General features: G+C 40.6%; 3 protein-coding genes across 17 annotated transcripts; 2 read left to right on the plus strand and 1 right to left on the minus strand.

The window, feature by feature from the left end:
- Nucleotides 1–58551: 58551 nt before the first annotated feature.
- Nucleotides 58552–185948, plus strand: fam184a (family with sequence similarity 184 member A). 11 transcript variants are annotated; one of them, XR_010005729.1, is made up of 20 exons: nt 58554–59474; nt 112287–113141; nt 123083–123218; nt 126474–126655; nt 127596–127793; nt 128433–128555; nt 134625–134786; nt 144785–144906; nt 145065–145215; nt 149096–149137; nt 151644–151856; nt 158865–159018; nt 165102–165229; nt 167780–167964; nt 168435–168581; nt 175184–175301; nt 176804–176908; nt 182559–182758; nt 183512–183603; nt 184245–184276. XR_010005729.1 is itself a non-coding variant. In XM_062979427.1 (19 exons), the coding sequence occupies exons 1-19, from the start codon at nt 59295–59297 to the stop codon at nt 184324–184326; spliced, it is 3375 nt and encodes a 1124-aa protein (XP_062835497.1). In that variant the 5' UTR covers nt 58552–59294; the 3' UTR covers nt 184327–185948. The 11 variants fall into 11 exon arrangements, 10 of the variants coding, with proteins under 10 accessions (XP_062835497.1, XP_062835524.1, XP_062835526.1 ...); XM_062979427.1 differs by lacking the exon at nt 182559–182758 and having other exon boundaries at nt 58552–59474; nt 184245–185948; XM_062979421.1 differs by having other exon boundaries at nt 183512–185948.
- Nucleotides 185949–196518: 10570 nt separating this feature from the next.
- On the plus strand, nt 196519–237886 carry mcm9 (minichromosome maintenance 9 homologous recombination repair factor). 5 transcript variants are annotated; one of them, XM_062979482.1, is made up of 14 exons: nt 196519–196648; nt 199721–200037; nt 203232–203548; nt 205308–205389; nt 206053–206148; nt 207526–207726; nt 208781–208906; nt 211064–211183; nt 226215–226389; nt 229917–230119; nt 231978–232181; nt 233974–234056; nt 234763–234908; nt 235423–237886. In XM_062979482.1, exons 2-14 carry the CDS (start codon nt 199728–199730, stop codon nt 236903–236905), a joined length of 3546 nt encoding a protein of 1181 aa, XP_062835552.1. In that variant the 5' UTR covers nt 196519–196648; nt 199721–199727; the 3' UTR covers nt 236906–237886. The 5 variants fall into 5 exon arrangements, with proteins under 5 accessions (XP_062835552.1, XP_003215641.2, XP_062835541.1 ...); XM_062979471.1 differs by lacking the exon at nt 196519–196648 and adding an exon at nt 197337–197533; XM_003215593.4 differs by lacking the exon at nt 206053–206148.
- asf1a (anti-silencing function 1A histone chaperone) lies at nt 213528–221208 on the minus strand. The gene is made up of 4 exons (XM_003215566.4): nt 220794–221208; nt 218314–218429; nt 217272–217448; nt 213528–213941 (listed from the first exon to the last, which is right to left on the minus strand). Exons 1-4 carry the CDS (start codon nt 220900–220902, stop codon nt 213729–213731), a joined length of 615 nt encoding a protein of 204 aa, XP_003215614.4. The 5' UTR covers nt 220903–221208; the 3' UTR covers nt 213528–213728.
- Nucleotides 237887–255406: the final 17520 nt, after the last annotated feature.

A 255406-nucleotide genomic window follows, 5' to 3' on the forward strand; every position in this document is an offset into this window, starting at 1 on the left:
CTGTGCACAAGACTAAATCATTTCTTATTTTGCTTAATTGCCAAATTATTCCCCTTACTAATTAGACAATTTTTATAGCTTCAATCTCCTCATAGCTGTCAGTGAGAGGTTAGCAAGATCTAGCCTTTCTGCCTTTACACAGAGATGAACCAATCACCAAAACCTTTCATGCACTGAGATTTCTGCTTACTATAAATGTTAACAAGACAAGTAATTCTTGAACGTTGGCCTTCTCGACAACTTCAGAATGAACCTGCATTGAGATTACTTATCTCACACATACTTTGGTTCTATGAACTCCTGGCTAAATGAGTGTGTGTGTGTTTGTGTGTGTGTGTAAAATGTGAGACGGCACAGGATCAAGTGTGTTAAAAAAATAAACCTCTAAATTTGAAAATAACTGTCATATTCAGACATGGCTAAATCACTTTCTTTCCCCCAGTTCATAATTCATCTTACAGTGCATCTACATTATAGAATTAATGCAGTTTGACACCACTTTAATTGCCATTGCTCAATGCTATAGAATCCCTGGAGTTGTAATTTTACAAAGTTTCTTATCTTCCCTGCCAAAGAGTGCTGGTGCCTCACCAAAGTACACATCCCAGGAATCAATAGTATTGAGCCATAACAGTTAATGTGGTGTCAAACTACATTAATTTTACAGTGCAGGTGCACCCTTAGTTCTGCTTGCAGTTTGTGTGTGTGTGTGTGTGTCAGGAGCGACTTGAGAAACTGCAAGTCGCTTCTGGTATGAGAGAATTTGCCATCTGCAAGAACGTTGCTCAGGGGACGCCTGGATATTTGATGTTTTACCATCCTGTGAGAAGTTTCTCTCATGTCCCCTCATGGGGAGCTGGAGCTGACAGAGGAAGCTCACCCACTCTCCCCGGATTCGTACCACTGACTTGTCAGTCAGCAGTCCTGACAGCACAAGGGTTTAGTGCCACCCAGGGCAATGCTTGCAGATGCCGTCCCATTAACCAAACACATCTGTTGGATATTGTTTTAAAACCTTATCTTTCCAACAAGACAGTGCAAACTCTCCCATGTGAATACTGCATAAGATATATGAAGGCCAAGAAATTTCTGGAAACAGGAAGTAGCAGAGAGAACAAAGCAGGGACATTTCCTCTTCAAATAATAATTCTGCTTCTCAAGTGAAATTTTCTTTCACTCCCCAGATTTCTAGTATTGCTGCAGTAAATTAACATTTCACTTGAGCATTGAGAAATACAGTTTAGGGCCCACAAAAAAAGGGGCAAAATTACCAAACGAAAGTCAGCACGGCTAAGTACAGAAGATGAACTATTTTCAGTATCTTACTCTCTCCAATGCTAGAAATTGGGGGGGGGGGGGCTGAAGAAAAATTCATGGGGCAGTGGAAGATAAAATTCTTATTTGGATAGCATGGCCCTCATTTTGTCCCTTTCATTGTCGCTACATCCCACATAACACTAACCCAGCTGAGATATTAAAGATTAAAGTACTATAGAAAAAACCTCACATGTGCTCATCAGGGAGTAAACAGAACTATGATTGATTGCTAGGCATGAAAAATAGAATTTTCATTAAGCAGACTACCCAACAGTTGCAGGAAAATACGGATCTGATCTAATTTTCTAGGAGTCAGAAATCTAAAATGATAATTAGGTTTTGTTTCAAAACAAAAACTGAAACAGCATAGTCTAACTTTAGAAGAATGTTTGGTTACGAAAAACTAATAACAATTTAATGAGAGGAAAAATTCCCTTAAACCTTCTGAAGAATCAGCACAGCCTGGACTTGTCCAAGGAACATGGAGCTTTGCAGATCACTACATGTTGTTGAATGGTTCTTTTCTTAATGTGTGCACTTCACTTATGATAACTCTAAGGCAGGGCCGGCTGGAGATAATTTAAAATATTAAGCAGGGGGTGGAGAGAAGCGCCCCCCCCGCCGGCGCCGCGCAGGGGGTGGGGAAAAGCGCCTCCCCCCGCAGGGGCGGGGGAAACCTGACGGTGCCCCCCGGGGACCTGCGCCCGAGGCGGCCACCTCACGTGGCCTCTATAGTGGGGCCGGCCCTGCTCTAAGGCGAACCTATCACAGCATTTCATTGGCAAGCTGTGTTGAGAGAAGTTTGTCACTGCCTCTCTCTGAGGCTGAGAGAGTGTTAATTGCTAGAAGTCACTCCATGGATTTCCATGGCTGAGCAAACTCTGGTCCATCACTTGAATCACTACATCACACTGGGTCCCGTTATTGAACTCTCCATAATTCCTGAGCATTTTCTAACCTGTTTGAGGCTGATCGGAGTTGTTATAGATATTCCTGTTCCTATGGTAGCCTTTCAACCTAGTATTCAAGATTTAATTCAGAAAACCTTTAACCTCTATAGCAGTAGCAACAGAAATTTATGTTGTTATCAATGCAGTTACTGCAAGAAAACCAGAATTTTAAAGGCCTTGTTCTTACAAAGAGCCAACGACAGGTGTATAGGGGCTTGTCTACAATGACCTAAAATATGTTTGCCATCACATTTTCCTATCCACATTGGTCCTGCAATGCCCCCCATTAACATCACACCCATCATGGTAGATTGCCATAACCGGCCACACATTACCTGCTGCCAAACCTACCGTGCTGTTAGAGGATGGTCCACATTTCCATTCCAATTTTTGGCCATGTGGCTATAGATATTCTTCTTCCCCGCCCCATGCGCTATCATGCATGCAAATAAATGTATTTTTGTTGAGGTAAAAGTATATGCACACACCTTCTTTCAAAAAGACTCCCATGCAGTTGGTGACTCTAATCAAATCACATCCTCCTCTTCCATGGAGTATTTCTACTGAGACTGTACTATTAGGATTGCTCCTTATTATAAGAGAATAAAAAAGCTTGCCCCGTATAGAGATGGCAGGTTTCTTTCATTATAGCGGATTCCCCTCTTTGATGGTGGGAAAAGCTTTTCCTTTTATATAAACACACATTTTAGTGTGTGGAACCTTCAAGAAAGAATAAATAGGTACAGTATGTGATTTAGGGGCCACAGTGGGGCAGCTGGTTAAATTGCTAAGTTGTAGAACTTGCTGACTGGAAGGTCAGTGGTTCGAATCCGTGGGACAGGGTGAACTCCTGTAGCTAGCCCCAGCTTCTGCCAACCTAGCAGCTTGAAAACGTGCAAATGTGAGTAGATCAATAGGTACTGCTTCGGCAGGAAGGTAATGGTGCTCCATGCAGTCATGCTGGCCTCATGACCTAAGAGGTGTCTACAAAAAATGCTGGATCTTCAGCTTAGAAATGGAGATGAGCACCATCCACCAGAGTCAGACTCAACTAGACTTCATGTCGAGGGGAAACCTTTACCTTTAACTGATTAACTGGGCTTTTAACTGATTGTATTTAATGGGGCATTTCAAGTAAGATTTTAATTTTAGTTCTGTATTCCAATATCTTTATCTTTCTGATACAAACAAAAATGTAATGGAGAAAATTACAAAAGTTCATATGAATACAAGTATATGTATATATGTATATATTAATTACATATGACTTTATCTGCTGCTGCTCAGTCGTTTAGTCATTTCCGACTCTTCGTGACCTCATGGACCAGTCCACGCTAGAGCTCCCTGTTGGCTGTCACCGCCCCCAGTTCCTTCAAGGTCAAGCCAGTCACTTCAAGGATACCATCCATCCATCCATCCTGCCCTTGGTCGGCCTCTCTTCCTTTTTCCTTCCATTTTCCCCAGCATCGTGATCTTTAAACAACTCTTTCATCAAAAGCTGTGGGAAGACGCTGTTTCTTGTTTAAATCTAAACACTATTAGGCACTGCCCCAAGTATAAAAGAAGGCTCCCTAAATTGAAGCTAATCAGAATTACATCTATGAAAAAGCAGAACAGACAGTCAAGTGGCATCCACAATTGCTGTCCTAGCCTAGATACTGAACTAGGCAAACAGACAGCTCTGTGCTGTCATCTGCTGTCATGTTTTAGAAATACTAATCTTTTCAGTTCTGTTTGTATCTGTCTTCAAGTTGGCTCTCAAATCATGGAGATCCCATGAATTTCATAAGACTTTCTTAGGCAAGGAATACTTAGAAGTCATTTTTCCAGTTGCTTCCTCTGAAATAGAGCCTACAGCACCTGGTACTCCTTGACAGTCTCCCACCCAAGTACGAACAGTTCTGCATACCGATAACAAATTGACTCATGTCATTTTTCTCAACGTCTCAACATCTGTTGGGTTAAAATCTAATTAATGCATATAACTATTGACTTCCACAGTTATGATGTCCCTGCTCCCACAAGGGTGAGCATCTATTTCACTCCTACACACATTAATTTACAACTTGTAATGAAGTATTTTGAAAAAGTAATTTTAAGAGGAGAATAATTTCTAACCATTGATTTTTTTTAAAGCAGAGGGTATCTTTGGAAGAAGTTACCTTGAATGAAATATGTAACTAGAGCCAAAGGTCCGACAAAATCTAATGGGTCACTGCAAATCACGGTACTACACATTCGTCTTGATCTTTTTCGACAGTTGCTCAAATAATACCACCAAAATTGGGGGAAGATGAGGGGGCTGGGGAAGATGTGTTTCCAGGTTGCCCATCCATTTATAGAAACCCCCATGAATTTCATAGAATTTTCTTAAGACAAGGAATACTCAGAGGTGGTTTCATCTGTTTCTGCTTCTGAAATAGAGCCTACATTATCTGATACTTATTGGCAGTCTCCTATCCAAGTACTAACCAGGGATGATGCTGCCTAGCTTCCAAGATCAGTCAGAATCAAGTTCTTTCAGCATATTTAGGCTGTGACATATGTAGATTTCTTTAAATACTATTATAAGGGAACAGCTGTCCTCATAGTGATATAGGAAACCAAAGGTACAAGGGTGGAAGATTATAATGGTGGCATGTAAAAAGCTGTTCCAGCTCAACCTTTGGAGTTGCCATTGTCTCCACTGGGTCTAAACACTGCGGGAAAAATAACACTCTCCTTTCTTTGCCAGCAAAGAGTTCTTTTCTCCATCTGTTTCCATGTAGAAGGGTAGAAGATGTGGACTTTAATCCAAATACAAGATGAGGACTTCTCGAGAGTTTAAAAAGTATTCAGCGTTTTCCATGAGGAAACGTATCTCAAGTAAGTTCATACTGTATGAGTCAAAGTGACTGAGTACATCAGAATGTCATGGGAACATTACCAACATCTCACAAGCACATTTATAACATATTTAAAAATCACATTGCAACTGTAAATAGAGTGAAGAGATCATTGGGAGATATCCAGAAATTTTCTTCTCTTCTCCCATCCCCCCCCCCCCCCCCCCCGGGTACATTCTGCTACCATTGCTTTGCCACCTTATGATCTGTCTATTTTTATTCTCATTTTCCTTCTTAATTTGCCTGGCTTCCACATGACACTTATTTGCCTTACGATGTTTGTAAGTCTAAAATGCCCTTTTGCACTCATTAAACTCTCAGCAGAAATTGCTGCAAGTATAAAATGACTCATGCTGCCAAAGATCCTGGCGCAAAGGAAAAAAAACATTGCTGAAGTGCTTAGTGCAAAGGGAATAGGATAAGTCACCCTGGCTCTCCCTTCACAGTGAAAAGAGGAAGGTCTAATAAGCAGATAAAGGCCATCACAAAATGCTAATGTACAAACCCTTCCAGCCAGTTCTTCAGCTCTTCCCAAATAAACCGTGGCAACTGCTTATTAGGAGCAGGAGGAGAGCAAGCATTCCATTCTCAATTTATGGAGGACACACCTGTACAAATGGGTCTGTGTGGGTACATTAAAAAAACAGGTTTGCTGTAATCTACTGTACTGTAAATTAAAATCCATAGGTGAAACCAATGGTGGGAATGATTACATTCTCCAGTTGCTGTAAGACTGTCATTCCCATCAGCCCTAGCACACCTAGTCAGCAATGAGGAATACTGAGAATTTTGACCCCACAATATTTGGAGACTCCAACTATCCTGCCCCTGGATTAAACCTGCCTCATTGATCCTAATGGAATTATTCACTGAATCTGGATGCAACCCAAAGTACTTTTGCAGTCCTGACCATATTTAGTATTGCTACATTTGTGAACTACTTATTAACTACTTTCTCAAACCCAAAGGAGGCTCAAGGTGGCTTGCATATGGCAATTATTCACATACAAAACATATGCTTAAGATAAACTGAATTAAAATTAATGCATATTAAACATTTAAAAACATTACATTCAATATTAAAATCATGCCATCCAGAAATCATAGTTTAAGGCCATTCTGTAGTCATTGCACATATTCCAAATCTATTATTGCACTGCACTATTCTCCAAAAGCCTGATCCCAGAACCAGGTTTTTACTTTCCTTCTGAAGGCTAGGAGGGACCGGCCTGATCTAATGTAGCTAGGGAGGGAGTTCCACAGCTCCCAGTGAGAAGGCTCTGTCTCTCGTCCCCACCAGTCATACTTGCAAAGCAGGTGGAACCGAGAGCAGGGCTTCCCCAGATGATCTTCATCTCTGAGCTGTTCATAAAGGGAGATATGTTTGGGCAAGTAAGTTCGGCCAGAACCATTTAGGGCTATATAGGCTAAAGCCAGCACTTTGAATTGTGCTTGGTAACAGACTGGCTGCCAATGGAGATGGTGCAACAGGGGAATTGTGTGCTTCCTGTATACTGCTTCAGTGAGCAACCTGGCTGCTGCCTGTTGGACCAATTGAAGCTTCTGAACAATCTTCAAAGGCAATCCCACATAGAGTGCATTGTAGTAATCTATACGGGATGTAATAAGAGCCTGGACCACCATGGCCAAGTCTGACTTCCGAGGTACGGGCATAACTGATGCACAAGTTTTAAGCAATGAGTCCTGGAGAACTCCCAAGCTGTGAACCTGTGTCTTCAGGGGGAGTGTAATCCCATCCAACACAGGCTGTAACCCTATACCCTGTTTGGCCTTGCGACTGACCAGGAGGACCTCTGTCTTGTCTGGATTCAGTTTCAATTTGTTTGCCCTCATCAAACTACATACTGGCTACTGGAGTCTAGAAGTTATAATTCAAAGATGTAAATTTCCCATGCTCTTGATCTTGTTCATGTCTACTCAAAAATCATATTGAATTTAATGAAGTTCTCAGATTAGTGGTGTTTAATTTGAGCCCAAGCCTCAATTCAAACTGGTGACTCCTGGTGCTGAAATTTGCTAATTTTCTGCTATAAATGTAGAATAATAAAATCATAGAATCATAGAGTTGGAAGAGATCTTGTGGGCCATCCAGTCCAACCCCCTGCCAAGAAGCAGGAAAATCGCATTCAAAGCACCCCCAACAGATGGCCATCCAGCCTCTGCTTAAAAGCCTCCAAAGGAGGAGCATGGACAGTTCATGGCCTTAATAATCTTCCTGAGGCCATCCTTGTTGCAACCTGAGCAAATCATTCTGCCTTTTTTGTCTTATGGTCACTGCTTTGAATCCTATTTCTGCTGAAACTGCTAGCTGGAGAACAAAGGAAAGCTACAACAAATATTCACCTGTGGAGTGACAGATGAGCAATAGAGCACATTCTCTGTTTGCAGAAGGTTCCTGGCTCAGGCCTCTTCTACATTGCCTTATATCCTAGGATCTTATCACAGATTATCTGCTTTGAACGGGATTATATGGCAGCATAGACTCATAAAATCCAGTTCAAAGCAGATGATCTGGGTTAACTGTTTAGATTTTATGTTTGAAATGTATATTTTTAATTCATAAGGTATTTTAATAGTTTAACTGTTTTATGTGCTGCTTTATATTGGTTTGTATGGGCATCTAATTGTTGCCACTGTTGTAAGCCTCCCTGAGTCCCTTCAGGTGAGAAGGGCGGGATATAAATGTGAGGAATAAATAAATAAATAAATTATCTGGATTATCTGTAGATCCAGCCTCAGTCTCTTACATCTCCAAGGGAAAGAGTCCTATTTGGAGAATAGCCAATATGGTAAATGATTTGGAAGACAAGCCCCATGAGGGATGATTTAAAGGATGGACAAGAAAAATTTCTTAGGATAGACAAGAAAAAATTAAGAAGTTGCTATTTGATAGCCATCTTTAAGTATCTGAAGGAAAGTGACCATGCTTTCTATTGCTACAAAAACTAGAACATGAACTAATTGATTCAAATTGAAAGAAAATTTTAGGTTCTATAACAGCGGAATTGACCACCTTGGAAAGTCAAAAACGTTCCTTTTTAAACAGCAACTGGGTGGCTATCATTTAAGGCTGTTTTAACTGTGGAGTCTTACCCTGGCAGGGCATTAGATTAAATAGTTCCTATGTTCTCTTTCAGCACTCTGATTTTATTATCATACACAACAGTAAGAATAGTAATAGTTATAGTAGTAGTATAAGGCAGCATTTTATTAGTGGCTGGTGGTGGGATGTCTGGTATATTTTAATACAGCCCTTAAAGAAGGTGTCCAAGGTGCTGAATTCATTAAACTTAATTAAAATTCAGACTGAAACACACCATTCCACCGGCTTGCAAGCCACCAATCATTGTTTCTTATCTACCAAAGAATTAAAAACCAGAAAAAGGACAGAAGCAATACAGCAAGCCATTTTCCCCAGGATTTCTCCTTAATATTCTTATCCAATCCAGAGTTTAAACAATAATCACCACCTTTTTAGTACATTCACAATGTCACTAATAGTCAACTGGAAACTTAAAGACACAAGCACACACAACTAGATATCAAGCAAGAGAGTCGAGTATTTCAATGAGATCTAAGCAAATTCCATTGGTTCAGTGTTTATTGGAAGGAAGGAACTTACATTAGAGAGGATAATGAAAATAAGTTGATTACTATTTAAATAGGTGTGTGTGTGTGCATTTCTTTCAGTTGCCTTTCGGCTTGTGGTGACCCCATGAATTTCTAAATTAAGGAATATTCAAATGTGGTTTTGAAAGTTCCTTCCCTTAAATATAGCCAACAGCACCTGGTAGTCTCCTACCCAAGTACTAACCAGGTATGATCCTGTTTAGCTTCCAAGATAGGATCTTATGTTTTTAGAGTAATCAGGCCCTGAAATATACGTACATAAATATTTTTACATTAAATGTATTGATTCTTTGGTTTATCACCTACCAAGGTCCCCTGCACAAGTACTATTAATACCTCTAGAACATTCTTCAAGTAGGAGTGAGCAAATGTGATTTATTTAATTTAGTCATGACATATATTGCTTGTATAGGAAAATCTTCAGCAAGCAGAAAATCTGATGTCTGGCAGTTCTGCAGAAAACCATTATTTTTAGAAGTGGTATTCTAAATTCCCTGGAACAGAAAGTCCATTTGGACCCTAACCCCATAATAAATCTACCTCCTGCACCTTGAGAGGAGTCATCCAGCCTCTGAACAAGCCCCTGCTGTTATTAGCAGGACATTTTTTAAATGTGAAGACTAATACATGAAAAGATGACAGAACCAGCAGGAAATGATGACTAATTTTATTTTGCGTTTTACAGCATATCATTTAGCAAATAATAAGAGGCTTCTTAAATCAGATCTTGATTCCCCTGGCAACTGGATTAACACAATTTCATCTGAGACGACTGGGCTGGAGCTGGTGGTTATATATAGTACTTTCATCGGACTGTTTGATCTTGTTAAGGATTTGATGGAAAATGCATGAATGCCTCTGCCATTTCTGCTATGCTGCGTACATGTAGTCAAACTGTGATTTTTATCTGCACTTTTCGGTTGTTTCAGCCTGTACACATGGTTAGATTTGAGAGATGTATTTTAAAACAGTGCTGCTCAGTGACTAAGTTCTGTCAACCCATGAAGATGACGGAGAAATAGAAACAACTTGGCCTGTATAACATGTTCAAAATGCTTACAATAGGGATGTATAAGAGGCTTCTATAGACCGAGGGACTCCTTAGAGATGCAGTGAGTCTTAGGATTCATTGGGATACAGGGACACATGGATCCCCCAAGCATTCCCTCTTGGTGAGAGCAGGTTTTGTTCTTTCTACAATAGCATTCCCAACAGAACATATTACACCTCCACTCCACACCAATTTCATGAATGAAAATGGCAGATATTTGGGAGAAGGTAAAGGGATGTCCTTGAGAAAATGGTAAGAAATGTTCATTTTCTTTCCTGTATTTATATCTTCCTATCATTCAAAGAAGTTCAAGAAAGGCCTGAACACCTCTGCACATTTTATCCCCACAGTCATCCCAAGATGCATGTTATGCTGAAGGATTCAGGTACAAATCATTACTTAGCACAAAGTTCTGAGGATTCATGCCATCCAAGTTATGAAAGCAACAGAAGTGAAAAGCCCGTGGGCAACGTGGCCACAAAGGAAAGAAGGCAGATCGATTAGTTCGTCAAGCTCCTTGAACTTGCCATCAAAAGATGCCCATTCCAAGTAGCCTTTTTCTCCATTGCTGGTCTTCTGGAGCATTGGATGAGGAAGAAGAATTCTCAGAGGTAAAAGAACTATTGGAAGGTTGACATCTAAAATCGTTGATCCTATGGCACAGGAAATTTTGAAAGCTGGCTGTTCTAGAATATGTTTAGCTCTGAAGACAACCTCTACTTTCCAGAAGACTAGCGCAAGAAGAAAAGGGTGCTTGAAGTCAGCAGCCACAATAAGGCACCAGCATTCCTTGAAAGAGAAGGCAATAGGCCTTGTGAAACTGTGATTCCCATGCTCTCGTAGGATTGAGCCATGGCAATTAATGGAGTGCCATCAAGCTGCAGAAATTCTATAGTGCTGATCCAGCTTTAGTTGTTACAGCTACAGCTTTTAAAGCTGTTTTATTTTTCGGCAATAGGTGAGATACGTATTACTTACTCTGAAGAAAAGTCCTCTGCTGCAGACTTGCAATGTACAAAATACTTAGCCACTGCAAAGAGTACAGGACAACAGAATTACAACACAAACCATCATTTGAACAATGGACTATTCCTCATCTGTTCTTGAGTGATGTCACACCCTTGAAACTACAAAAATAAACATTTCAGTTGCCCCATAAAATATATAAAGTTATCCTTCATGAACTTACTACTCATAATGTAATGTAGTTATATATTCATTACTGACCAAAAAAGAAGCATAGGTAACTAATAATCCAAGCTAAGAGGACACCTTACCCTCACAATAATTTGTTAATTATTGTTCTTATAAGATGAGGTTTTTTAGTGTTGAATGTTTGTTTTTATGTATTAAAATTATCAAGTCTAGTGTGGTACTTTTACAGCATTGAATGTTTGTCTTTTATGTTATGAACTGTCCTGAGTCCCCGTGGGGAGATAGGGCAGGATAAAAATAAAGTTTAATTTACTTACTTACTTACTTACTTACACACCCACACACAATATAATTTCCTATGTCATGTAGAAGATGGAACAAACTTTTTCTCCTCTTCTGCAGACTAAACTATAAACCAATGGATTCAAATTGCAACAAAAGAGATTCCTCCTGAACCATAGGAAGAACGAGTGGACAGTAAAAGCTGTTCAAGCATAGAACAAACTGTTTAGGCGGCGGTAGATTCTTCATTTTGCAGGTCTTTAAACTTAGATTGGAGGGCAATCTCTCAGGTGTGCTTTAGTCACATATTCCTACACAGCAATGTGACTTAATGATTGTAAGGACGGTACAATGTGTTGCCTATAAAGATACAAATCTCAGTGCTGGTTCAGCTACAATAAATTCTAGTCTCACATTGTGAACACACACCAGAACTTTTCTAGTCTCTTCTTCTATTGGCTAGCTCTTCACCCTTCATCAAAGTAATTAACATCATGAACAATTAAGCCCAATCAAGCAATGTCAGAATATAAAGAATGAGTTCATCGGAGAGTGGAGTGGACAAGAGGGTGTTTTATCCTTTGTATTCCAATACAGAATCATAGCATGGATGATAAAGAAAAAGGACACATCCGTCAGAAAGATACTCAACAATAAATAGCATCACTGAGCCCGGCCAGGTCAAAGTTTGGAAGAGTCGCTTTTTATGACTAGTGAATCTAGTGTCTGGGTTGACTGCAGGGCTCCATTATAATTCAAAGAGCATCTTTGTCAGATTCTTCCTAAAGCTTTTTGAAAGATACAGATACAGATTTGAAAGATACAGATTTCAGCCTGACATCTGCAAGAGAGAAATGTTGGAGCAACAAGCCTCTCTGAGAAGGACGTTTCAGAAAGTGGATAATACGATCATGTTCTTGGTAACTCTCTGGTATCAGCACCTAAACATGGTGTGGAACAAAGCTTTATTATTCAGTGTGAAGAAGGACTTGTGTTTTCAATTTTTCTTCATGAAATGTATGCCTCAGCAAAGTTTGGAAATATTGGTTTAATGGATTTCACTCAAAATGGGAAATGAGGCGGCGCAGGTAGATGATTAGCTCTGTTTTTTAACACACAAAGCTGTAGTTATTTCTGCCATATTTATGGAAATATTGCTGTTTGTTGCTCTCAGAGCATCCTTTCTCCCCGTTCATGCCTCCTGCCTATGCAGTTTCAACTCACCGCAGTTATTTACCCTTTGATCCTTCTGCACATTTCTGGAAAGGTCAAGCATCACAAGGGATAGCTCTCTAGCACTCTCCAAAAACACTCCAGCCCCTTCCAGAAAAGACAACAACTCTCTCAGGTGACAGGCTCATAATTAATGCAGCTTTTTAGATAGGCTGAACTATGTGACATTTACCGTTTCAAAAAGAAAATGGGAAAAAAGCCCATAAAAATCCCTTCTTTTGAAACATGATGGCTTACAACCATGCATTCAGCAAACACATCAAACGTTATTGCAGCATAGATTCTTTCCATTTTGTACCTACCACAGCCTGAGGAGCTAAAGAACTATTTCAAACATATTTTTCATGTAGTTATAGTTGGACATTGCTATAGAACAAATTATTGTGAGGGGTAAGGTGTCCTCTTAGCTTGGATTATTAGTTACCTATGCTTCTTTTTTGGTTAGTAATGAATATATAACTAGATTACATTATGAGTAGTAAGTTCATGAATATATTTTATGGGGCAACTGAAATGTTTATTTTTGTAGCTTTCAAGGGTGTGACATCACTCAAGAACAGGTGAGGAATAGTCCATTGTTCAAATGATGGTTTGTGTTGTAATTCTGTTGTCCTGTACTCTTTGCAGTGGCTAAGTATTTTGTACATTGCAAGTCTGCAGCAGAGGACTTTTCTTCAGAGTAAGTAATACGTATCTCACCTATTGCCGAAAAATAAAACAGCTTTAAAAGCTGTAGCTGTAACAACTAAAGCTGGATCAGCACTATAGAATTTCTGCAGCTTGATGGCACTCCATTAATTGCCATGGCTCAATCCTACGAGAGCATGGGAATCACAGTTTCACAAGGCCTATTGCCTTCTCTTTCAAGGAATGCTGGTGCCTCCTCTCTTTCAAGGAATGCTGGTGGCTGCTGACTTCAAGCACCCTTTTCTTCTTGCACTAGTCTTCTGGGAAGTAGAGGTTTATTTTGGCAGAAAATATACTGTTGAGGTGGGAGCAGCTCTCCAAGGTCTCTTAGGCCCCATCTACACTGCCATGTAAAATCCAGATTATCTGCTTTGAACTGAATTATATGGCAGTGTAGACTTTATATGGCAGTGTGGATAGGGCTTTAGAGGTCTAATATAACATCCTAGCTTTTCACAGCTGCCCATCCTTGTCATAGAGCAACCTACCCCCAACAAATGTTCTCCAGGTTTGGATAACTTCTGATCATAGCCAATTCTTCACTTCCATTCACTTCTTAGAAGAAGTAGAAAAGTGAAACAATTTTCTTAAGGTCTAATTGGGATTTTCAGCTTGGCTTCCAGTATTAGTGTGCAATTCTGTGTAAATTTTCCTGTTTTCTAGCTTTTCAGCTTAACAATCCTTTCAGTATTTTCTCTCTTATACTAAGATAGGATATAGTATGCTCCATGTAGAATAGTGTATAACAGAGGAAAAAGCAAGACTTTAAGTAATTTGAAAAGGCTATGGGTGTATTTGAAAGCTGATAGGTTTATAACCAGTTTCAGCTGCAGAGGGCAGCAAATACTAAAACATCATTAACTCATGCCATCCTAGCTGAGTAGAGCAGCAGTGCAAAACAGAACTGCTGAAGCATCAATAATCAGAAGCTCATTTATAAGCTATACAGTGTTCCCCAAATTCCATAACTATATAAGACTACCAAAAAAGGCATACATAAAATACAGGAGATGGTAAATTCAACTAATATCTCTCTGATATCTTTAATAAAAGGTACTATTACAATGAAAGCTGAACTTCCTTTTAATATGAAGATACATTCTACAGTTTGTTTTCTTTCTTTCTATAGCCCTGTCTGACTCTATAAGGAGTGCATAAACACATATGAGGAGGACTCTGCAAGGCCCACTGCCCTCCATGCATGTTTCTAATTCTCTTCTTCTCATATAGAAACTGATTTTCTGAAACGAAGAGCCTTCTCTAGATATAAAGAAAGCTTTATGTCCTGAAGGCAAGGGAAAAGCACAGCAGTTAGCAAGCATGAACCTCATGTGGTCCCAACCCTAATTTTTTGTCACCTGGAAGCCTCCAAATACCACCATTCCTCAAAAACAATTTAAATATTTTCAGCAACCTTTGGGCCAAAATTTCCAGCTAACCATCTAAACCTTACATCCAAAAAAACAGTTGTCCCCCAATCCCTGAAACCTGACTGACATTTAGTCAATAACAAGATCAGAAGTAATGTAATTTCACTTCCAGTTCAGGGAAAAAAACCCTGTATGACCCATAGGGAATGTGCAGAAGAAAAAAGTGCCCCCTATTCCTTGCACATCTCCTGTCATAAGCCTATTTTGTTTTTAATGTTTAGCCATAGTCTCACATTGGCATTTTGTACACACCCTATGCCTTATAGTTTTTTTTAAAGTAGTATTAGAACATACTTTTAAAAATGTAATTAAACTTTAAAGTCTTAGATCTAATAGAATAGAACCACTGAATCAATGCTAAATGGTAACACATATATAAATCCTATTGCTTCAGTGATCTACTAGACTAGGGACTAGTAACTGGATTTCGGGGAGATGTGGAACTGTTGAGTTAAAAGTACAGTAGAGTCTCACTTATCCAAGCTAAACGGGCTGGCAGAAGCTTGGATAAGCGAATATGTTGGATAATAAGGAGGCATTAAGGAAAAGCCTATTAAACATCAAATTAGGTTATGATTTTACAAATTAAGCACCAAAACATCATGTTATTCAACAAATTTGACAAAAAAGTAGTTCAATACGAAATAATGCTATGTTGTAATTACTGTATTTATGAATTTAGCATCAAAATATCACGATATATTGAAAACATTGACCACAAAAATGGCTTAGATTATCCAGAGCTTGGATAAGCGAGGCTTGGATAAGTGAGACTCTACTGTACCTAAAAATCATCTAAATTCCTGCACTTCAGAAATCAACACTACAGTAGAGTCTTGATTATTCGTCTTAAACTGACTGATAATCGAAACTGTCGAATAATAGGGAAGGTGGCAGAAGAAGGAGCCTCTTCTGAGGGAGAAGAGGAGGAGGATTGTGAGGAACAGCGGCAGGGCAGCTTCCAAGCCTCGCTTGTCCTCTTCCTCTTCCTCCCCCTCCTCTCCCTCCAGAGGCAGCCTGCTGGAGGAAGAGGACAAGAGAGGCTTGGAAGGTGCTCTTCTGCTGTTCCTCGCAATTCCCCTCCTCTTCTTCCGAGGGGAAGAAGAGGAGGGGGGTTGAAAGGAACAACAGAAGGGCACCTTCCAAGCCTCGCTTGTCCTCTTCGGTAGGCTGGCTCTGGAGGGAGAGGAGGAGGAGGTGGAAGAGGACAAGCGGCAGGGGCAGTGTCGCTGCTGCTCCTTTGCTTCCCCTCATTCTCCCTTGCTCGTTGGCTCACTCACCAGGCCGGCTCCCAGCAGCAAAGGTAAAACCAGGACCCAGCACGGTGAGTGAGTCAATGAGCGAGACCGAGGACAGGCGGCAAAAGCCCTCCCTCCCTCCCTCGCTCACTCACTCACCAGGCTGGTGCTGGCAGCAACAGGGGTAGTGGCAGCAGACCCAGGACCCCGCCTGGTGAGTGAGCAAGAGAGCAAGGGAAAATGGCTGCCGCCCCCTTTGCTGTGCTGGCCCGGGAAGGGGTGAGGGAGGGAGGGTGCCCCGGGCCTCAGATAATACGGAGTGTCGGATAAGCAGAAGACGGATAAGCGGGGGTCTACTGTATGAAACATCTCCAAGAGATAGTCATCCAATCTCTGTTTATAATCCTCTCATGAGGATTATATTTCTTCCGGGATCGCCCATCCTTATGTCAAATAACTCTCAGCATCAGCAAGTACTTTATAATGTTTGGCAGAATTTCCTTTCCTGAATTTAAGTCTACTGACCCAAGTTCTACCCTCTGGAGGAGCAGAAAGGAAGCTTGCTCTATCTTCCTCCTGATATCTGAAGATGGCTCTAATAAATTCTCACTGTTGTCTTAATCTGACTAAGTATGCCCACCTCCTTCAGTCCTTCTTTGTAGATCTTGGCTTTCATCCTGTCTGCCATTCTAATCACCCTTCTTGCCTTGGATATGTGCCAACTTGTTGATATCTTCTGAAATTGTAGTGCCCCAAACAGGACATATTATAATGTCTGACCAAAGCAAAGCAGAATATTATTTCCTTTGATCTGGACACTTGATTTGTTCAAATAACCTGTATTATTTTCAAATAATTGATCTAATATTTCCCCAGATTTTAGAGAATCCAACGTCTTCTAACAGCAATAAGAATGGTGGTTCTTTGGAAAAAGAAATTGAAATATACCTACGCAAACGATCTCCGAGAAAATTGGCTGAAAATGATGTATCGCTGGCACCTGACACCAGAACGAATAGCAAAATACACAAAAGATAAAAATAACAAGTGCTGGAAATGCGGGAAAATTGAAGGAACATATTTTCATATGTGGTGGACGTGCGAGAAGACAAGAACCTATTGGAAAACAACACACAGTGCCTAAAAGTAAATATACCACTAGCGCCAGAATCCTTCCTATTGGGAATGGTAAATTTAGATTGGTCAAAAAATGATGACAAAATTTTTGTATACCTAACAACAGCTGCCAGATTAGTATACGCAAAAGTATGGAAACAAAAAATTATCCCAGACAAAAACGAATGGATAACAAAAATAGTCAAAGTTATGAACATGGACCATTTAACTTACTTATTATCAAAGGTTGAAAATAAATCAAGAATGGCTACCAACTGGAAACCAGTAAAAGACTGGTTGAAAAAAGAAAAGATACCAATACTAATATAAGGAAAACCGCAGGATTGCTATACAAAGAAAACAAGATAAGACTTAAAACCAAAAGAATGGAAGACAACAAAAAGAAGAAGAGTGGAAGTCAAGAAACCTTCCCTAACCCCCACACCCCTTTCCCCCCACCCCATCACACTCTCCTCCCCTCCTTTCCCCCCCTTTTCTTCTCTCACTCCCCCCTCTTTATCCCACCCCAGTTTTTTTCTCTTTTTCTTCCTTTTTATCTTATGTTAATTAAATCTTTCAATAAAAATATAGGGAAAAAAAAGAATGGTGGTTCCTTAAACAACACCTTCTGTATTTCTTTGCTCTTCAGTTTGATAAAGGGAAGGATGTAACAGAATTAGGGCCTTTATCTCACCCCAACAAAGGAACATTTACAAATTTTCCACACAAGACGGATTATTCCACAATGTGAATTTTTTAGAATCTCAATCGGCTACATAATAAATAAAAGTGGATTTATATTTCCTGAAAATCAAGTATTTCTTGAGAGAGTACCTCAAAAATTATGCAAGTCTAACTGTGAATGATAGTTTAGTCAGAAATTCAGCAGTGTACTCACTGTAGAATAGTAGTTCCAGCACAAGAATTTATTGGAGCAGAAGACATTTCAGGGGGGAGGGGAAGAGTCACCTTATGAGTCAGAAAGAAAGGAGAATGGTCTTGTGCATGAATGACACAAAGGGGTAGGTTTGCTCCATGTGCAGAAATATTAGGGATCACTCACACTGGTGTCCTTTTTGTAATACATTCAGAGTTGGAAAATCTGTAGAGCATACACTGACTCAGAGGAGCTAACTAGGAGTAATGTGCCCCATTGTGTTTCACTTTTTCATCCTATGGCTGTGGAGAGTTGGGTCCCAGCTATTGCTCTGCTGCAGCAGTGCCAGAGTGGGAAAGCATCTGGATCAAATCAGCAAAATCCACTACAGTGGACCTTACTTGAGCAGCAGAAACAAGGGGGCAAGAAGGGGCAGAACCAGAGGCGGTTCAACCACCAGGCCAACTAGGCAGTTGCCTGTGGCGCCATCTTGTGGGGGGCGCCATCGAGGCAACTCCTGTCTCCTGCAGCCTGCCTCCGCAAGGTCTTGACCTGCTTTGTCTGTTGATTTGTTGTAAAACATGATATTTTGGTGCTTAAAATCTTAATGTTATTTGATGTTTAATAGGCTTTCCCTTAATCCCTCCTTATTATCCAACATTTTCGCTTAACCAACGCTTTTATTTTTCAGTGATTGGTTTTGGGGGGGCTCCAAAATTCTGTTCGCCTACACTTGAAAAATACCTAGGGCTGGCTCTGGGCAGAACTGAACAGGCAACATGTTTGCCTGTATCATGCCTGCAGTGTTACTCGTAGCTGGAGCAGAACAGAAACAAGGAGGCCTTCAAGATGTGGTAAGCATGATATATTACCCTACACCACTTGTCCCCCAATGTGGATGGGAGGGCTCCTATCCAGACTGGCCAGTGATAAGGGGAGATAGGTATTCTATTTCATCTACTATTGGAAGGATGAAGGTTTTTCCGCTCTCCCTGGTGAACTCTGAAAGGGGTTTCCTTTTATCTCTTCTGAACTTATTACCAACCTAATCCATTTCATTTGAGCATTCAAATACAATGATAAGGAAGGGGAACATTCTTTCTATTTTATTCCAAAAACCACTATCTTGCCATGGCAGCTGGAGGCTCTGATATCAGTGAGATAAGAATCTGCTTTGGCTTTTTGTGTGAATTTAGTAGAACTTCCTCTGATTCTAAAGTTATTTTGGTGGTAGGGTTCAATACCCCTTAGAGTTCAAGAATTTTAAAAGCAATCCCTTTAGAGTTAAAGCTCAAACAGAAAATGGATTCACCTCTCAACAGAGAATGGAGCCACCAACTACCATGACTATTATTTCCTTAACCAACAAACTGCCTAGAGCACACAGCCAGCCACAGCTCACATAGCAGCCATGACTATAACAGAAATGCTATCTGAGAAAGAGCAAAAATTCCACAGTGTTTCATTTTGTTCACTGAGGGAATGTGATCTTATCAGAACTGCAGTGTCTCCTCATGAAAACATACCTACTAGGCATGTGTGATCCATGAAAAAAATGGTTCAAAACTTGCTTTTAAAGTATGGGGCGCTGGCGCTTTGTTTCGGAAACTACGTCCGAAATTGGGCCCAAAAAGTTTTGAAACTATTGATGAGAATTTCGGATTTGATATTTAATAATTAATAGTTTGATTAAGGGATATAATTAATTTGATATCGGTATTGATAGGGCTTATCTGATACAGCACATATAGTTCTGGATTATTCCGTTGTTCTGAGTCTTCAGGGTATTTCGGTCTCTTTATAACACCACCTATTTCTGACTCCCTGTTCATCACAGCTGATCCCTCCTTCCTTTGCTGTTATGTGATCTTATTTGTTTTGGCTAGTTGGCTGGCATCTTTTTATGTGCGGCACTGTATCTCTATGTTCTCTTCTTTGTATTGTCACTTCCGTCCGCCCGCTCCCTGTTTCTCCCGTTTATGTCCTTTATATTCCGTTATCGCGTTTTCCTTTTTCTAGAATCTCCACACTCTCAGTCTCCACACTCGCTCTCCCCCAATTGTCTCTTATTGTTTATTTATTGTTTATTATTGTGTCACTCCTCCTCCTCCTCTTTCCATGATGTAGTCCTCCCGTCCTTATGTTTCCTTACTTCCTGTCTCTCTTCCTGTCGCTCTAGTGCTCCAACTCGTTGTTCAACTTGTTTATGAAGACAGCCCTCTAGACACAACAAATGAGTCCCCAAGGTTATAATGGTGGACAGTCAGAGAAGCGATCAGGTCATCAGCTGCTTCCTTCAGTAAGCATCCTCCCTCTGTTTTCCCACCTTCTTCCTTCTGTTTCCCAGACTCTTCCTCTCTATGTGCCCACTGCTTTCCTTACCTTCTTGCTTTAAATTTCCCAGAATATTTGATCCGATGTATCATTGTGGATTTGTCTTCCTCAGCACGGCAGATCCCGGTTGCCCGGAAGGTGATGTTACTATTGGATGTTCTTTCTTCCTGATCAAACCCGATCAATGCTGGCGGCTAGTGGTCTCTAGGAGTCTGTCAACTCCTGTGCCTTCGAATCAAGCTGCTCCCTCTGTGCACGCTGCTGCCAGGCGTCTTTGGGACATATCCTTGAGGGAGGCACCCCTCTAGACACCGTCAGCCGGTCATGCAATGAGAGTCTCACCTCTCTGACCTCGATCCACCACTGAGAGGAGGGGGAAACACCACCCTAACTTAAAAATCCTGGCTGCCCCTGTGGAGCTCCTTAGGGACCCATCTGCCACCTTGAAGCTGCCAACCGGAAGTCCGGAAAAAAATTATTCTGTAATGTCTACTGCCCAAACGGTCCAAAATTGAAATTTATAAAGGAGTTTAAAAACAACATTGAACAACAAGAATTTGATGAGTTAATAATCTTAGGAGATTTTAATGATTGATATAATCAAAGATAAATCAAGTAATAAAAATACATCTAAAAAAGAAATAAAATCTAATTCCAGTCAACTTCCCAAACAATTCATACAACATTTGAAGGAATTAAATCTAATAGATTCATGGAGACACCATAATGAAGACGAAAAAGATTATACTTTTTATTCAGGAAGGCATGAAATGTGGTCTCGCATAGACATGATATGGATGACAAAAGCTCTGACAATCAGAATTAAAAAAATAAAGATACAACCTAGAACTTTAGCGGATCACTGTGTGTTGGAATGTATAATAAAAGGGACTAAAAGAAGTTATAGATGGCGTCTCAGTGAAAATCCACTGAAAAATAACCAAGATATAGAAAGAAACAGAAAAATTTTAAAAGAATATTTGGAGATAAATAAAGGTAATGAAACTACCAAAGATATACAATGGGACGCGATAAAGGCAATAATGAGGGAACACCTCATACAACAAAACACAATAAAAAATAAAAATAGGAACAAAGAAATGAAGGAAATAACAGAACAAATTAAAAAAAAAGAACAAATACTCAAAAGAAACCCCTCAAATCAAAAATTAGCTATGGACCTGGACATACTTAGGAAACAACTACAGTTATTACAAACTGAAAAATTAGAAACCCAACTAAAATGTATAGAGCAAATTATTCCCACAAGATAGGCAAATGGCTAGCCAAAAAATTAAAAGAAAAAACAAAACAAAACAAATATATAACAAAAAATTACAAAGAAGGAAAAACTTACACAGATGAAGATAAAATCACGGAACATTTCTTATAATTTTACAGAGAACTATACAGAAAGGAAGAAATCTCGAAAGAACATATAACGAAATATTTATGCAACCTTAAACTACCTAAATTAACCGATCAACAAAGGGAACTCCTAAACAGCACAATAACTCCCTTTGAAATTGATAATGCAATCAATAAATTAAAGAACAATAAGGCCCTTGGACCAGACGGCTTTACAGCCATTTTTTTTACAAAACATTCAAAGAGGAACTAGGGCCATTACTCAAAGATACATTAAACAATATATTAGACATTCAAGTACTTCCTAAATCATGGGAAGCAGCAAATGTAACTCTAATACACAAAAAGAACACAGATCCAACAGAAATTAAAAACTACCAGCCAATTTCCCTATTAAATCTTGACTACAAGATCTTCACAATAATAATGGTGGAAAGATTTAAAAAATTTATGAAAAATTGGATCTCCGAAGATCAAACCGGCTTCTTACCAAAAAGACAAATTAGAGATAACATCAGAATTTTAATTGACACTATCAAATACTGTGAAAAACATAACAAAAAACAATTAGCTCTATTATTCATTGATGCCAAAAAGGCATTTGATAAAATAAACTGGGACTATCTCAAACTACTATTAAAGGAATTTGGATTCAAATTTAGAAACACCATTGACGCCATATATATGAATCAGGAAGCAACATTAATCATTAACGGGCAAGAAAACAGCAAGAATATACAGATAGGAAGAGGAACATGGCAAGGATGCCCTCTGTCGCCGCTACTTTTTATATTAATAATGGAAACATTAGTAAGAACCATAAATGAAGACAAGAATCTTGTTGGGCTAAGAACCAGGTAACAAAATTATAAATTAAGAGTCTACGCAGACGACATAGTATGCATCATCGAAAACCCAAATGAGAACATAAAGAAATAGATAGACAAAATAGAAATATTTGGGAAATTGGCTGGTTTCAAATTAAATAAACAAAAAACAAATATCATAACAAAAAATATAGATGGAAACACAAAGGCTTCTATACAGACAAAAACTGGAATAAAAATAGAGAACAAAATGAAATATCTGGGAATATTTTTAACCTCGAGTAATGCCAAATTATTAAAAAAATAATTATGAACAATTATGGCTGAAAATCCAAATCCTGGACAGATGGAAATATCAAAACTTTTCTATATTAGGCCGCATCACTATCATAAAAATGTCAATATTACTGCAATTTATTTTCTTACTTCAGACAATCTCCATAATCAGAAACAATTTACTTTTTAAAAAATGGAATAGAGAAATATCAAAGTATATTTGGAAAAATAAAAAAACAAGGATTAAGATGAAGATATTAACAGACGGGGGGGGGGAAGGGGAGGGGTACCTGACCTACTGGCATATTATGAAGCTTGTAATTTGGTTTGGGTGAAAGACTGGACCACATTAAAAATTATTAGAACTCGAAGGACATGACCTACGCTCCAGCTGGCATAACGATTTATGGTAAGACAAAAGGAAGACCGAGAAAAATTTTGGAAATTATTTCATCCGCGCCTCCCTGATAAGACTATGGGGGAAAAAACAAAATTAGGTTCCATTGGAAAACTCCAAACTGGATATCTCCAATAGAAGCCAAACACAAAAGAGAACTCGCAACAGAAAATTGGCTTACATACAAGCAAATACTAAAAAAAATCGGACAACCAAGAAAATACAATCAAAACTCTTGATGAACTTAAGGACCACCCAAAAATAACCTGGTTCCAATATTATCAAATAGCACAATGCTACAAAGAAGACATAAAAATAGGATTCACACAGACACAAGTTCCATGGGAAATCATAATGTAAAAAGAAAAAAAAACATCAAGCTACTGTACCAGTTATTATTACAATGGTCAACAGAAGAGGAACAGGTTAAAAATTGTCAAATAAAATGGGCTAAAGATATTGGACACAGTATAAATATTGATCAATGTGAAGAAATTTGGAACAAAAAACGGAAATTCACCTCAGCTATAGAAGTACAAGAAAACTGGAACAAATTGTTTTTCAGATGGCACTACACCCCATCCAAACTAGCAAAATTCAATAAGCATATTTCAAATAAATGTTGAAAGTGCAATAAAGAAACAGGTACTTTCTTCCACCAATGGTGGAAATGTAAAAAAAAAAAAAAGATTATTGGAAAAATATACATAGAGCGGCACAAAAAATATTACAAAAAAACTTCCCTTTATTACCAGAAACATATCTGGTGTATCTCCAGCACAAAGTTCAATAAAAACCAAGACAAAATACTCTTTCTCATAGGGACTGTGGCAAGACTTGTCCTTGCTAAGGTATGGAAACAAAAAAAAAGTACCCACTACTGAAGATTGGATCTTAAGGCTATTTGACATCATTCAAATGGACAGTTTAACACAAAAGCTTAGAAATGAAAAGGGAAGAACAGATTGGTCAGGCTTCAGAGATTTTATTTGAAAGGGCAGTACACTCTAAAAATAGACTTATCCGATGTATGAAAAAACTTTTTAATATCAAGACTGCTAGATCGGAAGGAGAATGAACATTGATAAATTTCACGAACAACAGACCATGGGAAGTCTTTTTTTCTTTCTTTTTTTCTCTCTCCTCCCTCTTTTGAGGGGGTGGGATTGGTTCTCCCCCTTTTTTGTTACTACTTAATAGATTGTTTTTTTAAAAAAATATATATTTTTATCCTTTTTATTTTTATTTTTTTCTTCTCCTTCTGTTCTTTTTTCCATACTTATTTTCTCCTTTTTCTCTACTCCACTATCCCTACACTAATGTTTTCCTCGCTTTAACTGTACATATCACATATAACACAATACAAATTATTACGAAGAAAAAAGTTTTGAAACTTAACGAATATTCTTAATTAATTCGTTAATGGCGGACATGCATGCACAGTGGCCAAAAACAGCACCAGGGGAAATTTTATAGGACTCTCCCACCCTAATTTCTTTGAGCTATCCTCTTTAAACTTGGTACAGTGGTAGAACACATTTAACACTGCTAGCTCACCAAAAGTCAGAACGTTTCTCTTATCCTCTGATTTTTGGAGAATTTTCATAGCTTTTATAATAAACCATTTTTAATAATTGCAGAAAACTGTTCCTGGTTTGACAGTCTTATTTCCTGTTTCATTGGATTGTTTTTACTTTGAAAGTCATTGTTCTACTACAGAAACTTTGTTTTTGTGATTGAAACTTTGTTAAATTGGTGGACAATGTTTCAGGAAACTATAATGTGCTATTATTATAGCACCATGTCCCTTGTGCAAAGACAAAGTTCAGGCAGTGTTATAAAATTTTGCCATGTTTCTATGACAGAACCAAGTAGGAAATGACATTTATCACCCAGGAACAGAAATCATAGTACACCATCAAATAACTCCTTACAGATGGCCATCAGCCTCTCAATAAGGAAATCTGTTCCTGTCTAGGAGTGGATTTCTTCCGATGGGGCTTAGCCTGCTTCTAACCAGGAGGGGAGGGAACGCGCTCAGGAGTGGGGCTTATGTCACATACACACAAATATAGAGCAAAATTTAAAAGGAAAAAAACATAGATTTAAAATTCAACCTTTTCCCTTCCCAGAATGATACTATTAATAATTATATACATTTTAGCTTTCCCCGCCCATTTCCAATTTTCTTCTCCCCCTGAAGTGGAAAGTCAGTCACCAACCTGGGTGGAGAGTTCTAGTTTGGGGTTTTGCCAGGACAAAACCAGAGTGACGTGATCTGGATCGTGGATTGGGATTGATTATTTTCCCCCTTTCCTCACTTAAAGCTTCTGACAAAAGCAGGAGGGAAGGCTGCGAAGGGGAAGAACAAGTGGTTTGCAAGGGAGATCCTGCAGAGCGCAGCAGCAGCCAGCCACTAATTCCCTTTGCAAACGAGACTCCCTCCTCTTGCAACCCGGTTTAAGCAACCACTCCAGGATGGGGATAAACCACTCCAGGACGGGAAAGAGGAAAGGGATTTCTCTCCTGAATAGCAACTGCACCCAGCCACCAATGCACTTTGCTCTTGCAACCCAGTTTCAGAGGCCCATAGAAAGCAACTCCCTTCCTTCTGCAATTGGCCACAGGGAAGCAAGGCAAGCCCAGGCTTGTCTGCACCTCCCTCAAACCAAGTTTGGATGCTTTAAAAATGCATGGCTTATTGGCTTAAGTACCGAAAAAATATGACGCCATGAGAAAAATTGGCTATCGCAGTTCGATATCACGGGATACGCACGATGGGATAACCCGCTTTGAAACACGGTTCAAAAGTGACAAAACAAACAAGTTTGATCCGACAAACAAAGGATTCAACTTTTTGCCCTACCCTAATACCTACTACCCCCTACACTAAATCACTCTGCATTGGGTCAGTCAGATAACCTCTAAGAACAAACTTCCCTGCATGCAATAACTCTTAATACCTTGGTATTTAAAAACTAATTCTTTTTTCTTTGTATTTCTTTTTCTTTACAATTTAGCCTTTTTAAAGTTGTGTTGCCATCTGTGATTAAAACCTATTGTGATTGTGCTTACAGTCAGTTGATTCCAGTTCTCACAAATGCAAAATTGCCCCGTTACTGACTTATAGAAGTCTTTCTATCATCTTGCACACAGAGACTGAACATGAAAGAAGATAAATTGCCAGAGAAGATATCTGTAAGATGTCATCTCAAGATTAGATGGAAGAATAAATGGACAGGAGACAAAAGCAGTCATGCTTGCATTTGACACCATTTGCAATGCACATTTATTACAAAAGCAAATTCTTCTCTATAATTAACTTGATGAACTGAGACAATAGAAATGTATTTGTGCAGCAAAGATTTTGTCTCCAGAGCCATACATCTGAAACGGGCTATTCTGGATACAGCGTGGGGGATTGGCATTTTTCCGTACATGTTGGAAACTGCCCTGAGTTCCTTTGGGGAGATAGGGTGGTCTATAAATAAAGTTTTGTGATTATTATTATTTCAGTGGGCTCTTGAACTATCTGGTGTAACTTTTCCTGTGTCACTAGGCCTCACTTTCATATTTCAGTGTTCCCTGTTTTTCTTTGGTAGACTGGCAACCAAGTGAGGGCACCACTAAGTCATGAAACATACTTTTGGATCTTGGTAAGGTTAAGGAACATAGACACATGTTGACACATTCAGACTTTGGAATGAAATGGGAAGCTTTGAATTTTGCGAGTTTGGTATTCAAAGGGCTATCCTAATTTTTTTCTGGATGGGGACTTGAGCCAGGACCACACATTAAAAAAAAGGGGGGGGGGAATCCCTACTGAACTCAACCCTTGCTATATATTCATGTATAAGTCTAGATATTTAAGTCAAAAAGGTGACTGCAAAAACCTGAATCAGCTTATCCATGGGCCACTGCAATTTAATTTTATCAAAAAAGTAACTATCCCCCCTCTTTTTTTAAAAAAAAGATGATGATGGTGATGATTTCCAAAGTATACACATTATAACATAATTATTTATGCATGAAGCTACCAACCAACAGTAGTTTTACACTTTTCAATTACAGTAAAACACGTGTCCACTTTGAAAGAAAACTTCCTGACCCTACACCGAGATAGTGTCTCTGAGTAGAGTGGCAAAAGGTGAAAGCTCAATTTGTCCTGGGAGAACCCAATGCTTTCCATCATGTCACTGCTTCTGGCCTTTTATGGTGCTGGCAGTTTCCCTTCTCCACAAAATGACCCTTGACTTATCTATGGGTAATCTCTAAATCCATAATTTTAGCCCCCAAACCCGTCTTCAATTTGTACATAAGGTCAATTTATATGTAAGGATATACAGAAAGCTCAATACAGAACGTAACCACGTTTACTGAGCAGACCCACAGAACAAATCCACTGGTCCACATAGGAATCTCTTTGATGCTCAAGTACTCAATCCAGAGAAGAATCGTGTAGGCAAAAGGAGGCAAAGTGAGTGACAAAAGCTCAAGAGTTTCGAACTGCTGGCCCAGCCTAATGAGGGGATCCATCATTCATATATTTCAACTCCAACTTATGATGTCCCTATACTACAAGGGTCTTCTTGGCAAGATTCATTCAGAGCAGAGTTTTAAACCCTGGTTATCTAGTCCCAGTTCAATACTCAAAACACTACATCATACTGTCTCTAAGTACTCTAAATACAAGAACGCATAGCAAAACATTCTTGATTTTTATGCATTATGTCATATCCAATTTGTACCAAGCAAACTAAATATAAGTAATACAGATAAAAATTCCACAATATTAATAATATTTTCAAGCAAATGTAGGCCACTCCAATTGCAACTGAAACAGCTTCACAGTTCATTTTTTCTTCACCTGGATTTTACCTAGGGGAGAATGTGATGCTTAATCAGAACACATACATATAGATAGCTATATTAACTGGTGGTGAACACCCATTTAACACTCTGCTATTATGCCTTTGATCTCTGCAAAAAAATGAAAGTGGCACCTGTTATGAGAAAACTGAACAAGCATGAAAGATGCTAAGCATTTGTAATAGGAATAAAACCTCCAATTTAAGTTTAGAATAAAATATCACATTACATTTTACACTGTATTCTTAACATTGTTGTTAACAGTTTTGTTCCAGTCTAATTAAAAAAAATTCCCAGAAGCATATAGGTACATTGATTACAAAACTGCCAGATGATCTCCTTTTATGGGTTTCTACACACATTAACAAAAGAGGACAGGAGAAAACTTGGAATAAACTCATTACAAATAGAGAGTTACTTATAATTAATTCATTTTCCAACAACTATGACCAGGGCTGGCCCAAGGTAATTTTCAAGTGTAAGTGAACAGAATTTGGTGCCCCCCCCCCCGCCCCCCAAACCAATCACTGAAAAATAAAAGCGTTGGATAAGCAAGTAAAGGTAAAGGTTTCCCCTGATGTTAAGTCCAATCATGTCTGACTCTGGGGTTTGGTGCTCATCTCCATTTCTAAGCCGAAGAGCCAGCATTGTCCATAGACACCTCCAAGGTCATGTGGCTGGCATGATTGCATGGAGCGCTGTTACCTTCCCACTGGGGCGGTACCTATTGATCTACTCACATTGGCATGTTTTCGAACTGCTAGGTTGGCAGAAGCTGGAGCTAACAGCAGGCGCTCACTCCGCTCCCGGGATTTGAACCTGCGACCTTTCGGTCTGCAAGTTCAGCAGCAGAATGCTTTAACACACTTCACCACTGGAGGCTCCTATTTGGATAAGCTAAAATGTTGGATAATAAGGAGGGATTAAGGAAAAGCCTATTAAACATCAAATTACATTGTGATTTTACAAATTAAGCATCAAAATATCATGTTTTACAACAAATTGAAAGAAAAAGCAATTCAATACATGGTAATGTTATCTAGGAATTACTATATTTGTGAATGTAGCACCAAACATTGAACTGGGATATAGGACAGTGTGGACTCAGATAACCCAGTTTAAAGCAGATATTGTGGGTTATTCTGCTTTGATATTCTGGGTTATATGGCTGTGTGGAAGAGCCCTGAGGGTCCTCAGGAATCCATAGGAAATAAAAGGCCACCGAAAGGGAAACTGGCCCCTGGTGTTAAAAAAACTCTAAAATCAGGACAGTAAATAAAGAACAACACTCTGAAAACAGGGAAAATCCAGACAGGAAACAACCAGGGCCAGCTAACACCTCCCAACCAAGGATGCCCCCAGGGAGGAAGCAACCAGGCTTTGAAGCTGCAAGACCATTACATGCTAATCAAGGTGGCCAATGGCAAAATCCACACCTGTCTCCAGCAGACAAGAGTTCTTCCTTTCTCCCGCCCTGGACATAATAATAATAATAATAATAATAATAATAATAATAATAATAAGAAGAAGAAGAAGAAGAAGAAGAAGAAGAAGAAGAAGAAAGAAAGAATAATAGAAGGCTTATACAGTATATTCAGGTCCAGATATGTAACCTCACTTACTGTAACACTCCTGGGCGGCGCGAACACCAGGAACCAACACAGAAGCCAATAACAATATAATATCTTTATTAAAGCAAATAAAGTTACAAATGGAAATAAGCAGCAAAGTAAAAGTAGCAATTGACCTTCCAAAAAAGATCAATTTTAGTCCAATAGGATAAAGTCTTATGTCCAGTATTAGAGTTCAAGATCCAGAAACTGAAACATACTCAAACTCCGTATTAGTTTTGAGTGGGGAAAAGAGCAGGGAGCAAGAAGAGTCCTTTAGAATAAATGTCCAAATCAGGATTCCAGGGCAAGGCAAAACTAGATGTTCAGGAGCTGAAACACAGTCCCAACTTGGCAAGAAGGTAAACCAACACCCGGTCTACTCCAGAGTAAGCGCACCATCAGGCAGCTTGGAAATCAGGAACAAGAGACAACAATGCTTTCCATTCAGAAGTTAAGTTGACACCGTGCCAAAGGTTTTCAGCGCAAAACTTTTATGGAAGTTCATAAGCTCCCCCAGAGCAGGTGCTGGACTCCCCAATTCTTCCCAAGAGAACTGGTCCACCAAAGACATCTCACCAGGTGCCTGCCTCCCTAATTCTTCCCAAGAGAACTGGGCTAGCCATAATCGCCTCGCTCCGCTAATCTGGCACTTTGCTTCTGAGAATGGTCTGTTTTCAGAAAAGCCCTTCGATCAAACAGTAAACCATTCGGAGAACCCGGGAGCGGCTGCACTGTCTAAAGAGCGTCCTTAATTGGCTCTGGCATGGAAATGTCAACAGTAGGCATCTGGAAAGGAATTGAATCTTGCTGACTTGGGAAAAAACCCAAGTCTTCTTCAGTTTGGTCAGCAATGGCCACAGGGTCAGGGGCCAAAGGTGCCTGAAACATCACACTTACCTCGATTCAAACAGACCTCACAACCTCTGAGGATGCCTGCCATAGGTGGGTTAACCATCAGGAGAAAAAGCTTCTGGAACATGGCCAGGTAGCCTGGAGACCTGGCCTCGAGGAGGCGAAGGGAGGCCAGGTGGTGGGCAGACGCAGAGGCTGGCGGGAGGCCTCAGAGGCCGGCGGGAGGCCAGTGAAGCCAGAGGGAGGCCTTGGAGGCCTTGGAGGCTCGCGGGAGGCCTGGTCACAGGCCTGGGAGGAGGAGGAGGGGGTGCGCGCGCATGCATGCATGCACGCATGCGGGAGGGGAGAGGTGAAGCCCACCCGGAAGGCGTGCCCCCTCCCAGAGGAGAGGGGGAAAAAAGGGGGGAAAGACAAAAAAGAAGCTGCTTGGTAGGGGCACTTTGAGGCGCCTCAAGAGGCGCTTCAACTGCACCCCCCAGAGGTGCAGTTGAACTGCCTACTTCGCCTAACGGTTGAACCGCCCCTGACTATGACTTAAGATCCATTATAATTCTAACATAATCTACAAGGGATAACATGGCCTCTTTTTGCAATGCTGTCAGTCTTACATTGATAGCTAGAGGGAAGCTGTCACTAAAAAGCAGATGAGGACTATCACAAGGTTCAAGCCCTAGCTTATGTTCTGCCTCATGTTCAGTTCTAAAGCACCAATGAAATAGACAGGAAAACAATGTATTTTGTACCACAAGCAAATGCCTGTAGTAGCAGCAGCAGTAGTAGAAGTAGTAGTACTAATATTAGTATTACCCCACTTTTCACTCTTGATCAAGATCCAAAACAGCTCACAAACTTAAAAACAATGCAATTTAAAATCTACAAAATACAGATATTTTAAAAAAAATAAAGAAACAAATATTTTAGAAGTCAGTTAAAATTACAGTTGCAGCATTCTCATCAAAAGTGTGTGTGTTCCAAAAATGTTTTCAGCGCACCAGGGGAGGGTGGCAGAGATAGTTGGTTTATAAATTATAACCATGACATAACATTCAAAATTATAACTAAAATGGTCCTTCAAGGGAAGGACTTGACACTATACCTGTAAATAATTTACCTTTTAGAAGTAACTTTGCAAGTTCTGGTTGTTAATACAAGTAGATGTTGTGTGTTACCTGGAAATGAGGTCTATGAGGTTTCTTCTAGCTCGATGATACTTAAAAATACTAGGCCCCCATCTACAGTGCAATATAATGCAGTTTGAAATGGCATTATATGGTCATTATAGACCACACATGTCAAACGTAAGTCCTGTGAGCTAAATCTGGCCTGCCACATCATCCGGAGTTTTGGAGTTGGGTGCCATCATTATGCAGATGACACTCAACTCTACTACTCCTTTCCACCAAACTCCAAGGAAGCCCCTTAGATCCTTGACCGGTGCCTGGCCGTTGTGATGTACTGAATAAGCTGAAACTTAATCCTGACAAGACAGAGGTCCTCCAGGTCAGTCGTGCGGCCGATCGGGGCATAGGCTGGCAACCAGCGCTCGATGGGGTCACACTCCCCCTTAAGACACAGGTCCACAGTTTGGGGGTCCTCCTGGACTCAGCGCTGACACTTGATGCTCAGGTGTCGGCGATGGCCGGGAGGGCCTTTGCACAGTTAAAGCTTGTGCGCCAGCTGCAACCGTACCTCGTGAAGTCTGACTTGGCCATGGTGGTCCACGCCTTAGTCAGCTCCAGGTTGGATTACTGCAATGCACGCTACGTGGGGCTGCCCTTGAAGACGGTTCGGAAACTTCAGTTGGTTCAGAGATCAGCAGCCAGATTAATAACAGGTGCTAGTTACAGAGAACGGTCAACTCCTTTGTTTAAACAGCTCCACTGGCTACCGATAAATTTCCGGGCCCAATTCAAGGTACAGGTTATTACCTATAAAGCCTTAAATGGTTCAGGACCTGCCTATCTCCGTGATTGCCTCCTCTCCTACGAACCAACGCAAACCCTAAGATCATCCGGGGAGGCGCTCCTCTCGCTCCCGCCTTTGTCTCAAATGCGGCTGGTGGGGACGAGGGAGAGGGCCTTCTCAGCAGTGGCCCCCCGGCTCTGGAACTCTCTCCCTAAGGAGATCAGGTTAGCTCCTTCCCTGCCCATTTTCCACCAGGAATTGAAAACATGGTTGTTCCAGAGCACGTTTGAATGAATAGGCCCAATAGAGCTGTCATTAGAATTCTGTTTTAAAAGCGTATGGCACTTTACCACTGTTACTTTTTCCATGATACAGCACTTTATGAAACCTGTCCCCGCTAGTTTGCTTTTAATTACTCTGATTTTATCTGCTTGGATTTTAACGTATTGTCCATTATTTTATTTTGTGTATCGTTGGAATGTTTTAAGTTTTTGTCAAATATGTTGTGTTGTTGTTTCGGGCTTGTCCCTGTTGTAAGCCGCCCCGAGTCCCTTCAGGGAGATGGGACTGGATATAAAAATAAAGATTATTATTATTATTATTATTATTACTATTATTATTATTATTATTATTATTATTTTATGTGGACCATGAGGCAACAATGCCAAGGCAACATAGTTATATTTATACAGTTTTACAATTTCAACTGGCCCTTTGAAGGTCACCAAAAGGCTTCAACCTCAACAACATGAAATGGATGAAGGATTCGGGGAAATCCAACCCCAAATAGGGAAACAAGTTGTCCAGGAACACCTGGCCGCTCTAAACGAATTCAAGTCCCCAGGGCCAGATCAGCTACATCCAAGAGTATTGAAGGAACTAGCTGAGGTTATTTCAGAACCACTGGCAATTATCTTCGAGTGTTCTTGGAGAACAGGAGAAGTCCCAGAAGATTGGAGGAGGGCAAATGTGGTCCCTATCTTCAAGAAGGGAAAAAAGAACGACCCAAACAATTACCGTCCGGTCAGCCTCACGTCGATACCAGGCAAGATTCTGGAAAAGATCATTAAGAAAGTGGTCTGCAAACACTTAGAAACAAATGCAGTCATTGCTAATAGTCAACACAGATTTACCAAAAACAAGTCATGCCAGACTAATCTGATCTCTTTTTTCGATGGAGTTACGAGTTGGGTCGATACAGGGAATGCCGTGGATGTAGCCTACCTAGATTTCAGTAAGGCCTTCGACAAAGTCCCTCACAATCTTCTGGCAAACAAACTAGCAAAATGTGGGCTAGACAAAACTACAGTTAGGTGGATCTGTAATTGGCTAAGCAAATGAACACAAAGGGTGCTCACCAATGTGTCGTCTTCATCTTGGAAAGAAGTCACGAGTGGAGTGCTGCAGAGTTCCATCCTGGGCCCGGTTCTGTTTAACATCTTTATTAACGAGTTAGACGAAGGGTTAGACGATCATCAAGTTTGCAGATGACACCAAACTGGGAGGGATAGCCAACACTCCAGAAGAAAGGAGCAGAATTCAAAACGATCTTAACAGACTAGAGAGATGGGCCGAAACTAACAAAATGAAGTTCTACAGGGATAAATGCAAGATACTTCACTTCGGCAGAAAAAATGGAATGCAAAGATACAGAATGGGGGAAGCCTGGCTAGACAGCAGTACGTGTGAAAATGATCTTAGAGTCCTCGTGGACAACAAGTTAAACATGAGCCAGCAATGTGATGCAGCTGCTAAGAAAGCCAACGGGATTTTGGCCTGCATCAATAGGGGTATAGCGTCTAGATCCAGGGAAGTCATGCTACCCCTCTATTCTGCCTTGGTCAGACCACACCTGGAATACTGTGCCCAATTCTGGGCACCGCAGTTGAAGGGAGGTGTTGACAAGCTGGAATGTGTCCAGAGGAGGGCAACTAAAATGATCAAAGGTCTGGAGAACAAGACCTATAAGGAGCGGCTTAAAGAGCTGGGCATGTTTAGCCTGCAGAAGAGAAGGCTAAGAGGAGACATGATAGCCATGTACAAATATGTGAGGGGAAGTCATAGGGAGGAGGGAGCAAGCTTGTTTTCTGCTGCCCTGCAGACTAGGACGCGGAACAATGGCTTCAAACTACAAGAAAGGAGATTCTACCTGAACATCAGGAAGAACTTCCTCACTGTGAGAGCTGTTCGGCAATGGAACTCTCTGCCCCGGACTGTGGTGGAGGCTCCTTCTTTGGAGGCTTTTAAGCAGAGGCTGGAAGGCCATCTGTCGGGGGTGCTTTGAATGTGATTTCCTGCTTCTTGGCAGGAGGTTGGACTGGATGGCCCATGAAGTCTCTTCCAACTCTACTATTCTATGATTCTATGATATGACCCTTGGTGAAAATGAATTTGACACCCCTGTTGCACACTCATATAAAGTTAAAGGTTTCCTCTTGACATAAAGTCTAGTCGAGTCCAACTCTGAGGGGTGGTGCTCATTTCCATTTCTAAGCCAAACAGCCAGCATTGTCCGTAGATGCCTCCTAGGTCATGTGGTTGACATGACTGCATGGAGAGCTGATACCTTCCTGTCGAAGCGGTACCTATTGATCTACTCACATTTGCATGTTTTTGAACTGCTAGGTTGGTGAAAGCTGGGGCTAGCGATGGGAGCTCACCCCATCCTCCAGATTCAAACAACCAAACTTCCAGTCAGCAAGTTCTACAGCTTAGTGGTTTAATCTGCTCTACCACTGTGACCCTGCACACTCATATAATGCAGTTTAAATGCACTGAACCACATTATTAGTCAACGTTGACCATATATTTTCAAACTGCATTATATGGCAGTGTAGATGAGGCCTAGGAGTCTTTTCACCTCTGCTATCTCAGGAGCCAGTCACATTACTCAATAACAGCACTGTAATTTCACATTAACTGTCATGGTTCCATCTTGTGTACTTCTGGAGCTTATTAGCTAGTGAGGCTTTGGAGCTCTTTAGCTGAGGATTTTAAATGTTTATCTCTTCATTGCAAATCTCAGGATTCTAAATGACAGAACCATGGCAATTAAAGTGGAATAATAGTGCTATAATTTTGCAGTGTGAATAGGCCCTCCTTTACTTTCCCCCAAAATGGAATGTTTGAGTGTGGCCTCAATTACTCACATTATCTTCATTCAATGGGTGGATCACAGCTCTCAGCCTGTTGAACAAGCACAAGCAAGTTCCCTTAAGCAAGCTGAGGAAAAGTAACCTGTTCTAGGGCCCATCCAGACAGGATACAAAATGCGCACCCTCCCAAATATTTGCAGGGGGTGTCCAAAAAATGTTGCACACAAAATCGAATGCTTTCACCACAAAGCAGAAAAATCCTGCATTGTAGCAAATTAATTTGTTAGTGGGTTTGTTCCGTGCCTCCTTGCCCCCCTAACTGCCCCCTCAAAAGTCCTATAAAAAAGAAAATAACTTATGGGGCCAGCATTTCCTTGCTGCCAGCCCTCTCCTGGCGTTTAGGAATGATGCACCAGGAGAAAGAGCAGAGGAAAATCACTCCTGGCCCCTGCCTTCTCCTGGCACATCATTCCTAAGCACCACAAGAGGACCGGTAGCAAGGAAATGCTGGCCCCATAAGTTATTCCCTTTTTACGAGGTTTTTAAGGGGTTTTGGGGAGGGGGTTAGGGTGTCTGGGTGTTCTCTCTAAAGGTTCTGGGATAGCATCTGGACACACAGTACCGAAAGCATGGTCTTTTGGGCTGGTGTGAGGACAGAAGGCTGCCCTGACCAGGGTTTTTAAAACCTGGGTCGGTGCAGACATCTTCCCTGTCTGGACCAGCCCCCAGCTTTCATGGACCTGCAAAAAGAGAGGTCTTAGCTGCCCGGGTCCTTGAGATTAGCTGAGAAGAGAGCCAACAACAAGGAACACCTGTAAACTTAGGATTCAAGGAACTGAAGACTGGTACCTAGTGTCTGGCTGAAATGGCAGTTCTAGATGCAATGATCCTGGACTCTTGATTTTCGTGTTTCCTGAACCCAGGGCTTACTTTGGACCTTGGCTTATGGACTCTGTTTCAACCTTGTACTCTAATACTCTGGTAATTAGCTCATGACCCTGGAACAGACATTTGGCTTCTCTATTGTGCTAGCTTGTTAATGTTTGCATCTCTTTTGGACTATTAGCTTGACCTTGGACTTATTTATAGTCTGTGGGTATTTGGGAGTTGAGGCTCTGACACATGGGGTAGAAAAGCTTATTTTTAAGTCAATAAAACCTCTGTGTTACATTTTCTACAGAAGAAAGTCCAATTATGTTAGCAACAAGCCAAAGTGCATTTGGCCACCGTTCAAAAGGACAAAGGATAAAAGAGCCAAAATTTCCAGGCAGTTTAACTGCCTCCTCAGGAGAAAATATTTGAAATTCACCCAAACTAACTGAAGTAATAGCAGTTTCACACTGATGCACTATAACTGAAACAACAACTGCATCCAAAGTGAGTTACAGATTAAGTATTTTTGTCTACAGGTGCTCTACAAATGAGATACAATGAACTTAAGACAGGTCATTCATCTTCCCAGGAAAACCAGGTGAAAAAAAAGATCAGGCAACAGCAATTACCGCTGCTTGTGATATCAGACATAATGATGGTAGAGAAACCTACAGCATCTGGGAGAAAAAAATCTTACACTGATGCTTTCAGTGAATATGTTTAATTATATAGCTGAAAGGATTTTGCTAGAAAGCAAAGTGAAACACTCTACATAGCTTAAGGGTCAGTGACTAAAGAGGATACACATTTGAGGAAAGCAGAGCTTCTGCTTTACTAGATTTTAACATCTCAAGAGAAATCCCGTCTACAGTTCTAAGTGTGGAAAGTGATATATATCAATAACGACTGCCCACTAATAGGAAAGTGGGGACAGGGATGCATGCCAGGTAGGTCAAAATACAATTAGAATGTTATCTTTAAGAAGCAAAATCAGCCATAGTACATCATCTCATGCTCCGTCTAGGCTCCATTTTCACGAGCTTTGAAAACAGAGTCCAATGGACGCCATCACATGATGTAAGGGCACTTCTGGTGAGACTCTGTGGGACTCCCTTTCTGAAGCACGTGGCAACAGAACCCAGAATGAGTTTTCTGTTTGTTTGTTTTTGGGTTTTTTTTAAAAAAAAGAAAAGATGGTGAAAGAACCGGGAAAGGGCGTGGGATTGTTGGCCATTCCAGAAAATAAACCTCAATGGGAGGAAACAAAGAAAGATGGTACCCTCCACATTTTCCCACTTTTATCCATAGATTCAAAGTCATTAAAACTGAAGACAGGGAAACATATCATATGTTTTAAAGATGTATAGTCATGGACTCATGTGGAGACTTGATTCAGTGGATTCAAATAGGTAGCATTGTGCAATTGGCCCAACCACATAAAGAGATGGGAGAGAGGATGACACAGGCACACCTCATACCTAGGCTCAAAAAGAGATGAAAGAGCCTCACCCCCCCCCCCCCCACACACACACACACATCCCAATTGGCACTTTTCTGGACCTGGAAGGACAGAAGAAAAAGCAGTATCTGCTGGACTCATGACCTCAACATACGAGTCACTGGAATTGCCATGGATCGTGCCAAATCCAATGGTGCCCAGCAAGGGGAACCCATTGCTCACACCCCACATCATCCGGCTTCCTCCCTTACCTTATCCTATGGAAGGAAGCATCCGCCACCCGGCTTCTCCCCATTGATCTCAATGCAATACAGGAAGCCGCCACGGAAGCATGTGACGTTCCTCTGCAGTTTTGTAGATATACATCATGGGATAGGAGCCGGTGGGCTCCATCGCAAAACTGCAGAGGAGCTGATGAATGCCACCAAAACAGCCCCATCTTATGAGGTTGTCAGTCTCCTCCCACACTGTGACCTCCATTTCTTTTTGATTTCCTTTGAGGCAGTTTATGCATGCAAGTTGAGGCTCCTTTGGTCTGCCCTGAATGAATCATTCACCTTTCCATTTTACTGAATGACACTGGGGTCTAGAAAAAGGAAAGACAAAAACTCCTTTTATGCTTTTCCTCCACTAAGCATGACTTTGGACACCTCTCATCTTTTTCCGAAGTTAAAAAGTCCTGAAGATTGTAACCTTCCCTCAGTGGCTTTTGTAACCCCCCCCCCCCCAAATTCTCAGGGTAGTCTGTGGGAAGGCCTTACATTTATTATTTAAACTGTTATGTTTATTCATATCATAATCTGATCACCATGCTCGATATATCCCATATGCATGGGGTATTGAGATAACGGGTAGATACTCTCTCACTCAGATTAAGCCCCCTCCCCCAAAATCCCAGCCCCTCCCCTCCCGAATCAAAATCCTGGCTACAGGCCTGCTCAGTGGTAAACTATTCCCTATTCCCCACCTCCTTTTCAGTCATGTTTGTCAGCTTTTCCTGTTTGACAATATCCTTTTAGAGATGCAGTGAACACCAGGACAGCACAGAGTATACCAAATATGGCTGCACTATAAATTTGTATAGTCAGATTTCCATATTGTCAGATTTTGCATCCACGGATTCATCCACCAATGGCTTGAAAATGTCATTTTAAAAAATCCAAAAGTCAAAACTTTATTTTGCCCTTTTATATAAGGGACGCCATTTTTCTACACCATGGTATTTTGATATCCATGGGGTTCTGGAACCAAACTGCAGCAGATACCAAGGCCCACTATACAAATATTTGAACAGTGGATCTTCTAGTTTTTAATGGTTCTCAACATGGAATTTGCCTTTTCATGTCTGTGAAGTAAGCACTTTAAATTCCACTAATTCAAAGGTACTGTCCTTATCTTTTCCACCAAATCAATATGAATTCAACCTGTTTGACTTGAACTGGGTTTTGCCTATAATCTGATTCTAGCATCATTATCTACTGCAGGGGTTCTCAAATGTTTTCAACCATAGAGGCCTTTTTAAAGGTTTCTCGTGGTGCCCCCAAAATATTTAAAGGTCTCGAGCCTGGCATTGAAGTCCCAACGGCTCATTGTGCTGGGGGACTTCAATGTCCATGCTGAGGCCACTCCCTCCGGGGCGGCTCAGGACTTCATGGCCGCCATGGCAACCATGGGGCTGTCCCAATTAGTATCGGGTCCTACCCACAGAGCAGGGCACACACTTGACTTGGTTTCTGCCAGGAATGGAAGGAAGGTGGCGATGTGGAGGACTTTACCATGGACCGACCATTACCTGATCAGGTTTAGACTTACTGCACCCCCTAACCTCCGCAGGGGTGGAGGACCGATTAAGATGGTCCACCCCAGGAGACTTATGGATCCGATGGATTCCTGATGGCTCTTGGGGAGTTTCCCGCCACCTCGGCTGGTGACCCTGTCGATGCTCTGGTCACCCTCTGGAACAAAGAGGCGGCTAGGGCAAAAGACACGATCGCTCCAGAACGTTCCCTCTCGAGTACCCGAGCTAAACCATCTCCTTGGTTCACTGAGGAGCTGGCAGTGATGAAGCGAAAGAAGAGGGGACTAGAGGGCATGTGGCATTTGAAGCTGAGCGAGCCAAACCGAACACGGCTATGTTCCTATCTTAGGGCATATGCCGCAGCAATAGATGCTGCAAAGAACGTTTTCTTTGCAGCTAATATTGCGTCCGCACATAACCGTCCGGCAGAGCTGTTTCGAGTTGTCAAAGGTTTGTTATATCCTGCCCCTGGGGACGGGATCCCTGACAACTCGGCAGCCCACTGTGAAGCATTTGCTCGCTTCTTTGCAGACAAAGTTGCTTTGATCTGTTCTGGCTTTGACACCGTATTAATGGCAGTCTCTGAGGATGTAGCACGAGCATCTGCTTGTCCTATTTTGATGGATTCATTTCAATTGGTTCAGCCTGAGGACGTGGACAAGGTGCTTGGAGAGGTGAGGGCTACCACATGCATCCTAGACCCCTGCCTATCCTGATGAGAGAAGCCAGAGGGGGATTGGCCGAGTGGGTGAAGGTGGTGGTGAATGCATCCCTTTGGGAAGGCATTGTTCCAGCAAGCCTTAAATTGGCTGATCAAACCACTGTTGAAAAAGCCATCACTGGGCCCCACTCAATTGGATAACTATCAACCTATTTCCAATCTCCCCTTTTTGGGCAAGGTAATGGAATGTGTGGTGGCCGCACAACTCCAGGCATTCTTGGTAGATTTTCTGGATCCAGCACAGTCTGGCTTCAGGCTGGGGCATGGTACCGAGACAGCCTTGGTCACCTTAGTTGATGATCTACGCCGGGAAATGGACAGGGGGAGTGTGTCCCTGCTGGTTCTGCTGGACCTCTCAGTGGCCTTCGATACTGTCGATCACGATATCCTTCTGGGGTGCCTTGCCGGGATGGGGCTCGGGGGTACTGTTCTGCAGTGGCTCCAGTCCTTTCTAGAGGGTCGTTCCCAGATGGTGTCACTGGGGGACACCTGCTGGTCCCCACAACCATTGACTTGTGGGGTCCCGCAGGGGTCAGTACTGTCCCCCATGTTGTTCAACATATACATGAAGCCGCTGGGAGAGATCATCCGGAGTTTCGGGGTGCAGTGTCATCTGTATGCAGATGATGTCCAGCTCTGTCACTCCTTTCCACCTGTCATTAAGGAGGCTGTCCAGGTCCTGAACTGGTGTCTGGCCGCTGTGTCGGACTGGATGAGGGTGAACAAATTGAAACTTAATCCAGACAAGACAGAGGTCCTCCTGGTCAGTCATAAGGCTGAACAGGATATGGGGTTGCAACCTGTGTTGGATGGGGTCACACTCCCCCTGAAGACATAGGTTCGCAGTTTGGGGGTTCTCCTGGACTCATCGCTGATCCTGGAACCCCAGGTCTCGGTGGTGGCTAGGGGAGCTTTCACACAACTAAGACTTGTGTGCCAGCTATGCCCATACCTTGGGAAGCCTGATTTGGCCACGGTGGTCCACACTCTGGTTACATCCCATTTGGACTACTGCAACGCTCTACATGGGGTTGCCTCTGAAGACAGCCCAGAAGCTCCAACTAGTACAACGGGCAGCAGCCAGATTAATAACTGGAGCGGATTACAGGGAGTGCACCATCCCCCTGCTAAGCCAGCTCCACTGGCTGACGATATGCTACTGAGCCCAATTCAAAGTGCTGGTCTTGACCTATCAAAAGCTTTAAACAGTTCTGGCCCAATCTACTTGACTGAACGAATCTCCTCCTATGAGCCAGGAAGAGCCCTAAGGGCATCTGGCGAATCCCTGCTCTCGGTCCCACCTGCCTCTCAAGCGCAGTTGGCGGGAACGAGGGACAGGGCCTTCTCGGTCGTGGCTCCTCGGCTGTGGAACACCCTCTCCAGAGATATAAGACAAGCCCCAGCCCTTTTGAGTTTTAGAAAAGCCTTTAAAACATGGCTATGTGCCCAGGCTTTCAATGAATAATTGATAAAGACGACCTGGACTGATTATGGCTAAAGCATGAGGATATTGGATGAATGGATTTTAACTGTATGTTTTTATATTTTATATTTTTATATTGTATTGTATATTTTATATTTTTATATTGTATTGTATATTTTATATTTTTATATTGCATTAATTGTTTGCAGTTGATTTTATTAATGTTATTGTTGTAGTAGCGCCTGTAAGTAATGTTGCAAGCAGTAGTATGAGTACCAGAAGGAGGAAAAGGGCTACTCGCGAGCAGGAGGCAGATGAAGAACAGCAAAGGAAAAGGATCCGGGATATACTTATGACACCTACTGATGAAGACTCATTTGAAGGGTTTTCTAATGGTGGGGAATCAATGAGCAAGGAAGGATATGTGTGGATGGGAATAGAGGCACAAAGAGGGTTACTTGGGAGCAGGAATCAGATGAAGAACGGGAGAGGAAGAAGATCCGGGATATACTTACTGCTCCCACAGATGATGATACGTTTATGGGTTTCTCTGGGAATGATGGGTCTGGGAGTGATGAGGATGGGGAGGACACAGTGGATTGGATTAAGGTACAAGAGGTAAGGGATGTATGTGCAGAGCCAACCTCTAGTGACACGTTTGTGGGATTTTTGGGACATGAAGATTGGCAAACGGGAGATACATCTGAATCATGGGGAAGTCTAAGTCTTGACAAGAGATGGAGGAACTGGAGGGATGGAAACAGGGGTTCATGTGTGAAGACAAGGACAGCTGTAAGAGATGATGATGAGGTGGAGGCCAGCTTATCATCGGATGATGATGTGTAAGATAAAAGTAGGCTCTGAAATGGGGAACTTTTGCAGAAGGCAAAGTGTCGGTTACGTTATTGTATCGTGTGTATTTGTCGCTGCCTGTTCTTGTGTTGGGCTTTGGGGTCCGGGTTCTACAGCCTGGAGTTCGTGTTACTTGTGGATCTTCGACTTGGACTGACTTCTCATGAGTGTGGTTTTCTCCCTTCCTGGAATGTGGACTGACTTGACAATGACTCTGTTTGACAGACTTGGAAACGACATTTCTTTGGGCTTCTTCGGCGACAACTCTTGGACTTTGGCTGGCTTTGGCAACTCCTCCTTGCAGTTAACTCTTTGGGTGCAGCGCTGTTTGTTGTAACTCTTTGTGTACAGTGCTGTTTGTTTGCTGGTTACTTTGACTTTTTTAAATCTGGTTTTTCCTCCTGTTTAATCCGGATTATTTTCCGTTTGCTGTTTGGAGCCCAGCTTGGGTAAATTCTTTGAGTTTTGGCCAGAGACACTGAAGCCAAGTGTCTCTGAGCTTCTGTTTGTTTTTGCAATAAACCTTTGTTGGACTAAATAGTGTGTGTGGCTCCTTAAGGCCCCTGTGTCTCAACAGTTATGTTTATTTATGTGTTGGCATCGAATTGTTGCCAGTTGTGTACGCCGCCCTGAGTCCCTTCGGGTGAGAAGTGCGGGATATAAATGTTGGAAATATATATATATATATATATATATATATATATATATATATATATAAATAATTTATCACAGAAATGGGTCAGGTCAGTGGCAGATGGGTGGAGAGTGATTATGTGAAATAATTCACACAGTGCAAAATATGTATATACAATATTTAAAATGAAAAACAATTTTAACCAATATAAACTTAACAGTATTTCAGTGGAAGACCCCCAGGACCATCCAGTCCAATCCCTTCTGCCATGCAGAAAAAACACAATCAAAGCACCCTCAAGAGATGGCCATCCAGCATTTGTAATGATGATGATAATGATAATAATAATAATATAATAATAATAATAATAATAATAATAATAATAATATCAGAAACTCCAGAGAAGGTGGGGTGTCCGTGGAGCCTCTGAGCACTTCTCCGCGAAGCTTAAAACACAGTTTGAGAATCGTTGATATACTGTAATGAACTTGGGCATACTTCTTTTTTTCTGTTGCCTTGTGCAGTCGTGACAGCTGCTAACTGTGACCTTTAGAAGAAGCTGGTTAACACTAAGAGAAACTCAGCTTTCACAGTGATCATAGTGAAATACTAAATACTTGAGCAAAATGAAAACATTCTGTTTCTGTTTCAAGCAGTGTATGAAATCACTGATATGCAATTGCTCAATACAAAAGGATTGATTCAATCTGACAATTCTTTCCCCAAACCATGCATCTAAAAATGAAGCACAGCTCCTGTGAAAATACCAACACACCTGTGTGAAAATATATAGTTTATGACCAAACATTTTGAAATGGCATTTTATGCTTTCAGGACCAATATAGACTTAAATATAGAGGCAGTGGGATTAAGCTCCAAGCCGTGCACACTGTAGTATCTGCAACTAGTTTTTTAAAAGAAAAAATAGGTCATATGGCTTTATTCCAAAATAATGTCTTATTGTTTGTGCTTGTGCATGTGCTTAAGGATCAAAGCATTAATGCAGGGAAGTAGATTTGTTTAAACACTACTGCTGTTTTAAGCATTTGAGCTGTTCTTTTAAAAATAATGTTACATATGCTCTCTGAGAGAACAGGGAGACTATATTTTTAGCAGATGGCCAATGGTTTAGTCTTTAGTCTTAAAAAAAACATTTTAAATTGTCCTTTTCTAAGATGATTTGATATATAATATTATTAAACATTATTGCTGCTGCTTTTATTTGAAGTTTTTATTTCCAAAAGATATTACTGATTTTATTATGTTTGTCATTATATACATTTAAGAGTGTGTGGGCAACAACTAAATAAATACATGTGGGATTACATGGTTATATCCATGTATATATGTATCCATGCTATCTGAAAACTCTTGAACCCTCAAAATATTTATTTCTATATGGTAATACTGTTATATAACAGTGGCCCTGCTGTACTTCGTGCAATTTCCATTTCAGCCATATGGAAACAAGGGACACTTGCCATTTACTAGAAGTGTGTTTAATAGTTCATCCGCAGTCAGAGGCGGTCCAACCATAAGGCGAAATAGGCATTTGCCTGTGGCGCCATCGTCCCGGGGGCACCATCGTCCTGGGAGGAGGGCACCACTCTCCATCTCCTTCTCTTTTGGGCCTTCCAGCGGCCGCGCTGGGCCAGCGCAGACCTACCTTCGCACCACGCAAGCCCACCTTTGGGGCCTTCAGAGATTGTGAGGTCTGTAGGAACTTGGAAGCTAGGTATGTGGGGTTTATATATCTGTAGAAGGTCCAGGGTGGGAGAAAGAACTTTTCTTTGAAGCAGGTGTGAATGTTGTAATTAATCACCTTGATTAGCATTTAATGGCCCTGTGGCTTCAAGGCCTGGCTTCTTCTTGCCTGGGAGAATCTTTTTTTGGGAGGAGTTAGCTGTCCCTGATTGTTTACTGTCTGGATTTCTTCTGTTTTCAGAGTGTTGTTCTTTATTTATTGTCCTGATTTTAGAGGGTTTTTTTTTTAATACTGGGGGCTATCTGGGTTATCTAAGTCCACACTGCCCTATATCCCTGTTCAATGTTTAGTGCTAAATTTGCAAATATAGTAATTCCTACATAACATTACCATGTATTGAACTGCTTTTGCTATTGATTTGTTGTAAAACATGATGTTTTGGTGCTTAATTTTTAAAATCATAATGTAATTTGATGTTTTATAGGCTTTTCCTTTATACTTCCTTATTATCCAACATTTTCGCTTATCCAACGCTTTTATTTTTCAGTGATTGGTTTGGGGGGGCGCCAAAATTCTGTTCGCCTACACTTGAAAAATACCTAGGGCCGGCTCTGTCCGCAGTAAGTATCAAACGTGTACTTCTGAAATGCCTTCATTAAATTTTGAGACATTAAAAACCATGACTGAAAGCATCTCATTTCTATTGCAGTTGGAGAGTGTATGACTTAGTCATTCCAGTTATATTAAAGCATCTGCATTTCATGTTAATGTTCTTGCTACATTTCATTCTTCAGCACCTCCTCTTTCTAGGAGATATGCCAAAGAGAGGAGCTGACAATTTTTCTGCAGGTCTGGAAAACAAATCTTGATTTCACTGTGATTATGTTTCTTCCTTAATGATGCACTCCTGTTGAGACATATCTTGGCCATTTCATTTCACTGAAAACATTTTAAGTTACAAAGGTGACTCAAGAAACACCCCCAAACTAAAAAAACACCAGATTAATTATTTAGCTCAAAGGTGGGCAAAGGGCAGCCCTTCTAACATTGCTGGACCACAACTGCCAGCATTGCCTATGCTGGGTAGGCCTGATTAGAGCTACGATGCCCTAGATTTCACTGCTGCACCAGTACCTGGGTTGACAATATTGGGAAAGATCTAATCTGCTGAGTGTATTCAATCATTCCTTTATAATGCACAATAAGTCAGCTCTTTTAGCCACAATCATATCATGGATGGAGGGTATTTTACTGTGGTCTGATCTGGCTTTCAGCAGCAGTACCAACAGATCAGAATATGACCTGACATCTTGGATGCATTTACACTGTAGAATTTGTACAGTTTGCCTTCACTTTAACCGCCATGGTTCAATGCTATGGAGTCATGGTGGTTGTAGTTTGGTGAGGCATCAGCACTCTTTGGCATGATTCCATAGCATCTAACCATGGCAGTTAAAGTGGTGTCCATTTGCATTAATTATTCAGTGTAAATGCACCCTTGTTGGACAACAAGATTGAAACATAAACCATCACAAGTAACTAATATCTATCCTTTCTCCCCCTTGCCTTATGCATATCCATCCTCTGTGTCATGACTTCCTCTGCCCAAAGTAACACAAATAGAGGCACTGTGTCCTTTCTCTGTCCTTTAGGATTCACCAAAGTACATGTAAAGAATAAACAAATATACTGATACTAGCTGTGCCCAGCCACACGTTGCTGTGGCGAAGTATGGTGGTATGGGAAATAAAGTATCGAGGAATTGGTGGTAGTTAAGGTAAAGGGTAAAGTTTTTCCCCTGACATTAAGTCCAGTCGCGTCCAACTCTGGGGGTTGGTGCTCATCTCCATTTCTAAGCCAGAGAGCCAGCATTGTCCGTAGACACCTCCAAGGTCATGTGGCTGCTGGCATTACTGCATGGAGCACCGTTACTTTCCCGCCAGAGTAGTACCTATTGATCTACTCACATTTGCATGTTTTCAAACTTCTGGGTTGGCAGAAGCTGGGGCTAACAGTGGGGGCTCACTCCGCTCCCCCAATTCGAACCTGCAACCTTTTGGTCTGCAAGTTCAGCAGCTCAGCGCTTTAACATGCTGCGCCACCAGGGGATATTATTTCCTCAAGCTTGTTAATATACAGTATTTCTGATTGTTCCTTTTTTTGTCTGTTGGAGGCAAGTATGAATGCTGCAATTAGCCAAAATGATTAGCATATAATGGCCTTTCAGATTTGAAGCCTGGCTGCTTCCTCCCTGGAGGAATTTTTTGTTGGGAGGTGTTAGCTGGCCCTGATTGTTTCCTGTCTGGAATTCCCTTGTTTTCAGAGTGTTGTTCTTTGTGATATTTTATGTGCTTCTACTGTTTGTGTAGATGAAGATGTACCCATATGCACTGGTTGAGCGCACACACTAAAAAAAAAAAACTGTGGCCCTCAGAAAACAGAGTATTTGCCAGACTTTGGTGATGGGAATACTTTATTGGGAGGTGTTAGCTGGTTCTGACTGTTTCCTGTCTGGAATTCCCGTTTTCAGAGTGTTGTTCTTTATTTAATGTTCTAATTTTAGAGATTGTATTGTTCTGTTTTATTATACCACAGTAATTTTTATATATTCTGATTGTAGTGTTTTTAAATACTTGGAACCAGATTGTGTTCATTCTCACGGTTCACAGCAACACAATAATAATAATAATAATAATAATAATAATAATAATAATAATAATGACTTTGGTAATACACACTGCTTCTCTCCCTTCTCAGCTTCCTTTCTGGAAGAATCCTTTCTTGGGAGGTGTTAGCTGGCCCTGATTGTTTCCTTTCTGGAATTCCCAATTTCCCTGCTTTCAAAGTGTTGTTCTTTATTTACTGTTCTGGTTTTAGAGATTATATTGTTCTGTATTATTATACCACAGTAATTATTACACATTATATTTATAATCTTATCTGCATAGAACTGGATTATATGAGGCCCCTTCTACACAGCTGTTTAAAATTCAGACTGAACTGGATTATATGGCAGTGTGGACTCAAGATAATCCAGTTCTTGTTGGGTTATTTAGCAATCATGCATGCATTTTCAATGTGGGAAATGGGAATATACTTCCTGGAGACATGCAGGAAGTTACATATGCCTTTAGAATTTGGGGCATAAAAGGGTAGACTTTTGTTCTCTCTCTTGCTCTTCCTGCTTCTTGATTCTGCCATGCTGATGTTACTTATTGTTAAGAGATATATAGTATCCTGAACTGTATTCTTTTGGAACTAAGATGTTTTTACATGTATGACCATCATCATACAAGATTGTGAGTAAACATATTTTTACTATTTTACTTTTGATGTCTCTTATTTTATGTGCATGACTTTTTAAAAGGAAAGGGAGGCTGGCTGTTTTGCTTTTTTCTCACCTCTGCTCACATAAACCCCTAGACTTCTGCGTTTATGCTACTCTGCACCAATATCTAACCATATTGGTATCATAATCCTAACAGGTTATGAATATATTCCTAATAGGTTATGATCATATTTTCTAATAGTTCTAAGCAGATACTGTGGATTATCTGCCTTGGCATTCTGGGTAATATAGCTGTGTGGAAGGGTCAGGCTACTCTTCGCTCTGAGGAAAAAGAAGAGGTGGATTCATTTCATTTGAAGGTGCACCATAATTTCTTCCCCTTTCCCTGGTGACAAGCTGAGACCAACTGCTCTCTTCCTTCTTTTCCTCTTTAGTAAGCAGAAGCAGAAACAGTGGGGGTGCTCCCAAGATTTGACATCTGCTAGTGGCAAAGGGGTGCAAATCTGTGCATGCAAAGCTACCTCCAGATGTAGGCTCTCAGCCAATGCTGTTAAGCTGCTTCCCTAAGAAGCCAGTGTTTGGCCCTGCTTTCATATTAGATAGCTTTACTATTCCAAAATCCCACATGGATTTCTCATTGCTTAATTACTGTTTTAAAGGCAGCGTATCTTCATAACCAGCATATGTCAATGAATATTTCTAAAATCTTAGGCTATCAGTCTGACTTTGCAGACTTGCAACAACACATAATCAGGAAAGACGAGTAATAACTACCTGGGAGATGCTTCCAAAACTGTCTGATGCCTCTATATCTTAACAATATTGTGATCCAACTGTGAATACTACATATCAGTGGAATATTAATCTAATAAATAGGCCAAAAGGCTGAGATCTGATTTACTAAAATGAGGTTATGCTAATAAAAGCATTTTTCATTTCATCAGTACCATCCCGTATGTCAAATGTCAGGAAAGTGGAGACCTATTTACATATAAAATGCAAAAGACAGAATGAATCATATCCTGCTGTACATATTTCAGTTTTCAAATTAAATTAGCATTCAGCCAACATGTTTAATGATTATCAATAAGACTGAACACATTTAGCAAAATGGTTGAGTCTGTACAAACTCTATCCAATATTAATTACCCTGGCTGGCATCCTATTTAGTAATTATGATATTTTTAGCCTTGTTTTATGACATCACAATTCACATTGTGCATGTAATGAGCCAAAGTCCCAAAATACATCATTTTTCAGCAGTGCATAGTCATTTCCACATTGCTGGAAAACTGGAGGAGATGAGCAGAGATGAACTAAGGCCTCTTTCTGTAGTTCAATGCAATGTGATGGCATCTGTAGTCCCAAATGTCTTGATGTATGACTACCAATGCAAGATCTCAACCCATCAAATGCCTTTTGAAATAAGACAGCTAAATCCCAAACTAGAGCAGCAGGACCACTGAACCAGTACAAACATGATAAATCAACACTTTTCTAGTTAGTTGGTTCAACATGCTTAAAACGCCTTAACTTAAGCTGGATTGTGTGCAGTGCATCTGACTGTTGAGTATGAGCAATGAAGTACTCACTACAATATCTCAAACTTTTAGTACACTGAAAATAACTTTCCTCCAAATAGCATGAGAAACGTTTGTTTTTGGTTTTAAAAAAAATTACTCCCAAGACCTTCCAATCAGTGACCACACTGGCTGAGGAATTCTGCACATCCAAATAGTCAAATTTCGATGCCATTAATGCATCATTTTTCCTCACTGCAGTTGCGTGCTTTCCTTATATTTGACAGGTGATGCAAGAAAATGCTGGATATTAGGTCATACTATTTGTCTGCTTATCCCTGCTTCCTCTCTCCCTCCACCCACCATTTTCTCTGTGGATCTTGCAGAGGGAAATTTCATAATCAGGATTTTTAGAATCTCATTTAATTACTTTGTGGGCTTTAGCTTGAAGTTAGATAAGAGAGAATCTGTGAACTGTTGCATTTTGTTTCTGCTGCTAGAAAACTTTTCTTAGTGAAGAAAGAATGTGATTGCAATTTCTAAAATAAACTAAATACATGAAGGCTATTTCTGTTACAAGTAGAATGTGTACATATATGTTCATATTTATGGATGCTTCAATGACAACCTCACAAAGATGCAGCTTTTGGCCCCAAGCAGGTCAGCCATTTCTTGGTCTCAAGGGAAAATTATTTATTTTTGAAAAATAAGTAGAATGCAAGGGGACAAAAAGAAAAAAAATGTGGGTGCCAACAAAAGCTGAAACAACAAATGACGCAGTTATAATTACTCCTATAGGGAAAATCTGAGGCGTTTCTGGACTAATTTCTATCATAATTGCTTAAAAGCACATCAGGTGAGAATACATTGTGCATATCATTAATATCTTACACGCTTTATGTGTCTTTTGTTCTCTTAATTAATACACACTGTTCTCTATTAGTTCATCCCTTAGCCTATTACTTTCAAAGTCAGAAGTGATGCATCTTAGCAGAAAGGAGAGAGGACAGAGTTTCTGGTTTCTAGAGAATTCACATTCTCAATGGGGAGGGCCAAATACCTGTTCTCAGTTCCATTATTTAATTGTTCATTTAAATGCGATTTTTAAAACATATAATTCTACTCTGAATTCTCCAGGACAGAGATAGAGAACCTCTGGTTAGCAAACTACTACAGACCCATCCTAGAGATGTTCCCTGTTTAACCTGTGAAATTTCCCTCCTAGGCCTGCCCCACCTTCCAACTTTAGGGAATGTCAGGTTTTTTAAAATATATATATATATAGCACACACTTATCCTGGTTATTGGATTCCTTCCATATTGCAAGTGAAAGTCTGCATCTAGATCACAGCAGGCAATTGTGGAAGACTAAGGGGCCACATTATTTCCACATGAGATCTTTGAGAGCTACATTCCTCAGCCACTCTTGTTCCTGCAAGAGAGAGATCTGCCCCCAAATACCACCTGAAATGATGCCATTTTCACCAGGTTTGGGTCCCTTCCTGAACTAAATCAAAGTATACCTATCATCTTACGAGTTTGCTGTCTCGTTGTTGAAACTGAATCTATCATTATGTTTTTAATGGAAATAAGGAAAGATAAAACTAAGAAAAGGAAGAAAGAAAAAAAGAAGAGTACGTTCTAATGGAACCGGGAATTTAACAAAGAAATTTCATTTATTTCATTTTTGGGAAGTACCTAGTTTTCAGAATCTATTAGCCTGTTGGGGATAAGAGAAGGAGGAGGTTACAAAAATAGGTTTGGAATGGGTCTGGCACTTGCAATTAGAGAGACTTGAGTGTTGTGAGCAAAAGGTAAAACAGTATTTATATCTGTAAAGAGCTAAGAATGACTAAGGCTCCTTCAGGCAGTGGGGAATCTTTTTATCCACCCGCTGCTAGCAATTTGTAAAGAACAATTAACGACTGCCACTAATTTGTAAAGATGCAATCACCAAAGACTCAGGGAGACCTTTTACTTTTTTTCTTTCTTCTTCTTCACTTTAGATGGTAGCGTAACTTGGTTTAGAATATATGCGACAGAGGCTTGGATGTTGAAAGAACAATAACAAGTTTATTCAGGCACAGACTTGGTGGTTACAAAAGATGTTTCACTTAGAGGTATTCTTATTAACAGTTACAATACTAGAATGAGATGAATCAAACTCTCTAAAGTATCACTTCTTTTACTTAAAGTAGTTAAAACCTATTCCTCTGCTCTTTTCTAACTGTTACTTCAATGGATCTCTGTGAGTCCAGCTGGGATTGGTTCCCAAAGTCTGAAACTTGGACTATCCAGTGACTTCAAACCACAGTCACCCCTGTGATATACTATCACAGATTCTCTGTGCCTTTCTAGGACACAGACTACATTAAATAAGTCACCAAACTTATTTAAAACCAATTCAAAATTGAGTCTCCTTGATCCCATCAACCTGGAATCAATCTTCCCTGTGCCTCTTCAGAGCACAGACTGAACTCTTTTTTAAAAATCCCCTCCTTTTTCATCCAGCTAGCTCCGCCCCTTTCTTGCTAGCTTCGAAATAGTTACATTTCTACAGAAGCAGCTACGTTTCTATGGCAACCTGCCTCAGAATGCTGAGCTGGCTACCATCCCCCACGCACTGGTAACTCTAATACTTACCCTTTTAAAACATATACACACAATTAAACATAACATCTGTAAACCAAAATTCATATTTCATTACAATATCCTATAGGACTTTCTTCTGCTTTCAAATCTGTACAAAGAACAAATATTGTTAAGATGCAAGAAGTCTTTTATATATTCTTGCCTAAACACGTGACTACATTAACACTGTCCTAATGCCTTCTCTTTATCATTCGTAATGGTGAAGTGGACTCAAGTTGCCATTTCTTACATAATGACTTAAAATACCAACAAGTGAGGCTTTCTACTTCACCAAATCAAGTACTTTTTATTGAATATTAAGGGTTAATGTAATTTTTCACTCCTTATTTTCCCGTAACAATGGGCAGAAGCCTTGTTTCTTTACATAACACTGCTTGTTGTGTGGTTTCTTGGCTTTTCATTAGTCATCTTTGTTCATACAGGAAATATAAATCCAACTCTCTATGAATGGTTACCATGAAACTTTTTCCCTTGCTTCTTTTCCCCCTTCTGCAATCCTGTATAAAAATAGCTCTGGAGGATTTCCCAGCCTTCTAAAATTAATTTTGGGGTTGAAAAAATACAGCTCCATTGAATTCCACTGTACCCTGCTGCTCCACCAGCTGATATCTAATTCTAGATCCTTCTTTTAGAATGCTATTTACTCTCTCATGCAATGGTTAAATTACTCAATGGCAAAAAAAAATCCAGCCAAAATTTTATATATTAATTCTTAAGACACAGTTTTCTTCTTTTGGAATTCCATACCTTTGTAGAACTGCATAGTATGCACTTTTCCATCACATCTTAAAATATTTTAATTTTTAAAAACTCTTTCCTTAATTATGTAAGTTGATTATTGGACTAGTCAAAAGTGATGGTGGGTATCCTCTATATCTATATATATAATAAAAGTGAATGTTTGTATGTTTGTGGCAGCTTTTTGCTTGGTCGGGCGGTGTATGTGCCAGCTTTCTGATTGGCCGGCCGGAATATGGGCCAGCTTTCTGAATGGCCGGACGGAATATGGGCCAGCTTTCTGATTGGCCGACATTTTCACAGGCCACTGGGACCCCTGAGGTAAAAACTACTACCAACAGGCTTCGGCCTACTCTCTCTCCTCAGAACGACGCTAGCTTTGGTACACTAACAGCCTTCGGCCTACACTTTTGTAATCAAAAATACCACTGGGACCACCAGGAAGGCTGGACCTGGACCAAACTTGACACACATAACCCCTAGGACCCATTAACCCACTGACAACGGATCTGGACCAAATACACCCAACATGGCCAACTGTGCATACTGATAATAAAAAACTTTACATTTACATTACTATATCTACTTTCCACAACAGACTGAAGAGAAAAAAAGACTATCTTTTTAATCTTTCCTTTTAAGGATGGTTTTGGCTGTCTTTATGAAAACTTTTATTCCTCCCCCCCCCACCTTACCCACCCACCACTGGGCCCCTTTGGCCCCTTTGCTGACATGTTTAAGGCCTTCCAGGCTGGCCCCACGCTGCTAGGCCCAAAAAGAGGACGCCATCTTGCCTCCTCAAGATTGCTCCAAAGAAGGCAGCTTCTTCTACTTTTATGTCTTATTTATAATATTCCTTGATGTTACTTTTATGTTTTATTTATATGATGGATGTTAGCACATGGCTTAATGACCTTGCAAGCCACTTTGGGTCCATTGCAGAAAAGTGGGGGAGAAATATCAGAATTACATAAATAAATCAATAAATAAATGTCTCAATCATATGTATGGTTGGAATGACCTTCTGTTGGGAGGGCTTGGATGGTGTCTTCCTTTGTGGCAGACGGGGCTGGACTGGATGACCTTCAGAGACCCCTTTCAAATCTAGGACTCTATCTATCTCCCAATTGTATTTATGACTGGATGGCCACCTGTTGGGAGGGCTTGGATGGTGTCTTCCTCTATGGCAGAAGGGGGTTCGACTAGATGGCCTTTGGGTGCCCCTTCTAACTCTAGGGTTGTATGAAAGCCTTTAAACCAGGCATGGGCCAACTTGGGCCCTCCAGGTGTTTTGAACTCCAACTCTCACAATTCCAGACAGCCTACCCCATGATGCGCTTTATGTCCTGGTGCCGTTTGCGGGATGATGGGATATGTAGTACTTTCAATTGCTATGATTCCCACAGGCCACTGTGATGCCTACCAGTGACGGAACTAGCGGGTCCCCAAGCTAGTTGCAAATAAATCTGCTTTGCCTCCTTTTGGCAATTTCTTTACATATCACTCTGTCTGTCAATACAAATGAAATGTATTGCCACTTATTCTTTGTATAATACATACCAAACATGAATTATTTTTCAGTCTGGATCATCGTTCTAAAGCTAAGCAAGCTTCAATGGAGATCCTACATATAAGATCAAAATGTGGACGTGTTTCATGTTTGAATAGAAAAAGTAGATAAAGCTGTGTTGGCCATAAGAACATTTCCAAAATGCATGTTATCAGGGTGTTTATCGCCTCAGTTAGTGAACAAATATTGGCCCTAATTACTAATTACTCTGTCAACAAGAAAGAATTAACACTAATATGGACTTTAGTATATGAATGACAGGTGAGTGAATAAATACAAACAAACATAATAGGTAACAGATACATTAGTCTTGAATACTCTAAAACAGGTGCCATTTGGATATGCATAACATCATTCGCAGGTCATACCTTTAATTATTTATAAATTATAAATAATTATAAATTATATAGTTTAATGTTATTATAAATTATAAAATTATCTATTAAAAATGGAATTGAAGTTCCAAAGACCACGCAACACAAACTGCCTGCGTGCACAAACACTTACCAGTTTTGGCTTAACCAGCAAAAACAAGAGCTAAAGAAGCAAAATGCACTCGCTATAAGAGAGGAACATCGAAGTGGATTGGGTCTGAATAGTAAAGGGCACGTGGCCCACAGCAGTGTCTGTGTGGTGGCTCAGAGGAGCAACAGGAACCAGGATAAATGGGCGGACTGAAGCAGACACCCTTCCCTGAACCGTGCCAGACCAAATGGATTTTATGGGCCTCATATGGCCACAGGCTGGACATCATGCAGGCATCATGCCAAGCTGGGAAATCGCATCAGGCTGAAACAGCCCAAATGGTAGGGTAAATGCCCAAGGGGAAAAGGCATCGTAATTAGAACCTTACTTTCCATTGGGATAGGAAGGAAAAGGAGCAAAGTGGGAAAGGCCTAGTTCAAAAATAGCAACCTGCCTCTTACCTCCTGCAGTGCTGCCAATTCAACAGTCCATCTTCATCCCTGTACCAAACCTGCAATCAAAGCAAACCAGGCAAAAAGGATCCAAACATATCAAGGCCATGGATCACTATGGAGCAGTGGAGCATTTCTGCTGATCCAGCCTTGAAGTGAGCAGAAAGAGGGCAAGAGCAAGGCAGCCAGGACTCATAAAACCAACGTTCATACCATCAACTCCTGAGGCCTTCTCTGTGTAACTTTCTTAAACTTCATCTGAGAGTCGGTTACTGCGAGGGTTCTTCCAACAGATACTGAGAGACCGTCTTGCCATCTTTAACTGCCATTCCACGGGCCGTTGAGTGGGAGAGAACCAGCCTACTAACCAGGAATTCTCCAACAGCTGCTGAGAGGCCCTCCTGCCATCTTCAACTGCCATTCCACTGGCCGTTGAGTGGGAGAGACAGTGTATCAACCAGGCACTTTCCAACATCTGCCAAGAAGACCTCCTGCTATCTTTGACTGCCATTGCACTGGTTGTTGAGTGGGAGGGAGCCAGTCTACCAACCAGGCACTCTCCAAAAGCTGCCGAGAGGCCCTCCTGCCATCTTTAACTGCCATTCCACCTACCGTTGAGTGGGAGAAAGCCAGTCTACCAACCAGGCACTCTCCAAAAGCTGCCGAGAGGCTCTCCTGCCATCTTTGACTGCCATTCCACCGGTTGTTGAGTGGGAGGGAGCCAGTCTACCAACCAGGCACTCTCCAAAAGCTGCCGAGAGGCCCTCCTGCCATCTTTAACTGCCATTCCACCGGCCGTTGAGTGGGAGAGAGCCAGTCTACCAACCAGGAATTCTCCAAAAGCTGCCGAGAGGCCCTCCTGCCATCTTTAACTGCCATTCCATTGGCCGTTGAGTGGGAGAGAGCCAGTCTATCAACCAGGCACTCTCCAACAGCTGCTGAGAGGCCCTCCTGCCATCTTTAACTGCCATTCCATGTGTTATTGAGTAGGAGGGAGCCAGTCTACCAATGAGGCACTTTCCAACAGCTGCTGAGAGGCCCTCCTGCCATCTTTAACTGCCATTCCACTGGCCGTTGAGTGGGAGAGAGCCAATCTACCAACCAGGTACTCCCCAACAGCTGCCGAGAGGCCCTCCTGCCATCTTTAACTGCCATTCCACCATCTGTTGAGTGGGAGAGAGCCAGTCTACCAACCAGGAATTCTCCAACAGCTGCCGAGAGGCCCTCCTGCCATCTTTAACTGCCATTCCACCATCCGTTGAGTGGGAGAGAGCCAGTCTACCAACCAGAAATTCTCCAACAGCTGCCGAGAGACCCTCATGCCATCTTCAACTGCCATTCCACCAGTCATTGAGTGGGAGAGAGCCAATCTACCAACCAGGCACTCTCCAACAGCTGCCGAGAGGCCCTCCTGCCATCTTTAACTGCCATTCCACCATCCATTGTGTGGGGGAGAGCCAGTCTACCAACCAGGCACTCTCCATTAGCTGCCAGCTACTGAAAATCTTGTTGACTGGAAGGTCAGCAGTCCAAGCTGAGGGTCAAGGTGAGCTCCTGCAATCAGCCCTAACTTCTGTTTACCTAACAGTTCAAAAACAGCAATGTGAGTAAATAAATAGGTACCGCTTTGATGGGGAGGTAAAAGGTGCCCCTGGAAAACATGCCGGCAATTTGATCAGGAAGGCGTCCATGGACAACAGGCTCCTCGGCATGGAACATGGAATAATAGCACCTCCCCATGTCCAAGTTAAGGACAGCCTCTAGATGCCAGAGATGAAAAAAAGTGGGAAGCCTTGCCTCTGTCTATGTACTGTCTGTCTTTATTGTTAATTGGTGTAATGGCAATGAATATTTGCCATGTAGGTTTCTTTAATCCGCTCTGAGTCCCCCCGGGGAGATAGAGCAGAATATAAAGTATATTGATGTTGTTGTTGTTACAGGCACCAGATTCAAGTCAGTACTTGGTTAATGTTTGGGTGGGAGACCAAAGGCCTGACCAAATGATCTCGGGGACCTCATTCAGCGCACAGGCCCAACCTTCCCAGCCCTGGTTTGTACCAGGATATGAGACTGCCAACAAATACCAGGTACTTGAAGGCTATACTTCAGAGGAAGGAACAGACAAAAACCACATCTGAATATTCCTTGCCTGAGAAAACTGTTTGATAAATTGATAGGCTGCTTAAAGCACATATAGGCACAAAAGATATGATTTTGGTCCCTTTTCTTCAAATGCTGCAAACTAGATCTTCCAGAGTATTGGGAAATGTGCCTTTATTCTGGCAGGGGCAGTCCAAAAAGTAGAAATTTCCCCAAATCCAGGCGGGCCAATGAACACCAGGTGCTGTAGGGTTGTATTTCAGGGGCAAAACCATCATTGAGTAGTCCTTGTCTCAGGAATGAAGGACACTTTCACTGCCATAGCCCAATGCTAAATGGGATCCTGGGTTTTTGTAACTTGATGAGACACCATCACTCTTTGGCAGAGCAGGCTCAAGACCTTGTTAAAAAAAAGTACAACTGCCATTACACCATAGGAACGAACGAGCCACGGGAGTTGAAGCGACACACACACACATACACATACAAATATGGTGAAGAAGTCTGCGTTAACGCAAAGCAGAAGGAGGCGCGCGAGGAGGGCACGAGGGACACCCTTCACGCTTGGCGTTGAGAGGGAGCGAGAGAGCGCGCGCGCACGAGCCACCAACCGCCGCAACCGTTGCCTGGCTCTCGAGAAGCACGCGCGCCTGCTGGTGAGGGGGGGGGGGGCTGGGCTGCTGCAGAAGCGCTCGCTCTCCTTTCAGAACGCTTTCTTAAAGTGTTTGGCACGCGCATCACTCCCACCCGCTACTTCTCCTTCCCCTAATGCGCATGCGTCGCCCAGTCGTCGGCTTCTGAAACCCCACTGAAGGGAGAGCGGCTCCCTTCGAAGCCTCTTTCCTAGGTTCTGAAAAAGGGCGGGGCCTAAAAGCCAGCCGCGAGCGAGAGAGGCCGCAGTCGGAAGTGACGTCGGCGCGCGGTGTAAACAGTTCGTTGGGACCCTGGTAACGGCGTCCAGTTCGCCGCCTCAGGGGCCGAAAGCGGGACGGAGCGGTCTCCATCAGAGGCAGCCTTATTTGCGGGCGTTGTTTGACATTCCTTTGGTTTCCTTTGAGGCAGTTAAATCCCCTTTTCTCCGTGAGGCGAGAGCTCGGAGTAGGGGGAGCCCGGCGGGGGCAGCGGGAGGAGGCAGTGCTCGGCTTGGGCTCCCCCTCAGGGCCTTCCATCCTTCCCTACCTGTCTGTAATCCCCTTTTTGTCGCCAGACAAAAAAAGAAAAAAGACAGAAAAGCACAAGCCTCCCGGCTCCCCATTTATTTCCCCCCGAAAATTGGAGGCTGCTGGCCTTTCCCCCCTTTCTTCCCTTCCTTCCTGCTCGCCTCTTGCATAGAAAAATGATGCAGAGGGAGCCAGAGTGACAAAGCCAAGGAGAGAGGCGGTGTGTATGTGTGAATGCGTGCTCCCGTGCGCGCGCTCCCGCAAGAGAGGAGGTTGGGGGTGAAGAGGTAGGGTGGCCTGCCCCCCTTCTCCCCCTCCTCCGCCTCTCCCCCTCCCCTGCCCCAAGCACCGGCTTCCCATCTCCCCTCCTCTTTCTCCTTTTCTCCCCCGTTTTTGTGCCATCCTCGCTGTCCTCTCACAGAACAGTTTTCAGGGTCTCCTCCTCCTCCCCCTCCTTTTTTTTGTGCTGTGGAAGATGGCGACACCAGGGATGAGCTGGCAGCAGCAGCACTACTACGGCGCCGGCTCCTCCTCGAGCGGGAGCAAATTCGCCACCTCTTCTTCTTCCTCGGCCACCACCACTTCCCAGCTTGGTATGGAATATAATCAGGACCTCCATCTCAAAATGAGCAAGAAGATCGCTCAGCTTACCAAGGTAGGAGGGCGCCCTCCATCCTTCAACTTAATCACTCTGCATTCTCTCCCTTCTGGCACACGCAGGCCACCCTTTTCTTCTTCCCACCTAAGAAATGTTTGCTTAAAAGCCTGGGTAAGTTGCAACCCCTTAAATCTGCCCAAATAATTGTAACAATGGGCTATATTAGAGTCACGATGGCTGTCCTGCCACCCTATAGAGATGCCTTGGTAGAACATACATCATCACATCTGCTTAATAATAGAGTATATCGGCGGTGGCCAGAGGAGTATTTGCAGAATTAAAACTTGTGCGCCAGCTGCGCCCATACCTTGAGAAGCCAGACTTGGCCACGGTAGTCCATGCTCTCATCACATCCCGTTTAGACTACTCCAACAAGCTCTACGTGGGGTTGCCTTTGAAGACTATTCGGAAGCTTCAGGTAGTCAAACGGGCATCAGCCAGGTTGCTCACTGGAACAACGTACAGGGAGCATAACATGTTTTATCAACTTCGCTGGCTGCCAGTCTGCTACTGAGCAGAATTCAAAGTCCTGGTTTTGGCCTATAAATCCCTAAACGGTTCTGGTCCAGCTTACCTGTCCAAATGCATCTCCCCCTATGAGCCAGCTAGATCACTTAAGATCTACCAGTGAGCCCCTCCTCTCAGTCCTGCCGCCTTTGCAGGTGCAATTGGCAGGAACAAGGGACAGGGCTTTCTCGTTGGTGGCCCCTCAGCAGCACCCTCCCCAGAGAGATCAGATCAGCCCTGTCTCTCCTAGCTTTTAGGAAACAATTTAAGTCCTGGTTATTTAAGAAGGCATTCGGCGAATGACAAAAATATGGAAATATAGTAGTAGTTAAAGATATCATTGGGATTGTCAAGGCCTAAATGTTTTATGTAATGTGTGTGACTGTTTTATAGTTTTATAGTTTTAATGGTTTTAATTTATTGTCATTGTTGGTTGATGTGTGTTGTTTTATACAGGTAAGGCATTGAATTTTGCCATTGATTATATAGGGAAGTCCCCCTAGGGATGAGAAAAGTGGTATATAAGTGCAATAAATAAGTATCCTCAAATATGCTACTCTCTGAATGAGATTCATAGAGTGAATGTTTCACTGTTGCACATGCTGACATGTTAGTAAGCCACCTGAGCTCAGGGGGACTTATTTAGAATCAGTTTTCACAATTGCTTTTTTGTAGCTGTGGAATCTAGCTGTGTACATTCTAATGTGTTTTACTCACTATCTTTCTTTTAGTCATTGTCTCTATTTTTATGGTGGTTACCTTTGTCCATTTCACTTTTGCTAGAAATATTTTTTAAAGAAATTAACCCTCCTCTGCTACATTTCCTTTTTTGCCTAATAATTGCCTACACCTTTTAAGTTTGGAAATTCTGTTTGAACCTCTGTTTCCTCCCCCAAAGAACTAATACTAACATTCATACTCTTCATATACATATCATAGTGGTTAGAGTACTCAGTCATTACATAATGCAATTTATAATGTGACTTCAGTAAAATAATAAAGGAAAAGTAGTAATACAGAAAAACAATATCCAAATGACATGATAACAGTGCTCAAAGGTCAACTGAAATGAAGTTACTACTTGTCTTTAGAAAGCCAGTAGGGAGGAGTCTGTGCTGTTGTCTTACAGGCAAGATTTTATAGCCTTTGGGCAACTATAGAAAAGGCCCTGTTCCCGATAAAGACAGTTGCTTAGCTGAAATCTGGAGCAGAGCCTCATTATGAGATCTTAATTTAGTCTAGCAACCAGTGTTTTTGTTATAGCTAAATCACCCTAATTCCAAATGTTTTTGTGTATATTTTTCTAGCATATGTTATAGAGCATATGTATGTGATATTTCAGACTTGACAGTGGCGTGTCCTGCTATGTTGATACCAAGTTCAGATTTAAGAATAGGGCTTGCCAAGTTACACATGTATTGGAGAAATTTGTCAGAGAATCAAGATTGGTTAATACCTATTGTAACTTGTAAGGTAAAGGTAAAGGTTTCCACTGACGTTAAGACCAGTCATGTCTGACTCTGGGGGTTGGTGCTCATCTCCATTTCTAAACCGAAGAGCCAGCGTTGTCTGTAGACATCTCCAAGGTCATGTGGCCAGCATGACTGCATGGAGCGCCGTTACCTTCCCGCCGGAGCGGTACCTATTGATCTACTCACATTGGCATGTTTTCGAACTGCTAGATTGGCAGAAGCTGGAGCTAATAATGGGCTCTCACTCCGCTCCCGGGATTTGAACCTGCGACCTTTCAGTCTGCAAGTTCAGCAGCTCAGTGCTTTAACACACTTCGCCACCGGGATTCCCGTAACTTGTACACAGTAATAAATCTGAGCTTTCTGCTACAAATGTGCTGAAGGAGCCTATGTTGTTATTTGTTGTCAATGGTGAGAGTGCACGAAGTATTTTAGCATTTCCAGATTCCTATGTAAGTCAGTATGGTGTTAGTCCTGGGTAAAGTTATACTCCCTCTGAAACCTCAGTTCTCTTTGAGTGTTCTCCTGTACTCATCCTTGAACCTGGAGGTCCTGGTTTCTCTTTTGGCCAGGAGTACTTTGGCATACTTAAAGCTTGTGTGCAGATTACAGCTGTTCATGGATATACTTGATGTGGCCCTGTTACATCCCATTTGGGTTATGGCAACATGTTCTATGCCAGGCTGTCTTTGCAGAGTGCTTGTAAACTTCAGTTGGAACACGTCAAGATAGGGAAATTCATGCTATCCAGGCTCTAATCTAGCAGATTTGGAAACTGATATTAACATGCATAGTTTTGGAGTTTGTTTCCAAAAAGTGCCAAATCCCCCCCCAAAATAACCAATCAACCAATAAATCAATAAATAGGTGGCTGCACATTATTGGCTAGGAGTAGAGTATATGTACAGATCAAAACTATCAAAATGTATCAAATCACTTTGGTACAGGGTATAAAATTGCATTTTATAGCAAAAGAATGCATATCCTAAGCACATTTTAGGAGCCCCTGGTGGCGAAGTGTGTTAAAGCACTGAGCTGCTGAACTTGCGGACCAAAAGGTCGCAGGTTCGAATCCAGGGAGAGGAGTGAGCACCCGCTGTTAGCGCCAGCTTCTGCCAACCTAGCAGTTTGAAAACATGCAAATGTGAGTAGATCAATAGGTACTGCTCTGGCGGGAAGGTAACGGCGCTCCATGCAGTCATGCCAGCCACATGACTTTGGAGGTGTCTATGGACAACGCCGGCTCCTTGGCTTAGAAATTGAGATGAGCACCAACCCCCAGAGTCAGACACGACAAGACTTAATGTCAGGGGAAAACCTTTACCTTTACCTAAAATTTGTTCAGATAGATTTGGTACCTTTTGAAAACAAGTTCCACATTTACCAGTCTTCTGATATGAAAGTTTGTTTGGAATACTGACATGCATCCATTTGCTAGTTCCAGTTATAGAAGTCTCATTAAATCAACTGCTGAATAGTAAGTTAATACTCGTGCAAATCCTTCGGGTTGAAGTGGTCTTTTTTGGTTGGAAGTAGCAATTGGTATTTGGAAACCCAAATGGAACCTTCCAGATTAGTGAGAGTGAAACCACCAAAGGTGCCCATTCATTGTTTATTCATGATAAGGATGACGCGAAAAGAGATAATGTCAAACCTTATAAAATTAGAAAAGTTTTAATTGCAGTACATTTGTCTTCTGAATTGCAGAGTTGTTGGGCATGTCAGTTTGCAAAAGGATGATAGATGATTAGATGATAGTTCAGAGTAATCACTGAACAGGTGGATCTCTCTACCTCAGTTACCTCTTTAACAAAAAATGGTCCAAGAGGCTGAAATAACATGGAAAGAATCTGAGTAGATTCCTTCAGCATAAAAGCAAATCAACATGTTTCCACAAACATTTTGTTCAGGAAAATTAGCAGTATGAACACGTGAAATGAAATAACCCAATGAAATACGTTTACATATGTAAAGAAAAACCTTTTGAATCACCTAGAGATCAATTGACAGCTTTCTTGAAAATGCATCCAGGGATGACAGTTTGTTTCACCAGCATTTATTTTATTAAGATTTCCATGTTGGTGGCAACATTTATACATGTATGCTTTTTCAACATACCTTTAAGGGGTAACTTGTGAGGTAGAGTTATCTCTTCTCCCCTTTCTCTCTATTTTGCTGTGCATGCAAGTAAAGGATTCTAGAGGCAGTTGCTGTTTACTATGCCTGTTGTAGTAAGGCACGACAGTAAGAATTGAATTGGGTAGAATTGAATTGCATTATTTCCTTTTTTATTGCAAGCACGCAGTGGCAACCTGACACCAAAGGTCTGTGTTTCTCCAGCCCTCCTTTCCCATCTTCTCAGTTTAAGTATACCAAAAAAAAACACCTTTCCGTTAGAGGGCAAGAAGGAAGAGGGGAAAGGGGATTAAAAAGACTTTGTAAAAAAGAGATTCTTTATCAGGAGATTTGCTAATTACCTGTATCTATAGTCTAAAAGTGATGTTAATGGCTGCCAATGATTTGGCAATATGCTAATGTTCATTACAATACATAATGATGATAATGGAGATGTCCCTCATTTGGACATAAAATTTGCTACATTATGTGAAATGCTTGGTACCAGAGGTATTTTTCCCCCAGATTTTGGAATATCTGTATTACCATATGTTTACATAATATGAGATGAGACCCAAATCTAAACTTGAAATCCATTTATGTTTTATATGCAACTTACATACATAGCCTAACGATATTTAAATTTATAATATTTTAATATTGCACAAAATAAAGTGTGTATTGAACTGTCAGAAATAAAAGATGCCGTCGGCTGGTAGCACCATGGGTTGTGCACCCCTTTGCCTCAGTCCGCTCAAGGGGGGGGGAGTACCCTCCAAGATCCGATCCACGGGTCGCGAGCATAGAGCCCTAGGTTTCGCTGCTTGCCTTTTTTTTTTTTTTTTTTGTTTGTTTTTTCTCTCTCTTTTCCAACTATGTCTTTACTATTTTTTTATTGTTCTCTCACTATCGCTGTACCTATGATTATCAAAAGAAATAAAAATTATTTAAAAAAGAAATAAAAGATGGCAATATCTCAGCCAGTCATATGGTAATTTTCAGATTTTGAAGGATTTCTGATTTAGGAATTCTGTATAAGGGATATTCAATTTGTACACATCTCATTTTATTTTTTACTGATATAATATGACATGTTGCAATTGATTTATACTGATATATATGACATGTTGCAATTGATTATTTTTTGAGTGAGCTATCATTCAGAAAGCATGTTAATTCCGAATACCAACGTTGTTATGTGTCTCCAATTTATTTCTGACTTACAGTGCTCTTAGGTAATCCTATCATGGTGGTTTCTTGACAGGATTTGTGTGGGCAGGATTTGGTCTTGCCTTATTTTAAGGCTGAAAGAGTGTGATTTACCCTAACAGAGATTTGAACCCTGGGATTGCAGAGTCCTGTTCTAACACTCAAACCACTACACAACATTGGCTCTCATACTAGTTATGAATTTATACATAGGCAGTCCCCGAGTTAAAAACATCCAACTTACATATGACTCATAGTTAAGAACAAGGATAAGACAACAGGAAGTGAAAAAAAATCTACCCCTAGGAAGGGAAATTCACTTCTGTAAAAGTTATCATGGGGAAAAGGTATCTCAACGGGAGCATTATCCCCAACCCTTATTTCAATGACAAGTCAAGTTTTTTTAAAATCCAATTATCACAGGAACAGAAAGTGAGGTGAAATCATCTGAATGGGCACAATCAACGAAACAAACACCACAGTGATGTTATCCCTTCCCCATGCTATTTGAAATATATCTTATCTATATATCAGCTTTGAATAGCATAGGAAAAGGATTATATGTGTGTGTGTGTGTGTGTGTGTGTAGAGGAGTTATACTTCAAAAATGTACCTGTTCTGACTTACATACCAATTCAACTTAAGAATGAACCTACCGAACCTATCTTGCTTGTAAATTGGCAATTGCCTGTATATCAGTTATACACTATCTTATTGGAGCAAGTTCATCTCTTTTGATGGTTTTCAAGTGGGAATTCGACCAATTATTGGAGGATAGCTCTGTCAGTGGATATTTAAATATTCAGATTCATAGGTATGCTAATGAACATAGCTTTGGGAAAATAATTTAGGAAAAGGCTTTAACTTTCTAGGCCTGCTTATTATTTTCCACAAGGCAACTTGTTGACCACTTTGAAGAACTGGATAAAATTTAGGAACTGTAAAAGAGATTTTTCTGTTTATGGCAAAGCGGCAAATGGCATATCAACCACCCAAATCAAGATATGATGCTTAGTACTCAAATCTATGCAAGTTATTTTGACACAACATAAATTATTCTCCTCAATACTGTCAGTGAAAATGCAGTAATAGCAAAATAAATGAGAATTTACTGCCCTTTTTGTAATGTCCCAAATCTGTTGCTAGAGGCATCAATTCCAATTTGCCTAATGATGATAGAGGTAGCCCCATGGCATGGGTCTTGGTATGATTCAGCTGAGGTTTCACTCAACAACTATAGATTATCTAAGAAAAAAATCAAATCTGTAGTTTCATCTCTCTATTATGTGATAATAATTAGAGGAAAATAATAGTTATTTAATGGTGTATAGACATTTAATGTGTATGACAATGGGAGATAAGATGGGGCAAGTGAAATGTGTAATTCACACATTACAGTTCCCCCATCTCCTCTCTCCCAAAATATACTTTCCACTTTTGCCAGGAATACCCTTCCCTTTTCATTTTGAAAAATTCAATATACGTAACTTTCCTACAAACTCAGCAAGAGAATCATGCTCAATCAACACAATGTTCTGAATTTGGTGAGTAAAGTCCCACTTGCATTGCATTCTGGGGTCCAACATTCATTCCTTATGTGCACTACTGCTGAGTGTTCTAAGTGCAGTTCTGCTGCCTTGGAGACACTCATATATAACAAGGAAATAAATCTATTTAACCCACTCTGTTGGTTTCTCTGTGCTACTACTACTGCAGACAAGACTCCTCAATTGAAGGGTCTTGCAGAGTGGTTTGCCTTATTATGCTCTGGACTCCATGAAAAAAGGTAGAGCTCTGCCCTTGAAGGGAGTGGAAACCACAGCTTCTAGTTTTCTGTAAGTCACACACATCTTTAATGTGGCTACTAGGCTTGCTCAAATAATTCGATTTCCCCGTTACCCGTTATTAATTCGTTATTTTCGTTTGTTTTGAAGCAATATACGACCTTGATTGTCCACACGTCTGGATATCGCGGTTTCGAATCGTGAGAGGCCGTTTTTTCTTATTTCTTCGTTTTTTTCGTTAGGAAAAAAAAGCTTTTGCAAATCACCCAAACTCCTTTCCTTTTGCCCCTCAGCAAAAGGGGCGTCACGGGCTCAGCCAATGGGAGGGGGCGAGGGGGAAGGAGGCCGAGGAGGAGGAGGAGGAGGAAGACGGAGGGGGGAAATGGCCGCCGCCGCCTCGCCTCAGCTCAGGCCTGGAGAGACAGAGAGGGGCCCGGCGGTGAGGAGGACGTTTCACCCACATCTGTGGCAGACATAGAGGTTTTGACGTCTGTGCGAAGCTAGGCAAGTGGGGTTTATATATCTGTGGAAGGTCCAGGGTGGGAGAAAGAACTCTTGTCTGTGGGAGGCAAGTGTGAATGTTGCAATTGGTCACCTTGATTAGCATTGAATAGCCTTGCAGCTTCAAAGCCTGGCTGCTTCCTACCTGGGGGAATCCTTTGTTGGGAGGTATTAGCTGGCCCTGATTGTTTCCTGTCTGGAATTCCCATTTTCTGGGTGTTTCTGGGAAGGTAATGGCACTCCATGTAGTCATGCCGGCCACATGACCTTGGAGGTGTCTATGGACAACACTGGCTCTTGGGCTTAGAAATGGAGATGAGCAGCAACCCCCAGAGTCAGACATGACTGAACTTAACGTCAAGGGATACCTTTACCTTTACCTATACACACACACACACACACACACAAGCAGGGACTATATATATATATACACAATATATATCACACACACCAATTTAACAAAGTTTCAGCCACAAAAACAAAGTTTCTGAAGTAGAACAATGACTTTCACAGTAAAGACAACCCAATTTAACAGGAAATAAGACTTTCAAACCAGGAACAGATTTCTGCAATTATTAAAAAAATGGTTTATTATAAAAGCTATGAAAATTCTCCAAAAATCAGAGGATAAGGGAAACGTTCCAAATTTTGGTGAGCTATCAGTGTTAAATGTGTTCTACCACTGTACCAAGTTTGAAGAAGATCACTCAAAAAATGAGGGTGGGAGAGTCCTGTAAAGTCCTCTCCCTCTGTGCTGTTTTTGGGAATTGCGCATGCGCGTCCACCATTAACGAATTAATTTTGAAAATAACGAATTTTCGTTAATTTCGAAAATTTTTGGGGGCCAAATTCGGAAATACCATCAGAAACGAAAAGCTGCCCCCCTCTAGTTTTGAAACGAGTTTAGAATCAAATTTTTCATGGATCGATCAAGCCTAGTGGCTACAACTACCATTGCCCACCAAGAAAGATTGAACAGCTGTTGTCAGATTAAGGCTTCTGTCCTAAACATAGTTACTAGGATGCAAGCTCCATTGAGTTCAATGAGGCTTAATATTGGAGCTCTAAACTTCTTTCTTGGAAGGAAATGATGCACTAATATTCTTTATTTTAAAAACCCTTCTGTTTTAAGTGCTGCACAATGAAAATAACACTATAGGCCCTACTAGAAGATTTAAATTTAAAAAGAAGGAACTGGAAAGAAGAGGAATCAAGCATTTATTTCAATTTGAATTACACAGTGTATTTTTGTGTAGCTCAAAATGAAATTTATGTCAAAATAATTTACAAGTCAGCAAATTCTGAAACTAGCTTCAGAGGAAGATTAATCATGAGTAAGATGCTTTGACTGGAGTCAGATGTTGTATATGCATTATCAATCATATGAAAATACATGTGTAATCCCCATTAGTAGATGTAATTTATGGCTCCTTAACAGTAAATTGTTATAGTGTAGTATCACTGCACATTGTTGCCAATTCCTTCAACTGTGTATACTAGCAATAATTCAAAGTGTGTGAAAACAACTAGAAAAGTTTGAGCAATACTACAGATCGTTTTATAATTTACTAGCTGTGCCCGGCCACGCGTTGCTGTGGCTTAGTCTGGTGGTGTTGGTCTCTCTACATTAGGTTATATTTATGCTGTGACCTCTACCCTTCGTTATACTCACATTAGTAGTAGTATTTGAAGTCTGTTACTTTCTTCAATTTTTGTGTTGATTGATAATTGCTTGAGATCCCTGTTGTCTTTGGTTTGTTGTTAATCGTGATGTCTGATTCTGCTGAGTGCGGTTTATATTTTTATTGTGGTGCAATAGTCTTTTTTTTGTCTGTGTAGGTGTTTATTATTATTGTTGTTGTAGTGGTCATGAAGGTTGGATAAGTTAGATGCTACTGTATTTTTTTGAGGCCCAGTGTAGCACTAACTGGCCTCTCAGGATTGTGGTTTTGTGGTGTGGTTGTGTTGTTACAACCGGGAGGCAAGGCTTTTGCGTTGTGTTGTCAAGTTTTGTATTTCTGGGGCGTTTAGTTGTGTTGTTATAGTCACTATGCGTTGTTGTGAGTTTTGTGGGTCTGGATTGTGGTTTTGTGGTGTGGTTGTGTTGTTACAACCAGGAGGCAAGGCTTTTGCGTTGTGTTGCCAAGTTTTGTATTTCTGGGGCGTTTAGCTGTGTTGTTATAGTCACGATGTGTTGTTGTGAGTTTTGTGGGTCCGGATTGTGGTTTTGTGTTGTGGTTGTGTTGCTGTAACCGGGAGGCAAGGCTTTTGCATTGTGTTGCCAAGTTTCGTATTTCTGGGACGTTTAGTTTTGTTGTTATAGTCACTGTGCAAGCAACTTTATCCTTTTATATATATAGACTAGCTGTGCCTGGCCACGTGTTGCTGTGGCGAAGTATGGTGGTATGGGAAATAAAGTATTTATTTATTTATTTATTTATTTTTCAAGCTTATATGCCGCCACTCCCCTAGGGATCGGGGCGGCTTACAAGAACCGGTAAAGGGTAAAGGTTTTCCCCTGACATTAAGTCCATTATAAATGGGTTATATAGCTGTGTGGAAGGGCCTTGAGTCTACACTGCCATATAATCCAGTTCAAATCTGATAATCTGTGGAAGAGGCCTAAGTGAGGCCTAACTCTGACTGTCCCCTGGGCTGAGGAGGTTGCTAGGAGACCAAGTGGGCAGAGCTTAGCCTTCAAACTGGTAGCAATTGAATAAAAACTATTATTCCTCTCCCTGTAATTAGGACTTTATTTTTCTTTTTTTTTTTTGTATCAACCTAGAGCCGTGAATGATGGGTTGTGTTGTCTAATTTCGAGGTTGGGGGGCCTGTAGTTTTGTTGTTTTGTCCGCTGCCCTGATGCCATCACTCTTTTATATATATAGATTGGCTCTTAAGAACTGTGAGTAGATTTTGCTTACAGGTAGCGCTGTTCCTCCTCTTCCCGACAATACACTTGTCCTTTTCCTAAATATTCCTGTGAGTTGCAAGACCAATGGGAAAAACATGTGGGGGGGGGGGAGTCATGAGAATCAAGACTACTACTTGAATAAGGATCACAGTGCATGCCAACCCAGGTCTACATAAATGAAGAGAACTTGTATACAGTATTTTGTTAAATTAGCTGCTATTTCTTGAAATACCTTAACCTTACACAAGCATATTTGTCCAGGTTTGCTATTGTGTTTGTTTGGGGGGGGGGGGGGGCGCTGACGAGAGGGGAGGTTAATGTTACTCCTGTTATAGAAGGAATCTTTGTTCTTTTTATCAAGGAATGCATTGGAGTGGAAATGCTGACGGCCCGCCTGGAATGTAACAAATATTATTTCAGACTGAAGGGCTTGTCTACATGAAAATGCTTATGATAGAGTTCTTTTCTTTTTATTTATGGTAGTTGGGATTTAATGAGGGTAGACACTTCTTCAAAGTGAAATTTCAAAATAATCACTCCATTGGTCTACAACAATCATGCAAAAATTGCTATGGTATCTTGAAAATTGACTTGTTTATGTGATCATTTTTAATACAGCACACTTCTTCTGTTTTTATGTAATGGGCATTGCATTACATGTACATATCCCTGTTGGTGATTGTAGCAGGCCAAAAACCATGCTTATTTGTCTTTACTGTTTTCATTTATTGTTTCCATTTGTCTTATATATTCCTCAGTCATTGTAAATGAAATTACAGCAATGATGGAACTTTGTGAGTGTTTCCTCCATCCCTATGCTAATTAAATGAAAGAGTTTTCCACATTGAGTAAATTGAGGAAAATATTTTCCTCTTTCAGTTATACTGTACTTCTGAATTATGTAACTAGACCTGTGCTTCTTATAGCAGACTTTCCAAAATATATTCAATTCTTCAGTTTTTTTCCTATGTGATATTAACATGTTTTTTCTTCAGCTTTGCAAATTATTTTCTATATGGCCAAAAACTATTGAATTGTTTTCTAAAACTAAGTTGGGACCAAATGCTACCCAACATAATTTGAGTAAAGTAAACCATTAATAGGGGCTAATCAGGTTCAAACCCCCCCCCCCATTTTTCAGGTTAAAAAAAAACCTGGTTTACTCATGAATCTTAACTGATTAACCAAATCCCCATGAGTGTCCACTGAAGTTTATCTGTCGTAAGTGTCCACTGAAGTTTATCGATGGAGCCTGTTTTCTAAATTATTTTGTGTTATGGAACTACTCTTCATGATTCGCTAAAAAAAAAAGTCTCCCTCCCCCCTGGATTTTTTTTTTCTGAGGCTAATGTCTGTCATCAAATTCTTTTAGGGGGATTTTGTTAGAAAACTTAAAAAAAACCCTGGATAGATTATCTTGAACAGTAGTAAAATACTCATCAGTGTGATTTAGGTTTTACTTAGCTTAATAGTTTTGCTGTTAATGACTTATTTAAACATTTTGTACAGTTTTTAAAAAGCTTCATAGTAAATATGGAAAAATCAGCGGACAGTGATTGATTCCACCCAACTTTACAGAAGTTCAATTCCACCCAACTGTACAGAAGATTGTAAGTTGCTAAGGCTTGGCCTGTTTTGTGAATTTTTATTTCTGTATTTCTTATATTCATTATTGGGTTTATTCTAAATGGCAGTGTTTTAGCTTATGTTTTGAGCTACAGTTGAACGGAAAAATATTGAATAAATATTGGCACATCAGTAAATAAGCGATCCATCACATAATCTTAGAAACAGATGGCTGCAAATTTATTATACAGATTCCATGAGTTACTACGTTGTATCCAGTTAACAATACTTGCTACTGCAAAAGAACTGGCCCCTCAGCCATTTCACGGAAATTGCTCTGAGGGATTGTAACAGTTTTTGTGGGGATGTGGAAGTTTGTAAGAACAGGAGGAGGGTAAAGGGAATTTCTGTTGTACAAGAAGCAGCCTACTTGTGTGGTGTTGGATGTCACATAGTGTTTTCATAATCAGTGTTTTCAACTATCATGCTGATTATCTTGTGGAATCGATACAGAGATAGACCAATCGAATTGGCATGCACGTTGAGTATATTCAGGATCTACATACAGTAGAATCTCAGTTATCCAACATTCACTTATCCAACATTCTGGATTATCCAACGCATTTTTGTAGTCAGTGTTTTCAATACATCGTGATATTTTGGTGCTAAATTCATAAATACAGTTATTACTACATAACATTACTGCGTATTGAGCTACTTTTTCTGTCAAATTTGTTGTCTAACATGATGTTTTGGTGCTTCATTTGTAAAATCATAATCTAACGTGATGTTTAATAGGCTTTTCCTTAATTCCTTCTTATTATCCAACATATTTGCTTATCCAACATTCTGCTGGCCCGTTTATGTTGGATAAGTGAGACTCTACTGTATTACTATAACTCTTTCATTCTACCCCAGAGTACTTCCTAAGGTCTAATCATCCTCTGAAATATGATTTGATGGCACACTGGGAGAGATAGCTTGACTAATTTAGGTGGAAGTGATTTTCTGTTTACGTAAGAAATCTCTGAATCGAAGTCTTTATATCTGGATGCACAACTATTTGTGTGGAGCTCTGCACAGTTTTAGTTTATTTAATGAGAGTTGGCATATCCTTTTATTTGCACCATACAAAGGGCTGAAAGCAAGGGTTAAAACTCATTTTCACTGAGGGCCACATCAGTCTTATGGTTGCCTTCAAAGGGGTGGTTGTAATTGTAAGACTGTATAAATTTAACCATGTTGCCCTGGCATTGAAAGTCTCATGGACTACATAAAATTATTTATTTATTTATTATTGTTAACACAAGTAGAGTGATACAAATCTCAATAACAATTTTTTAAGGTTAAATAAAAGAAACAAATTATGACATTTCCACATACATTTTCTCTCAATTCGATATTGCTGTTTTCTTGCCAATTCCATGCTTATCTTCCACTTGTTAACAATAGACCGTTTCAAGAATTGGGACTCAAACTGGGGAATTCTGATAGCTAATGTATAAGGGAAAAGAAAATATAAATAATTAAATCACAGAGTCTTCACAATTAATTAAAATAATACTTGAATCAAGGATACAATGGGCCACATAAAATGATTTCAAATTCATATGATTTTCTTAGGCAACAAATATTCAATGGTGCTTTTGTCAATTCTTTTCTCTGACACATAGCCTATGGCACCTGATACACTGATAAATGTTGCCATAATCAAGCACCCAGGGCCAGTTCATCATGCAGGCTGTTGAAGCTGCCACTTGGGGCGCAGCCCTTGGGGGCGCTCTCTAGGCAGCGGCGGTGGCAGTGGTGCCGACTTCCACGGAATGAGGAAGTCCTCACTCTTCTCGCGAGATTTCGCGAAATCTCGCAGAGATCTCGTGAGAAAGCGAGGCCTTCCTGGAGGCCTTCGTAGTTATGCAGCTGGAGAGTGCGCCGCTGCCGGTATATTGGGGGGGGCGTAATTTCAGGGGGGGGGGGCGTGCAACCCTAGGTTTGCTTTCATAGCAAAAAAAAACCTAGGGCCGCCTCTGCAAGCACCTCCCATGTATATGGATCAGTGAATGATTGAGTGTTTTCAGCTGATAACATGTCTTATGAGGGAAAATCAAGTCCACCTCTGTTTCTGAAAATCCATACAGAATAGTTCTGGATGTAACTAATGGAAGAATCCTGTACAAGCATGCAATTATTTTTTACATAAACAGGCTGGTATTTTTTTATTGAACAGGCACTATAGTCATATGGCGTAGGCCAGGAGTCCCCAAACTACGGCCCGGGGGCCACATGCAGCCCATTGAAGCCATTTATCTGGCTCCTGCATCAGCGGCTCCCTCCTCCTCCACTGAGCAAGGCACATGTGGCGCGAGGGAGGAGGGAAAGGTGTGCGCTTTCCCCGCCTCCTCCTTCACCTGGTGCGCGCTTTCCAAAGCTTTGCCTGTTTATAATGGTATTTTAATTATCATTTAATTAATAATTAATTATTAAGGGGTGCTTTGCTAGTGGTTTTGGTGCACAAAGGCAGAAAAGGGCTGGACTAAATGGCCCAAGGGGTCTCTTTCAACCCTCTTTATTGTTGTTGTTGTTATTATTATTATTATTATTATTATTATTATTATTATTGACACAAAGACACAGTATGGCACAGCAAATTGATATTTATTTATTTATTATAAATAAATATTATATTATAAAAACATCTTAAAAGCACCTTTTAAAATATCAATAACAGAACTCAAAAGCCTGCCGAAACAGGTGTGTCTTACATGCACTGCGGAAGGCCGACAAGTCCCGCAAGGCACGAACTTCAGGTGGCAAGGTGTTCCAGACAGATGGCGCCACTGCTGAAAAGGCTCTGCGTCTAGTTGCAAGGTCTTAAAACTGGGGACTTCCAATAGGTCTTGGTCCTCAGAACAGAGGCATCCCTGGGATTTGTAGGGGTGAGGCGGTCCCTCAGGTACATCGGCCCTAGACCATGTAAGGCTTTAAAGGTAAGCACCATCACTTTGAAAGTGATCCGGTGCTCAATTGGTAACCAGTGCAGCTGCAGTAAGATTGGTATTATTGTGGCATCTCATCGGGACTCCCGCAAGGAGCCGGGCAGCTGCATTTTGCACCAATTTGAGCTTCCGGATCACTGACACAGGAAGGCCAATGTAAAGGGTGTTACAGTAGTCCAGTCTCAAGATGACCGTAGCCTGGATCACCGTAGCCAGGTTGTCCCTAGACAGATGGGGGCTAGCCGTCTAGCCTGTTGAAGATGAAAAAAGGCGGTTTTGCTAACAGCGGAGACCTGGGCCTCCATCGTCAGTGAAGGATCCAAGAGGACACCCAGACTCTTGACCAGTGAAGATGGGCATAGTGCTTCACCATCCAGGGTTGGCAACTGGATATCTCTGCTGCCCGGTCGACCTAGCCATAGGATCTCCGTCTTTGCTGGATTCACCCTCAACCTACTGAAACGCAACCATCCAATAATGGCCTCGAGGCACTGATGAAAATTGTCAGGTACAGAATCCAGTCGGCCTTCCATCTTTAACACAAGCTGAGTGTCATCAGCGTATTGATAACACTCGAGCCCGAAATCTCAGACCAGCTGAGCAAGTGGTCACATATAGATGTTAAACAACATAGGGGAGAGAATGGCCCCCTGAGAAACCCCACAAAGTAGAGGGGACCTCTCAGAGACCAGGCCTCCCCTCTCCACTCGCTGTCCACGTTTGTGAAGAAAGGAGGCCAGCCAATTTAAAGCTGTCCCCCTCACTCCAGCAATGGCAAGGTGGTGGGTCAGAAGATTGTGATTGACTGTGTCAAATGCTGCTGTGAGATCCAATAACACAAGCAGCACCGACCCGCCCTGGTCAAGCTGGCATCGAAGATGATCTGTGATGGAAACCAATACAGTCTCTGTCCCATGCCCCGCACGGAAGCTGGACTGGAAAGGATCCAGTCCGGCTGTGTCGTCTAGGAACTGCTGCAGCTGCACCGCTACTGCCCTCTCAATCACCTTGCCCAGAAACGAAAGATTTGAAACTGGGCGGTAGCTGGAGGGAACCGAGCGATCTAAATCTGGTTTTTTTCAGCAGAGGAGAGACCACTGCCTCTTTTAAGCTCTCTGGAAATACTCCTTACTCAAGGGAGTTTATTATCTTCAGCAGCGGGTTGTGTAATCCCTCCAGGCAGGATTTCACCAAACAAAATAAGATATGTACAGTGTGCATAGGAATTTGTTCATAGGTTTTTTTTTTTAAAAAAAAAAAAACCTATAGTCTGGCCCTCCAACGGTCTGAGGAACTGTGAACTGGCCCCCTGTTTAAAAAGTTTGGAGACCCCTGCCGTAGGCAGTTAGTCTGTCATCTTAGGTTTGCTTTTTAGGATTTTTTTAACCAGCAACCTAACTCATGGTGACTATATCAAGCCAAAGGTGGTTTCTATGTCAGGAGTGTTCAATCCAGTCTGGGCTTTACTCTAAATTTTGCATGAGGTGCTGAAAGTGCTGGGCCATATCAGTTTGGATAGCTGTATTGTAGTTTAGACTAAATCCTGGAGTGAATTTGCTGCCCTACAAATCAAAGTATCATACTACTCACTTGTGCACTGCATTTTCTCCTAAGTATATCTGGATACAGCTTATTCATCTTCTGGAAAAGGTAATCTGTGAATGTATATAATTTTTATGGGATCACATTTTGTAGGTGAAGCGCTATCTTTAGTAGTCAAGCACTTCAGAAGTTAAAATTTTATTCCTATACAAAGGAGATAAATGGCTGACAAAACACTGGGAAAAACCTTTGTGGGCTTTTTAAATCAGCTTCTGTATGTGCTGAATCACTATTGCTGTTAAGATGCTTATTTCCTAAACAATGGTAGGATTGGGGTTTGACAGTTCCTATAAGATATCTTTTTCACTTTCTTTTCTTCTACCAAATAGTTATTGATAGCTGTGATAGTTTCACTGCTTAGAAAAATGTTAGAAAAAGTGAATAAATGAAATTTGCTAAACATTAATACTGTGAAGTTGTATGGCCCAATGTAATAGTTAAATGTGGGAGTAAGGACAAATAGAAGCAGGTATTTCATACAGCACATAGTTAAACAGTGAAACTCAGTACACCTCGGCGTCACACGATTTACTTGAGGCTCCCAACTTGATGGCTTTAAAGGATGACATTCATGGAGGATGGAATAATCAGTGGTTACTCCTTAGGATTGCTATATCTCTATTAATTGCTGGGAAGCATGATTGAGGGTGCAGTTTCGATTCATATTCTGCAAGCAGGCCTCGCATAAGCAACTGATTCTCCGGTGTATGAACAAATTGATCATAAAATCATAGAGTTAGAAGAGACTATATAGGACATCTAGTTTAATCCCCTGCCATGCAGGAAAAACACATTCACATATTATATATGGCTACCATGTTTCCTTTCAGCCTTCTCTTCTGCAGGCTAAACATACCCAGTTCTTTAAGACTCTTCTCATAGGGCATGGTCTCTAGACCCCTGATCATTTTAGTTGTCCTCCTCTGGATACATTCCAGCTTGTCAATTTCTCTTTTAAATAGTATTGCCAAGAATTGAACACAGTATTCCAGGTGAGGTCTGACCAAAGCAGAATAGAGGGATATCATGACTTTCCTCAATCTAGGCACTATACTCCTTCAGGTGCTACCCAAAATCCCATTGGCTTTTTAGCTGCAGCATCACATTGTTTGCTTATTTTCAGCTTGTTGTCCACAAAGACTCCAAGATCTTTTTCACATGTACTGTTGTCAAGCGAGATGTCACCCATTTTGTATCTTTGCATTTCATTTTTTTTCTGCCTAAGTGTAGTATTTTATATTTGTCCTTGTTGAATTTCATTTTGTTAGTTTTGATCCAGCAATCTAATCTGTTAAGGTCGTGATGAAATAGATAAGAACAGCTTTGTTGTGCTATATTTATTTGGTAGATTCCTGGATATTTCTGCCTGAACAACATCATTCTTATCAGCTAGGTCTCTTTTAGTGGTTGTGGCCACTGTTCTGCTCTTTACTTAACTGATTGTCACCCTAATGGGGATAGGTTCAGTTGGTGGTTATGATTGCTACATGCAGCTCCAATCTTTCCTGTGATGAGAAGTCAGTGAGACCAGCCTGTCTCCCTAGTGGTTAGGGAGTGTTTCTGTTCCTGTTGTTATAACAATAAGGCAACTGGTGCAGTTTTAGCTGTGAATGTAGCTGTCGAAGCTGTGAGTGCTCCCACATCCCTTTTCCCTATTTCTCTCCCTCTCCTTGTTATCATTGTTTGGGAGCTCCTTCATGTGCTTTGCAGCTTGGTCTGATCGATAAGTAAACAGTATCAGCTGAGGCTTTGGGGTGCAGTGAAGGAAATGGTGGATGTGTTGAGAATCAAAATAGAAGGTCAAAAAGCAGCATAACCTAAATTCTAAGCTCTAAGTCACTTATGAGCTCTTTGGTTGCCAGAAGCAAGTAAAAGTCAAATAAATTGTCTGTTTGAATCTTCTTCCTCCTCTCAGGAGGAAAAGGGAGATTGTGTGCAGCAAATGTCTACAGTGGTTCCTTCCCCTAATAAAGTGAAAAGAAAAATTAAATATTAACCTTCTATCCTATGTGGAGATGTGGAGTCCTCCATATCTCCTGATGCATCTGACAAGGAAAAGGAGAGGGATTTTTCCTCCTAAGGGACGAGATGCTCTGCTTGATTATAATTAATCTTGTTTTTTTTAGTCTGAGAAATATCCTACCCTGTTGAGGAAGTTGGAAAAGACTTTAGATAACAATAAGGCTGATAGCGTAACTGATGAAAAATTGTTAGAGATCAGTATTAAAACTAAGTATAATTAGTCTGTTCCATTCCCTGAGGTGTTTAAGGAAGTTAAGGAAATAGTGAATCCATCCTAGGGTGGCCAGTACAACATCAGTGGTTTCTAGAATTTTTTTATTCACTGCTACCTAATGTGATGAAAAAAATATAGCTCCTGATTATTGACACTCATGTGGCTGGGTTGATCTCAGGTTTACTGTTTCTGAGAGATAGTGATTACTACTAGAAATCCAGAAGATTTTATATTTTTCTTAGGAGAGCTATTGCTATTCAGACTGTGCCTGTATCTTTGTTATTTGCTAGATTATTGGTTCGTTAGGTTATGGATTTGTTGACCTTTACGCCCAGGGAAAAGCCGATGGTCTCCCAGGGAATAAATGAAGTAACTAAGGCACCAGTATTTATGGATGACTTGAGTTTGGATCATTTCCAACTTAAATTATGAACCATGGCAGCTAGTGTGGCTGCAAGGCATTAATTGTGGTTAAAAAATGTGAACATGGATTATAAGGCTAAAGCTTATTTGGCTACACATGCTTTTAAGTTACCTAAATTATTTGCAGATGCTAGCATTCAGAAAGTATGTTGATTCTGAATTGTTGTGTGTCTCCAATTCATTTCTGACTTAGGGTGCTCTTAGGCAATCCTATCATGGGGGCTTCTTGACAGGACCAGCCCCTGTGTGGGCAGAGTTTGGCCTTGCCTTATTTTAAGGCTGAGAGAGTGTGATTTATCCTAGATCATCCAGTGGGCTTCCAGGGCTGATCAGCGATTTGAACCCTGGGATCGTAGAATCCTATTCTAACACTCAAACCACTACACCACATTTTCTCTCATACTAGTGTCACGAATTTATATACAGGCAGTCCCTGAGTTACAAACATCCAATTTACATACGACTCATAGTTAGGAATGGGGCATAGTTACGAACAGGAGTAAAACAGCAGAAAGTGAGAGAAATCTACCTCTAGGAAGGGAAATTCACTCCTGACAGAATTATCATGGGGAAAATGTGTCTCCACTGAGGCTTTATTATCAATCCTTGTTTGCATAACAAGACAATTTTGTAAAAATCCAATTATCACAGGGACAGAAAGTGAGGTGAAATCTTCTGAACAGGGGCACAGACCGCAATACAAACAACACAGGGATGTTATCCCTTTCCTGTGCTATTCAAAGCCTATCTATCTATCTATGGCTGGAATTACACTTTAAAAATGTACCTGTTCTGACTTACATACCAATTCAACTTAAGAACAAACCTCCAGAACCTATCTTGCTTGTAACTTGAGGATTGCCTGTATATCAGTCAGACAATATCTTATTGGAGCAAATTCATCTCTTGATGGTTTTCAAGTGGGAATTAGACCAGTTCTTGGAGAATAGCTCTGTCAGTTGATATTTAAATATTCAGATTCTTAGGCAATACCTAAATTATTTGCAGATTCATTGAGTGAATGTTGGAGACTAAAGTTAAAAAATATTACTATCATTGATCCAAAAAAGGAGAAAAATTCCTTTCATACTAGAGTTCAGTCATCTTGTGTATTCAGAACCAGATTTCAGCCAATCAAGTTTATCCCCTTCAGATCAAGTTTAGGCACATATGAACAATAACCTTGACATCAATCTTCAGGTGTGGGTAAGGCTCCACCTCCTCCAACTAGCAGGGTAAAAAGTCTGGTATGTCATTTTGACTTGGGGTTGCTCCCAGTGGTGGTGGTGATGATAGTCTTCTTACATTTTCCAGTCACTAGGCTAGAACATCTTTCAATGCTTCATCAGGCAGTATTGTAAGGCAGATTTATACCATCAGTTTCATTCCAAAGGCCACAATTTTTTTTCTTTCAGTCTCACAATCCCATGTTAGCAAAAAACCAACAACAAACAAAACGGTTTTCAGATACTAGGGTCTATGGAATACCAGGTTCAGATATGATCCATAAAACCAGTGTCTCCCTCAGGAGAGATTTTTGGGCTATTACTCTCTGCTATTCTTGGTTTCAGAGAAAAACAAGGATTAAATGACCATTCTGAACCTTTGCAGGCTCAATCATTTTGATTCATTCTGGAAGGTGTGCAAAATACAGTAGAGTCTCACTTATCCAACATAAACGGGCTGGCAGAATGTTGGATAAGCGAATATGTTGGATAATAAGGAGGCATTAAGGAAAAGCCTATTAAACATCAAATTAGGTTATGATTTTACAAATTAAGCACCAAAACATCATGTTTTACAACAAATTGGACAGAAAAAGTCGTTCAATACGCAGTAATGTTATGTAGTAATTACTATATTTACGAATTTAGCACCAAAATATCACGATGTATTGAAAACATTGACTACAAAAATGCGTTGGATAATCCAGAACGTTGGATAAGCGAATGTTGGATAAGTGAAACTCTACTGTAGTGATTTTCTGGCATTTATCAACCCCTAGGAGACGTTGCACATTCCAATACAACACAGGAAGTACTTACCTGGAGAACCAGTGTCATTACAGGGCCTCATCATTCAGTTTGCTATCTTCTCCATGAGTGTTCACAGAGATACTGGTGGCTTTCATAGGTCATCTGCAGTTGAGAAGGGTCCATGGACATCCATATCTAGATTATCAGTTGGGTTGCTCACTGTCTCTGCAAAAGGGCTGGGAGGATGTGTGGATTTCTATGGACTGTTTGAAGCCTCATTGCTTTCTGATCAAAAAGGAGAAGAGCCACCTGGAGCTGATTTAATGACTACAGCAACTGGGCACCATTTTCCTTCTTTCTTTACAGGGTCTTTTTGCTAGAGGACATGAGGGTGAAGCTTCAGTATATTCTTTAGGATTGTTTTGAGTAAAACTATTGCAGCTAATCATAGAGTTAGAAGAGACCTCATGGGCCATCCAGTCCAACCCCCTGCCAAGAAGCAGGAAAAAATCGCATTCAAAGAACCTCCGACAGATGACCATCCAGCCTCTGCTTAAAAGCTTCTAAAGAAAGAGTCTCCACCAAACTCCAGGGCAGAGAAATGCACTGCCAAACAACCCTCACAATTAGGAAGTTCTTCCTAATGTTGAGGTGGAATCATCTTTCCTGTATTTTGAAGCCATTGTTCCGCATCCTAGTTTCCAGGGCAGCAGGAAACAAGCTTGCTCCCTCTTCCCTATAACTTCCCCTCGCATATTTATACATGGCAATCATGTCTCCTCTCACCCTTCTCTTCTGCAGGCTAAATATGCCCAGCTGTTTAAGCTGCTCCTCATAGGGCTTGTTCTCCAGACCCTTGTCAACATCTCCCTTCAATTGCGGTGCCCAGAATTGGACACAGTATTCCAAGTATGGTCTGACCAAGACAGAATAGAGGGGTAGCATGACTTCCCTGGATCTAGACACTATACTTCTATTTATGCAGGCCAAAATCCCATTGGCTTTTTTGCTGCTGCATTGCATTGTTGGCTAATGTTTAACTTGTTGTGCATGAGGACTCCAAGATCTTCACACGTATGGCTGTCGAGCTAGGAATCCCCCCATTCTGTATCTTTGTGTTTCATTTTTTCTGCCTAAGTGGAGTATCTTGCATTTGTCCCTGTTGAATTTCATTTTGTTAGTTTCGTCCCATCTCTCTAATCTGTTAAGATCATTTTGGATTCTGCTCCTGTCTTCTGGAGTATTGGCTATCCCTCCCAATTTGGTATCGTCTGCCAATTTGATGATCATGTCTTCTAGCCCTTCATCTAAGTCATTAATAAAGATGTTGAGCACTCTTTGAGTTCGTTCACTTAGCCAATTGCAGGTCCACCTAACCGTAGTTTTGCTTAGCCCACATTTGACTAGCTTGTTTGCCAGAAGGTCATGGGTGATCTTGTCGAAGGCCTTACTGATTTGCTACATCCACAGCATTCCCTGTATCTACTCAGCTTGTAACTCTGTCGAAAAAAGAGATCAGAATAGTCTGGCATGACTTGTTTTTAATAAATCCGTGTTGACTATTAATGATGACCGCATTCCTTTCTAAGTGTTTGCAGACCACTTCCTTCATGATCTTTTCCAGAATCTTGCCTGGTATTGACGTGAGGCTGACTGAACGGCAATTGTTTAGGTCATCCTTTTTTCCCTTCTTGAAGATAGGGACCACATTTGCCCTCCTCCAATCTGCTGGGACTTCTCCCATTCTCCAAGAACTTTCAAAGATGATTGCCAGTGGTTCCAAAATAACTTCCGCTATTTCCTTCGATACTCTTGGATGTAATTGATCCGGCCCTGGGGACTTGATTCATTTAGAGTGACCAGGTATTCCTGGATGACTTGTTTCCCTTTTTGGAGTTGGAATTCCCCTAATCCTTCATCCACTCCATGTTGCTGAAGTTAAGGACAGCTTTCATTTTGTGAGAAGACTGAGACAAAGAAAGCATTCAGTAGTTCTGCCTTTTCCTTATGCTCTGTTAGCATTACCCAAGCTTCTCCTCACAGAGGCCCTATCGCCTCCTTGTTCTTCTTTCTTCTACTGACATAAGCAAAGATGCTGTTTTTATTGTTTTTAATTTCACTGGCAATCCTGATATCATTTTGCGGTTTAGCTTTGCAAACCTTTTCCCTACAGGAGTTGGTTATTCGTTTGAATTCTTCTTTGGTAATTTCTCCCCTTTTCCATTTCTTGTGCATGTCCCTTTTGAGTCTTAGCCCAGTTAGAAGTATTTGTCTTATTTTTTCTCTTTGTTGGCACTGTTTGTAATTGCGTCTTGAGTATTTCACTCTTGAAAAACTCCCACCCATCCTTTACTCCCTTGTCTTTTAGTATTGGTGTCCACAGAATGCCGCTCAGTATTTCCTTCATTTTTCAGAAGTCAGCTCTCCTAAATTTCAAAATGCGGGTTTAACTTATTTTAATTTCTGTCTTCCTTTGTATCACAAACTGCAGGAGCCCATGGTCACTTGCCCCTAAGGATCCAACCACTTCGACTGCATTTGTTGCACCCCAAGGCAGCATGAGCACTGGAAACCAAACAGAGACCAATAATCATATAATAGCTTTATTAAAACAATTATAAATTCAGGAATGAAAAAGTGGAAAGGATGAGTGAGCAATAGTCCTTTATGATAAGGTAGGAATTAGTCCAAAGAGTTGAAGAGATATGTCCAATATTATTGTCCAAAGTCCAGAAACTGAAACACGCTCAAAACTGTTGGGAAGTTCTTGAGCGGGGAAAAAACAAGAAAGCAAGAGTGAATAACAAGGTCCAAAGTCACTAGGAAGTCTTTGATATCAAGGCAGGAACAAGATGAAGCTAAAAGCAATCTGGATTCAGGAACAAGGCAAGGACGTGAATTTACTCCGGTTTAAATCGGGAGTCGCGGCTCGGCTTGGCCACCAGGAACAGGAGACTTGGCTTGGTGAAATCAGGGAACTGGAGTCGGTGAAGTGTTCTCAGGAGATCGCTACATTGACACCGCAAATTGTTCACAGTGTAGGACACTTTTATGGAATTTAGATCTAATCACAGCGAAGGGAAACCAAACTCCCCAAAGGTTCCCAAGGGAATTTCCTATCCATTATCCCCTCTAGATGCCAAACATTGACTCCTTCGAAGCCCTTGTTTTTCTGATCTCTGGCGATGCAAAAACTCCCTTCTGTTAAAGGATACATTCCCTGGAGAACTCGGGACATCTGGTTCTACCACAGGAGTAATGTTTTCAGTATCTCTCCCAATTAAGGAAGCATCGGAGCTATCCATAGCTGGGGTCTGTAATTGAAAGGAGCTCTGCGAACTAGGTCAGAATAAGTTTCATCCTGGTCAACGTTCATTTTGGAATCAGGTTCAGAACCCAAAGGTGGCTGGGGTATAACAGCATTGATCAGGTCCTCCGCGTTTGTTAGGATGAGATCGAGAGTAGCCGATCCCCTTGTTGGCTCGACTGCAAAGCAATCGAGGAATTTGTTGGACTTTGTACTATTGTCCGAGTTCGTTTTCCAGTCTGGTTTTAACTTGCTACCAAAAAGTAGCCAGCATTAGATTAACTTTCAAATCCAGAGACCCTATAGAATCTTATAGACAGAGACTAAGAAGTAAGTTGATTAGGGCATTCTCCATGCTTAAAATTAGAATTGAAATCACTTTGAAAATTTTTTTCATTTATAGGCTATTATGACATAGGAATCAAGTCTTTAGAAGGTTCTAAGTTGTCATTTAATCTCGTCACATCCTGTAGAGTAGGTTGATCCATGTAGTCATGATTGTGATTGCAGCTTTTGTTGAATGTTCAGAAAAGCTTTGTAATGTCTTGATTATATATTTAATAAAATTCTAAACATGCTTATTTGTTATTTATTTTGTCCAGTTCATTGCTTGTTAATATTTTTTACTTAATTTCTGATTTTCTTTCAGTTTCGTGTTAAGGAGGTGGATCAGTTAATATGATCTATTAGTGGGAAACCTAAAGCAATTATGTTATCTTCTGGCTAATATAAACTAGGCGTATGTGTCTAATGACCTCCAAATATGCCAATAACCAGGGGCAAATATTCCAAAAATAACATTTGAAAATAACTTAGCATACATAAGCAGGCCAAGCTGTTCATCATCTCTTAGCATATATTAACAGTAATGCCCCTTTTAAATGTTTCACTTTGAAAAAAAGATTCGAGGAAATGACTTTTTAATTTAGTCAATTAAAATATAAGTTGAGAGCTGTTTTGATTCTAAGTTCTTGAGGATGGTTGCTTTTAAAGTTCAAATGATGAAATTAACTGGAGTTTCTTTTCAAATCTGGAATTCCAAGATACTGTAGAGTTCCGGTTATCTGACTTAAACGGGGAGGCCCGGTTTACGGAAGCCTGGTGCGTGTTGCTGCCTAGTAACATGCTCCGGGTTCTCCGAAGGCCAGGCCCTTACTGGAGGGAAGAGTTTCCTTCTTCTGGCAAGGGCCAGGCTGAGGAAAACCCAGGGTGTGTTGCTAAACAGCAATATGCTCCAGGTTCTCTGAAGGCCAGGCCCTTACCAGAGGGAAGAGTTTCCTCCCTCCGGCAAGGGCCCAGCTGAGGAAAACCCGGGGCACATTGCTGTTTAGCAACATGCTCCGAGTTTCTCCAAAGGCCCGGGCCCTTACCTTCCATTGCTGCATCTGCCTCCCCCTCCTCTGCCACCTCCTCCTTTGCATCCTCCTGGGGCAGCCCGAAGAAGAGGGAGAGAAAAGTTCTCCTCCCTCTCTCTCTCTCAAGCTCCCTCCAGCTCAGCAGTGCTCCCTTCCTTGGGCTGCCCCAGGAGGAGGGGTGGAGGAGGGGGAGGCAGATGCAGCGGCAGAGGCAGCCATGAGCGCTGCCGCGTCGCCGGATAATACAGAGTGTCAGATAAGTGGAAGTCAGATAACCGGAACTCTACTGTACTTCAAAATTGAGAATTGTCCACCTAGGTGGCTGAGATAGCTTAAGGTTGCTTTACACAATATTTGTAATAATTTTTTGCATAAAACAAAGTTTGTGCACACTGAACCATCAGGAAGCAAATGTGTCACTATTTGCTTCCTGATGGTTCAGTGTGCACAAACTTTGTTTTATGCAAAAAATTATTACAAATATTGTGTAAAGCAACCTTAAGCTATGTATATAAGGTATCTTTGAAGCATAAAAGAATGTCATGTTTCGGTATGCGTCCCCTGTCTGTGATATGCCATTATGTACGCATATGCAAATATAGATATTCCAATATCTGAAATCCAAAACACTTTGGTTCTCAAGATTTTTGGATAAGGGATGCTCAAATGATAAGATCTGTATAAGAGCCAAAAATTTCAGGCTGTATCTTTTAGCAGGCACAATGTAAGTCAAGATTCAGGTTTGTAGTGTGCCAGAATTTGTCTATAATTTGATAATATTAAATTAATGAGAATAGCAACAACGTTACCATTTTGTTTAAAGTAGTGTGTGCTGCTTGTAGGTTTTATCTTGACTCAAATCATTTTTATAGCCTTCAGACACCCTGTGAAACCTCCAAGCCAGAATAGCCCCCTCCCTGCTGTCCTTCCTGCGGCAGGCTAAATTTTTGTATTCAGGCAGGCTTTTAAAGAACGAGGTTTTTAAACTCAAGTCAGGGGGTGCTGTGGTTTTAGCTTTAAAAAAAGTTTTTAATCAGTTTTTTATTTTAACTGTGAATGTTTGATACAATTGATATTTAATTCTGTTTTAATTTAAGCTGCTTTGAATCTTCTTTGTGGGGAGAAAAGGTGTATAAATAAACGGCATCAGCATAACAACAACAACAACAACAACACTCTAATTTATGGGGGCTCTCCAAAATGATCAAAGGTCACTTCTGGTGGCCTCCATTTATGCACATACCTTCAAAATGCCCTTGCATACCACCCATTCAAAATAAATTCATCCCGGATGAAAACCCAGAAATAACTTACAGTACTTTCCTTTTCAATTGCTAATTGGCTGACATTTAAATTTTAAAGTTTTCATTGTAATATATAAATTTTCAAATATCTTATAATAACAAGTCTAAAAATGCTAATACTACTTTTAGTCAGTATCAGACATGAAATGACACATATGTTCATTATTGATATGTGATATTTGTATACCTACTTGCATGATTGATACTTGTAAGCTCTAAAAAAAATCCCAGTTGACCATTGCATCCTGTCTTAGTCAATAGCCTTCAAACATAAAGTTGAGCCTGAGGTAAAGACTGGATTAGAGGGAAGCATGATAGAAGCAGAACTGACACCTAAAGCAATTTTATATAAATCTTTAAAAATATCTCAGCAAATACTGACTGAATAAAAGTAACAGTAAAGAGCAAGTTCACTCATTTACCTTTTATTTTGTGTAAGTAAAATATTCAGAAACTGTCTGGAAGGCTAAATTGTATGAACGAGACTGCACAGATCCATATTTATTTATTTATTTATTTATTTCACACATTTATATCGCGCCCTTCTCACCCGAAGGGACTCAGGGCAGCTTACAATAGTGGCAACAATTAGATGCCCATACAAATCAATATAAAAACAGCGCATAAAACAGTTAAAACTGTTAAAATACATTATGAATTAAAAATATATGTTTCAAACATAAAATCAGAAAAAAGATATATCATATATCTTTTTCTTATTTACAGTGCTTAAACATGAACTTAGTACAACCCCTGTTTTCCTGTTTCAGCCTGTATACTTTGATCTTAGGCCACCAGATAAATCCTCCTGAAGCATTTTGAATAAAAACAATATCTAAACATTCTTGACATATACTAATTATTACTATGGCAGTTTTCCCCCAGGACTTGGAATCAAGGTGTGACTCTCAACATGATATTTTAAAAAACAGATAAAACCCATAATAAGTTAAAATACTAACCTACAGTGAAACATGTGACTATATTAAAAGAACAAATTATTTTAAAGTAATTTTAAAATTGAGAACACAATTCATTCCTATATTTGTAGATTTCAGTTTTCTCTAGGACATCATCCAATTTTCATGGAGATGGAAGGAATATAGAAAGAGAAGAAGTGCCTTATTGCACTTGCCTAAGTCTTTATCCAATCATTTATATAGCTAAATTTAATTCACATTTCATATTATACTCACTTTTATGTAAAGATGACATTTGACCTGGCTGTATGAGTGGGAATTAAATCATATTTGTGGCTGTTGTTAAATTGCACATGTATGGTGCTCTTCAATGTATTTTACAATAATGCAAAATTGAAGTAATTATCCTGTTTATTTATGACTGATAAAAATTGCTAAAGGAAAACTTAAGTTGATCAATAATTTGCAAAATGGGTAGCTGTGAGTTTTCTGGGCTGTATATCCATGTTCCAGAAACATTCTCTCCGGACTTTTCGCCTGCAGCTATGGTAGGCATCCTCAGAGGTTGTGAAGTCTGTTGGAAACCAGGCAAGTGGGGTTTATATATCTGTGGAATATTCAGGGTTGGAGAAATAACTCTTGTCTGTCTGAGGCAAGTGTGAATGTTGCAATTGTCCAGTTTGATTAGCATTGCAGTTTCAAAGTCTGGCTGCTTCCTGCCTGGTGGAATCCTTTATTGGGAGGTGTTAGCTGGCCCATTGTTTCCTTCTGGAATTCCCCTGTTTGTTTGTTTTTTACTGTTAAACAGATAAGAGTTCTCTCTCCCGCCCTGGATATTCCATAGATATATAAAGCTCACTTCCCTAAAAAAATATATATATATATTGGTGTCTTGGTTTTTATACCTTTTCCCGAGGTTATTTGGGTCACTGATTCAGAAAATTGCATGAGTAGATGGCATCTCGCAAACTAGAGCTGATAGGGGAAAGGGGGTGCCCTTTTTGGAATAGCAGATCAAATATACCCAGAAAAAGGGATAAAATTTGAGGCATCAAAATGTGTGTTGGCAAGTGTAATATATTGTCTATTATGTTGTGGTTTATATAATTTATCTTAAGTAGATGTTAGATGTTATTGGAGTCATTAAAAGGAATATAAAGTCTCTTATATCGAAGCAATATAAGCAGATGTTACGTTATACTTTACAAAAATAATCACATTGTATATACAGTAGAGTCTCACTTATCCAAGACTCGCTTATCCAATGTTCTGGATTATCCAACGCATTTTTGTAGTCAATATTTTCAATATATCGTGATATTTTGGTGCTAAATTCGTAAATACAGTAATTACTGCATAGCATCACTGCATATTGAACTACTTTTTCTGTCAAATGTTTTGTATAATATGATGTTTTGATGCTTAATTTGTAAAATCATAATTTAATGTTTAATAGGCTTTTCCTTAATCTCTCCAACATATTCGCTTATCCAACGTTCTGCCAGCCCGTTTATGTTGGATAAGTGAGACTCTACTGTATTGCATCTTATGCTGTATTTCATCACATAATAGTCACACCTTTTATCCCTTTTTTGACAGACTATTAAAGAGTGAAAAGAGGGGGCAGTTTTATGTACCAAAAAGGTTAGGCTTCCTTCATCTTGTGTCTTGCTGCATTACATATAAACAACAGCTTCATATGCACAAATGCCTGCCTTTCAGGCATAGCATTGCATTCTCTTGCTTCCTTGCTCACTCACCTGCCCGCCCACCCACTCGCCTTTTAGGCATGGCGCGTCCCCTGGCCAAGTACAAAAGCACCGATTCGTGGGAAGCGATGTGCTTGAAAGGCGAGCTGGCATGTGGGAGTGAGTGAAGTGCTGCTTCACTCGCCTGCTCACCTTTCCAGTATGCCGCTTCCCACAGATAAATCTGTGCTTTTGAACTCGGCTGCAGGAAGTGATGCGCCTGAAAAGCGAGCAGGCCCTTAGGCGGGTGAGTTAGTGAAGAAGTGTTCCACTTGCCCGTGTACCTACTCGCCTTTCAGGCACACCGCTTCATGTGTCTAAGTGCTTTCAGATTCAGCTGACTGAAGCACAGTGCGAGTGGACAGGTGAAGCAGCAAAATGTCGAAGGGAAGTCTAGCTAGACTGTTTGCAGTGGGGAGGCTGCACTGGCTACTAGGCTTGTCCGATCGATGGAAAAAATGTTTCAATTCTCGTTTCTAAAGTAGGGGGTGCCGGCGCTTCGATATAGAAATTATTTCCGAATTTTTCACCCAAAAATTTTGGATATTTCCGAAAATTCGTAATGATTCTTAATGTTTCTAAAATGGTGGACTGTGAAGACTTGATGTGGCAGAGAATGGAATCCCTTCAGATCCCACCGCTGCCACCAAAATGTAAAGAAGTGTGATGTGATGACAGGGATGGAATCTTTTTGGATCCCACCACTGCCACCAAAATGCGAAGGATTCACCTTCTACCTCTACGTGTTCCACTTTTCTATATTATCGCTGCCACCACCTTTGAAAGATGCTTTGCTCAAATAATAAGCAACATTTGAAGAAACAGTAACTTGTTTATTTATAGCACAAAGCTTGATGGTTGCAAGAATGTTATAACTTGAGGTGAACGATGTTACTTCTGTACAGTAAGTGTTGCAAGATTTCTCAATAGTTTCACTGAGCTTAGTATGGTATCAGCTTTATATTACTTGTTTCTTTCAGTTAGGAATACTGTCCTTCTTGAACTTAGTTGACCTGTACCTGATCAAACTTGGATTGGGGAGTTTAACTGGTTAACCCTAGTCCTCCTTGACTTAGGGATATAGCCTCAGCTCTTTAGTTATTCCTACTAAAGGCTCAGCAACTTTAATTTTAGCCCTTCTCCGCTAAAACTCTCTAGCTGCTCAACTTCCTCCCACAATCTCTTTTTTTCGATCACACTCCTTTCTCACTGAACAGAACCAACTGCTCTGCTCAACCGACAAACTCCAACTGCCCAATTCCAACTGCTAAATTTTGAATTCTAAGGCTTCCACCAGCAAGGTGAAGCCACGCCCCTTTTCCTGGCCATGCCTTAGAGGCTCCCAGCTTCTGTATAAGAATAGCTGAAATATATAACCTTGAACAGTCAACCTAAACATAGCAATCATGAATAAAACACAATGATCATGACATCTTTACATGGACGCGCTTGCGCAATCGCCAAAAAAAAAAGGAAACCGGGGGGGACTTTTACAGGGCTCTCTCACCCTCATTTCTTGAGCTATCCTCATCAAATTTGGTACAGTGGGAGGTCACATTCAACACTCTTTGCTCAACAAATTGCAGAACGTTTCCCGTCTCCTATGATTTTTGGCGAATTTTCATAACTTTTTATAATACACTATTTTTCAATATTTGAAGAAACCTGTTCCTGGTTTGAAAGTCTTATTTCCTGTTCAATTGGGTTCTTATCACTGTAAAAGTCCCTCTTCTACTTGTGTAGACTTTGGATTAGAAACGCAGCACACGCCAAGCAATGCCTTGGCAGGAGTGCCACTGTCCTTTGGAAACTATAAATTGCCTTTGAACCTTTTGATCAATGGTGCCACTGACTGACCTTGTGATTGCAAAAATGAAACTCTGGCTGAGGACTTTGGATTAGAAATGCAGCACATGCCAAGCAATGCCTTGACAGGATTGGCAACATCCTTTGGAAACTATAAATTGCTGTGGACCCTCTATTGAATCAAATCAATGTCTGACTTTGTGATTGCAGAAATAAAACTCAGCCCAAGGCTTGGGAATAGAAATGGAGCGTGAGGGAACCAATGCCTTGGCAGGAGTGCCCACGTCCTTTGGAAACTATAAATTGCTGTGGACCCTCTATTGAATCAAATCAGTGTCTGACTTTGTGATTGCAGAAATAAAACTCAGCCCAAGGCTTGGGAATAGAAATGGAGCGTGAGGGAAGCAATGCCTTGGTGGGTGCCCCACGTCCTTTGGAAACTATTTCTTCCAATGTACCCTTCTAGGTTTGAAAACAATGTGTGTCTTTGTGATTGCTGCAATAACACTCAGCCCGGGGCTTGGGATTACAAACGGAGCGGGAGGGAAGCAATGCACTTGCAGGAACGCAGACGTCCTTTGGAAACTATAATTTTCAAGTTCCCCCCCCCTTTCAGGATTGCAAAGAAGGGCTGATGTAGTGATTGCTAAATTCCCCCCAAAAAACCCCCAAAAAAACAAAAAGGCAAAGGGTCTCCCTCTGGAGTAGAAAAGTAAAGGACCCCAAGCACTGCACTTGCAGGAACGCAGACGTCCTTTGGAAACTATAATTTTCAAGTTCCCCCCCTTTCAGGATTGCAAAGAAGGGCTGATGTAGTGATTGCTAAATTCCAAAAAAACCCAAAAAGGCAGAGGGTCTCCCTCTGGAGTAGAAAAGTAAAGGACCTCAAGCACTGCACTTGCAGGAATGCAGACGTCCTTTGGAAACTATAATTTTCAAGTCCCCCCCCCCTTTCAGGATTGCAAAGAAGGGCTGATGTAGTGATTGCTAAATTCCAAAAAAACCCAAAAAGGCAGAGGGTCTCCCTCTGGAGTAGAAAAGTAAAGGACCCCAAGCACTGCACTTGCAGGAACGCAGACGTCCTTTGGAAACTATAATTTTCAAGTTCCCCCCCTTTCAAGATTGCAAAGAAGGGCTGATGTAGTGATTGCTAAATTCCAAAAAAAAAGGCAGAGGTTTAGAAATGGAGCGCCAGGAAAGCAATGCCTTGGCGCCCACGTCCTTTTGAAAATAAAAATTCCCTAAAGCCACAGCAAGGACTCTGCCCCAAGCCCCAAGCCAATTCCCCCCCCCCCAAAAAAACACAATATCGAACCAGCAACAACAGACACTCAACCCCCTATAGCCAGAACAGTCACTTAGCCCTCTCTCCCCCAAGCAAGCAAGCAGCTTGATTCCCAGCGCGGCGCGAACCACCCTCTCTGCTCGGTATCCTAGCCCAGAATGGCTTGGCTCGGTTGGGGAGGGGATTTTTATAGAGATCCTACACGTGGACGTGGAGGACGCTAGCCCCCACCTTTTTCAGCCATCGTGGAAGTCTCTGATTGGCCAGGGAGCGGTAGCCATTTTAGGCTGCGCTAGGCTCCCATTCAAGTTAGGTTGCAGAAACAAAAAAAAATTTAAATTTTTTTTTTTAAAAAATATTAAAAAAAAAATTGGGAGGAAAAAAGTTAATGAAACATTTAAGACACAATTAGAGAATGGGCCAACGATGGTTTGAATTACATTGCCAGTTGCGCCCAGGGAAAACGTTTCAATACTCGGTTCAAAAAGCGAGAACAATCCGAAATATTAACGAAACGAGAATCATAACGAAAATTTGGACAACCTTACTGGCTACACTGTTTGCTGGCTGTCTGCCAACAACATATAGGGGCAATGAATTAATGCGACTATTATGTGAGGAAAATAAAAATACTTATTTTGCGAGACAAAAAATGGGGACTGTTGCGCAACTATTATGCAACTATTACATGGTGGTGACTATTAAACTACACGAAAAGAAATAAGGCTGCGTGGGATTTGAACCCCAGACTCCAGTCATAGTCCAACACACCAGTCATTCTTCATTTCTCTATGTTGAAATGCAAAAGCAGAATTTAAGAGCATAATCTTGTTATCAAGACTGTAAGAATCTTGGCATACTTGAACTACAAATAGAAAATGGTTGTAACATAAATTATGATTTGCTTTAGTCTTTGTGCTGCCTTCTCTACTCTGGGACACCTCCTCTTGTTCAAGCAGAAAACTTTCTTCTCATGCCCTGGAGCCATGTGGCAAGGATCCTAATAAAGTTTTATTTGTGGGCAATTTTAATTCATTGTGATCGTATTTTGATTTTAATTGTAAGCTTAATTCCAAAATTTGTACTCTGAAAATAATGTAAGAAATAATAGCCTGATAATAGGTTGCCATATTTCAGAAATGTATTTCTTCAGCTTTTTGGGCTGCAACTACCCACACATCATCTTGAATCTTTCCTTGGAAAACTGTATCCTACCTTTTGGTTGACACTGTGAAGTGCTTTTAGGCAGAACAGCATAGAGGATTTAGTCAGGATGAAAAGAGCATCACACTGATAAGATTGCTAGCAGCAGATAATGGCTCTTCTACAGTTGATCATGCAAGAATATGCCATCTGCTCTAGAGTCAAAATTATGCCTCTGCCAAAAAAAAGTGAGTCTTAAGGCTTTTTACTGCAATGAATCTTACAAAATCTAAACTCATTTGTGTGGAATTCTTGCAAGGCACACAGTAGTATAAATCTAAAGTAGAGATTTTATATTCAGGCAGTCCCCAAGTTACAAACATCCAACTTACAAATGACTCATAATTAAGAATGGGGTTGAGACAACACGAAGTGAGAGAAATCTACCCCTAGGAAGGAAAATTAATTCCTGAAAAAATTATCATGGGGAAAAGATGTCTCCACTGAAGCTTTATCAGCAATCCTTGTTTCCATAACAAGCCAATTTTTTCAAAATCCAATCACAGTGACAGAAAGTGAGGTGAAATGTGTTAACACTTCCCCAAGTTATCCAAAGTTTATACGTATATGGCTGAAATTACACTTTTAAAAGTACCTGTTCCTTCATACAAACAAATTCAACTTGGGAACAAACCTGCAAAACCTGTCTTGTTCATAACTTGGGGACTGCCTGTATATATGTATGTATCTTCAGTATTGGCAAACAAACAAAATAGAATATTTTTGGTAGTGGCTTCCAATCAAGTTGTATATGGCCATTCTATGTGGAATTAAACCAGTAAATACTGTGAATATTTTTTTATTGGCGGTGGGGTGTGTGTGTGAATTCCAACTTACAAATACAGTAGAGTCTCACTTATCCAACATAAACGGGCCAGCAGAATGTTGGATAAGCGAAATTGTTGGATAATAAGGCTGGATTATGGACAAGCCTATTAAATGTCAAATTACATTATAATTTTACACATTAAGCACCAAAACATCATGTTTTACAACAAATTGACTGAAAAAAGCAGTTCAATACATGGTAACATTATGTAGTAATTACTGTATTTATGAATTTAGCATCAAAACATTGCAATGTATTGAAAACATTGACTACAAAAACATTGACTACTAAAAGGCAGACTGCGTTGGATAATCCAGAATGTTGGATAAGCTGAGGTTGGATAAGTGAGACTCTACTGTAATACTAAAACACAGTAAAAGGGCTAATGCTGAACTGTGTGTATGAAGAAGTTTGTTTACTGAATCCTTTAGTCTATCTTTCAAGGCAAAGCCTTCCCAGTTTCATTCATAAAATGAAAACTGCATCAAACAATTAAATACATTATAATACAATATATACGGTATGCTAACCATGTACTGTAGTAGCCTTCTCTGAATTATTGCCCTCTAGACATGTTAAATACAATTTGTATTATCATCAATTAACAGGACTGTTGGTTCAGAAGTAAAGTTAATGTTTGTATGCTTCAAATCCAGAAATATTTACTTAATTACCAATTAAGCAGGGAACATCAGGCAAAAGTGTGTAAAGCATGCATGTGGTAGTACATGTTTATACTTATATTTTATAAGCTTAACAGTATTTATAGTTTGCATTTTCCATGCTGACAAAGCATAATAAAGTAATTTTATTTCTAAAAGAAATAGTTTGTCCCAGTTTTCTGAGGCTATTTTTAAAAAAGCAATAGGACATCACGAAAGAAGGAAATACACAGGTCTTTTAGGCTATTGAGTTCCAAAGTGTAGACATTTCTCCCATGGATCTTTGTTAGATTAGCAGGATTTGTGTACCAATTCCAGATTGTTTTGAGGCTATTAGCTTGCTACCCTGTTTCCCTGAAAATAAGACATCCCCTGAAAATAAGACCTAGTAGAGGTTTTGCTGAATTGCTAAATATAAGGCCTCCACCGAAAGTAAGACCTAGCAAAGCTTGTGTTTGGAAGCCTGCCCACCAAACAGAACACCAGAGCATGCAAGATTGGTAAATGTACATACCATAGATTGTTGTACATGGAAATAATGGTAGTAACAAGAAATTCTTGATAGGATTCACAGTTTGTCTGGTTATGCTGGTTTGTGATGACAACTACTGTACAATAGATAATAAGTGTTCATTTTTTTTTGTTCAACAATAAATGTGAATTCTTCTTCTTGGAAAAATAATACACCCACTGAAAATAAGACCTAGCACATCTTTGGGAGCAAAAATTAATATGACACTCTCTTATTTTCGGGGAAACACGGTAAGTAGTCAGGCTGGCACAAGACTATCGTTTGTGATGGCGTTGTGCGGAATAATGGACCCACACCTGCGGGTCAAAGTGGAGCAAATTGTTCTATTGACTCTCTTTCTTGCTCTCTCGAGCTTCTGCACGTCACCACCACCTGGCCACTTCAGACGTGGGATTATTGCCAACCAGATAATATGTGTATGGGGCCAAGCGTCCCATATCCACATAAAATCAGCTTGAGCCTGAAAAAATAAGGCCCTGCCCTGGAGCAGGCCTAAGTCATTCCCACCAAGGTGAATGACCAAAACATTGGAAGGAAGCCCACTCCCGGGCCAAATAACAAGGGAATCAAACTGTCCCAAAGTAAGCCTCTTCTGCCTCTCCATTCAACCGTAGTGGTGGAGGCGAGGCCCAAATGTTGGCTATAGGGAGTACGGCGTGCCTGACGTTCCGCCCAGTGGACGTAGCTATGGCCGCAAATCAGGACCCTCTGTCTATGCGCCAACGAAACTGCAACAGGGAGAAACAACATGTAACTACAATGAAGAGGAGCGACGTACCCCTTGTACACACCAGAGCTCCACCTCCCAAGATGCTTAATCCTTTCCACCTCGTAGCCCAGCTGGGCTGCAGTGGATGCGGCTCTAATATGAAAAGAATGGGTCCCAAATTTAAGGTGAGCCTTAAGAGCCTTGGTGGTAACTGACCACAATTGATATTTTATCAATGGGCAGCCATCCTGATGGCAAAAACGGAACCCAGGGGTAGTACCTCTAACTGCTAAAAACACAGATAGAGCCTTAACGGGGCAAAGATCGTTGTCGCTGCAAATGGCCAATTTGACAGTCGCTCCTCTGCCCCTTTTGATCCGTCTTGGAGGACCTAATCAACAATTCTACATTCCCAGGCCTCAATGTAACATCAGAAAAAAGGAGCGCTCGCTGTGTGGTGTCGGTTTTAGACATGACAACCAGCTTGCAAACCCTGAGTGCTCCGGGAAAAAGCCACCAAGGCCGCTGCGTGAAACAAAACTTGCTCATAAGCTGAATTGCAAATTTGGGGCCAAATTTATTTCAAATATTTTAAAATGTCAGGTGTCATGGGTTCCCTGTCATCCCAGGGCTGTTCGCGTTCCCGCCACCATCCCACCATTACCATTAGCCAAAAATCACTGGCAATGTCAGTAAAGCCTTGAGCCTTAAGTCAATAAGACAGTGCTGCTAATTTAGACCTAATTGAATGTGGTGCCAAGCCCTTCTCCTGCAATAAACACAATATTGTGCTATGTGCTCATAAGGAACTGGAAGAATGTTAGACAAATTGTAACATTGCCTGAATTCGTTAAACTCTGCGACCGTTCTGAGGTAACTTTTCCTGGAGCTGGGTGCTAAGGCCATGGCCATTCTCCTCACTAATTCTTCATTCCAACCTGCCAGAGATGGTCTGGCATGAGCTCCGGATCACTGTCTGCCTGAAGTGCTCCATCTGCATACAAGACAGAGTGTCAGCTACTGAATTATCTAGTCCAGCTATATGAAAAACACGAAATAGTATATTGTGCAACAGGCAATGCAGTGTAAAATGGTGCAAGGCACACATTACCCTGGGGGATTTAGATGTTAAGGTGTTAATGACTTATTCTGTGGCCATATTGTCACACCAGAAGTGCACAGTCACGTTGGTGAAACTTTTAACCCAAACGATTGCTGCCACTAAGATGGGGAAAAATTCCAAAAAGGTCAAATCCACAGTAATGTGTTCTGCATGCCATTGCTGCGGCCAGACCTCTGCACACCAATGACCTTGAAAAATTACTCCAAATCCTAATGACCCTGCAGCATCAGAGGCAACTTGAAGGGCGTCACCTAACATCAAGTCATGCCTCCAAAAGGAAACACTGTTGAATTTGGACAAAAAATGCATCCTCACCAGCAGATCTGCCCTGATGGCATATGTAACTCTAATATGATGGTGCAGTAGTGCCTAATAGTGTAGGTTATCGCATCGCATAACCTAAGCAAAAAGTCCCAGCCAGGCGTAACTACTTTGCATGCAAAGTTCAAGTGGCCGATAAGCTCCTGAAATTCACGTAGGGTGGCTTTCCTACATGCAATAAACTGCTGGACCCTAAACGTCAGTTCTGCCACTTTGTTAAGAGGCAGCCTGGAATGCTGACAAATAGTGTCAATTTCGACACCCAGGTATGTCGAAATTGACCTTCAGTCTTTTCGTTAGCCAACGGGACCCCTAGGTGCCGAGTGAGCAGACTGAATGCACTTAACAAGTAAGCACATTCCCCGCTTCCTTGCCTTCTGGTGAAAAGGAAATCATCTAAGTAATAGACCACCCCCGCTAGGCCTGATTCTGTTTTTAGGGCCCACTCTAAAAACATACTGAATTTCTCAAAGGCAGTGCATGAGACCGAGCATCTCATGGGTAAAACTCTGTCCATGTATAAAAGCCCATCAGATTGAAAACTGAGTAGCTCAAAATCGAGGGGGTGCACTGGGAGCAGACGAAATGCAGACTTAATGTTGCATTTAGCCAACTCTGCGGCATGACCGCGACTCCTAATCAACCTGACAGCTGCATCAAAAGAAGTATAATGCATGGTGCATTGATCTTTGGGGATTGCATCATTCACCGACCTGCCTTTTGCATATGACAAGTGATGGATGAGGCGAAACTCACCAGGGGCCTTTTTTGGCACAATTCCCAATGGGGAAACCATGAGCAGTGGAGTAGGGGGCTCCAAAAAGAGGCCAAGCACTCGGCCTTCCCTGACTTCCTTTTCAATTTTTTGTTTAACAATTGCTTCCATGCCAATCAAAGATTTTAGATTAGAGGACAAAACTGGAGATCTTGGGCCTGCTGCCGGGATACAAAAACCAAACGTAAAACCATTTAGTAAGTAGCGAGCCGCCTCCTTGTCAAGGTAATTTTTCAACCACTCCCTTAATTGTGGGAGCCTAATTGGACTGAAGCCCTGAGGGAACAGGGGATATGGCTGTGTTCTTCCTAATGAATTGGTTCTCCTGCTGATTAGCTTTGACCAACTTTCCTCTTTTGCAATTTTTGGTAGGATGGGCCCGGGAACAGATGATGCAAGCATGGAGGAATCAACAATTCCTTCGGGAGCAAGTACCCCCAGCACATAGGTTTCTGTCTTTGGGCAAGCTGTAGCGAGACTGACTGCCGAAAAGGCTCTGCCGTCTTGCAATTATGAATTATGTGACGACTATCTGCCTTCTCTCCCTGAGTAGAGCAGGCGTGTATAACATCCCGCAGCTGCCGCCAATTATAACGGACACCCCTCTACACTCTTCACACACGCAAACACCCGTATGTGAGAGGCGAGGGATGTCAGTGTGATTTTAGATTTACTTTTAAAATGATAGCTGCCACCAACCTAAAATGTTTTTAGGATTTTTGTTGTTAAATGTGCTTGAGATATGTTTCTCCCATTCCCTGGCCACACTGTTTCCACCCCCTTGCTCCCAAACTGATGTTTACTATGAGGCTTTTCTGTGGTATTTAATTGTTGTATTGCTGGAACTATTATAAAGGCTTCTTAATAGAAAGATATACTGTAGAGGCTTTTGAAAGTTGAAAATAGAATAAAAATTTATTTTCTTAAAACAGGCAAATAATTACTTCAGAGAGGTACATAAGCGTAAACGGTTACAGAAGTTCTTCAGCTTAGCTTAGTTGTATGTTTCAAATTACTTCACTTAGTTTCAAAGAGTTCCAATTAAAACAAACTATTGGTCACAGAAACCCTCACTTTATTTGCTGAGAATAGTCATGAGTTCGACTAACCTAATCTAGATAGCCCCCTGGGTGTTAATTAACTCTAACCTAGAGTCCTTCTTTTAACCAGCCCAGTAGTGAGAGTCAATCTCTTGAATTATCTCTTCCAAGAGATCCAAACTGCCTGACCTATCCTGTCAGTTTCACAGCTCTCAGTTCTCTCTCAAACAACCAAAACTCAAAACTGCTCTTTCCTCTCCAAAACCCAAAACCGAACTGCCTTGGAGCTCTTTTTTTTCCTCTGTACTCTAAGACTTGGCTCCTCCCATCTGCTCTGGCCAATCCTAGGATTCTCTCTCTAAGCTCCTCCCTCTTTTTAACCACACTCAAGATGGCTGCCTGGCAGTCCTCTACAAAATGGAGGCCTGCCTTACTCATTGTTACCCAGGCTTCATTCCCGGCCTAATAGGTAAGGTTCACTACAGCGTGGATCCATAAAGGCTTATTCACTAAATCCCGATGACGTGCAGGGCATTAGGCCGTATCGAAGAGAAAACACTTGTCATATTCAAGCCAAGCATTTCCACCAAACTTAGAGTAAGCCAGATAAATAGTATTTAAGTATTGGAATAGAGCCTGGTGAATGGAATAGAGCATAAATCAAATAGCAAGGGAACCATTTCTCCCAATTTTGCTCCACCTTTCTTTTTTTAATCTGCTCCTTATGCTCCTCATCTCGGTCATCTTTTTGCTTCTTCTCTAATTCCCTAAAGAACAAGGAAAAAAAATATTTATATACTCATTCTTTAGAATTCTGTCTATGGTCTTTTGCGAAAGGTGGTCTCCCAGCAATGTTGCCTCCATCGATGGAGTTGCAAAGACCATTTGGCCGTGACCCAATACTGGTTGGCTTCCTCCACCAGCACCTTATTGGCGCCATTGGGGGTTTGTGAGGCTGCCTGCTGCTTGACAGGACTACTAGAAAGGCTGAGTGAACTTGGGGCTGGGTGTGTAGATGTATCGCCACCCGCTTGCTGGGGCTGACTCTGGTCCCATGACCACAGAAATGTTGTATTCTTACCTGTTGAAGTGGTGGGGTTGGCCCCCCCTGCCCTTGGGCCGGGACCGAAGAAGCCGCCTGCGCAGCCACCACAAATAGTAATGAAGCTTGAGCAGATGGTGCTGGTTGCACACAATCTGGAAGGTCCTTGGGTTGGTGCAGAGCCTCCTTGGGATCCCCGTCAGAGGATCAGGCTGCACAGCCTCGTCTCTGGACTCTCCATTCAGACCCGTGTCTATAGCACACACGAGAAAGAATAGCGTTAAGTAAATCTCTCTTACTTGCCCGAGGTGCTGCCTGCAGGCAAGCCGCAGGAGCAGCCTCCCCCAACTGGTTTTCCAATGCGTTAATCTTGGCTAATAATGCATTGTAGTCATCTGCAGTGATGCCCTCATCGTCCAATGAGGAGCTGCTGGGTGGTGGAGGGTGCTTTATCAGCGTCTTTTTCGCTGGGCCCTTGCCCTTCGAACCCCTGACATCGTTCTTCAGAGCCATCCTGCAAGAAATGGGATGGACAAAATGTCAATCACAAGAGAATTAGCTCAAGCCAACGATGGCAGTGCGAGGCAGGCCTTTTGCCAGCTCAGGTAGTACTATTCCCACCTTAGAACATGGCCCTTAATTAGCCCCACGATTGGTGCCCATGGTGATTGATCTTTAAGTTAGGTCATGGGAGATATTTGACTCGACTAATACTATTAACGCAACCACCAAAGGGCTATGGCCCTCCTTACCACCGCTGGTATCCCTTATGAACAATAATGGACTCTGCCTAAAGCCTCACATAACCCTCAATGACTCAGAAAATTGTGGCCCTAAAGTGGTTTGCAGTCAGCTGCACCCTGATAAAGGCTCCAGCCTACTGGGTCACCAAAAAGGCTGGCCCTGACATGCAAACTGGGTAGCTCTATGTCCCTTATAGGATGGCCTAGATCTGTGCAACAAAATGGCCGCTGGCCATGCATACTACAAAATGGCCACTGGCCGTGAGGCCAAGATGGCTGCCGCCAAGAAGACAAGATGGCCACCAGCCAAAAGGGGCAAGATGGCCACCAGCCAAAAGGGGCAAGATGGCCGCCAGCCATGCATACAAAATGGCCACTGGCCATGTGGCCAAGATGACTGCTGGCCATGCACACAAAATGGTCACAGGCAATGCAGCCAAGATGGCTGCTGGCCAGGACAAGATGGCTGCCAGCCAAAAAGACAAGTTGGCTGACGGACATGCATACAAAATGGCCGCCGGCCATGCAGACAACAAGGCAGCCAATCATGGCAGCCAGATTACGTACCTCACCCAAACAAAGCCCAAATACAGTCTATATGAAGCTCCACACCCAGTAACCTCACCCCGCGGCACTGCAAGATGCTCCTGTGCCGAGGGTGACAACAAAGGGAAGCGGTTACCATACCCCAGGTGCCACTCCGGCTCCCTCCCCCATGGCCAGGCACCCAGGAACCGCGGGGATGGGAACCTTAAAAAGGGGGGCAGTGGGCACCCCATCCAGGCCTCCCCCCTCCCCGCGGCAAGGAGAAGCACTCAGGAAACGCGGGTAGGAGAAAGGCGAGCAAGCTCAATCACCGCAGTGCCACACGGGCCTGTGCAGTGCCACACCCCCACAGCAAAATGACCAGCGATCGAGGTGAGGGGAAGGGGCAAGTGGGCACCTGCTGAGGCGCCGCCCAGGCTCCCTCCCCCTCCCAGAGGTCTAGCTGAGGGCCAGGAAGCCGCTATAAAGCAGAAAGGTAAGCGGGCGCCACAGCCACGGTGCCGCCCAGGCTCCCCACCTCCCGGGGGCAAGGCCGGCACCCGGGAACCGCGGAGAGGCCAAAAGGCAACATAGGCCCAAGCAAAGGCACCGCGCAGGGTCCCAACATCCCCATGGCCAGGCCAAGTGCCCAGGCATCACAGGGAACAGAAAGGTGGGTGGGAGTCAAACCAGAAAAACACCGCGCCGTCACCCTCCCCCCCTGCCGCCCGGTAAAACGTTCGAGGGCCGCAGGGCTGGCAGAGACCAAAAACTGGCCTAGTCCTGCAAAGAACAGCTCAAGGAGAAATCCCAGGTAAAAGAGGAATGGGGTGGGAGATGGGGGGGAGAGTGAAGCCCTTACAACCCCCACCACCAGTCCACCCTGAGAGAGCCGTCACAGGGATCCGAGGGGAGGCCCGGGCCAAAGCCCAGCCTCGTCCACCAGCCCTGCTAACAGACCTTTAGACATCTTCTCCCTCTGAAGGTTAAATGAAGAACGAAGGTGAGGGGGCTGGCCGATCCCTTGATCGGCCACTCCCTTTCACACAGGCTCCAATAGGAACCGAAGGTCTCTCTTCAGGAAAGGAGGCAAATTGCTCTCCTCCCCCAGCTTCGCTGGAGGAGGAAAGCCTCTTGTGTAAAATTGAAGATGGGTTTCAGTTAGAATTTCCACTTGCACATTTTGCACCAATTGCCATTTTCAAACTCTTCAAGGCAGCACATATAAAGCTTTTTTCAGTAATACAGGCTGACTGAAATTGGCTTTAATATGATGGTGAGCCTACCCACCCTTTTAGCAAATTATTTTAAGGTGAACAAAACATTGCTAGCCACACCTGTGATTTATCTATCCAGGAGCATTCTCAAGCTGCAAACCTAATTCTTCATGAAGAGTGCAATAATAGCTAAATCTTTTATGTTTTATATTAACTGTCAAATGGCTAAAAGTACTTCATTTAGTGTTCAACGTGTTCATTTTGATTTTGCCCACTTAGTTGTTAGAGATCCCAGGGCATATTGGTCAATCTGAACCACAAATGTTCCTTCTCCTTAGTCACAGAGCGATGGCTCTGAACCACAAGCATTCCTTTTCTCAAGTATAGTCAGTAGCGACTAGAATTATAGATTTAGAAAAATTTCCAAAAAATGGAAAGAAAATAATGATTACAAAATTGATTAGTACAAGGAGGTGTGGAACATCGCAACAAATGATAAACTGACATGTGAAATAAAATGTAAAAAGAGATTAACGAAAAGAAATGATTTTGAAATAATATGGGCAAATTCTTAGAATATATAGAATATATCAAAGAAAAAGGAATAAAACCAAATCCACATACACTAGCATTTTGGAGAAGAGGTCAATATAAGAATCATTAATATTAAGGATCAATATATGTCCCCTGGGTGGTGGGTGCACGTAGAGAGTACATGTATAAAAATATATGATTACTTGTTTAACTGATTTATTGTATATTTTGTGTTAATGTTCATTGTGTATGATTTGTATAATTTATTTATTATTTTAAAATGTTTAAGTATAGTCAGTAGCACTTCAAAATCAAGTCATATTTGAGGAATATGGGGAAAGTTTTTGCTCCTTTACATTCAGAATTTCAGTTACATATTTTACCTGAATTCTACTTTGAAGGAATATATAACAGACCGTTCTTTGTACATATACACATTAAGTACTCTTTATACAAAACACTTGTGACCAGAAGTGTTTTAGATTTTGGAATACCTGTAATTGCACATATGTACATAATAATATACCTTTGAGATGAGACCCAAGTCTGAACATGAAATTTATGTATGTATAAATTCACATATAGGATGTTTAAAAAAAGATGGACCAATTTGAAATTGTTATATATCTCTGCAATCCCCAGATGCCCATGAATGAAACCTTGACCATTTGCAGGGGTGGGGCATATAGTTTAAAATGATTACTGCTAGATGCCTCTCTCAGTGTACAAACAGCCCCTAGCCTTGGTTGCAAGATAGAGACCTTGCAACATAAGACATTTTGTGTTCTGCAGCTTAGCAAGACTGAATCTGTAATTGCAGTTCAGCATGAGCGCCAATAGCATTTTGGTATCGATCTACTAGTACCAAAGAGCAGTCATTTGTACCAATAATTTGAGGAAATGGGCTGTTTATATAAAGGGAAGAACACAGAACCATCACACAGTTTAAAGCAGTGGTTCTCAACCTGTGGATCCCCAGGTGTTTTGGCCTACAACTCCCAGAAATCCCAGCCAGTTTACTAGCTGTTCGAATTTCTGGGAGTTGACGGCCAAAACATCTGGGGACCCACAGGTTGAGATCCACTGATTTAATGGAAAATAATTCAAAAGCATTATCTGTGTTGCCCGCAGAAGCCTCTAATTGTGCCAGCCAATGGCTTGCAGTCACTCATATGACTGTCTCGCATGTGTTAAGGTAACAGCTGACCTCCAGTTAAAGCGCTCAAGGGCCAGGGCTTCCCAGTTCTCAATGTCTATGCCACAATTTTTAAAGTTAGCCTTAAGCCCATCTTTAAATCTCTTTTACTGTCCACCAACATTCTGTTTTCCATTCTTGAGTTGGGAGTATAGTAGTTGCTTTGGGAGACGGTGATCGGGCATTCGGACAACGTGGCCAGTCCAATGGAGTTGATGTCGAAAGAGCATCGCTTCAATGCTGGTGATCTTTGCTTCTTCCAACACGCTGACATTTGTCCGCCTGTCTTCCCAGGCATTTAACAAGCACCTTGGTGTCCCTATGGATGTCCCGATCCTCCACTTCAATCAGAAGAATGCTGCGCTTGCAGAGCTCAGGTGGTGTTGTATTTCAGCATCAGTGTTGACTTTTGTGGAGAGGTGACTGTCAAGCTAGCGGAAATGGTCAACATTTTCTAACGTTACACCATTAAACTGTATTTCTGGCATTGCAGAGGGATTGCCTGGTGTCTGCGGGAAGAGCACTTTGGTTTTCTCGATGTTCAATGAGTGGCTGAGCTTCTCGTATGCTTCTGAGAAGGTGTTTAGAGTGGCTTGTATGTCTTCTTCTGAATGCGCAGAGATAACATTATCACCAGCATATTGGAGTTCTATAACAGATGTTGTTGTGACCTTGGTTTTGGCTTTCAATCTGCTGAGGTTAAATAGATTATTTCTTCTCTGGTGGGAAGCTTCCCATCAGCAAAATAAAGTATCATAGCGATGAAGATGGAAAGTAAGGTTGGGACAATAACACATCTCTGTTTGACACCTGATTCCATCTTAAATGGGTCACTTTGGGAGCCATTGCTGTCCAAGATTGTTGCCATCACGTCGTTGTGGAGGAGCCGCAGGATGTTCACAAATTTGTTAGGGTACCCGATTTTTTTGGAGGATGGTCCAGAGAGCACCACGATGGTCCAGAGAGCAGTGCAGTGGAATTCAAAGAGGCACGAATGGAGGGTGAAAGGGAGAAATGTGGCAAGAGGAAGGCGCGTCAATCCAACCCTGACCGGGACCACTTTTCATCTGGAATCCGATGCCCTCAATGTGGAAGAACATGTGGGTCTGGAATAGGACTCCATAGTCACCTATGTACCTACCACAAAGACACTACACTTGGAGGACCATCATACTCGGATGATGGGGGATCACCTAAGTAAGTAAGTAAGCAAGTAAAGGTAACATTTAATCATGAGGCCATCCCAGTTGGAACTGGTACATTTGGGTGACAAACAAAAGCATGTAAAAACTAGTGATGACTGAGGCTAGGGGATGTTGGAGTGATGGGAGAGGCATCTAGCAGTAATTATTTGAAACTCTGTGTCCACCCTTTCAAATGGTAAAGGTTTCCTTTCTGGGAGGTTTGTGATTGCAGAGATACAGTGTTCCCTCGCAAACTCGCAGTTTGCTTTTTGCGGATTTGCGGTTTTTCAAAAACACTAATTATAAAAAAGGCAGCCTCAGTCCTCTCCCTCCTGCCGCCACTGCCGCCCTCCTCCTCACCCTCCTCCTCCCACACTTCTCGCTTGCGCTGCTACCGGGGCGCCAAGCAGAGGAAGAGGACACATCCCATCTGGCCTAAGAGGGGATCTGGGCTGTTACCTGTGGATCCCAGCTAAGGAACACAAGAAAGGGGCTTTGGGGTGAGAGGGAGAGGGAGAAAGAGTGGGACGTTTCAATCTATCCCTCCCAGTCTAGGAGGGAGTCCATCCTAAGCCCGGTTTGGGAAGGAAAGAAGACTGCTGGCATCTCGAAAGGCACAGACTTCTCTCCTTGAGGCTTTTCTGCAGCACAAAGGGATCACACCTCCTGGGGATAGCTCCCTCGCAGGAGGTGGAGATGCTCTTGGGGCTGAGGAGGAAGGCAGGGAGTGAGGGAAGCAGGGAGAGAAGGAAGGGAGGAAAACCACTGCAGTGGCCCCGCCCCCAAGCAGCTCCCAAGCAGCAGAGCCCTCCTTCTCCTTTTCCCTTCCCTTTCTTCCTTCTTTTGCCCTGAAAACATCTGAGGAAAGTTTCTGTCTCCCGTGCCCAGGCAGGCAGGCTGGCAACGGCTCTCTTCCTCCTCCTCCTCCTCCTCCTCCTCCTCCTCCTATTCGCTTTGCCCCGCCCAGATGGAGACCACCTGCGAGGAAAGCCTCCTTGGCGACGCCTCTCCCGCCGCTTAACCCCTTCCTGCCGTAGTCCCCTGCACCCCTGACTTCGCTCTATGTGTGTGTGTGTGTGTCCCTCTCCCTACTGCCTTTGCCGAGGGAGTGGAAAGCTGGAGAGAGAGAAGGGAAGAGTCCTTCGAGCCCTCTCTCCTTGGCGAAAAGGAAGGACCGAGCAGGCATTGCAGTCTTTGCGCGCCCTCTTCCAGCAACCAGGCATGGAGAAAGGGGCCCGCCTGTACTGATAGAAAGGCTTCAATATACAGTAATATATTAATATTAAATTAAAATTAAAAGAGTGCTGCTACTTCGCGGTTTTCCACTTTTCGCGGGCAGGCCTGGAACCTAACCCCCGCAAAAAGTGAGGGGAGACTGTATAGTAATTTCAAATTGGGTCCATCTTTTTTAAACATCCTGTACATATTATACACAGTTTGAAGGTAATTTTAGGCATTATTTGTAAATTTTGTGAAGGTAGCACTAAACCATCAGAAAGCAGAGATACCACTATCTCAGCCACCCATGTGGACAGTTTTGAAGTTTGAGATAAGGGATGCTCAATCTGTATTTCTGCTGGGAAGAAACGGTTAAATGCAAGGGGTTGTATTACCAGCAAGGCCCTGCAAAACAAAAGTTCTAGAGTGTCATTTGCCCCATGCGTGTAGCCAGTTACAGGTTAATGCAAATTTTGGAAACATCGTGGAGCCCCCCAAGAATGAAAAGTTTGGGAGAACATCTCAGTCTAACTTCTTTTTGACAAGCTTAGGTAATCGTCCATAAGGCAACAGAATTGCTCATATATCATGTATTTATTTCAGTATTATATACAAATATTTATATTAGCTCTCTATATTTTCATATGGGCAGCTTTTAAATGTTTGAGAGTTATTGCCTAATTTTCGGAGTGTTTGTTGCTGTAATACCAGTGCTTTTGAAATGATGAGGAATTGTACAGAAAAGGGGTACTAGTAGGGGTCATATCTTTACAACTGTCTTCTATTTTATTACTCACATTTTGTAATGTTAGGCTACTCAGTGTTCTTAAATTATACGTAGAATGCTTTTATCATTCCTTTTTGTTTAGGCTGAGAAGAAAAAAAACAGTAATTTCCCCTGTGGGCCAATGTGTAGACTTGATTCTGAAGTGAGGTGGAAATAAATTTGACCATAAAAGTTTAAATTGTTCTTAATATCTCTTTTGGGAAGGCACATATCATGAGTGACATAGACTACTCAGCTTTGTTTGTCTTAACATATTAAAAAAATCTTTAGCCATGATAAAAATCTGATCTCTCACAGAAATACTAGAACAAAATTCTTTTCTTTCTGGGAGAGGAAAACAATGTGTCAGGATTCAAAAGGGCTGGGGAAAGAGAAGCAGAGAGAAGGTACCCTCCCTGATGCTGATACAAAACAGAAGCAGCAGCTGCAAAATCAGAAAAGCAATCTACAAGTACAGGTTAGATATCCCTTATCCGAAATTCTATGGACCAGAAATGTTTTGGATTTTGGAATATATGTTTTTGTAAAATGTGTACATAATGTAATATCTTGGAGATGAAGCCCAAATCTAAACACAAAATTCATTTATGTTTCATGTACACCTTATACATATAGCCTGAAGGTCATTTTATACAATATTGTAATAACCATGTGCATTAAACAAAAATTGTGTGCATTGAGCCATCGGAAAGTGACAGTATTACCATATGGACAATTTTGTATTTCAGAGTATTCTGGATTTCAGTTAAGTGAATTTCAGTTTGTATGTCTTCTATAGTGAGACAAATCATAACTCAGAAAATCCACTAATGTGTTCCTTAATCATCAAATTATCAAGACATGTGCTTTGGATATATGCATATACAGTTCTGACAAAAACCCAACTGTGAAAGTGAGAACCTCTGCTGAAAAGTCTGCAATGAAACCAAAATATTAAAACATGAAATGTACTCTCATAAAAAGAGTTGGGAAGCATGCCATAATGTCAAATAATGTCACTAGGGAACAGTTAGAGATGGAGTCTATTGTCAAGACAGGGCCAGATATTAGCACAGCTAAATGTGTGTTGAGAATGTAAGACATCCAGAAAAACCAAGATTATAGGAGAGCTGTTTCCAGAAGTTCCTACTGCCACTGGCATAACTTATCAAGACGTTACTACCGTGTTTCCCCGAAAATAAGACAGTGTCTTATATTGATTTTTGCTCACAAAGATGTGCTAGGTCTTATTCTCAGGGGATGTCTTATTTTTCCATAAAGAAGAATTCACATTTATTGTTGAACAAAAAAAATGAACATTATATACTGTACGCTAGTTGTCATCACAAACCAGCATAACCGGACAAACTGTAACTCCTCTCAAGAATTTCTTGTTACTACCATTATTTTCATGTACAATATATGGTATGTACATTTACCAATCCTGCATGCTCCAGTGTTCTGTTTGGTGGGCATGCTTCTAAACAAAAACTTTGCTAGGTCTTACTTTCGGGGGAGGCCTTATATTTAGCAATTCAGCAAAACCTCTACTAGGTCTTATTTTCAGTGGATGTCTTATTTTTGGGGAAACAGGGTAGCTTTCCACCTTTAATGGCCCCATCTCATGTTCTTGAGAAGCAACACCTGAAAACTACCTAGCTACCCCACCACTATATCATCCAATGCAGCCAAGGCCTTTAAACTGGATTATATAAATCTCCACTGCCAGAAAATCTGGGATAAAAATATAATCTGGGATCAGATACTGGGATATTGGGGCAGTGTGGAAGGGGCCCAAGTAAACTAGTGGATGTAACTTGCCCTTTCCCCACCTCTGACCCTGCAGAAACATTCCCTCCCTCTGCTGTGGGAGATTGTAAAGACTTGATGTGATGACAGGGATGGAATCTTTTTGGATCCCACCGCTGCCACCAAATTGCGAAGGATTCACCTTCTACCTCTATGTATTTCACTTTTCTATGTTGTCGCTGCCACCACCTTTGAAAGATGCTTTGCTCAAATAATAAGCAACATTTGAAGAAACAGTAACTTGTTTATTTATAGCACAAAGCTTGATGGTTGCAAGAATGTTATATCTTGAGGTGAACGATGTTACTTCTGTACAGTAAGTGTTGCAAGATTTCTCAATAGTTTCACTGAGCTTAGTATGGTATCAGCTTTATATTACTTGTTTCTTTCAGTTAGGAATACTGTCCTTCTTGAACTTAGTTGATCTGTACCCGATCAAACTTGGACTGGGGAGTTTAACTGGTTAACCCTAGTCCTCTTTGACTTAGGGATATAGCCTCAGCTCTTTAGTTATTCCTACTAAAGGCTCAGCAACTTTAATTTTAGCCCTTCTACGCTAAAACTCTCTAGCTGCTCAACTTCCTCCCACAATCTCTTTTTTTTCGATCACACTCCTTTCTCACTGAACAGAACCAACTGCTCTGCTCAACCGACAAACTCCAACTGCCAAATTCCAACTGCTAAATTTTGAATTCTAAGACTTCCACCAGCAAGGTGAAGCCACGCCCCTTTTCCTGGCCATGCCTTAGAGGCTCCCAGCTTCTGTATAAGAATAGCTGAAATATATAACCTTAAACAGTCAACCCTAACATAGTAATCATGAATAAAACACAATGATCATGACATCTTTACAGAGATCAGAATCCTATACACATGCACATACCAGGCAAAGGCATGTGAAAAGAGTGTGGAAAAGAGATCTTTTAAATAAAGCTCATAATCTAAGGAAGCAGTCCAAATAAGAGATTATCTTGTATATGGAAGCACCTTCTTGCAGACATTATTTAGGAGTAATGCAATTGATCTATTTCAACTGAGTTTAAGAGGGCATTCTTGTTTAAATTCCTATTAAGGCTCATTTATGCCAGTAGGTTTTGCAAGGATCCCAGCAACTATTAGGTGCTAGATCAGGTGTGGGGATTATGTTGCCTATCAAATGCAACTCACAAATCCATTCCTCACCATGGATTATCCTGGTTTGGTCTTCTTGGAGTTTCAACTGGAGAGTCATATTAATAGTTCAATTTTTGCTCACTCAAGCATAGAATTAAGGCAGGGATCCTCAAAGTTTTTAAGCAGAGGACCAATCCACGATCCCTCAGAGTGCTGGGGGGCCGGACTATAGTTTGAAAAAATACGAACAAATTCCTATGCACATTGCACACATCTTATTTGTAGTGCAAAAAAACCAAACAAACCACAAAAGAACAATACAATATTTAAAAATACGAACAATTTTAACCAACAGAAACCTACCAGGATTTCAATGGGAAGTGTGGGCCTGCTTCTTGCTGATGAAATAGTCAAGTTAATTAGGGTTGTTGTTGTTGTTGTTGTGTGCCTTCAAGTCATTTTAGACTTTGGGCAAGCCTATATATAAAACTGAGGGCGGGGGCCAGGTAAATGACCTTGGAGGGCCGCATCGCCCCCCCCCCCCGGGCTTAGTTTGGGGACCCCTGAATTAAGGCTACCATTGAGAAAGCCAGCCTCTTTGCCCAGATAAATCAACTGTAAGTGCTCTCTGTTTGATACTAAAGTACAAGTGGATTTCTAGGGAGAAAGAGATTCACGTCATATGTATATATTATAACAGCTGGAGTCAATGGACAAAATATTCTGTATCTTATTATCTTTCACTAAACAAAAGCTAGTAATTTGCAAATGTTATTGATAAACAACATTATTAACCAATTCTGGGTTGTATCTAGTGGAGAAGAATTAGCAGATCTGATAGAATCGATTCTCCCTATACCAGAGGTTAAAGAAACCCTGGAGCATATTTGAGATTAATTTGGATGATAGTTTCAGTTTTAATATGAAGGTAGAAGAGAGAAAGAAAAAGTACTGTCATGTGAGGAGACATCTGTTCAAATTAATTTAGATATAACCTTCTAATATAAATAATCGCTAATATCTTTATTATGCCTTTTTCTGAAAAAGTTTTCAATCAGTTTTGGTATTGCCATCCATATGTACTATTTTTTCATAGCAACATAGTCATTATAATTTATTTTATGTCCTGATCAAACATTCTAACCTTTAGTACTGAAATCTGAACTATGCCACAAAATATTCTGTGTCAGATTATCTTGACATTTTTTCCTGTGAGTAAGCCTTTGTTTATTTGTATGTGCAGGTAATATATGCATTGAACACAAAGAATGATGAACATGAAGCTGCTATTCAAGCCCTTAAGGATGCCCATGAGGAGGAAATCCAACAAATTATTGCAGAAACAAGAGAAAAAATTCTTCAGTATAAAGGCAAAGTTTCTGAAGAAGTGGATCTGAAGAGAAAGATCCAGGTATTAGAAGAGTCATTGGAAGATCATAAAAAGATGAAGCATCAAGCTTTAACTGAATTTGAAGCTTATAAGGATAGAGTTGAGGATATGCAGCTTTGTGCAGAAGCTCAGCATGTTCAGCGTGTGGTAACTATGTCACGGGAAGTAGAAGAAATAAGAAAAAAGTTTGAAGAGAGATTGAGAAATTTTATACAATTACAAGTACAGTTTGAAAAGGATAAACGCTCGGCACTTGAAGAACTGAGAGCTGCACACAGACTGGAGGTCCAAGAACTTATGAAAACCCACCAGAATCAGAATGCTACTTTAAGCAAGGGACAGGAAAAGTTAGAAGAATTGCACAGGCGGGATGTGGAGGAATTGAATGCCAAAGTTGAAGAGCTACGATTGGAGAGAAAAAAGCTAATTGAGGATTATGAAGGTAAACTCAGTAAAGCTCAGTCTTTTTACGAACATGAACTTGATACCATGAAAAGATCACAACTGTTTACAGCTGAGAGCCTGAAGTCTTGTAAAGAGAAAGAGATGGAACTAAGAAGGGAATTTCAAAGTCAAGAATCTGTTTTGCGAAAAAACCTAGGGAAGCTTAAGACTGAATTGCAGATGGTACAGGATGAAGCAGGCAGTCTTAGAGAAAAATGTCAGAAGCTTCAAGTAGCACTAAGTACAGCCGAAAACAATGTACAGGTGAGCTATGACTTGTTATTCTTTGTTTAGAATAAATTGAACATAATATTTGAGTAATGATTAGATCTTTGTCTATAGCTTGCTTAGATGTTTAATAATGTTGAAGTGCATCAAACTTTGCAAAAATTGACTCAGTTAAAATAGGGCCACTAAATTAATGGCTGAATGGTAAGTCAGCATATCAGTTAATCTTGTTTATTCAAAGGGTCTATTCTAGTGGAGTCTGATAATAAAATGTAGAGCCATGTTTTTGCTGTTATTCCTTAACAAACTTCCTTGATTAACCACTTCTTGAATATTGACTTTCAGGGCCGTTTGGGGGTTAAGCATTTGCTGTACATAAACTATTCCCATGTAGGAAGAAGTGTCAAAATATTTGTATGTATACATAGGGGATTTTATTTGTTATATTGTATATTCAGTGTAGCCCCTGCCGCTGAGTCCATATTTTTGTACCAATAGGCCACAGTCCATATAGTTCAGACAACCCTTGATTGCTTGATATGGCAATAGTATTTCAGCCCCACCTATTTGATGTCGTGATCTGTAGATGAGCCACAGTGATAGATGTGTTCAATTTACCATGATTTTAAACAAACACATGTATTCCCCTTGTATATTAAAAGCAGAAATCCCTTATATTCAAAACAGGAGTGAATGCCCCATGTTTAGATACTGGTACAGTGTTGCCGTGTGCCTTCAAGATGTTTCTAATTTCTGGCAACCCTAATGCCAATCTTTCAGAGTTTTCCTTGCAAGATTTGTTCGGAGGGTGTTTGTCTTTGCCGTTCTCTGAGCCTGGTCTAAGTCAACCAGGTGGGTTCCACAGCTGACGAGGATTTGAGCCCTAATCTCTTAGTTAAATGCTCATCTCTTACTATAACTTAGAAAAAAAAATGATTTTTTCATAATTTTATATTTATTGAGCTCTATCTAGTATCATGCAAACAGTCTTTCTTTTGTTCTTTTCCCATCCTACACTTCTAAATATATACCCCAAATTTGTGAGAAGCTGCAATCCTTTTAAACATAGGCCACAGAGACAAGGGGACTTTCTTTCCACCAGTAGTTTCAAGTTTGCTGGCAAATAAATAATATTTAATATAGTTGATTGTATTTTCATACTTTCTTGAATCATGCTATGTGCTACTAAAATAGTTTCTTCCAAAATCCTAACTTGAAATGGCATTCTAACTTTCTCCCCATTCATGTGGGCTTCTTCATTAATTCTGCTGATATGTGATGTCCTTGTGTGACTCTGTCATAAATGTTATCTGCTTTGACTCTCCTTTGTGGAGTGAAAAAGTGGGGTATAAACATCATCAGCATCAAAAATCATATTTTCTAGTTGCTTGCTACTTGAGAATTCTAAACAGGTTGATCTGTATAGATCATTTTGCTGCTAATAAGAAGAACGTGTTGCTTGTTTTAAATTTTTATATAATTGCATGGCTTACTCGAATAACTTTCTAGAATACTAAAGTCTTCCTGTGAATTTGACATACATTGTTGTGCTAAATAGTGCCATCATTAATATTTAATACAATTGCATTTTCACTCTTTTATGTTCATTCATTTTAAGCACTTATCAATTTTCTATGACTGTCATCTAACATAGCTTAAGGCTTTGAAGAAAGAATAAAAATTGTATATTGTGCATGCATAATAAATGACACTGATTTGCATTCAACAGCAGATAGCTTAGTCATTTCTTTCATTTGCTTGTAAGCTGCTTTTTGAATGGATACATTTTCTTTAATAACATTAGTTTTTGGAACATGAACTTACTATCTTCTCTAATTAAACTACATCTTTATTTGCCTTTTTAAATTAACCTTTGTTAGACCATAGTGCCAGGATGACTGTAATATTTTTGGTACATGTTCCTTGTCAGAATGGTTGTAGAATTTTTAAGGCACCCGCACTTTGAGAGTAAGTGGGACAGGATTTTTTGTTGATTGTGGAAAGTTTCTGGAATACTCTCTTGCAAACACTTGTTTCCCCTTCAGAGAGATTGTTGGAAATTCTTTTCAGATGCTTTTTTGTGTTTCCTGATCCCTGGATTAATTGTTCATAATTAGATTCAATTTTAATTTTAGATTTGATTTTAATTTTTCTAACACACGTGGACTCATATGCTCCTACTGATTGTAGACTTCGATCAGTCCAGATATCTGCTTCAGTGGGCCTTTCAGACTAACGAGAAGGCAGAGCTGCAGGCAGCAAGGAGTTCTGATGTTCCAGACTGCATTTAATCACTGAGAACGTGACAGGGCATAGGTTTTCTGAACCCAGTTTTCTTAAATTATAGAACAGGGGTCCCCAAACAAAGGCACATAGGATGGATGTGACCCTCCAGGTTCATTTACCCAGCCCCCCCTCCCCCAAACTTTAGACTTTGGTATTCTTTATTCGTTCAGTCGCTTCCAACTCTTTGTGACCTCATGGACCAGCCCACAGCAGAGCTTCCTGTCAACTGTTGCCGCCCCCAGTTCCTTCAAGGTCAAGCCAGTCACTTCAAGGATACCATCCATCCATCCATCTTGCCCTTGGTCGGCCTCTCTTCATTTTTCCTTCCATTTTCCCCAGCATCATGATCTTTTCCAAGCTTTCCTGTCTTCTCATTATGTGGCCAAAATATTTCATCTTTGCCTCTAATATCCTTCCCTCCAGTGAGCAGCCAGGCATTATTTCCTGGAGGATGGACTGGTTGGATCTTCTTGCGGTCCAAGGCACTCTCAGGATTTTCCTCCAACACCACAGTTCAAAGGCATCTATCTTCCTTCGTTCAGCCTTCCATCCATAGCTCTCCAGCTCTGGATCCATAGGGTACTACGGGGAATACCATTGCTTTCACTATGCAGACCTTCGTTTAGACTTAATGTCTCCCTAAATATGAAACAACTTGAAGGTGCACAACAACAGTCCTCATTAACTTTACTACCTCATCAGTCAAAGGCAGGCCCACACTTCCCATTAAAATATTGGTAGGTTTATGTTGGGTAAAATTGTTCTTCATTTTAAATATTGTATTGTTCTTTTATGGTTTTAGCACTATAAATAAGGTATGTGCTGTGTGCGTATAGTTTTTTTCAAACTATAGTCTGGGCCCCCAACAGTTTGGGGGAACGTGAACCAGTCCTCTGCTTTAAATGTTTGAGGACCCCTGGTATAGAATGTGTGACTGAGTATGGTTGGCTTCCCCTTTGCACTGTATAACAAACTCCAGAAGAACATGGTCATTCCCACCTAAGGATTCCCACCACCAACACAATTAAACAGGTAACCACTCTTGGTTAGAATCAGATCTAAAATAGCTAATCTTTTGTCGCCTTTTCTATCTTCTAGACAATACAATTGTGTCCAAGTTTAATCAACATCAACACTCTGTACCAACATTGGTACTGATCACTATGGTATTAAGTTAGATTCATTGTATACCAACATCACTATTATTACAATATTTAGTCGAATTTGTTCAGCTTCATCTGGACTACACTATAGTCCAGGCATGGGCAAACTTCGCCCCTCCAGGTGTTTTGGATTTCAAATCTCACAATTTCTAACAGTCAGTAGGCTGTTAGGACTTGTGAGAGTTAAAATCCAAAACACCTGGAGTGCCAAAGTTTGCCCATTCTTGCTATAGTCCCTACTCAGTAGTGGTGTGCATTTGTATGGAATCGCTGTTTGTTTTATTTAGTTTCATTCGTTTTGGCTCATTTTTGGTTTTGTCTCTGCTTCCGAAAATGGGGTGCTTATCCGAATAGGATTTTTGTCTCACGTCCAAAAAACCCAAAAATTTTCGGATCATTGGGAGAAAATAATTATAGTTCTCCAAACGGCCAGTTTTAGAGAGAGACTGAAGGTTTGAATAGACAGGAACTCAAATATGTCTTTGCTTTCAAAATATATATAATCTATAACAAATAATAAAACAATCCTATTGTATTTGTTTTCTATACAGTCCAAAGGAGAGGGAGGACCAAGCCACAGGCCATACAGAGAGATAGGGAGAAATAAAAGAGTAGTCTTTACAAGGGTCAGTTATAGAGAGAGGGGGGGGGGTTGATTTCTAAACAGCGAAGGGAAGCCCAATGATTTCTTTCCTTTGAATATATATTTCTTTTTTTAAAAAACCAATAGGGGGAGGAAGAAGGGGGTTTTACACAGAGAATAAAGAAAAAAAACCCACATGCGCTCCCCAACCAAACCTACCCCTACCACTTCAAAAATCCCAGCCCCTTCCCTTCAAAGAAAAAAATTAAAAAATATGCCAAGCAACCAGGCAAAAAATAAAACTCAAATTTTGCCCAGTGCCCTCACCAGCAAGACAAGGAAGCAGCAAGGCAAGGCAAAAGGCAAGGCAAGGCGAGGCAACCAGCAAGCCAAACCAGGCGGAGAGAGAGAGCAAGCCAGCCAACCCAGCAGCAGCAGCAGCAAAGGACGCGACCGCAATGGCCGCTTTAGGGGCAGTCCCCCCCCCCCCCATATACCTTCCCTGTCCAGTCCACGTCACTGTTTCCTTGGCCTCCGATTGGCCAAGGATCACCACCTCCTCTGATGTATGAGGAAGAAGTTTGCAGGAGTGGATGCCACATGGCCCGAAAAAAGGAAAAAAAAGCACCGTGTTTGTGCAGCTTTCTCTTTCGTGTCACCTTTTGTTTCATCTGAAAATGGTGTCTTTCGTTTTGTGCATCCAAATCGACGATATGAAACAAATACACAAATGAAACAGATGAAACAAATACCGAGCACAACACTACTACCCAGTCACATTCGCCTTCACTTACCTCACCTCACCTCATACCCAAGCACCTTGGGAACCATCAACAGACCCAAGAGAATCACCTCCTCCTTCAGCACCTGCATCCAGTTCACTTGATGACCTCTTACTTTGAGTCCTTGGGGTCAGATTAGGAGTTGGATATCTTCTAATTGCCCTGTCTTGAACTTTCCTCCAGCAATGGTGAAAGACCACAATCCAGTCTCTGACCAGCTTTGTCAGTTTGCAAATCAAATGTTTGGTTAGTGAAGACATTTGATCTTGAGGGTAGGCAACCTGTAAGGCAACCTTACATCTTGAATCTGATCTTTAGGCATGTCCAGAGCTAAACCTAGCACCTACTTTTGCTGTCTCTCTTCTAGGTGGCCAGAAAATCCTGGTCAATCCCTTCTACTTGACTTCTAACAAGATTGAGGGATTGTATTGGCTAGTTGAGATTATTTCAAACTGGCCTTTTTGGCATCTTCAATCCATCCCCATTGTAGTGAATGTAGCTCACTCAAAGCTGTACCAACTGCAACACTATTCCAGCACAACGGGGGGGGGGGGAGAAGTTGGATGTGATGTTCTGTAAGTTCTACTTTATGGCAGCAAACTAAAAGGTGTGCATGGGGACCTATTGGCAGCTTCGTTGGGAGAAAATGTTGCCCTTTCTGGACAAATTTTCAGAGGAAGATTGGAGGGTGGCTCCTCTGGTCACTCCCATTAACTGAGGGCTACTATAAAGGAACTTTACTGTGATGAAAAGGAATTATCCAATGTGGAGACAAGTTCAAACATATACAAAAGACATGCTCTGTTGCATAAAAAAAATTGAGTTCTTCCAATCCCAGTTGTCTTCCAAACTTAATTTTTCTTGGCTGAATCACACCTTTTTTCTAAATGTTCTTCTAGCCCAGAGGGATTGTGGGCCCGGGGGGGGGGGGGTGCTGCAACCACACACTCTTCCATCTTTGTCCTCTAATTATGGCTCCTCATTACAAGATACGGATCTTGGCCATTCAAGAAGTGACATCAGGACCTGATTAAATGTTGTTTTGGATCAATCTGCAAGGTTGCAGCCTCCTCTTTCAAGACTATATAGAGCAGTGGTTCTCAACCTGTGGGTCCCCAGGTGTTTTGGCCTACAACTCCCAGTAATCTCAGCCAGTTTACCAGGTGTTAGGATTTCTGGGAGTGGAAGGCCAAAACATCTAGGGACCCACAGGTTGAGAACTACTCATAAAGAGAGATTCCATTATGCCTGGGCAGTTGTCACCTCAGTTTCCTGGATCCTCTGCATGATAAGAGGGTATGACATTGCATTCTAGAAGAGTCCCATCAGGACTATTTTGCAGTATCCCCCCCCCCCCCAATGCTTACTGAGGAGCAGTCTCTATTACTCAAGGAGGCACAAAACCTGCCACTGCCCTTCATCTCCATCCAGGAATCTTTTCCTGCTACTTCATTATGTCAAAAGAGGACTATTGACTGCATTTCATTCTGGACCCTCAGGATGTCAATTTCTGTATAGACTCAAGACATTTAAGAATGGTTTCTCTCAGTTTTGTGGTGTGTGCTGGGAAAAGCATGTAATTTCATTGTGCAATACCACAATGACAATAAAGTTATTCAGTTCAATTCCACCCTTCCCCTAATGCAATTTTTAATCTAACAGCCAAGTACATACCTTTTTTACTTTACAGTACTTTTTGTGTCCTCCGCTTCTGCTTTTGCATTGCTTCATGTGTGTTTATGCATGGTCGTAGTGGCTGTCTGGGTCCAGTGGCCCAGGGGAGCATTCTTTGCTGCATTCACAACCAGAGCATAAGCCAAAGATATTCATATTCTTTTAGACATGGCTTCCACAACATCAGTGACTGCCTTCACAAGATTCATGATGAGGCCTCTGTAAGCCTGGTTCTTGTCATACATCATATCATTAAATGCTCACAATTTCCTGGAGCATCCACTTTCTCCTCCAGTAGCTATTATGGGATGGGCTTACTAAGTGATATTTTTCTTATTCATTGAGGAAGTCCCATTGTGTATGCTTTTCTCCATTTGCCCTTATCACCACAGTGATAGTCAAGATCAGGTGGGACAGAGCATGTTGCATTCTGACCACTTCTTGATAGCCCAGACCACCCCAAGGTGAGACACCCAGATCTAGACATTCAAATTGATAGCATGAAAGGTTTTCTCTAGAGTCTTGCCTACTCTTATTGAATGCACCCTTTCAGCCAATCATAGAACTGCCACCCAGCTTTCAAATACTTACAAATGAAAGAGGTTTGTCTCCTTTTTATCAACTCAGGATATCTCCTCTGCTCAAGTAGATATTAACTATGTTTTGGACTTATCTCCTTGTCAGGCAAGGAACTTTTCCTCTCATAACTCAAATGCTTTCTGTTCGCAATATTGTAGAACATACAAAAGAATAGGAAACCATCCTGCTTTCCACATTCCTTCATTTAGAGATTCTTGAGGAAATATTCTTGAGGAATTCTACCTTCCCTCCCTCCCGGGTGGCTCATTGAAGCTTGGAACCCGTTCTTTCGCAATTATTGAGGAATACTTTTGAATCACTGGTTTCATACAACCTGAGTCCCATGAGGGCAGGGGGAACTGTGTGCCTTCACAGTTGACCAGGTTAATTTCCACTTTGAGTGAGACAAGATGGTCCTCCAGCCCTACATATCTTTTTTTCCAACTGTGGTTTAGCCTTCCACCTTTATCAGGACATTGTGCTTCTAACACCTATGCAATCTCCATCTCATTTTCAACACTTTCTCCTAACTTTAGATGTTTGATGGGTGTATTGTTTTACATGGACAGAAAGACCACCGAAGAATAATAATAATAATAATAATAATAATAATAATAATAATAATAATAATAATAATAAAAAATAATAACAACTTTATTTTTATATCCCGCTCCCATCTCCCCAGGGGGACTCGGGGCGGTTCACATGGGGACAAGCCCAGTTTCAACATACAATAAAATACTGCATAATTAAACCAATGTAAAACAGATAAAATAGTATAAACATACAGACCAGCTTAAAACATCAGCATCAAAACATTAGAACATTAGAGTCTGAACATAATATACAAATTGTAAGATAAAATTCAGCAGACTCTACAAGAGGAAATTAAGGAAGTCTTCCTTTTGGAAGTCTCGGAAACTGTTCCTCTTCTACTCAACTAACAATAAAGGTCTATCAGTCTCTGTACAGTGCTTCTACAAGTGGATCGCCAATACTATCTTGCTTATAATCTTGTTAGGAAGAAAACATCTTCTCAATTGCAGAATCACTCTACCAGAGCTGTGGTTGAATCATCTACATTCCTGAGGGGTGTGCCATTACAGAACATTAGAAAGGTGGCCATTTGGTCCCAGTCTTTGACCTTCATAAGGCATTACAGACTCAGTGTGAAGTCCACGGTGCAGGCTGCTTTTGGGAAAGTTGTCTTTTTCTCCTGCATCATAGGACACCCCCTTCACCTGCAATGAGTAGCTTGCTAGTCTCCCATTTGTGTGAGTAACAGAGACCATGACTGCTTACCTATAACTGTGGTTCTTCCAGTGGTCATTTGTGAACACACATCTTTCCCCTGTCTTTCCTTCCCCATCTGTATCTTTGCTGTTACTTCAGTGTCCAGGGACTTGAGAGATTAATTATTTGAAATTTTATAAAGAATGTTTAAAGCTCTGTTCTTTTGTGTGAAAGTTCTTGCTATATAGAAGTCCCAGAAAATTTATGTCTGAACTCTAGAATTTTTATTTCAGATAGGAGCTGAATTCTCATTAAACCAGATCTTTTCCTTTTTATATATATCTTCACCTTTGTGACACCTCAGGCAGCGTGAGCACTGGGAATCAGACACGAAGGCCAATAAACAGTCTAATATCTTTATTAAGGAAATAAAGGAGACAACTAAAAATAAGCAGAGTATATAGTCCAGCAGTAGACCTTTCAGGAAAGGTCAAATATAGTCCAGTAATGTGAAAGTAGATGTCCAGTATTAGAGTTCAAAGTTTTAAATCCAATAACCGAAACACACTCAAACCTTTAGGCTGTTTGAGTGGGGATTAAGGCAAGATCTGTCAAAGAGTTCTAGGGCTCAAATCCGAGGCTAGGATGCAAGGCAAGGCAAAGTTAGTTGTGGTAAAGCTGAATTGCTGTCCAGGCTTGACAGGGAGATGAGATGCAACACCGGTCTACTCGAGAGTAGTGCGCTGCAGAACTAGAGTCGATGTGAATCTCTCAACTGACACGTTGAACACCGCAAAGGCCAGTTGGCACCCAGAACTTTTATGGGACTTTGCTCTCCTCTCCAGCCAGGTGTCTGAACTCTTTCCCAAGGGAAAATGACTAAAGTCAACAACTTGCCAGCTGCAATCCTACCTGAGAACTCTCAAGGGAATCGGCTTAATTAACGCTTGCTTTCTCCGCTAATCGAGCGCTTCTCCTCAAAATCTGCTTTTCCGCGCGCGAAGCCTCCCAAAACAATTTGCGGTCAAACATAGCGTTCTCTGGAGAACCGGGCTGTGAGTCAAGGCCCTTTTTAATTAACTGTGGGCTAAAACTGTCAACAGGGGACATCTGGAAGGGAGCGGAATCGTGCGGAAATGGCAGAAACCCCATCTCTTCTTCGGTCTGCTCCGTAATGGCAACGGGGTCATGACTCAGGGGTCTCTGAGACACTACAACCTCTACCCACAGTTTTTGATGTATCCTATCCTATGTTAATACTAATATCAGGAGTCAACTTTTTGTTTAAAAATTCTGACATTATTGAGTGGATTTTATCTTTAGAAACTGTTCTGTAAATGGAAATAGGGTAAAATCCATGAAAATATTTGAGGATAGTTATTCCCTCATCAGCAACATTTTACCATCAAAATAAAAGTGTAAATAAATATCACTATTCAGCATTAGATTCAATGCATTCTTGTTGGGACTACCAGTAAAATGCAGATCATTCTCAGTTTTGTATACAAAACACACCTATGAGGTGACAGGAGGAGTGATTAACAGCCTTTGTTTTATAAACTGGATCATAGTTCCATGCTGTATTGCTGTCTGCACTAATAAATTTTATTCCTACAACTTCCAGTTCTAAAAAAAGTATTACTTTGTCCTTTTAATAAATCTTCTCTGCTCTCTTAGGCACTTCAAAAACAACTAGATGACGTCAAAGAAGAGGAAATGTCATTGTTAAGCAAACACAAGGAGGTAGAAAGTGAGCTAGCAGCTGCTAGAGAACGCTTACAGCAACAGGCCACAGATCTTGTACTAAAAGCCAGTATGTGTGTATATACTTTTATATGCTTTCTGTATGATTTACAGAATGTTGGATTTCATGTGATGTTTTAACAGAAAATGTATGGCAAGTGTCATACATTTTATGAATAAAGCTCTCTATATGGAAAGAAATATACTGAAAGTAAATTCTAGCTATTGAAACAGGTTTGTTTGCATATTGTTTGACAAAACTCAAGCTCATAACTAAAAACGTATAGCATAATGTTCCTCTTCATACTGGAATTATATTTTTACAATTTCTATTTTGCAACATACATTTGAAACATATTGCAAAATAAATACTATTCAAATCTCATTACAAGAAATTTAATATAAAATACTCAATTGACATCATTATTAATTTACTTGAGATGTGCCATATTAATATCAGTTAAGGCAATCTTGAGTTTCACAAAAGTTTCACAAAGCCAGGAAACTGGAAACTACGACTAATGCCTTTAAATATATGCCTTGTGATCAGTAATGAAGAAATTATAACTATATAATTTAAGGTTTGTCTAAATTTTACAACCAAATCAGAGACCAAAATTAAAAATAGTAGTTTCCGTAATAGATTTTCTTCTGTTATTGATTGCCAGCCACAGCTAGTTTTAATAATAATTGTAATACGATATAATACTAATAATACAATTTAAGAATATAAATTATATATTATATTTTATTTGTAATATTACTAATAATATTACAGTATATTGATATAGTACAATAGAGTAATTTATTGCCAGTGTTGTACTATGCTAATAATATAATATTGTATGTAAAAATTTGTAAGCCGCTCTGAGTCCCCTTCGGGGTGAGAAGGGCGGGATATAAATGTAGTAAATAAATAAATAAATAATAATAATAATAATAATAATACAGTCCACACAGGGCCAGTGTGACATAGGTTTTAGGCCTGGCATTTCCAGACAAAGACATTTTTGTTACTAGGTTTGGAATAAGCAGATACTTCAGCCAACTTCAAAACATAATTTAAGATCTTGGAGAAACAGGCATGATTTCCCACCCCTGTCTCTTTAGACTGATGAATTCCATGTTGTTGTTTTTTTAACCATGTACTAGCTATTCTGTATCTGTTTGGATGTCCCACTCACCACCTTCTGGTTCCTAACTTGTACTCAACAGTGTAATATAAACAGACATATTTACCATCAGCACTCTATTTATGCATTCTTAAATATTGGATGTCAGGATAGTTTAACATGGGAGAATGAGAAGGCACCTTAATGATACTTTATTATAGGCTGCTTTATTATAATGAATATACACATACACGCTCGCTCTCCTTGGGGCAGAACAGATTTTACCATCAGGAAGTTATTCCTAATATTTACGTGGGATCTCTTTTCCTGAAATTTGAATCTATTTCTCTACACTAGTTTCTAGAGCAGCAGAAGACAAGCTCAATGTGACATTCTTTCAAATATTTAAGAATGATGATCAAGTCAACTCTCATCCTTTTTTTCTCTAAGCTGAACATACCCAGCTCCCTAACTCACTCCTCATAGGGCTTGGCTTCCAAAGCTTTGATCATTTTGATCACCCTTTTCTGGGCATGTTCAGTCATAAATGAGATCTTCTGTATGAGGCCACAAGGATACCAATCACTGACAGTCGCTATGCTAGCTGACTGACAGCCATCAGATCAGGCTGATTATACCAGTGCAAGTACAGTAGAGTCTCACTTATCCAACATAAACGGGCCGGCAGAACGTTGGATAAGCGAATATGTTGGATAATAAGGAGAGATTAAGAAAAAGCCTATTAAACATCAAAATAGGTTATGATTTTACAAATTAAGCAACATAACATCATGTTTAACAATAAATTTGACAGAAAAAATAGTTCAGTACGCAGTAATGCTATGTAGTAATTACTGTATTTATGAATATAGTACCAAAATATCACAATGCATTGAAAACATTGACTACAAAAATGCGTTGGATAATCCAGAACGTTGGATAAGTGAGTGTTGGATAAGTGAGACTCTACTGTATACCTTTTTGACTTCTGTATACACAAAAGCTAATTATATGGAACATACCACACACACACACACACACTAAAGCAGCTCTACTGGCTGCCTATGTGCTTCCGGGCCCAATAACATGCAGATTATTACCTACAAAGCTCTATACAGTTTGGGTCCAGACTATTTACACGACCACATCTCTCCCTATGAACCTGTTAGAGCATTAAGATCTGCTGTGGAAGCCTTCCTCACAGTCCCACCTCCATCACAAGCACAGTTGGTGGGGACGAGGGAGAGGGCCTTCTCGATTGTGGCCCCGCAGCTCTGAAACCTTCTTCCCAGGAAGATTAGGCAAGCTTCCAGACTTTCAACCTTTTGGAAAGAAACCTGGCTTTTTAAACAGACCTTTGACAGTGGTTAACGCAATATCCAACGGTTAAATGGAACTAAATTTAATTGGATTTTCGCTCTTTTGATCAGACCAGTGGTTGGGATGTTTTAACTGGTTTATATAATATAACCACTGTTTATTTTTACTTATGAATTATGGTTGTCTGTGTCAATTTAACATGTTGTTTTATTTTTATACTATTTTGTGTGGCAATTTTTGTTGATTTAAGTTAATTTTGTTGTATATCTTAATAATTATTGTTTATGATTTGCACTGTTATTTTGTTTTAATGTGCCCTGAGTCCCCTTGAGGAGATGGGGCGGGATCCAAACATATTATTATTATTATTATTATTATTATTATTATTATTATTATTACTACTACTACTACTACTACTACTACTACACAGATACTTCAGTCACTCATGTGTCATTTTCTTTGCCAGACTATTATTGCTTTTGTTTTGGTTTAGTGACTTGATGCCTAGAACTAGCTAGCAAGCTGGTATTTCTTACACCGACATCTGGCGTTTTACTCTGCAGAGACATGTTTATGCCCTTAATATTCATACTTCAGGGGCTTACATTTTGCAAAACAACCTAATTAACACTGTAACACTGACTTGTACTGAATCTGGTAACTTAGTTTCTTGGTTTAGAAATACTGTAATGAGAAACTACAGTTAATTGAAGACTTTAGAATGATTGCAAGATTGGATGGTGAAAGGCAGAGCACATAGGCAAAAGACTCATATGTTTTTTGGCTAATGAAGCTAGAGTACGATAGTATGAACATAGTTTGTACTTTAAACCATTCTAACTGCAGAGAGAGAGGATATTACATATTCTCAGTGAATTGCTTCATTTTTACAGGTCACATTGGAATGCTTCAAGCTACTCAAATGACCCAGGAAGTTACAATAAGGGATTTGGAATCAGAAAAATCTAGATTAAAAGAAAAACTGTCCCAGTTGGAAGAAGAAAGAAATCTTTTACAAAGCAAAACACAAAGCCTAGATGAGAGACAAAGACAGCAAATTTTTGCACTAGAAAAGGTATGAGAAGTAATATTCTTTATGAAATATCAATGATATGTCAGGAAAAGATTGTGAGACAGTACTTATAGGATCCAGTACTGGAATCTGAAGGGGGCAGTCCTTTTCCAGTACTGGCCTCCTGTACATCTCAAAACCTGCCTTGGAAATTTTGAAATCCTGACATTAGATTCACTCATTGGTCATAGGTGGTATGTTTCATTAGGATTTGGGTTTTTTTCCCCACTTCTGAAATTGTATTTCTGTTGGTGGCCAATGTAAATAAGGTATAATGGGGGTATGTCCATGCTGGTGCCTTCCAAAGCTCGGCAGGTTACACTGGCAGGGTTGCATGCATCAGACATTTCTAACAAGTAGAAGTACATTTTGGTCACTTAGATTTTTTTTTTTCTATTTCAGGGGAGGCAACATTTACAGGAAATAATATACACTCAGAGGCTATTTTTGGCTGCAGGAATCATTTTTCAGTTACTTGTTTTAAAGTAAAGGTTGTGGACTCACTGAGGGCCATAGGGCCACATAGTTAGTTACCATCCCTGGTATATGCAATAGAATTGATTATGTGAACTGAAGAGTAATAGTAATATTAGTATAAAATAAATTAACATATTGCTTCATATTAGCCAAGAGACTGAATTTTGATTGTAACTTGGAATGGTGTGATAATTATTTCTGTAGAACCCACCAGATTATGTGACTGACATGTTAAAGTGTGAATAAAGGTTACTATTTGTTACTTACCAGCATTCTATTACATCAATTTTATTATTATTTTACTGTAAGAGAATGAGAGATTCCTTTGTATATAGATCTTTAATTTTAAACTTTAACATAAATGAAATTAATAAAATATGCCATGCATTCAAGTGAATGCAGTTTTTTAAAAAAGTTAAAGCTCATTTTTATAACTTTGAAATGGTTGTATTGTTTGAAATAACAGAAAGTCAATGAAGCAAGAGAAACACAACGAGAGTATTATGAGAAGGAGCTGATAAAACTTCAAGCAAGACTGGAAGGGGAGGCTGCGCATCTGAATGAGGCTCATTCAAAGACCTTGGAGGAGTTGGCATGGAAACATCATACTGCTCTTGAGGCAGCACATGCCAATAGTAACAAGGAGAAAAAGAAACTACAAATGGTAAGAGAACTATATAATGTGAGAACCATTCCTAGTTGGGTTGTGTAAAGAGATTTTGAATAAAAAATTTAACTCTGCAATGTATCTTTAATTGATTTTTTTTTCACTTCTGCACTTTCTGATCACTATTTCTGTTCAATGGTTTCATTTTAATATAACGTTTTGAGATTAAGTATTTTTTAGACTGACATTTCTAATTTGTGAAGTACAGTATTTGGTTTAGTGGGCAAAAGGATCTTATAGCCACTTTGAAAGTGAGAGAAAGGTTGGTAGTATTAGCTTTTGTAGACTTAAGACTATTTTGTCAGATACTAACTTTTTTTCCTCAGGCCCCATCTCCACTGCCATATAAAATCCAGATTATCTGCTTTGAACTGGATTATATGGCAGCGTAGACTAATATAATCCAGTTCAAAGTAGATAATCTGACTTTTATATGGCAATATAGTTGGGGCCTCACTCTCAAAGGGTCTATAAGTCCCTTTGCATGCTGATCCAAACTAACACAATAATGTATTTGAATATTTGGTTCAATGGTTTACTTGGATTTATTCTAGTAATAGATTTTCCATATATTAAATTTTATACATCTATTAGCCAAGGATAACATTTTTATGTTCTGTTTTTCATTTTCTTAAGGAGCTAGAGCAGCAGTTTGAAAAAGAAAAGCAACAATTTGAAGGTGAGAAGAATCAGCTTCGACAACAGTTAGAAAATCTGAAGGAAGAATTGATGACCAAAATGACTTCATCCCATCAGGAGGCAAGGATCAACTTAGTCATATTACTTAATTGCTATATGTATCAGACATTGAACAATAATTATAGATTTCCTAATTAATGATTTGTTTTAAGATTTGTTCTACATATTTTTGTCTAAAGGTGGCATTCCCAAAATTATTTCAATATATCCACAGGGTTTCTATGCCCAACCTATATTTGTTTGAATGAAATAAAGAAGGGGAAATTTATTTCTTCTTCTCCCATAAGTGGGTTGCCTTGCATTCCTTTCTCAGGTCTGCCACCTTTTTTGCTTTCCTGGCCAAACTGCTTCCTGGAAAAACCCTGCTGACAAACCCCCACATTGTTGATCTCATGGCTGGGAAGCTGTTTGGCCAGGAAGGCAGTAGCAGTGATGGACCCAAGCAGAAAGGAAGGCAATGGCAAATCACTTTGGAGGAAGCTGCTTCACTGGTAAGGCAGTGGCAGCAATGGCTCCAAGGAGAAAGAAAGATTGAGTACCCTTTCCCCATTGTGTCACTTCCCAGCCCAACCAAAGTAGACACCCCCATCCCTGCAATGTGGTTGAATTCAGCTGGGAAGCTGGTGGAAGCCCCAGTGCTCTTAATTTACAAAACAAATTAAGGGATATTTAATGTCACAGAGCATTCACCCACAAATAGCACTGGGCAAAACAAATGGCAATGCTTCCCACTCAGCAATTTGTCTGCCCCCCCCCCCCCCCCAAAAAAAAACCCACTCCAATCTAGATACACAGATGTAGTAAAACACAGTAAAAGACTGGATTTTTCCTGGAAAGAGATGAACAAGAAATGAGTTTTGGAATATTGTATTAAAGCCTCAAAGAAGCACGTTTCCCACTTAAAGAGTCATATGTCGTAAGGAAGCTACAAGGTAGTACAATTTTTTAAATCAGTGTACATAAGCTCTCTTAGTCTTCTGATTTTTTTACTGCAATCTCCATTCTGATTAATCACTGAACTAGAGTTGTCATCAGTGTTTATTTTAAGATTATATAAATCATCTGTGGTCATTATTTTTGTTTTCTTAATGTTCAGCTGTAAACTTGTTTTTACACTTTTTGTCATTTTTTTTTCAGTAATCATTCCAGGACTTTGAAAAAAAGAAGCACTAGGGATCATATTGCAAACATGCGGCTAATTTTCTTCTGAAATCTTTGGTGTGCTTCATTATCCAACATATGTTTGCAATATGATCCCTAGTACTTCTTTTTTCTCTCTCCCTGAAGTCATCTTAGACATCTGGCATTTCTCATTCTGTATATGGAAAAAAAATCTTTGTTTAAGATTTTTGGGCATCCCTTTGCTTGCATGGGAGATTAAGGCAGTACAGCCTATGTCTTGAGATGCATGCAAAAAGATTATGCTAAAATAACTTTGAGGTGCTATAAGACTCCTGCCTTCTTTTTATATGGGAAGAAATTACATAGCCACTTTTTTTTTTTAAAAAAAGGCTGAGGGAGAAGTTGAACTTTCCTTTCCTTCCTTTTCCATTGTCTTTTGGTAAATGGGTTGTATTGCAGTTTTAGTTTCTTCTTGTGGCTAAATGAATACTTTATCATGCCTGGGCAAGGGGAAGTAATCTTCCATTTGCATACTTCTATCTCATCCAGGATAGAAGATTGCAGGATTGTTTTATCTTGTTTGGGTTTTTTTTGTGTTTCTCAACTGTTTAATGGATATGTTAAACATGAAGAGCTGTCAACAGAGCTTAACTGTCAATTAATCAACTTCTTCCCTACTTATCCTCTTCCTGTGCATCTGGAAGCATTTAGGGTCAGATGTTAAGTAAATAGATGGAGTTCCAGTTCCCATATGATTGGTGAGGAACCATATGAGCTATGCCAGATTTCAGGGAGTTCATTCACATGTCATGCTAAACAATAGTGTTCCAAAAATTAATCTAGCCTTGCCACTATGCTTGCATGTTTGCTTCTTACATTGTGCAGTCATGAAAACATTCATTTTCATGTAAATTAATTGTAGCTTGCTATGCTGTCTGAAGTTGGGCTTTGATTAATCTTAACTATGATTAATAGAAACATGCCACTTCAAGAGTGGAGTTTATGAAATTGATTTGTTTTAACTAACTATAATTAAAACTAAGCAATTTTGAGTTAAGCAGAGGGATTGCACATTTCCTGATACTGAACAAGAGTAGCTTTGCCATAAAATGTTAGCAACATTCCTTATTTTATGCCTCCAGTTTTTGTGCATTCATTTTTAATGTTATGCAGCTTTCCTGGAAAAAGATTGTTTTTCTGAAACACATTTATAATGGAAATAGATAGTATCAGGAAAATCCTAATGCCGCATTATTTTTTTAAAATAAAATACATCCCAGATTAATGAAAAATTTCAACTTATCACAATTTTCTTGAAGCTATTTGTTACTCGTGTAAAACTTGTTTTTACGCTTATTTTCAAAATAGTAGGCTACTGAAACATTAAAATTTATTCTTTGCAAATAATTGCATTGCTTATTATTTGTCATAAACAAGACTTTTTATAGACTCCTGAAATGCTAATTTAGACAAACCATCATTCAGGATTAATCACTATTGCATGCAATTTCTTATTAAGCATTTTAAAACTGACTAGTAGCTTTTCAAAATAAAAGTGACTTACCTAGCCTTCAGTCCTGTAAACATCACCAGAAATACATTTTATTGTGAAGCTTACTCCTCACTAGTTACATTTATGATTTTGCTGTTGTTTTTCAATTTCTGTTGAAAGATGGTTGAAGTAATAATCTTTGTGGTATTGAAAAGTTATAGTCAGGAAAAGACCCAAGCACTTCCTTAAAACTAGACCCTGGAAACTTTGATTCTAAATAATTCACAGTGGTGAATTATTTATTAAATAGCAACACATTTTGTGTGGGTAGGCATTATCAAAATTATTTTCTTCTCTTCTCCCCCCCCCCCCCAAACTACTTGAAGGTGAGCCATTATCTGAAGGCAGGAACAGATAAGTGTTATAAAGATAAAGCTTGCAAACATAAAAATACATAAAGCTTTCAAATAGTGTCAACAAGAGAAGACCTTATAGTTCTTACTGCCTAGGATCCAAAGACCCCCTTACACAGGAAAGTTGCAGGGTGCAGTATGAGCTTTGGAGAAGAATAGGGATTTTTGCTAGGCTTCATTTTTTCTCTTCTGTTCTCCACTCACTTTTTATACTACCCTATTTTCCCAAAAATAAGACATCCTCTGAAAATAAGACTTAGTAGAGGTTTTGCTGAATTGGTAAATATAAGGCTTCCCCTGAAAGTAAGACCTAGCAAAGTTTTTGTTTAGAAGCATGGCCACTGAACAGAACAACAGAGTATGCAGGTTCGGTAAATGTACATACCATAGATTGTTGTACTTGGATATAATGGTAGTAACAATAAATTCTTGATATGATTCACAGTTTGTTTGGTTATGCTGGTTTGTGATGACAATTACTGTACAATATATGATAAATGTTCATTTTTTGTTCAAGAATAAATGTGAATTCTTCTTCATGGAAAAATAAGACATCCCCTGAAAATAAGACCTAGCACAACTTTGGGAGCAAAAATTAATATAAGACACTGTCTTATTTTCGGGGAAATATAGTAGCAGGACTGTGCCAATACAGCCTGTGCCAGTTCAAGGGCATTATGAGGGTAGTACTGATTTGTTCTTTTATAGTATCCAGGTTGCTATGCCATATTTGGGAGCGACTGATTCTGCAGGCAAGGCATGAAATAGGATTATGCTGTAAGGGGTTTTGTTTTCTTCCATTTTGTTCTGTTTTCTTTTCTTGACAAGTCTTTTTCTCTCTGAAAATTCTCTCTCGGCTTAGATGATTTGTCACTAACTGATTGAGGACCAAAGGCCAAATGAATCACTCATGTATCTTGTGTCTATTGAATGTATAGTCACACCAAATGCAAAATGAGGTTATATTGGAGTTGTATATAAAATGCTTCTTTAATGTTGAATAAAGTCCATCTGAGGGGACTTCAGGTTTTAGGTAAAGGTAAAGGTTTTCCCCTGACATTAAGTCTAGTCATGTCTGACTCTGGGGGTTGGTGCTCATCTCCATTTCTAAGCCAAAGAACTGGCGTTGTCCATAGATGCCTCCAAGGTCATGTGATCGGCATGACTGCATGGAGCGCCATTACCTTCCCACCGGAGCAGTACCTATTGATCTACTCACATTAGCATGTCTTCAAACTGCTATGTTGGCAGAAGCTGGGGCTAACAGCAATAGCTCACCCCACTCCCCGGATTTCGGTCAGCAAGGTCAGCAGCTCAATAGTTTAACTGGCTGCACCACCGGGGGCTCAGGTTTTACTGTGTTTGATTTGTATAGGTTATAGACTGATTATTTTACTATGGATCTAGGATGAAGGCAGTCCTTTTATCCTGCAGATTAATAACGCTGCTTACCTTTGTCCTGTGTTAAAATGTTGTTAAATGATTTAAAAGTCGTTTCATTACTTTTTTGTATTTTCACTCCTGTTTAAATCAGGAGCCTTGTCTCTTTATCTATTTCCTATGCCTCGAAGGATGTGATATACACACATAATATTCTATTCCTGTTCTTTATCAGTTAGCTTTTATTTTATTTCCAGATTTCAATGAGTTTTTAAAGAGAAGTTAAAATGGGGATTAACATTTGTTAGATAAAAGATGTGAATTAAATATTTTACTCCAACTTACTACAATATAAGTAAAGTTCTTTAGAAGGTGCAGGCTGCCACTTTCCATACATTTCATGTCCTTTACTAGCATTCACACCTAATGCTGGAATGAAATAAAACCCTACAGATCATCAAAGAGTGAGTTCCAAAGAGATAATAAAGAAGTCTAGTGCAGTCTTATGCACCTTCATGAGTATAGTCACTTGAGAAGAATCTTCTGTGTGTCCACTATGGTACATGGACCTACTTCAGATATGCACAATGACTTATTGCCTCAGAAGGTGTTTTACCCTGAGTTGGGAGATATGTATTCGTCTCCATTGGCTGCTGTCTAGGACTCATGGAACATGTGGAGGGCTGCATAATCCCTAATGAGTAACACTGCTTCATGTCTACAGTCTTAAAAAAAAATGACCATCCAGTGGAGTAGATTGCTGTTTGAGAGACAAAGATCCAAATAACTGTCCAGCCTCAGGAATTAATTGGTCAAGTCTTTGATTTTTTAAATAAACTTAGGAATTTGTGTATCAGTGGTATACAGTTTTTCTTATTTCTTAAGTGAGAGCATCAGTGTATGACTGATAACCTCAGTTTGTCACTTCAATCATTAAACAAAAAAGAGTTTGGAACAGTAATTGGTTGAGAAATGGAATTGAAAATGGCTGTGACATACAATTATTAGAGTATTAGATGTGGGCTTCACAGATCCCAATCTCTGTTGAGCCATGAAATGCATGTGTTAATTTTGAATCACCCAGTCACTGTCTCTGAGAATGACCTATTTCAGAGGTAGATGTCAGAATAAAGTTGAAAGGATACATAATCTCATTTATATGGTTAGCAGTTCATGAGAAGAGAGATCAGATCATCTGTATTTTGAACTTAGACTCTCTATTTTATAGTTTCATTGTAGAGAGAGAAGGTAATAATTGGGGGGAAATAAAAGTGTTTCTTTCTTTTGAGTTATAGGTTATGACTAGGAAGTTATAAAAGATTTGCTTTTTCTCAAAATCCTGTTACAGAATTTTTAAATGTTACTAAAAATGTTTTAGAATATTTAGACCCTCTGCTCATACTGGGTTCAGTACACAACACCAAAACCACATGTATACTCTGGCTTCATTTTTTGTAGGCTCTCAAATTGTGTTGTCTAGGAAACATACACATCTGTTACTGATGCAGACACATTATGACATCTTTTTGTGTGTGAAATGTTTGTTGTATGTTTATGTTTCAGCTTAATAATAACATTAATTGAGGATAGGGTTGCTTTCTCCATACTAATGCAATATTTAAATTAAGAAAAAGCTTCTAAAATACTAAGAAATTAAACAGCCTTCAGCAAACACACTAAATCACCTAAAATTGATTTTTTTTTCCCCTATCTGTATCATAGATGAACCGTCTACAAGACCTAGTAAGAAAAAGTGAACAAGGTCTTGGTACAGCAGAAGGACACATCTCCAGTCTTCAAGAAACCCAAGAAATACTACAGAAAGAACTGGAATTAACCAGAGCAAGACTGAGGGAGACCACAGATTCTCTGTATAATGTCGAGGTAACACTTTATATATAAACAATTCCACCCAGATTATTTATTTATTTAGAATATTTGTATCCTGCCTTTCTCCACATGTGGACTCAAGGAGACTTACAACATAAAAACACGCAAATTTCAACAGTTAAAATTTGCAAACAACAATAAAAACATGGTAAAAACATACATCAGTTAAAACAATAAAATTCTAATCCATCACTATCTCCTCCGGAGACACCTCCATTATTTACAGGCTGTGGCGCAGCTGGCTAGTAACCAGCTGCAATAAATCGCTACTAACCATTAAATAACCCAGCTTGCTGTTGACCTATGCAGCCCCGAAAGACAGTTGCATCTGTCAAGTAGGAAAATTTAGGTACGCTTTATGCGAGAGGCTAATTTAACTAATTTACAACACCATAAAACTGCCAGCAAAACACGAGGAAAGGAATGAGGAAGTACAGCAACTAGTGGATGGTGAAGCAACAGCTCCCCTGTGGCCGGAATCGTGAAGCTGGAAAAATGTTAAATGCCTCTGTGTCTGTCTATACTGTATGTTGTTTGTCTGTTGGCATTGAATGTTTGCCATATATGTGTTCATTGTAATCCGCTCTGAGTCCCCTTCGGGGTGAGAAGGGCGGAATATAAATACTGTAAATAAATAAATAAATAAATAAAATCCCCAAGGATCCCACTATTATGCTTCTTCATTCATGCAGTCGTTTCCGACTCTTCATGACCTCATGGACCAGTCCACGCCAGAGCTCCCTGTCGGCCGTCGCCGCCCCCAGTTCCCTCAAGGTCAAGCCAGTCACTTCAAGGATACCATCCATCCATCTTGCCCTTGGACGGCCTCTCTTCCCTTTTCCTTCCATTTTCCCCAGCATCATGATCTTTTCCAAGCTTTCCTGTCTTCTCATGATGTGGCCAAAATACTTCATCTTTGGCTCTAATATCCTTCCCTCCAGTGAGCAGACGGGCATTATTTCCTGGAGGATGGACTGGTTGGATCTTCTTGCGGTCCAAGACACTCTCAGGATTTTCTTCCAGCACCAAAGTTCAAAAGCATCTATCTTCTTTCGCTCAGCCTTCCTTATGGTCCAGCTCTCGCAACCATAGGTTACTATGGAGAATACCATTGCTTTAACTATGCGGACCTTCATTGCCAGTGTGATGTTTCTGCTTTTCACTGTTTTGACGAGGTTGGCCATTGCTCTTCTCCCAAGTAGTAGACGTCTTCTGATTTCATCTCTGTAGTCTGCATCTGCAGTGATCTTCGCACCTAGAATTATAAAGTCTGTCACTGCCTCTATGTTTTCTCCCTCTATTTGCCAGTTATCAATCAGTCTGGTTGCCATAATCTTGGTTTTCTTGACGTTTAACGGCAGCCCGGCTTTTGCACTTTCTTCTTTCACCTTGGTGATAAGGTTCCTCAGCTCCTCCTCACTTTCAGCCATCAGTGTGGTATCATCTGCATATCTAAGGTTGTTAATGTTTCTTCCAGCAATTTTAACTCCAGCCTTGGATTCGTCAAGCCCCGCACGTCGCATGATGTGTTCTGCGTACAAGTTGAATAGGTAGGGTGAAAGTATACAGCCCTGCTGTACTTCTTTCCCAATCTTGAACCAGTCTTGTTGCGTGGTCTGTTCTTACTGTGGCTATTTGGTCTTTATACAGATTTCTCAGGAGACAGACAAGGTGACTTGGTATCCCCATACCACCAAGAACATGACACAATTTATTATGATTCACACAGTCGAAGGCTTTAGAATAGTCAATAAAGCAGAATTAGATGTTTTTCTGAAAGTCCCTGGCTTCCTCCATTATCCAGCAGATATCGGCAGTTTGGTCTCTGGTTCCTACTATATATCCATCAAAAGCTTTCTTGAATGGGAAATTCCTGACCCCTTTCCTAAAGCTAAGTAGGGATGGTGCCGCTCTTAATTCTTCTGGGAGAGCATTCCAGTGAGCAGGTGCTGCACCCAAAAAGGATCCTTCTCTTGTAATGCATAGCTGCATAGGAGCTTGTGTGGCAATGTGCGTTTATTTTTTTACTTTATTTATTTCCAATATTTCTATCCCGCCCTTCTCACCCGAAGGGACTCAGGGTGGCATACAATTGGCAACAATTTGATGCCGACACATAATTAAAATCATAACAGCATATAAAATCCATTACAAACAATTAATACAGTATAAAATATAAAACATATAGTTAAAATCCGTTGAATCCCCCACTAAATCTAAGTTAAGGTTGTGTGAGGGAGGGGGAGGCATGGTCACTGGATTCCCAGGGAGAACCACAACAGAGTTCTTGTGACCCTGTAGAAGGATAGGTGTGGTAACCTCCTTGGCAGCCCCTCCGAGCTGAAGGTCCTGCTACTTAACACCAGATCCATCAACGGTAAAGCACCAACCATCCAGGATTTAATCCTGGATGAGCGGGCGGATCTGGCATGCATCACTGAGACCTGGTTGGATGAGCTGGGTGGGGTAAGTCTTACCCAGATTGTCCTCCAGGTTTCGGGGTGCATCAGCAGGCCAGGCCTGGAGGGCGGGGAGGTGGGGTTGCGGTGGTCTTTCGGCAGTCCATTGCCCTGCTCAGATGCGCCATCCCGCAATCTGCTGGATTTGAGTGTGTCCACTTGAAGGTGGGAACCTGGGACAGGTTGGGGATTCTGCTGGTGTACCGTCCACGCCGCGACACAGCAGTCTCCCTGTCCGAGCTAGTAGAGGTGGTCTCTAGCATGGTGTTGGGTTCCCAGCGCCTGATAGTGCTGGGTGACTTCAACATCCATGCTGAGGACACCTTAACAGGTGCAGCTCAAGAGTTCATGGCCGCCATGATGACCATGGGACTGTTCCAAGTAATAGTGGGTCCCACTCATCAAGCTGGACATACACTCAACCTAGTCTTTGTTGTGAGTGATGGTTTGGTCGGAGTGGAAGAGCAAATTATTCTTCCATTGTCATGGTCCGACCATTATCTGATCAGTTTAAGACTCACAGTGACCTCAAACCTCCGCAGGGGTGGGGGACCCGTTAAGATGGTTCGCCCCAGGAGGCTTATGGATCCTGATGGTTTCCTGAGTTCTCTTGGGGATCTGCCTACCATGGAGGCTGACGATCCTGTTGATGCCTTGGTTCACCACTATAATAGCGAGATGACCAGGGCAATAGACACGATCGCCCCTGAACATCCCCTCTTGTTGCATGGAGTCACCCCAGCCCCCTGGTTTACCAGGGAGCTGGCAGAAATGAAATGCGCGAGAAGGAAACTAGAGTGCTGCTGGCGGACATCTCATGATGTTTCTGCCTGAACACGGTCTAGAGCCACTATTAAGGCCTATTCCGTGGCGTTGCAGGCATCCAGAAAGGCTTTCATAGAATCATAGAATCATAGAATAGTAGAGTTGGAAGAGACCTCATGGGCCATCCAGTCCAACCCCCTGCCAAGAAGCAGGAAATCGCATTCATAGCACCCCCGGCAGATGGCCATCCAACTTCTGTTTAAAGGCCTCCAAAGAAGAAGCCTCCACCACAGTCCGGGGGAGAGAGTTCCACTGCCGAACAGCCCTCACTGTGAGGAAGTTCTTCCTAATGTTCAGGTGGAATCTCCTTTCCTGTAGTTTGAAGCCATTGTTCCGTGTCCTAGTCTGCAGGGCAGCAGAAAACAAGCTTGCTCCCTCCTCCCTATGACTTCCCCTCACATATTTGTACATGGCTATCATGTCTCCTCTCAGCCTTCTCTTCTGCAGGCTAAACATGCCAAGTTCTTTAAGCCTCTCCTCATAGGGCTTGTTCTCCAGACCTTTGATCATTTTAGTTGCCCTCCTCTGGACGCTTTCCAGCTTGTCAACATCCCCCTTCAATTGTGGTGCCCAGAATTGGACACAGTATTCCAGGTGTGGTCTGACCAAGGCAGAACAGAGGGGTAATATGACTTTCCTGGATCTAGATGCTATTCCCCTATTGATGCAGGCCAAAATCCCGTTGGCTTTCTTAGCAGCCACATCACATTGCTGGCTCATGTTTAACTTGTTGTCCACAAGGACTCCAAGATCTTTTTCACATGTACTGCTGTCTAGCTAGGTGTTCCCCATTCTGTATCTTTGCATTCCATTTTTTCTGCCGAAGTGAAGTATCTTGCATTTATCCCTGTTGAACTTCATTTTGTTAGTTTTGGCCCATTTCTCGACTGCCCGCATCGCGTCTGCACTGAATAGACCGTCAGAGTTGTTTCAGGTCGTCGGGGAGCTCTTCCACCCTCCTGAGGTTGGAGGAGCACCCGAGGACTTGGCAACTCGGTGTAGCAAGTTCGCTCACCATTTTGCAGATAAAGTCGCTCAGATGCGTTCTAACTTGGATGCCGGTTTTGCTGCAATGCCAGGGGAGGTAACCGGGGCATCTGTCTGTTCGAGCTTATGGATTCGTTTCAGCTTGTTCAACCTGATGACGTGGACAAGATCATTGGAGCGGTGAGGGCGACCACCTGTGTCCTTGATCCTTGCCCTTCCTGGCTTTTAAAATAGGCCAGTGGTGGGTGGTAGATTGGTTTGTGAGAATTATTAATGCCTCTTTAGAGCAGGGCAAATTTCCATCTTGCCTTAAACACGCCATAGTGAGGCCAGTTCTGAAGAAGGCTTCTTTAGATTCTACCGTTTTAAGTAACTTCCAACCAATCTCCGACCTCTCTTTTTTGGGCAAGGTCTTGGAGCGGGTGGTTACCCCTCAGCTCCAGGGATTCTTGGATGATACTGATTTTCTGGACCAACCACAGTCTAGATTCAGACCTGGGTACAGTACCGAGATGGCTTTGGTCGTCTTGGTGGATGACCTCCGCAGGGAACTGGACAGGGGGAGTGTGACCCTGCTGGTTTTCTTGGACATCTCAGCGGCTTTCGATACCATTGACCATGGTATCCTTCTGGTACGTCTCTGGATTGGGCCTTGGGGCACAGCTTTGCTGTGGCTCCAGTCCTTTCTGGAGGGCCGTTCCCAGTCGGTGAAGCTGGGGGGACACCTGCTTGGACCCCTGGCATTGACCTGTGGGGTCCCGCAAGGTTCTTTTCTGTCCCCCATGCTTTTTAATATCAACATGAAACCGCTGGGAGAGGTCATCTGGAGTTTTGGAGTTTGGTGCCATCTCTATGCAGATGACACCCAACTCTACTACTCTTTTCCACCAAAATCCAAGGAAGCCCCTCGGATACTGGACCAGTGTCTGGCCGCTCTGTTGGTCTGGATGAGGGTGAACAAGCTGAAGCTTAATCCTGACAAGACAGAGGTCCTCCAGGTCAGTCGTACGTCTGATCGGGGCATAGGGTGGCTACCTGTGCTTGATGGGGTCGCATTCCCCTGAAGGCACAGGTCCACAGCTTGGGGGTCCTCCTGGACTCAGCGCTGACACTTGATGCTCAGGTGTCGGCAGTGGCCGGGAGGGCCTTTGCACAATTAAAACTTGTGTGCCAGCTGCGACCGTACTTCGAGAAGTCGGACTTGGCTATGGTGGTCCATGCCTTAGTTACCTCCAGACTGGATTATTGCAATGCGCTCTATGTGGGGCTGCCCTTTAAGACGGCCCGGAAACTTCAACTAGTCCAGCACTCGGCAACCAGGCTTCTAACTGGAGCGAATTACAGGGCACGGTCAACCCCCCTGTTTAAGGAGCTCCACTGGCTGCTGTTTATTTTCTGAGCCCAATTCAAGGTGCAGGTGATCACCTACAAAGACCCAAACGGTTTGGGACCCACCTACCTTCATGATCGCATTTCCCCCTATGAACCTGCATGGTCTCTCCGCTCGTCGGGTGAGGCCCTCCTCTCAATCCCACCACCTTCGCAATCGCGGTTAGTGGGGATGAGGGAGAGGGCCTTCTCCATCATGGCCCCCCGGCTCTGGAACTCTCTCCCCAGGGAGATCAGGCAGGCCCCTACCCTCCTCACATTTTGGAAGAGCCTGAAAACTTGGCTCATCCAACAGGCCTTTGGTGAATGATCTCCATAGTAACGGATTGACCTGTTGCCTGTCTCATTTGTTGCACCCTATTCCTTTAGCCGGCCATAGTGTATGCCTTCACCAGCACTTTAACAGGACAATAGTTCTGGGATCTACCTCACCCTGATTGAATCTGACACTATTTACACTTTTTGGCCCAGCTCTTTGTTGGAGCCGACCCAGGATTTTATCATAGTATATTTATTATATGTTGACCCATGACTTGTTTTATTGTTGATTGTTTTATTGTTAAGTTTTTATATTGTTTCTGACCTGGGCTTGGCCCCATGTAAGCCGCCCCGAGTCCCTTCGGGGAGATGGGGCGGGGTATAAAAATAAAATAATAATAATAATAATAATAATAATAATAATTATTATTATTATTATTATTATTATTATTATTATTTATGACACAGCAAACAAGATAGATATGCTGGATTTCATATCACAAAATCACAAGTCGAACACTTCCCATGTGTCTAGGACTGTGTGATGTATTTTCGGATGATGCGTGCAAATCCCAGCAGGGTGGCCTTTTGCAGTTGGCAGATCATAATTTAGTCAATGTCTATTGTTTCCAAATGCCGGCTGAGATCTTTTGGCACGGCACCCAGTATGCCGATCACCACCGGGACCACCTGCACTGGTTTCTGCCAGAGTCTTTGAAGTTCAATCTTGAGGTCCTGATAGTGGCTGAGTTTTTCCTGTTGTTTTTCGTCAATGCGACTGTCACCTGGGATGGCGACATCAATGATCCAAACCTTTTTCTTTTCCACAACTGTGATGTCTGGTGTGTAGTGTTCCAGAACTTTGTCAGTCTGGATTCAGAAGTCCCACAGTATCTTTGCATGTTCATTTTCCAATACTTTTGCAGGTTTGTGATCCCACCAGTTCTTTGCTGCTGGAAGGTGGTACTTGAGGCATAAGTTCCAATGAATCATTTGGGCCACGTAGTTGTGCCTCTGTTTGTAGTCTGTCTGTGCAATTTTCTTACAGCAGCTGAGGATATGATCAATGGTTTCGTCAGTTTCCTTGCACAGTCTGCATTTTGGGTCATCAGCTGATTTTTCGATCTTGGCCTTAATTGCGTTTGTTCTGATGGCTTGCTCCTGGGCTGCAAGAATCAGGCCTTTTGTCTCCTTCTTCAGGGTCCCATTTGTGAGCCAGAGCCAGATCTTCTCCTTATCAGCTTTTCCTTCAATTTTGTCAAGGAACTTTCCATGCAATGTTTTTTTGTGCCAGCAGCTGTCAGCTCTAGTTTGTAGTGTGGTTTTCTTGTACTGGTTTTTTGTCTGCTGTGCTTTGAGGAGTTTCTGATTTTTGACTTCAATCAAAGCAGGTTCTTCACTTTGCTTTACATATTCTGCCAGAGCATGTTCTTCTTCTTTGACTGCTTGTTTTACTTGTAAGAGTCCTCTGCCCCCTGATCTTCGAGGCAGATATAGCCGGTCAACATCACTGCGAGGGTGCAGTGAATGATGAATGGTCATGAGTTTTTTTGTTTTTCTGTCCAAATTGTCCAGTTCCATCTGTGTCCAGTTTATGATGCCAGCAGTATATCTTATGACAGGTATGGCCCAGGTGTTTATGGCTTTGATGGTGTTGCCTCCATTGAGCTTGCTTTTGAGAATTTTTCTGACCCTTTGTGTGTATTCTTTACTGACCACAGTCTTCACATGTTCATGCTTGATGTTGTCCAGCTGTAATATGCCCAGATATTTATAGGCCTCTGGCTGGTGACACTTTATTGTTTGGCCATTAGGCATATTTATGCCCTCACTTTCAATGATTTTTCCCTTCTTCAATGCCACTGTCGAACATTTGTCCAAGCCAAACTCCATGCTGATATCAGTGCTAAAAATTCGGACAGTGTTAGTCAGAGACCGGATTTCAGTTTCCATTTTCCCATACAGCTTCAGGTCATCCATGTACATCAGATGTGAAATTTTGTGAGATTTCTTAGATGTTTGATAGCCGAGATTTGTTTTTTTTGTAAGATTGTTGACAGAGGGATCATGGCAATAATGAAAAGCAGAGGGGACAATGAATCTCCCTGGACAATTCCTCTCCTGATGTTGACAAGTCCATAGCTTTCATTTCCAACAAACAGTTCAGTTTTCCAGTGCTCCATCATGTTTTCAATAAAGGTGCCAACGTTTTTACTAATCCCGATGGCGTCCAGGCACTTGATGATCCAGCTGTGTGGGAGTGAGTCAAAGGCCTTTTTGTAGTCAATCCACGTCATGTGAAGATTAGTTTTCGGCTTTTACAGTTCTCCAGAATCATTTTGTCAATCAATAACTGGTCTTTTGTGCCCCTGCTTTTCTGTTTGTTGCCTTTCTGTTCATCTGGCAAGATGTTTTTTTCTTCAAGATAGTCTTGAATTCTGTCAGCTATGATGCCAGTCAGTAGTTTAAACATAGTAGGCAGACACGTTATTGGCCTGTAGTTTCCTGGTGCTGCTCCTTTTGCTGGATCCTTTTGTATCAGGTAAGTTCTTCCAGTTGTTAGCCATTCACTGATACTTCCTTTCTGCAGCATCTCATTGAATTGTTGGGCCATTTTTCCATGTAAACTAACCAGATGTTTGAGCCAAAGTCCATGAAGTTGATCACTACCAGGCGATGTCCAGTTCTTGACTTTTTGCACTCATTTATTATTATTATTATTATTATTATTATTAACTCTCATACCAAATGTATGATATTTCCCCATTTAGTGTCACTTACTTCACTATATAATCTTTAAAGCAATCTGTAAAGGAAATATTGTGTAAGTCTAAGATGGTCAAAGAGAAAATGGTTGTGAATCTCAAAGGTGAGATATTTATGTTGTATTCTCCTGCAAGAAAGCCATTGAAATTGTGCAGTTGTCAACAGCTATTCAAAGTTTGGGGCCTATTCTTTGGGGGAAATTATGTATGGGCATTTTTGCAAAGAAAACATTTTCTGTTAAAAAAAACCCTGCCAAAAATGGAATTTTAAAGTCAGGAAACCAGTTTTCTATACAGAAATGCTGTTTTCTGTACAGGAAAGGCTGCTTTCTGCTGATTAAATTTGTTTTCTTTGTGGAAATATATTTTTCCACACTTAAAATTGCCTTTTCTCATTAAAAAAAGCCACATACATTTTCATATGTAGTCACATGCATTTTCATATGTAGTAAATCCCAAACTGTTAGCTCTCATCCATCTAAATTGTTCCTGACTGGGTTTCCTGACACTTGCGAAATCTGTTTTAAATACTGTGTAAGATACACTTTTTCCCCAAAAAACTGAGGTTCAAAAATGATGTCCGTCTTAAAATTGGTGACATCCTAGAAATGGGTTTCTTAAAAAATAAAAGAGGATCAGGAGTGGGGGCTGAGAGAATGGGAGGGAAGCCAACTGTCCTGGCCAGCCTCAGAAAAGCCCCCAACCCTCATCTAGTGCAGATGTCGACTCCCAACCCCACATGCTTTGCATTTCCACAAATTCAGCATGGCCAGTGCATGGAGCTTCTGCACTCTGGGTGCTGTTGCCAGCCTTAGTCTTTGCCATCGCCTCAGTGTTGCCAGGTTTATCTTGAAGGAAGGGGATTGGTGGTGGTGGTGGTGGTGTTGGTGGCGGCGGCACCTAAGAAAGCGGGAGCCTTTCTCTTTTTCTCTGGCGGTGGCAATGGTGAGGGGATAAGAGGAAAAAGCCCTTTGTGCCAGGAGCACAAAGGGGCAGCTCTCCACTGTTTCTGGTACACAAGGTTTCTTCCTCACATCTCCCTGCCTTGTTGCCACTGCCTCCTCCACTCTCAATAGCAGTAGTAATACCATAGAGAGACAAAGAGAGAGAATAAAGCCAGATCCAAGATCTGGAGTCCAGGCCCTCCAGTTGACTCCCCCCCACCATCTGAAATATATTTCTAGCAGTTAATTTAACATATCTGACATCATTTCTGCATTTGAGAACAGGATTACTATTGTTTCAGTACAGAATATTGCTATAGATTTTGTTCTCATTTAACTCTGATGAAAATCTTTTATGTTTCTAGGGAGAATTAGACCAGGAAAGACAACAGCATGAGACAATGATTGCAGCCATGAGAGAAGAGGAGAAATTCAAAGTTGATAGAATGGCCCGTGATCTGGAAATAAAATGGACAGAGAATCTTCGGTAAACGTTATTGGGTTTTTCCTTTCAAATTTTTTTTTCTGTTCCAGAGGAAGTAATATTAACTGCAGTAATGTAGTTTAGAACAAAACAATGCATTTCAGAAATTCACAGTATTGCTAAATGGAAAAATGTGTTTCAGTTCTCTCTCATCTTCTCAGGCAAGAATGTTCTAAACTTCGAGAAGAGTTGAGGCTTCAACATGAGGAAGATAAAAAGTCAGCAATGACACAATTGTTACAACTAAAGGAGAGGGAAAAAAATGCTGCCAGAGACAGCTGGCAAAAGAAAGTTGAAGATCTCTTGGATCAGGTAATCAGACTGCTTGCTTACCCTTGAAATGCTTAAAATACATGTGAAGATGGCTATTTTTATGGAGTCAATTTGTTTAGAATTTGAGGATGGTTTTAAAAATCCAGTACATAGGTTTGTGGTTATTGTATTTGATTTACTGGTGCTGTTTATAGTACTTTTATATTGAATAAGAACCAGTGTGGTAGAGTGCTTTGAATGTTGGACTAGGACACTAGGAGACCAGGCTCCAAATTTGTGGTCAGCTATGGAAACCCACTGTGTGACCTTGGACAGATTGCATTCTCACAGCCTCAGATGAAAGAAAAGGTAAAATCCACCTGAAAAATTCTGCATAGAAAAAGCCATCTAAGATCACAATGAGTCAGCAATAGCTTGAAGGTATACAACAATAAATATGATATTTAAAATTATGAAGATGTTAGATGTCAGTGGTGAATTGGAAAGATGCCTGTGAAAGCTAAACCATATTTTAATTCTGTCTAGTTTGCAAATTTAGGCTAGAATAGGGGCATTCAGCTGTGATCCTGCAGGTGTTGCTTCACTGCAGCTCCCATAATCCCTCACCATTGTGTAGGCTAGCTCGGGATGATGGGAGTTGCATTCCTACAACATTTGGAGGGCTACAAGGTGTCTGCCCCTGAATTAGAGGAACAGGCAGAAATACAAGTTGAAGAGCAGGGGTCCCCAAACTTTTTAAGCAGAGGGCCGGTCCACAATCTTTCAGAGTGTTGAGGGGCCGAATTATCATTTGAAAAAAAATACAAACAAATTCCTATGCATACTGCACATATCTTATTTGTAGTGCAGCAACAACAACAACGAAAGAACAATACAATACTTAAAAATGAAAACAATTTTAACCAACATAAACCTATTAGGATTTCAATGGAAAGTGTTGGCCTGCTACTGGCCAATGAGATAGTCAAGTTAATTAGGATTGTTGTTGTTGTTGTTGTTGTTGTTGTTGTTGTTGTTGTTGTGTGCCTTCAAGTCATGTCAGACTTTGGCTGAGCCTAAGTCTAAAATTATTTATTTATTTACTGCATTTATTTACTACATTTATATCCCACCCTTCTCACCCCGAAGGGGACTCAGAGCAGCTGTATGTACATACAATATATTATATTATTAGCATAACACAATATTAGCATTATATATTACTATATTGAACTATACCACTATACTATTATATAATATGTAATATATAACATATAATTAATATTATTATATGGTATTACTATTAGTATTATATTGTATAACATAAGATTATTATCAATATTATATGTATATACAATATATTATATTATTATTAATAATAATAATAATAAAACTTTATTTATACCCCGCCACCATCTCCCCAACGGGGACTCGGGGCGGCTCACATGGGGCCATGCCCAAGACAATACAATAGACAAAATATAAAAACAACATATCAGAATGCAATTAAACAATGCAACAATAACACTACACAATACAGAACAAAAAAGCAGAACGTAGCATAACATAACAAGGGCGGGCCGCATGGACACAAGGTTAAAAACTCGGGGTAAGAAGAGAAAAGAATAAAACCATGGGGAACAGGGTCTACAGAATACATGTTGGGGAGAGAAACACAGGAGGTATATACAATTACTCTCCGAAAGCACACCGGAAGAGCCATGTTTTTAAAACTTTCCTAAAGGCTGCAAGAGTGGGGGCTAGCCTGATCTCAATGGGCAGTGAGTTCCACAAACGGGGGGCCACAGCAGAAAAGGCCCTCTCCCTTGTTCCCACAAGGCGGGCCTGTGATAAAGGCAGTGGAGACAAGAGGGCCTCCTCAGATGAACGAAGGGCTCGGGCAGGTTTATAGTAGGAGATGCGGTCACGAAGGTAGGCGGGTCCCAAACCGTTTAGGGCTTTATAAATGATGGTCTGCACCTTGAATTGGGACCGGAAAATAAACGGCAGCCAGTGGAGCTCCTTAAACAAGGGAGTAGATCTCTCCCTAAAACTTGCTCCCGTTATTAATCTGGCCGCCGAGCGTTGGACTAGTTGTAATTTCCGGGCCGTCTTCAAGGGAAGCCCCACGTAGATTAAAACTGATATAAAAATATTATATTATAAAACTGAGGGCGGGGGCCAGGTAAATGACCTTGGAGGGCCGCATCCGGCCCCCGGGCCTTAGTTTGAGGACCCCTGTTGAAGAGTATTAAAACATATGTTTTTATTCAATAATTTGTTTCAGTCCTCTCTTTCAAAAGCCCATGCCACTCAGAGTGTAAAGTACAGCACTAAATCTAAAATACGAAAACATACAATTGTTGCCCAGCATACAGCAGGAATAAATCATGCCCAGCATAGGACAGGAGTAAATTTTACACAGCCTGAGAGATTGAGAATCATAAGTAAGCTTGCTAAAGTATCTGAAACATATTTTCCATTCCTTTAAAAAGATATACGTGTCCACTGAGCTGGTAGCTGTCAAGGAACAACTCTGGATTGTAACACATATTTAGCTAACTTCATATTGGAAATTGCTTTGTGTATTGAAATTCTTTGCACAGTATTGGGGAATGATAGATAGTTTTCCCATGTTCTTCACACTAAGGGGGTAAATGGGATGAAAGTTGCTTCAATATAGAGTTTGATATCCAGCTGCATATATTAGGAGAACAAAACCATGTAAATTTCCAGTATATGTAGATTACAGGTTATGTAATTTTGAATACACTTTACTCTGCATTCAACATGGGTAACAATATCCTATTGTTAATCTCATAAAATGCAAACAAAAAACGTTAAGCTGTTTTTAAAAGATTTATCTGATACACATCTGATTTAAGTAAGCAAGGCATGAAGGGTCAGCTTCAATGACAGTCTAATGCAGATTATAGTTCCAGTGCAGCAAGTAGCTTTGTTGTAAGTACAAAAGCAATCTCTTTCCTAGCTCATAATATTTGTCTTTTGAACAAATTTGAATTTCTTTCTTTGTAAAGCTAGATAAAAAAAACCTACAACTCATGCTTCTTTAGCAAAGACATTAAGGAAGAAAAGTACATAAATCAATATGAATCACATCAAGACCATTGCTGGTTTGATTGAAAGATGAAATAATTTAAAGTGAGTGGTGTCTGATTCATAAATCATGTATCCAGAAAAAATGATCCATCACACAATTTGAACAATTGTATTGCTCATATATGTGTTGCATCTGATGTATATGGTGATACACCACTTATACATGCTAACTGTGCATCTTCAGCTTGTTAGTAAATTGCACTATACTACTATATATAAAATGTAATTTTGCTATGGATCAGTAAATAACATTATTTTAGGGTTCATACCTAAAAATTAAAAAATGTGCATTAAACTTCAGGCTCATTTAAGATTGATCTGCAGTATAACATAGCCCTAGATAATTATGCTGCCAGCCTTAAAAATGGCAAAATTATGTGATCATTATTTCAAAAACATTGCTGAACACTTGATTAAAATATTCAAAAAGATATGCTAGGAAGCATGAATAATCAATAGATTATTGTTCCTTCAAAATATATTTATTGAAGTTTCATATGTATCAATTTGGAGTTCAAAAATGAGACTTTAACATCTAAGTATAATACGATTTATGAAATGTCTTCCATTTTGCCCTAATTTTTCACATTTTAACAAAATGGGACACCATGTTTTATTAATGTTGTCATTTCGTATGTGTTCAGTGGACTTCTATCACAAGCCATAGCAAAAGTGTTCTATGTCAGCTTTTCCCAATCAATTTTCAACATATTTTCCTTGTCAAATTAATATTAGTATTCTGTGTCTTACTGTCCCTTTATCCCATCTTCTTAGTTATTTCTGAATGTTTCCCTTTATTTCTGTGATCTTTCCTTCATAGCGGCACTGTCTCGGTGAAGCTTTGCATAAATCTATCAGCAATGTAAGTGAGTTGCACTTACAAATTATACATGAGGGCATGCTTGCACTTCTCAGCTTGCATACTGGCCAGTGCTGCATCTAAGCGTTAGCCTTTGAAATTTGAAAAAAGGTGTTCAAGGGAAAGTATTACCCTTTAATTTAATAAAAAGCTCTGTGCTGCATTCATTCTTTCATTCATATGTGTATGTGTTCATATCATTTGACATCACACAGTCATTTTCTGTGTTGTAAAAACAAGCTTGCAGGCAGTCTGTTTGCATATGGTAAAGCTTTTTTAAAGCATGAAATGCGTGGTACTATGTTGTAATTCAGTTATGGTTGAACGCCCATAGTTCTTCTGTTGTGAAAGAAAAGGGTGGAATCAAATTCCCTTGTGCAGAACACTGTGCATGCATACATGTGAGCGGGTGCACACACACTCCACACTTGATGGTTGGGGAACCCTTCGGAGAAGAATTCAAGGATAGTTACTTTCTTTTCTGCATAAGAATTGCCTTACATTGACATGTGCCAGCTAATACTTCAAAGTGATTTTTAGAATAAATGCAAAAATATTAATATGTTTCTTCTTAAGGACTATCAAAATAGCAAATATCCTTGTGGCAGTGAATTATAGTGACAAAGATTTTGTGGGCAAATCTTCATGGCTATTCCACAATTCACTAATGTAGGGTTAGTTGATATGCAGTAGTTTGTCTCCCATTGAAACAACCCCTTACAATGCAATCTTGAAGATACCTATTCAGAAAGATATGCCAGTGGAAGGAAGCCTCAGGCAGGTGGATTAAACCTTTATGCCCAAATCCTAACAAAAGAGGTCTGATAATTTGGTTATGGTGTGTTGTGCCAGTATATATGTGAACATTAGAACTAACAACCGGAGTGATGTCAATGGCTGTCCAGATTTGAGATGTAGTCCTGGATAGAGAAATGCACATGGACCTGGAGAGGTTTTCTTGGTACTCCTACTGTTTGTTTTATTTTAAGCCATTGTGCTCCTTCAGATGGGTATTCCACTATAGAAAAGGTTTTCAGAATAGTGTAATCTATGTGCATGTTTCTCCACTGCCTAGTCAAATGGCTGTATTAATTGAAGCCATAATTAATAATGGAAGGTTCTTAGAAATTTATATCTTTGCATATTAAGCGGCTTACTTTAAACAGTTTGTTGTTTACATAAATATACTGTTTTTTTAAAAAAATGCAGTCTTTCATTTGCTTTTAAAATGGTGAGATAAAAAAGAAAAATGTTCAAGATATCTGTATTGAGAACCACAATTGGGCTACTTCTGTCACTGTTTGGAAAATCTGCCTTTTTACTAAATGCCTGTGGATTGTGTGCAGGGGTTGCTCTTAGGAAAGCTCTCCTTGACTCCATTTGCCTCCTCCCAGTCCCTTACAAAAACTGACTTCTACTTATAAGCTATCGGCCATTTTAATTCATGCTAAGTTCCTGAAACATTCCACTAATCAGCATTTACTTCACCACTCCATTTGCTTCTCCCTCCCAACAGCTACATGCCTCATACTCATATACTAAAATAAATAATTATTTTATATACAAATCCATGATATCACACCCTGCAGTTTACTTTCATGTTTTGTGGAGAAGAATACCAGTCCTGGCACTGTTTTTCTTGCCTGCTTATGTTGGACATAGTGTTGTATTTGTCACAAAATTCACTGCAAAAAGAGCTACATCAACTCAAATGTGCTGTATGTGATTTGTATATGGTTTTCTGTGTAGCGCCTGTGTTTCACAGGTATACTGACTTGGAGTGTCCAGATCTGAAGAATGACATTTGGACTTTACCAGATTCAAAAAGGTCACAATCAAAATATGGGCTTAATTGTAACTTATTTAAAAGAGTGTGAATTTTCTTTAGGAATTCAAAATAATTTTTATTGTTGCTTATGTGGCATAGGGTATTATGATTTCTTTTACAAGTGTTAAATACCTTTAGTTTATTGAAAATAGTGAATTGCATAGTAATTGCATAGAATTATAAACTTATAGGACATTTTTCTATATGGCTACTCAAATCTTATTGATTACTGTAAATCTTATTGAACATAGTGAACATCCAAAAAACTAAAAAAGAGGATGGTGGCATGAATTTGTCTTTCAAATGTGTGAGTAGTTCACAGAGGTGGTTGCTGCATAGTTTATAAAAATTCAAATTGATTTTCTATTTTTTATCTAAAAATGTTTGTTTTGGGTTCCTAATTTATTAGAGATATTCTGTACTGGAATTTCTCCTTAAAATAAATGTGTTACATAACCAAAGAAATCATGATTGAAGAAAGAGCCTTCTACGATTGAGAAAGTGTATTGTTTATATTACAATCTGTTTGATGCATTATAGGATGGCTACTCATTGGGAGGGTGAAACAGTACAGATGTACTATGCACTTTTCTGAGCTGTGAGCATATTTGTTGGGGGGGACTATAAATAAATATAAATATAATTTGAATTTCTACGGATCTTTGTTTTTCGGCAAACTAGATATCCCTGCTAAAGCAGAATCTGGAAATGCAGCTTTCCCAGTCTCAGACCTCAATGCAGCAGCTGCAGGCACAATTTAGTCAGGAACGACAGAGGCTGGCCCATGAAATTGAAGAGTTGGAAGTGGAGCATCAGCACAGGCATACATCTATGAAAGAAGCTCATATGCTTGCATTTCAGAACCTGGAAGAAACAAAAGAACAAGAACAAAAGGCATGTTTATTTGTACCTCTGTAGCATTTTGACATTTTCAAATGACAGGCCACAAGAAAATGAGAAACGTCACTGTGTTTTCACTCAAAGAAAGGTTGTTCATCTTCATTTGGCACTCTTTAGTCACACTTTCTCAGTCTCAGTAAAAGGGTGAGGCAAGCCATCTCTGAGCAAATCCTGCCAAGAAAACCCCATGATAGATTTCCCTTGGAGTCACCATAAGTCGGAAATGACTTGAAGGCACCCAACAACTGTTAAAATAAGTAATTATTATCTATTTAGTTATCTCATGTTCTCTGAAAGTTGTGTAACCTGTGTGTATATAAGGACCTCCACCCACATTTTCCCTTACCTTTACTCATTCTTCTGCTGATTGATCAAAGAGCAGAGGACATAGGAGGAAAAATCTAAGATCAGAGAGATCTGTATCCAGCCTTGGAGAGAGATTTCTAATCTATTCTGTGGCATCCAAAATAAAATACTGTCCCAGGGACTGCTGTTTAGCAGTTCTGACTATTTTATCTTCTGCAAACGGGGTTCCCCTGAGAATATGACCAGCAGAAATTATCTCTCTACATTTGATTTATTAGTAACGTCTGAAATTATACTTTTCCGATCTCAAACATAGCAAGCTACCACTGTAATCAGTTGTTTTCTATATTTGGGAAGGACAGGTTGCTTACCTGTAACCGTGTTTCTTCGAGTGTACTCTGTGAATTCACACTAATGGAGAAGGCTGCGCCTGCGCAGGCTCCAACGGATACTCTTCCAAGCTAAAGTTTGAAATTTGGCGGTAACCCCGCCCCTCTTCCCGGAGGGTATAAAGGGCGCCCTCCGCGCCCGCTCTCCAGTTCCTACGCCGCAAAGGCAGCGAGAAAGGGAGAGGTTTGCATGTGGGGAAGGAAGGGCGGGATTGTGTGAATTCACAGAGTACACTCGAAGAAACACGGTTACAGGTAAGCAACCTGTCCTTTTTCTTCGTGTACTCTGTGAATGCACACTAATGGAGACTAGCAAGCTGAGGTGTAGGTAGGTGGGATAGCAAACCCGATAACCAGTCTAGTGTCCAAACAACACATTTATTGAGCACAAGGTGCAAAAACAAGCAAATGCAACGGTCAAAGAAGCGATGCAATAGCATATAGTGCAAAAAAAAAAGAAGAAAAACCGATCCTTGTTGTTAGGATCCAGAACACAATCACAACATTGTAAGTGAGCAATAGTCTGTAAGAAAATACAGAGGTAGGCATAAACTCATTCTCTGAAAACAGAGGGAGAAGTATTCAAAAAAATACATTTCAGTGCAGTGGGTAAGTATAGTACACAAGCACTACGTTAAAGAATCCCTGAGCACATCGATTACAAACGGGGTGGATGACAACGGTCAGCCTGTAAGAAGGATAAACCCGAAAACTGGTTTTGAGTAAGGCAACAACATTAGGTAAGGCAGGAGGAAAGGACGGACCTGGCAAAGGCCGAGTCCTTGAGGTTCTTTGAGTCCATCCTGTAGTGTGAAACAAAGGTGGATGGAGTGGACCAGATAGCCGCTCGACAGATGGAGTCGAGAGGGACGCCCCTCAGGAAGGCCGTAGAGGTGGAAAGGCCCCTCGTAGATCTAGGGCGGATCGAAGAGGGGGGTTGGCGTTTGGCCAGCTGATAAGCGAGCTCGATGGTCTGAGCAATCCAGTGTGAGAGTCTTTGGGAAGAAAGTGGTTCGCCCAGTTTATGGGTAGCGTAAGCAACAAACAGTCTAGGTGACTTACGTATGTCCTTAGTCCTGTCCTTGTAGAAAAGGAGGGCTCTCCTGACATCGAGGAGATGGAGTTTCCGTTCCAGAGAAGAAGAAGGATTAGGGAAGAAAGCAGGAAGTATTATGTCCTGGTTCAGGTGAAAAGCAGAGACTACCTTAGGTAGGAAGGTGATGTCCGGGCGAAGGACAGCCCTGTCGTGGTGGAAACGGAGATAGGGTTCGTCCACCCGGAGAGCAGCCAGTTCCGAAGGCCTGCGCGCAGAGGTGATAGCGATAAGGAAGGCAGTCTTCCAAGAGAGAAGGTGAAGGTCTGCAGAGGCCATAGGTTCGAAGGGAGCTGAGGCTAGTTGAGAAAGAACGAGTTCGAGGCTCCATCCGGGAGTCGGAGGTTGAACTGGAGGGTGCAAGTTATTGTAACCTCGAAGGAAGGTCTTAATGAGGTTGTTAGAAAAGAGAGAGAGTTGTCCCTGACGTTGGAAATGCCAGGAGAGAGCAGCGAGATAGGATTTTATCGAGGCCAGAGAAAGTTGACGATCCGCAAGGGAAAGTAGGAAGTCCATGACCAGCGGGATCGAAGTAGAGGCGGGATCGACGCGTCGGTCCCGAAGGAAAGTCTGGAATTTTGCCAGCTTGTAAGCATAGGCCTTCGATGTGGCCGGTTTGTGAGCGGCGCGAAGGATCGCCTGCAGGTCTGGGTGGAGAGAATTTAAGGAAGTATCCTCCAGGCAGTCAGGTGTAGGGACGGGACGTCGGGGTGGAGGACCTGTCCCTTCTGCGAAGATAGTAGATGAGGGAGAGTTGGGAGAGTGCGGGGAGGATCCGCACACATCCGGAGTAGCATGGGATACCACGGCTGGCGTGGCCATGCAGGGGCGATCAGGATGGCCAATGTCGGTGTTAGATAGAGTCTCTCTATTACTCTCGAGATGAGAGGGAAGGGAGGAAAAAGATAGACGGGTTCGAGAGTCCAGTCGAGGAGAAACGCGTCTCCGAGACAGCCCGGAGTCGAGTTTGGAGGTAGTCTCGCTCCGAAGCGAGGAAGTTGAGCGTTCGAGGGGGAGGCAAAAAGGTCCAGAGCTGGCCAGCCCCAATCGTCGAAGACGGATTCCAGGATCTCGGGATCGAGACGCCACTCGTGGGGGGAGGTCGTTATTCTGCTTAGAGAGTCTGCTAGAGTGTTTTGAGCCCCCGGAAGGTGAACTGCCGACAGAGTTATGTGTCTCGCTATGCACCATAGCCAAATGTCCATCGAGAGAGCCATGAGTTTTCTCGAGCCCGTACCCCCTTGTTTGTTGATGTAGTACATGGCTACTACGTTGTCCGTTTGGATTAGAACAGACTTGTGGGGAAGAAAGCGAGCAAACGCCCGGAGGGCTTTGAAGATTGATAACAGTTCTAGAAAGTTTATGTGGTGAGACCTTTCTTGGGTGGACCACAGGTCCCTGACGGTGAGGTACGACATGTGGGCTCCCCACGCAAAATTGGAGGCGTCGGTCATGATGGTGACTGACGGTAGGGAGGGATAGAAGGGAAGTCCCACACAAACGTTCGCTGGGTCCTGCCACCAACGAAGGGAGAGGCGAACATGGTTCGGTACCGTGAGAAACATTGAGCTCGGATGCCGATGGGGTTTGAAAGAGTCTATAAACCATCTTTGGAGAGGTCTGAGACGTAATCTGGCGAAAGGGGTAACCATGACCGTGGAGGCCATGTGACCCAGAAGAACTTGGACCGCGTGGGCTCGGATCCTGCGGTTGCGGAGGAGGAGAGAAAGGTGCTGTTGAAGGGCTAGGAACCTGTCCTTCGGTAGGGAGGCGGTTTCCGTGATGGAGTTGAAGAGAGCTCCAATGAAGCGGATCTCTGTGGTTGGGAGGAGTTGAGACTTTGAGACATTCAACTGAAGGCCCAGCCGTTGCAGGAGAGAAAGAGTCTGTGAGATGTGGTTTTGAAGGGATGAGGGGTCGGACGCGACAATCATCCAATCGTCCAGATAAGGAAAGACCATAATGCCCTGTTTCCTGAGGTGCGCTGCCACCACGGCGACCACCTTTGTAAAGACCCTTGGGGCCGTGACGAGGCCGAAAGGGAGAACTGTGAACTGGTAAGAGTGTCCCAGGAGCTTGAAGGAAAGGAAGCGTCTGTGGGATCGACGTACCGAGACGTGGAAATACGCGTCGCGTAAGTCTATAGAGGCGAAGTAGTCTCCGTGTCGGAGCATCGGGAGGATGGAGGCCACTGAAACCATTCGAAATTTTGAAGGCAGAATGAAGAGGTTTAGAGCCCGTAGGTCGAGGATAGGCCGAAGACCTCCGCCCCGCTTGGGAACCGTAAAGTATCTCGAGAAGAAACCTCGAGTGTCCTGCTCGGAAGGAGAAGGCTGGATTGCGCCCTTCGCCAGAAGGGAGTCGACCTCGGCGCATATTTCCGGTGAAGGGTCGGTGTGGAGGATGTGACCCGTGGGTGGCAAAGTTTCGAATTCCAAGGCATAGCCGTCTCTGACAATGCGAAGAACCCAGGCATCTGAGGTGATAGACTCCCATTCGCGGTAGAAAGGAGCTAGGCGGTCGAGAAAAGAACAGAGAGGAAGGATCCGGTCGGGGCCTAGGAACGGCATGGTAGTGGCAGTAGTAGTGGAGATAGAAAGATCCCCGAGAGAGTGGGCGTCAGGCCCGTCGTTGGGTTTGTGGCATAGCTGCAGGACCTTTGCCCCGACCTTTCGGGACCTGGTGCTGGCGGCGAGGTTGTTGCTGATGACTGTGGTGACTCGAGCTCGACGAGCATCGAAACGGCTGGTGACGAAAAGGCTGAGGGTAGCGACGGTACCGTTGCGGGAACCATCGGGTCCGCTGAGCCTGAGGTTGATCGGTCCCGCACTTTGTTGCGAGAATCTTGAAGTCGTGATTGGACTTAAGTTTGTCATCAGTGCCCGAATTGAAAAGGCCCTGGGTGTCGAAAGGAAGGTCTTCGATCACTTGTCGAGAGGAAGAAGAGAGTCCTGAGGACCGAAGCCATGCATGCCGTCTGATCGCGACCGCGTGGGCAATCATTTTTCCGGCGGTATCACCGGTATGCTTAGCCATTTGAATTTGGTGGTGTGCGAGAGAGTCCACCTCCTGTTAGAGGGTCGAAAGGACTGACCGGTCTTTGTCAGAAAGCTTGGCGAAGAAGGGTTGGGCTTTCTCCCAGAGGATCTGTTGATAAGCGCCCATGCAGGCCCCGTAGTTTGCCATACGGCAAAGGAGGAGAGCACCGGAGTACAGCTTGCGGCCTACCGCATCGAAGCGTTTGCCCTCTCTGTCGGCAGGGGAGTTGGAGTGTCGACCCGACGATTGGGAGGCCTTTACCACCATGGAGTTTGGGTCAGGGTGATGCTTGAGCCATTCCAAGGCTTCGTCATCGGTTCGGTACCAGGCCTCTATTTTCTTAGAGGTTGGAGGTATCGAAGATGGAGTCTTCCAAGATGCCTGGATGACGTCCAGGAGGTATGGAAGAAAAGGCAGCAAGGTGGCTGGCGGGGCTTGGGCTTGAACCCTCTTGAAAACGGGGTCGGTAACGGCCTTTGAAGTTTGTTTAATTTCCATCCCCAGAGCGTCTGCCATTCTGACCATCTGGTCGGAGAAAGCCCGAATATTATCCGTCGGGGAAGGTGGGTCGACCTCGTAGGCGTCGTGAGGCGGGGAGAGGTTGAGACCGAGAGAGACAACGGAGGCGGAAAGTATCAACTCGGGGCGTTCGATATCGGGGTCATCCTCCTCGGGCCCTTGAGGGGACCGGGGAGGAGAAACAAGCACAGAGTCCTGATGAGGTATTACCTCAGGAGCAGGGAGAGCCGGCTGTGGAGGAACGCCTTTGGACGCGGAGGCCTGGGCGGCGCGGGCTAAGCGCGTCATCTGTCTACCCCTCTCAGGTGTTTGAGCCGGGGGAAAGAGTTCTTGTCGAGCCGGAAGACGAGATGGTGCCGGCTGGGGAGCCTTAATAACTGTCCTGACCGACCTGTCGGGGGAGGCTTGAGCGTCCGCATCCGAGGACTGACCATGAGGAGAGGAAGAGGAGCGGTGGCGTTGTGCTGGTTGGATAGGAGAGGATCTCCTAGAGGAAGGCCCAGAGGAGGGGACGTCCTTCTTCGAAGACGCTGAGGAGGACGACCTCTGGATCATTCGTTTCTTTGCTGGGGGTTGTTTCGACGCGACCCTCAGCGATTTTCCCGGCGTCGGGGGAATCGGGCACACAGCTGCCGAGTCAGATTGAGCCCGTCTGGATTCCTCCTGAGCCCTCTTGAAGGCAATCTTTATGGCGGAAGAAGATGGCGGCGAAGCCAGGCGGGATCGAGTGGAAATGGCCGAAGCCACCGAACTCGAAGTTGATGAAGGGCCCATCTTGCCCGACCGGGTGGATACCGTAGCGGTGGTCACCGTGCAGGGCGGTTTGGTCGGTCGCGGTCTCGAGGTTTTCGAGGTTTTAGATGATACCGACGGAGCAGGCCTGGACGCCATCGAGGCCGAGGTGGAAGTGGAAGCCTCAGGAGCAAGAGTTTTTTCGTAAAGAGCTGCACGGAGTCTTGCAGCTCTATTTCTTCTGGCCTGAGCTGTAAAGGCCAGGCAAAAACGGCAGGTACCGACGACGTGGCTTTCGCCAAGGCAGAAAAGGCACTTAGCGTGGCCGTCGGAATCTGGAATCTTAGCGGCACACTGAGTGCACCGTTTAAAACGCGTGGTTGACATAAGAACGAAGAGTCCGAAGTTAGCTTTGCGGCGGAAAAAAAGGAACTGGAGAGCGGGCGCGGAGGGCGCCCTTTATACCCTCCGGGAAGAGGGGCGGGGTTACCGCCAAATTTCAAACTTTAGCTTGGAAGAGTATCCGTTGGAGCCTGCGCAGGCGCAGCCTTCTCCATTAGTGTGCATTCACAGAGTACACGAAGAAAAATAAGCATTTTTAAAAATGTACTCATCACTGGATGGGATTGTGAGTATTTTTGTACACTTTTAATTATGTTTTGCATTTTGAAATCTTTTGGTGACATTTTCATAAAGTTCTTTTTGTGCAAAATGTTTTTGTATAAAACTTTTTTTGCTGCTGCTAGTGGGAAAATGTTTTGGTTTCACATTCTTGCATGGAGAAAATGTCTTAGTAGTTGACTTTATGGAGTTATCATAACATTTTGAAACACTATTTCTTTCCAAGGATGATAAAAATGTTTGAATATTCTTTAAATCCCTAATCAGTGCTAAACATTTTCTTTTCTTTTTAAAATTACTTAGGAACTGGAGGCACATTTACAAGAAAAGCATTCAGAAGAACTTCAGGCACTGAAAGAAGCCCACAGACAATCTATGGATGCTTTCAAACTGGAAATGGAACAGGAACTACAGACTCTTCGTTTTGAACTGGAAGATGAAGGAAAAGCTATGCTTGGTACTGTACTTTCTTGTCATTGTTTACAACTTAAGCCATTATTTCAGCTAGCATGTGGTGCCAAGACTCGATATGTTCATTATACCTTGTGGTACATCTAGCTTTTTAAAGGTGAAGACTCAGGCTGTTTTTGAGATATAGTTAATACCCCATAATGTACAGTAATCATTGCCAACCTTGGATTCTCATATATTTGGGAGCTGAAATTCCCAGAATACTTTTTGCAAGCATTGCCAGTTATCAGGTATTTGTGGAATTGTCATGCAATAACATCTGTGGGTCTAAGGTTGACAACCACTGGCATGTAAAGTATACATTGTATAGTGCTGTGATACAACTTGAATAATATCTTGTGGCTTGTTGCCATTTGTTCATATAACACTTGTTTTGGGCTTCAGCTCCTAGAACTCCTGACTATTGGAAAAGCTGGCTAGGACTTCTGGGGAACTGGAAGCCCAAACACCTGAAGAGCAACAAGTTGGGCAGGCATGTGCAGCTGCCTCAGTCCCTCTGCATGAAACAGGAAGTGACCAGAAGGTCACTTTTGGTTTCAAACAAATAAACATCTAGATATTTCAATGAATCTTTTACTTTTTAAAAAAAGCAAGAGAGGCACACTCCTTGTTTCAAAGAAAAACCAAGCTCCTTGGACATTTGATTCCCTCTTTTTATTGAGGAAATGCTACCTCTCATTTGTATTGAAAAAAATATTTTAATCACTGGTGAGCCTCCAGGGGCCACAAATTGACCATGAGATTACAAGACACCCATGAACCACATGGAATTTCTGAATGGTGGAGAATAATCCAATTATAAACAAGTCAGATAAAAAAGACGGGTAAAAAGAGTACTTTCCTTATGTATTGTATCCCCATTAAGTTTTATTCAAGAATCAGTTTTATCTTTGTAGAAGAATGTAAGGAATACTCACAAATTGTCTAATTCTCAAAAATACGGAGTTTTTCAACACACTGAAACACTCTATGAAGAAAATGTGGAATGACAGTACAACCCCTGTATCTGCTGGGTCTCTATATGTGAATTCATTTATCCCTGTATAACAAAATATGCCCTTTCTAGGCATTTTCCAGTTTCTCCAGCAAAACTATGGTATTCCTGGGCCAGAAACCCTTCATTTCAATAGGTCTTACTATTATCCACAGTTTCATGTATTGATGCCAAGTCCAGAAATGTATCACCTATGGATACAGAGGTTGTACAATATTGTAAAATCTTCCACATTTCCTTTTTTTGAAAAAAGGGGGGTTAAAATTGTATAGGAAGTAGTGATTTATGCAGAAAACAAGAAATTGCTAGACACGCAAAACAAAGTACATAAAACTTTTGATTTGTTTCTATGCAAAACAAAGTTTTTTCAAAAAAAATTCACAGAGAAGTTTCCAAATTGTCAAAATCCACAAAAAGATTCACAAGCTGGCTTAGCAGGAAGTATACTTTTGATATTTTTTCTCATGAACTCAAGAACAGAATAATATTAAAGAATGGATCCCATCAGAACTAGCTTTCAAAGGCAACGAGGGAAGAATCCTGGGAACTTTTGTATATTTGGAAAATAAAAGTCTTAATTTGTAATATTTACGCCCCTAACAGGCCAAAAACCCAATTTGTTAAGAAATTAAAAGATTTGATAATGGAACATGGATTTGAAAATTTGATTGTATTGGGCAACTTTAATGGAGTGATGAATTTAGATATAGACAAAAGATACAAATAGAAAGAAAAACAAGGGGGGGGAGGAAACTACCAAAAATTTCATTAACTTACAACAGGAATTCGATCTGCAAGACGTATGGAGATCCCACCACCCACAGGAAAGAGACTACACTTTCTTTTCTGACAGACATCATGTATGGTCACGAATAGACATGGTCTGGACTTCAAATTGTCTCACAACCAAAATATCCAAAATAGAAATATTAGCCAAAACCCACTCGGACCATTGCCCAATCAAATTTATAATACATGAGAGTAAAAAACCAGGGAAATGGAGATTGAATGATTTATTACTGAAATCAGAAGAAGATATAGAAAAAAATAAACTTATACTGAAGGAATATTTTCAAATTAACACAACCCCAGGAATCTTGATTCAAACGGTATGGGAGGCTAATAAGGCTGTTATGAGAGGCCACTTTATAAGACAGAATGCATGGAGGAATAAATTGAGAAATCAGAAACTATCAGACATACAAGAAAATATCACAAAATTAGAAACAAAATTTAAAAAATCCCCCAAAAACCAAAAGTTGAAAAAAGAATTAGAACTCCTGAAGCTGCAGAAAAATAATATAGAAATGGAACAACTAGCAAAAAAATTGAAGTTCATCAAACAAGATTACTTCCAGAATGCCAATAAGCCAGGCAAATGGCTGGCAAGAAAAATAGGAAACAAAAAACAAAGACAACACATAATTAAAATCAATACCAACAGAAAAAGCTATCAAATAGATAAATAAATATTAAAACAATTCGAGAATTTTTATAAAACCCTATATAACAGCGACCAAATTAAAAAAGCTAACATAATGCAATATTTAGGGAGAAAAAAATTACAGAAGATTACTGATAAACAAAGAGAATATCTGAACAAACCAATTAATGAAGGAGAGATAAAGATGGCAATCAGAAGGATGGATTCAAATAAAGCACCAGGCCCGAATGGATTTTTGGTTGTATATTACAAAACATTTGAAGAAGAATTACTTCCCTACCTCAAAGAATTGATGAATAACATTCTTAACGAAGAAAAAATATCAAACTCATCGAAAGAGGCCAACATAACAATAATACACAAAGAAAAGACCGATCCGACTAATGTAAAAAATTATAGACCGATTTCCCTCTTAAATATTGATTATAAAATATTCACCAATGTACTAGCAGAGAGAATGAAAGAATTTTTGGGAGACTGGATCAAAGAAGAACAAACTGGCTTCCTTCCAAGTAGACAATTAAAAGATAACGTTAGGACAATTATTGATATTATTGAATATTATGAAATAAACAATCAAAAGAAACTAGCCTTACTAGCAGTAGATGCTGAGAAGACATTCGATAACATCAACTGGGATTTCTTCAAGTTGTTAATGAAAGAATTAGACCTAGGATATCAATTTATAAACGCAATACAAGCAATATATGAGGAACAATCGGCAACAATATGGATTAATGGACTAAAAACGAAGAAATAAAGATTTTAAAAGGCACCCGTCAGGGATGCCCTCTTTCCCCCCTTATTTTTATCTTTGCCATGGAAATTCTGCTAAACACGATAAGAGACGACACAAATCTTAAAGGGACCAGAATTAGAAACAACCAATATAAAATTAGAGCATTTGCCGATGACCTAATTTGCATTATTGAAGACCCAATTGAAGATATAAAGAAATGGTTGAATGTCATTGAAGAATTCGGTAGTATAGCAGGATTTAAAATAAACAAATGTAAGTCAATGATGTTGACTAAGAATATAAGCAAGGCGGACCAAGAAAAATTAAAAGAAATCTCCGGGCTTCAAGTGACGAGTAAAATAAAATATTTAGGAATATCAATCACAGCAAAAAATGTACACCTATTGAAAAACAACTATGAAACAAAATGGCTAGAAATAAAAAGACAATTGGAAAATTGGAAAAATTTAAATCTTTCACTTTTAGGAAGAATCTCGGCAATTAAGATGAATATCCTGCCAAAAATTCTTTTTTTATTTCAAAATTTACCAGTCCTCAGAAATATGACTATATTTAAAAAATGGGAAAAGGACTTAACCAAATTTATTTGGCAAGGCAAAAAAGCTAGAATCAAATATGTTAACCTAATTGACGAAACAAAAAGAGGTGGCTTGGGAGTACCAGACCTAAAATTATACTACGAAGCAAATGCCCTAATATGGATTAAAGATTGGATGACACTAAAGAGAGAAAAAATTCTAACATTAGAAGGCCACGACCTTCGAATAGGGTGGCATGCATACTTATGGTATGACAAAATAAAATTGGAAAAGAATTTCGGAAACCATTTTATAAGATCTACAATCGTGAAAACTTGGAACAAATATAAAGCTAGAATCTACCCAAAAACCCCCCTCTGGGTATCCCCATTGGAAGCAGGACAAAGGAGACTGCTAGGCTGGAGGAAATGGCCTACTTACAAGGATATACTGAAACAGACTGCTGGAAACATTGAGATGAAATCCCAAGAAGATATCAAGAAAAAATTCACAAATCTCTCTTGGTTTAAATACAGGCAACTCAAAGAATATTACAATAACGACAGGAAAGAAGGATTCATGTTAAAAGAAACATTTTGGGATAGAATTATGAACTCGGGGAAAAAACTAACAACAAAGATATACAAAAAAATTTTAGAATGGCAAACGGAGAAAGTGGCAGTAAAAGAGTGTATGACAAAATGGGCAATGAATATCAAGAAAACAATTTATATGGATCAGTGGGAGAGTATCTGAAACAAGAAACTAAAACAAATGTATTTGTATGACCTAAAAGAAAACTGGATAAAAATTTTCCACAGATGGTGCATAACCCCAAAACAACTAGGACTTGTAAACAAATCTCAACAGACCAACTGCTGGAAATGCAAGAAAGAACAAGGATCCTTTTTCCACATGTGGAGGACTTGTGAGAAAGCAAAAAAATATTGGAAAGAAATCCACGAGACAACCCAAAAAATCTTAAACATAAAATACCAAATGAGACCTGAACATTTACTATTAGGGATTTCAGAAGAAAACTTAAAAGAAAATGATGAACTTCTACTGAATTATATGATGACAGCAGCGAGAATTGTTTATGCAAGGAATTGGAGGCAAGAAGAGATACCGGACGTAGATCAATGGATACTAAAGTTAACGGAAATAAAGAATATGGACAGATTATCATATCTACTAGCTAAACAACAAGGACTACCAAAGAAAAACACTGACTGGCAACCATTAATAAACTTTCTCATGAAAGAAAAGAACTTTAAAATAATATAATTATAGAATAATTATGAGGGAAAATAAGGAAATATATATATATATATATATATATATATATATATATATATATATACACACACACACACACACACACACACACACACATACATATACATAAAATAATACGGATAACAGTGAAGCTTCAACTACAAGGAAAAACAGAACCATTGGGGCAGACCCCCACACAGACTAGAGTCAATATAGATAAAGATGGAAATCTATGGAACCCAACCTTCCCTTTATTTATTTATTTTTTCTTCTTTTTTCCTTTTTTTCTCGATTAAATCTTTACACATTTTCTATTTCCTACTTTACTATAATTTAAAATGTTCCCCCACTTTTATTGTATCTCTTGAAAAACCTCACAATAAATAAATAAATAAAGAAAGAAAGAAAGAACAGAATAAGCAAAGGTTTACATCCCTACAGTACTCGTCTGTGTGGAAATTTAGACAGATACCAATAATATTACTGCTACATGCTTAATTTTAAAGAAACTATTTTAGTACTGCCTTGGTTGAGTAGTTTACTAGGAGAACTCACAGCCTTTAAATAGGTACATAAATAATAAAAAACAAAACAAAACTTTAAAGCATCTCAAAATACCATAAGCATGGGACAAAGGAGTTTTGTTACTCTATGGATATTATAAAATTACACTTAATCAAAGTGTATGAACAATGAAATTATGATGTTTGAATGTCAGAAAATGTGATAAAATGTAATTATTTGTAACTATGAAGTAATACTGGAGAGTAAACGAATTCTACTCTCTTTTTAATTCCTAATCTGGAATTAAGGAGCTGTTGATTAGAATTTTTAAAATGTTACATTGTCATAAATTTTCAGTTATTCATTCCTCTTAGCACTTTTGTGACAAAAAGAATCATGTCTGCCCCAAAAGTCGAAAATAGAAGGAAAACATTTCCTTTGAAGGCTAGGAGCTGTGCTGTTCTAGAAAGCAATAATCCTGTGGTAATGGTGCATACGAACATAGGATGTTGATTTTTATTATTTAAGGAGGGGTTTTATAATTAGAAATCAGTTCATTTGTTTCTCCTAGCATCTTTGCGGTCAGAATTAAATCATCAGCATGCAGCAGCAATTGATCAACTAAGACATAATCATCAACAAGAACTATCAACTGCAAAAATGGAACTGGAAAGAAGCATAGATCTCAGTAGGCACCAGGTACTTTTTTTTAATTCAAAAAATTGTAAATATCCTTTTTAATTATGGCACAAAGAGGAGACCCATTTTCTCCATAACAGCTGAAATATTGGCACATGCCAGAAAATCTGCTACATACCAATTTTCTTGTATTTCAGATATAAGTTAGTCTATCGAAGACAATCCCTAGTCTTTGAGTATAAATGCTCACAGAAGCAAATATCCAAAGAGGGATCCCATTCTGAGTGTAGGAGAAAGATGCATGAGTGCTGTCGAAGGCTTTCACAGCCAGAATTACTGGGTTGCTGTGAGGTTTTTGGGCTGTATGGCTGCCGGCCACAGATACAGGCAAAACATCAGGAGAGAATGCTACTGGTACATGGCCATGCAGACCGAAAAACCCACAGCAGCCAAAGATACATGAATGTTTGAGAGGGAAGTAGCACAAAAGAAAGAGAGTGAATGCAAGGACAAAGATTACTTAAGAAATCAATATATTAAAGTAAGATATATAAATTGACCATACCTTATCTAGAATTCCGATATCTGAAATACTCCAAAATCCAAAAATGTTTACATAGGTGACTAAGAGAATGTCTCCTTTGCTTTCTGATAGTTGTACACAAACATAATTTACAAAAATATTTAAAATATTGCATAAAATTATTTCAGAGTATATGTAGCATTCTGTGTTTAAACTTGGGTTTTATTTTCAAGATACCTCATTATATACATATTAACAATAAAGGTATTCCAAAATCAGTATAAAGATAAAAATCCAAAACATTTCTGGTCCCAAGCATTATGGACAAGAAATGTTCAACCTGTGGAAGAAGGATTATTGATGTGTGAGTCTGAGGATACCTTCCCCTTCTGCTCACTAAATTGAACTCTGGGTATTTGAGGGAATATTGGTTCTTCAATAGTTAAAGCATAAGGGAGCTTTTGAGTAGATAAAGACTTTCCTGAAACAGATTCTTCCTAGACTATGTCTGAATGGAGAAGGAGTAAGAAGAACGTTACTGTTCCAGTTAAGTCATGGGAACTGAAGATAAGAGGGAGGCAGAGTAGCTGTATGTGCATCACCCTAGGCACACAGCAAAAATGAGACAATTTTAAAAAAGAACAGCATCTCCTGTTCAATCTAGCTGTTTCTTTAATTCAGTGGCTTTAAAAAAAAACCGAGCAAGGTGGATTTTAGTCCCATTCTGTTTGTGTTCAGATTCTCAAAGGGTACATAGAAATCCTGCTAACTATTTCCATTACATACAAACCTTTCTAAACTGAACCCCACACTTGCTCTGCTTTGTACTTATACCTAGAAGCTTGAACTCAAGAGATCTTCTGAATGGAACTGAGAGGCTGGTTCATAGTAAGGTTCAGGAAATCTCCAGACTGCAGGGTAGTTTAAGAAGTGATAGAGGCAAATAGTGAAAAATCATGCTTCTCCCACCTAGCTGCTGTCAGTGGAAAGATCTTCTGGGTCAAATACCCATCACTGAATGGAAAGAACCTTTCAATTTACAAAAAAGCAAGTTTGGATCCCAGCCACCATATTAAGAAACCTAAGCACCTAAATGTTGGTAACATCTGTATCCAGAATTGGCAAAATGTAGCCTGTGAGCCACTAAGCAGTCTAGTCAAGGGCCACCTTATGTTTTCTGCACTTTTCCATATTCCTTATTTGTGTGTGTGTGTGTGTGTTTTGTTTTGTTTTGTTTTACTTTAAAGATACCTTGTACCTCCAGGGAAGGTGAACCAGTTTTGTCACATTTTCAGCTTTTGCAGGTTCTTTTAGGTCAGTGAGGGGCTTTTTTTCCAAACAAGAAGTGATTTTGGTCACTTCTGATTTAAAAAGCCTTCCTTCAGTTTAAATTTGGGAGAAGGGGGGGGAAATAAAGTGATAATATCAGCTTTCTCATCCCTTAAAACAACAGTGTCAGAATCATTTTCACCAAGGGCCACATCAACTTGATTATTGCCTTCAATTGTAAAATTGTATAAACGTAACCACATTGCCTTGGTATTGAAAGCTTCATGGGCCACATACATTGATGTGATGGGCCAGATTCAGCTCATGGGCCTTGCATTTAACATGCAAGGAAAAAAAATACTGAGATTGGAGGGCAATGTTCCTAAGAATTGGAGGAGGTCTGTGCAGCCCACAGACCCCTGTCAGTTGCTAACTCTTTAATATATATGTCAGAGGCTATTGAATCTTTTAGAAAAATAGGAATAGCATCAGTATGATACCCAGTATCTGCCTCATTTCCACTCTGTGTTAAGGTTCTGCATATGGGTTTCCTCATTCTGCAGGGTAGTGGAGGGCAGTGACCTGCAGAGTGATTCAAAAGTCCATTTAATGTAAAGAAGCAAGCACAGTTTTTCCTGTAAGCTCAGTTGCATCCCTATAACTTAACACAACTAATCTTTCAAAACTTGATCTGAATGATTTGTTTTAAAAAGTAAAAAAAGCAAGTCCCTTATTTTCCAACAGGAGGACAAGACTTCACAGAAATGTCATAAACAGTTCTTTATATATATATATTGATATTGATATTTGCTTAATAGGAAAAGGAGTTTGTGTGTCGGATATCAGATCTCCAGGATGAACTGAGGCATCGAGATCATCATATATCTGGACTGGATAAGGAAATACTTACTTTGCATGAGAATATAAGTGCACTAACTAAGGAACTGGAGTTCAAAGGAAAAGAAGTTCTCAGAATACGAAGTGAATCTAATCAACAGATTAGGTATGAATATTGGTGATGTCAGGTAATATGTTCTAGTGGATTCAATGTGGGTTTTTAAAAAAAGAACATAGAATGTTTTACACTGTCAGATTCAAACTGCTTTGCCAGTATAAAAGTCTTGATTGATGTGGCAGTATAGTTTAAGATTTGAACTATCTATCACATGAAATAGTCTTAATTTTCCCCAGATTAGGAAAGTAAGTAAAGTACATTCTTGACCAGTTAGTTATAATGTTAATTAAAATAGCCTGGCTTGCATTTTGTTTAAACTCATGTTTATAAAGCATTAAAGGAGATGACTTAAATGAAATAAGCTAGAAGTTTAGAGAAACACATGGAGTACAGTTAGATTTCATAAATGTTATCAGTGATACTAAACACAAAGCCTTTGCAAATATGGCAGGAAAGCAATATGAACAAAGCTGACTGATGTAAGAATAACTTTTTTTAACATAAAATAAATTAAACAGGCTGTATGAACAAGATTTAAACAAGAAACATGAGAAAGAGCTGGATGTCATGACAGCAGACCACATCAGAGAGAAACAAACCATTCTGGCAGATTTTAATAAGACTCAAGAGCTGCTCAAGGAAATTAATTCAGCTTTGCAAGTTTCGTAAGTTTTATTGTATTAAACAATTTCATGTGTGAACCGAGTTTGAGTGGCGTGAGCTATAATATTACTCAGTGAAGTATTACAGTCAGCCCTCCACATTCGCTTGGGTTAGGAGCCCAAGACCCCCATGAAAGTGAAAAACTATTAATAAAAATGCTATTTTTTTAACCTGAGAGAACATCTCTGTACATTTCTAGGTCTTCCAGTATGTCTCTCTGATCATTTTTTGCTGGAAGCTGACCACAGAATTGCACTGGAGGACCTAGAATTTCCTAGAGAGATACTCTCTATAGAAATCTCTATGTGACCAGAGGAAATTGACCATGGATGACCTAGAGATTCCTAAAGAGAAGGTTTTTAATCAAATCTGTGTATAAACAAATCTGCCAAAGTTAAAATTGCAAATGTGGAGGGACAACTGTAGTAATGTTTGATAGGTATGCTCATGTGGAAGCACTTCTAAATGAAAAATCTATGCTTCTCTTGCTTAGTATACTCAATTATACTTTTGTAAACATTTAGGACTGCAATAAGTACAGCATTGAACAGACAGGGAAAATATAGAAGTCTATCAACATTTACCATTTTGAAAGAGTTGACTCATGTTGTTCTGTGTTTTTGTTTAAAACTGTTGAGAACATTTAAAATGACAGTCAGAGGTGGACACATATTAGGAGCAACCCAAGTTTTCGTAAACAAACTGAACTTTATTTGAACACTACCAAGGCTTCTGGTTTTGTTTTTTTTTGTCTTCTAGAAGGCTCTAATTTGAAATGGAAGGTTTTATTTTCTTTCTGTAGTTATAAATTATTCTTAAAATTATTTAAAAGATTATTTTCTTGCTTGCTTCAAAATATGTATACACCAATCTTACAGATGTGGTAACCTATATATGTCTATTCAAACATTTTAGATACACTGAGTTCAGTTGTACTGACTGTTGTATTTACACTAGAGCTTATCATTTATTCTGTCCATGCACGAGCAAAGAGTTTTAACAATTTTCCTTGTTGGGCAAGATTATGCAGTTTGGATCATTTCAAAAGTTTTTGCACTTTGAAATTTATGTTGCAAAACAATCACTTGTGCAAGCAACTTTTGTGCATAAAAATCCCCAATATTTTGCAGGTAAAATACACTGCTTTTGCGCAAAAATACTTTCGTAGAAAAGAAGGAGGTTGGAAACAGGAGAGATCTTCGCACAGAGTCCCCAGTATTAAAAATCTCACAGCTTTTGCCCTTTTTTTCATGATGGATGGGAACATTTGCAAGCATTCTTTATTATCCTAGGATACACAGATACAAATGCATAAAATTGAAGTACAATGGTGTCCTTGTATGAGTGGAGGATTGGCTTTAGGACCTCTGCGAATACCAAAAAAGTGGATGCTCAAGTCTCTCTCCCACTCCCTCACCACCCAATCCTTCCACCTTATACACACCTTAAAAGCATCTGCCGCCACCATGGACACAAGCTTCAGCCTGTTCCCTCCCCCCACCAGTTTCTTCTCCCTCAGCAGGGCAGTTCTGCAGAAGAGCTTAGAATTATTTTAAAGACTGTATTTTTTATTTTTGAAAAAATATTTGAATACCTTATTTTGTATTATTATTATTTTTGATCCACATTTGGTTGAATCCGTGGATCCAAAACCCTCAGACATGGAGGGACCACTGTACAAAATACAAACATTAAATACTTATACCAATATTTCTCAAACTGTGCTCCTCCAGGTGTTTTGGACTTCAGCTGCCAGAAATCCCAGCCATCTTACCAGCTGTGAAAAATTGTGGGAGCTGAAGTCCAAAACATTTGAAGGAGCACAGTTTGAAAAACTCTGATTATACTAATGTTGACTGGAGGTGAGTGCCTCTGCAGAATTAATATGACCAAAGAGTATGCCATGATGCTCTCAACTTATTATCAGTGGAGCAACAGATAGACAAATACATATTTAATAAGGCTTGAAGCTTGTTTTCATTGAAAGTTGTGACTTCTGAATCTCTTTAGAATTGTATGACTCTGATTCCTTTCATGCTATTTATTTCTGTCTCCATCTGTTTGTGGTTTTGTTCTTTAAGAGAAGTAAAAGGAGGGGGGAAACTAATATTTTATTTTAATTTTTAATAGAAAAAATAAAGTTATGTTAATGAAATTACTATTCTTAATATAGAAATAAATGGAATTTCTAATCCATACTTTTTGAAAACCAAAGGTAAACTACTTTGCATGTTGGAATGTTCTTCTACATTGTAAAAAACAAACAAACTTTGAACACAGAAAATCAATATGGCTAAGAGAAGGCTATACTTAAAGTTCTTGCCCCTGAGAAACTCATCTTCCATGTATCTGTGGGACTATTTAACACTATGATTTCCTTCACTACTATAGCTGCAGTTAGAAGGTACAGCCCGACCAGTTTGATAACATGGTTTGCTTTTTGTGCAAACTAGTTCTATAACATGCCCGATAGATAAAACATACAGATTTGGCCTAAACTCAGTTCCAGTGGGAAAGAAAAATGAGAAAGACCTTTTTTAAAAAAGCTTATGTGACTGGGAAAAAAGGAAAATGTAAAAGTGCTTGTTTTAAGAAATGAAAGAAGAAGCACGTCCCCAAAGACAAGCACAGAAGAGTGGCCTAGATTTTGCAGCTATGGTGTCAAAAAAGCTAAAGCTCAGGATAAAATGATAGAGATAGTAGAGATGGATTTAACAAGAAAAACCTATCAAGCATAGAGGAAGAAAAAGCTAGGCCTTTTTGTTTACAATATGGATAGAGAAACAAAAAGATATAAAAGAAAAGGGGGGTTGCCTTTGTAACATAAGTTCCAAAAATGGGAACTGTGTGCAACTTTTCTTGAGTAACATGGCTTGTGAAATGCCAAGATTTCAACTTTAGATTGGCAAGAAAATGTTCAGGATTATTGATTATGGGATGAGGAACCAAACAAATAGGATCCTGATGATCAATCAATTAATTTGAAAAGGTTCAGAGATGGGTAGCTACCGTAAAATATTCAGTGGTATGGAAACAGCATGTAATACTTCTATGGTAGGTTTAACAAAAAAGAAGCAGTTATCAAACATCTTATTAAATTAAGGTCAAGTGTCCCTCAGTTGACCAAGTAAATGTGTTCTAGGCAGTCTTTCTTTAACATAAATGTTGGTACTAAGGGGAAAATGGGATAGATTGGGCAAGGTCCTGGAACATGTGGTTGCCTCGCAGCTCCAGGGATTCTTGGTTGACACTGATTTTCTGGATCCGGCACAGTCTGGCTTCAGGCCAGAGCATGGTACCGAGACAGCCTTGGTCACTTTAGTTGATGATCTTTGCCGGGAACTGGACAGGGGGAGTGTGTCCCTGCTGGTTCTGCTGGACCTCTCAGTGGCCTTCGATACCGTCGATCACGGTATCCTTCTGGGACACCTCGCGGGAATGGGACTTGGAGTTACTGTTCTGCAGTGGCTCCACTCATTCCTGGAGGGTCAGTCCCAGATGGTGTCATTGGGGGACGCCTGCTCGGCCCCACAACCATGGACTTGTGGGGTCCCACAGGGCTCTGTATTGTCCCCCATGTTGTTTAACATCTACATGAAGCCGCTGGGAGAGATCATCAGGAGTTTCGGGGTCCGGTGTCATCTGTACGCAGACGATGTCCAGCTCTGTCACTCCTTCCCACCTGTCACTAAGGAGGCTGTTCAGGTCCTGAACCGGTGCTTGGCCGCTGTGTTGGACTGGATGAGGGCCAACAAATTGAAATTGAAACCAGACAAGACAGAGGCCCTCCTGGTCAGTCAGAAGGCCGAACAGGGTATAGGGTTACAGCCTGTGATGGATGGGGTCACACTCCCCCTGAAGGCGCAGGTTCGCAATCTGGGGGTTATCCTAGACTCATCGTTGAGCCTGGAACCCCAGGTCTCAGCGGTGGCTAGGGGACCCTTCGCACAGTTAAAACTTGTGCGCCAACTGCGACTGTACCTTGGGAAGCCGGACTTGGCCACGGTGGTCCACGCTCTCGTTACATCCCATTTAGACTACTGCAACACACTTTACGTGGGGCTGCCTTTGAAGACTGTTCGGATGCTTCAGTTAGTCCAAGGGGAGGCTGCCAAGTTAATAACTGGAGCGGCGTTCAGGGAGCGTACCACTCCTCTGTTACGCCAGCTCCACTGGCTGCCGATTAGCTACCGAGCACAATTCAAGGTGCTGGCTTTAGCCTATAAAGCTCTAAACGGTTCCGGCCCAGCTTATCTGTCCAAATGTGTCTTCCGCTACGACCCACCTCAAAGCTTAAGATCATCAGATGAGGCCCTGCTCACGGTCCCGTCAGCCTCGCAGGTGCGGCTGGCGGGGACGAGCGACGGCTTTTTCAGTAGTGGCTCCCTGCCTATGGAACGCCCTCCCCAGTGAAGTCAGGCAGGCTCCCTCCCTCCTATCCTTCCATAGGAAGGTTAAAACTTGGTTATGGGGCCAGGCTTTTGAATAATAATTGGCAGCATTAATTATTATTATGTACTCTGGAACTCAATCGACAGACACAGTTTTTTGAACTGAACACGCCTACCTGTATTTTATAATGTGTTTTATGAATACTGATGTAAGTTAATAATTTTTAACTGATTTATATTGCACTGTATAATTTTTATATATGCGTTTTATTGTAAGCCGCCCTGAGTCCCCTGTTGGGTGAGAAGGGCAGGATATAAATATTGTAATAAATAATAAATAAAATAAATAGATTCCTATACCGCAGAAATGAAGAGCAGTTTAATAATTTTCACCAAACCTTTTATCCAAAAGCAACAATATGCACAGGTGAAAAGAAACAACTAGCTGAAGTTGTAGATCTGTTTGAGAAGCTGTGGGATCCTCCATTGAGCTTGGTTCATCATAGAAGGTGTAAGGGGCTAATTATTATCTATGCCCCCCCAAGGGGTCATAGCTTTGGGAAATTGGCCAATGAGCACCCAAACTAGACATTACTTTAGTCAATTTGGGCAATTTTTACTCAACATTTTGAGTAACTCAACAGATGGGAGGAATAGAGGTGGGGTCTGGCAGTAGTCAGGGGCTACAAATAACACAGCCCTGAGGTCCGCACATGACTCATAAGCTGAAGTTCACACCTCTAATGCTGTAAGATTTCCTCTAATTTTTGATTCTGCACTACTCCAGATAGGAGGTGTTCAGGGAAATGAACTCAAAGTATATGGAGCCGACAGGCACCTTCCTGCTCCCTCCCAGCAGCTGGGCGCTAAGTTTATGTTCTTTTCTGTTTCAATATACTGGCTAGCAAACTTGCCTTCTAAACCCTCAAAGTAGCTTTAGAATGAATGTGCAATGCACAGAAGAAAAAGAACACCCTGCTTCATTGGCTTGATATAATCTTAGCTTCTGCACAGTACATAACATATTTTCTTAAATATATGTATAGCATGTATCATTTTTATCAAAGATGAAGTAAAGGTTTACAATACTGCAGTGTGCATTTATGGTCAGATGCCTACTTTTCTATTTTCCTATCTTTTCATGACATGGAAATCCAATCTCGCAAATAGTTTGCTGCCTAAATAGTCTTAATATTTTTCAGGAGCTTTTATCATTTTACCAAGGAAAACATGGCATTCTTGGAAAAATTGTCACATATGACTCTTTTGTAATTGTAGCTACAAAATCTGAGCACTCCTAGATATTGTCATCTGTGTCTCCACTGAAAGCATCAAAACCAGTTGCATAATTCCACTGTTAAAACTTTTTCCATCAGCAGAACTGGGAAACCAGCAACATTGGTGCTTCTTATAATGCCTGTAAAATGCGCTTTGAAGCACTGGTAACATACAGAGCAAATGTTCATGTGGATAGTAGGGCTAAGGAGAAAGATCAGGCCCTGTCATGCTAGCAGATTTCTGCAAGCAGAGTTGGATTTAGCACTCAGACTTGATACCTAGCTCTACTGGAGGGGTGCAGTCCCATGTAAGACACCCTGAATTAACTATGTAGCTCCATCATAGCAACAAATTTCCTAATGCACACTACTTTGGTTTTGTCATAGTTTACAATTAGTTTGTTTACCCTGATCAATCCCTGTTCTGAACTAGTCTGATGATTCAATAACAAATAGCAATTTGCAGTTGTATTCAAAAATTACTAACATTCAGAAATTACTGTACTAACATTTTTCTTGGGTTTTCTCTACATTTTTATAAATTGTATGCTTATTTCCACACTCTCCTTTAATGCTTCTTCACTTTTTAGTCCTTTTTCACAGTTTTCTTGACTTGTTATTTTTCTTTTGTGGTGTTTGCATACTGTTTGTACTATATTTTCTCTGCAATTAATCTAATACTGTCTTCCACATTAGCTCATTTATTACATTATGCCTTTACTGAAAAAGTAGATTTCTGTTGTCATAGAGGGAAATCAGCAAGCTTAACATTATATTTCCATTGTGGTAGCCAACAAGGAGAAACCTACTTAGTTGTAGAGGGGTTATATCATAGCTCTTGTGATTTATTGCTTAATGAAATTGGTTTCTCAATCCAAAGTTATAGCATATTTGAAGTTTGTATTGTGTTAAACCATGTTTTTGTCTCCTATAAAGTTTAGAAGAAATGGAAGAAAAATATCAAAACAGGGAATCAAGACCAGAAGACTTGCAGCTTATTGCTGAGTTGAAAGACCTAATTGCTGAGAGAGATCAACTGATAAAGAAACTGATTGTAAGATTTGTTCCTTTTTTGGCAGGAAAAAGCCAAAGACTCATGATCCCTTTTTAAATCTTCTAAGAAATAAAGTTCTGACAAAGCAATCTGAAAAGTTTAACACTTTAGTACAAAGCAATAGTAAAGAGCAGTTATGTCTGAAAAAAAACTCCAAGATTATTAATATTGTGAATAACATTTGTATTTCAGTTACAGTATATAAACTTCAGACAGTTCAAAAAAAACTTGTATCTGTATTTCTGTTCTTAAAGTAATTCATTTTAAGAATCATTTTGCTAGCTTAAGAATATATCCCCAACTGTACAATACATTTCAAAAACTATTTAGTTCCAGCTTAGCCCAGAACCATTTAATACTGCTTCACCCATCTGTAAGAACCTAGGTACTGTACTTTCTGATGGCAACACAGTAGTATTCCCTTGCTGCTGTCTTCAAATTGTTTCATTCCTTTCAGGATTGAATCAAGGGGTTTTGTGGAGGGAAAGGAATTCTTTCATTTCATTTATTTCATTCAGAATAGTAAAAAAGAATATTTTGCTGAAAATTAGTTTTAAAAAAAGTTAATCGCAACTTCCTTATAAATTAAAGTGACTTTGCTTCCTAAAACAATGTAATGTTTCTAGTGATTTGGGAGGATCTGCAATCATGAGAACCCTGTGTAGGATCCTTTGTCCTCGAAAAGGTTGGGAAGTCAAGATGTGAATAACTGTATTGTCTGGGTGTTCTATACAAAGTGAGAATGTAATTGTAATGGTAATACAGTAGAGTCTCACTTATCCAACACTCGCTTATCCAACGTTCTGGATTATCCAACACATTTTTGTAGTCAATGTTTTCAATATATTGTGATATTTTGGTGCTAAATTCATAAATATAGTAATTACTACATAGCATTAATGTGTATTGAACTACTTTTTCTGCCAAATTTGTTGTATAACATGATGTTTGGGTGCTTCATTTGTAAAATCATAACCTAATTTGATGTTTAATAGGCTCTTCCTTAATGCCTCCTTATTATCCAACATATTCGCTTATCCAACATTCTGCCGGCCCGTTTATGTTGGATAAGTGAGACTCTACTGTACCATTTTCTTGAGCTGTCCCCGAGTAGCCAACTCCTGTGAGCCCCTATGCCACTACAGTTGCTGATATGATTCAGTCAGTGTTAGACATTTAAAACTAGTACAAGGCCACAATTAATATCCCACTAGAACAAACTCATGGCTAGTGTAACAGTAAAATGACATGCTAAAGTTCAATATAGCAAATAGATGAGACATAGATGAAACCAACCTACACAATTGTATCAAAAGATAGAACACCCAGTACAACCCCATGTAAAGCAAATTTGGCACCTTCAGATTTGAGTTCTTCTTAATGATTTGTTAACAGGCTTAGTAGCTTGAAATGCCAGGATGGCTGATATGGAAATATAATTATTATACAACTTATAAAACATGCTTAATACAATATGAACTTTGTTGTTTGTTCTTTGTCAGGATGACAAAAAATTCTATCAGCTGGAACTAGTCAATAGGGAGACTAACTTCAACAAAGTGTTTAATGCAAGTCCTAATGTTGGTGTTATTAACCCTCTGGTGAAGGTATGTATCTTTATTATAATGTTAGAATGAGGAAAATGTGAATTGCTAACACTGAACAAAGAGAACAAATGAATAACAGCTGTGGAGGGATCTCAAAACTCACCAGGAGAGGTGGATATGGTCCTCAACAGTATCAACACAATTTTTAAGGGAAATATTACATTTTTATATACAGGCAGTCCTCGAGTTACAAACATCCTACTTATAAATGACTCATAGTTAAGAACTGGGATGAGACAACAAGAAGTGAGAGAACTCTTTCCTGCGAAAGGGAAATTTTTCAAAATCCAATTATCACAGGGACAGAAAGTGAGGTGAAATCTTCTGAACAGGGGCACAGACAGCAAAACAAACACCACAGGGGTGTTAACCCTTACCTGTGCTGTCCAAAGCTTATATGTATATAACTAGCTGTGCCCGGCAACGCATTGCTGTGGCTTATGGGAATGCTTTGTTGGCCAGGTGGAATAGCAGTGAATAGCCTTGCAGCCTCAAAGTCTGGCCATGTTCTGCTTATGGGAATTCTTGTTTGGTGAACTGGAATACAAAGGAATAGTCTTTCTGCTTGGAAGACTAATTTTTTGGGCTGCTAGAATTGCAATGAATAGCCTCACTACTTCAAAGCCTGGCTGCTTGCTACCTAGGGGAATCTTTGGTTGGTCGGTTTCAATAGTACAGAGTAGTATCACTGCTTTGAAGCCTGGCTTCCTTCTACCAAGGTTAATCCTTTGTTGGTCTGGTTAAATTGCACTGAATAGCCTTGCAGCTTCAATGCCTGGCTGTATTATACCTAGGGGAATCCTTGTTTGGTGAGCTGGAGTAACACCCTCAATCAAAGAGCTGATTTAAAGTCTGGCTACTTCCTTTGTTTGGCCAGCTTGAATTGCAGTTAATAGTCTTGCAGCTTAAAAGCCTGGCTGCTTTCTACATAGGGCATCTTTGCTAGGCCAGGTTGAATGGGACCAAGTAGCCTTGTGGCTTCAAAGCCTGGGGGTTTTCTATCTAGGGGAAATCTTGGTTGGCCATGTTGAATAGCAATGAATAGTCTCAGTGTGGCAAGTATGAATGCTGCATTTAGCCACCATGATTAGCATTTAATGGTCTTGCAGCTCCAAAGCCCGGCTGCTTTCTCCCTGGGGTAATCCTTTGTTGTGAGATGTTAGCTGGCCCTGATAGTTTCCTTTCTGGAATTCCCAATTTCCCTGTTTTAGAGTGTTGTCCTTTATTTACTATCCTGATTTTTGATATTATATTGTTCTGTATGATTATACCACACTAATTATTATATATTATATTTATAATCTTATATTATCTGCTTATAACTGGATTATATGAGGCCCCTTCTACACAGCTGTATAAAATCCACACTGAACTGGGTTATATGGTAGTGTGGACTCAAGATAATCCAGTTCAAAGTAGATACTATGGATTATGTGCCTTGGCATTCTGGGTTATATAGGTGTATAGAAGGGCCTTGAGTCTACACTGTCATAATCCAGTTCAAATCAGATAATCTGTATTTTATAGGCAGTGTGGATGAGGCCTAAGTCAACTCTGCCTGTCCCCTGGGCGCCATTGTGGCTGAGGAGGTTGCTAGGACATGAAGGGGGTGGGGCCTAAAGTCAGCAGGACCTACTTTTCTGAGTGGCAGCCAGGGGGAAAACGGCTCTTCCTCATCTTCTGTAATTTGGACTATTTTTCTAGGTTTTTTTTATTGAAAGACATAGATTTGATGACTATGCCTTTTGTGACCAAATTTGGTGTGATTTGGTTCAGTGGTTTTGTTGTTTACTCCATGGGAAAAATGCATATTACATTTCTGTATATATAGATTTGGCTGGAGTTACAATCAAATTAAACCTTCCTTGTTCACAACTTGGGACTACTTGTACTTTGGATGTGCTGTTCTTTTTCGAGTATTGAGGCTGATATGATTTTATATATTTGTATATAGTTTATTGTAATGATATTAAAACATTATAAATGCATGTATTGTGTAGCAATGTTTAATACGATTGCTATATTGGCTGTTTAGAAGGGGGCTTTTACTGAAGCTTTTCCCTTGATAAAGGATTTTCTCAAAATATATGGATACTGATATCTACCTGTGCTGTTTATTCCCCAGTTTTGGCTCACCATTGTCCTTCTTGAAAGTCAAATTTTGACAATCATCCAGTTCAAAATCATTTTCATTTTACAATAATTATATGGAATTATTTGTTTTGTATGTTGATCCTAATAGAGGAGATCTGTGATGGTTCCTCTCCCTTCTTTGTAATTTCCACATGGTTAGTGTTGTATCCAAACTTGCCGAGATGGAGCTCCACTCAGTTAACTCTTCTGTTGAACAACTTCTGGAAATATTTCCTTCAACCCCCCCCCCCCCCCCCCCCAGGAAAATCTTCTCTAAAGACCTGGATTCCACCCAGAACAGGGTGACAGTTGGCTTTGGGAGCTGGAGGGGCCCCCAGAAAATGGCCAAAATGTTCTCCCTGCCTTTCCTCCATCTGGTGTTTCCACAAGTCCTTTCATTAGAGGAATGAAGCCTTCCTTTTGATCATTGTGTCATGCATGAGATGTGCAGTGTTTCCTGATGGGGTCAAAAAGTTTTTCCTCTTGGCACATCTTTTATGCACGGCTTTCCCTGCTTCTCTTCGCCCCTTTTTCGCCCCCAATTGGAGGTTTCGCAAAGGAAAAGGGGCCATGATTAAGGAGGAGAGGAATCAAGCAGCTCCCTCCTAGGTCTTACTTTCAGGGGATGTCTTATATTAGCAACTCACCGAAAAGCTCTACTAGGTTTTATTTTCAGGGGAAGTCCTATTTTCGGGAAAACACGGTATCAATGGCATTGCCAGCTTATTTCCTTTGAATCTGAAAACTAGATACATGCCTGCCATCTAGTGGAAAGAATAATAATTTTGTATTAGTTTGCTAAACTATATATTTTTTTAAAAAACTGGTCCTTTCAGATGGAAGATGCTTAGCATTGTCAATCACTGTTCTTAAGGTGTAAGTGAAATCCTCATTTACTGTTCATACACCAGATAGTTTTTTTCATTTTGAGGGGAGTGCCTCTTGCTGTGTGCCATCCATACAATGGAGAGAAAATAGCTGCAGTCTTACATCCAACGATTTCCAGAACCCTCCAGATTAACATGCAGTTCTCTTTGCATGCTGAAGTGGAGATTTTCAGCACCATTTTAGCACATTTGACACACTTTTATGAGCTTTACCATTGTATTTTAATCAGGTGTGCCACACAGGTTAAATAGCCTTACTTTTAAATAGATATGTGTATCTTTATTTGTTTCCTGATTAGTTTTACAATCCTACCAAGAAACAAATTCACTTGTTGTTTCTAGTCAATTTCAAATATGACCTTGATTTTCTGTTATTTTTCAGGCACGAAAACACAAGAATGTTGGACATTTGAATAATCTCTTTTTATTGTTTTCAGTGGCTTTTTTCCTCACAGGAAAAGTGCTGTTGAAACTTACAATATATGTGTTGGTTTCATCCTCCTCTCTTTAAAAAAAGGGAGGGGTCAGGTCTTCTAAAATTTCAGATTGTCTATTTATTCATGCTCTTTAACATCTACATGAAACCGCTGGGTGAGGTCATCCGGAGTTTTAGAGTTGGGTGCCAACTCTACGCAGATAACACCCAACTCTACTACTCTTTTCCACCGAATTCCAAGGAAGCTGCTCAGACCCTAAACCAGTGCCTGGCAGCTGTGTCAGACTGGATGAGGCCTAACAAGTTGAAGTTTAATCCAGACAAGACAGAGGTCCTCCTGGTCAGTCACGGGACCAATCGGGGTATTAGGTGGCAACCTATGCTCAGCATTGACACTTGAGGCTCAGGTGTCGGCAGTAGCTGGGAGGGCCTTCGCGCAATTAAAACTTGTGCACCAGCTGCGACCATACCTCGAGAAGTCTGACCTGGCCACGATGGAACACACCTTGGTTACATCCAGATTGGACTACTGCAATGCTCCCTACTTGGGGCTGCCCGCAAAAACAGTCTGGAAATTCCAGCTGGTTCAAAGGTCGGCAGCCAGGCTTCTGACAGGAGCTGGTTATAAGGAGCATACAACGCCGCTATTGAAGCAGCTCCACTGGCTGCCGATAAACTTCTGGGCCCAATTCAAGGTGCAGGTACTTACCTATAAAGCCCTAGATGGCTCCGGCCCTGCCTATCTCCGTGATCGCGTCTCCCCCTATGAACCGGTGCGGGCCTTGAGATTGGCCGGGGAAACTCACCTTTCGCTCCCACCATTGTCTCAGGTGTGATTGGTGGGGACGAAGGAGCGGCCTTCTTAGTAGTGGCCCCCCAGCTCTGAAATGCTATCCCCAAGGAGATCAGACAGACCCCTACTTTATACACTTAGATTGATGGCCTTTGACTGTCACTGTTATTTTAACTGAAATTGCTGTATTTTGTGTATAATGTATTATTATTATTTATTTCCAGCATTTATACCCCCCCCTTCTCACCCGGGGGGACTCAGGGCGGCTTACAACAGTTGGCAACATTTAATGCCAAGAACATAATAATAAAACAAAACAGTACATATAATCAATTAAAACTATAAAATACATCATTAAAATACATTATAACAATTAAAACATGTACATTAGATCCATTTGTCTAAAAACCTCATGCTTCAGCCTTCAATCGGACCATGTCGACATTATTATATTACTCATTAAAAGCTTGTGCACACAGCCATGTTTTCACAGCCTTTCTGAAACCCAGAAGGGTTGGGGTTTGTCGGATATTTGTGGGGAGGGTGTTCCACAGCTGGGGAGCCACCACTGAGAAGGCCCTGTCCCTCGTTCCCACCAGCCGCGCCTGCGAGGCAGGTGGGGCCGAGAGCAGGGCCTCTCCAGATGATCTTAGGGATCTAGCTGGCTCATATGAGGAGATACGTTCGGATAAGTAAATTGGGCCAGAACCGTTTAGGGCTTTATAGGTCAAGACCAGCACTTTGAATTGGACTCGGTAGCATATCGGCAGCCAGTGGAGCTGGCTTAGCAGGGGGGTGGTACGCTCCCTGTATGCCGCCCCAGTTATTAATCTGGCTGCCGCCCGTTGTACTAGTTGGAGCTTCCAGGCTGTCTTCAAAGGCAACCCCACGTATTATTTGCTGTATTGTATTGTATGTTGTTTTGTATTTATGCTGGAAACCGCCCTGAGTCCCTTCAGGGAGATAGAGCGGTATATAAATAAAGTTTTATTATTTATTATTATTATTTATGCATAGTAGCATTTAAAAATAATATTTAAAAAATCAATCAGGTATTGGTGAGAGAATTACAGCTCTACAGACAGATAAAACCATTTTACTGAAACTTCATTTAGTTCTGAATAAAGAGCTCTGACCTCTCTCAATAATTTATAACCTCCAGGTATTTTTGGAAGATAGAAAGGACTTGTTTTTGTTCATTGTTGTTCAACGGACTGAAATGTTTACTTTTCATGGCCCTCTAATTACTCCAAAGTCAACAGTCTAAAAGTGCAATAAATAAATAACCCCAAAGCCTTAACATCCTGGTAAATAAAAACAAACTTGCAATCTCCTCTCCCTACCCCCATCAGTTTCCTCATCTGTACCGGCCCTTCCTCACATTTGTTATTCTTAATGCAGCAAAAGAAGAAGAATGATAAATCAGCAAACAGGTTTGTGAGTGTCCCCAATCTAAGTGCCCTGGAATCTAGCGGAGTGGGCAATGGACATGCTAATCGTCTGGACCCTATTCCAAATTCACCCATCCACGATATTGAGTTCAACAGCAGCAGACCACTTCCACAGCCAATACCACCCAAAGAGCCCAAGACAGTTTTGAGGTGAGCACTGCCTCACCAGTTTTTGTTTTTCCTAACTTGGAGAAAATTTGAGATCTTTTTAGCTGAATCCTATCTGTTTTAAATGAACAAAGGAGTACAATTTTTATTTTTAAATTCTATTTTTTACATTATTTTTAAGCCTCTTTACAGTATCCCTTTTTATTGTAAAACTTATTGAAATGTGATCACCCCTTACCTAATGTCTCAAACCCATCCTTTAAATTTTTAAGGAGATACACTTATCAAATATAGTTCACATATTTTCAATTGTTTACCTCAATGAACAATTGTGTTAAATGTTTGTGAAAATGCTGGCTGTAACATGTTATAATTCCCTTAATAAAAACCATTATTGTGTAAGAGTGGTTCTTCCCTGACAAACTGTTTACCTTGTTAGATGAATGTGTATTGTTTTATTCCTTTTCCTTACCTCAGAAAAAAACTTCCTTGGAAGCAAGCTTAGATTATATGTCAGTATGTGCATGTATTAGGTGTCATTTAATGCTGTGCTTCAGCATTAAAAAAATTCACATTTAGCTTGCTTTAGGAAGTGAGGAAATGAATTTTACTACCAGACCAAGAGGTGTCATATTTCATATTTTGGAGAGAGCAAATGCCTTCTCCGTCCTGCTTAGATCTGGGGACAGGGGATAGAAGAGTATTAGCATTTTATTGCTAAAAGTGAAGTTAAATACTGGTAATGTGTAATATTCCTTATTTTCCCCTATGCATGTGGAATGCATGTGTGTTCAGGCGGCACTAACATGCATGTGCATGAATTCATGGACTGTGATGCTGGCCTTTCCATTGCAAATTATTTCGTGCCTTGTATTGCCCTCCAAACGGTAGGGATTATTTTTCTTAATTTTAATAGCCAAACATTTAATTTAATGAATAATTAAAGTGCATGTAGAAATCACATCATGGAGGTTTACTTAGAAATTATGTTTAGGAATGTTTGTTTTACATTGGGTTCCTTGCTAGAATGTGTCCCTTCTCCATGTGCATGTAGTCACAGTATTTCATTTACATTATGAAACATTTAAAGTATGTAATTTTTCCGTTAAGGACAAGTAGTCATTCAGCATGTCTTTGAGAGTATGATGCTTGCAACATACTTCTAACAACAAACTTGACCAGAAGAAAAGGATGCTAAAAGAGGATATTCTCCCAAAAATATTTTCCTATAACACTACATTTTTTAAACAAGAGCAGCAATCCATTCATTTTTCTTTTTCAAAATATTGTTTTTCCACCTTGTCATGTGGCTTAGTGACTTTGTGCTGCTGGTGCTCTCCAATGAAGTGGATGATCAGAGGTAGAAAAGGGGCATTAAAATAAATCATGCTATTCAGATGTAATACATTAATTCTAAAGGTAAATGATGTGCTTCACTGTGAACTGGCATCACTGTGCTTTTTCTAGGCGTTTTGCTGGTTTCCTGTTGGTTGTGGGTTAAACCTCTCTTTTCTTTTTATGAATTTAGCCCTCCTCAGAATGAAGCTTCTCCCATGGCTTCACCAGATCCACAGCGCCAGGAATGGTTTGCCCGTTACTTCACGTTCTAAGAGATTATTTTTGTGTGTGGCACAGAGTGGTGTGGACTGTTCATAACAGCATGACCTTAAAATAAACCCTTATGTGAACAAGCTTTCCTGTAACATGTCGAACACTGTGAATAAGAAAGTATTTGTCTCTGATTTGAAAATGCACTGTATTTTATGTGATATTTGTTGGAATCACTTGACATGGTAATATAAATGTGCTTAATGACACTTATTTTTATTTTAAAATGAAAAATATTTAAACTTTGTAATTATTGCATAATAAATTTTCGTAGAAGAAACTTAAAGTTTCCTTCTGCTTTTCCTATAAATACATATTTTCTTTGGTTCAGGACCGGCTTTCCTTTCTTGTCACCCTCCCCAAATGCAATCAGTTGCATGGTTATTGTATACAAAATACACTGTCAACAGTTTTTTAAAAGCAGAATGTGGCAAGATATGTTTAAATCTTTTTATTTTTATTTATTTTGTAGACTTTGGAAATTGTGTTTACTCTAAAAGTGGTGAAGAATGCAAAATAAATAAGCATATAGTAGTATAGCAGATGGCTTTTAGAACTGAGTGGTTTTAAGATCATAGTAAAAAGAAAAATACATCCTTATTTCTTGTCTGCAATTGATCTGCCCTCTAGGAGTTATAATTAATACATTTTATTGTTGAATTTTAGCTAAATTTTGTCATAAATGTTTTATAAATACTTGAAATGTTCTTTAGAACATTTGAGTACTACATTATGTCATGCTATGTAAGCAAAGAATCATTTATGGAAATCTGCATTTTAAGGACATTATCATCCTTTGGGCAAAACTCAGGCTTTACAAAAAAAAATAGTGCTAAGTCAATTATGCATAAGAAAGCATGTAAATCGTTCATAAGAACTCCAGCATACTTAATTTGCAAGGAAAGATGTTCCTTTTTCCATTATAAAGTTAAGCCAGGAACCATGTGACCTTTTTCACAGAGAAAGTCTGATTTTTCACTCTATTACACTTGGCTTTCAGTTGTACAAGTTCTCTCCAGAAAAGGAGTACACTGGCAAATCTGGTTTATATACTTTTGTTGAAGCTGTTGTTAGTTCCAAGATTACCACAAATGTAATCAAGACTGGTAATCTCAGGGAGAATTTTTTCTTTGTTTTATGAATGTACATTAAGATTTGATCTTTGTAATCTTTAAATGTGGGAAAAGGGAGATTGCTTGGTTATTTTAAATAAGATTTTTTATCCTTAGATACAAAGTATAACTCTTCATTATCTCAGCTGAAGTCCTGACTATGTCTTCCCATTATGCAGAAGCATAATACTCAAGGAAAGGTACCATTACTAGTTAAAATAAGTTTTATATGTAGCATATGTATAAAAGAATAATTTGTATGTTTTCATATAAAATATAAAATATTCTAAATCAAAATTTTAAAATATATTTCCTGTAAACTCAGCCTGAAAACTTCACTGGAAGCCGTGTTCTAATGTTCTCCTGCAAATCTACAGCAGTGCTTGGCAGATACTCTGTGGTGGGTGGATTTAACTGTAGGTATACACAACCTTTACATTAGAAGAAAGCCATATTGAATCAAAGTCAGATTTTTTGGCTGTTACATGAAATAAAACACACTCGATAATTTTGCTATGATGTTCTGAAGTATTTGTTTGTGTTGTTTATTTTTCTTCTCTGAGGTGATCATATCACTTGACTAGAACAGTGCTAAAGATAAAAGTGGTGGTATATGCCTCTTTAAGTGGAGCAGTATAGTGCCCACTTCAAATTTCTAATTAAAATGCTTTTTGTTCTTCCTAAGATGTGGTAATGCAAACAGAATCTGTCTTCAAACAGCAATCTTCCATCATAGTAATAGGGAAAGACAGTTTCATTCCTATACTTCCCTTATTACATACAGTACATAAGGGAATAGGATGTTGATCAGTAGTTTAAAAATTTGATGCTAAGTTTATGCCAAATAATAATTTTAAGCTTTGGTTAAATTAGAATAAGAGACTGAATTGTCCTGTTACGCTTTGTTGTATTAATCAGGGGTGAAAGAGATTCTCCCAAATTTTAGTGACTAACCCTTTCCACTTCACATTACTCAACAAAAAAACCACCAAATATTTTTAAGAAAATGTCTGTCCTGAACAGTGAATCAAGGCTCTAGAAAATGTTCTGAATTGATATGGAATTATTTGTCTTGTTAAGCTTAATGTTCTCACCTAGAATACAGTTACATGCATCCCTAAGTTAATGTTCCCAATTTGTATATTTGTAAATTTGATAAACCATCGCAAAAATGGCTGCCATGGGCCTTATCCACTCATAGAATGGTTGCCTTTGGGGCATGTTAGTCATATAGGACAAGTCTATATATATAAAAGAGTGATGGCATCACGGCAGCGGACAAAACAACAAAACTACAGGCCCCCAACCTCGAAATTTGACAACACAACCCATCATCCATGCCTCTAGGTTGATACAACAAAAAGAAAAGAAAAATAAAGTCCTAATTAGAGGGAGAGGAATAATGGTTTTTATCCAATTGCTGCCAGTTACAAGGCTAATCTCTGCCCACTTGGTCTCCTAGCAACCAACTCAGCCCAAGGGACAGGCAGATTTAGGCCTCACTTAGGCCTCTTCCACAGATTACCTAATTTGCACTGGATTATATAGCAGTGTAGACTCAAGGCCCTTCCACTCAGCTATATAACCCATTTATAATCTTATATTATCTGCTTTGCACCGGATTATCTTGACTCCACACTACCATATAATCCACTTCAGTGTGCATTTTATACAGCTGTGAAGAAGGGGCCTCATATAATCCAGTGCTAAGAAGATAATATGAGATTATCAATATACAGTAGAGTCTCACTTATGCAACATAAACAGACCAGCAGAACATTGGATAAGTGAATATGTTGGATAATAAGAAGGGATTCAGGAAAAGCCGATTAAACATCAAATTAGGTAATCATTATACAAATTAAGCACCAAAACATCATATTATACAACAAATTTGACAGAAAAGGTAGTTCCATGTGCAGTAATGCTATGTAGTAATTACAGTAGAGTCTCACTTATCTAACACTTGCTTATCCAATGTTCTGGATTATCCAACGCATTTTTGTAGTCAATGTTTTCAATATATCATGATATTTTGGTGCTAAGTTCATAAATACAGTAATTACTACATAGCTTTACTGTGTATTGAACTTTTTCTGCCAAATTTGTTGTCTATCATGATGTTTTGGTGCTTCATTTGTAAATTCATAACCTAATTTGATGATTAATAGGCTTTTCCTTAATGCCTCCTTATTATCCAACATATTCGCTTATCCAACATTCTGCCGGCCCGTTTATGTTGGATAAGTGAGACTCTACTGTACTGTATTTACAAATTTACCACCAAAATATCACAATGAATTTAAAACACTGACTACAAAAACATTGATTACGAAAAGGCAGACTGCGTTGGATAATCCAGAACATTGGATAAGCGAATGTTGGATAAGTGAGATTCTACTTTAATATGAAATAATTACTGGGATAGAATCGTGCAGAACAATATAATCTCTAAAAACACGACAGTAAATAAAAAGCAACACTCTGAAAGCAGGGAAATTCCACAAAGGAAACTATCAGGGCCAGCTAACACCTCCCAAGAAAGGATTCTTCCAGAAAGGAAGCTGAGAAGGGAGTGAAGCAGTGTGTATTACTAAAGTCATTATTATTATTATTATTATTATTATTATTATTATTATTATTATTCTGTTGTGGTCAACCATGAAAATGAATACAATCTGGCTTCAAGTATTCAAAAACACTAAAATCAGAATATATACAAATTAATGTGGTATAATAAAACAGAACAATACAATCTCTAAAATCAGAACACTAAATAAAGAACAACACTCTGAAAACAGGGGAATTCCAGACAGGAAACAATCAGGGCCAGCTAACACCTCCCAACAAAAAATTCACTCAGGGAGGAAACAGCCAGGCTTTAAAGCTGCAAGGCCATTACATCCTAATCATTTTTCCCTAATTGCAGCATTCATACTTGCCTCCAACAGACAAAAAAAAAAACAATCAGAAATATTGTATATTCACAACCTTTAGGAAATAATATCCCCTGATGGTGCAGCGTGTTAAAGCACTGAGCTGCTGAACTTCTGGACCGAAAGGCCACAGGTTTGAATTGGGGGAGCGGAGAGAGCCCCCACTGTTAGCCACAGCTTCTGCCAACCCAGAAGTACAAAAACATGCAAATGTGAGTGCATCAATAGGTACTGCTCCGGCGGGAAGGTAACGCTGCTCCATGCAGTCATCCCACATGACCTTGGAGGAGTCTACAGACAACGCCGGCTCTTCGGCTTAGAAATGGAGATGAGCACCAACCCCCAGACTCAGACATGACTGCACTTAATGTCAGGGAAAAACCTTTACCCTTTACCTTAACTACCACCAATTCCTCAATACTTTATTTCCCATACCACCATACTTCGCCACAGCAACGCGTGGCCGGGCACAGCTAGTAGGTATATATAACTTGTAAGCCGCCCGGAGTCCCCTACGGGGTGAGAAGGGTGGGATATAAATGTTGCTAATAAATAAATAAATAATACTTTTTTCTACCAAGATCATATTTTTTCATTCACTTAGATCTGTGATACAATACATTCTAATTTGTTAATTATATTCAACCTACAGATATGAAAAGGTATTCTGTAAGCAGCAGCTGGTTACTTTAAAAGATTCCAGAAAGGCACATTTCTCGTCTACTCACATCAGTTAAAAATAACTATAAAAATTGTGTCAGTGACAGATTCTGAAAATATAAAGTTTAAAAAAACTTAGAAATACATTATTTCACCAGAATAACACCACAGAACAGAGAATGTTTCATTAGATACATCAAATATTCCAAAATAACTGTAGATGTGCTTCTCAAGCCCAAAGGGAATATGTGTAATTTGAATCATATGCCTATACATGAATTCAAACTATACAGCTGTCATTTTGTTACTTTAGGACTTGAAGTCCTTTCGGATTAACTATTTTTAAAAACATCCTCTCCTAGTCTAAAACCAGGAGTTATGGGTTAGGGTAAAACCAAGGTTATCATTGCAGCCATTTCCTTTGTTTGCTGCAAATATAAGCATAATGAAAACTATCATAGAATAATAGAGTTGAAAGAGATCACATGGGCTATCTAATCCAACCCGCTGCCATGCAAGGAAAGGACAATCAAAGTACCCCTGACAGATGGCCATCCAGCCTGTTTAAATGCTTCCAAGGAAAGACTTTCCACCACGCTCTGAGGCAAGAGAGTTCCACTGCTGAGTAGCTTTTACCGTCAGGAAGTTCTTCCTGATGTTCAAGTGTAATCTCCAGAGTAGCAGAAATCAAGTCTGCTCCCTCTTCCTTATGACATCCTTTCACATATTTATACATGACTATCCTCTCATCCTTCTCTTCTGCAGGCTTAAACGTACTCAGTTCTTTAAGACACTCCTCATTGGGCCTAGTCTCCAGGCCTCTAATCATTTTTGTTGCCCTCCTCTGGACACAGTCCAGCTTGTCAATATCTCTTTTAAACTGTAGTGTCCAGAATTGGACACAGTATTCCAGGTGAGGTCTAACCAAAGCAGAATACAGAGGCACCATGGCTTCCTTCTATCTAGACACGATACTCCTTTTGATGCAGCCCAAAATCCAATTGGTTCTTTTAGCTGCTGCACCAGATTGTTGGCTCATGTTCAACTTGTTGTCCATGAAGTCTCCAGATTCTTTTTCATATGGACTGTTCTGGAGCCAGGAATCACCCATCCTGTATTTCATTTTTTTCTGCCTAAGTGAAGTAACTTAAATTTGTCCTTGTTGAAATTCATATTCTTAGTTTTGGCCCAGCTCTCTAAACTGTTAAGGTCATTTTGAATTCTGATCTTGTCCTCTAAACCTTCATTCAAGACATTAATAAATATAGTTAACAGTACTGGGCCCAGGACTGAACCCTGCAGCACTACACTAGTCACTTCTTTCCAGGATGAAGTGGAACCATTGCTGAACACCCTTTGGGTTTGGTCGCTTAACCAATTACAGATCCACCTAATAGTAGCATTGCCTAGCCCACATTTGACTAGTTTGTTTGCAAGAAGGTCATGGGGGACTTTGTCAAAGGCCTTTCTGAAATCAAGATATGCTACATCCACAGCATTTCCTGCATCTACCAAGCTTGGTAACTCTATCGAAAAAAGAGATAAGACTAGTCTGGCATGACTTGTTGTTGAGAAATACATGTTGACTTTTAGTAATCACAGCATTGCTTTCTAAATGATTGCAGACTGCCTCCTTGATTATCTACTCCAGAATCTTTCCTGGTATTGAAGTCAGACTGACTGGACAGTAATTGCTTTGATCCTCCTTTTTTCCCCCTTCTTGAAGATAGGGACAACATTTACCTTCCTCCAGTCTGCTGGGACTTCTCCTGTTCTCCAAGAAAGATTATTTCAAGTGGTTCTGAAACGACTTCTGCTAGTTTCTTCAATACTCTTGGGTGTAGTTCATCAGGCCCTGGAGGCTTGAATTCATTTAGAGTAGCCAGGTATTCCTGGACTACTCCTTTACCTATTTTGGGTTGCATTTCCCCTTTTACCTCTTCGGCTTCATACTGGTCAGGTTGAACACCAATCTCTTTTAAAGAGGAGGACAAAATTTTAAAAAATATTTTGAAGGCTGAAAAGTGCACCCAAGTGCAATCCAGCAGGTTGGAATCAATTTTTTTTCCTAACATATTGCTAGTTCTGGGGGGGCCTCTACACCTTGCCTCTTTTAAGATCCTAACAGCGCTGTTTTCCCATGCTATATACACAGTCTTCTTTCTGTTACTCCTTTTTAGGATGGCTCTACACCAAGCCTGCACAACCTGTGGCCCTCCAGGTGTTTTGGACTTTAGCTCCCAGAATTCCTGAGTATTGGAACAGCTGGCTAAGGCTCCTAGGAGTTGGAGCTCCAAACACCTGGAGGGCCACAGGTTGTGCAGGCTTAGCCTACGATGTAGAATTAATACAGTTTATTTATTATTTATTTATTTCCAGCATTTATACCCCGCCCTTCTCACCCGGGGGGGGGACTCAAGGTGACTTACAACAGTTGGCAACATTTAATGCCAAGAACATAATAATAAAACAAAAACAGTACATTTCATCAATTAAAACTATAAAAATACATCATTAAAATACATTATAACATTTAAAACATATGTAAATTAGATCCATTTGTCTAAAAACCTCAAGCTTCAGCTGAATGCTGTAGAATCATGGGATGTGTAATTTGGTGAGGCACCAGCATTCTGACATGGAAGGTAAAAGACCTTGTAAAATTGTAGTAGCAAAATGTTTTTTGTGTGTATGTGTAAGGGGAGATGGATGAAGTCACACGATACTATCAAGTACAAAATCCTATGATTACAGAGAAATATTCATACTATCATCTTCCATTTATAATTCCAATTACTTCTACCATGTCAGTTGTTTTTCTTATCAGAAACATCCATTAAAGAGGGAAATATGATACAACTATCTCATTTCTTTTGACTAGTGGACCTAGAAGCCATTTGCCTGAAAACACCTTTAGTCTGCACAGCTGCGGCCTTGAATTTGCTATGGCTAACGCTCATACCCAACCTCTACTTATGCTTGGTCTTACTAAGCATGTAAAATAATTTAAGTACCTTTGCCATTCCTTTACTTGTGTATACACAAGTTGCTGCTGTTGTGTTCCTTCAAGGCATTTCCAACTTACTGTAACTGTAAGGTGACCATATCACAGGGCTCTCTTGGCAAGATTTGTTTAGAGGCAGGTTGCCTTTACCTTCCTCTAAAATTGAGATGTGACTTGCCTGGATACAAAGAAGTAATTGCTATTCTCAGGTCATAGGTCATTTGGATTTAGTACTACACTCACTTTTAAAGTCAAATGATGTATTGTAACTCCATTAAGTATCACATTCTGCTGTGAGAGCTACTACTTTGGTCATCTGAAGGGACTGTGGGTGCAGGATGGCACCAACTCTTTTTAAATTTTTAAGTGATGTTTCACTTTATAATATTCTGTTTGCAGAGGATTTTTGCTATCTAGTTCTGACTACTCTCAGGCATGCACTCATCAATCATCTCCTAGTTACATCAGCCATACGAAGTGCTACAGCAATTCTTGCACCAACATTTCTTTACCACCTCATTCTTAGCTATTAGCTATAGGGACTACTTGCCTATACAGAAATGCTGACATTTACACCGCTCATTTTCAAAAAGAGCTGGGGTAGAGCTTATTTTAGTCTCTTGCAGCAAAATCAAACCAAACAAGCCAGATTTATCTAGCATACGTTTTTGTGGTGTCCTCTATGATCTCAGTAATTTTTACAATAGTTTTATGTGCTAGGTTTTGTCCCTATAAATTCAGTGGGCCTTATCTCCCATGTTTACAATCTTACACTGCTGAGGTATCCATAATTCAATTTGTTTGATCGCAATCAAAGCATCCCAAGATTGTTTGTATGAAATAATAAAACACAACTGACCTAAAAACTGTTTCACATGCCTCCAAAGAAATTCATGGCCAGACTTGCACTATGAATCCTCTGTAGAGCCTCCCCTTAAAGTTATTAGTCTTGCATACAAAGAAATGTGCAAAAGGAGGAAAACTACTTTCCCCAGCTGCTAAGTTTCACTTGCTTTCAATGGAATCTATCCCGATGTCTCAAATGAAATAGAAGGAATGCTTATCAATTATGTGGATACCAAATGGTGTGTGTGTGTTTAGTGAATAACCCACAGGACAGGAACAAAATTAAAAAATAACATCAGATAGAAGTCTGGGCTCAAATTACGATAATGGATTTCAACAGGTATAAATGTAAGGTACTATATTTGGGCAGGAAAATGAAATGCAAAAATATAGATTGGGTGACACTCAGTTTGGAAGCAGAACATGTGAAAAAGACCTGGGGGATCTTAGTAGGCCACAAGCTAGAAATGAGTCAACAGTGTGATATGGTGGCCAAAAATCCAATGCAGTTCTATGGAAACTGTAGTGCCATTCTATTTTGCCTGAGTCAGACATCACCTGGAATGCAGTGTCCAGTTCTGATCACAGTTCAGGAAGGGTATTGACCAGCTGCAAGGAGGGCAACCAAAGTGATGAAGTCTGAAAACCAAGACTTATGGAATTGAAGAGGACTGAAAGGTAATATGATAGTGAGCTTTCAATGTCAAAGTGATGTCATGGAGCTTTCTTCCTGCTGCTCTAGAGATTAGAACATGAACAAATGGACTCAGATTACAATAAAAGAGATTCCACCTAAACATTAGGAATAATTTCATACCTGTAACAGTGGTTCATGAGTGGAATAAACTGCCTCAGAAAGTGGTAGACATTCCTTCTTTGGAGGTCTTTAAACAGGTTGGAAGGCCATTCTTCAGGGGTGCTTTAGTTGTGTACAACATTCCTTTGTGGCAGGCCCTTGCAGTCACTCTCAACGATATACAGTGGGATCTTAGTATCTGCTGGACTTTGGCACCAGGACATGCTCAAGTTCCTTTATATACAGTGGCTTGTTGAAATGGTATCGCTTATATACCTGTGGGGGAAAATGAGGAAAGCTGCAGATGACTGAATCGGTCGATGCAAAATCTGTGGATATGGAGGGCTATCAAAAGTATGACTGGGGAACTAAGCAAGAAAAAAATCCAATTGTAAAATCCCAAGTAGGCAAGGCCCACAGAAGCAACGGCCTTTGGGTAAGTGTTGGCATGCCAAGATCCCATTTAATCAGTGAATCTAATTGCGTTGCGAGTAACAACTGGATGCATCCATTGATCCAGAGGTGGGCAAACTGATGCCTTCTAGATGCTGTGGACCAGCAACTTCCAACATCTTCCGCACTGGCTGCAATGGCCAGAGCCGGGAAAGCTGCAGCCAAACTTGCTTTTCTTTCCAGGTTTTTGGACTTCAACTCCCAGAAGTCCCAGCCAGCTTGGGTAATGGCCAGGAATTCTGGAGTGGAAGTCCAACAAAACATTAGCAGGACCAAAGTTTGGGAACCAGATATATACAGGGGGCGGTGATGGCACTGAATAGGACACAGGGGCGGGGCCAGGGGAGGGGCAGGGCCTCTTCCCAAGTGCCGGAGACAGGGCTGAGCACCTGAGGTGCCTGTTAGGACACAGGGGGCGGAGCTAGAGTGGGCGTGGCTTCTTCCCAAGAGCCCAAGACAGAGCCTCTATACCTTTCCTGAGAGGCCTTTTAGAACTAAAGGGTGGGGCTAGGGGCGGGGCCTCTTCCCAAGAGCTCGAGACAGGGCTGAGCCGCTGTTTACCTTCCCTGAGGTGCTTGTTAGAACACGGGGGCAGGGTAGAGAGGTTCAGCCCTGTCAGGAACTTGAGAAGAGGCCCTGCCCCCTCCTCTAGCCCCATCCCCTGTGTTCTGGCAGGCGCCGCGGGACAGGGATAGAAGCTCAGCTCTTCCTCAGAGCTCATAACTCTTCCCATCCCAGTCCTGGCCACCCATTTGTGGCCCCGCCCACCTCCCCCTCCAGCCCTGCCTCTTGGACTGGGAGAGAGGTCCAGCCCCACGCTCTTGAGCAGGAGCCACACCCACCCCTCTAAGCCACGCCCCCTTTTCAGGGGGCGCTGAGTAATATTTCTTCTGGAAAGGGGGCGGTAGACCAAATAAGTTTGGGAACCCCTGACTTAGATGAAGGGTTAGAAGGCATAATCATCAAGTTTGCAGATTGGGAGGGATAGCTAATACTCCAGAGGACAGGAGCAGAATTCAAAATGATCATAACAGATTAGAGAGATGGGCCGAAACTAACAAAATGAAGTTCAACAGGGACAAATGCAAGATACTTCACTTAGGCAGAAAAAATGAAATGCAAAGATACAGAATGAGGGATGCCTGACTCAACAGCAGTACGTGTGAAAAAGATCTTGGAGTCCTTATGGACAACAAGTTAAACATGAGCCTACAATGTGATGCGGCAACTAAGAAAGCCAATGGTATTCTGGCCTGCATAAATGGGAGTGTTGTGTCTAAATCCAGGGAAGTCACACTACTTCTCTATTCTGCCTTGGTCAGGCCACACCTGGAATACTGTGTCCAATTCTGGGCACCGCAATCCAAGGAAGATGTTGACAAGCTGGAATGTGTCCAGAGGAGGATGGCTAAAATGATCAAGGGTCTGGAGAACAAGCCCTATAAGGACAGCCTTAAAGAGCTGGGCATGTTTAGCCTGCAGAAGGGAAGGCTGAGAGGAGACATGATAGCCATGTACAAATACATGAAGGGAAGTCATAGGGAGGAGGGTGCAAGCTTGTTTTCTGCTGCCCTCAAGACTAGGATGAGGAACAATAGCTTGAAACTACAGGGAAAGAGATTCCACGTGAGCATTAGGAAGAACTTCCTCACTGTGTGAGAGAGCGGCAGTGGAACTCTGCCTTGGGAGTGTGGTGGAGGTTCCTTCTTTGAAGGCTTTTAAAAATGGATGGCCATTTGTCAGGGGTGCTTTGAATGAGATTTTCCTGCTTCTTGGCAGGGGGTTGGGCTGGATGGCCCACAAGCTCTCTTCCAACTCTGTGATTCTATGAAATCTCCCCTCTGAAGAGAAATTCAATTCTGAAAGAGCTATCATGGGGAAAAAATGTCCCTACTGAAACCTTCTCACCAATCCGTATTTCCACAAGCCACACTGGTCAAAATCCAATGACCACAGAAAGTGGGGTGAAATCCTCTGAACAGGGTCAGACAGCAAAACAAATACCACAGGGTTGTTCTGATTTACAAATTCAGCTTAAGGACAAACCTACAGGGGCGATCTTGCTGGTAACCTAGGGGATGACTGTACATAACATATATGTATGTGTGTGTATGACAACTGAGGCTGTCAGGAATGGTGGGAGTTTGAATCCAAAACCCCTGGAAGGGAGGCCCAAGTTTGCCCATGCATTATATAAATACACACATCTGCTCTGAGTCTCCTGTAAAGACCTCAACTCCCAGAAGCCCTACCCAGCTGGTTCAATGCTCATGAGTTCTGGGAGTTGGAGGCCCAAACAGCTGGAGGGCGCCTGCTTTGGAGAAACCTTGAATCATAATACTAACGCTGCTTCAGGGCAGGCTGCGCTCCTTCTGCGCAGTGGCTCGAGCTTCCCTCCCTCGTTCGGCCGCGTGAAAGTGGGCTCGGCCTCCGGGGCGGGCGAAGGAGAGGCTTCCTTCTGCTCCCTCCCTCCCTCCCTCCCGCTTGGCCTCGCCCTCCAAATGCGCGCTGGGGACGGTAGGTCTGCCTTGCAGCCTCGGCCCTCTTCCCGCTTCTCGCTCTCTGTCTCTTTCTCTGTCTTCAGGGCTCAACTTCGCTCTCCTCGCGCGCCTGGCTCTGGCTCTGGTTCTGGGAGGAGCCTCGTGCCATTCAAGCCATCGCTTCCCCTGGGTTTGCTTAAGGCGCCAAAAACAAAGCTAGCAGAAAGAAAGCGGGGGGAGGGGAGGGCTTCCCTGTGATATAATTTTAAAATACTTGGCTTGTTGCAGAAACAAGGATTGGTGCTAAAGCTTCAGTGGAATCGCCTTCTTCCCCATGAAAACTCTTCCCCTTCCGAGGGAAAGATTCCTCCCACTTCCTGTGGTCTCACCCCTTTGCTCAGCTATGAGTTGTATGTAAGCCGGATGTTTGTAACTCGTGGGCATATTTATTTATTTATTTATTTATTTGCCTTATTTCTGCCCCGCTTTTCTCTACCCCCAAAGAGGACTCAAGGCAGCATACATATAGCAACCATTAGATGCCTTAAAATACATACAGAGACTTAAAATCAATTAAAATTTAAAATTAATACATATTAAACATTTATTTAAAAAAATCACATCCAATATTAAAATCACATCATCCGAAAATCAATCCAAGGCCATTCCGTTATCAATTATACATTATTCCATGTCTATTTTTTTTTTTTCGTGTCAGGAGCAACTTGAGAAACTGCAAGTCGCTTCTGGTGTGAGAGAATTGGCTGTCTGCAGAAATGTTGCCCAGGGGACGCCCAGATATTTTTTGATGTTTTTACCATCCTTGTGGGAGGCTTCTCTTGTGTCCCTGCATGAACCTGGAGCTGATAGAGGGAGCTCATCTGCACTCTTCCCGGGTTGTATTCAAACCGGCAACCTTCAGGTCAGCAACCCAACCTTCAAATCATCAGTTCAACCCACCGCACCATCAGGGGCTCCTATTCCAAGTCTATTATTGCACTATACTAATTACCGAAAGCCTGATCCCAAAGCCATGTTTTTACTTTCTTTCTTTCTGAAGGCTAGAAGGGAGGGGCTGATCTGATGTCGCTGGGGAGGGAGTCCCACAGCAGAGGGGGCCCCATTGAGAAGGCCCTGTCTCTTGTCCCCGCCAGCCGCGCTGGACTAATTCCAGCTTCTTCAATATGAGCTTGGAGAGGATGGTGTTGTTTATGTGTGAATGGTATTTTAGCATTACTAGTGCAATGATTTATCAGGCTCCTGTTGGAGTTGAATTCACTTGTACAAAAGGGCAGTTTTAACTGCTGTGACTGTCATATAAGATCATCCGAGAGCCTTAGTGTCGCAATGGGTTAAACCTTTGTGCCGGCTGAACTGCTGACCTGAAGGTTGAGTTGCTGACCTGAAAGTTTCCGGTTTGAATCCACGAGACGGGTGAGCTCCCGTCTGCCAGCTCTAGCTTGCAGGGACATGAGAGAAGCCTCCCAGCTATCAAACCCAGGCGTCCCCCAGGCAACGTCTCTATAGACAACCAATTCTCTCACACCAGAAGCAACTTGCAGTATGTTCTAAAGGTGCTTCTGGCACAATAAAAATACCTGATGGATTAGTACAGGTTAAGCATCCCTTGTCTGATCTCAAAATTCTAAATACTGTACTCCATGTGACTAAGGCCCCATCTACACTGACTGTATTTCAGAATGCAGATAATTATCTGCTTTAAACTGGATGATATGAGTCTACACTACCATATAATCCAGTTTAAAGCAGGTAATTGCAATCAGAAACTGGATTATATGGCAGTGTAGATGGGGCCTGAGATAGTGACACCTTTGCTTTCTGGTGGTCATTATGCACAAACTTTGTTACATGTTAACAATTATTCAAAATGTGTATAGAATTATGTTCAGTGTATACAGTATCTGTGAAACATCAGTGAATTTGCATGCTTAGACTTGGAAGCGCAATGGGTTAAACCATTGAGCTGTTGAACTTGCTGACCGGAAGGTCGGTGGTTCAAATCTGCTGAAGGGGTGAGCTCAAGCTGTTAGCCCCAGCTCCTACCAACCTAGCAGTTTGAAAACATGCAAATGTGAGTAGATTAATAGGAACCACCTTGGCGGGAAGGTAAATGCGTTCCATGCAGTCATGCTGGCCACATGACCTTGAAGGCATCTACGGACAACGCAGGCTCTTCAGCTTAGAAATGGAGATATGCACTCCCCCCAGAGCCAGAGATTAAGGGGAAAAAGCCTTTACCTTTATCTGTATGTCTGCGTTTCATTTTTTTGAGGCATTGAATGTTTGCCTTGTGTCTCCCACTTTATTAATAACAAATAAAGTGTATTATTATTATTATTATTTGGTTATCCCCAAGGCACTCCATTATGTACATATATGCAAAAGAAGATATTCCAAAATCGGGGGGAGACGGGCCCAAAATATATCCCAAGCATTTTGGATAAGGGGTACTCAATCTGCAATCCTCACTTGTTGCAGGTTTCCAATTCAGAAATAAAAGCAAAAAGGAAGGGAAGAAGGAATATGTTGTGACAGAAGGACAATAAAAACCAGATCAAATATGCCAATAATCTAATGGTCAAGTCAATGTGGCCAACCAGATGTCTTGGAAAGTTCAATCAGCAAGGCATTATGGGTATTATTCCATTCCACCTGTGAGCTCTGATTCCAAGAGTTCATTTAATGGTTTTGACTTCTGGTGCTTTGCAAGAAATACTTTATGTTTGTTCCTGCTGCACCATTTATCATATTGTAAGTTTATTTCTCCTAGTAGTCTTTTGTAGCTATTCTTGACTGTGAGGCAGGGATGTACATCTTTGGGAATTTGGTTCTCAGGCAACAACGAGTAAATGTGCTGTTCAAGAAATCTCTACGGTACACAATTTTCAAGGACTGTTCACAATGTGAGTTCTATTATTTGCAAAAGAAAACATGTATATATTTTGGAAACTCACTTTCAGAAGAGAAAATGCTGTTTTATATTAAGAGTTAAGATAATAGTAATCCGGAGTATTTTTCTCTTTCCAGAAGAGAACATATTGTTAACAGTTCATGTTGCTGATCTAATTTCATTTTCTTGTAATTGTAGGATCACTATGGTTCTGAATACGGATCAGATAAACTTCATTGGACAGGTGCTCGAATCGTATGTTTTGGAACACCACAAAAATGATATCTTGCAGATTTTGGGAGAAAAAGACGATGATGCCCATTACCCAGTTATTGTTGATGCTCTAACGCTTTTTGAGACCAATATGGAAATTGGTGAATATTTCAATGCAGCCCCCAATGAAGTGCTTCCCATTTTTGATAATGCGTTGCGCAGGGCAGCTGTGACCATCTTTCAGTCCATCTCTCAAGTTCATGGCTTCATCATTAAGCAGAATCTTCATGCCAGAATATCGGGTAAGGCACAATTCCTGATGGCAGTTTTGTGAAAAACTTCTCTGGGCTTCATCATTAATGATAGCAACGTTCATTGATTGTGTTATACAGGTTGAGAATCCCTTATCCAAAATTCCAATATCCAGAATACTCCAAATTCACTGCATGGGTGGCTAAGATAGTGTACACAAGCATTCTTTCATGCACACAATTATTTTATAGGTAAAGGTAAAGGTTTCCCCCTGACATTAAGTCTAGTCATGTCCTACTCTGGAAGTTGGTGCTCATCTCCATTTGTAATCTGAAGAGCCAGCATTGTCCATAGATACCTCCAAGATCATGTGGCCAGCATGACTGCATGGAGTGCTGTTACCTTCCCACCAGAGCGGTACCTATTGATCTACTCACATTTCCATGTTTTCGAACTACTAGGTTGGCAGAAGCTGAGGCTAACAGTGAAAGCTCACCCCACTCCCCAGATTCAAACAGCTGACCTTTTGGTCAGCAAGTTCAGCAGCTCGGTGGTTTAACCCACTGCGCCACTATAAGATTATGTAAAATTATATTCAGGCTATGTGTATGAGGTGTATATCAAACATAAATGAATTATGTGTTTGGACATGGATCTCATCTCAAATACATTTCATTTGTCTGCAATATGGTTATTCCAAAATATCTCTAGTCCCAACCATTTTAGAAAAGGGATTTTCAACCTTTATATTACATTATATGTTGTAATACTATAGAATAATAATAATAATAATAATAATAATAATAATAATAATAATAATAATAATATAATTTTATTTTTGTACCCCGCCACCATCTCCCCAGAGGGACTCGGGGCAGCTTACAGATAATTATTATGTAAGTGTCTGCAATAGACAGTTACAATCATTTGATTCCACTTTGATTGTGATGGCTTTCTTTTACTATACTCTGGGATTTGTAATTCAGTGTGGTACTTAAAATTCTGTATTAGAATGCTCTAGTCCACTCTACTGAACTTCAGTTCCCATGATGCACCTGGAAGTTGGAAGAAAGAAGGATTAAGTCAGTTTAATTCTATAGTGAAAGAGTCTGTAATTACTATATTGTCATATATAAGGGGAGCTGAGGTCTTAATGCGGTACAGATAAGCATATCAGAGGTCATGTGGCAACCAAGGATAGGGCAAAATCCAAATGTCTATAGACTACTCCTGCTGCTAGCATGTGTTCCTAGTGTGCTTGTGCCAACCCTTCACTCCCACACTCCCACAAATAGATATATATATACCCATGGAGTGGCCTTTGCTTTTTGCCCCTCTCTTCCTATTCACTTCCTATTGTGAAAGTTTTTAAGGGCATCTTATCAAAGTTCTAGTTCTCAAAAGAAGTAAGGGAGCATATGCTAGGAAATGGACCACCCCTAAGAGGAAAGTGGGGGGACTCATTGGCCACATTAAGCCTGAGTTGGAGGTTCAGAGAGTTGCAAAGAAGCCTTCCTGATCAGGCTGCAGAACAGAAGAGAACCCATGGTTGTGACTGTGGAGGAAGGAGGTCAAAATGAGAGCTTTGAAATTTTATTTCAATCCCCAAATTTCTAGCATCCCAGGAAATATAACACTGAAAATATTTTCATTCCTATAAACCTGTTGTGTTTACATTCCATAGGTATCTATGGCTTCCCCTTTTCTTTAGATGTCTAAATTGTACTTCTAAATTACCATATCAATTGAGAATTTAAGCTACTTCTAGAAATTTTGGAGCAGAAAGAAAATCTCATTAGGAGAGCAATTTTCTTTCCTTTTGAGGTGTGTGCTAATAAATCTTGCCAGCTAGCCTCATTATTTCTCCTCTAGGCAACTATATTCCTTTCCTCATTGGGCTTCCTGTGTTGGATATTTTCATATGTTTTGTTGAATAAATAACAAAAGAAGACAGCCTCTCTGATTGTTCAAATACTTATATGTTTTACTTTTAAGTACCAATTGTCTTGTTGTCTAATGCAGTGTCTGACAGTTATGCCAAAAAGATGTGCAGTAGCTCATTGAAACACTGTAACGCTCTCTGGCTGGAGGTACAGAAGCTGTGCTTTAAGAAGGTCATAGAGTTTAGGCCTATTAATAGGGGGGAAAGATGCTGCAGGCCAAATTGTCAGAAAACACAAAGCTCTTCTTAATTTTTGTAGGGAATATAAAGCATCCAAAGTAACCTTCCTAGCATAAAGGAGAGCTCTTTTAGGAGGAGGAATCAGCAGCGATTTTGTTTTTCTGACTCATAAATGGAAGAATATCTTTGTTATAAAAACATAGTTTATTTTGAAGGCTCTTTCTATACAATCACTGTATGGTTACCCCCCCCCCCCAAATGTGAGAACCTAATACATTATTAGTTTGACATCTGCCTCAGAGGATTTGTGGTGTGTCTCATTTGTGTTAATCTCAAAAAAAAATCTACATTTCCTATAGTGTAGCTAGCTACATGTGCATAGATGCCATCCATATTGTGTCCTATAAAATCCCTACTTTTAAAATATGTATGACCTTACTTAGGTGGAAAATACTCTAAACAATGATTGAGGATTTTTCAGCTCATATTACTCCCATTGAACTCAGTGCGATTTGTTTCTGAACAGGAATTTGGATAGTTTTCTAAGCACTAAATTTTACTGAACCATTGAATTGTATGGTTGTACGACATAAATGATATACTTGCTTGTTAGTGTGTGTGTGGAAAGGTACTTTTCTGTGTTTTGTCATGTGCTCTTTCCTTTCCATGAGTGGATATTTTGATTTAATTTAAATCTTTTCTTTCTCCTACAGGAGACCCAATAGACAATAAACTGATAGATGATAAACAGTAAACTAGATTCCTAGAACAGTTGGTAAATATGTATGTGAGAACTTGGGCCTGTATCCCTTGGTGCCCTTCCTGAATGATGTTGCATCTGAGCAACAGACTCTGAACAGTGGCGGGATCCAATAGAGATCCTGGCTATAAAACCAGTTATGCAAGCAATAGTATGGCTTGGGGCTACAAGAAGACACATCCTGCTGCTGCTTGCACAACTTGAAAGAATACAACTAGCATACTTTACTATCATTTCAATGGATTTAGGTAAATGGGTCCCTGCTCTGTAGTGCTATTTTTTACCCTTGTACAGTGTGTCAGTCATGCAATTGAAGCTATGGTTTCTTGAACTGACAAGCATTTTCTGTGTGATTTCAACAGGTTTACCTGTTTGCCCAGAGCTAACTAGAGAACACATCCCAAAAACAAGAGATGTTGGACACTTCCTTTCGGTCACTGGCACGGTGATTCGTACCAGCTTAGCTAAAGTCCTGGAGTTTGAACGGGATTACATGTGTAACAAGTGCAAGCATGTTTTTGTGGTCAAGGCTGATTTTGAGCAATACTACGCTTTCTGCCGCCCATCATCCTGCCCTAACAAAGAAGGCTGCAACTCTTCCAAGTTCACTTGTCTCTCCGGAACATCCTTTGCTCCCAGCAGTTGCAGAGACTATCAAGAAATAAAGATACAAGAGCAGGTTTCAAAGATATTTAAATTATTATCATGAATTTGCTGTGGAATAGGGGATAAATGTTAGATGCAAGTGTTTTCATTATCATCTGCATGCTTTCCTGTAGTGCTGTATAGTAATAATGTGCCTTCAAATCAACCTTGATTTATGGCAGTGGTTCTCAACCTGGGGTCCCCTGATGTTTTTGGCCTTCAATTCCCAGAAATCCTAACATCTGGTAAACTGGCTTGGATTTCTGGGAGTTGTAGGCCAAAACACCTGGTCAACAACCGCTGCTTTATGGCAACCCTGAGCTGCCATGAGGGTTTTTTTTTTGGTAAAATTTATTTCAAGGAGTTTATGATTGCCTTACTCTTATGCTGTGACTTATTTCAAGGCCATCCAGTGGTTTTCATAGCTGAGTGGGACTCATGGAGTCTTAGTCCAACACTTAAGGCACTAGCTTCTGTGTAATAATGGCTATTTACTAGATAACTGACAGGAGGAAATGTAGCCTTATTTAAATGGAGCTGCATTCAACATTAGTGTTTGCAGTGGGATTTTCTTTCCTTCTCCTCCTCACTGCAAACCCCTACCTTTCCAGTTTTTGGGGTGTAATGGATTGGGAAGATTGCCAACCCAGGTTTCTTTGAATTGTGCTGGATGCTGTCTACTCCTAGTGTGTGACGTAATATCACACAAGTATTCAATAGTTCAGAATGAGGAAAACTCACAGTAAGGATCACACAAGGTAGTAAAATATTTTCCTCTGATGATTGCCACTCACATGGATTCAAGAGCAGAAAAGTATTTATTATTATTTACTCTTTTATTGTATAAAATTATGCCAGAGATAGCAAATATACTCTGGTAAAATGGCATTGAATTTTCTTGGACGGCATTGCTATTCCCTTCTCACTCCCTTCAATCCCCTGTGCAATTTCCCACATTATATAATCATTAAATTAAACAATAGAGTATATATATATATATATATTTCATAAATCCAGTCATATATATATATACAGTAGAGTCTCACTTATCCAACATAAACGGGCTGGCAGAACGTTGGATAAGCGAATATGTTGGATAATAAGGAGGCATTAAGGAAAAGCCTATTAAACATCAAATTAGACTATGATTTTACTAATTAAGCACCAAAACATCATGTTAGACAACAAATTTGATAGAAAAAGTAGTTCAATACACAGTAATGCTATGTAGTAATTACTGTATTTACGAATTTAGCACCAAAATATCACGATATATTGAAAACATTGACTACGATAATGTGTTGGATAATCCAGAACGTTGGATAAGTGAGTGTTGGATAAGTGAGACTCTACTGTATATACACACACACACATATACTCTATTGTTTAATATTTGATGTAAATGGTTTTTTCCTCATTTTTAATTAAATTATAAGACGTTTAGATTAAATCCTTGTGCTACAGCAGAATCTCATTTTTGCTTCCTTTAGTGAGGAACTGTTTAGTTTGCATTATCTGTGATTTAAATAAACCACAAACTACAGTACAGTTGGATACTGCTAATTAATTGCTCTTTCTGTATACATATATTTCCAAGCAATATAGAAAGCTGTGAATTAAAACAATCTACACATAAATTGCTAAGGCCCAAGGATAGTTTCATCATCATTAACAACAAATGGTGGCATGCAAAAGAGCAGTCTGTCTGAGAACTTCAGAGTTCTTTTCAAGACTATAGCCCAGATTCACAAGTATTGTTTTTCAGAAAATAAAATACATTTCATGTTTCAAAGGTTCAAAGGTTGTCTGTTGGAAGCATTCCTCGCTCTATGATGGTTGTTCTGGAAGATGACTTAGTTGATAGTTGCAAATCTGGTGAGTGCTGTTCAATTTCCTGTGAAAAATATCTTTTTAGGATAATTTTTATTTGAGAAATAAAGTGGACTGCTGTTTTAACTGAACTGGTAATGTTGAAGTCCTGTCTGAGTGTATGAATGCATCTGTCAAGATGCTTTGTTGGTGTTAAAATCACTGTTGTCATGCTGCATGAAAAACTCATTGTCTTATGTCAAAGCATCAAACCATATAACTTCTGCCACTTGTAATTTCTGAACCCTGAAATACTATTTTGAGATGTCTGCAGTAAGCACTGTGTGATACTCTAGTCTGCACTAAAATTTCCCTGATTTCCAACCCTTTTATTAAAACTATCCTAACTAATTGTTTTTGTTATTTTCTGTATAGATGGTAATAGAGGCAAATTGTCCATTTAAGATCATTGTTGATCTTAATGACCCTAAATGAATTAATTGAGTCATCTTTATAGGCTTACTGGTTTCCCTGAAACTCTTCACAACTTGTGTGTGTCTGTAATAGGTTACAGCTTTAAAAACAAGCAACATAATTTAATTTACTAGAGTTCTGCAGGTTGAACAAAAGTAGTTTGCCAAGTAATTATAAGCTGTCTCTAAATTAAATCTAAATTTACTTTTTCCTCTTTGGGAATTGCTGATCTGTGCCTTCCAACTCATTTTTCAGGGAATGCTACCATCAGAATATACAAAAATGCAGAGACTTATAGGTTGGCAGGTGGTGTGGTGGTGCTATGGAAAGCCACTGGTTTACTTCCTCCAGGTATTTTGCCTATCAGTGCCTCTGGGGTGATTTTCCAGTTCCGAATGAGAAAGTGCCTAGAAAAGAAAATATAGTAGTGCCGGTCTATACAACTAGCAGTTATAAAGGGCCAATATGAAAAAAAATTCTGCAGACCACTCCTCCTTCCTTCATACTTAATCAGGATTAGCTGTAACTCTTCACCACCAGTTTGCCCCATCCCCTTCACTGATTGGCCATTTCTGTGCTTGCCTTCGATGGGCCACAGTGAAACCCTTTACAGGTCGCATTCGGCCTATGGACCATACGTTGTACAGTCCTGGAATAGAACGTACTCATGAATACAAAAGAGCTGTATCACAATCCCTTTATCGCACAGCCTCTCTTATTATCTCTGCTGGCAGTAACAAGGTCTTGTTTGTCTCACACTGAGAACATGAGGACTGTGCTGGTTCACACTGGTCCAGTCCAGCATTTGGTCTACTTTGTGGTTGACTATTTAACTAGAAGAGGTCCACTAGCATGACAAAAATGTTCTATGTTACGTATTTTCTGTGTCAGATAGTGATATACAGTGTTTTTGGTACTAGAGGGCATCTATAGCTATTATAACCAGTAGCCACTAATTAACCTCACTTCAGTGAATTAACCAATTCCCTTGTAAAACCATCCAAGTTGGCAGCGCTTCATTATATCTTAGGGCAGTTAATTCCACATTTTAATTATGTCTCTGTGGTGTCTCTGTGCTGGGAGGTAGTTTCTTTGGTATATTTAACTCTTTTATCTCTTTAGGTTTTTCAGAGCTGAACAAAGGTTCGTTTGGAGAATCATACCCTCTAAGATGAGCCCCCCTTTCTAAGGAGGGTAGTAGCGGCATCTGGCTTACAGCTCTAGATACAGGATGATGTAGAATCTTTGAAACGTCTTTGCAAATCATGTGTTGTCTTATCAAATGGAACCCCTCGTGTTAAGAATTACTATGATTAATTTTTATTAACCTTTACAAAGAACCTAAACCAGCTGTCAGAATTGAAGATTCTTTAGACGTAACTCTTCCGGCAGGCATACCCAGTCATATTTATCTTGTGAATTTAATTTGCATTTTATTGGTAAATTTTAAGCTGCATTTTCTCTGTGTGATATATTTGTAATGTATGTATTTGTTATATATCTATTAATAGTGTATTGTTTTACTTTGTTGTATGGAGAGGCAGGTAATAAAAATTGTTAGCATTATCCTGTGGGACAAATATGCATGTCATGTTTTTATAGTTGCATTTTTTCTTTACATATCTAGAATTTATTCATATGTGATATTATGCAGATTTATTCAAAAGGAAACTTCATATTCACATAGATCTGCAGTAATATTGCAACCATTCTTGTTTTTATCCTCAGGTGATGACATAACAGTTTATGGAATAGTAATGCAGAGGTGGAAACCTTTTCACCAAGATTCACGCTGTGATGTAGAGATTGTCTTGAAAGCCAATTATATTCAAGTAAACAATGAGCAAATGACAGGAGTTATCATTGATGAGGAGGTCCGGAAGGAATTTGAAGATTTTTGGGAAAAACATAGAAATGATCCCTTAGCAGGTATGTGAAAAAGACAAAGCGATATATATAACTTTCTGTTCCAAAAGACAGGCAATGTGCCATGAAATTTTATTCCCTGGTGTGAGAATCAATACATAAGAGGAAGGAATTAATTCTGTTATATCTCTCTGCCGGTAAAATCAGCATGAAGAGATTGTATGAAAGGGGATAATAAGGGAAAAAACTGGAAAGGACTTGACAAACCTTGTTTCACTCTTAATAGAAAGAAAGGAGGGGAGATAATTGGGTGCTTTGTGTATAATATGTGGCTTCTACTTTAATTTCAGAGTAGCTTTTATTTTAACTGATGGATCAGGTGCTCTGTCAGGATTGGTGGATCAGGAAGTATGATCCTAGAGACTGCTGCAGCTGTGGAAGGCAAAAAGAGTCCTGGGGAAAGATATCACAACTTAAAAAAAATTCTTGGTCACAGTAGTGTTTGACTAAGGAACAGAAACTGGAAATTGGCTTTTGTATATGTGATAAATACATCATGTCATATGGTGTCTCCAATGAAGAGCATGCCTTTAGAGATTCAGACTCTCCAACACATTCAAGTGGAAAGACCTGGTCTGTGCTTTGATTCTTTCAGGAAAACATGGCTTTCTAGAGGTTATTGCTTTCCACCTCCCGTCTGTCTTTCCCATCATAGCTAATGGGGAAGGCTAAGGGAAAATGTTTTCCCCCAGCACCCGAGAGCCTCAAATTCCCTGTCCCTGATTTCAGTAATGGAAGCTTGAACCGATGGAAGAATTCTGCATATGCACTAGGACTCAGGAATATTGTAGCTATCAGGAATATTGTAATAGAAAAACATGGAGAAAATAGTCATTATATTAATCTGTGTACTTCACCACCACTCAATACAATATGCTGAATGTGAATGTTTACCTTTTATAACCCTATGAGGCCAAACCACATTAAACAGAGGTGTCTCTTCAAAATTTCTCAACTTTAATGCAGGAGAGCAGTGGACTGGTAGAATTAACAGGCTTGTTTGTTTCAGATTTGTTCGTCTTATCTGCTGTCATTTTTTGCTTTCACTCCTTTCCAGGCAGGAATGAGATCTTGGCTAGCTTGTGCCCTCAGATTTTTGGCTTGTATCTCGTGAAGCTTGCTGTAGCCATGGTCCTTGCAGGTGGCGTACAGAGAACAGATGCTGCGGGCACACGGATTAGAGGTTAGCAACAATACTTCGTTTCCATCTTATTCCCACTCTGTGAAAGGTACCTCTTTATCCCTGAACGTGTAAGATACTTTCAGCAGCACTTTCACATTAAAAGAGAAATCATCTACCTTCGTGTCCTTTTGATAAAGTAACTCTGCTAAACTTCAAATTACCTCAAAACTGAATGTCATATTTTGAGAACACGAGGAAAGCCACTAGAGGCTTATCAGGGAAAAAGACCCTGGGAGTATGGCGACTTTTGCCTTTTTGTTTTGATTTTACTTAGTTTCATTATTTCGCATCCAAACTCTTCTTTGAAATATCCCATGGTCTTCTCACTCCCCTTGTGGTCTTTCTTCTCCAACTCCCATTGTTCACCTATCACAATATTTTAGAAATTAACTTTGATCAATTTCTACTGCTTCAGGAGTTATAGTCAAAATGTTAAGCAGCTTTAGCAGTATTGCATGACTTAAACTTAGGATCTTTTTCTTTTATTGCTGGCAAACCTCTTCCCTTTGCTCGAACTCTGTTCAGTCTGCTTTCCTGGGTGCAGTCACTATATCCCTTAGAGGTGGCTAGTTCTTTTCATTTTTAGGATATTCCTGGTCAATTGAACTAACTTCTGAAGTTAAAATACAAATCCTTGTAACAGCTGGGGATTCATTGGAAATGATGGGGGAAATATCATGCAGACCCCAAAACAAACAACAAAAAATAAAAAAGACAAAAACAAAACCAGCAACTTTCTGGTTTTTCTGGATAGGCCCTAAGACAACAACATCTTGAAACAAAATCATGTCAAGATGAAATATTGGCCTGAATTTGTTAAGATGGTAACAAATGTTTATACTGCTCACTTCATTCTCTCAGTTATGAATTCATCAGTTTAGTTCCACATTCATAATTGTTGTGGCGTGGCAAAGAATTAAAATTTTCTTCACCAAATACAAGATGCATATACTCGTTGAAATATTTTCTTCCAATGTATCTAATATAACATAAAATTGTTTCCTGTTATACTCTTTGTCTCAACCCTCCACACAGAATTTGCTTTTTTCTTTTAATCTTTATATATTTTTAAACTGCCCATCATGTATAGTGTAATGTACCTCCTTGTTTTTAACATGTGATGTATGTTTTGATTGTATGATTGTTTTTCATGTTTGATTTTACAATGTGTAATTGTCACTGTTTTTACTATTGCTGTGAGCCGCCCCGAGTCCCCTCGGGGAGATGGGGCGGGATATAAGAATAAATTTATTATTATATTATTACTTCACACTGTAATAATTCAATCAGAAGGACATTTTAACCGCTTGAAACAAACAGCTATTAATATAGCTGTCAATAAATAAATCATCATTCCTCTCTCCTCTTACAATACTATCTTTTAAGATTGACACCATTATTATACCCTCTAAAGATATTGTATATCTTGTTACATTTTCATTTTAGTAGAAGACAGCCAGTATATTCTACTTCTAGGGCTATGTTGGTATTTAAATTCCTGCTCTTGGTGAGTCAAGGAGAAAACAAACATTTTGGATGAAATTGTATTACCTTATCCATTTGCCATAATGGTTAATGTGGCTGTAATCATGGTTAGTGCAGTGGTTCTCAACCTGTGGTTCCCCAAATGTTTTGGCCTTCAACTTCCAGAAATCCTAACAGCTGGTGAACTGGCTGGGATTTCTGAGAATTGTAAGCCAAATCACCTGGGAACCCACAGGCTGAGAACCACTGCACTAACCAAGATTACAGGTATGAAATGCAGCCTATGGCCACATTAACCATTATGGCAAATGGACAAGGTAATACAATTTCATCCAAAATGTTTTTTTTCTCCTTGACTCACCAAGAGCAGGAATTTAAATACCAGCATAGTCCTAGAAGTAGAATATAACCACTGGGTTAGTGCCAACTGAAACCAGACCTTGAATCAATTACACTGTCCACTTAGGTTTTAGAATACATTTGTACATTTATTTCTTTGCAAGGTGAATCTCATCTTTTATTGGTTGGAGACCCTGGGACAGGAAAGTCTCAATTTCTGAAATACGCAGTCAATATAACCACTGGGTTAGTGCCAACTGAAACCAGACCTTGAATCAATTACACTGTCCACTTAGGTTTTAGAATACATTTGTACATTTATTTCTTTGCAAGGTGAATCTCATCTTTTATTGGTTGGAGACCCTGGGACAGGAAAGTCTCAATTTCTGAAATACGCAGTCAAGATTACTCCACGATCTGTGCTTACAGCAGGAATTGGATCTACCAGTGCAGGTAAATGGAGATATCATATGTGAGGATGTCAAATTCAAAGAGGCGGGAAAGAGACAAACTCTCCCCTCTCTTCCTGAGAACCTGAGTTTTATTTATTTTGAAGGTAAAACAGTCAATAATTAATTTTGTACAGTCTTTCCAAGAGCCACAGCCACTGTGCTATTCTTTCACAAGTATTCTACCATCATCCCTTTAATATCCTCATTGCTATTTCCAGTTACGAGTATAGATTGTGAGTATATCCTTATCTGAAAAGCTTGGGACCAGTAGTATTTCGTATTTTGGACTTTTTTCTTATTTTGGAATATTTGAATATAAATAATGCACTATCTTGGAAATAGGACAAAAGTTCTAAGCTCCACATTCATTTATATATTGCAGATATGCATTATACCAGTGGTTCTCAACCTGGGGTCCCCAGATGTTTTTGGCCTTCAACTCCCAGAAATCCTAACAGCTGGTAAACTGGCTGGGATTTCTGAGAGTTGTAGGCCAAAAACATCTGGGGATCCCAGGTTGAGAACCACAGCCTTATACATATAGCCTGAAGCTAATTTTATACACATTTTTTTAAAAAAAATTGCATGAAATAAAGCTTGTGTACATTGAACCATTAAAAAGCAAAGGTGTCACTTGGATAATCTTGGATTTTGGAATATTTCAGAGTTTGGAATTCCAGATAAGGAACTTAATATGTATTTCCAGCACTCATGGTTAATTAGAATAACTCTCCCAACTATGTGATTTCCTATGACTTTTCCCAAGCTGCTGTATCACATTCCACAAACCAATATTGTTGCCCTCTTAATTTTTTCCCTCACTGAAAACTCCTATTGACTGAAAACCCTGAAATGACAAAAGCAGCTGAAGCAGATGTCATTAGTCAGTCAGCTCTCCTCCCCACAGCATATGAACTTATTCCCAGTTGCCTTTTGCATACTGGGGCAAGGCGGGATATCCCTCAAAAGGCAATTTCTTGTTTAATGCATGCATCATGTGTTGTTTAACTATGCAGATCTCTGATTCAACTTTTAACCAGAGAGATTTTATTCATAAGCAGTGTAGCCCTGCATAAATACTCTCCTAAGGAAAAAATGCAGTGGAAACAAGCTGTAACTTTGAATAGGAATGATGGTTTCCTTCTGCCCAGACCTACATCATCTTAGAGTTGTTAAAAGTAGGACTGGGACTCACATAGCCCTCCATATGTTACCAGCATAACCAATGGCTAAGAATGCTGGGAGTTGTAGCACAGCAATATACTTATGATTCCTAAACCTGATTTAATCCCCTGCATATTGACAGCACATTTATTTTGGATGTCCAGGTTGTATTTCTCACCTTTCACCCAAAATTCCAAGGCAAGCACATCTCAAGCATTTGGATTTAAGAATTACAGGCCTGATTTCCTGAACATTAGCTTTCTAGATGACATTATTGTAGTCTGCCATTGACTCTTTGAAGAGACAAGAGGCAGTGTGATAGGCATCACGGGAGATGGATTGGAAGGGGTGATGACAATGTCACTCACTTGTCCAAGCTGCCATGCTGATATCATGCTGCAACGGGTACTCTTCCCCACCCAATGACTAGCAATCATTTGACCAGAATTGTATCTTTCCTCTTAGATGATCCATCAGTCAGGCCTAAACCCAATTAAGCTGTAAGTTGCCTTCTTTTTTGTTTAAGAAGACATTCCAAACATAAGAGAAAGCAAACCAGCAACTTCCAGGCCAAGGATTTCTTCAAACTGATATTGGCAGTACTATATGTGAGGAATTGAAGCAGCCCTTCCCATTATGTTGCACAGTCCAGGATCTAAGCTTTTGCCCAACTACAGCTTTAGTAATTACACTATGTAACAAAATTTGAATTTTTGTCTGTTCCTGGTTTGAAAGTGTTCTTTCCTGCTTAATTATGCAGTACTTACACCTTGAAAGTAGTTGTTATACTCCAGAAGCTTTGTTTTTGTGGCTGCCACAAACTATGTTGAATTGGTTGTGATTCGATATTAATTGAAAAATGGTAGCAAAATTTACTGCAGAATATCCCACAAAAACAAAGTTTTTGCAGTGTAATAAACTTTTTCTATGTTTTTATAATACAACCAATAAGGAAATTACATTTATAGCCCAGGAACAAAAATTGTGTTACACAGTGTTTTTAAAGTGGCAGCTAAGATGTCACTTATGGGCTTGCTTCTGAAACAAACAATTAAGGCTTTTTGCAAATGTACTTGAAGGGATTACTTGTTACCTATGGGTAAACTGAAGTTGTTCTCTCCCCCCCCCCCCAATTTACATTGCAAGGTGAAAACACATATTTTAATAAGAAAGCTTCAGGATTATTTAAAAATAGTTTTATTTATACAGCCACTCAAATATTTTCCTTATAAACTTTCTACAGAATGTGGGGTGTTTTATTTGAAAGAAATTATTCACATTGGTTTGAATGAGGAGATAGGTGCAAGGTGATGGTTGCCGTGTGTGTGTGTATGTGTGTGTGTGTGGTCTACAGCTCGAAAACACATACAGAGGGTAGATGGTCACATGCAGTCCATATGAGATTCTAGCATGACATTCAATGAATTTTCTGACGTTGACCATCCTTTTGAAGCAGAAGGCAGTGCATCTGTAGAAAGGAGTGATTGAAGATTTGGGTTGCTACTCTCTGCGTCTGTCAGTTTGTCTGTGTTGTCCTCCCAGTTAATGTGGAATCTTGTGACCCTAGGATTAGATGCCAAAATATTCCTTTGGAGCTGGAAAACAAGGGATTAAAGAGTACTTAGAAACAGTATCAGGTATTTGAGATTCCTGAAACAAATCTTCACAATTTCAATACAGGAGAGAGAGGGAAGAATGCAGTTGCGAATGCTGTAGAACAGAGATGAGCAAAGAATAGCCCCAAAGTCACATTCAATCTGAAAGACCTTTTCTAGCCCTTGTCTCTTTCCTTCAGACTCCACTTTTACTGGTGAACTGTCGCTGCTGGAAGCCTCCTGGACTGTTGAATGCGTTACAAAGGTTACTTACACTATTTAATAGTTTTTTAAAGGGGAAAGAAAATTAGTAGTGGACTTCACAGTATATGTACCACTTTTGGCAGTTCAGGTACTTCTTATAGGGCCACAGAAGCAGAAAACTGGTCCCAAAGTCCATCGTGGTTATCCACCTGTGCCGTAACATTGTTGGGCTTAATGAGCAAACCCCAATGCTGCAGTGGTGCTTACAGGAACCTCTTGTATAAGTGAAAACAGGAGTATAGCCCCTTCTCCCTCATCAGCCCCACACCATCAAAACTTGCTCCAAAGCACCAGGAAGCTCTATGGAGCATTTATGCAATTGCACAAAAAAGAAGTTCAAAATCCCAACCGCTACCATTAGTGTCAGACTAGATTTAGACCATGATAGAAGATGAAGAACAGGTACTGGCAAAATTTTACAACAGTTTAAATGTCAAAAGCAAGTCAATTCTAAATAGATAGCTTGCTCCCCTTAATCAAGCAGACAAATAGGGTGACAAAAAAGGCCCAAGTACCACCAGCTTTAGCTCCTGCCAGTGCTGTCATGCATCTACTAGCATATTATCCTCCCTGCACAGAAACTGACCCCCATTCCACTATATATAGAGTTAGAAGAGACCACATGAGCCATCTAGTCCAACCCCCTGCCATGCATATAACATACCATCACTTCATTCTGGCCCTTTTATTTTTCACACCACAAACCCTATTTTCTACTTAATGTCCTTGGCACTTGTGGCCCAGATCGTCATACTCAAAAACTAAACAAACTATGGTGTTCCACTGTAGGAGGTCATAGTAACTCAACAGTTAAAACTAATCATGAAAGAGCTCTTGCCGGGGCCTCACCTGACTTTAGTGCAGTGGTTCTCAACCTATGGGTCCCCAGGTGTTTTGGCCTTCAACTCCCAGAAATCCCAGTCAGTTTACCAGCTGTTAGGATTTCTGGGAGTTGAAGGCCAAAACATCTGGGGACTCACAGGTTGAGAACCACTGCTTTACTGCTTCCGCAAAGGGTTATAAAGTCATCTATATTTCCCAATGACATAATGTTTCATTGTTATGCTGACGGCTATATGCACATTTTATTGTGCAAACTAAATACTTCTACTGTTCTAAATGCCAACACACATTATTTTAAATGGAATCAGACCGATACAGCCTGGAGCAAACAGAACAAGTAAGCTTAAATAGGAGATGAATTGTTGTAAGAGATTGTTTTACCAGATGAAATATTATAGTAAAACTCCATGGTGCAAAAAAAGAGACCAACTCTTCCATCTTGATTTTCTTTAAATTCGACTTATTCTTTAAAAAAAATCATAGCACACCATGTTGTGAGGATAGCTATGTTCATTTTCCAAGAGAAAAATGTTCTCTATACATGGCTCAGTAGCTGTTATTCATACATTCCAATGTTAATCTTATATAATTTGGAGCCACTCCCTTTCCTCATACAGAATAAGGGCTGTGCTACTACAATATAGCTAATAACATTTTACATTAGATGCACGTGTAAAGGGTTTTTTTAAAAAAAAAAGTGTCAGAAGCAATTTGAGAACATACTATAAATTGTTTCTGGTGTGAGAGAATTAGCCATCTACACAGACATTGCCCCGGATGTGTTACCATCCTGCTGGAATGCTTCTCTCATGTCCCCACAAACTAGAGCTGACAGACGGGAACTCACTCTGTCTTGCGGAATCAAACCAGCAACTTCCAGTTTAGCAACCTAACCTTCAGGTCAGCAGTGCAGCCAGCACAATGGTTTAACCCAATTGTGCCAACATGGCTCCTACATTTGTATATTTGATGCTTCACTTTTTAACGAGAACCCTGAAGCCAGTTGATTTATAATTGTACATACTTGAATTGGAAAAAAACTTAACCAAGTTTGTTCTAAGCTAATGCCCATATAATCCATTTTTGTCATGTGCACCCAATCTATTACTTTACACAACTTAATATTTTTTATGCGTTAAAAATATTGCTTTAAATATTACGTGTAAAGTATTATTTTTAAACATTTTTATTAAGCCGTGTAAGGTAATATTTTGGTGCACAAGACAAAAAAATGGACTGTATAGGTATATTTATTTATTTATTTGCTTCACTTATATACTGCTTTTCTCACCCCAGGTGGAGGACTCAAAGTGGTTTACAAACATACTATGGCAAAATTCAATGCCTGCATAAAAACAATAATGACATACAATTATCAATCAAATCATAAAATGCAATAACATTAAACATTAAAACATTGAATTAAAAATATATCAATATAAACATTTAAATCACATAATCCGAAAATCATAGTCCAGGGCCGTCCAATTTCAATCTCTATTGCACATAATCTCTGATCATTCCTTTTATTGCTTATTGCCCGTAAGCTTGGTCCCATAGCCAAGTTTTTTTTTTCTTTTTCTGAAAGCCAGAAGGGAGGGCGCTGATCAAATTTCGTTGGGAGTTCCACAGTTGAGGAGCAATCACTGAGAAGGCCCTGTCTCTCATCCCCACCAGTCAGATGAAATAAAGGAAATCACAAGCAGCTAAATAGTTTTAGACCAAAAGAACCACTGATATACATTAAATCCCTACAATCAGGCAGAAGTACCATGAGTACAAGTCAACCTCATGTGTAAGTTAAAAGTAGGCTTTGGGGCCAAAATTACATATTTTGATATGATCCATGATAAATCAAGGGCCATTCTGTGGAGAGGAGACTGATGCCAACACAGGGGACCAGTTGTCCCAGACGCTGCTGCCATTTCCCCAGCGAGGGGTTAAATCCTTGTACCAGCTGAACTGCTGACTTGAAGGCTGGCAGTTTGAATCCGCTAGACGGGGTGAGCTGCCATCTGTTAGCCCCAGCTTCCCATGTGGGGACATGAGAGAAGCCTCCCACAGGATGGTAACACATTCGGGTCTCCCTTGGGCAACATCTTTGTAGACAGCCGATTCTCTAACATGAGAAGCAACTTGCAGTATATTCTCAATTCTCTTCTGTCATGATAAAAAATTCCTTCTATTTGAATTAAATCTGAAGAATGTTCATGTATGTCCTACCTTAGAAAAGTCTGGCTTTACTGGAGGATTCTCTCTCAGCTCTGTTTCCGTATACTCATTGTTTACATAATAGCCAACTCTAATAAATTCTTGACCTCTATAGGTGCAGGTGATTAATACAACTGTTACTCCTACGGCGTCTGCATCGGGAATAAGTGCTGGATTAGGAGCATCTGCCTGTAGAAACAAATAAAAATTAGACAACTATTGAGCAAAATTATCTCACTTTTAAAATAAATAATTCACAATGTATCTCCAGTTAGATACACCTAGCATAGTATACAATATGTGTGAATGCTCTAAATCTTATCCTAATGTTACATTTCTGTGTCTTACAACTTGTGAAGGACTAGGCTCAGGCATTTAAATAAAATTTAAAATGCATCTGAATTAAAATCCTCACAAAAGAGAGGGGAAACAGCTCTGAAAATAATCTAAAGGGGTGGAATCAATTAAAGAGTGATTTGAAAAATGAAATATATTTGTTTTTTAAGATGTGAATGGCTTTATCCACAGAGAACTTGGAAGCTAAGTTGGGTCACCTAAAAGAATATGTGTACATACACACACGCCTTAGCTTTCAATATCTGTTTTGGGGACCACAGGTTGCTCAATATGCAGGGCTATTAATTTCCAATTAAAAGCTAAGCCATAATGAATAAAATCAACATAATAAGCAAACAAAGCAGTTGGACAACATTAAACGCATGCTTGGAAAGACTAACTCTGCCACCCATTCATTGGTAGAAAAGGAAGGGTCATGGGGAGTAAGTCTTAAACCAGTGGTTCCCAACCTTTGGGCCTCCAGGTGTTTTGGACTTCAACTCCCAGAAATCCCAGACAGCTTACCAGATGTTAGGAACTATGGGAGTTGAAGTCCAAAACACCTGGAGACCCAAAGGTTGGGAACCACTGTCTTAAACTCTTTAGTTATGTGATAGGTCTAAATTTCACTAACATTTAATGTTAGGATTTGTGACCTGTCACACAGCCATGCCATCTAAACATAATTCCATAAGGTAAGAGGTAAGACAAAACATACCTGAAAAACAAACATATGCCTTCCCGCAGGTACAGGGCCCACCAAAACGGAATCTAAAACTTGGTCATATTCCTCACTTTCTGCTGAGCCCACGTAGATGATTTTCCACTCCAAATCTACATCAGAAGACAAAAAGTTTGAAATGAAACATGAAATTGTACTTGAAACTCCACAGCTATCAGAACTGACTTCAAGTATCACTTCTCCCAACTGATAACATGGTGATCTTTAAGCCAGAGATGAAAGAGCTTGAGATTGTAAACATCACTATCCCAAGACAAATCTTGAAAACCACTATTTCCAAAATGTTTCTGTGTCACTTAATCTTTTGGGAAGAAGCTACATTTATTGTTATTGATTACCTACTAATACCTTAGCATTGGTGTCAGTCAAAGCAAATGGAATCTTCTGGTCAGTTGTACTTCAGCTTGATCCCTTAATACTCTGCCAGGGGAGGTGACATCAGACATGTCTACACTGTAGAATTAATGTATTTTTGTACCACTTTAACTGTTATGGCTGGCTGCTATGGAATCATGAGGATTGTAGTCAGACAAGTACTTTAGCCTTCTCTACACAAGCTACAACTCCCAGGTTTCCACAGGATTGAGCCATGGCAGTATGTGTGCCTGTGCATAAGCTTGTCTGTGTGTCCACATGTCTGTGCGTGTGTATCTGCGTATCTAAGTTTTTGTCAGTAAATGTAAGTCTATGTGTGCCTGTATGTGTCTGATTGTTTGTGTGTAACTGTGTCTCTAGATAAATGTGTCTGCTAGTATCTGCATATAAGTGCATGTGTGTCTAGAAGTATGTCTGTGTGTATTTGTAGCTGTATTTCTGTCAGTGTTTGTCTCTGCATAAGTGTTTCTGTGTACAAATGTTTATGTAAGCGTGTCTGTGTGACTGCATAACTAGGTGTGTGTTTGTCTGTTTGCATGCCTATAAACATGTGTCCATATAAGAGTGTGTCTGTGTGTCCATGTATAAGTGTTTCTTCTTGGTCTCTGTGAATCATACAATTGGGTATTCTTGCACATGTGCAGAGTATTGTTCAAAACCTTCTAGCATGTGCTGTAAGTATACGTACGTGTGTGTGTATTTGTCTTTGTCTGTCTGTCAGTGTTTGTTTCTACATAAGTGTTTGTGTGTCTGTTAGCATAAGTGTCTGTGTAACTAGGTGTGTGTTTGTAACTGTGTTTGCATGTCTATCAACATGTGTCTGTAGAAGTGTGTGCATGTACCCGTGTACAAGTGTCTGTATGTCTGTCAGTGTTTGTCTCTGCGTGTTTCTGTGTGCAAAGGGTGTCTATGCAGCTAAGTGTGTGTTTGTATATATTTGCATGTTTATAAATGCGTGTCTGCATAAGTGTGAGTGTTTATGTAGATGTGTGTTTGTATGTATCTGTATGTCAGTGTTTGCATAAGTGTTTCTGTGTGCAAATGTGTTAGAGTGTTTCTGTGTAACTAAGTGTATGTTTGTAACTGTTTGCATGCCTATAAATGTGTCTATATAAGAATGTGTGTCTGTGTGTATTTGTGTCTGTATGTCTGTCTGTGTTTGTCTCTGCATAAGTGTTTCTGTGTGTAAATGTGTGTTAGTGTAAGTGTCTGTATAACTGTTTGTATGCCTATAAACATGCCTGTATAAGAGTGTGTGTCCGTTCGTGTACAAGTGGTTGTGCGTAAGTGTATCTATGTGTATTTGTGTCTGTATGTCTGACAGTGTTTGCCTGTGTGAGTGTTTCTGTGTGCAAATGTGTGTGTTAGTGTTTGTGTATGCCTATAAACTGTCTGTGTAACTAAGCGAGTTTGTGCATAAGTGTTTGCATGCCTATAAACATGTACCTGCATAAGTGTGTGTGTGAGACCATGTAGAAATGTGTTTGCACGTAAGCGTGTCCATGAAAGTTTCTGTGTGTGGTTTTTTTGAATCTGTATGTGTCAGTGTTTGTCTCTGCCCAAGTCTCTCTGTGTGCAAATGTGTATTAGCGTATCTCTATATGTGTGCCTGTTTATTAGCTAAGTGTTTGTACTTGTGTATAAGTGTTTGCATGTTTATAAATATGTCTGCGTAAGAGTGTGTGTCTCTATAGGTGCCTGCTTAGCTAAGTGTGTTTGTATATTTATAAATATGTCAAAGTGTGTGTCTGTATATTTGCACATGTGTCCATGTAAATGTGCACTGTGTCTGTATGTCAGAGTGTGTCTATATAACAAGTGTGTGTACATAAGTGTTTGCATGTCTGTTAAGAGTTTGTCTGTATAAGAGTATGTGTGTGCCGGTGTAGAAGTGTGTTTGTGCCTAAGAGTGTGTGTGTTTCTGGAGGCGTGCCTGTGTGTAAGCCTAGAGCCCTGCCCTCCCCGCCCTAAGGCTGCCCAACATGGCTGTTCCCTGCACTGGCCCAACAAGTTCCTTCCAACTTCAACGCTTTTCTTTCTTTCTTTCTTCCTCCCCCCTTTTTCCCCGGAGGGTGGCCCACCTTCGGAGAGGTCCTCGATGCACTCGAAGGTGATCTCGAACTGGAAGGGGTTGTAGAAGGGCGAGGGGTTGTCCAGCACCACCACGTTGTTCACTTGCACCTTAGCCATGGCCCTTCCTCCTCCTCCTCCTCCAGGGAGGGCCCCGGGGCCCCGAGCGCCGCCGCCCCAGCCAGCCAGGAGTTGGGGAAACTTTTCCCCAGCGCCCCCCTCCGGAGTTAACCCGCTCCGAATGCGCTTTGTCTCCTTCCCCTGCAAAGCCACGCGCCCCAGTTCCCCGCGTGGAGCCCTCTCTCCTCTTTTTGCCGCCGCTCGGAGAGGACTCTTTGCGCCGCTTTCCCCAGGCGGCCCACTCCGCGCGTGGAAACGGGCTGCGGAGGCGCGGATTGGCTGCTCCCGGTGCGAGGCCGCTCCTCCCGCGCCCAGCAAGAAGGGCGCCCGGCGAGGAAGGAGAGCGGAGCCGCGCCTGGCGCTCCACCTGCCGGACGAGGGAGGCTCGCGCGCCGCCGCCGCCGCCGCCGCTCCACACGCCCGGCCGGGGCTGGGCTCTCCCCGCCGCCCCTGGTTCCTGGCCCAGCACCGCACAACATTCGCCCTGAAGTCAAACTGCAGCCAGCCTACGCCAGGCATGGGCAAACTTGGGCCCTCCTCCAGGTGTTTTGGACTTCGACTCCCACAATTCCTAATCTAAGGCTTTCATGGCCGGAATCACTGGGTTGCTGTGAGTTTCCCGGGCTGTAGGGCCATGTTCCAGAAGCATTCTCTCCTGATGTTTCCGCTGCATCTATGGCAGCATCCTTAGAGGTTGTGATGTGTGTTGGAAACTAGGTAATTAGGGTTTATATATCTGTGGAATAATGTCCAGAGTGGGAGAAGGAAGTCTTGCCTGTTTGAAGCAAGTGTGAATGTTTCACTTGGCCACCTTTATTAGCATTAAAAAGCCTTGCAGCTTCAAGGCCTGGCTGTTCTTTGGTTTGTGTTTGAGCAATGCTGCTGCGTTTGGTGGTCCCTATATAGCCTCCTCCACGGCTGCATGGTATACGGTAGAGTCCTGCAGAGGTTTTGTGTGTGTGTGTGTGTCAGGAGCAACCTGAGTTGCTTCTGGTGTGAGAAAATTGGCCGTCTGCAAGGATGTTTTTACCATCCTTGTGGGAGGCTTCTCTCATGTCCCCGCATGGAGCTGGAGCTGATAGAACTCATCCACGCTCTCCCCGGGTGAGATTTGAACCTGGCAGCCTTCAAGTCAGCAACCCAAACTTCAGGTTACAAGGCTTTACCCCATTACGGCACCAGGGGCTCCTCCTGCAGAGGTGAGAGGATCCCTCTTGTCCAGGGCTGTAGCCAAGGGGGGGGGGGGGGGGGTTGGAGGCTCATTCCCCCCCCCCCCGAAATTTTAACTAGTTAACCAAATCCCCATGAGTGTCCACTTAAGATCATCGATGGAGCCTGATTTCTAAATTATTTTGCGTTATGGAACTACTCTTCATGATTCACTTTTTTAAAAGTTTCAACCCCCCCCCTCCCCACGGCCATTATTTTTCTGACTATGGGCCTACTCTTGTCCTTTGCTGAACGTAGTAATGTTGGCTTTTCTTAGTGGGTCTGTAGATCGTTTGTAGGCTGCATTTCTTCATCAGCTTGCCTATGCAGTCAGTGAGGTCTGGTAAGAATACTTTTCCTCTGGGTGGATCTTTGTCTTTCCTCTTGCGGCTTGCTCTTGGCCTTGCAGCTCTTCTGATGTCTGTGGCGGAGTCTCCATTGGCCTGGAGAACCCAGTTTAGGTGGTTTAGTTCACCTTGGAAGGAGGTAGGCTTCGCAGATTATTATTATTATTTTTGCATGGTCTGCCACTAAGAAAATCCAACAAATACTACGTTTAGCAAAGGACAAGAGGGATCCTCTCACCTCTGCAGGAGTCTACCGTATACCATGCAGCTGTGGACAAGTCTACATAAGGACCACCAAACTCAGTAGCATTGCCCAAACACAAATCAAGGAACATGGAAGGCAGTGCAGACAAATCCAGCCAGAGAAGTCAGCCATTGCTGAGCACTTGAGGAACCAACCTGGAGAACACAGAAATGCTGGACCACTCTAACAACCACCGTGTCAGACTACACAGAGAAGCCATTGAAATCCACAAGCATGTGGACAGTTTCAACAGAAAGGAGGAAACCATGAACATGAACAAAATCTGACTACCAATATTTCAAAAAACTCAAAAAGCAGGACAGTAAATAAAGAACAACACACAGAAAACAGGAATTCCAGACATGAATCATTCGGGGCCAGCTAATCACCTCCCAACAAAGGATTCCCCCAGGCTGTAAGCAGACAGTCCTTGAAACTGAAAGGCTATTCAGTGCTAATCAAGGTGATTAATTATAACATTCACACTTGCCTCCAGCAGACAAGAGTTCTTTCTCCCACCCTGGACTTTCCACAGATACATGAACCCCACTTGCCTAGTTTCCAACACACCTCACAACCTCTGAGGATGCCTGCCATAGATGCAGGCAAAACGTCAGGAAAGAATGCTTTTGGAACATGGCCATACAGCCCAGAAAATTCACAGCAACCCAGCTGGTAGGTTGTTAGGAATTGTGGGAGTTGAAGTCCAAAATACTAGGAGGGGGTCTGATGTTTGCCCATGCCTGTCCTACACTGTAGAGAGCCAACCCCAGGTGCTTTTTAACACCCACTTTCAATGCTAGCAAGAAAGGCTACCACTGTAGTGATGTTTCTGGGAGCCTCTGTAGAATTAATGCAGTTTGACACTATTTTAACAGCTATGTCTAAGTGCAAGGTAATCATAGGAGTTTGGTGAGGCACTGGCACCCTTTGGCACAGAAGGCTAAAGAGCTTGTAAGTTGAGCCATGGCAGTTAAAGTGTCAAACTGCATTAATTCTGTAATGTGGATGCACCCTGTGTTTTTTATTCTTTTGCTGTTTCCTGATGAATGTGTGGCTGGCTTATAATGATTTGACTTTGTGGGCAATTTATCACTATGTTTCCTGCTAGTCAGGGCTTGTTCACCATGTGAATTATGAATGTATTGTGAAGCAGCATCCAATTATTCACTGTAAGATCTTGTGTGGCTTATGGAGTATTACTCATTTGATGTTCATTCTTTGCTTTGAGTCGTGGGACATGGCACTTAATGTTCTTGGTTATTTAATTGTGGTGCTGTCTCGGTTGTGAGGGGGAAGCACACTCCAGTTCTATTGTTATGGTGACAGTGGGGTTCATGCAGCTTGTGGGTGAATCATTAAAGGCTTTAATGCAGAGATATAGAATAGTTTATCCGACATCCTTTTTCTCCCGCTTGAGAGTGCCTTCCAGATATATTAAGCTGCAACTCCCTTTGAAATGACTTTTATATTTTCAAGGACAAGCAGTCTGCTGAAATGTGAGTGGAGCGAGAGGGATTGGTGAGGAAACAAAAAAAGTTAGTTTTCTAATATTGCAAAATTGTTTTTTTCCAAATGAGGAAAGATCCAAGCTCATATAAAGCATGTTCGCTCCTGATAATATATTTCAATTCAGTCTCAGCGTGATATATTATCAAACTGTGACACTGCGTAACATAAACAGGCTAGTGCAGGCATGGGCAAACTTTGGCCCGCCAGATGTTTTGGACTTCAACTCTCACTTAAGCGGCTAGGGGAGAAAAGAAAAGGACCCGAGGCTGTTAGGAGTGGTGGAAGTCCAAAATATCTGGCGGGCCAAAGTTTGCCCATGCCTGGGCTAGTGGATAATTAACATTGGTTGGTTGCTAAAAACAAAAGAAGTCAGTTATGTCTATATAAGGGGAAACAGTAGCTGCAAATCAGTTTCATTTTCAGCACATTGCAGTTTGGAGAAGGTGCACCAATACTATAGAATAAATGCAGTTTGACACCACTAACTGCCATGGTTCAGGCATTCCTTAAATGTTTTTATAAGGTCTAGTGCATTTTTGGATTGCCAAGCTACAGACCCTGGGATCCCAGAGCCTGAAGGGCCGCACCACAAATTGTATTTATCCCTCCATTGCACCAGTGATTTGCAGCCATCCTTCAGGCTGCCCAATTACACCCTTATCTAGAGGAAATGTCCCCAACATAGTCTTCCAAGTACATCGGACTATACCTCCCCTCATTCTATAAACTGGATCAGTGTCAGGAGTGTCCCAGTTCTGTTCACCTGTATTCAGTAACTCCATCATATTCATGAGTTCTGAGACCATGAGACCTTTTACACTAAACAGTTATAGCACTATCATTCCACTTTAACTACCATGGTTCCCTCCTGCAAAATCCTGGGGTTTTCCTTTTAAGGAAGGGTAGAATCATAGAGTTGGAAGAGACCTCATGGGCCATCCAGTCCAACCCCCCTGCCAAGAAGCAGGAAATTGTATTCAGAGCACCCCTGACAGATGGCCATCCAGCCTCTGCTTAAAAGCCTCCAAAGAAGGAGCCTCCACCACACTCCGGGGCAGAGAGTTCCACTGCTGAACAGCTCTCACAGTGAGGAAGTTCTTCCTAATGTTGAGGTGGAATCTCCTTTCCTGTAGTTTGAAACCATTGTTCCGTCTCCTGGTCTCCAGGGCAGCAGAAAACAAGCTTGCTCTCTCCTCCCTATGACTTCCCCTCACATATTTATACATGGCTATCATGTCTCTTCTCAGCCTTCTCTTCTGCAGGCTAAACATGCCCAGCTCTTTAAGCCACTCCTCATAGGGCTTGTTCTCCAGACTCTTGGTCATTTTAGTCACCCTCCTCTGGACACATTCCATCTTCAATTCCCTTCAATTGCGGCGCCCAGAATTGGACACAGTATTCCAGGTGTGATCTAACCAAGGCAGAATAGAGGGGTAGCATGACTTCCCTGGATCTAGACACTATACTGCTATTGATGCAGGCCAAAATCCCATTGGCTTTTTTAGCCGCCACATGACATTGTTGGCTCATGCTTAACTTGTTGTCCATGAGGACTCCAAGATCTTTTTCACATGTACTTCTGTCGAGCTGGGCATCCCCCATTCTGTGTCTGTGCATTTCATTTTTTTCTGCCTAAATGGAGTATCTTTCATTTGTCCCTGTTGTGTGTGCCTTCAAGTCATTTCTGGCTTCAGGTAGCCCTAGGGTGAACCTATCACTGGGTTTTCTTTGCAAGTTTTGTTCAGAAGAGGTTTGCATCACCTTCCTTCAAGGCTAAGAGAATGTGACTTGTTCTAGGTCGCCCAGTGGGTTTCATGGCCAAGTGGAAATTCGAGCCAGAGTTGTAGTTGTACACCACATTAGCTATAATGCTATAACTGTGTAGTATGAACGGGACTTTAACAAGCATTACTCAGGGGTTACTCTTGAGCCACAGTTCAACACTCACTTTAAAAAAGCAACCCTTCAAATTAATACAAGAAACATTTCCCTCCCCAAAGGTTTGACCGTAACTGCTGTGAAAGACTCTGGAGAATGGAATTTGGAGGCTGGTGCTCTGGTTCTGGCTGATGGGGGTCTTTGCTGTATTGATGAGTTTAACAGCATCAAAGAACATGACAGAACCAGCATTCATGAGGCCATGGAGCAACAAACAATCAGTGTGGCAAAGGCTGGGTAAGTGTCTGTTTTTCCGTACATGTTATGAATTGCATCTGGGCCCTTTTTTCATTTTTATCTGACACTTTCGCTGACATTACATGTGAACCAATGTGTTCCATAGTGGCTGCTAAGACATTCACAGAAGAGAGATGCTTCCCTCCACCTTCTGCCCCATTTTGAGAACAAAACAGAAGATGTTTTACCATGAGAAGCGTAGAGTTGAGCACATCCAAATTATTATTTTGGGGAATCCTTCTCCAGAGACAGGCACTGTGAGTCAAGGCAGTACGAGTAAACACTAATGACGTGATTCATTACTCCTGGTGCTGTGTAGGGATGTCATCTCTCCCAGCCTAAGGAAGGACTAGATAGGACTCCTAGGTGAAGACTTCCTAGACCAGTGTTTCTTAACCTGTGGGTCCCCAGTTGTTTTGGCCTACACCTCCCAGAAATCCCAGCCAGTTTACCAGCTGTTAGGATTTCTGGGAGCTGAAGGCTAAAACATCTGGGGACCCACAGGTTGAGAACCAGTGTTCTAGACTCTAGGAAAGTGGTGAGCACATTATGATCTTCCAATATTGCTGGGTATCACCATTGGCTAGGCTTGCCAAATGGGGGATGATGGATATTCTAGGCTAAAAACATCTGAAGGGCCAGAATTGCTAACCTCTGGCCTAAAAGAAATGACCAAATATATCTTTTCATTGCATTCATGGTTTTTTTTAAAGATATACTTTATGATGAGTGCCAGCAGTTTTCAAATCTTGCTAGTTTGTTCTCTATTTGTTCCTCCACATTTCCAACAAACAGCATTTTTTTCTACAATAGAGATGAATCCTGAATTCAAATCCTAGGTTATATCTCCATAGGACATACTAGCACTTGCATCTGAATGAGTATGCCTATATTTGTACTCCCAGAAATAGAACAAAGCGTGCTGTGTCATATAGAGTTTTATATGAAACCAGTACAGTTGGAATATGCCATGTGCTCTGACTGTATGCTATAATCCTGTTTCTTGTACCAATATAAGACTGAGCATAAACACAGCCTTAAAATGACCATTATTGGATGCTATTTGAGCAAAAAGGGGAGGAAAACCATTTTTAGTCAGGAGAGAAATGAAACAGTTGTTTAGTGCTGAAGATGGAATTTTAGACCCCTTTTCCCCTCCAAGTATGTGTTCTGGGGCTCCAAGCTTTTGCTTCCATATTTAGAAATCCTTACGGTATTATAGAGCGGAGTCAACATTGATTTCTTTTTTGAATTTCTGTTGTTTCTGGCTAAAAGTCAAAATACTTTTCCCATGTTATGTACTACTGATATGAAAGCTAAGATTATTTGTGCTACACTTGTTCCCAGTCAATACATGAGGTAAGAGCTAAGATGGCACCAACTCGAAATAGATTATTCCTAAATCTGATTTAGCACAGCTGTTTGGCTGTCTGCAGTGAAGAGGGGCATGCTATGACTGCTGCAACAAAAACACTCTTCTGGAGCTTTGAAACCAAACCTTAAGTCAAGGTCAAATACATTAAGGAAGAGGGAAAATATGTACTGGATCGCAGATACTCTTATTATAACCAAAGTTGTTTGCACACTGAAACTCTGTAAGTATCTGTGAAAACATCTGCGCACCATAATACACAGAGAGAAAAGGAGCATTTATGTCTCACCCTGTATGAAGTATGCTTATTACTGCATAAGTATGTCAGTATAAGAAGTATTAAGAAACAAAGAAGAAGAAGAGGAGGAAGAGGAGGAGGAGGAGGAGAATTACAAAGAAAGATACAGCTAAAGGCGAAGGGGAAAATTGCAATGATTATTACCTTCCAACTGATTATGAGTTTTAATATATGGAATCTATCTCCCCCAACTAACATAAAAGTACTTAATGAAATTGAAACCTATTAACTATCAAAATCTGCAGTCATCGCATTATTTTCTTTTCTCTGCAAATCCCTCCCACACAAAAAAACAGTTAAGTGTTCCTAGTCTTTCAAAAAACTCAGCAATGGTTTTCCTCTAATCAAAGCAGATAATTTGTCAAATTCAACCACATTGTTTAGTTTTAACAGCCAGTACTTTTTTGTTGATGTTAATTCATGCTTCCTTTTTGTGCATATAATAATCTTGCTGCTATGGTTAGATATTTCAGTTAGCTTTCATGTTTCTATACTGTTTGCTCATCTATAAGCTTGAAATGGGTGCCCCTGGTGGCACAGAGAGTTAAACTGCCGAGCTGTAAAACTTGCTGACCGAAAGGTTGGTGGCTCGAATCCGGGGAGCGGGTGAGCCCCTGCTGTTAGCCCCAGCTTCTGCCAACCTAGCAGTTTGAAAACATGCAAATGTGAATAGATCAATAGGTACTTCAGCGGGAAGGTAACAGCGCTCCATGCAGTCATGCCGGCCACATGACTTTGGAGGTGTCTACGTACAACGCCGGCTCTTTGGCTTAGAAATGGAGATGAGCACCACCCCCACCCCCCAGAGTCAGACACGACTAGACTTAATGTCAAGGGGAAACCTTTACCTTTACCTACTAAGCTTGAAAACAATTTAAATTGAATATTAACCTTCCAAATCTTCAGAATAAGCCCAAAGCATATTAGTTTCTTTTACATTTCTACCTTATATGATAAAATATCCCTACATGTTCCACGTGAAGCACTTGAAATCCATTGTCACGCTGAAAGCGTAGTAAAGTCCTCACACCCTGAACTTCTCTTTTCCTCATCACAGTTTCAGTTCATCTCCTGTGTTTTATTCCAAAGTGTCTTCCACTTCCACTTCTTCCAACTCTGATTCCTTCAGTTCTCAGCATTTCCGCAAAAAGTATTTGCCTTTCTGTATAGAGTTCAGTTGGGATCCTGTCTATATGTAAACGTCATTTCTTCCAGCCTCTTTCATCCAAATGAAATCCTGTTCTGCTTCAGCATACCTCCCAGAAAATAAATAAATAGAGAGAGTCAGGTTTTTTATTCTAATTTTTAAAATAGTGCTTTCTTTGGGTAGAATTTAATAGCAATCTAGTAACTTGGGTCAAAATGAAGATGGAGCTGGATATGTAGTGTCCAGCAGAAGCTAGACTTACAATTTCTGGGCTGGCTTTCCAAACTTAAATTTCACTTTCCTAATAAAAATAACAACAGAGTATTCCATGATGCCAACACACACACAAATTTTAGTATCGACAACTGAAAAAATTATATATTTTTAAAAGCCCCTGCTATTCTAAGGCACATCCCATATTTTTATGGAGAAAAGTGGGTCTTAGAATCAAAGTAATGCAGTACCAGTTAAATCACTCAAATACTGGCTAATTGGTCCAGCTCAAGTGTCATTTCCCAGATCCTGATTTCATCTGTTGCCCCAGGTGTGATCTATTACACAAATATATTTCACTCAGCATACAATTTATGAAGCGCTTTTGAGGCAGGCAGAGTCTAAAACGAAATATGTTATGTCAAAAAGTTTAAACATTTTTATAGTTTGATGATTTTTTTATGCAGAAATAAAATGTCTATCAACTTTCTCTTTAGCTTAGTGTGCAAACTGAACACAAGGGCCACTATTTTGGCAGCAACCAATCCCAAGGGCCAGTACGATCCCAATGAATCTGTCTCAGTGAACATAGCGCTTGGAAGTCCTCTCCTTAGCAGGTTTGATCTTGTCTTGGTATTGCTGGATGCAAAAAATGAAGAATGGGATCGCGTCATTTCTTCCTTCATATTAGAAAATAAAGGTATGATGACTTTTGTATTTATTCTACACAACTTATCGACATGTGTACACAAGCTAAACTATTTTTTGTGTTCATGAAACACTTAAAAGTGATTAAAAACAACAGCTGATAAGCATCAAGGGAAACTGTATTTTCATTTATTCCATATTTCATTTGACTTCTACTATTTTAACATAACTTCTATTTAAATGAAAAGAAGTATGCCACCAATTGTACTATATTCTTTGAAAGAAAATTACACTAGATTACAAAACATTTTGAAAAGAAATAATCCTCAGGCTATTTTACAATATTTTAAAATTGTATGATCATTACAAGTTGTTAACTTTACTTTTGACAGCTAAATTCAATCTTTGAGGTACCCAGCCATACACACAATGGCAATCTAATCATGCGCACAAAGCAAAATGAATCTAGCATCGAAGAGTTCAAAGCAATTGGGCCTTCCTACTTCTAGTAATTTTAAAGTCATTTCTCTGTATCTCTGGATGTTCTATGATATCCCAAATAATATTGTTGATTTAAGGGTGTAAAACTACATTGTGTTCTTGTTCCCATTGAAATGCTCAAGTTTCTGGACAGCAGACTATGAAGTGTAGTGATCCAAGTGACACATGTAAAATGGGCATTAAGGAAGAGTGGGAAATCAAATAAATAAAATGTCATTGCTGAATGTTGTCGAAGGCTTTCATGGCTGGAATCGACTGGGTTGCTATGAGTTTTCTGGGTTGTATGGCCATGTTTCAGAAGCATTATCTCCTGCTGTTTCACCCACATCTATGGCAGGCATCCTCAGAGGTTGTGAGGTTGTGAGGCCTGTTGGAAACTAGGTAAGTGGGGTTTATATATCTGTGGAATGTCCAGGGTGGGAGAAAGAACTCTTGTCTGTTGGAGGCCAGTGTGAATGTTGAAATTGTCCATTGCTTAGCATTAAATGGCCTTTCAGCTTCAAAGCCTGGCTGCTTCCTCTCTGGGGGAAATCCTTTAATGAACCAACCTGGATACAGCATATTATTTGAAAACACAGAAATGCTGGACCACTCTAACAAACACCAGGTCATACTTCACAGCAAAGCCATTGAAATCTACAAGCATGTGGAAAATTTCAACAGAAAGGAGGAAACCATGAAAACAAACAAAATCTGGCTACCAGTATTCAAATATTCTGAAATCAGGACAGTAAATAAAGAATGACACCCAAAAAACAGGGGAATTCCAGACAGGAAACAATCAGGACCAGCTGTCTCCTCCCAACAAAGGATCACCCTGGCAGGAAGTAGCCAGGCTTTGAAGCTGCAAGTCCATTCAATGCTTATCAAGGTGTCTAATTTCAACATTCATACTTGCCTCAAGCAGACAAGAGTTCTTTCTCCCACCCTGGACTTTCCACAGATATATAAATCACTTGACTAGTTTCCAACAGACCTCACAACCTCTGAGGATGCCTGCCATAGATGTAGGCAAAATATCAGGAGAGTATACTTCTGGAACATGGCCATACAACCCAGAAAACTCACAGCAACCCATGTGGTAGATCCTTTGAGACTGAGAGAAAAAGTGCATAAGCTTTCATAGACTCATCTGATGACGTAGACTAAGTCTGTGAAAGCTTACATTACAAACGTCTTTCTCTTTGTTATACTCAAAAGTGTTACAAGAACTGTTTGTATAAAGGAGAATATGCAAACACACTTTTTAAAAGGTAGTGTTCCCGCTCTGAGATTCCTCCTCTCTGTCCCATAGAACCAGTTGACACCCGGGAACCCTATTAGACATTCACTTGCAATTCATCCCTTTTATGTTATTTTATGTTGATATTTTATATTAATATGGTTGCTTTGAAAACTTCTTTTGGCAGGCTGCCCAAGTGTGTCTGAAAAGCTTTGGACCATGGAAAAAATGAAAACATATTTTTGCCTTATAAAGAGCCTGCAGCCAATATTGACTGATAAAAGCAACCTGATTCTTGTCCGCTATTATCAGATGCAGAGGCAGAGCGACTGCAGAAATGCTGCACGAACCACCATCCGCTTATTGGAGAGCTTGATACGGTTAGCCGAAGGTGAGGATTCAGTGGTTCTTTTCCTTTCTCTTGAAATGGTTACATCAAGCAAAAGGGACCAAAAGGGGAAAGCCCTAAGTGCAGGAGGGAGCCTAATGTAACAAGAAAGCTACATGGCTCACTTTTGTAGGTTGCTGGATGTCCCAAAGAAGGAAATGTTATTTCTAAGAACTTGCCAGGCTTGAATAAATATTGGCACTTCTGAGAGCAGTCTCTTTATTATTTACTAGCTTGGGGACCCGGCGATGCCAGGGTTATTTAAAAAAGGCATTATTTGTCTTTGAATGTTATGTATTCTGTTTGGAATGGGTGAACTACAATTCCCAGAATCGTGGGTCAATGCTCCCCATACCCAGCCAGTATTCAGAGTTGGCCATTTTGGATCTGTGTACCAAGTGTGGTCCAGATCTGTCGTTGACTGGTCATCGCCTGGCTGCAGTGCTCTCTGGATGGGGGTGAACTGCTACAACTCCCATTCCAGGGGCAGTTGTCCCAAAACATCTGTCAGTATCCACAGCAGGCAGTGTTGAGTCTGTATGCCAAGTTTGATCCAGATCAGTCGTTGGCTGGGTTCAGTGCTCTTTGGATGCAGGTGAACTACAACTCCCAAAGTCTAGGCCCATTCCTACAAACCCCTGCAGTATGTTCAGTTGGTCATGAAGCTTCTCTGTGCAAAGTGTGGTCCTGGTCCATTGTCGGTGGAGGTCATTGTTTCTCTGGATGCAGGTGAACTATAACTCCTTTTCCCCAAAACTTGTCCAATATGCTCTTTTGGTTATGGGGGCTCTGTGTGCCAAGTTTGGTCCTGGTCCATCATCGGAGGGGTTCGGAGTGCTCATTCATTGCAAGTGAACTATAAATCCCAGTACCTACTACTCCCAAATGTCCAGGCCAATTCCCCTCAAAACCCACCAGTATTCAAATCTGGGCATATCAGGTATGCATGGCAAGTTTGGCCCAGAGCCATCGTTGTTTGGGTTCAGAGCATTCTGGGTGTAGGTGAACTACAACTCCTCTACATTCCCCAGTAGGAGTCACAGTGCTCTGACTTGATGCAGAGTGAACTACAACTTCCACTATGTGGAGTCAATCCCCCAAACTCCTCTAGGAAATGTAGTTGTGCTGTGTTTGTTCTGCAGACAGTTTTGAAAGGGAAGCGCAGTAGGTGGGGTCATGCAAATTTCACACCAATGGAGAACCCTGGAATGCCTGCCTGTGGTGGAGGAAAAGACACAATCTAGGATGAAATGGTCCCCAAACGAAAGCATTCCTTGGGTGCTGGGCCGTAGTGTTTGGGGTGGACATTGGCAGGGTTTGGGATACATGTTCATGGCACTCGCTGTAACCGCAATGTCAGTGGAAAAGAGTGCTGGCTCCTCAGCACTGGGAACTGTAGCCTGTTTGTGGAGGCCGGAGGCTGTCTGTGTGACATATATATAAACCCCACTTGCCTAGTTTCCAACAGACCTCACAACCTCTGAGGATACCTGCCATAGGTATGGGCAAAATGTCAGGAGAGAATGCTTCTGGAACATTGCCATACAGCCCGGAAAACTCACAGCAACCCAAATATACTGTTTGTCCAGCATAAGAAATGGAACATATCAGTGATACATCCATTGGTTGCTATCTGTAGTTGCCTGTTTTCTGAGAAAGATACTTTGTTGTTTTATCAAAATGCTTTTTCCAAGTTGTGTGACTTTTCTACTATATTTTGATTTTACATAATCTCACACGTTAAAAATGCAACTAATTTTAATGAGTTTTAATTTATTCATGTTTCACCTTTTAGCACATGCTCGGTTGATGTTTAGGGAGACAGTAACTGTGGAAGATGCTGTAACTGTGGTTTCAGTGATGGAGTCCTCTATGCAGGTAGGGGTTTTTTTTAGATCTTATTTTACAACATATAACTAAAATAGCCTTTCTGATGCCTGTGAGCAGAAGCTGTGGACACCAGTGTTACAAAAAGGAAGGCCCCAAAACATGGTAAAAATGACACTATGCTCCCTAGAGTGTGTTTGGCATCATGTTGAGGTAAAACAAAAAGATATTTTTATGGAGACGAGAGCAGAAGTTTCCAGGATGGCTGAATGCAGCCCCATAGCCTCCCACAATTGCCCACCCCAGCTGTAAAGGAAGAGCTTACATAAGCAAATAATTTTATTTGGTGCTAAAAGAAACGGGTAGGAGCCCTGGTGGCGAAGTGTGTTAAAGCACTGAGCTGCTGAACTTGCAGACCGAAAGGTCCCAGGTTCAAATCCCAGGAGCGGAGTGAGCGCCCACTGTTCCTCCAGCTTTTGCCAACCTAGCAGTTTGAAAACATGCCAATGTGAGTAGATCAATAGGCGGGAAGGTAACAGCGCTCCATGCAGTCATGCGGGCCACATGACCTTGGAGGTGTCTCTGGGCAACGCCGGCTCTTCGGCTTAGAAATGGAGCTGAGCACCAACCCCCAGAGTCAGACATGACTGGACTTAACGTCAGGGGAAACCTTTACCTTTTTACTAAAAGAAACAGGTAAGTTTTTCTGTGTTTAATTTATCTCAGCTTTTGCACTGCATTTCTTTTCTTTCTGCAGGGAGGGGCCCTTCTCGGAGGGGTCAATGCACTGCACACTTCGTTTCCTGAGCACCCACTGGAGCAATACCGAATGCAGTGTAAACTGATTCTAGAAAAGCTGGAGCTGCAAGACCTTCTGCATGAAGAACTGAAAAGGCTTGACAGGTGGGGAAACATTTCTCGAAGAGGAAAAAATAGACATTGAAATGCAGTTGGATTAAGATAATACCCATGCTGTTTCCACTGGCAAGGTCACATGATGACCGCTAATAGCATTGCTGTTCTGAGGAATGGTCTGAAAGCACATGATACTAAATAATTGATAGCTGAAAAGGGAGTTGGTCAGTTTTGTTTACTTGTTTGTTTAGATACAAAATCACCATAAGTAACTGGTGGCAATTTGAAACAAGCTTGGTAGGGAGCAGGCCCCATTAAAACAGAAAGACTTGTTTTTAAGCAAATGTACATAGGCTTGTATTGTAAAGAAAATCAAGAATAAGACTTCGTACTTGCATGTGAAATCTTTTGTTTATTCCAAATAAAGCAGTTATACTAGATTTTTAATTTTCAGATTTGAAAGTGCATTTTCTGTGTATTCTGAAATATAAGGAATTCTTCAGGCATTCTGAACATTTGGGACTTGATTTTCTAAATGTAGATATATGTGTTTATTTTATAGACTACAGCATGAAAATTCATCTCCGCTGCTGTCCAAAGAAGCATCTTTGAACTATCATTCACTTGAGAAACCAAAGCAGACGTCTCATCCAGAGCATTCAGACAAAGAGGGAAACAATCCAATAATTCATTTGCAGTCGCCAGTTGCCAAAATAGACCCTGCAACTGATAGGGATCTAGTGCTCACAAACAGCCAAACATCTAATGATAACAGAGTAACAGAATCTATTGGCAAACCTAGCGAGAGCAGTAATGATAGCAGTTTGAACTGGTTTGATAGTTTAGCCGGTGGCAGCGACGAGGCTGAAAAGAGTTCTTGCAAATCTCCAGTTGCAGGACCATCTCAAGAAAGTTTAGCTTTGGAAACACCAAGCGACCAGGTCTGCTCTGAAGAGAGAACCTATTTGAGAGAAGCCAAGCAAACTGGGATGCAGGAATCACAGGCAACAGCAGCTGCAGGAGATCCTTGTAATCCTACTACAAAAGAAATCCTTTTTCTTGAAAGGGCAGGCAAGCCAAGAGCAAGCAACAAACCTTCATCTCACCCTCCCTCCCCTGATTTAGTAGTTACCCAGAGGGCCTCTAAGAAATGGCAAAAGGTAAACATTGAGAGGATCCGTGGGTTTTGTGCGAGCACCCCTGACTCTAAGACCAGAGACCCCCTGGCTTCATTGTCTTCTGATCCAGACATTGCTCCCCAGTCTCCTATAATGGACATCAAGGCTTTCCTTTCGCACAATGTGCCTTCAAGGGACCAGAAACTGGTAACTTCAAACAAAAAGCGAAGTAGAGACCAAGCAGAGAAGGGAGAAGGAGAGAGTCTCAGGGAACCTGAAATCCCTGAGAGCTCAGGACCTGCACCTCCCAAGCTGTCTAGGTTTTCCTTTAAGCAGAAGCCAAGGCTTTCTTATTCTTCTAAAAATGAGGCTCATGCCCAGTTACCCACAGTTTGCAGCTCTTGCTCTTCTACCACAAATGTGTTAGAGACGAAGCCAAAGAAAGTATGTTCTGAGAAATACCAGAAAATACTTGATGCTAACGTAGGAAGTAGGAGCATGATGAAACCAATCTGTGATAACAGAAGAGAGGAACAGAAACAACATGAAACTTCTCTTCATTCAACCACAAAAAATACCAGCAAAGGAGAAGTATTGGGTGGCCTCGAAACAAAGAAAGTGTGTTCCAGCACATTAGCAAAATTGGCCAAGTTTGCCTTCATGCCATCTGCTGAATCCAAAGGAGAGGCTTCAGAATCAAAAGAAGAGCTTCACTCAGTTTCCTTGAATGTCACCAATGAAAATGAGGACAGGCAAAAGCAGCCCCTGAAGCCCCGAAACTATAGCACAGGCCACACAAGGAAGTGCTTTGAACTCGACAAAAGTAGTGTGGTCACAGGCAACTCTTTGTTCTCAGTAACAGATTTTGATGATACAGAGTTAGACTTTGATTGGAATGAAGAGAGCCAGAAAAAAGCCACATCTTAAAACATAATTTCATCAGAAAGATACTCTTAACAGTTTCCATAATTGGCTTAATTTGAGATTGGGGGCTGGGAGTGGCAAATACTAGTTTCATCTAGCCCGGAAATAATAAGGACCCAAATGGCTTTGTTATAGATAAGGCATCAGATGGAAAATAGATCCTACTTTGAAATCCCATTCCCCTGGAAGGTGGCGTTTTTAGGGCACTCAGGCTGTTAGCCTCAAACAGAATAAATCTTATTGAAGTGAACAGGACTAACTACAGAGAGTCCTTTGAAGAAAGCCGTAGATCAGATGCTGTTGTAGCTAATTCTTTCAAGCTAACTATTTCAAGATGCCTAATTCCATTGATGGATTAAGTTGGAATATTTTGGTATAACTGCAGAACGAGAAAACTTTGATATTAATAAAACAGATCCCCCCTCCCCTCATTTCTTTCCTGACGTCTGCTTATTACCCAATGCAGCAATTGGGTCAGTTTCAGCTTGACTTCTCCTTCAAATAAAAGGAGAAACACACATTATATTTTTTAAACTGTGATGGTGAATTTTCTACCATTCATTGTTTCCTTCACTGCTTCATCAAAGTTTCATTCTATTCCGTAATGGTTTTAGGCTCATGGCATTCATGTTGTCTTCATACTATATCAATTAGATAGTGTTGTGTGGTATAAATGAGCAAAATCACTTTCTTGGCTCTCTTGTGTATGTGCATTTTTTCATGCCATAAATGTAAGTAGGCTCCACTACTCTACTCATTCAGCATGGGTATTTTATTGAAGAATTTAATTTAATTGTTTACTGTAGACTCCTCAACACACATTATTCTTTCCAGTGTTGCTTTGTATGATTGGTGGGCTTTGTAATATTTTGTTTAACTAGGAGTTTTGTCAAAAGAAATTGGGAAGGTTAACTCAGTGTAGGGCTTAAAATGATGGGAAAATGGATTTCGGTTATCATGCATTCATTAAAATTTATGACCTCTGTTTTTTGTCCTTCAGTAAAATATCCATTAGCAGGTTTTTCTTGGCTGCAATCCATGCATTTAATACATTCCAAGAAGGTCACAACTAGTTCTTAGGAAGAGTGGAAAAACCCTAAATAAATATAGGTGCCTTAAAGAGAAGAGAATTGCGCCTATTTTGTTTCAGGAAACACATGGATAGCAAGTGTTTATGCAACTATATGCATACAGTTCCATCAAAATTACATGTTGTTGCATGCATTTGAATGATAAAGAGAATGGCAAGCATTCCAGTCTTAAACTCTGCTGTGCAGTGACAACAAAACAAACAGCTTAACTGAAACCTGAACCCAGCCATGCACATGGCAGTATAACAGGCTCTTGGTATTGCCGCATTTATTACTGGGAAGAGTAATCTTTCTGTGTTCAGGAAAGTGATAAAGATGGGGTCACTGCAATTTGCCCCCAGTTCTATGGCCTGATGTGTCCAGTTTGCCTTCACTCCAGTGCAGTTGTGTGCTGGCCCAAAGGAAAAGAGGATTACCCTATATTTGGATGAGACTAAAGATCTGGAGAGTTCTGTCCCATTGGCTAGCCCAGCTTAAGCGGCTGAGACGGAAAGGGAAAGGGCCTGAGGCTGTGAGGAATGGTGGGGGTTGAAATCCAAAACACCAGGAGGGCCGAAGTTTGCCCACAGCTAGGCTAGCCTTTCATTTGCTATGAGGCAGCTGAGCCAACAAAAAGACAAAACTGCCAATAGAAATCCATACTAACTTGTTAAGACATGTACTTTTCTAAAAGAGGAGTCATTTCCTAATCAGCTCATTCTTTTGACAAAATTAGGTGCCTCAAATAACACAGTATGGGTTCTCCATGCCCAGTTCTGTACGTGCAGAAATACTATGTATAATTTCCTTCAACCCTTTCCCAATTAACAAAAAAAATCCCATCAAAATCCCTTGAGCATTTGAGAACTAGTGTATATTACTCATGTTACTTCAGTGTAGCCACAGGAACCTTGGGTGCCTAAACCTCCGCTCTCTTAAATATTCCCCAGCCAGATGTATTTCTAAATCAACTTATGACCTAGCTGTAATGTTGTACTAGTTGATGTATTTTTTAAAAACATTTTTCAAAGCAGTCCCATAGGACATGTTACAGCGATCCAAAAGGCATATATATGACAATGAAGTAGCAAATAATTATAATATAATAATATACTTTATTTATAACCTACCCTATCTCCTCGAGGGGACTCAGGGCGGTTTCCAACCAAAGTAACTAACTGGCAAATATTCAATTGGTAAACCAACTCCAGGACTGAATGAGAGTTAGCCATAGTGCTGAAACCCATCTCCCAAATAGTTCTGGCTCTTGAATACCTCTTTTAAAGTCTGGGCGAAAACCTGGAAAGCATTTATCAGTCTGTTGATAGGGGAAGTGCTAACTGCCACTAAAAAAACCCATGTTCCTCTGGAAGCCCCAAATCAATGAAGCATGGCAATATTTCCCCCCCCCCCCCGTCAAATATTCTTCCTGCATTACAATGAAAGAACTCATTCTAAAACATAGGAATCTTTTCATCTGAGAATTCATGTGGTGTTCAATGTTATAATAAGGACCTTAATGCCAGAAAACACATTTTCATTCAGAAAAGGTCTATTTGCCCCTCCGAGTTTCCCTACCCTGATTCCAAAGCTCTTCTTCTTAAGATGCTCGTGTTTTAGGTTCCTCCATTCCACGCAAACTTTCATCATAGTTCATAATTCCTCATTTCCTGCTTTGTTTCAGTTAGATTCCAAATAGTAAAAGTATTCCTCCCCGTTTGATCATTTCTAAACATCACTAAAGATGTTGAAATGTATGTGTGCACAAACAAGGACAATGCACAGGTATGTCGTAGCACTGCATATATGAGCTGACATCATGAGGTGTGATAGCTAACTCCAACTTGCACTGTTGTGACCCACTTTTTTGGTCACCATGAAGGTCAGAATTCTTTATGGACCATACAACAACCCAAATCTGCATGCCGCCCCCAAATGTAGCAATTTCTGTGTTGTCCGAGAACGGGAATCAACAGAGATACATCCATCTGTTTCCTTGTTATTGGCCATTCTTCCAAAAGACATCATTTACAGAGTACTGCAGACTCATGGAGGTACCTATGGATATATGTTGCAGCATATCCAATGATGGGAAAATAGCTGGATGTCTCTCCATAAATTTACTCCACTCTCCTACAACACAGAAAATGATATTTTGTAGGGCTGAATCACTTTAAAGCTGGGTAGGACCAGGAGATGTAGCTATGGTGATGTCGCTATATGCCATATGTAGGATGCCGAACTATGATCACGATTCTCTAACAGCTATGTAACAGCCTTCTCAAACTGCCTTGATAAAAGCCTTGTATACAGTAATCAAGTAATTATAAAATATACTTCTGCCCATTAAAATAAATCCAGGTACATTTTTATAACTATTGTAACTGCATACAGTATTTGAGATGTCATAAATGAAGGCCGCCTTTGCCTTGTTCTGCTTTGATTGCCTAGTATTTGGTCCGGATTTCATTGTGGTTTTGTGATATTGAATATCAAAGATCAATTTCTTGTTGATTTAGTAGTGAATCAAGATACCTCAGATGCACCAATCTGATCCTTGAAGTGCCCTCTTGTCACAAGAAGCATTAATGCACACAGAGTGTCTGTGAGCAGAGAACAGACAAGGTCAGGATGAAAGGCAAACCGAGAATACTTAGTTAATAAAACATTCATTGGCTCTCCCATTGCCTATCATCCAGGATGTACTTATTGATAGAAAGCTAAGTATTAAATTCTCAGTATGTGTTGCAATGGAATCACTAATTCCATTAATAATAAATTGTATGCTTTATAAACCTCAGTATACTCATAAGGACTGGATTATCAAGTTCTTTTTAGAACAGTTTACTTTCTGGTAAGCATGATAATCGCACAGAAAGAATGACACTGCTCTTCCTTTAAGACAAATTAGTGTAATAATTGATTGTCTCTTTTCACAACAATCCTTTTATCTAACTCTTTATCCCGCTGATTTTTAACTGCATTGCCTGGTTTCGTGTCTGCATCAGCCCACTATATGCTGCAACTCTGTGCCACAAAAAAAAACACCTTCTTAATTTTATTTTGGGAGTACATGCCTTCGAAGAGGAGAAATCCTATCTGATTCTGAAAGTATCTGCCGTTTCACATGCAGAGGTACAGTTTTTAAAAGAAATAGTCAAGGAGGGAGGGAGCTGGGGAAAAATGCAGCAGCAAGGTTTCTTTATATTCTACTAGCTGTGCCCGGCCACGCGTTGCTGTGGCGAAGTATGGTGCTATGGGAAATAAAGTATTGAGGAATTGGTGGTAATTAAGGTCAAGGGTAAAGGTTTTCCCCAGACATTAAGTCCAGTCGTGTCCGACTCTGGAGGTTGGTGCTTATCTCCATTTCTAAGCCGAAGAGCCGGCGTTGTCCGTAGACTCCTCCAAGGTCATGTGGGATGACTACATGGAGCGGCGTTACCTTCCCGCCGGAGCAGTACCTATTGATGCACTCACATTTGCATGTTTTCGAACTTCTGGGTTGGCAGAAGCTGGAGCTAACAGTGGGGGCTCTCTCCGCTCCCCCAATTCAAACCTGTGGCCTTTCAGTCCAGAAGTTCAGCAGCTCAGTGCTTTAACACGCTGCGCCATCAGGGATATTATTTTGTAAAGGTTGTGAATATACAATATTTCTGATTGGTTTTTTTGTTTGTTGGAGGCAAGTATGAATGCTGCAATTAGGAAAAATGATTAGGATGTAATGGCCTTGCAGCTTTAAAGCCTGGCTGTTTCCTCCCTGAGTGAATTTTTTGTTGGGAGGTGTTAGCTCGCCCTGATTGTTTCCTGTCTGGAATTCCCTTGTTTTCAGAGTGGTGTTGTTTGCGATATTTTATGTGCTTCTACTGTCTGTGGCCCTGAGAAAACAGAGGATTTGCCAGACTTTGATGATGGGAATACTTTGTTGGGAGGTGTTAGCTGGCCCTGATTGTTTCCTGTCTGGAATACCCTTGTTTTCAGAGTGATGTTGTTTGCGATATTTTATGTGCTTCTACTGTCTGTGGCCCTGAGAAAACAGGATTTGCCAGACTTTGATGATGGGAATACTTTGTTGGGAGGTGTTAGCTGGCCCTGATTGTTTCCTGTGTGGAATTCCCCTGTTTATTTACTGTCCTGGTTTTAGAGATTATATTGTTCTGCATTATTCTATCCCAGTAATTATTTCATATTAAAGAAGAATCTCACTTATCCAACATTCGCTTATACAATGTTCTGGATTATCCAACGCTCCTTCCTTGGAGGCTTTTAAGCAGAGGCTGGATGGCCATCTGTCGGGGGTGCTTTGAATGCGATTTCCTGCTTCTTAGCAGGGGGTTGGACTAGATGGCCCATGTGGTCTCTTCCAACTCTACTATTCTATGATTCTATGATTCTATGAACGCAGTCTGCCTTTTCATAATCAATGCTTTTGTAGTCAGTGTTTTAAATTCATTGTGATATTTTATTGGTAAATTTGTAAATACAGTACAGTAGAGTCTCACTTATCCAACATAAACGGGCCGGCAGAACGTTGGATAAGCGAATATGTTGGATAATGAGGAATTAAGAATAACCCTATTAAACATCAAATTAAGTTATGATTTTACAAATTAAGCACCAAAACATCATGTTAGACAACAAATTTGTCAGAAAAAGTAGTTCAGTACACAGTAATGCTATATAGTAATTACTGTATTTATGAATTTAGCACCAAAATATCACGATATATTGAAAGCAAAAATGTGTTGGATAATCCAGAACGTTGGATAAGCGAGTGTTAGATAAGTGAGACTCTACTGTAAATACTACATAGCATTACTGCGTATGGAACTACTTTTTCTGTCAAATTTGTTGTATAATATGATGTTTTGGTGCTTAATTTGTATAACGATGACCTAATTTGATGTTTAATTGGCTTTTCCTGAATCCCTTCTTATTATCCAACATATTCACTTATCCTGCCGGCCTGTTTACGTTGGATAAGTGAGACTCTACTGTATATTTCTAATCTTATATTATCTGCTCAGAACTGGATTATCTGAGGCCCCTTCTTCACAGCTGTATAAAATGCACACTGAAGTGGATTATATAGTAGTGTGGAGTCAAGATAATCCAGTGCAAAGCAGATAATATAAGATTATAAATGGGTTATATAGCTGTGTGGAAGGGCCTTGGGTCTACACTGTCATATAATCCAGTGCAAATTAGATAATCTGTGGAAGAAGTCTAAGTGAGGCCTAAATCTGCCTGTCCCCTAACTGAAACCTGGCTGTCCCTTGGTTGCTAGGCAACCAAGTGGGCAGAGATTAGCCCTCTAAACTGGCAGCAATTGGATAAAAAAAATTATTGCTCTCCCTCTAATTAGGACTTTATTTTCTTTTCTTTTTGTTGTATCAACCTTGAGGCGTGGATGATGGGTTGTGTTGTCAAATTTTGAGGTTGGGGGGCCTGTACTTTTGTTGTTTTGTGAATTGCCGTGATGCCATCACTCTTTTATATATATAGACTGTCATCCTTTTCATGTTATGAAAATTTATATGATTATTTATACCCCACCACTTTCTCCCATAGGGATTTGGGGCAGCTTACAAAATAGCACATGATGGTGCCATAGCAACACATAAAATACAGTACATCCATATTTAAAATCAATAATATCAATTTACATAAAACCACATACATAAAAATTAACAAGATGGAGCTTGGAACAATATTTTTGGAGAAATGCTGCTTTCTGGCCACCAGAGGGCGCTCTAACTTTAAATTGAGAGCGTTTTCCCCACTTGGTCAATTGCAGCAAAACTTGGTGAAAAATCGTATGGCACCCCAAAATGAACACTGCATTTAAAGAAAGATAACAAAAGGTCATAGCCTAAAACCTTTGCTATTTTTAAGAGGCTTTACAACGATTGCTTTCCTAATGCCTGAAGACATTATCTCTGCAATTTGCAATTGGACTACTTGAAAGTATATAGATGACATCCGATATAAACACACGCACCATGAATAGTGAAGGGTTTTCTACTGTCATTCAAGGTGCCTTGTTTTGATTTTGATGATTGATTATGATAGTTCATATAGCGCCATCGATGTACGTCAATCATTTCATCCCCTTTCTTTCATCCTTCATAGGTCAATGCTGATTGCAAAACCATTGCTAATTCCGTTTAAATGATGTTTCATTGTTTTGCTGCAAGAGGATTGCTTCTATTCTTTAAAAACAAAGGCTCTAGCTCATTTTAGTGGGATTAGTGGGCATTTGTGGGGAATGGAATTGAGCAATGTCAGAACATCCTTATTGAGCAAGGGGCTGTGGTGACATTACGATGCAGCGGGGCCAGCAAAGTGGCCATTACACATCAGGACCAATGCACAACGGGACTGAAGCAGAATGGGATTCAATGCTTATGAGGATACTTTTCTCACAGCCCTAAATGGGTCTTTGCAATCCACTAATGGGGTTCCTTAGCTCCTCTTCTATGTATGTAGGTGTAAAGTTATGCAACACAGACTGCATTAGAAAACTCCAGCCATGGTTGTTGTTTCATGGTGGATGCTATTTTGACTTCTCCAATCTTTCCAACCACTTCCTAGGGCAAAGAAAAGAGGAGAGGAGAAACTGTTTGGTCCATTTGTGTGTTCAAGAAATCATAATAAAACTAAATAAGAATCTGATTCAAATAGGGTGAGGTTTAGATCAGAGCTGCTCAAAGTGGTGGTGCCACTGGTGCCAGTCCATGAACCATTGGCTGCAAATCTGCAGAAAGGAAAGAAAGAAATTGTCATAAGCAATAGACTGAATTATGGTATTGGTCCCTGGCACATTAGGAAATCCCCCACATCATCCTGAGAAGTGCTATGCGGATGATCTAAGACTGTCTTCCTTCATTAATGTCACTTCTGCTAAAATAGCAGCATCCAGCAGGGCTCAGGTTACAACCTGGAGAGAAAATCTCTACCAGCAAAGCCAGATGATGACCGAGTTTCCCTTAACCCCATTTATCCCAAAATCCTTGTATCTACTATGCCTTTTCTGGAATAAAATAATTAATTTGTCCATTGCTTTATTCATCACCTACCATTCTTCCAGGCTGCAATTCAAAACAGCTTACAAAAAACAGAGAAAACAATAAAACATAGGCCCATGTTATCCACTGAAGAGGAGCCTCTGTTGGCACAATGGGTTAAATCCTTGGTCCAGCAGGACTGCTGACCAAAAGGTCGGCAGTTCAGATTTAGGGAGCGGCGTGACCTCCCCTCTGTCAGCTCCAGCTCCCCATGGGGGGACAGGAGAGAAGCCTCCCACAGGATGGTAAAACACCAAACACCTGGGCATCCCCTGGGCAACGTCCTTGCAGACGGCCAATTCTCTCACACCAGAAGCGACTTGCAGTTTCTCAAGTAATTTCTGACACACAAAAAATCCACTGGGGGTTGGTTTAAGGATGCCCTTCTTACTCCATGGGCACCAAAATTCATAGATGCTGAAGTCATTATATACATTGCTGTAGTAAAATTGTGCCTCTTGCATAAAATAGCAGAATCACAGTTTGTTTTTTGGATTAAAAAAACATTTTAACTGTGACTAGTTGAATCTGGATACTGAAAGCTAAATGTATAATTTAAAAGACACACAAATTTAAGATTAAAACACCATTAAATGAATTAAAACTAATTAAAATCTTACTTTTAAAACAGATTAAAAGCAGTACAGCATAATAAAAGCCCCCTCCCTTTTTTTCTTTGTGAGTAAAACCATTTCCCAAAAACTTTCTGACAAAGAAAGGTCTTAACCTGTCACTCATCCATCACTTTATTTAATCAGAGTTTCTTACTATTGTAAGAGTTTTTCTGTGTCAGGAGCAACTTGAGAAACTGCAAGTCGCTTTTGGTGTGAGAGTATTGGCTGTCTGCAAGGACGTTGCCCAGGGGACGTCCAGATGTTTTTGATGTTTTACTATCCTTGTGGGAGGCTTCTCTCATGTCCCCACTTGGGGAGCTGGAGCTGACAGAGGGAGCTCATCCGTGCTCTCCCTGGATTCAAACCAGCAACCTTCAGGCCAGCAACCCAACGTTCAAGTCAGTAGTCCTGCTGGCACAAGGGTTTAACCCACTGCACCACCGAAGGCTCCGGTACTGTAAAACTGAATGTGTAAGAATGTTTTGGGTTCATGAAGTGGTGAGACTGCTTGAGGTTTTAGACTGAACTTTCATGATTTATCCAAGAATCCTATCCCTCCTCCAGAAGTTCAGCCACTTAGACAACCCCCTAGCTGTTTGGACTCGACCTTGGAATGGATACCCAGTCCCACTGCCATGGAAGCTGCTGGTAAGGAATGAGACAAAAGAAGCAGCAGCTTTTAGGCAACATTTGAGCAATAGGTGAAGGATTTCAGAGCAAAGAATGTTGACACCTGCTAATAACTAGAGATAAATACCACTTAAAGGCCCAGCTAATGGGACAGGGTGAAAAGTTGGCAACCTTACAAGCACTCAAGTGTAGATAAACCGCTTAGCTGGCGGAGAAAACGACTCCATTGCTGTTGGCTCAAAGCTTTAGCTCATCAGACCGTGACATGTGCCAGTTTAAAGATTCTGAATCCGGCTGGTCATTCTTGCCTCCCTAGTTAATAAATTAGACAAGGATGCTAACATCACAGTTAAGGCATGCATAGCTTCCTGCATTTTGCCTCCTTTTGATGCAAACAACCCAAAGGAAATAGCATTGAAATACATTTAAAACAATGGTTCTTAACTTTCGTTTCACCACTGATCTCTCTGGAGAATCTGATTAAATCTATTAACTCCCATGCCTAATAAAATACACTCAACCACAATTTACAAAGTAACAGGAAATTAATTCAAATGTGGTGTGGTGGGAGGAGTCATTTCTTGCATTGCTTCACAGACCTCCCTGAAAGCCATCCATATAGACCAATGGTTCTCAGCTATCGGGTCCCCAGGTGTTTTGGCTTTCAACTCCCAGAAATCCCAGCCAGTTTATCAGCTGTTAGGATTTCTGGGAGTTGAAGGCCAAAACATCTGGGGACACACAGGTCGAGAACCACTGATGTAGACCCTCAACAGGTTAAGACTCCCTGTTGTAAATTGTCTCTTGTGAAAAGACACAAAGCAGTCCTGGCACAGTCCTCTCCGACCCCTGTCATCTCATTTTTGCATTTTCCAAGACTTCATAGATGAAAGCCAGGGAATGTATGGCCAAACAGTAAAAATATGTGGCCCTCAAAGATCCCGCAAGGAGCCAAAACTGACCCTAAAGTCCCACTATTGATTTAGGAGACACAAGCCATTCCTGCTCTGCTGTAATTTTGGCTGACTTTATTATTTAAGATTTTTAATTTAGAACAATGCTATTCAAGACAGTGGTCCATGAACTGATGTTTCCACAAAAGACTTGTTCAATTTGTAGCCAATGGACACAAATATAGTGCTATTCCCTGGCGAACTGGAGAAAATCCCTGCTTATCCCCCACATCAGATATCTTAAGAGTGGGTAGCAGGAATTAAATGAAAGGATCTTGTTTTATTGAGGAGTGGGATTGCTTACTTTTATTTGTATTACTATTGATTTTTTAAAAATTGTATTTTATAAGCTGCCTTGAAGAAAATGTTACATCTTGAGAGGCAGTTAATAAATCCCATCTATTAAACCAGTAAAGGCAACACAAGGTAGTTTTGTGGCAAAGACCCAAGGGACAAATCTGAAAGGGGCTGCTGCCTAGTCCTAACTTTCTAATTGCAGAAATGCTAGTAAATGGAACCTGGATTCTTTTCAAGTAAAGCCACAGAAAACAGAAGCATTATCCCCTCCTTCTCTCGGGAGGCTTGGTTCAAGGAGAAAGTGTCACTAAAGGACACTTACTTTGCTGGTGCCTGTGTAAAAAGATCTCTTATTTGCCAAAGAGCAGAAACTGCTTAGCCAAGTAAATCTGTGTTTTTTCCAGCATCAGATCACTTTCATTTCTCCTTGCATTCATGTCACCGTGGCTTCTGATGAAGTCCTACTTCCTGGGATTGGAGGAGAGGTTGGAATAGGAGACAGAAACTATGAAAATAAAGAGAGGACAATGAAAGTGAGTGGTCAGAGAAATGTTTTATTGCAAGCCAATGATACAGAGACATAAAGAAACCCAGGTGTGATACATACTGCAAGAAATTTCTTTTTTGAGGAGCGACTTGAGAAACTGCAAGTCGCTTCTGGTGTGAGAGAATTGGCCAACTACAAGGGCGTTGCCCAGGAGATGCCCAGATGTTTTACCATCCTGTGGGAGGCTTCTCTCATGTCCCCACATGGGAAGCTGGAGCTGAAGATGGGAGCTCACCCTGCTCCCCGGATTCAAACCGCCAACCTTTCAGTCTGCAGCCCTGCCGGTACAAGGGTTTAATCCACTGCGCCACCGCGTCAGCACACACCTTGACATGTCTGGTAAGTGTACCTTCTTCCAATAGTGGCAGATTTCTCCTCGCCAAATCTATTTGAGAAATAGAAGCTTCCTCCAAAGCTAGACATGAATATGACCTCCATTTTAAATATCAAAATACAAGTGAAGTCTGCACAATGATCAGATACAGAGATAAAATTTTACACCCAACATGTTTCCAATCTAGTTATGAATATTTATCTGCTCACTCTGCCATTGGTTGGCATTTCTAAATCCAGGATATTATATAAGGGGTGGTGGTGAATTTACTCTAAACATTGCCAAAATGCATCCAGAACCTTGGATAGTTCCTTTAAAATTTTGATTAATTTCCGCATGGATTCTCCATCTCATCAACCATGGGAGTCATGATCCACCGCTTTGGAAGAACTGTGTTCAAGTGTTCTCTAGACGATTTGAATTTTTTCTTTTACTTATGCAAGGCTTATCTGACCAGGTTGTTTCATTTCACATTTGTACTCCTGCAACCTTCAGAATTCTTCAAATCTGCTGATACCTCATTCTTGTATGAGGAGTGGTATTGTTTTCTTCACATAAGAATGTGTTGTATCCATTGGTTTTACTTTATATTAAGACTGGGCCGTATCCCTAGGCTTTTTAAAATCATATTAAACTCTACATTTATCAGAAAAAGAATTGTACGGATTAAATAACTCCCATATCAACTAGTCATGTCTCCATCCTGTATAATAATAATATAATAATAACTTTCTTTTTCTACCCCGCCTCCGTCTCCTCGAACGGACCCAGGGCGGCTTACATATGGCAAAAGGTGCCTAAAACAGCACTTGAAATAAACCCACAGTACAATACAAAATAAAACCACTAGTATATAATACAACAATTTGAACTCAGAATGGCACCCAATTATAGTGTCATCTATCGTAAAAACATGGCCAACTGTAAACAAGAAGAAAGGAAAGGGATAATGCAAGTTGTAGCTAAGGAGCAAGGGAATGAGAAGAAAGTGCTGTACAACCAAGTTCTCTCCCCTCCTCTTTCTCTCTATTTATTTTTGCCTTAGATCTCTTTTCTTTAAAAGCCATTCACATCCCACCAAACCTTTGTACTAATGTTCACTAAGAGCAGAAGCAAACCCTTTTCTTTTCATAAAGGAGGATCTTCTTATCAGTGCCTCAGGCTGGGACTGGCCTAGTCTACTTCCAGCTAGATCTAGCTTTCCCAATGCAAGCTGAAAGGAAGAACCAAACCAGAGCTGACATAATAAGTGCAGAATGATCTATCGGATGCATCGTCTCTTGCACCTTCTATTGTGCCTGCAAAGGATATACTTTAATGCTTCTGACAGGGCATGTCTGCAGCGGCCCAGCAATTTATGCATCTATAGGTTTTTGAATGGGTACTTTGTGTAACCTATTAGCTCCTGATCCAGAAACTGCCAAAGTAATTAGAAGGTTGGCTTTAGATTTCTGGCATTGGCTTTGGTGGCCCCTTTATAATTTGTGCCCAAAAATGGTTCTTAGATGACAGCAGCTCAGATGAATGGTCATAATAATTAAAACTTGCAATAGGTTTTTCTTAAAGGGAAAAAAAGTAAAGGTTTTCCCCTGAGATTAAGTCTGACGTGTCCGACTCGGGGTTGGTGCTCACCTCTATTTCTAAGCCAAAGAGCCGGTGTTGTCCATAAACACTTCCAAGGTCATGTGGCCAGCATGAATACATGGAGCGCCGTTACCTTCTTGCCAGAGCAGTACCTATTGATCTACTCACATATTGCATGTTTTCAAATTGCTACATTGGCAGAAGCTGGGGCTTACAGCGGGACCTCACCCTGCTCCCCAGATTCAAACCATCAACCTTTCAGTCAGCAAGCTCAGCAGCTCCGCGGTTTAGCCCCCTGCGCCACTGCCTCCCTTTTCTTAGGACTGACATATGTAGGAAATGACTTTATTGCATCCTGCCACCACCACAACATATGTCAAATGAAAGGCTAAGAGGGTTTATTCTTGTTTTTACACCATATAGCAGTTATCAAAGTCTTTTAATATATGCTAGATCTCTACCAGTGATTTTTCCAAATATATTATCAGGTACTGGGAACTGCAGTGCCTGCTGTTCCAGAGAAGAAAGTGGCAACTGACAAATGATGAAGGAGAGAAGGATGAAGCTGCTAAGCCAGGCAGTAAGAGGCCCACGTGATCCCAAGATGGTCCCTCCTGAATTTTGCATTCTGTAATTGACATCCTGTTAGTGAAACATGCAGATGTAAGTACACTTGTCTGTCCATCTGTCTATCTATTTATCTACCTAGCTATGTATATTTTGCTATTGTGGAAGTTGGTAATGTCTTATACTCACCATGAGGATCATGAGGACCCTAGCGGATATCAGTGGATGATGTATTCATTTTATGCCTGGCCTCAGGAACATAGGCAGATGTTTCTCTGACTCACCCTTTCCCTCTCCAACAGCAGTGGGAATTGCAGTGCCATTGAGCTACAGTAGCTAAATGATAAGTCAAAGAGAATATTGAGAAGAGCGACGTGGTAGATATAGAACTATTGTGCTAACTATGTCATACAGGATCTCAGCCTATGTCTCTACAGATCTCAAGGTTGGATAGCCACAGACCTTTGTCACAGACTTAGGTTTTTATTTTCCTCATTTGCCTCACCTCTCTACTTTATACTTGCCTCCCACCACCTTCCTTTGTCTCACCTAGCTCCCTGTTACACCTCATTAGCTTCCACATTGTATTCTTGTCAGACTCACTCTACTTGACATTCTGCATCCTATAAATAGGATGTTGTATCTCAATTCTCATGTTAACGGCCTCGGAAATTCAGTACAGCTGAGCTGAAATTAGGACAGAAAGACCGTTGCCTTCCTTCCAACTTTGACCAGTTGGGAGACCTAAATAGCCATGGAAATGTTTGCGTCAGGGAAGAGGGAATACATTGCTCTGCCAAGAAAACAGAGCTGGCAGGCAATTAAAACACAGCAAATGTGGGAAGACAGGAACTCTCAGCCTGATTGTCTTGGCAACCGGCTTTAGCAGCTTTTCGTCTCCTCACCTCATTTCAAAGTGGGGACAACATGAGTGACGGTTTCCTTTCTTTCTTGCTGCCTGGAATTTCATACCAAGGAGAAAGAAAAAGTGCTATACTACACACACACACACACACACACATTGAAGTATCTTCAGAAAAATCTTCAAAATGACATAAGAAAAGCAGAAATATGGACCAAGCCAAAATATCTAGGTGAGAGAGGGAGAATCACAAAGACCCTTCCTTGGTGAAGAAAAAGCTTGCCTGCAAAAACGTAGTGTAGTGCTTGTTATACTTTGTCTATGGATGAACTTTTTGTGTGTGTAGCCCCCCACCAACCCCCCAGATGAGAGGGTATCAACACTGGCAGGCAGATTGTTATTACTTCTGACTACATGCAAATATGCATTGAAACCATCACTGTCATGTATCTAAAGCAGTGATTCCCAAATTCTACTCCTCCAAGTGTTTTGGCCACTGCTTTGGCTGCTTTGGCCAATGGTTAGGGATCTTGGAAGCTGAAATTCAAAACTCCAGCTGCTTTGGCCAATGGTTAGGGATCTTGGAAGCTGAAATTCAAAACTCCTGGAAGATCTGACCTAAAGCAAGAGTAAAAAAATATTTAGTACACTTCTGACTGATTAATCCAGAGAGGTCTCTACTTAGGAGTCTTTCTGGACCAATTCCACCTGATCATTTAAGGCAGGCAGGGGCAAACTTGGGCCCTCCAGGTGTTTTGAACTTCAACTCCCACAATTCTTAACAGCCGGTAAGCTGGCTGGGATTTCTGGGAGTTGAAGTCCAAAACACCTGGAGGGCCCAAGTTTGCCCCTGCCCGATTTAAAGGGACCCAGCCACCCCAATGTATTCTGATGGGTGACTCGAGTCACAATCAGTCTGCACTGTTCTGTGTCCTCCATGATGTACCATAAATGCCTTTTGAGACAACAAGGGTCCTTTTATATTTCATTTATAATATTTCTTTAGTGTCCCATAACTAAATTTCTCTAGGTGGCAGATGTTAAAAATATAGTGGTTATTTCCATTGTTTATAAACAATATTAGTAATAAAAATACCACCACAATATATCACGGAGTGTTTTTAACCCTGTACAAAGGTTGTTAAATCTGTTCTGTCTTGTCACCCTCTGAAAAATGCAGATTGGAGAATGCATGGTTCATTTTGGTCTCAGAATAACTCTGAAAACTATGTTAAAATAACAGCTGGTTTCAATAACATAATGGTGGCTGTATTTACAAAAAACTGCCTAATAGTTATACATGTGGTGTACTTATACGAGCAGTATCACATACAAGGAAGCAACTCATAAACTTTAATGATGCGTATTTAACTGTAAATAGGTTATTTTTACAATATGATCTTTTTCATTTTAAAATACATAATTTAAAGAACTATTCTGGTTTTGGAATATTGGGCAGATAGGTTGCTTTCATCCTTTAGAAATTGATGGCAACCTCATGTGCAAAATTCCTCATGTTTCTTGGCTGCATGCTATGACTCAGTAGGGGCCCTGACTCTTTCTAGATAACATAAAGATAATCTTCCCATTCTACTTCCCACTCAAATCAAATAAATCAGAAATACTTACCTATGACTCACTGTTGAGGCCTTCAAAGAAATGTGCTGAAGAGTGTAGTTCTAACCCTGAAAGGGCAATCGATTTGCCGATGGTGTTGCAACCACAGAAACAGCTTTGACCTTGCTGGCTGAGATCATCTTCCCAGTGGCCTGTTATTCACCCATTCCTTTGGGTGTTTCTATTGTTACATGCCATTTTATTCCATTTCAGTTTGGCTCCTCAAAGATCTTAGCTGATCTGTATGCTCTCATCCTGAAACTGTCAATTCAGGGTTGCTTCTTTTCTTTTTAAATTAAAAGCAACAGGCATTAATGTTTAATATGAACATTATCTTTTTAAAATCTGTCACTAAGATCCCGTGGAGACTACTGGCTCCAATATCAGTGCGATTTTAATCTGAATGTTAAAGGAACTATCCAATGTGCCGAACCCTGTCCTTCAAACTGGTTGAACACCTTGGATAGTGCATTTAAAATCTGCCCTGAATCCCAGATTGAATTTACTGCTTTATAGAGATCAGAGTCATCAGCCCTCGCTCATACAATCTATTCTAGAAGAATATCAGCTTCCTCCACATACACAAAACTCAGCATAGTCTGTTGAGAAAGCATGCAAAATATATCACTTTTAGGCTGCAATCTTATGTATACTGGAGAGTTCTTTCAATGTTATCTGCCCAAGAAAGGGGCAGTTAGTTTCATACAGGACAAGGACAGCCTGGATCTCAAGGGAATTTAAATTTCTGTTACTAATGGAGTAGATATTTTATTTATTTTTATTACCTCTCTTTTATTGTCTCCACAGGAGCCCCCAGTGGCGCATTGGGTTAAACCCTTGTGCTGGCAGAACTGCTGACTGACAAGTCAGTAGTTTGAATCTGGGGAGTGGGGTGAGCTCCCTCTGTCAGCTCTAGCTGCTCATGCAGGGACATGAGAGAAGCCTCCCAAAAGGATGGTATACATCAAACATCCGGGCATCCCCTGGGCAATGTCCTTGCAGACGGCCATTTCTCTCACACCAGAAGCGACTTGCAGTTTCTCAAGTTGCTCCTGACATGGAAAAAAAAGTCTCCCCATGGACCAAGAAGGGGAGTGGCCCCTGCCTACATTGAGATCCCTCTAGGCCAGACCTGCACAACTTGGCAGTAATAAGTGGCCAAAATTAAATAGGTGAAACATTTTGGGGCTGCAGATAGGTTTTTAGCAAGTACACCTTCCAAGTAAAGGTATAGTTAATGATTAATTAAGATAGTTGTTGTTTGCCTTCAAGTTGTTTCTAAAGGCAACCCTAAAGCAACGCTATCACTGGACTCCAGATCTAGGATCTGGCTTCTCTCTTTTTCTCTCTGTTGAGGTCTGGAGTCCAGGGCTTCCAGCTGGCTTCCCTCTCTTTCCTTCTCTTTCTGGAGGCATAGTGGTGAGGGGACGGGAGATGGGAGGAAGAAGCCCTGTGCCAGGAGCAGTGGACACCCGCGGTCACTCTCTTCTCCTAGCATACAGCGATTCCTCCCGTCTTCCCATCCCCTCTCTCCAGACAGAGAGAGAGAGAGAGAGAAAGAGAGAGAGAGAGAGAGAGAGAGAGAGAGAGAGAGAGAGAGAGAGACTAGATATAGATCCAGAGTCCAGGCCCCCCAGTTGACTACCGACTCCCTCTCTCTTTCTGGAGGTGCAGTGGCAGGAGGGTGGGGAGATGGGAGGAAGCTCTGTGAGCCAGGATCCTGGAGCCGAGGGTGGTGGCAATGCTGTGCTTTTCTTCTCTTTCTTTGTCTGGGCCACATTTGCACCCCAGGCTGCATGTTGTGCAGGCTTGCTCTAGGCCATCTTAACTAATAACAGAAATAACATCTCAGACAAAATGTAGGCCTGTAACTCAAATATTGTCACTTTTCTCCTCCTGTATGATTTTTGAATGCCGAAAAGCCATTGAAGCTTTGAAAGCTTTCATGATGTAGTTTGTGTGTTTCTGTTGGCCAGTGAAGATATTACTTTTGTGAATTTTTTTTGTATTTTGATTGCATAGTCAGCACAGCTACCATTGAATATATTTACATCAAGTGACAGTTTTTTATTTTGTCTAACCTCTTTACTACAAAAATAGCACCTTCAACGTTTTATCCTGTGTCTTTCAAGTGATAACAATACCAATTACATCCATTTTAGTTCCAAGTTGTAACATAACAATATGTGGAAAAATCAAATGGAAGTGCATGGATACTTCTGCAAAGAACTAGATCAGTGATTCTCAACCTGAGGTTCCCAGATATTTTTGGCCTACAACTCCCAGAAATCCCAGCCAGTTTACCAGCTGTTAGGGACCCCAGGTTGAGAACCACTGAATTAGATGTTCTTTATGAACCTAGCTG

This window comes from Anolis carolinensis, chromosome 1, assembly GCF_035594765.1.
Source record: "Anolis carolinensis isolate JA03-04 chromosome 1, rAnoCar3.1.pri, whole genome shotgun sequence".
Classification (NCBI taxonomy): Eukaryota; Metazoa; Chordata; class Lepidosauria; order Squamata; family Dactyloidae; genus Anolis; species Anolis carolinensis.

What these genes read in the sequence shown, in the direction of transcription:
- fam184a (XM_062979412.1), top strand. Translation starts at nt 59,295, where the DNA reads ATGGCGACACCAGGGATGAGCTGGCAGCAGCAGCACTACTACGGCGCC. An exon ending in AATTCAGCTTTGCAAGTTTC is followed by an intron (nt 168,582 to 175,183) that starts GTAAGTTTTATT and finishes TCTCCTATAAAG; the next exon opens with TTTAGAAGAAATGGAAGAAA. An exon ending in GAGCCCAAGACAGTTTTGAG is followed by an intron (nt 182,759 to 184,244) that starts GTGAGCACTGCC and finishes TTATGAATTTAG; the next exon opens with CCCTCCTCAGAATGAAGCTT.
- mcm9 (XM_062979471.1), top strand. Translation starts at nt 197,463, where the DNA reads ATGAACCTGGAGCTGATAGAGGGAGCTCATCTGCACTCTTCCCGGGTT. An exon ending in TTCAAACCGGCAACCTTCAG is followed by an intron (nt 197,534 to 199,720) that starts GTCAGCAACCCA and finishes TTGTAATTGTAG; the next exon opens with GATCACTATGGTTCTGAATA. An exon ending in TAGAAATGATCCCTTAGCAG is followed by an intron (nt 207,727 to 208,780) that starts GTATGTGAAAAA and finishes ACTCCTTTCCAG; the next exon opens with GCAGGAATGAGATCTTGGCT.
- asf1a (XM_003215566.4), bottom strand. Translation starts at nt 220,902, where the DNA reads ATGGCTAAGGTGCAAGTGAACAACGTGGTGGTGCTGGACAACCCCTCG. An exon ending in GGCATATGTTTGTTTTTCAG is followed by an intron (nt 217,449 to 218,313) that starts GTATGTTTTGTC and finishes TTGTTTCTACAG; the next exon opens with GCAGATGCTCCTAATCCAGC. An exon ending in TAAAGCCAGACTTTTCTAAG is followed by an intron (nt 213,942 to 217,271) that starts GTAGGACATACA and finishes CTTGTTTTCCAG; the next exon opens with CTCCAAAGGAATATTTTGGC.